The sequence below is a fragment of the Rhinichthys klamathensis genome, unplaced genomic scaffold (genome assembly GCF_029890125.1).
Source record: "Rhinichthys klamathensis goyatoka isolate OS25496 unplaced genomic scaffold, OSU_Roscu_1.1 h1tg000372l_1, whole genome shotgun sequence".
Taxonomy (NCBI): Eukaryota; Metazoa; Chordata; class Actinopteri; order Cypriniformes; family Leuciscidae; genus Rhinichthys; species Rhinichthys klamathensis.
The window spans coordinates 1,268,383-1,497,636 of NW_026606879.1; the positions used below are offsets into that span (position 1 = coordinate 1,268,383).

The 229,254-nt window shown below is 38.6% G+C and overlaps 9 protein-coding genes across 12 annotated transcripts in view; 3 read left to right on the plus strand and 6 right to left on the minus strand.

The window, feature by feature from the left end:
• The window catches only part of agap1 (ArfGAP with GTPase domain, ankyrin repeat and PH domain 1), a 201,606-nt gene extending 183,079 nt beyond the window's left edge, over positions 1–18,527 (minus strand). For both annotated transcript variants that reach the window (XM_056233560.1, XM_056233559.1), the window contains exon 1: positions 17,401–18,527. In XM_056233560.1, the coding sequence (XP_056089535.1) occupies positions 17,401–17,563 (163 nt within the window). In that variant the 5' untranslated portion in view covers positions 17,564–18,527. The remainder of the gene's footprint in view (positions 1–17,400) is intronic.
• A 3,024-nt stretch (positions 18,528–21,551) lies between these two features.
• faimb (Fas apoptotic inhibitory molecule b) lies at positions 21,552–34,337 on the minus strand. Of its 2 annotated transcripts, none has more exons than XM_056233597.1 (4): positions 33,956–34,337; positions 24,119–24,347; positions 22,111–22,160; positions 21,552–21,907 (listed from the first exon to the last, which is right to left on the minus strand). In XM_056233597.1, exons 1-4 carry the CDS (start codon positions 33,992–33,994, stop codon positions 21,758–21,760), a joined length of 468 nt encoding a protein of 155 aa, XP_056089572.1. In that variant the 5' UTR covers positions 33,995–34,337; the 3' UTR covers positions 21,552–21,757. The 2 variants fall into 2 exon arrangements, with proteins under 2 accessions (XP_056089572.1, XP_056089571.1); XM_056233596.1 differs by lacking the exon at positions 33,956–34,337 and adding an exon at positions 24,744–25,120.
• Positions 27,476–35,016, plus strand: ccdc80l1 (coiled-coil domain containing 80 like 1). The gene is made up of 7 exons (XM_056233561.1): positions 27,476–29,306; positions 30,042–30,198; positions 30,271–30,407; positions 30,508–30,659; positions 30,757–30,860; positions 34,522–34,605; positions 34,724–35,016. The coding sequence occupies exons 1-7, from the start codon at positions 27,639–27,641 to the stop codon at positions 35,008–35,010; spliced, it is 2,589 nt and encodes an 862-aa protein (XP_056089536.1). The 5' UTR covers positions 27,476–27,638; the 3' UTR covers positions 35,011–35,016.
• A 4,771-nt stretch (positions 35,017–39,787) lies between these two features.
• Positions 39,788–50,242, minus strand: slc19a2 (solute carrier family 19 member 2). The gene is made up of 6 exons (XM_056233614.1): positions 50,023–50,242; positions 47,306–47,872; positions 45,766–46,003; positions 44,319–44,511; positions 40,448–40,589; positions 39,788–40,351 (listed from the first exon to the last, which is right to left on the minus strand). Exons 1-6 carry the CDS (start codon positions 50,149–50,151, stop codon positions 40,217–40,219), a joined length of 1,404 nt encoding a protein of 467 aa, XP_056089589.1. The 5' UTR covers positions 50,152–50,242; the 3' UTR covers positions 39,788–40,216.
• Positions 50,243–68,185: 17,943 nt separating this feature from the next.
• zgc:161969 (uncharacterized protein LOC569044 homolog) lies at positions 68,186–85,902 on the plus strand. 2 transcript variants are annotated; one of them, XM_056233600.1, is made up of 3 exons: positions 68,186–68,551; positions 70,352–70,612; positions 83,712–85,902. In XM_056233600.1, exons 1-3 carry the CDS (start codon positions 68,384–68,386, stop codon positions 85,437–85,439), a joined length of 2,157 nt encoding a protein of 718 aa, XP_056089575.1. In that variant the 5' UTR covers positions 68,186–68,383; the 3' UTR covers positions 85,440–85,902. The 2 variants fall into 2 exon arrangements, with proteins under 2 accessions (XP_056089575.1, XP_056089576.1); XM_056233601.1 differs by lacking the exon at positions 70,352–70,612 and having other exon boundaries at positions 68,187–68,551.
• A 12,754-nt stretch (positions 85,903–98,656) lies between these two features.
• On the minus strand, positions 98,657–102,541 carry psmb3 (proteasome 20S subunit beta 3). Its single transcript, XM_056233615.1, has 6 exons — positions 102,383–102,541; positions 101,607–101,791; positions 101,396–101,503; positions 100,127–100,304; positions 99,927–100,021; positions 98,657–98,830 (listed from the first exon to the last, which is right to left on the minus strand). Exons 1-6 carry the CDS (start codon positions 102,383–102,385, stop codon positions 98,782–98,784), a joined length of 618 nt encoding a protein of 205 aa, XP_056089590.1. The 5' UTR covers positions 102,386–102,541; the 3' UTR covers positions 98,657–98,781.
• Positions 102,542–102,799: 258 nt separating this feature from the next.
• si:ch73-193c12.2 (uncharacterized) lies at positions 102,800–104,667 on the plus strand. The gene is made up of 4 exons (XM_056233598.1): positions 102,800–102,883; positions 103,075–103,168; positions 103,253–103,340; positions 104,049–104,667. The coding sequence occupies exons 1-4, from the start codon at positions 102,856–102,858 to the stop codon at positions 104,601–104,603; spliced, it is 765 nt and encodes a 254-aa protein (XP_056089573.1). The 5' UTR covers positions 102,800–102,855; the 3' UTR covers positions 104,604–104,667.
• Positions 104,668–106,741: 2,074 nt separating this feature from the next.
• Positions 106,742–165,241, minus strand: LOC130069588 (protein unc-80 homolog). Its single transcript, XM_056233532.1, has 64 exons — positions 164,937–165,241; positions 164,498–164,546; positions 163,826–163,982; positions 163,425–163,720; positions 162,672–162,795; positions 162,461–162,525; positions 162,185–162,318; positions 160,986–161,253; positions 158,812–158,946; positions 158,132–158,348; positions 157,862–157,993; positions 156,835–157,103; positions 155,642–155,953; positions 155,424–155,555; positions 155,007–155,154; positions 148,717–148,767; positions 148,137–148,285; positions 146,322–146,485; positions 146,029–146,237; positions 144,632–144,738; positions 143,649–143,796; positions 143,024–143,196; positions 141,839–142,051; positions 141,580–141,715; positions 141,334–141,467; positions 138,073–138,253; positions 137,763–137,975; positions 136,019–136,119; positions 135,733–135,933; positions 134,401–134,508; positions 134,142–134,280; positions 132,943–133,124; positions 132,640–132,771; positions 132,327–132,513; positions 130,198–130,329; positions 129,928–130,071; positions 129,717–129,817; positions 129,545–129,631; positions 128,285–128,468; positions 128,101–128,195; positions 127,906–127,995; positions 127,688–127,789; positions 127,295–127,475; positions 124,006–124,271; positions 123,761–123,895; positions 123,510–123,648; positions 123,296–123,392; positions 122,464–122,634; positions 122,270–122,362; positions 120,064–120,282; positions 119,748–119,948; positions 118,891–119,014; positions 118,688–118,813; positions 118,259–118,382; positions 117,689–117,895; positions 117,419–117,603; positions 116,159–116,324; positions 115,679–115,858; positions 111,193–111,340; positions 110,951–111,007; positions 110,143–110,224; positions 109,949–110,066; positions 108,204–108,409; positions 106,742–107,181 (listed from the first exon to the last, which is right to left on the minus strand). The coding sequence occupies exons 1-64, from the start codon at positions 165,026–165,028 to the stop codon at positions 106,837–106,839; spliced, it is 9,963 nt and encodes a 3,320-aa protein (XP_056089507.1). The 5' UTR covers positions 165,029–165,241; the 3' UTR covers positions 106,742–106,836.
• A 1,953-nt stretch (positions 165,242–167,194) lies between these two features.
• Positions 167,195–204,021, minus strand: nomo (nodal modulator). Its single transcript, XM_056233555.1, has 31 exons — positions 203,842–204,021; positions 203,254–203,343; positions 198,816–198,861; positions 198,553–198,653; positions 198,356–198,462; positions 197,846–197,918; positions 196,621–196,773; positions 196,349–196,486; positions 196,034–196,123; positions 193,568–193,673; positions 193,269–193,419; positions 186,936–187,107; positions 186,708–186,849; positions 186,489–186,620; positions 184,895–185,031; positions 184,689–184,776; positions 184,548–184,611; positions 184,292–184,387; positions 183,978–184,178; positions 183,011–183,093; positions 181,028–181,187; positions 179,770–179,896; positions 179,541–179,654; positions 177,320–177,447; positions 176,423–176,564; positions 176,228–176,311; positions 174,799–174,909; positions 174,617–174,718; positions 174,326–174,445; positions 167,446–167,538; positions 167,195–167,326 (listed from the first exon to the last, which is right to left on the minus strand). The coding sequence occupies exons 1-31, from the start codon at positions 204,019–204,021 to the stop codon at positions 167,195–167,197; spliced, it is 3,663 nt and encodes a 1,220-aa protein (XP_056089530.1).
• Between the last annotated feature and the right edge of the window lie 25,233 nt (positions 204,022–229,254).

Sequence of the window (229,254 nt, forward strand, 5' to 3'; positions counted from 1 at the left end):
ACAGCCTGTGTTCGCACACACACTCTCGAGGTGTAGCAGAAGACATTAATTACTCCACTAACACTGAAAGCGGGGTCTAGAACTGGCAGATGGTGACCTAACACAAGAGGACGGTCCTGAAGGAAAGTGCCATTGATTTTCCCCTTCCTTTCTAAGCAGGGGCCAGATGGGAACAGTGCCTCTTATTGACGCAACACTTCCACTTTCATTGCCAATTCAGCCAGTAAGCTTCACCCATTGTAAGGAGGCAACCCCAAGATGTAGTGACAGAGGCTCAACTAATCTGTTTGTTTTCCTTACCAAGGTGGGGGTTGGGTGGTTGTTGATGGCCTGATTGCGGATACAAATGTTTAACTTTAAAAGACCAGGTAAAGTTGTGCTTCCACCGTTCTACTGAAATTAGAGCAGGCGTAGCAAGTGTGCAACTGGAGTATTCCCTACTCTGACTGAGGCTTCCCCACAAACCACTGCATCACCAACAAATGATGCCTAACAACACGGATAGTCAGACAAAACAAATGTACCCTAGGCAGTTATGATGAATGAATGACAGAACTATTAATATTGTATTAGCGAATATAGGACACAACATAGATTGACCCATTATGTGAATTCCTACAGAAGAAACAAAGCATCAATTTTCTACAATGTCTGTAAGCTAGAAAGTTATTTTTAAATGTACAACAGATGGAGAAGCGTAATTATTTTAAGCCCAAGAGACAAAAAAAGATTAATGGGAATTCCAGTTTAAAAAAAAAAAAAAAAAAATGGAAAAAAAAGAGACTCAAACTAATTTAATCTCCCAGTTCACCTCAAAGGTGGGGCATTACAGGCTGTGGAAAATATCAACTGTATTCAAAGACATTCAAAGATGAAGAGCTACTACAGCTGTGAAATGCTAACATTTTGAAAGTTGTTAAAGGATCAATGACCTGAAGTGCATTCATTTATAAAAAATTTTTTTAAAAAGTACAAAAAGTCAAATGTAAGCCAATTTAAACATGGCTTCTTACACATATTCTATAATGAGATTATTTCTGCATTAAAATTCATTTTGATGTTCATAAATGTAAGGGTGTCCTGATGTCATAATGAAGAAAACTCCTTTGACAAGAAAACATTAAGTAGGTTGGCATAATACATTTTATTTAATAATTTATTATTCATTATACTATTTTAAACTATTATTTAGAAATATAAACATACAAATCTGCTTCAATACTTCACTACACATTCAGCAACATGCAGAAAAAAACTTCTTGGACCTTTTTATGACAAGGTAAGGTCAGGTGGTAAAATGTCATTTGGTGTGACTTTCAAAAAGAATGATATTTACTTGAAAATTATGACATTTTAGTACAAATAAAAAAATAAAAACTGTATATGATTTGTACATCCACATGTATTCAAGGTGTAAGGTAAACAGCATTACGTTTTACATGATGGTTACACCGCATAACATTTTTATAGTCAACAAATTCTGAAAAATAATGTATTGGTCTAATGTGACTAAGACAAAGTGACTGACAGCAAAGCCACCGGGACAGGTTGCAGCTGGAGGACATCCACCCGACCCACAACAGAGCGATCGATGCTGAGGAAGTGACATCACTCCCCTGGAGACGTTAATGGGGGGAAGCAGCACAGTGAGCAGCAGGAAGGCCACAGCTCAAGAGGCTATTTCTGCCTCCCTGAGATCTGAATCAGAGCACCGCTATTGTTTGGGTTGGTGTCTACCCCCCTGACCAGTAAGATGAGCGATATCAGGAGAACGAGGGCCAGAAGGTGCTGCTACTTCTGCTGTGCTCAAGCTCTGACTGTCTTTAAATACAGAAACACAAAGTCCTGCCTCACTCCAGTCATGCGAAGGAGCTTTTCAACCTTTATGCTGCTCTAAATGATGAGAAGTGACCCCATTCAACTTTTTCTTCTGGATAAGGCTGATAGTAAATCAAAGATTAAATTGAAATCTCAAACACAAAAATAAAATAATAACAATGTGAAATTCTATTATTTGATATATTCATATTTGATTAAGAATTTGAGCTTAATTAATATTTGAATTACCAACTTAAATAAGTCTGTTTTCCCTGGCTGGCTACAGTGTTCTGTTCTGAGCACAGACAATTCATTAATGCTTTTTATATGAGCTTCTGGTGTTTTTAGTTTAGGGGACTTTTTAGGAACAATAGGAATGAATGAAGCTATTAATATATTATAATATAATGTTATTACGGTATTATAATGTGAAATTGTACTGGTATTGGTACCGACTACAGGAATTTTGGTAGAAACAAACATATTTTGTCCTGTAAAAAAACGGAACATTGAAATCTTTATACCATGGTCTGGGTGAATACTCGATTCTGATTGGCTGCAGGGTGTCCGTTAAAAAGTGATAGAGGACACCTAGTAAAGGAGTTCTGGTGAAACTGCCTGTTTACCGTTCGAAATTAATAAATAAATGCGCTGCCTACAACAGCTGTGACTGAGTAACCATAGCAACAGGCAGTCAAAGTATCCGTTAACAATTTGCTCTATCAAAACAAACATCTAACGTCAGTTAGATATTACATAGCCTACTAATACAACAATGAGCGACTTCGTTATTTCATCTTCAGTCTCTCACGGACTGACGGAGCAAGCCCGCAGACTGCTCTCGCATCGATGGCCTGGCTGTCACCGACATTATTTGACGGCTCTCCAGTCCGGCATCGGAGAGTCGACCTACAGCGGTGCTTCGGAGGCTGTCGTTAGTGTAGACTGGTGTAACACATAGTGTTTTATGTGTAATAAAAAATAACTATGCCTACCTTTGTGTTTCATGAAAAAAAAAATGCATTTTTGAACCTGAAGGGTTCTACAAGTTGAGCGGACTATATATCTCAAGTTGCTAAATAAATCGTCAGGCAAGTTATTATTTAAAAAAACTAGATTTAGCCTAATTAAAATATAAACTAATGTTTTAAAAATGTTTTATTTGGCAAGTGACCATGGTATAAGCGGGTTAATGCCCTTCGAGGTGTCCGTTGTAAGGTTTTAATGGACTTCGGTGCGCGCGTCGTCGGCCGGTTTACACCTCGCCGTCGTCCATTAAAACCTTACAACGGACACCTCGTCGGGCATTAACCCTTACAGAATGCCCAGGTCGAAAATGCTGCAAGAGGAGAATTATTTGATGAATAGAGAATGTGAAGATGAAGAATACAGCATTTATTTGAATCAAATAGAAAGTCCTTTGTAACATAATAAATGCCTTTTTGATAATATATCAAACATAATGCATTCTTATTGAGTAAAAGGCTCAGCTACTTTAAGGTCACCATGAAATCAAAGCTAACTGACTATTCTTATTTTTATGGAATATTGCAGTATTTATCATCAATTATGTATTCAGTGGCAGTGCAAAATTATTTATTCATTAATGTTCCCTCATAATCTTTAAACAAAATAACTTCCTCTAGCAGCATAACGTTGTCTAGCAGCAGAACAACATTGTTTTCTTGTTCAAGAAGCCGCTTCACTTGGATATACGTCACAACAGGGAAGAAAAGACTATCGCAACTTCCGTTTTATGCTGGTTACATCAAGGTTCATTGTGATTCCAAACATATGAATGGTAGTATATAATGTATTACAGTCACTTCCCCTACAGTCACATGAGAGAGTCCTGGCTACATGGTTTCTGTTTGCAGCTATTCCAACATCACTGACATCATACTCACCCACAAAACACTTCACCACACTGACACCGCAAGATCTAAATCACTAACTTACAAATGAGGTCATGTCAAAACATGTGAATGACATCTGGGGGGGGGGGGGGGGACATTCCAGTCCAATAGAGAAAAGAAGAGGACAGGGGAATTAAGCAATTGTATCGCCGTGTGAGGTCATCAAACAGGAAAATCACATGGTATGGTATTACAAACAGAAGTCAGCTTTAGTTGTCTGGGTGAGCTGCTCTTCTGACAAGAGATACAAACCCAACCCATCAGCAGAGTGCGTAGGCACGCAGAGGACAAAATGACAACAAAGGCCTGTGTCTCTAGAGACATTACATCACCAGCGTATCACCATATCACTGCGACGGTCTGGTATTTCCTATATGATGATCTTCAGAGACAGTAGTGACACAAGGTTTCACATTGGCTCCAATTCTCTAGTCTAACCAATATCACTTCACTGGCAAACCAGATCTACAACATCATTGCAGTTCAGCCAACAATATGAACTGAATCTGAGGAATTTCTGCAACAGGACTAAATCAGCCAACAAACTGCTTCATGGTCCTGCTCGTATCGGTCTTAAGATAATGTCAGAGAACGGAATGGCTTCATTATGAACACGCTGGAAAAAAAAACCTTCCTTAAATTATCAGGTTTACTCTTCACAAAAACAAATACGTTTCAAAAGTTGGTTTTTTATTGTTAAATAATAATTGAGTTTGTAATACAGTGTAGCCATCAAGCCATCATTTTTTTGTTTTACAAATGTCATGATTTAATAATACATAAATGTGTTTTTGGGGAGTCGCACCACAATACATTTTACAATCTGAATCTGTTGTGATAAAAAGATCAAATTACTGAGAATTACTGACCTTTACACATCATGAGGGTCTGTGGGGGTAATATCTATGATATGTTCCTGTTTCCGCATGTTGGTTGCATCACATTACTTTGTTGGTCCCACAACATTATTTTGATATGGCAAACTATATATGATATGAAATATAATTTGATATGAAAACTATAAGTGGTTTTGTTGATAGTAATAATGGACAATTAAGCTAAACTAAATTGTGTTTTTAAGAATGTCATTCTTTTAATACGATTTTTTTCTTCATTATGATTTCAGAACAGTTGTATCAGCCAGGACATGAACATGAATTCAAATTCAGGTCATTGTAATTATTGTATGAATAGCATTTTATAGGGCAGCACGATAATGGTTAAACTGATGATTACGATTATTTTGTTCAATTATTTTGTTTGTTGGCCAATTGCAAGTTAAGTAATGTTCAATTTACTGTTACCCCTTTTAATAAATATATATATATATATATATTAAAAGGGCTAACAGTAAATTGAACATTACTTAACTTGCAATTGCATACTTGCAATTCAGTTGCAAATGAGACAAACCTCAGATTCAAATTGCTCCATAAATGCACATTCTACAGACAGACCGCAAAGATGCTTTTTTCCCTCTTTCTTTCTTTCAGCCATTTTCATCTTTGAAATGGCTAAACACTGCAAACTGGTGGTGGCTATGTAGTTTCCAACTGCTTTAGATCATCTCAAAAGCTAATTTTTACTTTGTATTGTAGCACAGAGGGTGCATGGACCCCATTTATTCACCAACCATAATCGCAAACAATATGGTCAAGAATCATGTTTGGATTTATTAAAGTTTGTCACAGAAGTTTCAGATTTAGTAGCAGCAAATGGCAAACGTGGCCACATGAAGGAACAAAGAGTGGCTGTATGACGCTGTCATTCAAGCAGAATTTCACATTGGAGTGTGCGCATGGTTGCTAGATTGAGAAAATTAAGTAAAACACTGGTTAGCAATGCAAGAAAATGGAAATGTCTAAAATAAAAAAATAAAACGTTTTCAGGACAAATAATCAGCAGGGAAAATATTGTGACGATTATTTTTAATTAAAGCAGAAATCGCTATCACTATTAAAATACGATTAATCGTTCAGGCCTAGCATTTTATGTGTATTTTTGCACAAATCATTACAGCCATATATAATGGGCTCAATTATGATTATGAGGTGCATTGAATAATGAAATTCATAGACATACAATAAAAATACATTTGTCTACAGCAAGGAGGAACAAAATGTGGTGATCAGCTTAACCACATTATACATTAAAAGCAAAAGAGGAAACCAGTGACTTCCATCTAGAGTGCCTGCTGATGGATTTCCCCACAAAACTGGACAAACAGGTGGATCTTCCTCCAGCTCATTAGAATACAGCAGCTTTAAACAATCTAACACAACTGAATATTTTAATCAGAAACGCTGTAACACCTGACACTTCCTCCAGTGTCAAATGTCCTTTGAGAACTAGGTTAGTCTATATGAGGAGGATGGGATAAAAGAGTGTCCCATTACTGCACAGTAAGAGGTGAATATTTTCCACTTCCAGTTTCACAAGGACAGACAGAAAAACTTGTGTTGCCCTAGAGAACGTCACTAGAGAAAAGATTGTTGGTTATTTATGAGTAATGCATTTCTGGATAATGCAGATGACAGTGGAGTTACTAATTGCATGTAACAATACTTGAATATCTTGTCATTTAAATTCCCACATATTGATGTTTCTTATTATCTGGCATCTGGTCTATTATCCGAGAAGAATGCAGAAACAGATTCAAGGCTCAAACAGGAATGAGACAACCATTGTGAATCACCCAGCACATTATTTCAGAGGGCACGGGTGCACAGGTCTGCTGAAAGGATGACAATGTGGAGTGATAAAAGCGGTAAGAGGGGGATGAGGGTGTTGTTTTCGCTTTAGACTGGAAAGAACAAATCGCTATTCAGCTGAGAACTTTTGCTCACTCACCACCCACACTGAGAAAGAAAATGATAAACCGAGGGAGTGAGAGGGAAAGGGATGGAGAGAGAGCTGATCTCGACTCGAGACTCTTTACAGCTTTGCCTGTGGCAGTGTTTCATCTCTTTCCTTTGAAAGTGACTTAGAAAAGCTCAACTTCCTCTACTGCCTTCTACTACCACCAAAGAAAAAAAGGCCCTTGGGACTGACCCATCATGCTACTGATGTTTTGTCCCAGTTACTGCTAGAGAACCAAAACCCAAAAAGATGTAACATCTTGGTTTTGAGAACAGTAAATAAACACCTTGTAAAATCAGCTCTATATTAATCCAGATACATTTGAAAATTCATATTTTTTTCTGCATTTCACCGTTTGTCCTGCAAAAGCAGAGCTTTCAGAAGATGCAGCTTGCCCCCCATTAAAGTGGAAATTAAGCAGTCAGTCAAGTTAACATTATGTAGTAAATGGATTTCCACTCTAATCAAAAATTGTCTAAACTAAAAAGATGTTGTTATAGCTACTGTAACAATGCGCCTCCATCTTGCAGTACTACAACGTGACGTCACGGGGTTGGTTGGCTCCATTGGATTAATGAGGATTATTACATTTAATGTTTCGATTGTTCTTTGATTTTTCTGCTTAGTTGCTGTAATCATTACTAGTAGATAAAACTCATAATATACGTAACGTCACCATGTAGATGACCAAAAGAGGGCTCCAGTGCAATTTGCGAGACAATTCCGGGCTGATAAAAAAAAAAAATAGGCAAAGAAAAATAATTCAGGACTCCAGCAGTAAAGGAAAAGTTGGTTAAAACTTTATTGCACAATATGCTAAAGGATAAAAAAAGATGGCAATGAAGATGACGGGATTATGGATAAAGGTTGAAAATTATCCTGATGATTGGTAAATGTTTGTATCAGCTTTGATCTCTGCATGTTGTGGAATGACAAACGGGTGTTTATAATGGTTGATTCATTTTAATTTCTGACAGTAATTTTGGCTACATTTTGTATAGCCAAGTATAAATATGAAAATCTTGAGGCAGCGGGTCTTGTTTGAATGTGTATCGGGAGGCGAAGCAGTAATGTTCTCCGTTTCAGCTGCAGTTTATGAAAATGGAATCTTAATTGTCCTTTGCTTTAACACTGTAAAACTTATTTTTACATCCAGGAGCAATTCAATAGTGGCCTCCCTTTTGTCTTCTGATGCCCTGTGGCTTTCCAGTTTCCATCTTTCACTGTCCTCCACTGTCGGTCTTTAACGGTCTCTCTACCGTTGAGTCTGTTGAACTCAGGCAAGACAACCAACCCAGTGACGTCATAGGTCGTAGTACTGCAAGATGGAGGCGCCCTTGCTACAGAAGCTATAACAAAAGAGCTATAACAAAAGGTTAAAAAAAACGTAAAAAATCTGGCACCCCACCCCCCAACAGTAAGAGAAAATAACAGATCAGAACTTTTAACTTAAATAAAAAATAAAAAAATTTAAGCAGCGTCTCACGAGCTTACGGTTTGTGCCCACTGGCACAGGGTGAGTGGAGCAGACAGAGCGAGCGTTTTCAATTCATTCCTATGGAAGTTGAGCTTCATGCTCACGAGGTGCATTGTGGGATTGACAACGAACCAGAGAAGGCGTTGAGAGCAGTCGAGAGCGTCAAAAGGTTGGGCAGGTCTCGAAAAACGCGGTCGGCAGCCAATCACTGGGAGGTTCAGGTAGTTGAGCGTTTAAAAATATGCAGGTTGTGCCAGAGTTTATGCTGGATTTAGTGCGTAAATTATATTGTTTACACATTGGATGCTTTGCAGTATATTCATATAATATGTTAAATATTGCAGTTTGGACGCTTTCATTGATTAAACTGGATTTTTAAAAGTTTATGAAATTGACAGGATATCTTTACTTGGGACATTTGGAAACAAAGCTTGCCTATTTCCAAATGTAATGGCATGCCTCTCTGATGATTATATAGTCCTTGTGTTGAAAAGAAAACAGAATAAACACACTCGCTACAGACACACCCACTAGCGTTGCCAGTGGCACTGAGTAGCTTCTTGTACCGTTAGCTTCTTGTACCGTTAGCTTCTTGTATGTCTTCTCGTCGGAACACGGCAGCTAAGCGGCGTGTTCACAATAAGCTTGCAGAGGTGCTTTTCTATGGCGAGGAACTACTATATTACTAACTACTATATTTTCCTAAAGCCTGGTTCAGACGGGACGATTTTAAAATTGTCGGCCGATTTTCAAAACCTGAGAGACCCCACACACGGCGATAAAAAAATCACGGGTCTAACAGTTTTGGTCGTACAGTGTGTGGTGCGCTGCCACACGACAAAATCAACACATCACACGCGAACCGATTTGACTCCCGAGCATTCCCAGATCAGACGGAAAATCTTGCAAAATCCCTCGAGATAAACAATCATGGCGGACGAAGAGGATGCAGTGGCGATAGTGTGTAGTTTGTTTTTAACCGAAAAAAAACGTTATCAAAAGAAAAGGCGATGGTCAAAGAATCTCCGACGTCCACCGGACTTTCTGGTGCGCCATGCCGCCGGCTGTTTTGATTTTGTTTCCCGGTGCTTCCTCTGCGCCTCGTCACCTCGCTTTCTGATTGGCTACATGCCACAGTCCACAGGCTGCGTGCTCGTTTGTCCCCCGCGGACACCACACACGAGGAGAAATCGGGCCAAAAAAATCCAACATGTTGGATATCCCCGATTTGAGATCGGAACGGTCCTGACTAGGGGTGCTCCGATCAGGATTTTTGGGGCCGATCACCGATCGCCGATTACTGGAAGCTGTATCACCCGATACCGATACCGATCACCGATTACAGGGTCTATTTGAAGACTTCTTTTTATCATGTAGCATTACTTATTAAACTATATTTAACAACAATGTACATTAAGTATTACATTTAAGAGAAGACAATGCATAATGAAGTGACACCTGTGTATTTATTTGCAAGCAACATGTATTAACATAGCAGCTTGGTTATTGGGAGCAGCTTAGGGCTTGACATACAACTTTCCTGTAGAATATAAAATAAAATGAATAAAAGACAGAACATCTGAGTCTTTAAATTTAGCTTTAGACTACTTTAAACTAAAAACAGCAACAAAAAAGGCTATAGCCAAAATAATGTTTTGAGTCAGTCAGCCATCAGTTTTTCTAATACACTTAAAGGACCACCGGTAGTAAAGTGCACAGCAACAAAAAACAAAACAAAACAAAAACTAACAACTTCCATATCTGTATCTATAACTTTGCTTTTTTCTGGGATGCTTAGTCAGATTTTGTGGGCATTTAGAGAGGAAGAGAGAGGTAGAGAAACCTTTTGTGTGTGTGTGTGTGTGAAATAATTCCCTTGCAAAATTATTTTAAACAGATTAAAAAAGCCACCACTACTGGTCACATCTATGGTTGATTTTTTTTAGATCCAGTGAAGTCTGTCCCACCATGTACCTAATTAAAATAAATAAAACCTCTTCAGTTAACTAGCAGATCATTCATTTAGTTCGCTATTAAATAAGAAATTAGCGCTAAAATGTGTTTTTGAACTCAAGCTGCGCGCTCGTTGCCGCGGCGATCAGTTGCATGGATACACTGCTCTGTGCCTCGCGCAGGCTTCACTCGGACGCGCGCTTCAATCTATCGCCGTTGCGGACTCTATTCATTCTGGTGTAATCACAAAATAAAACACAAACGTATCCTTGCTTGATATAACTGTAACCGCTGATGAACATATTCAGTTTTGATGAGAGAAAAAAATATGTACGAGTGATTTGACGGACGCACGGGGGGGTTTGGATACATTTTTGTCATTGGTTGTTGCGTTAAATCTTACCCAGATACAATAGTGCTATTTTCTGATTGGCTATTGTGTAGCTCGACGAACAACACCAGAGGAAACGCGCTTGATTCATGCCGGTTCCACAGTGAGAGCGGCGTGGCCAGAGTTTTGGCCGCTGCGGCATATTAAATATATTACAAATTGTTTTTCAGCGTGAGAAATACAATGTGTGGCGGGAGAGCGTGACAAAAGACCGAAATGAGTGACTGTCACGCTCAATGCTTGACACTTGAGAGCCCTGTTGTAGAATTGCCAGATTGGTGATGCCATTTTTACCAGGGCGTAAAAAAATTGTCTCGCGAGTTTTGCGTCATCTGATCGGCTTTTCTGGATCGGCCTTTATAGAGACCGCTGATCACACATCCCAAAGCAATTATCGGCCGATTATGATCGGCGACCGATCAATCCATAGGCGTCATTTACGGGGGGGACGGGTGGGACATGTCCCCACCACTTTTTGCCAGGGTCGATATTGTCCCCACCACTTTTGAAACATCTCGCGTCACGGATGTACCAATACAAATAAAACATCTCCAGTTAACTAGCAGCATTCGTTTCATTCATTTGTTAAATAAGACGCGATCTAGCGCTGAAATGTGTTGTCTTCACTCGGACGCGCGCTTCAATCCGTTGCAGAGATTCTATTCGTTCCAGAGAAATCACAATTCAAAATGCACACAAACGTGTCCCTGCTTCTGGGTTCTAATCCGCACTCGTATAGTTTTTTTCCCCTCATCAAAACCGATAATGTTTATCAGTGATAAAGTATTTCAAGATTCTTGATATACAACCACTGATAAACATTATCGGTTTTGATGAGGGAAAAAAACTATACCGAGTGCGGACTAGAACCCTCAACCTTCCACACGCTTGGCAAAAATTCTGCCACTGGACTATCACAATACATATTCATAAAATTCACGATACTAACAACATTATATTAGATTTCATTTTACGACCAATTAAACCCAAAGTACCATCACATTTTTGGTCGGACATCATACATTTTTATTTATTTCAATCAGTAAGCTACAGGACATCGTCTTTCAAACCATGACCTGCGCGAAAGAGAAAAAAGAATGAATGCGTCATTGTACCCAGCACTTTTGAAAATGCCCTTCCGAATGCGTCTCTGTCCCCACCACATTTCAAACCAAACTGACGCCCATGGATCAATCGGAGCACCCTTAGTCCTGACGTCCTTCCGAGCAGACGAGACCAGTCTTAACACACCACACACACTGCAGGAATATCTGATCAGATTATTTTACAATAATCGGAGCAGCCTTAAGATTGTCGGAAGGGGTAAATCGGGACTAAAATCGGCCTAATTATCCTGCCGTGTGAACCAGGCTTAATGAAATGATAGTGCCAGAAGAATAACGTGAGAACTTTATTATGTTTGGTCATCTCAGTGAGCTTTTGTTAAGTTTTACACATGCACATTAAGATGATTTATAATTTCAGTGCAGACAAAGAGACTTTTGGAAAACACTAGTGTGGACAGAGAGTTTTGAAACGAAAATGCCATTTTCAAATATATCTAAAATGGATTCATGTAGATGTAGCCTATGTGGGAATCAGTGAAGGTCAAGTAATCTACTTACTCTCATAACTAGAAGAGACAGTTACTGCCCCTAATCTGCCTCTTTATTGTTTGTGTTCAGAACCCCACTGAGCCATTTAATTCAACTGTACTGGTAGCTTGTTAATCCCTGAACGCAGTCTAGACTTTGCACGCTTTTCAACATATGGCCCCCCCATATGCTGCCCCCTTCCTCTCTCCTAGCTATAGTTTCTACGGCCGTGCTTCAGGGCCCCCTAATTAAATATAAACGGATATATGGTCTCCTTGCAGCCATTGCTCTGGTTAGCATTCTACTGCACCAAATGCTTAGTTATTTGAGTAAAATGTTGACCACAGTGGCTGATAGCTCTGAGAAACGCAAAAGAGATGGCCAAAATCTTTAATGTGCCAGACAGACTGGCCATAAAAGCAGAGTATGACTCAGCAGTAGAATGTGAAATGTAGTTTTAAGGATGGACCAATTTGACAGTACAACCTTGTTGCCATTCCACGGGGTGACGCACGCTCCTCTGTACGCATTTAACGAACTATATGGATGGCTGTGACTACATCTCCCTAATGGTGCCCTCCACACAGATTGTATGGGAGGCGCTGTGTTTCTGACATCTGCATGAAGCTGCGACCTCTCATTTGGAGGGGGTGTGTTGAAAAGCACTGTTGCCCTAGCACAATAACCCCAGCCATTAGATCTACCAGATATTTCCTAGCTAACAATCCCAACAGGGAACCTGTCCTGCATTGCAAAAATGGACAGTCTTGGGGATAGGCTTTCGACAGAAAATTTAACTAGACACACAATGAGCTTCTCAGAGAGTAACGGAACTATGAGTCCGCTTGTGAGCAATGTTTCTTCTATTTTCTGGCTTTTTTTAGCTACTTTTATTGGCAAATTAGGAGGGAAAACAGCAATTATGACAAACCGCAATTATGGGGCCAAGCACCGGTGCAGAAAAAACATCCTCCTTTTTGGCGTTTTGCTATCATATTTACCGCTGTGTAATACGAAAACAGCTGCGATTAACTGCTATAGCAGTGAAATTCAAAACGGCTTGACAACAGACCAAATTGGTAAGACTCAGCATGTTATGACAAAATTAATAACTGAGGAACACTAGGTATCTATCAACTTTGTGTGGCCAATAAAGTATGAAAATATGTAGAAGTTTTCAAAAGTTATATAAAAGGCCCCACAAAATGATGCTGTTTACAAAGAGGTGTCAGCAGGCGGCGCTTTAGGAGCGGTAGAAACCGCGGTTTCCCTGGTAACGGCTGTACACAAAGCAGCGCTCATAAACGCTGCTTTATATTATCAGGAAAGATAAAGAAAGATTCACTGAAAATAACGTCGAAACTTTTCTAGAGACAGTCAGTTCCCTTCAAAGATACATTCATATAAAAACACCCACTACGCGTTTTGACTTTGAAACGTGCAGTGCTCATGTTTATTCAACGATGTCAAAGCCTTTTGGTAAATCTATTTGTGGCGGGCAGTGTTGATATTGTGAACAACACTAATATAATTTGACAGCTATCAATTATAGTTCAACCTATCCATCTTCACCGTCACGCTTAGTAACACAAACAGCCGTGCCCTCACCACAGTGCAAGTGTAAAGGTACCCTCTCAAACAGTGTTGCGCGTTGCCGTGTTCCAAACGTTATTTAAGCGACATACACCGGTATTTCGGTTTGAACCGGTATACCACCCAGGCCAGCACTAATTATTTGTAGGCTATTCAGTTCAAAAGTTACCAGCAAATGAAAGGTTAAATTTCAACTGTTGGTGGCAATATAGAGTTGACATTACAGATTCAAAACTTGGTCCGGACACTTTTCATACTTTCCCCAAGCAATGTACTAAAATTCACAACATTTACTCCAAGTTCAATCGAATTCCAAAATCACAAATGCTGGAAAAAAAATGCAAATAAAATGCTCACAAAAGCACATACACTCATGTTTACACTGTGTATAAAATCAATATGAAATCAAAACTGACCACCATTTACTTTAATTCTTGTATGATTGTGCATGATAGTTTTCTGAATTTTATATTCTCAGAAGGTCTGTTTTATCCAACATTCATACAACTCTTCTTTTCTATGCACAAGCTACACTATTCATTCTTATAAATGTCATGCCCTTTATGCAAGAAACAGGGAGGCCAAGATGCGTGTCTCTGGGATCACAAACATGCCTTGCATAGAGAGCGATCTGCTTAGGCTCAGACCAACCGGTCCCTGATGTGTCAGTAGGCGTCTTGTGTAAAATGAAGTAAAATGCACACCAATGTAAATGCTACACCAGTCTAATATCTGAAGACAGACGTGCTTCAGATCACAGGGCGTGTTAAAGTGTCCCTATTATGGATTTTTGAAAATGACCTTTCATGTAGTGTGTAACATAGCTCTAAGTGAATGAAAACATCCAGCAAAGTTTTAAATCTGACAGTGCACCGTGTGACCGTATATAAAGTTATTGTCCTTCAAAAGTAAGAGTCGACTCTGAGTCAATGAAATAAATCCTTTTTTAAAACGAGTCATAAGCCATTTCGTTGTGACGTCAAGACGAAATATTAGCATATTCCCCGCCCACTTATTACACGCGCAGCCAGACACCAGGGAAAACTTGAACCTCAAACACTGCAGCTGATTCCTGTGGATGCTGGATAGCATAATGTTCGAGAAGACGGCGCTGTGCTCTATAATGTGACGGTAAAGCCAGTTTTTTTTTTTCACTACCCAAGGACGAGCATGTGAAGAATCCGTGGTTAAAATTCATCTTTACCAAAGCAGTATAATCCTAACCCTTTGGCTGTGTTCCCTTTATCTTACTGACTCAAATCTCGGAGTTCAATGCAGGATTAGCAAACTGCTTGCTCTTGAAAGATGGTGTTCAAAAAACTTAGTTTTGAGTTTGATATTGTGTAGGTCTCTTGCTAACTGGTTAACTTACATTATTACTGTCTTACTGAAATACTTCTGCTAATCAGCTGTGGGCCACTATTACCTAAAACTGTGTCTAATGCAGATTATCTGTCGTTCTCACTACTTTGAGGAAAGATTAAGCATGGAGCAAGATTTGTTTTACCAACGTTTATGTTACATCAGTCATTCATGCTAGAGCTCGGCTAATGTATACACTGTTATTGATACAGTTTCCACATTCACGCAATAAATTAGAAAAATACTCTGTAAATAAATGAGTACAAGTAAAATAATCGGTTTGTTGATGGACATGCACTTGTTAATGCTTGCTGATGGTGGTGAGGAATTACAGTTGCAACATCTAATAATGTAGTGAACTGAGTAGGGAATCACTGAGGAACGTCCTGCTCGAGTCGTCCTTGCGATGGAGGTTCGGGTTGAATAACTAGCTCTTCCAATGTTTTATCATCGGACTCGCGCTTGGATTGATATGATAAAATCAACGTCATTGTTCATTACTCTGTTTAGTTTACGGTGTAGGAAGCCTCAGGACAGCTGACGTTGTTATGGCAATGGGCGTTTTTGTTTTCGATGCGCGCTGTACGCGGTAAACCAATCCCAACAGACTGAGCGGTCTGGCCAATCAGAGCAGAGCAGGCTCTCGGAAAGGAGGGATTTAGAGAGACTGATTCATCTGACGAGTCGTTTTGAGAATCATTGAAAATGTGGTGATGTGCAAATGTATATTATGAGAAAATTAATCAGTTTTTTTACCTTTGATGCATGTAAACCTGTTGTAGGAGACTCCAAAACAACATTAGGAACATTTTAAATAGGGGCACTTTAAGTATCGCTTTTCAGCTCAGATTTGCCATCTGTTAAACTAGAGGGTCAGTGAGTAGTTAATGAAAGTGGCATCAAAGTAGACATTTAATCCACTTTTACACATTAAATTCCTAAATGCTGATTATTCTGCTGCAGATTGTTTTGGGGATATTCAGATTTTTTGCATTAAATTCACTACCAAGTACACATAGCTAGTAATGACAGCAGTTAGTTAGTTAGCACTTAGCTAACATTATAAGTAAAACACTGCAACGCCAGAAGTCAACCAGTTTTGACAACAAACATAACTTCTGCTTTTAGAATGCCAACTTTGACTCATGACCACATGCAACATAACATGTAGGTCTATGATGCCTTTAAATTTAAGGAATTATAAGTAACTATAGCAAGATTTTAAAAGATTCACACTATTGATTCCACTAAGCAAGTAAACACTCCATTCCCAAGTCTGTCTTGGTTTTTAAGGAATTAGACAGGCCGGGGTCTGTCGAGGGGGTGTGCTATGAGAGTGACAGGTTTGTCTATGTCAGGCTGATCCATGTGCATGTCTCAGCAAGTCAAGAACCATCTTACTTTCATTGAAAGGGGTCAAAGATTCATACATCAGCTTTGACAGAGACATGTCACTGACCACACACACAGCCAAGAGCCCACTTATTCATTACCAAAACACTCACTGCAATCTAGTGGAACACTGAGTTTCATTTCAAGCACAATGCAGTTTCTCATTTTGCCATTACATAACCTACTGGTAAAACTGACAGCATTTGCATGTGTGTGTAAAAACCATGATGATTATCTCTTAACTACAGTATTATATAAAAAAAAATGACAGGGCATTAAACCTCACAGTCCATGACAGCCACTCTCTCACCACCCTGCAAAGAAATCTCCATGCAAACCATACATAAACACTACCTTCAATCCTCTACAAGTAGCAAGAATGAAATCTGCATCTGACACAAACCATCAACGATTCCTTGTGACAGTACGGATCTTATTTAGAGTAAATGACATTAAATTTACCTGGCTGTGACAGGTATACAACAGTACAATCCTTTGATCTGACACTGTAAATCTATATAACCTGGTTATATATATAGTGAAAAAATACATTTGGGAAATATCTGGCTGACTAAAATCGGATCATCTCCGTTTAAAGTTTGACTCAAACCTCTCTCACGCTTACAATGACTAAATCAGAAATCTCAGATGTCTTGAAGACAAGGAAACGGTTTAAAGAACAAATATAACCAGCATTTAACTACAATCCCCAATAAAACATTGGAAATAAGATTTACTACCTCTCATTTCTAGAAGCCAAAGGTCCAAAAAAATGTCTTAGATTGAAAAGAAAGTGTACTGGTCATGAGAAGAGAGTGAACTAATAAATCACCCTTTGGAGTGGCTTGATTTGTAATGTCATTATGTAATATAATACTCATTGTGTATTTTTTTTAATGACACTGGGAGTGGACACAGATTTCATAAAAGTGGCATGCTATGCAGGTTTGTCGTCCCATCCCATATTCGTTGGCACAACATATACAATTAAAGAATCTGAAAACTGGCTCTTGAAGGAGATTCAAATGCCCTGGTTGCCCTTACCTTCAATGGCAATGACGTGCTCTCGGATCTGGTTCTGCAGCAGTGGATCCTCCACCCGCTCCAGCAGCTCGTAGATGGAGTAGATGTTCGGATGGACGGACTCGAACCTCTGGATCTCAGCTCTGATCGCCGCTGAGTTCGCCAGGTGCTGCTGATAATTCATGTTTGCAATGTGATCTCTTCCAATGGAACCCGATATGCAATTATCTAAAGAGAGTGTTTGCAGGTGATTTAGGGACACTGATGTGCTGCAAACACAGGAGTGAGATCAGATGTCCACATGAGGTCTGAGGTCAGCTCTTAAAGATTTTGGTTAAAATAAACACTGCAAATGATCCCAAATGTACACTGGTTATATAGGATGTTATCACAGATGGCAGCAAAACTAACTAATGATTAGGCGTTAAACCACCTAACGTTAACACTTCATGCGAGACTAACATCTAGCAGCAGCGGCTTAGATATCAGTGCATGTAATATTTGAGTAATATGTGTACTACAACAGAAGCCCAGACGCTGGAGGGAGAGCTGCAGCTGTCCGGATTGGAAATCCCAGGATACCGTCATATACCCCATATCCTCGTAAATACAGCATAAAACACAGAAGCTCCAACAAATCACCACGCATCGTCATTACGGACTATAATAGGCAAGTGAAGGCCATCTCAGGTCTACAGTCCAAGGCGAGAAGAGTCCACATGGTCGACTCCGGCTGTGTGTTTCATACACACTGACCAGTTTCAGCGGCAAAAATTGGTGAGACGAAGATAAATTATTAAAACTCAAACTCGCCGAGAAACTACAGTTCGCACAAACGAGCTGGACACGGTATGTCTGCTGTATTCCCAGCACAGTCAACTCGCTCTCTCCTGTTGTTCACTTCGGCTCATGCTGACATTACAACCAATGAAATACTTTCTGCGGTCTCGATGGGAAACCACAAAACCATTGAGGTGCGCCAACCTCAGCGAGATACTATCGCCGGGGTTTTCGGGTATCTCTCTTGTTTTATCCGCAAAGATGGGTGCATTCCCTTTTCTCCCGCACTGAGGTCCGTCCCGTCTGTATCCTCTCAAACATCATTGCGCCTGCTCCTTCCTTTGGACGCTTCCTACTGGAAAAACGTCGGCGCTTCGGAGCCGTCGTCAAGGTCATAGCTGCGCTAATTTTGCGCAGTCCGTTGTTCTAAAAACGCATACAGGTCGCCACACACTGGATGGGGGCGCTATAGGGTGCCCTTATCTTACCCGGCCTGAACACATGTGTTGTCTGATTAGTGGACCCTGTAAACCATAAGAATGATTGGTCTCAGTTCTGCGAAACACTCGGATATGACCTCAGAGTCTTATGATAACATGGGTGTGATCATCCAATAAAGGTTAAACATATAGGTTTTAACTGGTGATCTGACATGGGCTTATAGGAAGAATACCCTGTTTTGGGGAATGGCAATGTCCAAAATCCTTGTCCTTGTGGGGACATTTTTTGGTAAACGGCTTAAAAATTATACTAAATGTAAAAATGCAGAAAGTTTTCTGTGATGGTAGGTTTAGGGGTATATAGGGTTAGGGTATTTAATTTAATATACTGTTTGTACTGTAAAAATAAAATACTAAAGCAATTAAACTGTGTTTATAACACAGACAAAGCAGAATTCAGACAAAGCAGAATTCCAGTATAAGACAGAATTCCAGTATCTGAAAGGTAAATTTATTCAATGACTTAGGCATATGATTATACATATTTATTATTTTAATTGAAGATATGTTATAGCAATTAAATTGGATGATTTCTCTCATTTAACCTATAGTTTTAATAGTAAAGACATCTAAAATATATCTAACTCATTGATTCACTGAATAATAACCCTAATTACAGTAAATATTCAATAAAAATAACACTTTAGGATTGTAATTATTGCTGTATTTTACATATACATTATTGTTTTTATTATATATATTTGTTTGTTTTTGTGTTTTTTCTTTCATTTATTTGTTGCCCTTATCAAAATAAATATACTTCAAGTTCATTTTATTAAGTAAAGTTCAAGAATATATTTAAGTAGGCCCTATGTATTAAGAATAGCCTATACTAATATAAATGTATACTTGTAGGCAGAGGCGGACAGAGTACAGAGCTTTGTTACTTGAGTAAAAGTACAGATACCCCTTGCTAAATTTTACTCAAGTACAAGTAAAAGTACTACATTCAGATGTCTACTTAAGTAAAAGTACTAAAGTACTTGTTTTTAAAAGTACTTGAGTATCAAGAGTACAAGAGTAGATTTTCTAAATATTGCATTACTAATCTACTGCCACAGTGCTTACATTTATGCACAGAAACGTCCTACATGGAGTTATGAAAAATGTTAATGTTAATACCTTGGAGAATGTAAAAGGAATTGAAAGTAAAATCAAGTCATTTTCATCTTTTTACCATGTTGCTTTATTTAATTTAATTAAATTTTTGGGGGGTCCCATCTTTAAATGCGGGGACAACACACACACACACACACACACACACACAACACATGTAAGGGTGGCGCTGCCAATAAAGCACCTAAAAGCTGTCACAAAGAACCGCCAAAAGGAATGATTATGAATATGTAAAATATAGCAAGGAGATATTTTAATTGTTTATCAATAAACACTTGTTAATAAACAAGTGTTTTCTTTGTCAGTGTCGGCTAGATGAAGTTGATGATGCTGACTCGCGATCTTCAGTAGTGAACGCGCCAGAGAGAAATGCACATTTCATACAGATTACATAAGCAGAGAGCAGTCTGTCGTCTGTTTTCTTTTGTTTTGAATTTTTCTGTTTAAAAGTAGACATGTCTGTGAGAGGCAAGTAGGCTACCTTATACACTGTGTTTCGGTTCATTTATGAGACGAGATCCAGTTCACGTGCCGGCGCCTCCGTTTCTTATCTATCGTCTGCTATTTACTTCTTATTTATTAAACCCAGGCAATTGGTTGATGAAACATTGATTCAAATTAAGATACAATTAATGCAAAACGAAATTCAGGTTAAAGAAAGGTTTTGTGTTTTCTGTTTGATGTCTCTGTGAAAGTTTTAAAGCATTTTTTATGCCGCTTTCAGAGCGCTCACGTCCGTAACGGAGAACACGTCCATAACATCGTTTTTTCCTCATAAATGCAAACAAGAAAAATTAAATAAAATAAATATTTTATGTACTGTGGAGACTGAGCGCCAACCCTTCTTCATTCGCTGGGTAGTAGCCTACTTTGGTTTGCGCAGTGTAATTCACATAATCATTAAAAATATATTTTGCCTCCTAAAGTTTTTTTTTTAAGAAATCAGAAATCCCTCGTGACTACGCCACTGCCACATTTGAACCTGACTGTGTTAAACACACCACATACTCAAGAACATCAAACCAAATGCTTGGCTTACATTAATGTGTAATATAAAATCTGACCATGGAGTTGACTTTGGCGGAAAGCTGAAAGTGATTGCTGATAGGCTGTCCCAATCAGTGGCGCCTGCACAATCCAATCACGTTTGAGAGGGAAACAACAAATTGAGGGTTTCCGAGATTTTTCTTTACTTTTTTTTTTTTTTTACTCGGGTACTCACGGTTATGGATAGAAATGTATTGGAGTAAAGAGTACAATATTTGCCTCTCAAATGTACTTGAGTAAAGTCATGAGTACTCCCCAAAAATTATACTCGAGTAAAGTACAGATCCCTCAAAATTGTACTTAAGTACTGTACTCAAGTAAATGTACTCCGTTACTGTCCGGCTCTGCTTGTAGGTTTACTATATCAATACTAGCCAACTTGGGACTAAATTGGCTAAAATTGTTTGTACTTTTATATTGTATAAAAGTATACTTTATACTTTGTAACCATAGTAAACCTTGAGTACACAACAACTAAGTTTTTTGTTTGTAACGTCCGCAATTACCTAGTTACCGGGTAGCACATTTTTTTAATTTCAAATATATTTCTGAGAAGTAACAAAGTATATACATAAAAAGTCTGAAACAGCCATTCATTGTGTTGAGATAAGCTTTTGAGATATTGTACTATATGCTCAAGAGAAAGAATTAAGATGGGGATGGGTGTCATCTTGCCTCAAGGTCATCTTACCCCATCTTACCCTGGTCTCGATAATAAAAACATTTTTTTCTCATTTTCACAAAATGTGTAATTTATTTATAATAAATGGGATACTTTAAGACCTTTAATAACTTTAAATGTTCTTGTCCATACTCTGAACAAATGCAAACATACTGGATTTATTGAACAGAAAAAAAACCTTTTCAGTGCCATCTGTATCTAATTCTCACTGTTGGTAAATGTCTGGCACATCTGAATTCTATTAGCCTCCATTTTACTCAATGGCCTCTTCTATCCTGATTCCATCCACCAGTAGGGAATGAACTATTCCATTCCGTTTCCTTCCACTAGTTGTTGCTTTTATGCAGCATTCACGGTTCCCCACTGCAAAGTGTGTCTCCGTTCCATTCTCGGTAAACTCCCCCTGCACACAGAAATCAATATAAACATAGGCCTGGAACTAAATAAGAACAAGTCATTGGAATACTGTGCAATGATTAAGATGGTGTTTCATATTTCCACAGTGGTCACTGGTCACACAACTGCTCCATTAGCTGACAAGACTCAGACTTAACGGACCAAAGTGTATCTTTCATACATCTAAAGGCCTGTGATAAAAGTTCTCACCGTGGTCTCCATTTTCTGTCCATTGCACCATACATCCATAGTGTCTTTCTCTAGTGAAACAGGAAAAAAAACACAAAATGCTTTGCTAATGTTGTCGTAATTGTCTTAACAGAGATTACAGTTAAACTGTCTGATGCCTGCCAAATCAAACAAGCAAATTAGAGGATCACTTTTCCGTGCTCTTAGTACTGCATGCGCACTATAGTTTGGGTTTTCAAACTGATGCTTCAGACCCCCACATATGTGACCCGATCTGGCGAAATGAGTCGGAAGTCGCAACGTTCTATTTTAAGATATGGGCCGATTATGTGGAAAAACAATGAAATAATAGATTTTTTTTTTTTTTGCTAATTTCAAAGAACAGACATTCAAAAATAATCTCCCAAAGTTTCGTAGTCCAGATAATTGAGTAAAGGTATCTAAATTACTATTAAAGTTTACAAAGTTTTACTAAATTCGCTGGAAATGAACATTGCTTTTCTCAACTCCTATCGCGTCACCTCTGAGCATTTCCCGGGTATCCCCTGAAACGTCACTATCTCTGCTCTTTAAATGGTGTTACACGTTGTATAGAACCAATCAAAAAGCTTAGAAATGTACACCAACGCTGATCATTTGTCGATGGGAAGCCGTTTCGACTGACCGGCACGCGATTGGTCCAGCCACCCTCCTGTCAGACTCGCAGCGAGCGCTCTGTGTAATAAACAAGCTAGCAGATCTCCTCAGAAAGATTAAATATTATTAATTTGAGAAATGTCGCTGTCAAAAGCGAGCAAAGTTGCCAAAGCGTCATCAAGCCCCCTGGCCATTGCACACTGAGTCCGCGTTTTTTTCATATGCGTTTTTTCGTATTGATTCGGTGGCTCCGAATTGTCAAAACACCATTCAAACTGCTTGCTATACGGATGCGAAAAACTTACGATTGTTTTTATATAACGGATGAAAGTGTCGTAGTGTGCACGCGTGATTGACATAACGTGATTGACAAATGTGAATGAGTGTAGCTATTTATCTGCAAGGAGAATTCATTAATGTGTTTAATTAACCCAATATTTGTTGGTATCTCTGTTATGAATTTGTTATGCTGTTATTGTCAACTAGCCTACAGATATAAATTGCATAGACTAGCATTATTTGATCTGTTTCCTTGTCTCTCTGCCTCTCACTTTCTCTCCCACTCACTCACACACACACACACACACACACACACACACACACACACACACACACACACACACACACACACACACACACACACACACACACACACACACACACACACACACACACACACACACACACACACACACACACTCTCTCTCTCTCTCAAGCAATGTAGCACCTCTGTTCAATCTTTCTGATTTTAGTACATTTTTGTAAAAGGTAGGCCTACTGTTAAATTATTTATTCAAATAAAAACTTTAAAATAATTTGAGCTTCAGCCTGGTTTAATAGCATTTATATATTAATGTCTTTGGTCAAATTAAGCTGTAAAATAAATAGTTTATCCCTTTAAATGTAATGGATTTTGAAAGATATCAACAAAAAACGGGCAAAAAACTTTAAAAGCGATTTTCTCAGGTTTTCAATTGGAAAAAGAGGGCAGACGACCATACTTCAAATGTGTATATCTTTACAACCATTCAAGGTATGACTTTGACTAGGATATCAATTGAAAGCTTAAGGTCTCCTCTTTCCATTAATACCAAAATCTCAATTTTTAAATTTGGGTCACTGTGACTCATTTTGCTGGATCAGGTCACATATGATGAGCCCCTTGTGAAAACCCTCCTTCCTAAAATATAAAGTATACATTTTCATGTAAAAAAGGCCTATTTGTACTGTTCAATAAGTTGACCTTTTTTTTTATCTGCTGACCCTCTAATTTGAAAACCCCTGATTATCTTCATACACTGTGGATATGAATGACCTTGAGAAGAATAAGGACTTTCAGAAAAATTTAAAAAACATCAGAAATCAAGAGGGATGTTTTCGCTGTGAATCTTACCTAGAACTATCCTGTAATCAGCATCATCCAGTTTCAGCACCCATGTTTTGGAAATCTTTGATCGGTTGTCCAAAAATGTTTTGAGACTTTTTCCGTTGATCTCCAGTGTGTACTCATAGGAAAACCCAGTGACCGCCTCAATATGTATGGTTGCTTTTGTGTCTGTATTCCCAACAGGGAATGTTTCTTTGCCCACCAGTTTGAACAGCCAATCCCTCCTTATCACCTCCTTAAAAAACAAGACTTGATAAGACTTATTATAATTATTTGATATGATCTCATTCATCTTTATATTAGATATTATCTTATATTATCATCTAAATGAATAAATTCAAGATAAAAATATTATATACCGTAAATATAAAAACTTGAATCAAAATGAAAATATAGAAAACATTAATAGGGCTACATGTTCTGCTTCTGGTTTTATATACTCATCTCTGTATTCTATAAATTTTTAATTTCATTCAAGTTTTTTTCATTAATGTTTTTATATTATATAGTTTTTGTGTAATATAGGCTATATATACACACACTCATATCATTATGACAATAATATAACACAATGCTATAGCATAGCCTATAGTATAATAATAAATAAATAAATAATTTGACTAGATCTCACCTTCCCATTTATGTAAATGACCCGTTTTCCTGTTGTTGTTCCATGTTCAAACTCAATTCGGTAAAACCCATCACTCAGCGACACATCCCACGTTCCCACAATGTCTCCGGACATTCTGCAGGCCTATTAAGATCCACACAACCCAAGCACTCTATAGCTACTATGTTTATTTCTCTGTAATGTTTTAGCCCGAGCCTGGTCATAATAGCCATCGTCATGTGTAATGGGTGATTAGATCTCTGTATATTCTTGAGGAGGTTGCCATCCTGTGCTCGCTCAGCAACGAGTGCATTAGTGTAAGAGGCTTAAATCATCAAGCAGAGAGTAGCCTAATTGAGGATGTTCGTGTGCGAAGACGGTTTTTTTTTTACTTCATGCACATTTAAATAGACATTAGGCTTAAGAGTAAAAAAATAAAATAATCAAATGTTAACCCTCTACTGCACAGTGTTGCCATATGGCAACATACCCTTTCTTTGGACATTTCTTGAAATTTTAAAATAAACATGAGCTCTGATTGATCTTAAATTCATAATAGAACCTGGTGGTAACCAATGATATGCTTTGATGACATCATGACACTACACACACCCTTGCAACGTCATTCTTTTCACACACTTTTGATGACTCCAGCTGCTGAAAAAGTGCTCGTGTATATGTGAAGATTTTCCTCATTTTTTTCAGATTTCTTCGGAATAAAAAAATACATCAAGCATCTGGGATAAGTTCTAATCTTTTTTCAATCATTGTCACATTGTTTTGATACTTATATTACCTTTTTATTTAATAAAATAGGTATGTTGCCATATGGCAACATTGTGCGGTAATGGAACAATATTTTGCCCATGCTAATGCAGAGTAGCTTTGTATGTATGGATGCACTGATATAGTTGGATGGTTGTATTCTACTCATATATTTATATATATTTGTATATATTTATAAAGTAAAGTAAAAGTAAAGTATAAAAATAAAATATATATCCGTCTTGACCGCTTTGATCACTGGCCAGAGATGGGTGCACCAAAAGGAAGGTGCAAGAATCCTGGCTGCAAGGGCATCGTCAGAGTTGTTTGCTCTAAGTGCAAGGTGCACCTCTGCTTTAAAGGTGGGGTATGTGATTTGCAAAACGGCCGGCAGATTTTGAAAATACACAACTCAAAAGGTCCTACCTTCTTTCCTCCAACGCTGGCCCTGACTCCACCCACTCCACCCATTCGAAGAGGGGCATGGGGGAGGGGGGTATGGTACGACCGTTTGATAGACGCACTTACTGTCCAATGATTCTAGGTGGTCTTGGAAATGATTGGCTGGAGTTTTTCGAGTCCTGCCCGTTCCACAGATGATTACATTTTTTAATTTTCATGTCAGTGCTTCTAGGATTAGGATAGGATTTCAAATGATTTTGAAAAAATGGTCAAAAAAGAAAATCACATACCCCACCTTTAACGGAGAGAACAACTGCTTTAAGGCGTTTCACATCGAGTAGTTTCACTTGAACAGTTCTTATGAGTTTGCGTCAGATGTTTTGTAAATGTTGTTGAAATAATCGTTTCACATTGAGTAGTTTCACTTGAACAGTTCTTATGAGTTTGCGTCAGATGTTTTGTAAATATTGTTGAAATAATACTAAATAATAAATTAGTTTCATATTCTGTACACAAAGCTCTTGAAAACATTTTAAATAATAAAAACAATTTCATTTCTAAAAGACAGGTCTGTAATCATCTATGAATTTCATGTCATTTTGGGAGAAAACGCATCAGGCTGTTCCATTGTCGCACAATGTTGCCATATGGCAACGTAACCGAAAGTAACCCACCCCCCCCCCCCCCCCCCCCCCCCCCCCCTAAAAAAAAAAAAAAAAAAAATGTTAATTTGAGTCTATTTTATATAAAAATACTGTAAAAAAAACTCCATGATTGCATAATAATGCGTGCAGTAGAGGGTTAAAGAGCGTAGATTTCCCCCCCTTTTTTGGATCCTCTCTGGTACCAATAGATGGCAGTCCTCTCTCTCTCTCTCTCACACACACACACTCTCTCTCTCTCTCTCTCTCTCTCTCTCTCTGCTTTATACAATATTCTTGATCTAGAAATATTTTCTAGATCCTAAAGATGGTAAAAATAAATAAAATAAATAAAGTTTTTCTTTTTAGGCCTACGTTAACCAGAAGCAGCTGATTAGCTACATGGCAAAAATACATAGTATTATGTATGTGATCAATAAAGTCTAGTATTTAATCTTTAAAATGTATGCAATATTGTGCAATATGATGTCATGCAAAGTTGATGTAGAACACATTAGCAAGGCAGGCACGCTATTAACATATCAAACGAGAGTGGGCGTGGTCAATCTGGCTGCGAGCCCCGCTTGTTGAGAACTTTCTTCCAGATCTCAGTCAGTGCCTGGAGCTGAGAGAGCGTTGAGAAGTATTGGACACGATGAACGTTTGCTGAGGCTCTTTTCACACCATTCTTTAAACTAAGGATAGGCTACAGAAATTTGACAAAGTGTTGTGGAGTTCTGCCTGTCTTTCTTGGAAACTAGCCTACTTGACGTAACTGAATAATATAATGAGGGAATGCATACGGAATAATGCATTTCTCTCAATCATCTGACAAACTCATTCGCTTCGGATTATGACATTATATTTTTCCCTCGAAGACGAGTAGGAACTACTTTTAGTGGTTTTCTTTATATCTATTTTACACAGTTTTTCTAAGGATGTCTTTTGTTTAGGCTACTATTACTGTAACACGATTGAGCAGGAATGCAGGGTTAGTTTGCGTCTCGCTGCTGTTGGATCAAATTACCCAAACCTTTTCGCCTATTCAATGTCATAATTTTAGAGTGATTTGTATTTATGTTGTAGTCATATTAGCAGTATTATTGCAATGAAAAATCATCATGTCATTTTGTTTACTCTGACGTGGATTCAAGCATCAGAATTGGTCCTGGATTACACAGGATCAGAGGGAGGAAATGCACAATTACAATCAAACACTTTTGTCAAAAAGTACACGAATGATGTGCAATCTAGTAGAAGATTTGCACGGTTATCCACCTCTGGAAACACACGTATACTCAGGAAACGTCAAAATGATCAGAATGTGGAGTCCTCACGACCCCCAGCCAGGAGGCTCCTGAAAGGGCAAAGACAAGTTCCATACAGGAAACCCACTGTGACTGACAGCATTCCTGCTCAAGAAGCTATTTTTCAATCTACTCCATTGGGCACAACTAGCTCCATAAACATCCTGGCTGGTTTTGCAGGTAAAAAACGTGTTCTGGTCATTTCAGCTCCCAACGACTCTGATGGCTATTACAGGTTAATGATGAACTTGCTCAAGCCGGACGTGTACTGTGAGATGGCGGACAGACACATGCAGCAGATTATAATATTCCATGAAAAGGGGAAGATGGGAGGCAAGGTGAGCCGTGTTAACAATCAGGGATCTCTGGTGGAGGAGACGTTGGATCCAGCCCTGGTGCCCAGACTGATGGGCTTCCTGAAGCTGGAGGATGGTAAGTTTGGGATGGTGCTTCTAAGAAAGACCCTTCAGGTAGAGGAAAGATACCCATACCCTGTTCAGCTGGAGGCGATTTATGAAGCGATAGACCAGACTCCTATGCGTAGACTGGAGAAGGCCAGGCAAAAGGGCTTTGTGAAAAAGTGCAAGACCGCTGGAGTTGAGGGCCAGGTAGTGCAGTCTGTTGGCTCGAATGCAGTTGGTTTGCAGCCGCAGGTGAACACGACAAAAAATACAGGGCGACACAGGGTGAGACCAGTCCCTCAGCCCACCCAGCTAACTCAGGCACAAATATCAACTACCATCAGTACCACTACAATGACTACAACCAAAAAACTTACAACAACGACTACCTTGAAAACTACAACCACAACACCTCCAACAACAACAGTACCTACTACCACCTTTTTTCCCTCAACAACAACTACCATTACCACAAATGCACCCTCCACAGTGGTGCAAACGCATCCACACACAACCGTACCCTGGAACACAGCTGTGCCCAATACCTCTGAGCGCGTCTACCCGCCCTCGCCACAAAACCGTCTGAGGGACACAGATACTCGTCTCGCTGTTACCTCTAACTTCTACAAACAACATAAAGGAAAATACCTAGGCCAAACGCAAAAGATTTCAACTGCAATCTCACCAACACAAGCATTCACACAGAAGGGCAAACTGCCTGTGGTAAAACATGGCTGGAGTGAAAAGCTTAGTCAGCACACAAGAGAACGAGACACACGGAGGCCCACTGCTCATAAACCAGAGACAGAACTTATTACCACTCAAAAGGGGAAAACTAAAGCTGAAAGTGCCGACCGGAGGAAGAAGGTGGATAGACCTGAAAAGACTTTAAAGAAGATACCTGGAGGAAAAAAAGGCCCAAAAGTGACAAATGTCAGTGTTCAAATAAAAAACGTTGTGCAAAAGCCAAATGTCTTTGAAGAAAGGGCTGTTGTGGACCAGGCAGCCAATCCCAAGAAATCGTTAGAAACTTTTTTGAGTTACTTTCAGAGAAGACGACGGCTCATAGTACGTATTGTATCTATGAGACATATGAAAACAGTTACATAGAAATATAGCTCGGGGCTCAACAATAAGGATGGCCCGTTGTGAGAGAGTTTCGGGCCAGTTGTCGATAATGCTATCTTACATTTTTTGATCATTACACATTACTCATTACCAAACTTTTTCTGAAATTTTGAGCCATAGAATTATGCTTATGGACTTTTTAAACTCACCAGATAGATATAAATATATAATGTAATATTCTTAGCTATTACTGCAATGTGTGAACACTTTTAATAATTTTTAAAGGTCGGTAAAAATGTGTGAACATTTTAAATATTTTTCAATGAATATTAAATTATAAATGTCAAAATTACACATTTAAATGAAAAATAGATAAATGTATATTTCAATTAATAATTTTACATTTATTCAAGAAACCTCCGAAAAAAATCCTTACTGTTGAGCCATCTTAAAAATAACGGTTCATTATGCCATCCATAATTCCAATATCTATTGAACTTTTCTATGCACAAAAGGTTCTATATATTGCAAAAAGGTGATTAGAATGTTCTTCAAACTAAGAAAAAAAAGGTTCATTTAAGAACTGTTTACTATGTAAGGCTCTCCAAAATGTGAACCGTCCCTTTTGAAACCTTTATTTGCTCATTATGTTCCTGAAAATGAAGAAGCATTTTGGTTCATTAAAGCACTGAAACAATCTCTAAAAGTGTTGTGTGTTTTATTAATCTTCTGCAGGTAATAACTGCTCCAGATGAGCAGAATCATATGTACAGTGAACAGAGGGATGAGTACCTGGAGCAAGTGTGTGATATGGCCCTGCGTAAAATTTCCATCATCGGTATCTTTGGGCCCCTCACAAACAGTACCATGAAGATTGAACACTACCAGACAGGTCAGTGCTGCTTACAGTCTTTGTGTGTTTGTAACATGTCCTATCAAAATGTCCTCATTCTTCTTTTAACAGAACAGGATAAGCCCTTACGAGGCCTGCCGGACAGTGATCTCATCAACCAGGACCTCATCACTGCATTTCGGAAACATTTCGGGATGATTTATAATGATTTCAACATGTTGCTGACTGACTTTGACATGAAAGTCAAGGTGCGTCGTAAAAAGCTTTCGTTAGTGTAAATGAGATGTAGATGTAATCATTTCTTACCTAATTTTATTACACAAAATCATGCATTCCTTGTTTTCACAGCAACGATATGAAGTCCCGATTGTTATGCAAGCAGTGTTTGATTACATTGACACACTGTCAACTCGCATTAAAGAGATAGAACAGCAGAGGAAACTTGCGGTTATGTGCAAGAAAGAAGACAAATCAAGATCTCTAGAGGACTTCCTATCTAGGTTCGAAATAACCAGTGTCAGTGTCTGAATTTATCATTTATATAATGCATTAACGTAAGGAATATGCTCATCTGCATGCTTTCTCATGTCTTTCAAGATTCCGTTGGAGGCGGAGACTGTTTGTAATATCCACCCCTAATGATGAAGAATGGGCCTATCAGCAACAACTCAACGTCATTAATAGCCAAGCTTGTTATCTAGGTGAGATCATTTGGATAAACCTTAGTGGCATTTTTAGGAACTATCTTCCACTGTGGAATAAACATGTGCTTTTAAATGTGAACGTATAGCGCTACTTACAGTAGACTACAAAATGCTATAGACAAATCCAGAAGTGTGCGAATTGCGAAATTTCTTTATGTTCAGTTTTGGGGGCCTGAAAAAAAAGTAAACTTTTGAAAATGGGATTCAGAGTGCACGTAACGATACCGTTATTTGTCTCTGTGTAAGCTACAAAAACGCAAATTTGTGAAAATAGTGACGTTTTGTGTATTACGTGTTCAGTCTAGGTGTGTAGTAGCCTAGTGTTTCTTTACAAAATGATATCGCAACTAATGTCCTGGCAGCATAATACAGCGTTTGTAGTTGTTTTCGCTGATCTGTGTGAACAAGGATCGTTTTATCAACGTTGTCGTCTGTAGGCCTACGTGAAGAACGCAAAGGAAATCGTTTCCGTATTTAGTACATCATTGTCTTGTAAACGTAGGCCTACCCTAAACGTTTTAATGAGTGAGATATCTAAAACATTTTAGTATATATGTGCGTCCCCAGGACTGAGAAACACTGTTGTAGGTAATATACACTATTACAGGTGTTCAAAAACATTTTGGTCAAACCTCTTGGAGGTCAAATATTTACTTGAAGTACCCCTCAGATGTTAGTTCAAATTAGCATATTCACAGTTTTCTGATGTTGGTTAATGGTCAAATGACATGCAGATTAAATAACAGAAAATGTTTTATTTTGATTGTTTTTTATTTGAAAAATTATTGAAATACTGGGCTGCACAACTTTTGCAATTATTTTGTCATATATAGCAATTTCAACAGTGATATGACATTTATCTCATCTGAAAACATTTCATATTGCTGCTGCTTTTGGGGTCTTTATTATTATTATTTGTTGTAGTAGTAGTTATAACTCTTATAAGAATCAAGACATAAATATATTACTGCTGTAAAAAATGTAAATAATAATATTTGATCATTACAAAAAATAATGTTATTTTACACTATTTTTACACTATTTTAAGTGTCAGCGAGTGGTTACAAATAATGAAAATAAAGTGCAGGATTTTATCATGGCAGTTAGTTTTATTTAAAAAACTGAAAAGAAACAAAATGCTCATCAAAAACAGAAACAGAACAATCAACGTAACTAAGGGTCTGTTTACACGACACCGTTTTAAACTAAAAACGTAAAACTTTTTATGCATTTTGGCCGTGTATTTACACGACAACGCCGTTTAGGTTGGCTGAAAATGCACACTTTTGAAAACAGTCTCCGAGTAAACAACAAAAACGCGAATCTCTGAAGACGATGATGTCATACTCATCCGTATTACATGTTCAATCTATAGTGTTTCATTGCCATCTAACAGCCTGGCAGCAGAATGCAGCATTTGTAGTCGTTTTCGTGGATCCGTGTGAATGGGGATCGTTTTGACAATGTCTGTATGCAGAAAACTCAAAGGAAAAACGTCTCAGTTTTAAGCATATCGTTCTCGTGTAAACACCCCAAATGAGAACAGACAATGAACTGAACAAAGACAGAGTTTAAATACACAAGGCAAACTAATCAACTAAATGAATAACAGGTGCACATGTTAATCAAATCAAAGAGAAGCCATGGGCTGTGTCCGAAATCGCCCCCTATACCCTTAAATAGGGCACTATTTGAAGGGACAGCCATTTGTAGTGGTGTCCGAAACCATAGTGGACGATATTGAGTGCACTTATTCAATCCCACAATGCACCGCAATAACGAGTGTACAACTGATGTACGCTCAACGGCTAGAGAATACCCATAATGCACTGTGAGAGCCGCGCGCTTAAGGAATTCCAGCCATTTTCCATCCATTTTCCAAACCCCGTAAATATCATACAGGTAGAAATTCCTTTTTAATTGATTATTAAATTGTTTAATTACGGTTTATACATGCTAGTTTCAATAGCAGAGTTCAGGATAAATCTTTTCATTACTACTCGAGCAGTTTGCTACGTTTCAAATCATTTCAAGCACACACTGCAAAAGCGGCAGACCTTCCTGCCCACCCAGTGTCCGAATTCACTCACTCGTTTTCATTCACTTCTTCAAGTGGGACTATATTAGTGGAGTAATGTAGGGAATAATGAATGAGGGTATAGGGGGCGATTTTGAACACAGCATTGGTAACAAACTAAAACATGTGACAAACCCACCCAAAACAGAAACTGATACCCGTAACCACATGTTATCAATATTTAAATGTTTCAAATTTTTCACTTTCAAACATTCAAATCCTCAAACTTTATGTCTAGGCTACATAAAGTGAACCAAGAGCACACAGCATCCTTAAAATGCACATAAAACAGAACCAACCCGCTTTAAGATACTGATACAGCTCATCAAAGCTACTTGAGTGTACAAAACAGTGCTGCTCTTCACTCTAAAACACACAACTCAACAGACTACATTTATTTCATTAAACAAAGCTTTTGATAATCTATATATAATCAAATATAATTGTGAAACCCCATTTAATTATTTCAATTTTACATTCGATTTCATCAATTATTAGATTTTCATCAACTCACCAACCCCCCCGATTTTGGGAACCCTGTACTATTATATGTAACCTATAATGTAAAAGACCTTAATGGTCATAGTTCAGACAACATACATTATAAAAGGATTTCTAGGATCTCTAATAAGCTAGTGGAATCATTTAATTTTTCATTAGTAGAATTGTTCATGACACAGTTGTGTAAAAGCAGCCAATCTGAGAATTTACTAGATTAAGAAAAAACAGGAAAGTTGAGACTATTATGACACCGCACTCAAACTATCAATATTAGTACTTTTGTGTGAACTGTATACAGAAAGCTCTAAGAGCTTTGCTATATCAACATCACTCCCACTTGTTTATGTAACTTAGAAAATAGACACTTTTTGCTTATTGAAATTCCATGTAAACAAATTTTGGGGTCCGGTCCGGTCAACACCCGGCCTATGCGATAATGTCAACAGCTGTCATTTGTTTGGACGTTCCAATCAAAAAATGCATGACTTGTGCATTCTATATCTGGATGTCTGACCTCCAAACAAACCCATAATTCCAATTTGACAACTAACATAAAAAACTATTTGCACTAGGAAATCATCAAGTCAGATGCCAGAGGATTCTCCAGAGAGCTGCCCGCTTATAGAAATGCACATAATGGTATTGATACTTGTCTTTTAATTGGAACCAGCTCTTATCTGCACAAGAGCCCTCAATCACAAATGGCTCTGAGGAATGGCACTAATAAAAATAGGATGACGCAGTCCATTTTGGGCTCTTCTGTCAGCTATTTTGGAAGTAGGAACATTTTTAGGAATCTTTCTCTGCATTCTTTACAATCCAGGAGGACCCGTGGATGTTTGAGTCGTGCGTAGCGATCCAACAGAGACCACTTCCTCTCTGGGGCATGACAGCTTGATTGATGCCCTCATAAACGAAGGCCCGTTTTAGAACAAAAAACAATGGATATTTTTAATGCAAATCACATGCATGTTTCAGAGAACATCTATGCAGAAATTCTCTTGAATCCAGTGTATAGTATGAGTCACCTTTTGTTCTTTATATGTTAAGTCTTTCTTTTTTTTCTCCGTAAATTCACAGGGCTGCGTCACATATCTGTACTGAAAATTACTGGAAAAACGCTGGATGACATGAGTGGAGTCCTGGAGCTTTACCCCATAAATGGTGAGATTAGCGACTCGTTTCGCAGTGAACAAAACTCATTCGCTTTTATTGTCGGAATGCAGATGTAGAGCTGTTTTGTTGTTGAAAGAAAATGAGGAAACTGTGGTTTGTATTGCAGGAAGTGCATCAGTGGACCGTGAGGACCTGTCTGCCTCGCTGGTGCAGGACATCAGGAACTACTTCCAGATCAGCCACGAGTATTTCTCCATGCTGCTTGTTGGGAAAGACGGCAATGTGAAATCCTGGTACCCCTCGCCCATGTGGTCCATGTCAATCATTTACGAGCTGGTGGACTCCATGCAGCTTCGCAGGCAGGAGATGGCCATCCAGCAGTCTCTCGGCATGCGTTGCCCAGACGACGACTACAGTCACCATGAGGGCTATCATCGGGGTTACGGTTATTAAGAACAGTGAGAGATGTCTTTGAGGCTGCAGTGCACTCCCTACAAGGAAACGTGTGAAGAGTTTCAAATGTCAGAAGACTTTGCCTTTGCAGTTTTCTTACTAAACAGTACAATGAGCATTTCATGTATTGTTTTGTGGAAGCTGATATTTAGATTTGCTCTTGTCACGAATGATTTGGTAACACTTTACAATAAGGTTCATTAGTTAACAACACTTCTACAGCATTAATTAATCTATCAATTTCAACATTTACTTATACATTATTAAAATCAAAGGTTGTATTTGTTAACATTAGTGTGAACTAACATGAACAAACAATAAACAGCTGTAGTTTTATTAATTAACAAAGATTAATGAATACTGTAACAAATGTTTTGGTCATTGTTAGTTCATGTTACTTAATACATTAACTAATGTTAACTAATGAACCTTATTGTAAAGTGTTACCAATTATTTTAAAGTGCTGTTAATGTTTTTGATTCATGTTTTATGTTTTACAACTTGAATGTTTTGCATGCGAGTATGCAGTTGTTTTTAGCTATACATTTATGAATTTAACAGTAGAAAAATATTCATTGCTAATAAGGAAAAATGTGTATTTTGTTCCACAATTAATTATCTATATATCTTGTTGATAAATTGAGTCACAAGTAAAAAATTCTGGGAACATTTTGTATGGGCTATTTTATCTGGAATTGATCTACTGCCCTCTACTGGGCATTCAGGGGTATTAAAATATGCTTGCAACTTTAGTTACTAAGACATTTAGTACATTAACATTATTTTCATACATTGCCTAATGACATGGATGATTTAAAAATGAATATTTAAAAAAAAAAGGCTAAATGTTAAATGTGTTATTAGTATCAATTATGCAATGTGAAACAACATTAAAATGAATATGTACATATCTTTAAATATTTCATACCAAAAGAAATGCACAGATCCACAAAATGTGATCAGGTTATTTTTATTTTATTTTAGAAAACCTCTACAGAAGAATACTTGTAAAAGAAAAAAAAAGAGCAGCACTAGAAGATCTTACTTCTTCAGTATCCAACATCATAGAGCACACAACACCTAAAACCAAATTACCTTACAATATAATAAATATACCTTACAAATATTAATTCCACACACAAAAAACTCGCACAACCCTATTTTTGGTCTCAAATTTCCACAATACTATACAATAAGACAGAAATATATTTAAAAAAAACATAAAAGTACATTATAATGTTGGCACAATCATGACTTCATTGTTTTAGTCCATCAAGACAATCATATGTTATTGCTTTATTTAACATTTAAAATGTTATTTTTAAAAGAAGGCTAAATAGGTAAGAAAATATTTCTAATGACAGTGTTACTGCTAGTAACTTAAGCACTGCATATTTCTAAAAAAGCTTTCTGCTGTATAATTTTTCTGTATAGCTAGACCCTAGATAAAAGATTTATAGATCTTTGCCGTTATTTGCAAATACCGTACATGGTAACGGTCATGGTAAAATATGTCGCTGTTTACTAGTGTAGTCAATTGAATATTGTGTATATACAAATTGTTAATGCTGAATCTTATTTTTCTAAGTCTTGATCTAAATTATTAATTTCCTTCGGTTGTGTGTAACACGACTAGGACTATAGTGTTCAATAATGTTCTGGTGTTCAAACACACAGACATGCTCCCCTTTATCTGTAAATGAAGAAATGTTTAAAAAAAATAATCTATTAAATAAAACATAGATGGGATGTTCAACAAAACGTGTAGTTTTTGTATGGAGAAATATAATAGTTTAATTCTAGCGGGCGGCACACATTGATAAACGGTTGCAATATTATACAACAGTTAGTTCCAGTCCTCAAATTTGATTGATCAAGTGACTGTGTTTGAATCAATCTATATTTTCAACGGTTCAATCCAGAACAAAACACAACCACTTTGTGTTGATTCTGCTGTGGCTTCGTTCGGAACTATTAGAACAGACAAAAAAAATATATAACTAAAAGGTTACATCTCTCTTTCTTTACAAAAGCAATTTCACACTCGCAATCGTGCTGTTCTGAATCAACAAGGCTTTGGGTGCTTCTCATTTTTTTATTTGTGCATCCTCCCTTTCTTTCCTCACGTCCCAGCTCCACCCCTAGGGATTCAAGGGAAGGAAACAAGGAAAGAGGACGAAAAATCGAAGGAAATATTTCAAATTGGAATATTCTTGATCACTCGAGGGTCATATGTTGTTGAAGTTAGGTTATTTCAGAAATTCATTAATAAATAATAATAATAAAGTAAGATGCCTTGTTGAAATATGTGAGATGTATAGTTTGAACTGCAAAGGTAAAACATAAATTGAAATGATTGTGACAGATGTGAAGGAGAATTTATGGGCGTCAGGTTTTTTCGACAAGAAACACTTGACAAGATACAGCTGTGCACCCTTGCTCATACCTCATGTGCAATTAGAGAAGTGAGATGACGTTTCCGAGTCAAAGGCTGGAGGCGCGAGGAAACATCGATCTGAGTATTGAAGCACCAATTGATACTAGATATTCTGAACAACAGCAGGCTGACAAAAGAGCTGTCTGTGCGCTAGCCTTTGAGCCAAACATTTGATGAATTTGCAGTGAACGTGCATTAATTCTGCACACGTGTGAGAGAAAGATGAGATGGCAGATTCAAACTAGTGCTTACATCCATAATGTGATTGCACGGGCTAACAGTCTGACTAGTATTGGCCCAATTCTTGTGACTAAAACCAGCTTTCCACCGCAGGAACTAAGGACATTGTAGGTACTCGTTGTATTTCGACCGCAGGAACCATGGTCTAAATGAAGTTCCGGGTAAAAGTTTCCCCCTCAGAAAGACCCTGCTTGCGATGTAGTACTTCAGTAAAGTTCGGAGATGGAACTTTCGGAGATGGGGCACTGAACATGCTGATTGGTTGAGTTCATGCCGCATTTGGATTGGTTGACTCCACGCAGCATTTCATTTCAACCACCATTTTTAAAAATCTGTTGCGGTGCGCGCAGTCCTACGTCACCGGACTAATTTGCCTAATCTTCACGGTACTTTAGATCGCGGTGGAAATGCAGATAGCAGCAGGTCTGGGGGAAAAAGGTCATAGGACACATTGTTCCGGGTAAATTCGGTGGAAACGCGGCTTATAATGATCATTTATTGCAGCGCCCACCGGACTAGAAATTCAAAAAGCTTTAATGAATGTATAAATGTATTTAAATTATTTTTAAATTAAGGACCTGTTTTTTTATGAACCAACCACAGTTTCTAAGGACTATTCGGACAGGATTAATTTTTACAAGGACACTTAGATGGAGTAATATAATTTTACCACAGGACGTCTGTAATATTAATGGCCAATTCGCTTGTGATAAGAAATCTCAGTAAAAGTAGCAGAAGTGGGAGGGGTAACTCGATTTACACACTGCCGACACCTCCTTGTCGTCATTTGCGCATTACGTTGCTTCCTGATAGGCGTGTTCGACTTCATGCAGCGCTGCGAATCCGACGCCATGTGACTGTGACATATGTCATCAAAGTACCGCGAGAGCGATTCTAAGGCAGCCGGCTGATACATTCTGCGCAGCTTCTCAAGAGCGGCTGCACGAGCTCTGATGACGACAACTGTTCCACGATTGGCCGGATTGTGTGTTTGATGTTTATTCGAACACAATATTGTTCACAAATTATTATTGTTCACAAATCTGTTTTTAATAACAGTAAAAACTCTTTTCATGTAGTCGCGATGTTAAATGGTGTCATGTTTATCAAAATAAAACTGATAAAAAAAACGTAGACCCCACTTCATAGATAGTATAGGCTTGTGCATGCCGCTTAGAAATGTGTCCCGAATGCGGTCCGCCTTGCTTGGGGGGGGGGGTATTGATATTGCCCCCCTAGCAATATCATTTATGGGACCTGGGTATTTAGAAAACCCTACGTACGGCCCTGATATGCAAGAATACTAGTGATTCTATATGTTCCATTGTATTCATTATATTCTATATTCTACAGTCTTGCATATTCAATACTAATGCAAGACTAGTCTTACGTCACTGTTTATAACAAAGAGCGTTCATCCTTTGCTGGGACGCTTAAAAAAAATATTGGGGGCATAAATTAAGAGTATACCCACTTCTCCAGGCACCAGTACATCACTGGAGAGCCCCATCCGGCTTGGCTACACCTTTTTTCACTCCTCCCCTACTCTCAGCTACATTTCAGGCGAGGCGCGTCTCCGTTTTCAGCTCCTGCACGCAGCAACTCACAGAAAACACTTGAGATTTACCACAGACTTGTCCCACCGATTAGAATGCACCTGAATGCTTTTTCAAGCCTTCCATACTTGGAAAAACTACTTTTAAACAGGAAATGACGCCATACGGATAATTTATCTAAAAATTTTTTTGGAGAATTTGGGTAATTCTATTGTAATAGATTACACACAGCACTTGGAGGCTTTATTTGAATCGTTGAACTACATTTACAAAAAAAGACAAGTAAACCTTGTGTTTCCCGCATACCATTCAGATCAAAAAGGTCGAGAGCACTTGTTAGAGGCACGAACCTTCTTTTAGAGTTAGGTAAGTGCCTATTACCAACATAATCCATTTAGAATTTAATTAATAAATCGTTCGACTGGACATAAATATAGATTATGTGTTTGCGCACATGATATCAGGAAGCAACGTAATACGCACATGATGACAGGAAGGCGGTGCGTAAATCGAGTTACCCCTCCCACTTCTGCTAGTTTTACTGAGATTTCTTATCCCGTGCCAATTGTCCATTATTATAACAGACGTCCTGTGGTAAAATTACAATACTTTACATTTCATTCAAATGGGACTAAAATCACTGAGAAGCTCTGGTAATAATTACTTTACCCCACCTCTCCATGTAAAACTAATACCGTCCGAATAGGGCTTTAATTTCAAGTAACATCCATAAAATAAGGCATCATAATGGTTTCCTTTAAATAAGTGCATTTTGTTCTACACAATCTGTGACCCACAACGGCCACTTACAGTGTATAATTGTGAACTCGGTAATAAGATTCATAATCATCAGTGCTTATAATCTATAAAGCTGGATCAATCAAGTGTGACTGATTTGGATATGCTGCTTGTCTTTTTTATAAAAAAAATGTTCTGTTCAGTTGGAGAGAGGATTATTCCATAACCTTGCATTTCATGCCTCTGGAACGGACTCTGTTGTGGGTAATTCATTCTGTCCTCCAGATCTCCTTCTTTTGAACAGTTTATACAGCCCAGCAATGAAGAATATCACTGCTACCGCAGCAAAGTAACTCGCATAGATCAAAAACTGTGGAAAGCAGAAAATTGCACAGGATATTAGCAGCTTTCATTGGTGATGGAAAAGCATTATTACTCACTCAGCTGGATTCATGTTTTACTTTACCTGTAGAAAAATGTCCAGGCCCAGTCCGGCAGAATCTACTACAATCACTGTAAGAACCGTCTGCAGTAAGAGTGCAATGAAAGTGTTTACTCCAAAAACCAAAGCATATCGTTTCATGCTTAAGTTAGCAGCAATCTGATACCTGCAATATAAAAAAAGACAAATGAATTTGACCTTTCCCAACATCAAAGTTTAAAGTGTTATGCATTTAAATATTTTACAAGGATTTTTTTAAAGTGTAGACTTTTAAAGAAAAGAAAGTATTGTCAGGGTCCAAGTGCACATGGACAACTCGACTGAAACACCCAAACGAATTTCAGATAAATGAGCACAAAGACTACAGTTTAGAAGGTAACATTGCTAATCCTAAACTCACTTCTGATTTACCCAAGATTATTTGGAGTACTGCAGCAACAAGATTGTGCACAAATTGAACAAACGTTGACGAATATGGAAAAATTATTAAAATGGCTAAAAATATAGATTGAAATGGAACCAATGAATGAGTTTGGGCTCTCTGTGATTTAAGAATGCAGAAACAGTGTTTATTCATTTAGCCCATCTTCAAGAGAGCACTTGCTTTGTAATTAATTCTTTCAATCATGCAATCAAATGAATCAAGAGTTTGAGTTCTTGCTCATTTTGCTGTTGTTACGCCCAGAGCCGTAAGGGTTTGTTGTTGTGCCCAAGCTGTGCCCTGTATTTTCTCTTTGGCTGTTTAACTCCACTCAAACTTCCCTAAGCACTTCCCCTCAGAGGAATCCTCAACGCCATTTTGAAGGGTGATAAACTTCGTAAAGTGGGTGAGGGAAGTTTATTTGGACAGACCCTCGACCCTTTGATTCTGACAGAGGGAGCGAGTCTACTCAATATTTACACTTTAGGCAGAACCATAGACCACAATTGGGACGTCACAGCAGATCGCGCTTAATTTACCCCACCCCACACAACTCGTGTGTGTATAACTCGAGTTATTTTGACATTTAACCACATTTCATACTTGTAGCTACCTTAAGCTGACTGTTTATTTACACAATTATAGTTTGTTTTATTGTTTTCATCTTCAATTGTTTATTTTTTTTTATATTTAATATAAATATATTAAATATAGCATATCTCCATAGCAGATTCCAAGTGATCAAGGGCTTGAGAGCATTCCATTAAAAACCCATTGCAAGGGTTCAGCCTGTAGTGGGCGCACTCATGCAACGCTAACAATGACGTACATCCAAGTGAACGTAATATTGTGATATTTTGAAGAATATGGGTAACCAAACAGTTTATGGGGCCTCATTGACTTCAATAGTAGGAAAAGAAATACTATGAAAGTCAATGGTGCCCATCAACTGTATGGTTACTGACATTCTTCAAAATATCTTCTTTTGTGTTCAACAGAAGAAAGAAATGCATACAGGTTTGGAACAACTTGAGGGAGAGTAAATGACAGAATTTTCAATTTTGGGTGGAGTATCCCTTTATTGGACAACTCTCCATTGCAAGCATTCTGTCACTGTTTAAACTGCCCAGTCAATCATCTTGACAGTTAAATCCTCTGTAATTTCCTCCTGTTTAGGAGAGAAATGTCGTAGCACGTTGATCTGCCAGTCATGGGTCTTTCATGCAGACTCTCCTCATGTGTTTTCATAATGATGCATTTAAAAGTTAACGACTAAACATATCTTTACAAAAGTTCACAATGCTGTTGCAAATGTGGATAACATTAAGCAAATATCTTTTCGTCAGGTTAGATACTGATTATTAAAGGGTTAGTTCCAGTGATGTGAATAACGGCGTTATAAATAAACAGCGTTACTAACGGCGTTATCTTTTTCAGTAACGAGTAATCTAACGAATTACCGTTTCCCCCGTTACAAAGCAGTTACCGTTACTGACAAAAAAAAATGTGGCGTTACTATAATTGAACTCACTGAAGCGGTTTTCATCCGAGTAGGCTCTCTCCGCCTGTGTGTGTGTGTTTATGAGGCGCGGAGTGGACAAAAGCGAAGCGAACGCCGCGAGCACGCTCAATGCGCGAGAGAGACCGAATGTGTCCGAGAGCGCGCTCAACAGTTGCGCAAGAGAGACTGAGGGTGTCCGAGCATTATATAGTTTGTTTATAAATAAATGACACATTTCAGCATTAGAAAGCATTATCTATAGCCTATTGGTATCATCTGCAACGTTAATTAATTGACATGGTTATACAAATAAAATCTAAAAAATAACCTACAGGGAACGTTCTGTTTAGGTTATAAAATAAAACCCGAAAATAACCTGCAGGGAACATTCACAGAAAACATCTTTGTTTGACCGGTTGTAAACACGTGCGGCAAACATGTCTAGAATTTGGCTTAAATAACCTCTGATGATGACGTTTGCTAAAAATAACCCCCAAAATATTATATTTTAGTATTATATATATATATTTTTTTTTTTTGGTACATTGTTCAGTATTATATTGAGAGAGCACTTGTTAAACTGTTTACTTTTGTTAGGAAGAAAATACTTAGGCTACAGTATGTCTACTAGTTGTGAAGTTGTGTAACAGTTTTATCATTTAATATGCACAAAGAGTATATATATTTTTTATTATTATTTATTCATTTTTGGTACATTTCTTAAGAATCATAATTTATTTTTAAACTAATTTGTTGGCCAGTTGGGGTCTGTGGGATATTAAGTATAAACCATCTATAATGTTTTATTGTTCTACTATAGTAATGGTAATATTTAGAATAATATATTGAATTTAATAGGCATCTCTCACATTGTCCCACAGCAACGTTAAAATAGAATAAATTATTATTATAAAACATTGAACACTAATCTACACTATTAAGTGTCCATTTCATTAATTTAACATATTTAATACTGGGGGCATCCAAATTATTTGACATAGATCTATTTAAAAAAAAAAATTTTAAAGTAACGCAATAGTTACTTTCTCTGGTAATTAGTTACTTTTATAATGATGTAACTCAGTTACTATTTGTGAGAAGTAACTAGTAACTATAACTAATTACTTTTTTTAAGTAACATGCTCAACACTGGTTAGTTCACCCAAAAATGAAAATTCTGTCATCAATTAGTTACTCACCCTCATGTCGTTCCAAACACGTAAGACCTTAGTTCTTCTTCGGAACACAAATTAAGATATTTTTGATGAAATCCGATGGCAGCAATTTAATTAACACTTTGAAGGCCCAGAAAGGAAATACATCGTTAAAATAGTCCATGTGACTACAGCGGTTCAACCTCAATTGTATTAAGCGACGAGAATTTTTTTTTTTTGCCGCACAAAAAGTAAAGTAATTTCTTCTCTTCTCTATCAGTCTCCGACGCGCGTTTACGAGAGCACCACGACGCATGTGCGCGGTGATGACGCAGGAGCTGGCGTTCTGACATATGACTTCCGAAGATGAACGGAATTCTTACGGGTTTGAAACGACATGAGGGTGAGTAAGTAATTAATGACAGAATTTTCATTTTGAGTGAACTATCCCTTTAATCACTCAAACCCCTTAATCTAACCTCTCTACTTAACTGTCTGACTTGTACATCCGCCATGTTCGTAGTTGAACACTTTTTATTTGTGTTTGTAGTTCTAATCGAATTCTTGTCCAACACACAATGGGTTGTGAGCAATATTAGCCGTTACAGTGTGCATGGATCTGCACTTCGAATTCTAACCGGAAAAAGTAGACAATTCAGGTATTTTTGGAATACTCATTTCTCCTTTTTTCTTCCATCCTCATTTCTTTCGCTGTCGTAAGTTCTTAGAACGTTGTGGTCCCAACAAAATGCACCTTCACAAAATTAAGTTATCCAGCGTAAAGTTGATTTCTAAAGAAAATTGTTAAGCTTTACTTACGTTGCTATGGTGATAAGCAGCATGTAGGTAGCTCTGAAGATGATATAGGCAGTGTAGCAAACCCAGATATTCCTGACGGTGTCCATGAGGAACACACACACTGCAATTACCACAGAGAAAATGCAGAGAGCAAGTTCTCCCCACACTGTCCAAGACACTTTCACAAAGCTTACAACAAATGCAGCAAAAGCACCTGGTGGAAAAAACACAAGTCATTAAAAGTGCCCATATTATGCCCATTTCCAAGTTCATAATTTTGTTTTTGGGGTCTACTAGAATACATTTACATGATTTAAAGGTGGGGTAGGCAATTTCGGAGTGGCTAGCAATAGCGAGCTAGCTTTGAAAGCATAAGATCCCAAAGCCACGCCTCCTCTAAAACACATGAACGCGCAGTTCGCGCACAGACAGAAATTAGGCTGGCCTGATCGGCTTATTCCACGCAGTTTCTGCTGCACAGTGAAAGAAGTGAAGTCACCTCATCACTGGACCACAGAGATGTCTCCATTATATTAGAATTTTCAGCATGACCAGCACATTGACAACATTGGTACTTGGTGGTACTCTGTGTTTCGACCGCAGGAACCAGGGTCTAAATGAAGTTTAAGGTAAAAATGTCCCCCTCAGAAAGTCCCTGCTCACTAGTTAGTACTTTTTCAAAGTTCAGGAAATTTCAGGGGTGGGACTTGGGCGCTGAACATGCTGATTGGTTGAGTTCATGCCCCATTTTCTTTTAATTTCAAATTGTCACCTTGCATTCATGTACATTAAGGTGCATGAGCAGTTTACCATGTTTCATAGCGCACTACGATCATGGCAATAATATCAAACAGGTTTGAAAATATCGCAGCGTCTGTGACTGCGAGAGACAGGCTCAGATCACGTCACTGACAAGCTCATTTTTGACGAGCATCAGTGACCGCAATGAGCACCGATTTGGCCGCGATCCGGGGGTTGTCGTCGCAAACCTTCGAAATCTGTCGGCAACAGCAAAATCCAGCCAAAAGTTTTCAGATTTCATGTGATTTTTTTCCGTTCACACTTGCTAAATATGATCGGATTCCAATTGGATATGCACAAAAGATATGCATTTGGACTGATAGTCCAAACAAGGCTATAGTGAAATCACTTTCCCAACTGTTCTTTGAGGGCAGGCCAAATTAGACAGTAGGCGGTCACTGTCTAATCCATGTAGCTAATGGAAATAACGGCAGGACTACAAACAAGGCGTTGATAGAGTTTGATACCCCTGCACTAAAAGAAAAGTAAAAATAAAAAGCATAATAGGTGCCCTATTATTGGGAATCAATTTATACAATTGTGTGTATTGTTATTTGATTGTTGCCAGCCTTTTTATAATTATCAACACAAATTTAACAGAGAATGCATAACAAAGTAATTTGAGAATGAGCATATAATAAAATTGATTATAAACCAGTAACCATACCAAGCAAGGTAGAAATGGTCTCCACGTATCCATTGTAGATCTCAAAATCATTGGAAGGCAAGATTTTCTCCCAAAGTGCTTGAGCGTAATTAATCACCTGGAAGTAACCACATGTGGACAAAGCCCACCACACTGACCAGGCCAGTAGGGTAGAGGAGGAGTAACACTGCAGGAAGTCTGCCCAGAGCATTTTTAACACTTCCAGTAATCTACTACTGCTAGTGTTGTCCCTGAGAGTCTGAAAATCAAACAAATGAGTCAAATCAAGTCACAGACAGTTATCTGATAAACATGCACATGACTGTGAACATATCAGTATCTGCAAATATTAGCATTTTTTACTTCTTTTTTTTTTTAAGTTTAAAAAAAAGAACATTCAGTCTTTTAAATTTAAAGACTTTGGTTAAACTTTAAAACACAAATTAAGATTTTTTTTTTTATGAAACCTGAGATGGTTCAGTCCCTTCATTGAAAGTCTAGACAACCAAAAATCCAAAAAGGTCTTTAAGACGTCATAAAATAAATTCATATAAATTGAGTGTCTTAATCAAAGTCTTGTAAAGAGATATGATCCCTTTATATGAAAAACAGATTTAATTTAGGCTTTTATTCACATATAAACACACATACATCATGTCACATGCTAAAACAAACCTCACTTGGTCCTCATGCATCACGCAGGCACTTTTGAGCTTCCATATTTACCATGTGACATGCTCCATGTATAATGTTTTTCGATCACTGCTTTGGTGTAAATTAAATCTGTTCATCATATAAAGCGATCATATATCTTTATAAGATTTGGATTAAAACGCTTGATTCATATAGATCTATTTTACGATGCCTTTATATGACCTTTTTGGATCTTCTAAGTTTGGGTTATCTGGACTATCAATGGAAGGACAGAAACCTCCCAGGATTCAACAAAAAAATTATCTTAATTTGTGTTTCAAAGATTAACCAAAATCTTTTGGGTTTGGAACAACATCAGAGTGAGTTAATGACAGAATTTGCATTTTTGGGTGAACTATTCCTTTAATAATAGCAGGTAAAACTAGGGCTCATTTTGTTCATAGATCGGATATATGGTGCATAATAAATATAATATTATTATAACATATACAATAATTTCGTCATACTAGATATCATTTATAACATAAGAATAATTATCTGAATTCAATTCACATTTATTTGTATAGCGCTTTTCACAATACACATCGTTTCAGCTTTACAGAAAATGCATATTTTGAGTCCACATTACAAGAGTGATCTGTTTTCAGAGGTAAATGTCTAAGTTATGCATTTCAGAAATGTACATATACAAAAAAATCACAGTTAGCCAAAAATTTATTATTTTTAAACAATGTAATAATTTAAAGCAGAAACAATGAGCTCATTGAAGTAATGAATACTTGTTTATTAATTTAAAAGTATATTTTTTGATTAACATAGTATAATCAAACATTTTGGAAGAGCATACAAATAAACTGGACACATTTTTTAAATTATATCATCATTACATAAAAAGTAGTCTACTCACCGTTCTTTCATCTGCACTAAGCTGCATTTTGGACTCTGGATCCTCTGGCTTCTCGATCAGCTGACCACGGTTCATGGGTTCCAGGACTGCTTCATCCCGAGAGCTGCGCTCTCTCTCATGAAAGAACAGGCTCTTAACGGGCATGGGTAGGAACCAAGGGGCAACAAAAGCTATGCAGGAGGACACCAGTGTGATGACGCTCAAGTAAAAAAGAGGTACCTGGGCTACGGACACCAGAACCTGTCCCATGAGTGAGCCAATGGCCGAGCCCAACAGTGTGACGCTGCGACAAAAACCAGTCACCCTCTGATAATGAGACGGCTCCACAACACTGTAGATATAGGAGTAGTACGCAACTTCAGTGGCAGTGGCCAAACCGAAAAAGAACTCCAATAACTGCATGGCCCGCACACCCTGGGCCTTCATGAGCATAGCATATGTCACTATAAAGCTGGTCGCCTGGAGAATAAGCACAGGCTTGTAGCGAAGGTAATCCGTGGCCAGGAAAACAGGAAAAAGCAGGACAAGGTAGGAATAGGTCCATAATGGATAGATCTCGTTCACAACCTGTGATAAAAGTTAAAGTAGTTAGAAGAGTCAATAATACAGTATTCAACATTTTAAGTTCAAAGTTGTCCTAAGACAAGAACGGGTATTGTTCAAAATTCATGAAAGGTTTTGATCCACTTCAAATGGTGTACTGTAGATAACAGCCTTTATGGTGAAAAAAAAGATTGTTTTAAAATCTAGCTTAAAACACATGTGCCACATTTTAAATTTAACACAAAAAAAAATGTAATGTGGTGTAACCATCAAATAAAAAGTAGTAACATATTTTCTATACACCTTCAATACATGTGAGTGTACACATTTTAATGAAGTAAATTTAAATATTTAAATACAACATAACAGTAACATCTTTTTTTGTGTGTGTTATTTAACAACAGTGTTATTTTGGGGACATTTTACAACCTGAACTAATTCTCTCTATGATATCACTTCCTGTTTTAAGTTTCCAGCATGTTGGTGGCACACCATATGACCTTGATTTGGCAGGTGAGATATAATATATACACTCACCGGCCACTTTATTAGGTACCCCATGCTAGTAACGGGTTGGACCCCCTTTTGCCTTCAGAACTGCCTCAATTCTTCGTGGCATAGATTCAACAAGGTGCTGGAAGCATTCCTCAGGGAGTTTGGTCCATATTGACATGATGGCATCACACAGTTGCCGCAGATATGTTGGCTGCACATCCATGATGCGAATCTCCCGTTCCACCACATCCCAAAGATGCTCTATTGGGTTGAGATCTGGTGACTGTGGAGGCCATTTTAGTACAGTGAACTCATTGTCATGTTCAAGAAACCAATTTGAAATGATTAGAGCTTTGTGACATGGTGGAAGTAGCCATCAGAGGATGGGTACATGGTGGCCATAAAGGGATGGACATGGTCAGAAACAATGCTCAGGTAGGCCGTGGCATTTAAACGATGCCCAATTGGCACTATAAGGGGCCTAAAGTGTGCCAGGAAAACATCCCCCACACCATTACACCACCACCACCAGCCTGCACAGTGGTAACAAGGCATGATGGTTCCATGTTCTCATTCTGTTTACGCCAAATTCTGACTCTAACACCTGAATGTCTCAACAGAAATCGAGACTCATCAGACCAGGCAACATTTTTCCAGTCTTCAACTGTTCAATTTTGGTGAGCTCTTGCAAATTGTAGCCTCTTTTTCCTATTTGTAGTGGAGATGAGTGGTACCCGGTGGAGTCTTCTGCTGTTGTAGCCCATCCGCCTCAAGGTTGTGCGTGTTGTGGCTTCACAAATTCTTTGCTGCATACCTCGGTTGTAACGAGTGGTTATTTCAGTCACTGTTGCCCTTCTATCAGCTCGAACCAGTCTGGCCATTCTCCTCTGACCTCTGGCATCAACAAGGCATTTCCGCCCACAGAACTGCCGCTCACTGGATGTTTTTTCTTTTTCGGACCATTCTCTGTAAACCCTAGAGATGGTTGTGCGTGAAAATCCCAGTAGATTAGCAGTTTCTGAAATACTCAGACCAGCCCTTCTGGCACCAACAATCATGCCACGTTCAAAGTCACTCAAATCACCTTTCTTCCCCATACTGATGCTCGGTTTGAACTGCAGGAGATTGTCTTGACCATGTCTACATGCCTAAATGCACTGAGTTGCCGCCATGTGATTGGCTGCTTAGAAATTAAGTGTTAACGAGCAGTTGGACAGGTGTACCTAATAAAGTGGCCGGTGAGTGTATATACACACACAGAAAGAAACCGATAAAAAAATGGATGCAAGGTCACTAACCTACAATTAGCATTTCTTCAAAAGACACACAAACACTCTCTGAAGCCTAAAAATCTTGTGATGCAGCTTTATTTAATGCAGGATTTTGGTTTTGAAAAGAGATTAAGCTTCTAGGATTAGACAAATAGCAGGCAGATTTCCCATCTAGCTGGTGAGAAAGTTAGCAATATTAATTCTTTTTTTCATTCTCTTTAAAAAGTTCTTTCAAATCGTGCTTAGAGAAGGAAAAAAGCAGAATAGTTAGCCGTGTCAAATTAATGCACGTGTTCACATTTATTAATATTTTACTATGATTTATTGTAATGTATTACACTGCCTGCCTGCATGTGGTGAAATCTTACATCATTCATCGCATGCTTTCATCAACCTACAGCACATTACCTCTGTCTCCGTCAGGTTTTTGTCAGGTCCCATCAAAAACGGTGTTAGAAAAGGCTCCAGTGGTCTGTGGCTGGAGAAAAATCCATAAATGCACAGTAAAACAGTGGGGTAAAGCCATGGTTCAGACATACTCGCCTGCGCCTATTGACCTTAACGCTACAAAGCGACCGATGCAGGGGCATTTTGCAATAACTCTCGCGCACCGGTTTCTTCCTCTTCTTCTTTGTTGTTTAACGGCGGTTGGCATCCAACATTAATGGTGCATTACCGCCACCTAATGTACTGGAGTGTGGGCCCTAATTTGTACTCAATTTTATTTGTTAATGTACCAAATACAGTTACCCAGATCTACTTATTTTTTTTACTTACATTTACTCAGTTCATATGGTATATGTAATTCATTTTATTGCGTTTCAATTTAATAAATATTTTTAAGTGTAAAAATGTTTCACCCAAAAAATTGAGTAAATCATAGTAAAAGTTTTTAGAGTAATAAACAGATTTTATTTTTTTAATCCTCAAAAAAGCATTACAGTAAGCTTTTTCTCTCATCTGCAAAGTTTTAATCAATATCGACTATGGATACAGTGAAAAGGTAATATCACTGAGGCTGGACATTTAACAGGGCTTTGTGAGTGTTGTGGGGTCAGTGAACATTCCACTATAACTTTATTGCAGGAAGTTACAAAAGACAAAAGTTTTTGAAGTGTTGAGCAATAGGGAGTAACACAATCCAACTATTGTCACAGTTCTGTTTTAGTTTGCTATAATATAGTTTGATATAGGGTTGCATTTGTGGGTCATATACGTCATGAAGGTTGCCTCATTTCAGAAAAGTAGAGCTTTACGAAAGGACGTCATATTAGTTGTAATACTCGACTTGTTCTGGATCTTATTGATTATAAAGAAGAAATTGAGTCTGATGCAATTATCCTATTCCTTGATTTTTATAAGGCCTTCGACACTGTAGAGCACCAGTTCCTTATAAGCTCTTTATAGGCTTTTGGATTCCCATCCAATTGTATTAATGTTGTCCAAATGTTGTACAAAGATATTGACAGCTGTATAATTTTAAATTCACGAACATCACCAAGGTTTCCTATTCTTTGCGGAATAAGGTTGCCATTTAAGCCCATTTTTATTTTTATTGTGTAGAAACATTATCCATTGATATTTTGCGCAATAATAACTTTGTTGGTCTTTAACAGAGAGATTCGAATCTCACAATTAGCAGATGATACCACTTTATTTTAAAAGATAAAGAGCAAGTTTCTCCTGTCTTAACTACAAATAATGCTTTCTCTAATGCTTCTGGACTCAAACTTAATTTATCCAAGTGTGAAATTATTTGCTTATTTGACAATGTAGAAACTGAAATTGAAAATATACCAATTAAAAATGAAGTGAAATATTTGAAGTTGTTGGAAACTCAGAAGCGAAGACCAGGAGACTTGGTTGTATCTTCAGCAGGATTCTTTATTGAGAACACGAGCTGTCGGTAGCTGCAGACATCAAGTCTAACTAAAGCAGTATACATTGTAGTTTATATACATTCCAAGGGGGAGGGATTTGAGAGGTGGCATGTAAATTAAGTACATGAGTCAGCTCGTTTACAGAAATTTCCCAGGCCCTGATCTCATCAGCATAGTGTCATTCAAATGCATAGATGCTAATCCAATCAGCCTGACTATTCAACGACTGGGACAGGGCCATTAAAGACATAAGCCGCGTTTCCACCGCAGGAACTTTACCCAGGAACTAGGAACTTTGGCCTGGTACTCGGTGTGTTTACACCGCAGGAACCAGGGTCTAAATGAAGTTCCGGGTAGATATTTCCCCCTCCGAAAGTCCCTGCTCGCGAGGTAGTACTTTTTCAAAGTTCAGGAACTTTCGCGGGTGGGGCTTGTGCGCTGAACATGCTGATTGGTTGTGTTCACGCCGCATTATGATTGGATAACTCCGCGCAGCATTTTATTTTAACCGGAATTTTTAGAATCTATTGCAGTTCGTGGCTTCATGCAGTAATGAAGTTCCATGCAGTAAGAGTTGTCTGTCTGCAAATATGGAATTTAATAAAAATAAAAAAGGCAGCTGGACCGACGACGAGATTCAGGCTTTATTAAGCGTATTTGCGGAAGAGAAATTTTCTGCGCGTTCGTCCCAGCCTTCTCACGGTCAATGTCCGCAATAGCTGATAACATACGCTGTCTAATTTTAGATCTAACGTTAGCATTACGAGCTTTCTGAACACGCTTTAGTATCAGTGCTCGTCTCTTTTCTGCCGTTTTGTTAATTACCTGGTTAGTAAACCAATACATCTCAAACAACTGCAGCACAGTGTGAATCTCTTCCATATTTATTATAAATGTGGCGCTCAAAACTGATTACTGTCTTTTACAGTCTACTGTCCGTCACAAGCAAGCAATGAGCAGTCGCGCGCAGTTTACCCGGTACTTTAGACCGCGATGTAAACGCAGAAAGCTACCGGTCTGGGGCAAAAAAAGTTCCTGGGAAAAAAGTTCCTGGGACAAATTGTTCCGGGCAATTGCGGTGGAAACGCGGCTAAAGGGTGAGAGTTTTAGTAATCTGACTCATTTAACTTACAATAGAGAGAACAGGACTGGCAGGAATATCTTGCTTAACAGCTGATATCATTATCATCATAACCTTAAATGCTAAATTCAGTGTACTCTACCTTAGTTTTTCATGTTACGTTATGTAAGGACATAAAATCAGCAGATCTTAAACAGATTCTTACATTTGTAACCTCACAAAGTGAAATACAGTCGTGCTCAGAATTAATGGCACCCCTGGTAAATATGATCAAAACTGGCTGTAAAAAATAAATCTGCATCGTTTATCCTTTTGATCTTTCATTTAAAAAATTGCCAAAAATCTTGTCACAGTGTCTGGTTTGTGTTTTCCTGGGTAACCACTAGAGGTCCTCATTCCCCACGGTGTCATTCACTCATACTACATTTCCCATCATCCTGTTCTGTTACTCATTGTTCATTGCACACAGCTGTTTCCCGTCACCTTGTTAGTGTCTGTGTATATATACCCTGTCTGTTTCAGTGTTTGTCACAGAGTCCTTGTTTTATGTCACCACACTGCCGATGTCTGTATCTGCCTGGTTCTTATTAGGGATGGGGAAATGAAGCCTCGTGAAGCAATGAGGCTTTCCCCTGACTGTTCCGGGAAAAGATTCAAAGCTTCGAGAGTGTCGAGAACAGCGCCATCTGGTGTTTATTTAAAATAAAGCAGCCAGAAGCCTGTGTTAAAAGCTCAGATGAAGCAACCACTACACACTCCATAATTTCAATGTTATGTGTACAAATAAAAAGCCTTACACGTTTGTGTTTGATTTGTCCATTAATAAATACATTATTTTACCCATTAAAGTGTGGCAATAAAATATAAAATGAGCATATTATTTAATGAGATCTAATGTAGGCCTACTCTCTCTCTCTCTCTCTCTCTCTCTCTCTCTCTCTCTCTCTCTCTCTCTCTCTCTCTCTCTCTCTCTCTCTCTCTCTCTCTCTATACAAACACACAACACACACACACACACACACACACACACACACACACACACACACACACACACACACACACACACACACACACACACACACACACACATATACATATAGTGAATAAGTACATTGTGTGATAGGATCATCTGTTCATCTGACACTTGGCAGTGATAGTGCTTATGTAACTGTAGGAATGACAGAAAGGTGATAAAGATTTTAATTATTCTGTAATGCCAATGTATATAGACGGGGGTAGACATGTTTCTGCATTCTCCAGTATCCAAGTTGATCTTCAGCTCTGTATGTTTGTCTCTGTAAGGTGTTTATCCACTTCTACGATCGCATCAGAAGTGGCATTTGAGCTTTGTCTGTGCTGGTCTACAGCACTTTCCAACAGAAGACAAAGGTTTCCACCTCAGAAGTGTGAGAATTTTTTGTGTTGGGAATTACTGTATGTACATTGACTGAATATAAGACACATCAACGGTCAACAATTATACAATACAATTGTATAATTGTTGACCGTTGATGTGTCAATGATAAAAAATAAAATGATAATAAATAAATAAATATATATATATATATATATATATATATATATATATATATATATATATATATATATATATATATATATATATTTTTTAATGCATTAATTGGAAGCCATAAACTCAAAATATTCCCAGTTAGGGGAAGTCTTCCTTTTTTGGCTGTTGCCATTGCTGTAGCCTAAATACAAACCCTTCACCAAACACCCAAATACCAACACCAAATTACCTAAAAAACACCAAAAGTGCAACAGTCTTACAAAAACAAAAAGACACAACAACAACAACAAAATAATAAGTAGTTTTGGTTATTTAAATGTAATGTATTGATTAACTTTCAAAGTACAGCACTCTCCTCACAAACCCATCAACCAGACTGAGCCAACAAGGACTCGTTTAGTAAGATCTGGGGTCGAGCGTTCGAGCGTTCGAGCCTTCTGACGCCCAAAGCGAAACGCGCACGTGATTGGACAGAAAGTGAGGCTTCGTTTGTCATCGATCACGTGACCTCTGGGAAACCAATACACACTCCGATACGGGGCTTCACTAGAAATTGCTTCGCTTTCGCGATACGCACATCGAAGCTTCAGTGTCATACGTAACATCACTAGTTCTTATTTGTTTCTTGTGTTTTGGATTGCCTTGTTGGATTTTTGACCTTTGCCTGGACTGGTTGTGAGTACGGATTACCCAAATAAATAACTGCACTTGGATCTGTCTTTTCCCGTGTGTGTGCATTGTGACAGAAGGACTCTGTCACAGAAAAAGGATCCAACAGTATGGGTTCCCGTATCCTTCCCCCCACTACGAAGAGGGAGAAGAGACAGCAGGGGCGAGGACCGTCATCTGGTGAGTCAGAGCCTTGGATGACGCTGTTTGATTGCTTCGCGCTGTGGGCCCGGGGGATTGAGGAGACCATGGCGGCCGGCTCCATTGAACCCTCTTTCGTCGGCACAGCAGACGCCTGGTCAGCCAACACCTTTGCCCATGGACGTTCTGTTGAGGGAACCCGTCTGGCCAGGTTTCCCGGAACCTGTGGAGGCCGCAGGGGAGGAGGTGGTCGAGATGGACCCCGACACCATTCTCTGCTTTGGTCCCTCTTCGACCCTGGACCGTTGATGTCCAGCCCAGAGCTTCCTTCGCCGCTGGTCTCGTCCAGCCCAGAGCCGGCACTTCGCCATCGAAAACGGCGGAGGAAGACTTACTGCCTCCCCAACGTCCCGGAGGCCGTCCCCGTGCAGCCCGCTCTCGCTCCGAAGGTCGTCCCCGTGCAGTACGCTGTCGTCCCGGAGGCCGTCCCCGTGCAGTCCGCTGTCGTCCCGAGGTCGTGTCCGTGCAGGCCACTGTCATCCCGGAGGCCGTCCCTGTGCAGTATGCTGTCGTCCCTGTGCAGCCCGCTCTCATCCCGGAGGCCGTCCCTGTGCAGTATGCTGTCGTCCCGGAGGTCGTGCCTGTGCAACCCGCTGTCGTCCCAGAGGTCGTCCCAGAACTCTCCACCATCAGTCCTACCACGGCCTATAGAAGGCTATAAGGAACTTAGCTATAGGAAATATTAATAATCAATAATAACTTGTTATGATTAATTATGAATATTTGGGTCAGTTAATTGGATTAACTTGACATGGCTAAATTAATATTACAATCAATTAATCAGTTCGTCCAACAAACTTGATTATTAATTTATTCTAAGAAAAGGGTATATTCCATGGCCACAGAAGAATAATTATTTCTTAGCATGTACAGCGCTTTGAGCATGTAAGATCAAGATCGTAAAAGAGACTTTGTTTGCAAGCAGTGAATCAGAACCAAATACATAAAGTGCACAAGTTTTATTAACTAAATCATAAACATGAATAAACTAATCAAACATACATAAATACATGTGTAGGAAAAAGGAGTGAGAGATGGAATGATGTAACGATGGATAAGATCCATCTAACTATGAGAAGAACCAACAGCATTTCATTTTCACATTTCATTGAATTGAATACTTGCATTTGTAGTGGGATCAATTCTTGAAGTTGTGGAAAATTGAAGTCGTTGAGGGTTCCTGCAGTGGCAAGTGGAAGTTGTTTGAAGGTTATCTTTCTCCATGAGCGCATGGCTGGTTTGGTCAAGGCCTGGGGCCCTGGGCCCTGTTGAGGCCACGCCGAGCACCCAGGAGAAGTGAGGAAGTCGGAAGAGTGGGTGATTGGAGTCGTTGTTGGTTGGAGCCGTGGTTCCAAAACTCCTGAGATTGTCCTTGGTTCTTTGTGAGAGAGTCTTCTCTCTCCTGAATGACGGCATATCTGGTTGGATGAAGGCCTGCTGGGCCCTGGGGCCCCCGTGGAGGGGGAGAGGGTTCCCCAGTATTACCAGAAACAGTGTTGCGGCTGGATGAAAAACTAAGAGAGGGAGGTCACATGTGGACTGCACCCCAGCAGAATCGGAGCGGCTGTTCTGTCGGACAACATCTCCAAGACGTTACACACCATTCCAAATCACAGTCTTTGCTGTGCCAACTTAATTGATATAAGTAGTGTAGAACATTATATAGAAACTGTGTCTATTCCTCGTTTAGTGAGGCCAAATAATAAATCTACTGTAGGATCTAGGAAAAATCTTATTGTAATTAAACCTGAAAATCTAAATATCAGTGAACAAAAACAATTTCTAAAACTAGGTCTTCTAAACATTAGATCGCTCACACCTAAGGCGGTTATTGTAAATGAAATAGTCACAGATAATAGCTTCCATGTACTTTGCCTTACTGAAACCTGGCTTAAACCAAACGAGTATTTCGGTCTAAATGAGTCTACCCCGCCAGGTTACTGTTATAAGCATGAGCCCCGTCTGATCGGTCGTGGCGGCGGTGTTGCAACAATCTATAGAGATATTCTTAATGTTACTCAGAAAACAGGTCACAGGTTTAATTCGTTTGAAGTTCTTGTGCTAAATGTTACGCTCTTAGATGTAAGAAATAAATCCCTATTATCCCTAGCCTTGGCTAATGTATATAGACCTCCAGGACCATATGCTGAATTCCTAAAAGAGTTTGCAGACTTTCTCTCAGATCTATTGGTCAATACCGATAAAGCAATAATTGTTGGAGATTTTAACATACACGTAGATAACACAAACGATGCGTTAGGGACTGCGTTTACAGATTTATTAAACTCCTTTGGGGTCAAGCAGAACGTCAGTGGTCCCACTCATCGTCTAAATCTACACTAGATTTAATTATATCATATGGAACCAATCTAACCGATATAGATATTATACCGCAAAGTGACGATCTCACTGATGATCACATGGTAACTTGTATAATACGTACTGCTGAAATTTGTCATGTTGCGCCACGTTATAGACCAGGCAGAACAATCCTTCCGACCACTATAGATAGATTCTCAAATAGCTTACCTGATCTATCTCAGCTGCTCAGAGAACCCAAACAAACAGATGAACTAGAGGAAATGACTAGCAGTTTGAGCACCATTTTCTCTAGTACATTAGATATTGTTGCACCAATTAGATCAAAAAAGGTTAGAGAGAAAACTAAAGCACCATGGTACAACAGTGCTACGCATGCTATCAAGAGAGAAACTCGTAACCTAGAGCGTAAATGGAAACAAACTAATTTAGAGGTCTTTAGAATCGCGTGGAAAGACAGTCACGTTATAAAAAAGCTCTAAAAGCAGCCAGGGCTGAGCATCTCCGCAAACTAATAGAAAATAACCAAAATAATCCAAGGTTTTTATTTAACACCGTGGCTAGACTAACAAATAAACAGACATCACCAGAGCAAAATATTCCGTTACAGTACAGCTGTAATGATTTTATGAACTACTTCAATGAGAAAATAGAAAGCATCCGAAACACAATTGTAAATGTACAGTCCTCTATGGTGTCTTATGATTCAGCCTCAACTATGGCCCCTCAGGAACAACTACACCGCTTTACAACTATAGGACAGGAAGAGCTAAATAAACTTATCATTGCATCTAAACCAACAACATGTTTATTAGATCCAATACCAACTAAATTTCTGAAAGAAGTGTTACCTGTAGTGGAAGAGCCTCTTCTTAATATTATTAACTCGTCTTTATCTTTAGGTCATGTTCCAAAAATATTCAAGCTGGCAGTAATAAAACCTCTCAATAAGAAACCGCAATTAGATCCAAATAACTTAGCAAATTACAGACCGATTTCAAATCTTCCATTTATGTCTAAAATACTAGAAAAAACTGTCCGCTCAATTGTGCTCTTTCTTGCAAGAAAATGAGATATATGAAAAATTTCAGTCAGGATTCAGACCGCAGCATAGCACAGACACTGCGCTAGTTAAAATTACAAATGATTTACTTTTTGCTTCTGACCAAGGCTGTATCTCAATATTAGTTCTACTCGATCTTAGTGCTGCGTTTGACACTATCGATCATAAAATACTCTTGGATCGACTACAAAACTACACTGGTGTTCAGGGACCGGCATTAAGCTGGTTCAGATCGTACTTATCGGACCGTTACCATTTTGTTTGTTTAAATTGTCACGGTTCATAAATCCTAAGTTTCCTTCTTGTCTCGTGTTTCTGTTGTTGTGTGTGTGTGTGTGCTGATTAGGTGGGCGTGTCAGCCCATTAGCAATCATCACTTATCACTCATCACTCCTGTCAACAGCTGCAGCTCATCTCATCATGTGTATATATGCTCATCACTTTCTCATCTCCTTTGTCAGATCGTTGCTTGTGGTTTCCCGGTATGTGTGTGTGTTCCAGTCAGAGTCTCGAGTCTTGTGCCTTCCTTGTTCCTTGTTCCTGTTTGTTCCTGTGGATTCGTTGGATTATTTCTCTTCACTGGACACAATTCACCGCACTGTCTTCACCTGAACCATCTGACCATCGGGGTCCCTGCGCCACTAACCTGTCTTCTCTGGACTCATTACATCATACTTCATTATAATAAATAGTTCACTTGCATCTTGCTTCCTGTTCTCATTTACCTGACAGAACGATCTGACCATTATGGAAGCAGCGAGTGGATCTTCAAGTTCACTGGATGCGTTCATAAACAGCAGTATTCAGAGAATGGACACGCAGGAGAAAGACCTCAACGATACAGCTCGCGCCGTTCAGGTTTTAGTGGCGCAGGTGTCCGGGCTCACCCAACAGATCCAACAGCTTCGGATTCCCACTGCGCCACCCACACCGCCAATTCCCCCACCACCACCAGCGGGACCCTCCCAGTCAGAGCCTCGTCTGCCGGTTCCCGAGCCTTATTCAGGTGAATCTAATTACTGTCGAGCTTTCTTAACCCGATGCGAAATGCACTTCTCTCTTCAACCCAGGACATTCCAGGAAGAGCGAACCAAGGTTGCTTTTGTCCTGACATTGCTGTCTGGGAGGGCGGCACTATGGGGAACGGCGGTGTGGGAAAATCAAGACGACTGCTGCTCCTCGTTCCAGAAGCTCTCTGACGAGATGCGGCGAGTATTTGACCGATCTGCTGCGGGAAGAGAAGCCGCTAGGGTGCTGGCAGATCTTCGACAAGGAGAGAGATCCGTATCTGACTTTTCGATTGAATTTCGCACCCTAGCAGCAGAGAGCCAATGGAACGAGGAGGCGCAGTGGGACATGTTCCTGCATGGGCTGGCTGACCGCGTCCAAAAGGAAATCTACGCCATGGATCTTCCCACCAAGCTCAATGACCTCATTGCTCTGGCCCTGAGAGTGGACGCACGTCTCTCAAGAATAGATCGACGAATTCAACCTAACCGTCCTTCTGGAGGGTTCGAGGGACAGCGTTCTGGAGGCGGGGGCGCGGTCAGCCCCGTTTACGATCCTGAGCCCATGCAGGTGGGTCGAGCCCGGCTTTCCCGGGAGGAGAAGGAGAGGCGGAGATCCCTGGGCCTTTGCATGTACTGTGGAGGAGCTGGACATTTCGCTTACGGTTGTCCTTTAAAAAGGCCCAGCCCGACAGTAAGTATGAGGTTACTGTCGGGTGGGATCTCTGCCGAAAAGACCTCATCCACATCTACTCTCCTTCCGGTAAGGCTCCGATGGTCAACTCACCTCCACGACTGTCGGGCACTTCTGGACTCAGGGGCGGAAGGTAATTTCATGGATCACAACTTTGCACGCACATTTCAAGTTCCCCTCAGACACCTTTCGCACCCCATTGCAGTACACGCCCTCAGTGGTCAAGGACTCCCCACCATCTCACTGGCTACCGAAGACATCACCCTTATCACATCAGGCAATCATACCGAGACCATCTCCTTTTTCATTCTGGACACTCCTCTTGCACCCATCGTCCTTGGTCACCCCTGGCTCACTCGTCACAACCCCAAAGTGGACTGGCAGCTCAAGTCTGTGTCGGCGTGGAGCAGTTATTGTCATAAGTCTTGTCTTGTCTCTGCTTGTCCGTCTGTTTCTGTCCCTGTGTTTCAGGAGGAAGCAGTGGATTTATCTAACGTGCCCACGGAGTACCTGGACCTGAAGGAGGTGTTCAGTAAGTCTCGGGCTGCTTCTCTTCCCCCGCATCGTCCCTATGACTGTGCTATAGAGTTACTGCCAGGTACGTCTCCGCCTAAGGGCAAGTTATATTCACTCTCTGTCCCAGAGAGAGAGGTCATGGAGAAATACATTTCTGATTCTCTAGCAACGGGATTCATCCGCCCTTCCTCTTCTCCAGCGGGGGCGGGGTTATTTTTTGTGGGGAAGAAGGATGGATGGTTGCGACCTTGTATTGATTACCGGGGGTTGAACAACATCACGGTAAAGAATACTTATCCTTTGCCGTTGATGTCTTCAGCCTTCGAGAGGTTGCAAGGAGCATCTATCTTCACGAAATTGGATTTAAGGAATGCTTATCATTTGGTCCGCATCAGGGAGGGGGATGAGTGGAAGACCGCATTTAACACCCCCAGGGGGCACTTTGAATACTTGGTTATGCCTTTCGGCCTTTCCAACTCCCCAGCGGTCTTCCAGGCACTTGTCAATGACGTATTGCGAGACATGGTCGATCAGTTCATATATGTCTACCTGGACGACATATTGATTTTTTCATCGTCTCTCCAGGAACACGTGCAGCACGTCCGACAAGTGCTTCAGAGGTTGCTAGAGAATGGGCTTTTTGTCAAGGCGGAGAAATGCGCTTTTCATGCACAGTCTGTTCCTTTTCTAGGGTACATCATCTCGGTTGAGGGAATGCGCATGGATCCTGAGAAAGTTAAGGCTGTGGTGGATTGGCCAAGTCCAGATTCCCGTAAGGCCCTACTGAGGTTCCTGGGGTTCGCCAATTTCTACCGGCGTTTTATTCGCAATTTCAGCCAACTAGCCGCACCTCTGACCGCCTTGACCTCCCCCAGAACGACGTTCAGGTGGTCAGACGCAGCCGAGGCGGCGTTTGCTAAACTGAAGGGTTGCTTCGTTTCAGCCCCCATCCTGATAACCCCTGATCCATCACGTCAGTTCATGGTGGAGGTCGATGCGTCAGAGGTGGGGGTAGGTGCAGTGCTATCCCAGCGTTCTCCTTCAGACGACAAGATGCATCCTTGCGCGTTTTTGTCTCATCGTTTATCCCCTGCCGAGCGTAATTATGACATTGGCAACAGAGAGTTGTTGGCGGTCAAGTTAGCATTGGAGGAGTGGCGCCACTGGTTAGAAGGGTCGGGGGTACCTTTTATCGTCTGGACTGACCACAAGAACTTAGAATACATTCGGACTGCTAAAAGACTAAACTCCAGGCAGGCTCGGTGGGCTCTTTTTTTCGGTCGTTTTGATTTTACTCTCTCGTACCGCCCGGGTTCCAAGAACATCAAACCCGACTCTTTATCGCGTATTTTTGACCATTCCGAACGCCCGTCTACTCCCGAGTGCATTTTACCAGAGACCCTATTCATCTCTACACTCACATGGGAGATCGAATCGAAGGTCAAGAAGGCCTTAGAAGGGGTAACGCCTCCGATCCGTTGTCCACCGAATCGTTTATTTGTGCCTGAGGGTTTACGGTCCAGCGTCATTCAGTGGGGACACTGTTCCAATGTGGCTTGCCATCCTGGGGTCAATCGCACTAAATTTTTAGTCAAGCAACGATTCTGGTGGCCTCTCATGGCTCGCGACGTTCACAGTTTTGTCTTGGCTTGCTCAGTTTGCGCCACGGGTAAGACTTCCAATCGACCCCCAGATGGGTTACTTCAACCGCTGCCGGTGCCTTCGAGACCCTGGTCCCATATCGCTCTAGATTTTATTACCGCCCTCCCAACCTCCCAGGGTCACACGGTAGTTTTGACCGTGGTGGACCGGTTCTCGAAGGCGGCCCATTTCATTCCCTTGCCCAAATTACCCTCAGCCAAGGAGACAGCGTTGATTGTCGTTAACCACGTCTTTCGGCTACATGGCCTCCCGACAGACGTGGTTTCTGACAGAGGACCCCAATTTGTGTCCAAATTTTGGCGAGAGTTTTGTAAATTCCTGGGTGCGACTGTCAGTCTGTCCTTTGGGTTCCATCCCCAGAGCAATGGTCAAACTGAGCGAGCCAACCAGGATTTGGAGAGAACGTTGCGATGTTTAGTGTCCAAGAATCCTTCCTCTTGGAGCCAGCAACTGTCTATGGTGGAGTACGCCCACAACACGTTGCCAGTGTCATCCACGGGCCTATCACCGTTTGAGTGTAGTGTAGGATACCAGCCACCAATTTTTCCTAGTCTGGAATCCGAAGTCGCTGTCCCCTCCGCCCACGCCTTTGTCCAGAGGTGTCGCCGCACTTGGACTAGAGCTCGTGAGACTATACTCCAAGTGGGGGCGCGCACCAAGGCCAAAGCCGATCGCCACCGGCGTAGGCCTCCCGTATACGTCGTCGGTTCCAAAGTGTGGCTTTCTACCAAGGACATTCCTCTCCGCTCCGTTTCGAATAAGCTTGCACCTAAATTCATTGGCCCGTTCTCTGTCACTAAAATCATTAGTCCGGTGACAGTCCGCCTCAATCTTCCTCCAGTGTACAGGAGGATTCACCCCGTCTTTCATGTATCCAAAATTAAGCCCGTTTTCTTTGCTCGCATTAATCCGCCAGTCCCGGTTCCCCCCCCGCCGCGACTCGTAGACGGGGAACCTACTTATTCGGTCAATCGTGTTCTGGACTCGAGACGGAGGGGACGCGGATTTCAGTACTTGGTGGACTGGGAAGGATACGGTCCGGAGGAGAGAAGTTGGGTACCAGCCAGAGACATCCTGGATCACTCCCTTATCGAGGATTACAATCGGCAGGTAAGGGAGTCTGGGAACGCCAGGAGGCGTTCCTAGGGAAGGGGGTACTGTCACGGTTCATAAATCCTAAGTTTCCTTCTTGTCTCGTGTTTCTGTTGTTGTGTGTGTGTGTGTGCTGATTAGGTGGGCGTGTCAGCCCATTAGCAATCATCACTTATCACTCATCACTCCTGTCAACAGCTGCAGCTCATCTCATCATGTGTATATATGCTCATCACTTTCTCATCTCCTTTGTCAGATCGTTGCTTGTGGTTTCCCGGTATGTGTGTGTGTTCCAGTCAGAGTCTCGAGTCTTGTGCCTTCCTTGTTCCTTGTTCCTGTTTGTTCCTGTGGATTCGTTGGATTATTTCTCTTCACTGGACACAATTCACCGCACTGTCTTCACCTGAACCATCTGACCATCGGGGTCCCTGCGCCACTAACCTGTCTTCTCTGGACTCATTACATCATACTTCATTATAATAAATAGTTCACTTGCATCTTGCTTCCTGTTCTCATTTACCTGACATAAATGGGGAAAAATCGAAGATAACGTCAGTAGAATATGGAGTGCCGCAAGGATCGGTGTTAGGCCCTCTGCTATTCTCAATATATATGCTGCCACTTGGTAATATTATAAGAAAACATGGAATTAATTTCCACTGTTATGCTGATGACACTCAATTATATATTTCATCACGGCCAGATGAAAACACTAACTCATCAAAATTGACAGAGTGTCTTAAAGATATAAAATGATGGATGACGCGTAATTTCCTGCTACTAAATCCAGATAAAACGGAGGTATTACTTGTTGGTCCAAAAAACTACCCACAAAACCACTTACAATACAACTTTAATATAGAAGGATGTCCTGTTACTTTATCCTCTACGGTAAAATACCTGGGAGTTATACTAGACCGCAACTTGTCTTTCGAAAATCATATTTCATATGTTACAAGAACAGCCTTTTTCCACCTTAGAAACATTGCTAAATTACGTAATACGTAACATGCTATCTGTTTCTGATGCAGAAAAGTTAGTTCATGCATTCATGACCTCGAGACTAGATTACTGTAATGCTTTATTAGCTGGTTGTCCTGCATCCTCAATAAACAAGCTACAGTTAGTGCAAAATGCAGCCGCTAGAGTTCTTACTAGGTCAAGAAAATATGATCATATAACACCAATTTTATCATCTCTACACTGGTTACCTATTAAGTTCCGTATCAATTACAAAGTACTATTACTGACTCATAAAGCCCTAAATGGTTTAGCTACTGTGTATTTAATGGACCTTCTATCGCCCTACAATCCATCGCGTTCTTTAAGATCACTAAATTCGAGGCTTCTGGTCATTCCTAGGATATCTAAGTCCTCTAAAGGAGGGAGGGCGTTCTCACATTTAGCTCCAAGACTCTGGAATAGCCTTCCTGATATTGTTCAAGGCTCTGACTCGCTGTCCCAGTTTAAAACTAGATTAAAGACGCATCTCTTTAACCAAGCATTTACATAATGCTTACCTTTTATACCACTGCTGAATCAGATCAAATGCATTTAATACTATAAAACTTGAAGAGACTGTAGGTTATTTGTATAGGTTGCATAGTATTTACAGTCATTACGTTCCTGTGTATATTGCGTGAATGACGGGTGGTTGGGCAGATATTGTGTTTTGCGGTAGGTGGTATGCCATACGGAACCGTTGTCCACTGAAACTGCATAACGCACCAGTGGGGCTCGACAGCCTTAGTCAACGGGTTGGCGCGTATGGTTGGGTGTCGGAGAGATTGTGAGATTGTGGTTAGGTCTCAGCAGCAGGAGGGACGTAGAGGTCAGTAAGCAAGGCTGAGTTGAGTGGGGGACGGAGGGGGGTGATTTTTGGGACGCAAGAGTCACTATCTTCATGTTTTATCATTTACGCCTGTGTTATGGAAATCATCATTATGAACAGCAGCTACGCTAATTATTTTCCCTTTTTGCTTTTCTGCTGTTATCTCGGGACGCGAGTCCCGAGAAAATGGCGTTCGTCAGCTCCAGTTTGTATCCAGCCCCTCACGGAGACTTCAGATGCTCCAATCACAAAGCCTGTGAATTGACGACTCAACACGGGCGATATGGACTCTCTATGGTGGACGGCACTGATCCTCAACAACTCGTCTTAATACCGGCGTGATTACTAGGACTTCCAAAAGATGGAAATGGATAAATACTCTAAATGTTCCGATCCAATCTGACTTGTAATGCTGCCCGAATCATGCACTGTTCCTTCGTTGGCCAGAGGAGAACTGGCCCCCCGACTGAGTCTGGTTTTTCCCAAGGTTTTTTTCTCCATTCTGTCACCTGATGGAGTTTTGGTTCCTTGCCACTGTTGCCTTGGCTTTTGGCTTGCTTAGTTGGGGACATTTAATATTCAATAATAATATTGATCTGCCTTACTTAAGGTGGACGTTGACGCAATTTTCTTTTAGAAACAAACTTTGTTATATTGTTTTCATGTTATCACTGTGAAGCGCTTTGATACAATCTGTATTGTAAAAAGCGCTATATAAATAAAGGTGACTTGACTTGACTTGACTTGACTGTCTCTAATAAAGCCTGAGAAAGATCCAACCCCTAAGGGTTGACTGGACCAATAAGCAAGGTGAAATGTCCGAGTGGGAAGGTTGCTCTAGTTAATTTAAGAGTCTTTGTCCCAAGCGTGGTTATACCTTCATTAATGCTCAGATAGATATAACACATCCACACTGCATTCTAGAAGAAGGTGATGTACATCAAAGTGTGACTCATTAAATGAGGATTAATTAGGTAGGAGGCATGATACAGGTGAGGTTACATTGATCGTTAGTTGGTTGTGTACCAAGGTACATACCATAATATATACATAATAGTACACAAGACAGTAAATCATTTACACAATGCTATGAAGCATGTTCATTTATATTTTAAGCTTCGATTTACCGTTGGATCTTTAATGTTGTGGGCATATTTTTCTGCTGGAGGTCCTCTTGTTCAGATACATGGCATCATGGATTCTATCAAATATCAACAGATAAAAAATCAAAACCTGACAACCTCTGCTAGAAATCTTATAATGGGCCATGGTTGGATCTTCCATCAGGACAATGATCCAAAACAAACATCAAAATCAACACAAAAATTTGTTACGGAGCACAAAATGAAGATTCTGCCATGACCGTCCCTGACCTGATGAGTTGAGTGAACTGAAAAGAAGAAGCACCAACCTGGATCTGGGAATCTGAAGGATCTGGAGAGATTCTGTATGGAGGAATGGTCTCTGATCTCTTGTCAGGTGTTCTCCAAACTCATCAGGCATTAGAAGACTCAGAGCTGTTATCTTGGCAAAAAGGAGGTTGCAAAAAGTATTTTAAAAAGGGTGCCAATAATTGTGGCCAACGCGTTTTGGAGAAAAACATAAATGTGATCCCCCCCCCCCACCCACTTTCAATTCTTTTACTTCAATGAAAGGTTCGATTTTTGGCAATTTTTTTAATGAAAGATCAAAAGGATAAATAGATTGCATATTTAGTTTTTACAGCCAGTTTTGATCATATTTACAAGGGGTACCATTAATTCTGAGCACGACATTATTCATATAACGAAAAATGTAATTAGTAGACAGTTTCTGAATATTTCTCCACGACTATCCAAAACAAAATATATTTTTAATAGTTATTCTAAACAACTATCATTGTTAGGTGTTTCCCTTTTAAATAAAGATCGTAATAATACATTTATTCATCAACTCTCTCAATCAAGAAACTTATTTACTCCAAAGGGGAAAATTTCTGGAGTTCTACATCATCATCACATTCAATGGAGGAAAACATGCTACCATTTAAATATTGCATACCCTATAAAATGAGAGAAGTGCATTTTAAAATTCTGCATATACCCTTTTAATGCACTTTTGTCCAAATACTGTGATTTTGCTGATATATGCACCTTCGAATGAAAATGAAGACATCTGCCATGTGTATTTCTCTTGTATTGTTTAATAAATTTTCTGGAATGATTTGAGATCTTAATTGTTTTTCTAAAGGTATTATGCATTAATCTACGCATTAAATATGTCATTTGTCTTTTTGAAAACCCAAACAAATCTTTAGAATCTTCTGTTAACTTCCTTATCCTTTTGGCAAAGTTTTACTTTCACAAACAAAGGTTTCTTAAGAAAATTCCTAGTTTTAAAGATTTCTTATGTGAAGTAAAGTATTTAATCAAATCACTTAAAATAATAGATAATAGAAAATGTACTTCTTTTTTGAAGAAATATGATGAGATATTTCATGTAGCCCTACCATGATTAATATCTGTTTGCTGTTTCTTTTTTTCTTCTTCTTTGTTTCGTTCTTTCCATTTTTGTGATTGAGCAAGAATGATTTTATTTGTTTAATATGTACATTGTTGGAAATGTTCTAGATTTCTAGATGTGTGTTTGCACTATTGTAATTTTTTTCTTGAATAAAAAAAAAAGAAAAAAAAGAAAAGTAGGCCCATTATATTGAAAGTAAGTAAGTAATTAGTGTAATTTACAACTCATGAGAATAACAGTCAATTTTATCATGGTTATTTTTCTGAAATGAGACACCTTTAATGACATATGTGGCTGACAAATGCAGAGAGCACAGTCTTCGAAATGAAAGACAGATTTTTTCTCAATCAAGTTTGTGGTGTTGTGTGTGCTTGTGCATGAGAAGGACCAGAACATTCAGCGTCTGAGCTTTGAGCTCCAAGGTATAGTGTCTGACTTTGATCCTTGCTACCAGAAGGTGGTGGTAATGAACTATTTTAGATTGTCCTCCACCGGAAACAGCAAACGGAAGAGAGAAGAAATTTGTCTGTTGTTGTTTGGTAGTAACGGACTACACGATATTTGGATTACATAATTAGATTACAAAAACCAAGAGTCTGCAAATAGAATAGGATATATAATTTTTTTTTATTATACGATTAAATAGTAAACAGCAAAAATAATTTACTGTATTTGTTCTTTCGTTTTAAAAGAGCTGACCACGCCGGAGCCTCGTGTGAAGATGGAGCGAGCTCGAACAGCTTTTGACCACTGGATGCACAGACACCACTTCACGTTCAGGGATATAAGAGACAGAAACATAACCGTTCAGTGCAACCTTTGCCTTCCAAAGATCAACATCTTGTCCACTGCGAGGGACTCGACATCGAATCTAAAGAAGCATTTGGAGGTACATTTGCGTGTTTTCTCAATTTTAACATCCAAAGATTGCTGTTTAACGCCTTGAGTTTGTGGAGCGAATATGCAAAAGTAGACTGTTTTAGGTAGATTCGAGATCGAGCACAGATTAAAGCTTTTGTTACATTTATATAACGTTATGTGAATACAAGGATGCACGAGATAATACAATTTTGTGACTTATAAATACAGGTAACGTAGGCACTGGTTTTACTTAAAATGCTTTTCAGGCAAAGTTTCAAGCGAAACGTGGGGACAGAATCAACAAAAGTGGGAGTGGTTTTGAGTTTGTAGCCAACAAATTTATTCTATTAAAAAGTGTTAAGTTATATGTTAGGTGCTAAATTAGGACCCGCTAGTAATAACGTACGTTACAGTAGATTCAGTCATGGAATGAGAAAGGTTCATTTGAAATCGATTTGCGGTTTGTCGACGGTGAGCAGAACTGTTCCTGTTTATTGTGTCTACAACGCATTTACTATTTGCAAACTCGTTAGTTAGTGTCGACTCTAAAATGTAGATAAAACGTTTGTAAGGATTGTTTACTCTTTGAAAAATGTTGACGTAATACTTTGTTATTTGTCAATGAGGGGTAATACCGCGTGTGCGTCTCACGGTTTGTTTATAGTGCTTTACAGAGGAAAATGCCGCTTGTGTTACAATTATAAGATATCCAACAACTACATCTTACTGTATGTTCATAAAATATAGTCTAAAACTTAAAAACATGCATAACCTCCGTAGACTTGTATTTAAAAAAAGAAAAAGCTCGTCTGAGAAAATGGCGGACGGCAAGCAGCTTCGAAGGTGGGATTGGTCAGTAATGTTTTTATGGCGGGCTAGTGTTGTATACAACTTTGTTCTATGTTGTGTCCGAAATAGTCCCCTATCCCTTATTTAGTGAATGTCTTATCCACTACACTAGAAAGGGGTGAATAAAAATTGGATAGTGAATTCAGAAAACGTTTAAAAAAAAAGAAATGAAACATTCCTTTGCAGAATTGTTAATATACAGTAGTATGTACCCCTGTTACTAATTAATAAATTCAGTATTCAAATGTTCGTATAGTTAAAGGGATAGTAAACCCAGAAATGAAAATTGTTATCATTTACTCACCCTGAAGTTGTTCCAAACCTGTATGAATTCCTTTCTTCTGCTGAACACAAAAGAAGATATTTTGAAGAATATGGGTAACCAAACAGTTTATGGGGCCCCATTGACTTCCATAGGATGAGGAGAAAAATACTATGGAGGTCAATGCCACAATTCATGTTTGGTTACCGACATTCTTAAAAATACCTGGTTTTGTGCTGAGGAAAGGAAAAAAAAATTTATGGTTTTGAAACAACTTGAGGGTGAGGAAATGATGACAGAATTTTTTTTTTTAGGTGAACTATCCCTTTAACCATGCATTCTGTTGTAGAGCTTTATGGGATTGAATGAGTGCACTGAATAATCTCCACCCTAAATAATGCACAATATATGGGATTGGGGTGATTCTAGACACAGCTAGATTTCTATATGACATGGTTTGTGACATGTTCATTCCTAACAGTATAATGATTGATTATTAATTTATTATTCATCAAAGCACTTTATCTGTTCAAACTAGCAATGTAATGGTATGACGGTTTTACGGTACACGGTTTTAAATAAAGACGGTTATTGTAACACAAGTTAGGGTTTTTATTTTGAATAAAACCAAAATAAGACATTTTTCTATTTACTATACGTTTAATTAAGAGAGAATCATAAATGTCTAAATTGCGACTTTCTCCTCTTTCATTTAAGTGTCACTCACCTTGCCAGATGCGCAAACGGCAGCACACCGAAATGTCGGAGCCTGAGCCTCTTTTTCTCCCACCCAAGCGGCTGAAGTCCGTTGTCTGGGAGTATTTTGGGTATTTAAAAGACCCAGGAGGCACCATCATTGTTGATGGTTATCCAGTTTGTAGAATGTGTCGGAAAAAAGTGTCGGCACGGGCGGGCAACACTTCAAACATGATGCACCATCTCCGTGACCACCACCCCAAGGAATTTGCAAAGATGAATGTAAGTGACAATACTATAAATCGCCAACTAATAAATTATAGACCGCCTTTCATAAAATACATAAGCAAATGGAATAGGCCTACACTTCAAGTTTTGAAATGAATAATTTTTGGTAGGTCAACATTGTTGGTGCATTCTGTAAGCCCTAAATGCTACATTACTATAGGGCATATACATAAAAAAAATTAAAAAAAACATCAAGTGTATAATCGTGTTATATTGTACCGTGAAGATCTCATACCGTTACACTTCTAGATCAGCTTGCCTGAAAGCTACTGTCCCACTTTGTCCAACATGTTAACGGATAGTTCACCCCAAAAAATATTGTCATCATTTACTCATCCTGATGTTGTTCCAAACCTTTATAAGCTACTTTTGTCTGTGAAACACAAAAGATATTTTGAAGAATGTTTTGAGTAGGGATGTCCTGAGTCATTGAATATTAAGTATCTGCCAATACAGAGTCCCGATCCGATACTTGTAATTTCCTAGTGCTTGGTGTACAACTTCCAGTACAATTAAGTTATTCAAATCAATCTAATGTATGGGCCATGCAGAGAGTTTCTCGGGGACAGGGACTCAAATGTAAAAAAGGGACAAATGCAAATTTCTTTATAAAAATAATAATAATGCAAACAGGTCATTGGACTACACATATAAAAAATGAAAATGGGTGTGCCATGGATAAATAATGGAATAGTCTAAAGGCCCACACACACCGGGACGAATATCGGCGCGCGTTATTCGGCAGCGTTTTTCAACGCGTTTTTTGTGTTCACACCCAAGCGATTTTCGCTGGCGATGAGCCGAGTGAACATACCAATTCATTCCCTGACATTAGATGGTGCTTAATGTAAAACAGAAATAGTCATATGTTGTAGTCGCTGTCGCGTTTGTCATATAGGTCTTTATGTTCCGACACCAACGAGACCAGCAGCTCTACATTCATCTTGCCTTGCATATTCCTTGTCTTATTTCTCCCCGGCAGTGTAGACGCTACTTGGCGTATATCTTCTTCGCCGTTACGTATGTGTGCTCGGCAAGACCGTTTTGTGTTTGAGCGCCCCCAAGTTGTGTTTTACTGTAACTTCAGAAGCTCCAGACACGTGAGTAAAAGTGCCAATCTCATTGGTCGGATAGTTTTTGACGCGGCGCGTCAAACCCAAAAAACGAACCCGAGGCGGTTTTTAAAAAAATGACGCTTTTACGCGTTGCGTTTTTCATGTCGGTGTGCACACTCACATTGGCGCCCTTTGTTTAGTCACGAGGCGTTAAACGTCGGCGAATATCACGCGCGAAATTCGTCCCGGTGTGAACAGGCCTTAAGGGTACCTTTACACGACAACGATATGCTTAAAGCAGGTACATTTTTACTTTAAGTGTTCCGTGTACAGGCGACATCATCATTGTCAAAACAATCCCCATTCTCACGGATCTGCGGAAACGACTAAAAATGCTGTATTCTGCTATAGACACTATAAACTGACGTAATACGCATGAAGTCATCGTCTTCAGAGATTCACGTTTTTGTTGTTTACACGGAGACTGTTTTCAAAAACTTGCACTTTGAAACCCGTTTTCAAAAGTTGGCATTTTCAGGCACCCAAAACGCTGTTGTCGTGTAAATGAACGGCCAAAACGCATACAAAGTTTTACGTTTTTAGTTGAAAGCGGTGTCTTGTAAATGGACCCTTAAGCACAGACAATAATGAAATTATTTTTATTAAATCATATTGTTTAATAAAATGAGAAAAAAGTGCTAGTTATTAATAATGAATCAAGGTTTTTTTGAAAAAGAAACATCTTAAATTAATATTACTTTTTCAAATAACAGCAGTGCTGTTTGAGCTGTTTGCGCTCAAACTGAATAGCTAAATGAACAGTCTTATATGAGATTAATCATATATTTATACAACATAAACATATTAGAACTTATCTGCACAAAATGATGCGAATGCACAAGTGAACTTTACATGCTAGTCAGAATGTGTGATCCTGTTGTGGATGTGCTCTTCTCGTAACAATGATGAAACATGGCAGCTAAACAAAGAATTCACAACGTTTTGTTAAAATAGTGTTCTCTTTATAATGTTATGTAGGCTATATGACAGTCCCAATCATAGTTATTGATGTGCATTGCAAGTTGAGCTGTGTGCGCTGAAGCTAAAGATGATCAGTGATCACACTGGTAAACTGGAGTGCTTTACCACAGCGTTAATTAACTTAACCAAACGCATCATATGCAAGATTAATCAGATATGTATACAACATAAACATATTACAACTTAAATCTGCACAAAATGAAAATGCACAATTGAAATTGAACTAAGTTACGTAGTCAGAATGTGTTACTCCTGTTGTGGGTACACTCTTTCCGTAACAACGCGCTGAAACAAGGCAACTAAATCCAAAGAATTCACAGTGTTTTATTACAAGTGTTCTCTTTATAATGTTATGTAATATGACATTCCCAATCATAGTTATTAACGTTGTGCATTGCTGTTTGAGCTGCACGCGCTAAAGATGATCATAAAAGCACCCGGTAAACTGAAGCGCTCTTTTACTGCATTAATTTACTTAACCAAATGCATCCTATATGCGATTAATCAGATATACAAAAAATGAACATATTAGCCTACAACTTACTATTGCACAAAAGGATGCGAATGTACAAGTTAGGGCTGCACGATATTGGAAAAAACTTACATTGCGATATTTTGTTTTTCTGCGATATATTGCGACATAAAAACAATTTCACCAGATGATTTGAATAGCTCTATTTGAAAAGAATTAATCATTCAAGATAAGAATAATTGGCTTGATTTTGTAGGGGAGTGAATCTGCATAGAAAATAATAAACAAATTACAAGCATAGATAAATACAATAGAAGATATACTGAAATTAGCAGTGATATGTTTTTCAGGTAAATCTATCAGTATTCAGGTACAGAAATTGAATTATCAAATGTAAAATAACAGTCTTCACTGTATAAATAAAATATAATTAATTGATTAATACAATTTATCTTTGTTAAAGCTACAAAAGCCATTTTCTCTTTTTTTTGTTTGATTAAGATTGGTGATAAACAGCTGCGGTTATATAAGGCAGCTGTCCCTTTAAGACGAATGTACGGACTAATATAAATGACATGTATCCGCTTTCTTTCTCAATAGTTACAACACAGACATAACCGACAGTGTTTACGATTATACTCGACGAGCCGGGCAGTTTGACTTCATTTTGCGTGCATGTTTCCGTTTAAGCTCAAAAGAAAGAGAGAGAACAATTCTGTGTTCACGTGCTGTCAGCGTGATTGTGTGGGCGAGAGTTCCAGTCCCGTACGGATCAGGGATCAACTATGATCCCTTTAGCCTAATTGACATCGCACATCGTTCTGCAATGTGACTATCGCGGATGCACATATCGCGAAATATCGATGCTAAAACGATATATCGTGCAGCCTTAGTACAAGTGAATTTGAATGTGCTAGTCATAAAGGCGTAACTCTGTTGTGGATGCGCTTTTCCCGTAACAGCACAAAACATGGGCGAACAAAGAATTCACAACAATCTTTTGCAGTAGTTTATCATTAGCCGCGTTTCCACTGCCGGGCTAGGGCCGGGCCAGGGCTAACTGCGAGCCGAGCCAGTGGCCTCGGGCCTCAAGCACCGGGCTTGCGTTTCCACTGCCGGGCCAGTAGCCCCGCAGCGCTGCCCTAAACCCCGCCCCTAACACGACTTTCTGGATCAAACGTCATACAACCCAACCCATTTCAACGGGTATTATGAATTTATTTATTTTTTAAGTTAGGAAGATAGCATGTATATTAACTCACCGACCGTGGCTGCAATAGTGTCCTGATTGTCTCGCGAGTCGCCACTAACGGAGGGACGCAGCACAGTTAAATCACTTCTCTGAGCTCCGCTTTGTTCATTGTGCGTTTGAATCGCCTTGTACAATACTGCGGCTGCAAATTTTTTTTCTTTTTTTTCCTGAACTTGAAGCGTTGCTCGCTGAATGCTTAGCTTAGAAAGTTCAGCATCGATGTATTTTATAACGTCCTCGTTTCTTCACACGCCGTCAAATTGACGTTGTACCCTTTCTTCTGCCCAAATGCTCAGAAGAGCTTTGGTATCTTCCACACACCAGTACAGGCGATTCTCCATTTCCAGCAGCGATTATTTTGCGCGATATAAAAAAGTGAAATGTGCATCTTGCTTCAGATCATAACGTTCCATAACACTGATAAACTCCGCCTTTTACCTTGAGCACGCCTCTAGCCCGAGCTGGCCCGCTTTGGCCCAAGGTATTCGACGGGCCAGAAATCCTGGCCGTTGGCCCCGAGTAGGGCTGGGCAAAAAAATTGATTTTTCGATTAATCGTTTTTTTAAATGTGGTCGATTCAAAATCGATTCTCAACGGCCACGAATCGATTTTTTCCATATTCAGGGCTCGCGTGCTGCGTCTTCTCACTCTGCACAAGGCAAGCGTCAAGCGCTGCAGGCGTCGATACACACCAGAGACTAATTATATACACACTCGTGTTTAGGAGTCGGGACATGATTCACTTGCACAATCGGGCCAGCATTGCATCGTAACTAACGTTTATCATTTTCACGTCTTTTTTCAAGCAATTTTAAACTATCCTGTGCTCGCGCACTCGCGCATGTTTTTCATTGCGTGCACATACAGTAAAGCCTAAATCTGCCTCACAACAAACAGCTCGCCAGTAACAAAAGTTCTTTTTCGTGGATTATATCGCTTTAACAGTTAAAAACACGCAACATGATGTCAAAACTCTGGTCTTGATGAGTAACCTCGTAAAGACAGTCGGTTATGTCTTAAATAAGCATAAAACGCGTGTGACAGACAGTATAATGAAACAGTAATGGATCCGTGCACTAGTTCTTAAAGTGAACGCAGCCATATGTGTCTGTCATTAATTTTGTTGTCAAAACAACATAATATAGCATTAATTGTAAGGAATCAGAATTAATAGCCTATGTATTTAATTCAGTCAGGACTAGGGATGTCAACGATTAATCGATGATCGATTAATTGTCGATAACACGTTTAATCGATAAACCTTATCGATCATCGATTAAGCAGGTTCATGCGCGTGCGTGCTGCTCAACCGCGAAACATGTAAGCGAGCGCGCCGGAGTTATGTTTGGGACTATTTTACACCTTCATCATGACTATAAGTTTGCGTGTGCATTCGCTGCCTTTTGTTTTGTGCAAATGTAAGTTGTAATAGTTTATTTTGTGTGTGCCTATCTATATCTGATTTATCTCATATTGGATGCATTTGGTTAAGAATTGACGCAGCGTGATCTTAAGCGCGCGCAGCTCAAATGGCAATGCACGACTAATAACGACTATTGGGACTGTCATATTACATAACATTATAAAGAGAACAATATTGTAATAAAACATTGTGAATTATTTGGGTTTAGTTGCCGTGTCGCGTTGTTCCAGGAAGAGCGCGTCCACAACATGAGTCATTCTGAATGGCACGTAACTTAGTTCAAGTTCACTTGTGCATTCACGTCATTTTGTGCAGATATTATTTGTAATATTATGTTTATTTTGTATATATCTGATTAATCTCATAGGATGCGTTTCTTTGAGTTAAATAACGTGCTAGCAAAGTGCTCAACGGTTAAGTTATTCATTCAGCGCGCGCCGCTCAAGCAGAATGCACGACTAATAACGAGGATTAATTTGGGACTGTCATATTACATAACATGAGAACACTATTTTATTAAATCGGTGTGAATTCATTGGGTTTAGTTGCCGTTTTAAGTGCGTTGTTCCAGGAAGAGCACGCGTCCACAAGTCACACATTCTGACAAGCGCATCTGAGGCGGCGTTGGTGACACGTTGTATTAGTCGTTATATTTGATTATTAAATATTTAATTTAATTCAGGGCCTGAATTTCGTTTTGGAAAATGGGGGGGAAATCCCCCCTTAGATGATTCTCATGGGGGGGATTTTTTTTTTTGAGGGGGAGAAGGGCGGGGGGCATTTTTTCCAAACAAAATTACATTTATCTTGCCTAAATGTTTGCGCTCATTGCATTTTTACAATGGGGTAATATTGTTGTTAAGAGTTTACAAAACACAAGGAAGCTTGATTTAAACTGTTTAATTAAATTGAAAAAAGTAGCACAAATAAATACAATAGAATAAAGATACAAATAAAGACAAGTTAAAGTCCCCGTAAAGTCAAAATTAAGTATGTGTTCTGAGTTTGTCACACCACAGAAAAATGTGTTATTAGCCACCCAGCCAAATTTGAATGATAAAAAAAGCCGGCAAGTACATAAAATAAGCTATCAAAATCTTGAAAAAATGAGCAGTTTTCTCTGCTCTCAAACGCTGGGGGCGTGTCCGCTGGCTGCGCTGAAACCACGCCCACTCGCGGGAAAGCTGCACTCGACGGGACCCGCTACAGCCGAAATGGATGCTCCTAGCAGCTTATTAGGTTATTAGGTTATACCAAGCCATATTTGTTTGAGCCTCCAGAGCCTGAATCCGATTCAGAAGACATTGACCAAGGAAGTCAACATCGTCCCCCTCGCTCTGCAACAGAATGGTAAATTTTTTCTCTCCCTTTTATGCAAGTTAGCTAAGTTATATGTAAGTAAACGTTAACTAGCTTAACCTAACTTAGACAAATAAAGTTAGACAAGGCAACTTACACTCATTGGTGGGCACGCATTGCCGATGATGGCGCCAGTTGTCGGCGGGACGGGAGGATGAAGGCCGAGGCGAGAGATAGTCGGTGCGGCACCTTTCACCAGTAACAACGGATTATCTGTGAATCCCAGTTGTCTCCGACGAAAGTTTATAAAACTATCACGAGTAAAATGATCACTACAGAGGCGGGTTTGGCTGGTGATCCTCAGCTCTCCATCAAGGTGGCTCTTCACAAAATTAATCCACCTCTTCTTGATGTCGTCGTTTTTAGGAAATTTAAACAAGGACACCGATCTGTTTTGCAAATGATTGCATCCAAGTAGTACGCATTTCCGTGACGAAGGCATGGCTAGATAGCAAACTGTAGGCTGTAGTAACTGATAATAGTACTGACAGTAACTCGCAAATGAGCGCCAAACTGATGCGAATGTGCTCTATTTATATTGTTAGAGGGATCAGTATCAGTGCGTCATCGAGTAGGGGCGTGTCCAAGAGCTCCAGTGCGTCATCGAGCCCTGTTTTAGACCCGCCCAAAAAATCCGTGAAATTGCCAGGGTGAAAAACTGTTTAACGGTCTAACTCCACAATTCAGTACTTCACAGTTCACAGTCTTTGTAATATGTTTTAGCAATACATTTCTAACCTTTAGAATGTGTTTAGAATGTTTTGTTAAAATTGCCTTTACAGGGAAAGTTTTTCAATGGGTCTAACTTCATATAGGCCTACAGAAACTGAATAAAGTAATCAAATGGAAAATAACACTGGGTAGTATTTTAGTCCTGAATAAATTAAATATATATAGGCTATTAATCCTGATTCCTTTAACTTAAAGCTATATTTTGTTGTTTTGACAACTAAATTAATGAGCTCGTGCACGGATCCTGTGTTCATTATACTGGCATGCGTTTTATGCTTATTAAAAGACAAAACCGACTATGTTTAGAGTATACTCACGAAGACCGAAATTGACACAATTTTGCGTGTTAAAGCAATATAATCCGCGAAAAATAACTTTTGTTACTGGCCAGCTGTTTTTGAGGCGGATTTTCTATGAATGTGCGCATAGAAAATCATCTCAGAGAGCGCACGAGCACTGATTAGTTTAAAATCGCTTGAATGTTTAAACTGGTAAGACTTAAAAAGACGTGCAAATGGTAAACTTCAGGCACGATGCACTGCTGTCCCGATTGTGCAAGTGAATATTCCGTCATGTCCCGACTCCTAAACGCGAGTGTGTATTATCGCCGCAGCGCTTGATGCTTGCCTTGCACAACACATTTTGAGAGAAGAGATAGAAGACGCGGCACGCTGAACACTCACGCTGTTTGTGAAATTGCGCCTGGCAGATAGTTGTTAAAAGAATGATTTGATTTTATAATCTGTGTGGATTACGATTGCGGGAATTTCCTGCATTATAAATGGGAGACCTGTGGGAATTATTAGAATTATGCGCAATACCCGCAATCCCCGCGCCGAAATTCGAGCCCTGAAATTTAATTATCAATCACATCGAAACATTTTACAATCCTACTAGCCCTTTATTTAGATTAAAACCATTCTCATTAATTTGGTGAGGAACATAGCGGTTTGAGCAGCATTTGCAGACGCTGTCATGCTGTTGGCCATATGCACTGCAGCAGACGCATATTGCAGTATTAAGGCTAACGATTAATCGATTAATTGATCGTTAATTTAAACGACGATCGATCATGGGAATTTGTGAAAATTGACATCCCTAGTCAGGACTAAAAGACTATCCAGTGTTATTTTACATTGGATTACTTTATTCAGTTTCTGTAGTATTTCTGACCTACCCAAAAACTTTTCTTTTTTTATGTCTCTTTATTTGTGTCTTTAGGCCTATTCTATTGTATTTATTTGTGCTACTTTTTTCAATTTAATTCAAAGATTGAAATCAAGCTTCCATGTGTTGCATAAACTCTTAACAAAAAAATTACCCCATTGTAAAAACAAACATTTAGGTGAGATCAATGTAATAAAAAATTGTCTAAAAAATGATAACTGAGATTTAGACTGAGATTTGTATTACATCTATATTCATTATAGTCGAATCGAGAATCGAATCAGGAATCGAAATTCGAATCGAGAATCGAAATCGAATCGAGAATCGAATCGAACTGTGAGTTTGTGAATGGAAATCGAATCGAATTTGAACATCTGAATCGATACCCAGCCCTAGCCCCGATCAAGCCCCGGAAGTGACAGTGGAAACGCGACTGGCCCTGGCCCTGGCACTCACTAGCACGGCTCGGCCCTGGCCCGGCAGTGGAAACGCGGCTATTATAATCTTATGTAGCCTGTATGATAGACTTGCGCTGCACATGTTGCCTGGCTTACCTGGCTCTGATACACCATCTCTCCTGTATCCAAAATATTCCCAAACCCAGGGCTCCAGACTAACTTTTCCACTGGTTGCACTGGTGCTACCAACTTTCTCAGTTGGTCGCACCAGCATATGATTTGGTCGCACCTTTTTTTTTGTTTTTTGTTTTGCTACATGCCATGGGATTAATCAATGCATGCTGATGAATAGTGGTCTTAATCTGCATACCATAGTTTTGCACTTATGTAAAAAGACTGACAGGGACACAAGAACTCATGTTAGCAAAATGTTTTAATCTTTTAACACACACTTGGTCTCTCTCGCGTAGTCGAGCGCGCTCTCAGACACCCTCGGTCTCTCTATTGAGCGCGTTCGCTCCGCTTTTGTCCAGTCCGGCGCCTCATAATCACACACACACCAGAGAAAAAACGTTGCAGGTCCTATGGCGGAGCGAGAGCCTATTCGGATGAAAACCGCTTCAGTAAGCTCAATTAGGCTATAGTAACGCCGCATTTTATTGTCAGTAACTGTAACGGCGTGGTAAGGGGGGAAACAGTAATTCGTTTGATTATTCGTTACTGAGAAAGATAACGCCGTTAGTAATGCCGTTTATTTATAGGCGTTCTGTTGCGCATGCGTGAATTTAACTGAGTACATGACCATGCACTCGCGCACATGCGACCACATAAAATTTGAACTTGCTCATTCTCAAAAAATTGTTGTATATGACCATTTTGGTCGCAGTTTTTTTTGTCCTTATCCTGCCCTGAATTCTCCTTACCTGTTTCTTCCATGTAGTTCGGTAATCCCACTGTGTTCTGTTCTTGTGGTATATTAAGGCGTGCTGCATTCAAATTGCAGACGGCCGTTCACATGTCGCGTCTAAAAACGTGTGGAAAACGCGAGAAGGGTATAACTGCAGCCTGGAGATCTCCAAATGGGGGTGGTAACTCCAAAACGGGGTGTGGCTTCCTCTCATTGGCAGATAGGCACATGATACGCGTGCACGATTTTTTCCACCAATCCAGTTTAGCACAAACTCCGCCCCATGGCCGATTCTACAGTGCTGATTCCCTACACAATTCTATGCTACCACAAATTCTAACCCCTAAACCTACCCTACAACTGACCCTAACCTTAACCAGTGAAATACACTGCATGGCAGTTAATAAACTTATGCGATATGAGATCGCCAAGCCGGGCAGATCCTTAACTCCCCGACCGGACCTCACCGGACAATGGGACCTTTTTAGTTGCACTCAGTGTCACAACACCCTCCTTCCCTGCGAATCTCGAGCCTCAGGAAACCCCCGTTGCTTAGAGCACAGTGATAGAGTAAAAACTTTCCCACGTGCTCCCCTGAGACGGATCGCGGGAACTTCAGTCCGAATGCCACTGGCCATGAGCTCTATAACAATTGGCTGAAGCCAGAGCCAATGGTGAAAGTCTCTGCGCGTAGAGACCCCTCCCCATTTTGGAGGTTCTGTCCACTTTTGAAGTTCACACACCAATTTTTGAGATCTCCGGTCTGCAGTTATACCTACTTGGAAAACGCCGGCTGAGCCGCTTTCTCCTCTTTTCAAAAGCGCTTGCTCTCCAGTGGTGTCTGCGGTTGCTAAGCAATCATAAGCCGCGTTCTCCATTAAGACGAAGAAGTTTCAGCAAAGGATAAATGGATTTCCAGCCCTTGCATTAGCTCTATACTACATATATTTATGGAGACGTGGAATAAAACCCGCCCTTTACAGCTATAATCAGCTTTTTGTCCATCTTGGCTGAGCTTTCGATGTTGTTATGGAAAGGACGAAGCTGATCAGTTGGTTCTTGTCACATGACCTGCGGTGCGCTTGCTGCATTCTAAAAGATTTTTTCATCTCACTGCAGTGTAGACGTGCCTGAAAAAAATTAGCACATTGCATGCGGCGCCGCTGCTTTCTATTTGAAATAACGAACTTGAGCGCGCAAAAGACGCGACATGTAAACGGCCCTTGGGGGCTGGTGGAAAAATCGTGCTTTCTGCGGTTTAGAAATCACGATTTTATTACGATTTCTCATTGGTTCTTGCTAGAGCCCGACCGATATATCGGCCGGCCGATATTAGGCATTTTCCTAACTATCGGTATCGGCATTTATAATGGCCGATAAATGAATATTTAAAAAAAAAAATGCGGGTGCGTGATTCATGTAAGGGTGGCGATGCCAATAAAGCACATTAAAGCTGTCACAAAGAACTGGCAAAAGTAATGATTGTGAATACATCAAATATAGCAAGGAGACATTTTAATTGTTTATTAATAAACAAGTGTTTTCAGTCAGTGTAGCTGCAAAGTTGACGACGCTGAGTCGCGATCTTCAGTGAACAGGCCAGAGAGAAATGCACATTTCATACTGATTACAGCAGAGAGCAGTTTTGAATTGTTCTGTTTAAAAATAGACATTTCAATATATATATTTCTCAGGTCTATACGCTGAGTTTAGGTTCATTTATGAGACGATCTGCAGTTCACGCGGGCGCCTCCGTGTCGAGATTATCTATTGTCCGCTATATTTACTTATTTATTAAATCCAGGCAATCGGTTGATGAAACATTGATTAAAATTAAGATACAATTAATACAAAACGAAATTCACTTTAATGAAAGGCTTTGTGCTTTCTGTTTGAGCGAGGTCTCTGCAGTTTTAAAGCACTTTAGTGCCGCTTTCAGAGCTTGTCACGTCCGTAACATTGTTTTTTCCTCATAAATGCGAACACGAAAAATTAAATAAAATGAATATTTTATGTTCTGTTGAGAGCCAAACCTTCTTCATCCGGTGGGTAGTAGCCTATTACTTTTGATTTGCGCAGTGTAATTCACAGAATTGATTCCTCTGCTACCAGCCTCTGTCACGTATTGTGTGAGCTTGTGATGCCTAGGGAAAGCGCGCAGCTGAGAAGTCCTGATTATATTGTTTGCTATATTTACTTCTTATTTATTAAATCCAGGCAATTGGTTGATGAAACATTGATTAAAATGCGTTGCGCGAGCGACAAATCTCCGACAGTAAACTGATGCCCCATTCTGCTTTGTAACGGGCGCTTTTTGTAATCGGCTGTTGCGACGCGAGCAATAACGTCCGCGTCCGGTGTAGACAGTGTTAAAGCTCATTCTGCCTATAATGCTACGTTACACAAGCAATCATTTATATAATTATAACACTGTTTCACGTTTAGTACTACATTTTTGCTTACTACTTATTTAAAAATAGTATAAAGTAGGCTACTGTACATATGTAATTAAAAACGTTTTCATTATGATATTATTAATTTTACTTTAGTAAAAAGATCTGAGTTCTTCCTCCACTGGTAGAGATTAGAGGAATTAAGACTAAAAATAGAAGATAATAAGGTTTTATCAGTGACACTTTTGATATATTTATTGATACAAGTTATGTTTTATATAATGTGACTAAATTAAAAGACAAAGTCGTTAGTGAAGATTATGCAACAGTATTTATAATATAATATAATATAATATAACATGCAATGCAAACTAGTTTGGTTACAGCTCAAATGTATCATTCTCATTAATGGCGGTTGGCAAACCCACTTGAAGGTCCATATAGCCACTTACTGCATGACAGCTGACGTAAAATAAAGGATCGGGCTTAGGATAGCCTATACTGAACATTTTAAAAAAAGAAGAAAAAAAAAGAAGCTTATTCAGCCCCGATACTGATTCTTAGATGGCTCGGGACATCACTAGTTTTGACTATACAATTAAAGCCACCGGGGTCCAAAGCAGAATTGCGCCCCTTTGACTTTTATTGTATGGATAAAAACAGTTCAAGAAGGACTCGTATCCTTCATAGGACATTAATTCATTATTGTTTTCAAGCCTAGAAGAAATAAGTTCCAAAAGTCCTTTTTAAATGAAAATGAATGAATCTTTCATCTTCTAGGGCAAGACATACCTATCAGTTAATGTTTTAAAGTGTTTCATGTGTCTTGGTTTCACCAAGTTTAAGCAAAGAAAATAAATAAATGTCTTGTTTTAATTTTTCTTTGTCCTCCAGAGAAAGCATTCTGTGCCGTGTAGGAAGAGAATAAGGGATGCACAGAGCAGTGATGGACCAAGCAATTATGGACCAAGCATTTTGGAAAATCAAACGGAAGAATCATCCGAAGCAAAAGAAGCTAAGGCCGATCCCACCATTTATTATCAAACACAATCCAGGCTAAATGCACTGGTTTTTAATTTTATCGTGGAAGATGTGCAACCCATTTCAATTCTAGAGCAACCTGGCTTCAGAAAGTTGATTGAAGCATTAAGCAGAGGCAAAAAAGTCATGAGCCGAAACGCTTTTGTCGCCAGGCTTGATGTAGCATTTGATAAAATGAAAGGGGAGATAAAAGCAAAACTCGACAAAGTACAGACATTGTGTACAACTGCTGACATATGGTCGGTGCAGGACAGAAGTTATTTCGGAATGACTTGTCACTGGCTTGAGGACAATCTCGAAAGGAAGTCTGCTGCTCTTGCCTGCACAAGAATCCCTATCAGCTACACTTGTGAAACCATTATAGCTAAAATTCAAGAAATTCACTCTTCCTATAACATTGAGAGCAAAGTTCAGGCCACTGTCACTGACAATGGTAACAATTTCGTGAAAGCTTTTAAAGAGTTCTCATCTGAGGACGACCAAGAAGTGGAGGACAGTCGTTTTGAGGATTTGGGCAGTATTCTTTGTGATGGAGAAATGGGTGGCGACTTCTTTCTGAGTTATTTCTTACCACCCCACCAAAGGTGTGCTGCCCAAACATTGAACTTGATTGCATCAAAGGATCTAGCAGATGCTGTCTCAAAGGGACCGTCAGGTAAACTGCACAGTAGCGCAACAGCAAAATGTGCAGCGATATGGCACAAGACCCATTCCTCTACAGAAGCTACTGAGGCAATGGAATCTATTGCAAAAATGACAATCACAGTACCTTGCCTGAATAAGTGGAGCTCAGAATACTATGCCGTTAACAAACTGATGTCACTTACTGATTCACAGCTCAACGAATTGACTGAAGCCTTGGGTGTCTCAGGTTTTACACCTGATGAAACTGCGTATCTCACAGAATATACAGATGTCTTCAAACCAGTGGCTTTTGCGCTTGACCTTTTGCAGGGAGAAGAAAAGTGTTTCCTTGGCATCGTGATACCAACGTTGTTGACCCTTAAAAGGAAGCTCGAGGAGAAGGCAGCAAACACCCGCCTTTTCTCCCAGGTCATTGAGGACACCGTTAAGGCAATTGACTCTGGCTTCAAGCAGGTATTTGACAGTTCTGATGCCAGATTGGCTACAGCCACCATGCCACAATTTAGATTGTGGTGGTTACCAGAAGAAGAGAGGGAAGCTCTTCGGGCACAGTTGATCACTGAGGTAGTACAGGTAGACCAAGGGACTGAAGAAACCGAGACCAATGGAGGCTCTGTGCATGAGGATGATTTCTTCTCGTATGGACCTGGAAGTTCTGGCAACAAAAGTGGTAAGATGGAAGCAGCAGAAGAGGTATGGCTGTATCTCCAGGGCACAAACAAAGATCTGAAATGCCTAAATGAATTTCCAGGTGTGAAAAAAGTGTTCATCAAGTTCAACACGACTTTGCCCTCAAGTTCCCCAGTACAACAGCTCTTCAGCAATGGGGCCAACGCTGTGATCCCAAAAGGAAATCATCTCTCAGATGAACATTTTGAGCGTGTACTCCTTTTACGTTACAACAACAACAGCAAAATCACCACTGCTTTGGAGTAATTCATGGAGTAACTTTGCTGATGTTTATTGTAAAATAAACGTAATTTTTTTTCTGTATAGGTCATAGGATATATGTTCTGTCCCCCCCACCACGCCCAAAATATTACAACTATTCCACACAAATGCATGTGGCACCAAATACAATTTGGAAAACATTTATTTCGTATTAAATAAATCGTGTAAACAAAGAAATTTGTTACTTTTAATGTTTGGACTAGTGGTTCTAGAACTGTTCTTAGAACATGGTAGTCATTGAATAATTTAGGTGGATAAGATTAGAGCTTACTCTAAATTAAGATTTAAGTCATGTTCAAAGCTGTTGTAAAATACTTAAAAGCATTACTGTAACCACACATTAATGCGCCAAGTTGCTACATTGCTTAGCAACTGTAAACAAACTATATCACTTGGAGGAACTGTTTATTCTGATTCTCATTACTAATAAAAGTGTTTTTGAACATTGGCCTCTCTTATTTAATGGTTTCTGCAATTTTGTGAGAGCAAGAAGACAATTAAAAACACACGTATTGATTTGACCATGATTATGGGTTTTAGGCAGTAAAACCCCAAACCCCACTAACACACAGCCTTAAGTTGTGTATTTCTTTAACTTGTTCTTTTGGGATAGAACAGAAGATATTCTTTGTATTATTAGATTACTTAATTGTTTTGACCTTTAATGTTTAAGAAGCTTTATTCCAAAGAAATAATGTTTGGTTACAGTTAAAAACATAACATCAAGGAGCAGTATGCTTTGTACTCTGTAGAGGCCATAATTCATACACTATGTGAATGCACTTCAGACTCATGCAAGATTCTATCATCACACTGAGGTGTCAAACTCAGCTTTTGGAAGGATACAGTCCTGCAGACCAACCCTAATCTAACATCAACTGCCAAAGACCTTGATTAATTGGTCCTCAGGAACAGTGTTTGACATCCCTGATCTTACCCACTGTATTTTGCAATGTGGAAGTAGGATATTTTATATGAATATTCAATACTTCTGATTCATTAGCCATTATTGACAAATATTTCAAAGAATAACAATGTAAACAATGTTTGGAAGCATTAAAATCCAGAGGCTGAGCTTCTAAGATCTTTTCTGATAAATAATAAATAAAATTCCCTGAGTCTGAAATAAACATTTACTTATTACCCAGTTTATTAGTTACCATAATTCACAAGCACTTATTAAGAACAAGGAGTTTGCCTATATGTGAGATTAATTTTGTTGAAAATGATATCCCAGGCATATCTCAAACCGAGAGAGTATGTGCAGTTTATGAGAGCTGCCGTATGCAAGAACAGTACTGCGAGCAATACCAGTTATAAGAAACGAACAGGTAATGATCTCAGTGTGTTACTTTGCAATCTGCTAAACATCGCTGAGGAACTATTGCTTGGCAGAACGATTTTTGTTTGTTATAAATTAATTAATTTGTGTTACTGTGTGCTTATTTTATGAAACATTGGCAGCTATATGTAGGAACAATTTGAGAAAATCCCTCTGTGACACTGGTTTAAAGTGATTTTAGAATCACTAAACTACAGATCCATGGGGCTAGTTAGGATTTTTTTTTAGTCTTATGCTCACAAGGCTGCATTTATTTTATGAATAATACAGAGAAAACAGAAATATTCATTATTATAATTATTTAAATATATTTTAAAATTCTATTTATTCCTGTGATGTCGAAACTGAATTTCCAGTAGCCACAAGTGTCACATGATCAATCAGAAATCTTTCTACTGATTTCTTCTTACTTTCACTGTTGAAAACAGTTGTGCTGCTTAATATTTTTGTGGAAACCATGATACACTACCATTTTAAAGTTTACCATTTAAAAGTAAGATCTTTTGGTGAATGCTGTTCTGATTAACATTCTAATAGTCAAATAATCCTAAAAAAACGTATCGGTTTCCACTAAAATATTAATCAGCCTAAACATTTTCAACATCGATAAGAACCATTATTAATTGAGAAATAATGTATTATAACTGAGCTCTAAATCAGCATAACAAAATGATTTCTGAAGGATCATGTGACACTGAAGACGAGTCATGGCTGCTGAAAATTCAGCTTTACATCACAGGAATACATCACCTTTTAAAATATATTAGAATAGAAAAGGTATGTAAAAAATAATATTTCACAATACTACTGTTTTACTGTATTTTTAATCCAATAAATTCAGCCTTGCTGTGCAGAAGAGACTACCTTCGATTTGTTTTTCTTTTGACCGCCTGTATTTGTGTGTGTATTCAAGTCTGGTTGATCCATTTCAAAATCTGTGGGCGTTACCTCAAACTATTTTATGGTAGATTTTCTGATCATGTCATGTGATTTCTTTAGAGAAGAACCTAAAAGCCTAATAAAAAACAAACAAACAAACGGATGGCCAGTCCACCACAGACACACACATCCACACTGTCATTCACACAATTTGGTATCTCTAATTCCAGATACATATTTACCCACCTATTATCTTTTGGCATATACTGGTGAAAGCTGCAAACTTATATCCACAGAAATGTTGGAAATTGTGTGAAATGCAAATGTTTAAATCAATGCATGAAGAGAAAAATGGGTTCTGTAAATTTTCATCGAACCTCCCCTCCATCCAATCAGATATTGGCTCCGCCAATTCAGCAAGGTATGAACTGCCTCAGGTGGAACTGTAAGAGTTCTGATGACAAATGAAGCTTTAATCCTTGTACGCTTTCATGTTTATTGAAAAATAGAATGAAATAAAAAGAACTGGGCCCGTATTCATAAGAATCTTAATGCAAAGAGTCGCTCCTAGTGACAAAATTCTAAGAAAATTCTTAGAAATGTGGGCGTTTACTCTTAAAATTAAAGAAAAAATCCTAGTAAAGAACAAAGTTATTCAGAAAGTATCTTAACCCTTAAAGGAACACTCCGACTTTTTGGGACTTTAGCCTATTCACCTTATCCCCCAGAGTTAGATAAGTCCATACATACCTTTTTCATCTCCGTGCGTGCTATAAGTCTGTTTGACGCACCCACCGCTAGCCTAGCTTAGCACAAAGACTGGATGTAAATTGTTGCAGCTAGCATACCAATCCAAATAAGTGACAAAATAACGCAAACATTTTCCTATTTACATGTTGTGATTTGTATAGTCACAGAGTGTACAAAAAACAAAGTCACATGAGACACAGACATATTTTAACCGTATAAATACTGGGAACTATATTCTCTGAAGGCGAAGCACTGCTACTTGGGCGGAGTGATAACCGCAGCACGGTTAGTCGGAGTGTTCCTTTAAAGGGGTCATATAATGCCATTTTTGTACAAGCTAGTATGATTCTTTAGGGTCTAAATTAAAAGTTTGTAATATACTTTAATCAAACATTCTCATTAGTATTGTAAGAAAACACTTATTTTACTTGGTCAAAAACAGCTCTGTTTTCAGCACGCCTTTTCAGTGCATATGACTTTAATGATAATGAGCTTTGCTCACCCCGCCCCTCTGTTCTGTGCGTACACAGTGTGTAACACAATAACACAATAACCATAACGCGTTGTTCAGTATAAACGTGGGATTATGAATTATATTGAGAACATCATACATAGAAAACATGCCGTAATGTACCCTAAGGGCCATTACATAGTCAATGCGAGCAAGCAACGTGAGCGACGCGAGCTACACGCTCCTTTTCATAGTACGCAAGCGTCACGGGTGATGCGTGAAATGCAATACACCGATCACGCAACGGGGTAGTAGAGTCTAGAGTCGGGTCATGTGATATTCAGATCAAAATGGCAACTGAAGAGGAGTGTATATTGATGATTTTACATCGGCGGCAACAAAAAGGCAGCACAGAGATAGGCGGTGGTACTTTTCCTCTTCGCCCGCCATTGTATTCAAACCTTCTTCTTCTGTAAACATAATAATATACCTTTTTATGTACATTACTTGCAATGTCGCCCCCACCGACAACGCATAGTATTGCGTGCATCGGTGCGTCGCGTATCAAAAACTAGGATGACACATTTGGCAACGCATCGACGCATAAGGGCCGTTACATAGTCAACGCATCGGTACGCATACGCGTGCACAAGGCTTCACATCGCTACGCTTCGGCCGCCATTATGCGTCGATGCGTAGCCAAATGTGTCATCCTAGTTTTTGATACGCGACGCGCCGATGCACGCAATACTATGCGTTGTCAGTGGGGGCGACATTGCAAGTAATGTACATAAAAAGGTATATTATTATGTTTACAGAAGAAGAAGGTTTGAATACAATGGCGGGCGAAGAGGAAAAGTACCACCGCCTATCTCTGTGCTGCCTTTTTGTTGCCGCCGATGTAAAATCAGCAATATGCACTCCTCTTCAGTTGCCATTTTGATCTGAATATCACGTGACCCGACTCTAGACTCTACTACCCCCTGTTGCGCGATCGGTGTATTGCATTTCACGCATCGCCGGTGACGCTTGCGTCTGCTTGTGTACTATGAAAAGGAGCGTGTAGCTCGCGTCGCTCGCGTTGCTTGCTCGCGTTGACTATGTAACGGCCCTAATGGTGGCCGAAGCGTAGCGATGTGTAGCCTTGCGCACGTGTATGCGTACCGATGCGTTGACTATGTAAGGGCCCTAAGTGTAAACCTTAGACGCATTCATTGTGAAGCGTGCAGCTAGCGATTTGCAAAGATTAATATAAATATTAATATAAAGTTTAATAAAACGTTACACTCACTTCAGTTGTTCTGGAGGTTCAGCAGGAACACGAATAGCTGGTACTGATCCTTTTTTCATGAGCAGCTTCTTAGCAAAACCAGCTTTATACCCTCCTTTATAAAGCAGTCTGGTGAGAAATGATTCGCGCAAACATGAGAGCATTGACGTTGCTCGTGGGGAATATTCCCTTCGAAAACAAACTCAGCCACTGCGTCTTCAGCGGTTCGGATTTAGGAACATTAAAATGACTGCTGTGTTCGTTATTACACCCAAGAACAGAACACCACAATCGCTTAGACGCCATTCTGCTCATAGACAGTGCTCCAGCATATCAACAATGAGCGCGCCGGTCCGTGCGGGCTATGATTGACAGCTCGCTCACGAGCGAGGGCGGGTCTGTGTTGAAACTTTGCTGTCGGTTGCTGTCAATTAACAATCGTGGGAGGGGCTTCCGAGCGTGTGACGTCACAAGGTCGAACGGCTTGATTTGAGACAGGGGAAAACATATAACGAGATTAAAACAAAAACACTGGATGGATTTTGATCATTATATGATTGTTGTGTACAGGCACTGCCAACACACATTTCAGTACAATCAACTTGTGAAAGTGCATGTACCATTATATGACCCCTTTAAAAGAGGTCTTAAGATCAAATTGTTAGGAGTACGGACGAGGACTTTTAAGAGGCTTAAGAGTTTCTTTAGCAGAGGAGAAAATGGCAGAAAGACGAAATGTGATGCAGACAATGGATGACAGTGAGTTAATGAGACGCTATAGATTGACACCCGGCCCGAATGTTCCTTTAAGGATGGCCTTGTGTTCGTCCACTAACTGGGCTAACAGTAAACACTGTTCCTCTGTCCAGTTGGGCTTTCTCGTCCTTCTTGGTTTTGATTCCATGTTTGTTACATTAAAACCAACATTCAAACGACTTAAATAGACATGCCAGCACTCAGTGTAATTGGAAAGAGTGGAACAATTTTTATCATTGATCAAATACCTTATAGGAAATTAACAGCATGGTAAATAAAAAAAGGATTTATATACACATATATAATGTGTGTGTGTGTGAGAACGGTCAAATAGGAAAAATTACGCATGTAATTTCAAAGTGAAGGCTTAGAATAGACCCTATACTTAAAATCCCTCTTTTTTTCCTTCTTGGACAACCAACCAATCACAGTCTTCAAAAGATTGTGTCATACATAGCAACGGGGTCAGCCCCGCCTCCTCACTAAGATGAAAGTTTTTGTCTTTTCCTTACTCAGAGTTGCTCTCAGATCGGTCCCGAATCGCTCTTAAGCTATGACTCCTATAAAGTTTTTAAGCTAAATTAAAAGTTTTCTGAGAAGTTTTCTTTCTTTAACCCTTTGATGCGCAAGCTATGGATACCCCCTCTAATGCACAACATGGGTCTAAAAAGACCCGTATTCATTTCCTATGTTATTTCATGCATGGCTCTGCATTTTTTTGTTTCACCTTTTGAAATCACTTTATTTGAGCATTTTATATTTCATGATCTATAAATTTCATGATTTATGAATATTCAAAATATCTTGTTTTCAATTATCACAAATTCATATTTGAATATTTCCTAGGTTTTGTGTAAATACATCAAGTTTACACACATGGGTCTAAAATGACCCATCTATGCAAGAGTGATAAAACAAAAGAATAAAGAAAACTTTTTGTTAAAATAACCATTGTCACAGTTGTTTAGATCAACACATTTACTGTAGCACTTGAAATATGTTTATTGGCCACTTTGTCACACATAACACACAAATATAACCGATAACACTGAAATTGAACTGTAGTGTAGTGCAACTGTAGGGGGATCTCCCCGCCACCAATGTGCAGCATCCACCCGGATGATGCGACAGCAGCCATAGTGCACCAGAACGCCACCACACAACGGCTTATGTGACCGATAGCATTGATTTATGACCATAAATAAAAACTAATATGGAGGTACTGACCAGGTAAGGTTTCTGCCCAACAGCTCCAATATATACTTGTATATATAACTTTCTATTGCAACTTTTATTTTGTTGACCTAGCTAACATTAGATAAAATAAAATATGTTGACCGCAAGCTAGCTAATAGTATTGGACATGTTTCTCTTTTGCACTAGTAATGGATTTCAAGGTCAAGGTAACCTTAGCCTAAATGTTAAAATATTAGGCTATATCTAGATGTCTTTCACAAAATATCAAATATTTTCTGTGACAAAAAATGTATTAAATAAAACTTACATGCATGAAATATACAAAAACAGCCGTGTTGAATTGTGAAATGCACTGTAAGAAATGATTCTGTGGTCATGTAGATTTGAATTAATGTTTTTGGTTAAAATATATTCAATTTAATTGTGTTTTTGATTTTGAGGCAAATATTTAATTAAATTTCAAATATAAATGTTTGGAATAAAAACCACCCATTGTAGTTAAATAAAACTTAAGCATTTTATTTATTTAATCCCAAATGGAGAGAATATTGAGTGAATTCAAATTAATGTAATCAGGCCAATTTTAATTGAAAAGCACTTCCTGTCAAAGTGCACTTCCTGTCACAGTGCGCCTTTTTTAAATGCAGCAGGCTAGACATTTGAAGAGAGTAAGCTGCCTACAGACCGTGAATGTTCGTCTTCTTCCACATTGTTCATCTTGCAACTGGTTTACTAAGGTAAGAAAACTTCTTTTGTTATCACTGGGCTAGTAAAAAGAACGCATGTGGTGGTATATGTGGTGTGTTCACACCAAATACGCGTCTATCGCGTCTAGTTAGACGCTTGAACATTCCCTCGAGTTAAAATGTTTTAACTTGCGCGGAAGACGTTCGCGGCAAACGCGTCGCCCAATTCGCGACGCCCGGTGCGAATGATGCGTCTATTCGCGTCTTTGCATTGACTTTGTATGTAATTTACTCGCGCAAATAATTAAATTCGCGTTTGGTGTGTGAACACCGGGGTTGTTATAGCGAACGTTACAACCCCGACAGGCTGAGGGGTCTTGAATCAGCCTGAAGGGGTTGTATTCGCTATAGCAACCGCCTCGCTCTATATTATCCCGCTTATTACATGGCTACCTACCAAATCAATAATTTGACAAAATATTGATTTAAAAATGAGTTTATTGATTTAAAAACGATTGTATTGCTTCCGCTAAAAAAAATAGTCCGTTCCATGATCTCTACGGTTAGAATCCATGGCAACGCTCTGTTTTTCATGGCAGTGTGTTATACTTAGCAGCGGTCTGTTATCAAGAAATAACAGACCGCATTCTACATTAGAATTCAACCAAGCCATGTAATACAATATAAAACGAGATGTCTGACGAAGCTTTATACATTAAGTAAAGCAGGCATGTAAAGTACGATCAAAATTGATAGGTGTCGTGTTTTCATTTCTAAATTACAGAAACATTCAGTGATTTAAAAAATATATAGCCTATATTATTAGCTTTTTTTGTGTGTGTGATTGACATCAGTTGTTGCATTCCTCCCCAGGACTCGGTGCACTCTTCGGTTGAGAGGACCAGAGAGGTTGTTCTTCTGTGTCTTATAGAATACCTTGGAGAACAAGGGGGACATCTTATCAAAGAATTCAACGTAGGTGAACTTAATTTGCATTACCTTAATTCAAGGACCATATTTCCTTAATTCCTCAAGTAGGTGCTTGATTTAGATATGTGACCTTTGTTTTTTGTAGTATCTTTTTTTAAAAGCTTCAGTGCTCCTTGTTATATATTCTCTAAATCTCTGAACTCAACTAGAGGGATGAAGATACTGTACATAGAGAGGGATATAATAGTAGAACAGCATAAATCACTTATTATAATGGAAGAACATTTGTAGACTACAAAAACATCAAAATAGAGAAGAACACAACAAACAGTTTGAGACCAAGGCCTGCAAGAAAATAAAATCTAATAAAATAGATTTATAAGCTATAAAAACGATAATGAATGTATTTTCTAGTAATGCGATATGCTTGCAATATACTTCTTACAGTTTTATACTAAGACACTAACAATTTCATGTTGCAGGACACTGAGAACTTGGAGGAACTTGAACAGGTCATAATGGCCATTACTGTGACCCCAAAGCCTGGAGCTTCTTCAAGCAACAACCCAAAGAACATTGGAATCGTCATAGTCCTGTTGAAGTCATCACAGGACTTGGAAATATTGCAAGAGCTTGGCTTGACCTACGCGCTGAATCTTGATTATCCCAGACAGCTGAAGTACACCTTTGAGGTATTCCAAAAACTTCTTGGAACTGGATGCTTCAAAGCGGTCAAAGTCCAGTGCCTCAAGAGCAAACTTCAGGCTTGAAATGAGACTGTTTTGCAGTGCAGACTTTTGTGCTACACAATGTCCATCTTCTATAGAGCTTGAGAATTGCACATTTGAAAGTGCTATGTTTGTAAGTTAGCACTGATTTCCCATGAATGACATGACATTTCAATTGTTGGAATTTCAAAGTACAAATGTATTTTACTCTGTACAAATTGCACTTTTATGATTTATGTTTTGGCACATGCCGTTATGAAGTATTTTTCTTTAAAGGATAATTTCGGTATTTAGCTTTGAGTCTATTTTCTAGTGTGTTTTGGATGAACTAGAGTGGTGGACACAGAAATTTTGACGATGGGTCTTGTCTCGACTTTTTGACTCTTTTAGAATCGCCTCTGAGCGCTTCAGAGTGGCTGTCTACGGGCATGCTCAAACATGTCCTTAAAACAACCCTTAACGTTTGTTTTCAAAACTGTGACACTCACCGAGTGGTTAGTGGTGTTCGTTGATGATTTAAAAACAAATATATCGGCGCAATGTATGATTTCAATCCGTGTTATTTGCTATAGTGGAACTATTTTTTCAGATACCTCACAACCGCGTATAAACTTCCGCTCGATACAAAATGCCAAATAAAACACGACAGAAACTGTATTTCGCTACGCTACTTGTTTTGGATCATTAACAAACACCACTGACCACTAGGTGAGTTGCACAGTTTTGGAAACGAACGTTAAGGGTTGTTTTAAGGACATGCCCATAGACAGCCACTCTGAAGCGGTCAGAGGCGATTCTAAAAGAGTCAAAAAGTCGAGACAGGACCCATCGTCAACATGCCTGTGTCCACCACTCTAGTTCATCCAAAACACACTAGAAAATAGACTCAGTGCTGAATACTGGAATTATCCTTTAAGATCTTTATTGACCCAATTTAGTGGCTAAGTGAGGTGAAAAAGCTTGGAAACAGGTTTATGGACACATGTATGGCATTTATTTTTGTTTTTACAAAATAGTTTGAAGTCAGCATTCTGTCCTTTTCAAATGTCTGGTATGAAATGCAAGATTCAACTTCTGGCTTGAAATGAGACTGTGGGTTGCAGTGTACAATGATGTGCTACAATGTGTTGAAAGCACAAAAGTGAATTGTTAATAAAATTCTTATTTGAGTATTTAAGTTCTGTACTTTCTGGGCCATATTATTCCGAAGAAAGGAATATTTATATTTAATCAATTGCATTGATTAAATTCAAATCAATGTGCAGATTAATCTAGATTATTATTACTCAATTATGTATCATTGATATGTAAAATTAAATTATTTTTTATTAGTACTATTTACACATTAGGGAGTTTATCTTTTTCAAATCAACTCAATATTTGTGTTTAGGTTATAATTAATTCTGTACCGTTTTCTATTTGAATCTACTCATATTAAATGGATAACTATTAAGGGTCTCGTTTAATTAATATTTACTCAATACCAAACCTTGTGAAAATTAATTAATAATATTGCTTGTAATCTGTTGCCTCATTTTTATTGAGTAGATATAGTGTATCTTTTCTTACAGTGTGTGTGGCAGGTGAATAGTTTTCTGCAGTAAATATATTTATACTATTTATAAATATCAAAGGTTCCTATATAGGTCATTTTTTTACCCATGTGTGTGAAATTGATGTAGAAATACAAAAACAGTGTTTGTTTATAAAGTAAGAAAGGAAAAATAAAAATAATGATTTGTGGAAATCAAAAACAAGATATTTAATGAATACCTGGATTAATAAATGATAAAATACATTTCTTTCAAATATTCAGCAAAGAAACATGAATACGGGTCTTTTTAGACCCATGTTGCGCATTAGAAGGGTAGTGACACAAAAACGATTTTTATTGCAAAAGTAAGAAAGGAAAAATTTAAATAAGGATTTGTAATGATCTAAAACAAGTTAATTGAGGAATACCTGGAATACTGAATGTTGAAATTAATTTCTTGCAAAGATATAGAAAATGAAAACTCAGTCGGGTCTATTTAGACCCATGTTGTGCATCAAAGGGTTAATAAATAATTCTCTAACATTCATGGTGGCGTGGTCCTTGCTCGTGAACGAGCATTTGCTGCGTGACAGTGAGTAGATGGAAGTAAATGGGGCCAATCCGTAAGCCTTATACTAGGCCTAATCAGTTTCAAAAGTATAGCCACATGACATAATGTGCTTGTTATGATTTTAGTGTTAAAAAATGACTCACTAGGCTTTTCTGTGTAAAGTTATCCAATTTTACAACTCTTTGCTACTGTTTAATCTGTAGAAATATTGTGAATTCATTGACAGGCTGTTAATAGTATTATAATTGATCCGTTTGTTTGATTGTTCTAGTTCAGGGTTTCCCAAATCGGGGTTCATGAGGGAACTGCATGTGGATTTGATGAAAAGCTAAATAAATGGAATGAATCAATCCACATAATCCTCTAGTCTAGCTCATCCCCACTAGACGTCCAGTGAGGAGGAGCGAATGCAATTTGGGCCTAATGGATGGAGTTAGAATATCCAACCACACCCTAACCCAGTGTTTCCCAACCCTGTTCCTGGCGGCACACCAACACTGCACGTCTTCTTTGTCTCCCTAATCAAACACACCTGATTCAACTCGTCAGCTCATTAACCCATGTGATTATGAGCTGATGAGTTGAATCAGGTGTGTTTGATTAGGGAGACAAAGAAGACGTGCAGTGTTGGTGTGCCGCCAGGAACAGGGTTGGGAAACACTGCCCTAACCACACAACTCTATCCCTCCACCCCATTAGACGTCCAGAGAGGAGGAGCTGGATGTCTTTTGACTCTGCAGTGAGTATCACGACACTTTGTACTCGGACGTGAGAGCGCCTGGGAATACCAGGTGATATAAGCTTTTGCTTAATCTTCACTACTCAGCTAATACACTTCATTGCACGGCTCTGACAGTTTCTCCTTTATCCTTTCAAATTCAATTCTTTTGGTGTGGCAAAGGACAGCTCAGTCTCGTCTTCTTCATTTCCCCTCCAGAGGGCGATCGACAAGCTTTTTTCTCTCTCAGTCTACACCTCTGCGCTTGTTCTTTTATAACCACTCCTCGTCAGCTTGAATTAAAACAGAGGTTCCCAAACTTTTTTTGTCAGCTAAACCCTAATATTTAAATAATTCAACACACATTCGCATGTTCATGGTTTTCTGATGTTGGTAACGGTCACATGAGGACATGCAAGTTAACAGATGACACAATATTGAATTTTTTTTATTGGTTTTATTTTAATATTTATATATAGGACTGGGAGTATAGGGCCTATTAATATATTATTGTTTTAAGTCTAATTATAAAAATGAAGATATAAATATATAATTGTTGTAAATTACAACTGTCCCGTAAAAAAAAAGAATATAATGATAGATCCAATTATCGGGCTAATAATTATTTGATTTTACGCTGCAAGTTACAATTCTAATATTTATGTAAGTTCTTTACTTTCAAACTTTATAGAAAACAGAACAAAACTGTTTCTTTTTTACGTGAACTGACAACCGAGTCAATTACTTGTAGCTTTTTAAAATAAGCTCAGACTCTGGGTTTTTCTCCTGATTGTGGCAAAAAAAATAAACTAAGCCTCAGCAACAAAATTAAAACAGCCTGGAAATATAATGCATATTTTATAAACTGAAAATGTTCTTAAACTTTTCTCCTGATTAAGTAGTCAAATGACCAGCTGGTGTCACTGCCGCTTGCATTGGCCACTCAGTCCAGCCAGCCGATATTGAGCTCACATCCCCTATCACTCACACTACAAGGATTTGCATTCATTTATTGTTGTGCATCTTTTTATATGACTCCATTCTTTTACATGATCTGTGTTTTATTAAGTTTTATCTCAAATAAAGTGGTCAAATGACTGTGATCCCGACTTTTGAGATGAACAACATCTTGAGACTACACTGGATGTCTCCAAGCGACCGCTGCAAATCCATGGCCACGTACACACTGCAGCTAAATTTGGTTTTCAATCTCAGGAGGATAAAACTCCATTATTCATGACACTATTGTTCTGGGAAAAATCCAATCCCTGTTTATTTGGTAAATCCTTTCTGGTAGTTTGGCAGGAATTACCTCATCTGTCCCAATACTTTAAAACGTCATAGAATTAGACCACTTTTTGTCTCTCTGACCACATAACAAGCAAATGAGTAAATATCAGAATTTTTTATTGAACAATTCAATCTTAATGATGACAAATGGAAAGGGGCAAATTCTATTTCAGTACAAACAAAGAAGGGGTTGCAGGACAGGAAACACAGCAGTAGTCGTTTTCTCTAGTCCATTCTGGCCTTCAGGGTGCGTGTGGTTATCTTATCCTTCTCGCTGTGAAATAACCACAAACACCAATTAACTCACTGAACTCAACTAGAAGTGTAAAAACAAAAACACTTAATAGTCTGAATCTGTACCCATGCATTACTACACTTCAAGAAATCAAACTAAATTACTTACACCAGGGGTCAAACCTTTGGCATAACTAAGATTTTTAATGTTAATAAATAAGTCTCTTATACTTATTAAAAAAGATTTTCTATTTGAATATTTTTTTTAAAGTAATTTATTGTGATGGCAAAGCTGAATTTTCAGCAAGCATTACTCCAGTCTTCAGTCACATGATCCTTCAGAAATCATTCTAATATGCTGATTTAGAGCTCAATTATTAATAATGTTTCTTGTTATTATTATCAATGTTGAAAACATTGATTTGCTCCTTAATATCTTTTGTGAAAACTGATCATTTTTTTCAGAATTCTTTGATGAATAGAAAGTTAAAAAGAACAGCATTTATTTGAAATACATATCTTTCATAACATTATAAATGTATTTACTGTCACTTGAATCAATTTAATTGTCCTGGTTGAATAAAAATATACATTTTTATTTTAAATCCATTTTTAACAACAACAAAAAAAGGAAGAAAAAAGATTACTTTCCCTAAACTTTTAAATGGTAGCATCATGGTTTCCATCAAAATATAAAGCAACAAACTGTTTTTAACATGGTCAATAATAAGAAATGTTACTTGAGCAGCAAATCAGAATATTAGAATGATATCTGAAGGATCATGTGACACTGAAGACTGGAGTAATGATCCTGAAAATTCAGCTTTGCCATCACAGTAATAAATAAATGTTTTAAATATATTAAAGTAGAAAACAGTTGTTTTAAACTGTAATAATATTTTACAATATTACTATTTTTTATCAAATAAATGCAGCCTTGGTGAGCAGAAGAGACTTCTTTCAAAAACATAACAAATCTTAAATATTCCAAACTTTTGACCCCCAGTGTATACAGTGAATAAAATAATTTAATAATTTAGTCTTATTGTTTTAAGTTCAGTAAAAATATGACAATCTTCTTTACACACAATGCGTTTTGTGCAGTTTAAAGTCAGTTGATTAAAAGATACACTTACATGACATGAACAACGACTCCCATTCCAGACACTGCGTCTCTGTCAACAGCGTTCAGCATGGCCTGTGAGATGGTCTCAAACAAATCGTCTGGTTTCTAGAGAACACAATCAACAGCATCGTCCATGAGACTACCAGGTCTAGATCATAAACCAGCCTTCATGTCCAATACAGTGATGCACACAGGTTCTATTCCACCTACCATGTCAGGTTCCCATAGCGACTCGCACATGCCGTACATCTGCTCTGAGCAAGTACCGCTCACAACAAAGTCTTCTGTTACCATTGGGCATCCAATAAGATCAAGGGAGCAGATGAAGGGTTCGAAGGTCTTTGGGTCTAGACCAGCAATCACAGGCTCAATATAGTACGGCCCAAACCTGAGAAAGGGACATGAAAGGATGGGATTATGTACACAGTGTGCATGGGAATGTTATTTCAGAGAAAGACAAAGGTGTTAAACATTACATATCAGGGAAGTGTGTCCTGTTCCCTGTGCCTGGAGCACACCAACAGCACACATTTTCCAACTCTTCCTAATCAAAACACACCTGATTCAACCCATCAGCTCCTTAGTAGAAATGAAATGGATAGATCAGACAAAATGTGTACTGTTGGTGTGCATCCGGAAACACTGGAAGGACACAGCTGTCTTTCCTGTCTCCCTGTAACACTGTCTTAGCGTCTTAGATTACGGACGTTGCAGTTTATTGCTCTGACCACATCTGCAGCATGTTCACACAGGTGGACACATTTCTTCTGGTGTTTTTCAGAGTCAGTAGAAAGGACTCTTTAGTGTCTTAAGCTTTTGTAATTGTGATCTTTAATTGTCTATTATCACCTGTAAACTGTTAGTGTCTTATGGACCGTTCCACAGGTGCATGTGCAATAATTGTTTATGGCTCACTGAACAAGTCCGAAAAATACAGTTTAAACCCTTTCCATTATTAAAGATCTGAAAAGCTTATTTGGATTTCACAAAATTATCTTTATCTTTATCAGTATCCTAATAAAGGGATTTTTGAGGACAATGAGCAAGATTTCCTGAGACACTAATAATTCATTAATACGGCCAGTTTTCTTGTACAAAATTATATATTTTAAGTTAAATGTACAGTGTAAGACATGTAAAAAAAAGACAAGAGGCTAACAATGTCAAGATCAATATTTGTGTAGCCTGTCCGGCGATCCGTTCCAGGAGCGGTACGTATACAGCAGTGCAGAGATCGCTTACGCTCCGAGTCTATTTTTGCTGTGCTGCACGCACTCAATTAAAGTGACAGTACATAGTTCGTGGTCAAAATGAACACAGATTGACATGACAATGAATTTCATCATAAATGCATTTAATTAAATTAAATGTAGTAATCTCACCATAAATGCATTTAATTAAATACTACTATTTTTTCACAGTCATCTTTTTACTTTAACATTTAACAGTTGCTAGCAAGAAAATAAGTGTGTTATTTACCTCCTCTCATACAGAAGATTGGACACCATGCTCATGAAGGTCTTTGGCTTGATCTGACGACCTTCCTTCAGCTCATACAAGTTCAAGCGGAACTTCAGCCTTTGAGATCTAAAATAAAAGGGAAAGGTAAAAGCCAAAAAGTATTAAAGGTCAAATGACAAGTGTTGTTTAAAATCATAAGATTATAATGCATCTAAAATTGTATTCTTACACTGTCTGTACATCTGTGGCAAGACCTGCCAGTCCGATGTAGAGTCGATCTCCCATGGGGAATAACTTCTGGAAGTCGGTGGTAACCAGCTGTGCCTGGATGCCAAACCTCCGGTCTGATGCTATTGCCACACATTCCTTTCCCCGCATCGCCATGACAGCACCTCCATTATATGACATAATAGACTATAGGCAGAAGACAGTAAGACTACTATGGTAAGATTATTAAAAACTGCAATTTATATACACTCATATACTTTTTTCAAACAGTTATTATATAGAATTAAATACTAAAACGTAGTTCTGATCAAATAATATTGTACCACTAGGAACACAGCAATTGTTATCCAACTGCACATCTGAAATGTTTATAAATGATCATATTTGAAAAAAAAAAAAGTTCAAATACTGAATTTCCCCTTCCCCTTCCCCACAAATATAAAAGTTATGATATATAGCACGTCTATGCATGATTAATCCACCATCCATATTTGGCACAGGCAGCAAAGTGCAACTGTTAAGTTAGTTTCGTTTTAAACATGACTAGGGAATAATAATAATAATTCAGCATAATAGCACTCACTCGATATAACTAAAGCTTATTGTGCGTGTGGAATGCTCATATATATATATACAAAAATACTATATAGTTTGCAGGTTAGGATACATTATTTTATAACAACTTCCAGTAAAGATGAGAAGGCAAATGAGCTACAGTGCTAATAAATCCGATCGCATTCAGCAAACGCAATTATTTCTTCAAACGTGTTCACTTACCATGATGACAAATGTAAAGGAAGCACTAATACGAAGAACTATTTGAAATATTTGATTTTGTTATGCTGAAAATATAGTTGCAGAACGGGTAACACACGGTGACTACACACTTTCTTTCAAGCGCTGCTAACGTTAGTTGTTCCTACTCGCGTCACTTCCTACAGTCGTAACCACTACAGCGCCCCTGCTGGAGAAAATCCTCAGCTGATGTCTCATTAAACCACTTTTCTCCTTACTTTGACATTAAACGCATAAATAATTAAAATCGTTTTCGAATCGTGCCCAAGTAACATATTATATAGTTTTTTTTTTAATTGTGATTTATTTGAAATCAGTCACGGAAAAAAACAACCAACTAAAACAAGCCTGTTGCAATTGAAGACAGGGGGCGCTAATGCGGTGTAATTCATTCTCACCCACAAGAGAGAAAGAACAGCAGAAGAAAACAATGCTAAACAAAACAAACAAATAAAATGGGTTCGGAAGAAGGAGTCTTTAAATGCAAGTAGCACGTTTTTTATGTCAAAATGTATCGGTTTATGATTAGCCTGATTTCTTTACTTCCAAAAAACGTAATGCTTCAACAATAACAACATGCTGATATCATGAAATTGTCAATGCATGTGATTAATTCCCCTTTCAAGTAGTGGTAAAAGGCAAAATATCGTTACCAGTCGTCTCTATGCATTTAGGGACTGATGCCAACACGGCAGATCTGATTGTGTGGAGAGTCAGAAACAACGGTCTGTTTACAGGCAGAAGAAATGCAGCCATTAAAGCCTTTGAGTGAGTAAAACCAGTCCTGACTTTACTGAGTGCTGTTATGCCTTCTTCTTACTTATTTGATGCGGTTAATCTGTCAATCTACAGGCTGTATGTGAAAGAGAAACAGCTGGAAGGAAAAGTGACCCCTGCATGGGTTCGAAAGAAGTGGGAGAATCTAAAACAAAAGTATAAGGTGATGACATGCTTTAATTTTTTAGCTTGTTTGGAAGGTAACTGTTAAATGACATGACATTTTTGTCTGGATCTATGGGTGTGTGAAGTCTTTAAAAAACTTTATTGAAATGAAAAAATGATTGATAAGAAAATCTTATAATTTTTTTTCAAACGAAGTTATTATTATTTTAAAAAGTTTGCTAAATCAAAATCATAAGGTACAACCACAACCAAACATGCAAATATAAATAAATAAATACACATTAAATTATGTAGTAGAGTGTCAGTGCCAAGGTCAGTAATTCTCTTAATAGAGAAGGTAAGGTTGGTAGTTTTGGTTGTAAAATGTCATGTGCTGCAAGTCCCTCTATTTATTAATTTATTTATAAAAAATAATCCATGATAATTGCAAAAATTATAAAATATGTAAACTATTAAAAAAAACGTATTTAAACATAGGGGTGTAACAATATATTGTATCGCTCGCAATACAAAACTGCAACAATATGTATCGTGGATAGATATAATTTCTGTGTGAGGAAAAAATTGAAGTTTTCAGAGTTTTAGTGTCAAACAAATATTTGACAACAAACTTTGCATCAATATCATCTTAAAAATAATTTAAGTAAGTTTTTCAAAACCATATAAAACCTGAATACAAAGAGTACATTTCTAATAACATGGTACATGTACCTGCAATTCATTTGTCTTTGATTATTTCTTGCAGGACCTCAAAAGCCTCAGTATGGTGGGAGGAGACACAGCAATTGCAACCTGGAAGTGGTATGCAATCATGGATGGTGCACTGAGTGGCGAGATCCCCCTCAACCATTTCATCAAGCCGGACCAAGTGTCCTCGTTTGCTCAGGACGCTCCTCCCATCAAGCAGAGAAAGGAAGAGGATTGGTTGATAATCCTGCGGGAGATGGAAAGGAGACAGGAGGAACGAGAGAGGCAAGCGGTGGAGTGGGAGGATGAGCGAGACAGACGGGCTGCAGCGAGAGAAGAAGAGCGAGACCGACGGGCTGCAGAGAGAGAGGTGGAAAGAGATCGAAGGGCTGTAGAGAGAGAAGAAATGAGAGAGGGACAGGCGCTGGAGAGGGAGGAGAGGAGGGAACGGGAAATGTTTGCCAGAGAGGACCGGTGGGAGAAAGAGATGCTGGCTAGAGAAGAACGGCAGGAAAGGGAATGGAGAGAAAGAGAGGAGAGGAGAGAAAGAGAAGCTGATGCTAGAGATGAAAGGCTCTTTAAAGTCCTCGAGACATTTGTGGCCAACAAGTAAAACTTACTGATAGTTACATTCCAAGAATTGCCTATTTTCTGCTAATAAATTGTTTTGCATTGCCCTCATGTGTCTAGTTCTTTTGAATAAAAAAAAATTGGGAAAACTTTACAATAAGGTTTCATTAGTTAAAGGGGTCATGAACTGGCTTTTTAAATTGTTTTATATTGTTGTCTGAGGTCAACTTATGACGTTCGCTTGGTTTTTTACATTCAAAAACATCAAAATGAATAAGTAATAGGCTATTTTCTACCCTAGTTTTGAGCCTAGCTCAAAAACGCTCGGTTTTTATGGGCGTCTCGCATTGAAGACTTGGAAGTAAACGCCCATTGCTGTGAGTGGATTACAGTTTTGCATATTACGCGAATCGGTGGGCGGGGCTAAACCGGCCGTGTTGAAGTAGGCGTTGATCTTCTGCGGGGGTGGTGTTTGATCCTCTGTCGTCATAGTTCCCCACTTTGAAAAACTAGTCGTTTGCTGAGCCTGGTGTCAATAAAAGCTTTTATTGGACTAACAAGGACGTTTTCAGTTCTGAAACTTACAGGATATTCTTATAATTTGATGACCTCTTAGATGTCAAAAGCTCAAGGAAAATTTGATTTCTCAGTTCATCACCCCTTTAACAATGTTAACTACATTAGTTAACATGACCTAATAATGAACTGCACTTCTACAGCATTTATTATTCGTTGTTAATGTTAATTTCACATTAACTAATACATTATAAAAATCAAAATTTGTATGTACATTAATGCACTGTGAAGTAACAAACAAATAATTAACAACTATAAAATTAACAAAGATGAACATATACAGTAACAAATGTATGGTTCACGTTAGTAAATACATTAACAAATGAAACCTTATTGTAGTGTTACCAAAAAAGAATCACAAGTCAGTATTACTCTTTCCCAAATCCAACAAATACAATTAATTTAGTAATTCTACTAATTACCAACAAGACAACACCAACATGTCATGATTTTTTTTTTTATTATTGAACAAATCCAACAGATAGCAGCAACACATTAGACGAAAAACAATATACCCACAAAGCAGCACACACAGAAACACAGTGTGAGACATTCAGTGAATTAAGTTACTATTTTAACATTGAACGTTATGTAGAAGAATTTGTAAGGTATCTGAAAAAAAGGTTACACTGTATTTTATTGTCAGATTATGCAAAAGTTGAGGTAACACTTTATTTTAAGGTACTTAGTATAGTAATAACAGTAAATTATGCATAATTACAAGTAACTACCTCTAAACCAAACCATAACACTATAGTAAGTACATGTAGTTAATTAATATCACTCAGTACTTATTTGAGTGAGTAATTACAATATAACAACATCAACTTAAAATAAAGTGTAACCAAAGTTGAATTGGGCTTCAAAGAACAACGGAATCGACACTAACATAATCAGGACAACGGCTGGGAAGATGCTTAGAATTGTTCTATTTAAATATATTTATTTTATTTTATTGAAATACTTTATATTGAATTGCTTTTTTCCTTATGTCTCTTTGAAAATGTGTCTTTGCAAACAAATATTTGGCAACAAACTTGGTATCAATATTATACAAGCATCTTCTTTTTCTGAAAATAAAGCATTTATAATATTTATTCTAAATATCTAATTTTCATATAATCCTCTAAATAAATATTTAAAGAGATGACACATATTTAGAATACATCTATATAATTACACAATGAGTTTCTGTTGTTAATATATGATTATTAATATATGATTTTCAAAGAATACTTCATCTTATTTCATTTAAAATGTAATTTATCTCACTAAAGACTAAATGGTACAACACAGGTTAATCAGCTTTCATTGATGGGTGGAATTAAAGGGATAGTTCACCCAAAACTAAAGATTCTGTCATCATTTATTCACCCTCAAGTTGTAACAAACCTGTATAAAATTCTCTCTTCTGCTGAACACAAAAGATGATATTTTGAAGAATATGGGTAACCAAACAGTTGATGGATCCCACTGACATCCATAGTATGGGTAAATCCCATAAATAATTTTTGGGTTAACTATCCCTTTAAGCACAGTGCTTCATAAATACTTCTATTGATTGCAAAGCATGGCACATCAGCTTATTATGTTATTATGAAAAATTCAAGTTATTCAAGAAATCTGAACACAGGAGAGCCCTGCCACTTCCTGTTACACGAGCACAGTATTGCACTGTTGCATCCCGAAGCTGGACATTCTCAGACGTGAGACTCGTCCAGATCCAGGTCAACAGGGGACAGGAGGAGCGGAGAGAGGGCATGGGGTGTGAGCAGCGAGGTCAGGAGTGGGTTCTCCGTGCCACGGTCCTCTTCCCTACTATTGGAGGCGTCAGTGTTTTGCAGAAGCCGAGAGGTCTCCTCATCCTCCGGACTTTCTCTGATCTGTGTTGGGACCAGCCGGGACGGTGTACTCAGGACAGGGAGGGGGGGAGGAAGAGGGGAGCAGGCTCTAGAAGCGGAGCTGGAGGCGGCAGAGGGGGTGGGAGACAGACTGCTTCTTACACTCTCCTGATCTTTCCTTTCTTTATTCTCATAGTGAAAGACCTACAGTCAAAATAGAGCAAGTGGTTTGTAAGCCGTTTAATTTAGAGGTATACATTCCATTTTAAAATCAGAATAATTCCACAAGAGTCAGAAACATGATGATTAAACATTTAGGTGAGATAACTGTAATTAAAAATAAATAAATAATAATAATAATAATTATTATGTCTGAAACATGTCCCCCTCACCTCCCCCTGAAATTAAAAAGGGAATTCTCCCCACATTTTCCAAAACTTATTTTCCGAAGGGATTTTTTGAGGACACTCTACAGTCAAAAAAAAAAAGAGTAATATATTGCAATATGTTATCAGCATAGCACAAAATGTTTAAAATCACAATAATGTCGTATCGTGGCTTAAGTATAGTGATAATATCGTATCATGGGGCCTCTGGTGAATATGATGTCAAAAACATTATTGTCGATTATTGCTCTTGATATATTGTAATAATGTTGATTAATAGAATACATTAAGAATCTTTTAGTGTGTGGGAACATATTCTGGCTACATTGACAAAACAAGTTAAAGAACCATTTTTAGAAAATCAAGACTTCACATTGGTTATTTCAGTAGCATGAAAAAACATAACGGTCATTACATAACTGGGAATAAATTATTGTATAGAAAGCATGATTTCAGTTATGCATGCTCTGCGAAAACTCCCATTACATCACTAAAGCTGCCTACACTGCAAAATGAATCACTTACTTGCATTGTAATCGGCACTCTGTCGTTTATGATTTCATTTAATTCATTTTCACATTTCGCTTTATTGCAACACTCAATAGATTTAGTAGGGCCCATAATTGAGCAGATGCAGTTTTTCTTGAATTTGGGGGACATTTTATGCCACTTTTACTCCAAGCTACTGTTAATTTCCAACCCTGGTCAAGTTCACTTAATGCACCCAAACTTTTCATTTATATTTCAAACTAGAGCTTTTGAACGTGTCATTTTAAACTAAGAATGTGTGTAACCCAACAACTCTGCAAGCTTTCATTTGAACACTGTTCTTAATCAGACCTGTGGCAATGCTGGTTTGTGCTGGGCAGGTTTGATTCTAGGTGATGAGGACTCAGATGCGGTGGAGGGAGAGTCATGGCTCAGCTTCCCGACCTCTGTGACCCCTGCTAGGCCACTGCTGGGGCTGACAGTGGCAGTGGGAGATCTGACAGCTGCTTCCTGCTGGCTCTCAGTGAAAGTCACAGACCTCTTTTGGTCACCAAGTACTTAGGAACAAATAAGAGATTCATTAGACACTCTGAGCCCCGTTTGCATTTACGCATGTGGCAGACACCTTTATCCAAAGTGACGTACATTGTATTCAAGGTGTACATTATTAGTTGATGCAATTTCCTGGGAATCGAGCCATTTGAGCTGATGTCATTAACCCTATAAATTAACCCATATTAATTAAATTTGATACATGGCTTTCTAAGACCTCTACATCATACATTTGACCAATGCTTTTCCAAAATAACCTTTTTATATGACCTACTACATATCTTCTGCCCCCTGGTGGATTATGCATGCTCTTCAGAAAGTAGAAGAACTTTTAATATTATTTCCATATTTATTGGAATATGTATACTGGCATATTTATTATTTCACTTTTTGCTGGCAATGAAACCCAGACAAAGTATTGCAATATATTGATATCTCAAAATGAATATTAAGTGTATTTAAGCAACTTATAGACATTAGGTATATTTCATTGCTTATAGAAAAATCACATTGAAAATGTACTAAATTACACAGTAGGTATTTTTAAATATACTATGCCCATCACAATATCAAAAAAGTATTATTTTGTATTTAGATTGGGAACTGATATGTATTTTTTAATACATGCAGCTTGCTCTATCATTATTAAAATCTTCACTACAACAATGTTTTTGCTATCATATATGTTTTTTAATTTAAATTATTGTTCATTATAATGTTTTTACATTATTATACATGCTATATATATCGTCAAAAGACTCAATAGACTAGATGATTACATCTATTTTCTGGATTATTATTTTATACATCAGGCCTTACGCCGGGTTCACACCGGACGCTGAAGCGACGCGGAACGGAAAATCACGCGCGGTCCGGCGCCTGCCTGTTCACACCAGACGCGTATTCTTCGCGGAGGTCGCTTCTGCTCAGTTGTTGTTTATTCAGAGCTATTTTTTTTTACATCATGGGTAAGTAAATAACCTCATAATATAAATACACCATGTTTCTGTAACCAAGAAGTTTGTACACTTCTTTTATTAATCCGTTGTCGAGACACACACGCAGCCAGAGAGAGAATATGGTAGACAGTTATAGTAGTGTATATATACACCGTTGAAATATACATCCTCTCTTCAAATGTATTAAATCTATTTTCCTCTTCCTGTTTCTCAGTGCGAGTAGACAGGAGGAGAGCCCTTGCCCTATATCTTTTGATTATAGGGTATGTATTTTAATTGGAAAATTGCTTATATTTTGACAATTGACCGGATGGTCGAGTGTTTCTTGGTGTAACTTCCTGCCGGAATTGACGTGGATCACTCGCGGGTTGCGAAAAAAATAGACCAGACGCCGAAACTGGCGCTTCACGGCTGTGAACGACACCATAGGTTAACATGGGCGCCGAAAGGAAGCGGCCTCCCTCCGCGTCGCTTCAGCGTCAGGTGTGAACCCGGCGTTACAGGGTTAAATATGCCAAATGTTGTGCACATTAGCATCATAGGCGTTCATTTCATTTTTCATGTCGTCATACAAACAACACGTACCTCTGTCGATTGGTTTATTCTTAGGCTGAACGCTCCTGCGGGTTGTTGAGAGTCTGGCTCCCTGACGCCCACGAGACTCGTCCTGCACCCTCGGGATAGAAAGCAGGGGTCGCCGTAGCTACAAGACACAGCGCCTTAATTTCATGCCTTAACATAATACACCGAATGCGTTATAAATAAGACTGAAAGCTCACCTGCCTAAGTCCTCTCTTCCGACCGAGAGGCGGCTGAATGAGCAGATTCTGCTGTCCTGGTTCACTCTGCACACTGGCAACCCTGCAGAATAAAGCCGAGGGAAAGACACACAAACAGAGCCGATGAGCTTGAACTCCTTGGAGAGCTGAACACAATCCCTGTTAAATCCTCCTAATAAATGGGAGAGTTAAGAGAAAATGTGTCCCTTCCACAAATCCCCCTCAGTCCATAGCCCTCCACCAATCAAACACAAGGACAGGGACGAATCAGTAAAGCATGAATCACAGGTCAGAACCTGCAATGTCATCAACAAAAAAACAAAGGGGAATAGAGAAGCTGGTATAGCAGTGTGAGCAGGACGTAACCCCCCATTTGAACTAAGCCATTTCTGACAATAAGTGAATTTGTGAGTTTCATAAGATGGCAGATCAGAAAACACATTTTTAAATGTCTAATTGTCCACTTTAAACCTGCTAGACCAAACCCCCCCAGCCCCACAGATTGGCCCCCCAAAGAGGAACTCCAATTTGAGCAGCAAAAAGCCTGAAACATGAGTGGACACCATGACACCATGAGGCTCACTGGAGATGACATGAGTACCACAGAGTGATAATACGTAGACGGGCATCATTGTCCCTCGCCAAGAGAGAGAGAGACAGAAAGAAACAGTGATTTGAAGAGGATGAGAAGAAAAAGAGAGAAAGATCCTAGTGAGAATTCAAGTTGGATGTGATGAACAGGGAAGGCAGGCCCAGCCCCGGCACACAGACGGTGAGACACTGCACACACAGGGCCGTGACACTGTACCTAGACAGGTTACCCTCCTCCAGAAGCCCCTGGGATTCATCTAGCACATTGGGTTCACTGTAGAGTTGGGCAGGGAACAAGATTAGGGGAATAATAAGAGAGACATGCAACCCCCCAGCTGTAGATCAGCCCCCTCTTAAAGGGAAAGATACGGTAAGATTGAATAAATAAGGTTGTTATAGACAGTTTCTGTTGCTTTCAGTCTACATGAGCTTTAGTTTTGAAGTGGGGTGGTTGTTTACCTGTGACTGGGCAGCATGGTGCTTATGCCTGGTTCAGGCTGAGTGGCGGCTGAGCCTGTGGCGTGACTGGAGAAACGCCGCTGGGAAATGAGCCTGGGGAGGAAAGCTTCGTGCTCACTTACCACGCTGGGGATGCTAATGGAGTCATCTGGAAATGACAGAGTAAGAGTTAATATGGATCATTCAGTAATAATAACATCGGCAAGTCCTTCTAAAACTTCCTCAGCAGTGAAACCCATCAATTTTACATTAAACTTAGCATGCTGCATTAGATCATTTCTAATAATTATTTTATGCAAGGTCACGTTGAATAATTTAGCATTTATGACTGTTTTAAATGTACATCTTTGATTAAAATAATCTACATTAAAAAGGTAACCAGTAACACTACTTACAATAACACAACCGAATTAGTATATAATTACCTACATTATATGCATATTTACTTTCGAGTTGAACATATAATTTATTTGTAAAACTATATAGTAGCATCTTTCAGTCACCTCCCTGCAAGCTACGCCCATGGTTGTGTTGCTCTAAACCTACACGACTTTCTTTCTTTTGAAAAAAAGTTTTTTTCTCTCCATGCAATTAGCCTACAAACAATTTGGATGGTACATAAAAGCACCATACAAGTAGTGAATTTGGCTTTTGCATTACAGTATGAGTAATATACACTCACCTAAAGGATTATTAGGAACACCTGTTCAATTTCTCAATGCAATTATCTAATCAACCAATCACATGGCAGTTGCTTCAATGCATTTAGGGGTGTGGTCCTGGTCAAGACAATCTCCTGAACTCCAAACTGTATGTCAGAATGGGAAAGAAAGGTGATTTAAGCAATTTTGAGCGTGGCATGGTTGTTGGTGCCAGACGGGCCGGTCTGAGTATTTCACAATCTGCTCAGTGACTGGGATTTTCACGCACAACCATTTCTAGGGTTTACAAAGAATGGTGTGAAAAGGGAAAAACATCCAGTATGCGGCAGTCCTGTGGGCGAAAATGCCTTGTTGATGCTAGAGGTCAGAGGAGAATGGGCCGACTTATTCAAGCTGATAGAAGAGCAACTTTGACTGAAATAACCACTCGTTACAACCGAGGTATGCAGCAAACCATTTGTGAAGCCACAACACGCACAACCTTAAGGCGGATGGGCTACAACAGCAGAAGACCCCACCGGGTACCACTCATCTCCACTACAAATAGGAAAAAGAGGCTACAATTTACAAGAGCTCACCAAAATCGGACAGTTGAAGACTGGAAAAATGTTGCCTGGTCTTATGAGTGTCGATTTCTGTTGAGACATTCAGATGGTAGAGTCAGAATTTGGCGTAAACAGAATGAGAACATGGATCCATCATGCCTTGTTACCACTGTGCAGGCTGGTGGTGGTGGTGTAATGGTGTGGGGGATGTTTTCTTGGCACACTTTAGGCCCCTTAGTGCCAACTGGGCATCGTTTAAATACCAAGGCCTACCTGAGCATTGTTTCTGACCATGTCCATCCCTTATGGCCACCATGTACCCATCCTCTGATGGCTACTTCCAGCAGGATAATGCACCATGTCACAAAGCTCGAATCATTTCAAATTGGTTTCTTGAACATGACAATGAGTTTACTGTAATAAAATGGCCCCCACAGTCACCAGATCTCAACCCAATAGAGCATCTTTGGGATGTGGTGGAACGGGAGCTTCGTGCCCTGGATGTGCATCCCACAAATCTCCATCAACTGCAAGATGCTATCCTATCAATATGGGCCAACATTTCTAAAGAATGCTTTCAGCACCTTGTTGAATCAATCCCACGTAGAATTAAGGCAGTTCTGAAGGTGAAAGGGGGGTCAAACACAGTATTAGTATGGTGTTCCTAATAATCCTTTAGGTGAGTGTATATACAGTATATGTCACATATATATAGGGTTGGGTATCGTTTGGGTTTTATCCGATTCCAGTACCTACTCGGTATTTTTTAAACGGTTCCGGTGCTTAAACGGTTCTTAAATCGGTACTTAAGAAAATGAAACCGCACACACTTTATCAAAAAATAATACCCTTTAATTTACAGGGCCAAACTGGACACAATATTAACTTAAATCTTTAAACAATATAAATACAAGTAACATATGGTAATAATAAAACCAATATAAAATAAAAATTCATATTTACATAATATCAAATGAAACAATATTGTATCAAACAATGTAATAATACTGGAGATTAATAGAGATTACTAGCAGGCAGAGCTGCCAACTCTCACGCATTGACCGTGAGACTCACGCAAATGACCCTTTTCACACAGAAAAATCGCGGACAAAGAGGACACTGACAGACAAGACAGAGAAGGTTACTTTTGATATGGAACAAATCCACAGCTGTCAGATTCTGTCAATATTTTTACGAGATTCACACAATAAATAACGTTTTGGCTCTTTGAAATGTGACAGATCGCTGTAGCGCGTCAGTTCAAACGGCACGTGATACAGCAGCCTACAAATACAAATCCACTGCTTCTTAGCTACGCAGCGTTGAGTGAACCTATGAAAGAGAACATCTCTGGTTGGTGTAACATATCTCTCAATAGGGAAGGGGACGTAGCCAAGCTCCTCGCGCTGCCGACCAGCTTCCTTTTTCGGCAGAGAAATCTGAGGAGCAGATGGCGCGCGCGCGACAGCATAGTATGACGACGTAAGTGCGTCGATGCGGCGCCATCAGCCAATGAATTGGCTTGATTCTATATGGGATTCAGACTATCGGCACACCCAGAGGGCGTTCTGACACGTAATTTTACACGTGAAATGCAGCCAAACCTTGCGAGAAAGAGCGCGCATGCGAGACAGAAGAAACTGTGCTCCAAACTGTGTAGCACACGCACGGCGGAGAGAGAGAGAGCGAGAGACCTTGTGTGTGTGTGTGTGCGCGCGTGTGTGCCTAATGAAGTTAGGCACCGAAATCAGGCACCGAAATTTTCTTTCTTATTCGGTCTGGTTACTACCGTTTACGTCGGAACCGGTTCCCTATTGGCACCGAGTTTCGGTACCCAACCCTACATATATATTTATGAACAGAGACTGGTCTTTTAAGTCAGGGCCCGTATTCCTAAAGAATCTAAGAATCCTTTTAGAAAACTCTTAATTTAGCTTAAAAACTTTTACGTAGGAGTCTTAGCTTAAGAGTGATTCGGGACCGATCTGAGAGCAACTCTGAGTTAGGAAAAGACAAAAACTCTCATCTTAGTGAGGAGGCGGGGCTGACCCCGTTGCTATGTATGACACAATCTTTTGAAGACTGTGATTGGTTGGTTGTCCAAGAAGGAAAAAAAAGAGCCATTTTAAGTATAGAGTTTACTCACACACACACACACACACACACACACACACACGCACATTATATTTATGTATATAAATCCTTTTTTTACCTTGCTGTTAATTTGATTGGCTTAGAATGATAAAAATTGTTCCACTCTTTCCAATTACACTGATTGCTGTCTATTTAAGTGGTGGTTTGAATGTTTGTTTTGAAAACATGGATTAAAAAACAAGAAAGACGAGAAAGCCTGACTGGTCAGAAGAACCGTGTTTACTGTTAGCCGAGTTAGTGGATGAACACTAGGCCGTCCTTAAAGGAAAATTCGGGCAGGGTGTCACAGCATGGAGCGAGAAGCGGACGTGGGAGCTTATAGCGCACATTATTAACGGTTCATTCCCCTGCTTGTGCGCACCAGGGAAGCCTGCTATATTCATAAATACAGTTTTTTGAGCCTGCAAGGTGGGAATGTCCAGTGGAAACTAAATGAACTGCGACACAATAAGAGGTTCTGAAAGTGCTGTAATGTTTGTGTGATCACTGCTTACAGAAGGTTGTCACAGACCCAAATCACTATTGCTTTATTGCATTTTCCCATTTGCCAAATATCTTAATGTAGTGATCATTTCTGGCGTTATGGCATTCCTGCGCTGTGTCGGAGATATTAGCGTGTCTCTAATAAGATCAGTCACAAACATGATCACTGCACAATCTCATCTATAGCGTCTTATTAACTCACTGTCGTCATCTATTGTCTGCATCACATTTCTTCTCCCTCTTCATCGTTCTGTCATTTTCTCCTCTGCTAAAGAAACTCTTAAGCCTCTTAAAAGTCCTCATCCATACTCCTAACAATTTTGACCTTAAGACCTCTTTTAAGGGTTAAGATGCTTTCTGAATTACTTTTTTCTTTACTAGGATTTTTTCTTTAATTTTAAGAGTAAACGCCCACATTTCTAAGAATTTTCTTAGAATTTTGTCACTAGGAGCTACTTTTTGCATTAAGATTCTTTAGGAATACGGGCCCTGATCTTTTCAATCAACAGTTTGAAATAGTTTACAAAGAAAAAAAGTTAATGTGGTTTGTAATGACACACGAGTGAGTAAATGATGGTAAAATTAAAATGTTCTGAGTGAACTAGGCCTTTATGCAGAAACTAAAGAAGAAGAATTACACACTTTCCTCCTCTTCCTCATCTGTACGACTGAGTGTATCCTGTGAGGGCTGACGTGAGGGTTGGCTCTCCTGCTCCCAGACAGTTCCTGTACCAGTGTTGGAGCGAGACATGGTGGCGAGACTTAACCTGTATGCAGAGGTGGACGTGCCAACAGTACTGATGGAAGTCTTTCCCTGGTATGCTAAAAAAAAAGGAAAAAAAAAAGGAGATATAGACAGAAAACCTTTTCACGTTACATTTAATCCAAGGCTAATGTATTTTTAACTCTGGGTTAAGTCCAGTTTTAACACCGGATTAAATCTCACAACCTGAATAACCAGGATTAATTACTAATGCAGGAGCAGTGTGGAACATGACTACCTGAGATTACATTAGCCCATGGTTGAGGATGACCCAGGGTTAACAAAGTGTGACAAATCCTGACAGATGGGAAGGTAAATTTTTGATTTATAAGTAATATATCAATTAAGCCAGTTCTCACCGGAGCCGCTGTGCACAGCCTCTTTCAGGATCTTGAGCTCGTTGCTGAACTCAGCAAACAGAGAGCTCTTGCAGAGGGAACGTGGGATGAAACGACGCTCTAGTTGCTCTGCAATATGGTGACGGGCTGTGATCTCCTCCTGAGACTCAGCCGGTTGGGTCAACAGCTGAAAGTAGAGATATGAAGACTTGTTCATGAGCATCAACCTTATGGAAACATGGAAAGAAAGCTGGCAGAAGATATGACGGTCAACCACTAGTTTCTGTCTCTGATCTATCACCAAGGCTGATATCTTTATAGGAACGACCACCTGAAGGGCAAAACAAGGCTTTCTTCTGCTGCCTGACAGTTATTTTTACCAGGTTTGTTTTATCCAAAATGTTGGATAGTTCTTCAATCATTTGCACTAACCAAACCTTAGGTCAACGTTAGGTAACTATAGCTAACAATAGCTCTCACTTTTGCTTTGACAATAACCATAGTTATATGGTCAAACCATAGTTCCAACACACATTCGCAAATAGCATTGCAAAGTTGTGTGGTTGTAATGATGGCTCTCAAAATGTGGTTAGAAGCATAGGTTCTTGTTTGCATGACGTGGGATTAATAAATGCTTATCTTGAGCAAAATAAGCATGCTGACATTCTATACAATCTATATCTTTCATTTCGAATATATACAAATGTCATTTAGGTCCTTTAGTTTGTCGAGAGATTTAAAGCACTGTTTTTGAAGAGTACGCCTGTGCGTACGTTCTCTAGTATTTAAGAACGAGCCTGTGATTGAATCTGGAAATGAGGCAAAATAACTGAGAAAAAAAAAGAAAATTAGTCCTCATGTGCCATGTCTGTAATTCACAGCAAAAAATCTATCATTAATTCGATCCGAAACAGATGAATTAAAAACGATGCATCGTTGTATGGTAGTACAGCAGCGAGTTACACTGTTGTGCAGGAAAAACCTTAGATTGCAAATTTCATGCTGGTAGCAGTTTAAGGGGAGGGATTCTGCACAAGCAATGTAAACATTTCAGAAGTGGAATACTGCGACAGGTGGTGTTTATGGATTAGCATGCCTAAGACTTTTGCACAGTACATATACATTTATATGTATGTACACACATACACTATATATATATATATATATATATATATATATATATATATATATATATATATATATATATATAGGGCATTGGCATCAGCCATTACAAAACATGTATCGGTCGACCACTAATAGAAACTTCCCTCAAAATCTTACCTTGCACTGTATGAAAGGACGTAGTAGAATGAAGATTGGAATTCGTGTGCGCACTATGAAGTCAATAAAATCCCAAAAAGCCAGACCGCCGACTTTACGCAGGGCCATTTCCTTGACCTGAAGACTCAGCTTGTACCACTGATTACCCAACTGTCGCTCAAAGCAAACTAAGACCACCTTCAGAGCTAGAGAGAGCAGATTTTAAATATCTATATCAAATATAGAAACACATTTTTTAAATGAAATTTTTCCTTTCTAGGGCTCTAGTACCAAGATAAGCTGCCTGGCTGGTGGATTCAGCCAATCCCTCTCTACGCAGGTCTTTCCCAGTGTCCCCTGGGGTGGAGCAGTGGGCAGGGGATGCGTCCAGAACAAAGTTCTTACTGCGGGAGGTGCTGATGATGCGTGGAGGTAACAGGATGTTAATGACTGTCTGCAAAAGTAGAAACACCTCCGGTTGTTCCAGATGAGGGCTGTCTGTGAAGGGAAAACAAACAAACATATTCTAAATGACATCCAATCGCATTATCTCTTTGAGCATATTTAAGGGCCCATTCACGCATGCGTTTTTGCAGTTAAAAATGCAAGAGGCAGGTCAGTGGAAAGAAAACAAAAACATGCAAGGTCTAGAGATGGGTTTTTAAAAAGTTTAACATGAGCGCCGCATTTCTAGATCGTCGTGCAAAAGACACAGGACACGAGAGCAATGGTCAAACACATCCGTCTACCACATGTTTACATAGAAAAACAACAGAAAAGCATGTGCAGTGGAATGTAAAAATGCGTTCTGTGTGAACTGTCCCTAATGGTTCCTGGTTCGGTTTGATTTCTGAGGCAGACCTTTACTTCCTGAGCCCACAGTCAATACAAATGGAATCAAGAGGTTAAGCAGCATGCCCTCTCGTCTCTCCTGATTGGTGAAGGGGGAGATCACATGACTGAGCGGGAAGTCATCCTTTAACGCCTAGAATTGGAGGAAGACATTAAACATATACCCATGAATGCAGGCAAAAAATATGTCAGTGAATTGAAATGCACATTAGAATTATTGGTTGCACTTTATTTTACAGTACGTGCACTTACCAAAGAATGTACCCGGTAATAAAAGGCAACTACATGGGTTACGGTCAGGTTTAGGGGTAGGTTCAGGGTTAGTACCTAGTTATTACCCAGTTCTTGTAATTACTATAAGTACATAGTATGTGCATGCAGAAAAGGACTGTAAAATAAAGTGATAACGAAATATCCTTAGGAAGGAATAGACTATACCTGGATCTGCATGGCAACCAAACGCACAACTGCAGTACTGAAGGGAAGGGGAGGAGACAGGTACGGACTCAGATGCAACAAGGGAAGTCCATCTGCCACGCTAGATGGCCCAACAACCCCCATCACCTTAACACACACACATATATATGTAAACACACATATCACACAGAGCATATAATCAGCAACAGGTGTTTGGGACTCACCAGGTTGACACAGACGTTGATTAGAGATCGCAGGTGAGGGAGGAAGGAGATGATTGGCTGCCGATGAAGTGTCAAACAAATCCCTTCAATCAGGCTGCTAGCCGCCTCCCATTCCACCTGCCGCCTGCAAAAACAACACACAGATATATTATTCTCACACACTGACAAGATGGACATCAACCAGGTAATATGTTTTCTGACACTAGTCATTGAATTACGGAGCACCTAAAGTAACACCACCACCCCCCCATAAAAAAAACCTTCTCATGTGCATTAGAAAGTTCTATAAGCGCATGAAAAATTAGCGTGCAAACCTGTGTTTGCAGGAAATTGTGCTCACAAGTTTATCAGAAACTCTTTGATATGCATGCAAAAAAAAAATCTCTATGCTAAAAATGTAGAAAATGTCACTTTAGGGACTCTGTAATTAATCGCTTCTGCCATTGGAAATAAATCTAAATAATGTAGTCCTTTATGCAAAATACTTCTGGTTGTAAGGTTGTAAATGACAATACAATTACACCAATTAAACTGCATGTTAAGTATATTGTTTTACAATACAATATTTCACAAACATAACCAACCTAAAAGTATTTACACAAATTACTCAAGCAAGAAACAGCATAATTAGACATACTTGTTGCTTTACAACATTTAGCCCACTTCAACTTTATTTTAAAACCATAATGGAGACAATGGAAGACAAACACAACACCAAAGCACAAAAGCAGCAGCCATCCATCACATGTCAAAGATCTGATACCACTGATAATGCCAGCAGAGCTCCACCAGAGCAGACAGACACACAGATCAGTGTGAGCACATACCTGGTGCACAGAGCCTGCGGGTGAACGCACCTGAGTGTGGGCATTTTATGAATCTTGTTAAACATGCGGTCCAGCCTCTTCAGAATGAGGATGAGGGCGGGACGAATGGCTTCTGCTGACCAATCGGTAATGGGTAACATCTCTGTAATGTAGCGGCGCAGCCCTCGGCTTTCCATGGTCAGTGTGTCATACGGGGCCAATTTGAGAAGGGAGTGGGCGATTTCTGCCAGTCTGTCGAACAAAAGGTTAAGTTATAGATGCATGCTTTGACTCGCTTGCTCCATAATGCCGAGGAAATTGAATTACTACTGAATGTTCAAACTTCTTTAGGTAGCTTTTGTTTCACCTCATATGAGACTTGATGTCCAGCAGTTCTAGAGCAGTGACTCTGGGTTCTCCTGCCACGTTCTGCAGGATTTTGAGGCGCGGACCACAGTGCTTGTAGAACTCCGTGCAGATGTTAAGCAGAGACTCGCGAGGGCGACGGAACTCTTCACGGGCGATGCGCTCGTCCAGTTCCTCCCTCAGTATACCCTGACCCTCCTCCAGCAGGTGCAGGTTATCCCTGCAGAGAGTCAAATTACAGCAATAATTACTGTTTTTTATATTTGCAAACCATATCAATAGACAATATGTGTTCAGGAAGTGTGGTCATTTTCTGCAATATTACTTGGGTTGCTATAGTAACAATATACAGTAGGTGTCAGTATGGTGCCAAGTGACCTTCTACAATCTACAGCAATGGGGTGAACATGAGAATGTTGTTTCGAGTGAACAAAACATAAGATATTCAGTTAAAATTACCCAAATGCAATTATTTGATGAAGGTTTTCTTTTTAATTCATGAAATGCATTTATTGCAATGAATCCTGCAAGTGAAACTTGCAAAGTGCCCCCATTATGCTATAAATGTTCCTAGTTTTGTTTTGGAGGTCTCCTACAATAGGTTTACATACATCCAAGGTCAAAAAACACTTTCATTTTATCATAGTATACATTGGAGCATCAGATCTTTTTTCATTGTCTGAAATAGTCTACCGCTTACAGCGCATGTCGGAATCAAAATATCCATTACCATATTTCAATTTCAGCTCCGGAGGCTTCCTCAGCACACTGGCACGAAAAGTAACGATGGCGTCAGTTTTACCTTATTAATTCAAGCCAGAGTCCTCATCCTTGCAAGGTGCATGCAAAATAGATTTACTTTCACAGTGCAGAAAACATTATCTTTATCTGTCGACAACACTAACCAAACTCTTCAAGACCTCAGCTACAACTGCAGTGTTTGAGGGCGGGTCAAAGTACACATTGTTCATGGGCAGCCAATGAGGCCTATAGGTGGCCGTTATGCAAATGTATTACAAATCTTGAAATCTACGTAGGTTCGAGCAGGAAGTAAGACTGGAATAACTGATGACTCGTGTGACCCCTGCTGGCAAAATGACTTCCAATGAGTAAATTTACAAAAATGAGTTATTGTTATTTTCACATTCTCTATTACAAAAAACCTTCAAATGATGTATGATTTGTTGGAATCAGACAAAAAATAAATAATGTACGAGCTACACCCGTTTTGAAGAAAAATCAAGTTTAAAAAAATCTTTTCACGTTTTCTGAAGGTTCCAAAACAATCACCTAGCAACCATACCTTAAAATCACTGGTAATGACACCAAATTTGGCACACACTCAAGTCAAAACCAAATATCTATAGGAACAATATATATTCAACTTTTTTTTCCATGATACCACAATTTTTGATTAACATTAATTTAAATTAACATAAAATTTGCCAGCACGGGTCACATTTGTTATGCACTTTGATCAATGAAACTTTTCAGACTTTTTACCTTCACAAACAGCTATAATACACACTACATAAAAGGTAGTATCCAAAAAAGCATAACAGGGGAACTTTTAAAAGATTAATATGGTTAGGCACACAGGCATTAATGATTCACTACGGAATTCTGGGCTCTCAAATGACATATGTGGTTGTAGCATAAAAATGCAAGTTGTGTTACTAATGCATATATTTATATATAGCACTGCCCTTCTGTGTGGAAGATTTAGATGGCTTGAGTTATACGGTTTCATTGATAACCATATTAATGCAGATATTACTAGCCATACCAAGATCACTGATTGTAAGAGATGTTTTTCAGATTTATCTCTTGTAGGGCTTTGAGTTAGTTACTATGACAGCAGATCTGCTACATTCTGATTCTTCTTTTCTCTGAAACTTCCAGCCTAAACGAACCAGAAAGCTCTGAATAAAAGTCATTATTGTAGGCTTTAAAACTTTTTTAAAAAGTTGGGAAGGAGAAGGGATATGTTTTTTTTTTGTCTCAAAAATGTAAAATTGGACAGTTTCTCTGTGACAATTTATTATTTAGTTCTGATGCCCCAATAAAAAGAAGAAACTTGAGAAATGTCAAACTGTATGGTCAGTCTTCAAACACTGATCATGACTTTATACACTTTACCATGCTCTTCATACTATAATGTTTTTTGGTGCACAGACGCATCATAAGCCAACTATATCTGCCCTGACCTGGTGTTTGGTCCTCCAGACATGGTGTGGTTGGCTGTAGTTGCTCCCTTGTGGCCTTGATCACATCGACTCATCTGAGGTGCGGTCATAGGTCTAGGACACCAACACCATAATAAATTATACATGACACAGGGAATATCTAGGACTTCAGAGCAGTAGGTAATTACAGTAAAGGCTTGTGTTCTGGGACTGACCGTGTCAATGCCTCCACGCTATAGAGCAGAGCCTGCAGAGAGGTGGCCAGAGCAGCTATGGCAGCAATCTCATCCCTTGCTGCAGATGCAGACTCCAGAGTCTGTGTGTTACCCTTCATCTTCTGCAGGTAACATGGAACCAAAGCCTCCAGAACCATTAGCATTTGCAGACTGACAAAAGAAACAGAGAAACCAAGTTTATTAAAGGTTGGAATACGCTACAGGACTTTCCATATCTTAATGGATTTCTAAATGGTTACAGAGAAAATAGAATGTGCATCATACATTAAAGTGTTTGATCCTTAGTCATTTAATGTCATTACGAACACAACAAAAACATGCGCCTTGCTGCTAGCAGACTTCTCATATCCTTCGATCCTCCAGTTATCAGCCAATAATTATTTTAATGTTGTTGCTGATAACTGGTAAATGGCTGATATTAAAATGATACTATTTTGTCTAAATCAATTGAAAATAAAACATAAAAAAATAAAATAAAATGAAATCTTTGGAATGCAAGTGAATCCCATAATTAGGTACCACAACATAAAATAAAATAAAAAACAATATTAAACAAATGGATACTCATTTTGAGATTTACTAAGATTACATTTTACGGTGTTATTAAATTAATAATTTTTTGAAAAATTCATTTTAGGTCAGCATTAAATAACGTAACTGTACAAATTAGGTAATTGAGCATGCACACTTATCTAATATTGGACAATATATATCCAGTATCGATGGGCATCTAATATCTGCTTAACTGATATGGTCTCTATATATAGAGTACATCTCTAAAGAATTTGATTGAAATCTGCAAGTGACAAACCTGCGGTAGGATTCTGGGGCATAAGCGACCACTGTGACACACAGCTTAATGCCTTCACTTATTGAAAAAGCCAGATCCTCATTACCGTAGCAAAAATCTGAAAAAGAAAAGAAAACCCAGAACAATAGCAATAGCCAAGCCGAATAGTGTTCACATAAAACAGAGGACGAGGATAGACCTGTATCCTCCAGGAGCCCTGTGTGTGCCATCTTACCCAGAGAGCGGAGAGGTTTCTCAGCCTTCACCAGCTCCAGAGCATCCAATGAATCTGCAGTCTCTCCCTCTAAAGATACCAGCAGGTCAAAAAGACACTGTGAAGAAACGCCCTTCGAAAGACCAGTACTAGTGCGAGTCTGTAAAAAAGTCAGTTCACACATTCAATGTTTAATGATACTGTAATAACACTGTAATAACAGTATCTATAAATGACGGGTTGTTCAAACCATGAAATCTTAAAGCTCTTACAGTGAATTCCAGCAGTGGGGCCACACTAGCAAACAGCTGCAATATGAATGGTTTACGGTGGAGGATATAGAACTGTCTGCAGCAGAACTCAATCCCTCTACGCAACAGTGGGTTACTCTCATAATCCGCGTATGTCTTCAGCAAAGAAAAGCAGCAACACAAAACCGAATAAGCATAAAAAAAATGAGAAAACATTCCTAAATCAAAATAAATAAGGAAAATAACTTAATATGTGTGCTGCTAACCTGGAGCATAGTGGGAAGGATCCATTGATAGCCACTAAGAGAGAAGAGGTGGTTGAAGTGTACAGCTGTGTTGATGGCAGTGGCGCTGTATTGCCTGAGGAGGGCACTGTCCTCGGGGTGTAGGAGCAGGGCGCCGTTAAACACATTCAGAAATAGCATAATCTCATCACCCCAGGGGTATTCACTGGGCATGCCCAGAAACATCTCCTCCAGCAGTTTGATCCATAGGACCTTGTGTAAAGTGTCTAAACCAAAAAGCTCTTTGCCTGGGAAGGGGGAAATATAATACACATTATAATTAATATGTAAATCATTTATATGAACATGCACACATTTTTTAACATAAGAACTGTAAAGGAGATTTTCTAAACGTGAACTAATATGAACATAATTATTTAAAGGGGTCATATAATGCCATTTTTGTACAAGCTAATATGATTCTTTAGGGTCTAAATGAAAAGTTTGTAATATACTTTAATTAAAAATTCTCATTAGTATTGTAAGAAAACACTTATTTTACCTGGTCAAAAACAGCTCTGTTTTCAGCACGCCGTTTCAGTGCATATGCCTTTAAATGATCATGAGCTGTGCTCACTCCGCCCCTCTGTTCTGTGCGTACACGTTTGTAACACAATAACCATAACGCGTTGTTCATTATAAACGTGGGATTATGAATTATATTGAGAACGTCGTACATAGAAAACATGCCGTAATGTACCCTGAGTGTAAACCTTAGACTCATTCATCGTGAAGCGATTTGCAAAGATATAAATATTAATATAAAGGTTAATAAAACGTTACACTCACTTCAGTTGTTCCAGAGGTTCAGCAGGAACACGAATAGCTGGTACCGATCCTTTATTCAGGAGTAGCTTCTTAGCAAAACCAGCTTTATACTGACCCTCATTTATAAAGCAGTCTGCTGAGAAATGATTCGCGCAAACATGAGAGCATTGACGTTGCTCATGGGGAATATTCCCTTCGAAAACAAAACTCAGCCACTGCGTCTTCAGCGGTTCGGATTTGGGAACATTAAAATGACTGCTGTGTTCGTTATTGCACCCAAGAACAGAACACCACAATCACTTAGACGCCATTCTGCTCATAGACAGTGCTCCAGCATATCAACAATGACCGCGCCGGTCCGCGCAGACTATGATTGACAAGTGGCTCACGAGCGAGTGCGGTTCTGTGTTGAAACCCGGCTGTCAATCAACAATCGTGGGAGGGGCGTCCGACCGTGTGACGTCACACGGTCGAACGGCTCGATTTGAGGCAGGGGAAAACATATAAGGAGATTAAAACAAAAACACTGGATGGATTTTTATCATTATATGATGGTTGTGTACAGGCACTGCCAACACACATTTCAGTACAATCAACTTGAAAAAGTGCATGTACCATTATATGACCCCTTTAAATGTAACCAGGACTGTAGCGCAAGGGGTATGTACTTATTTTAAATAACAAAATTAAAGGAGAACTCCGGTCAATTTTAACATTGAGCTCATTTTTTTGTACATTTGGAGTGCTGTTAGTACAGAAAAAACGACAAAAATCGGTGTTGCCTACACCGTGCTATCCTCTTTTTAAAATTCGCACCCTGTTGACTTCAATGGGGCAAGTTCTAAACCTGCTTTTAGCCTCTTAACAACCTTAATGTGTCATTACAAGTGCACAGCCATGTGAGTGGTGTTATTAAGAGTGACCACGGTCAATCTGACTGCAGTAGATGTGAAAAATATGAATAAAAATGATGTTAATTCAGCCAGCTCACATACCTGTATTTACTTCCTGTTTTCGTTCGAAGTCCACAGTAGTCGATTGTCAGTTCGCGCGCGCGATCATTGGTAACTAATTTAACTAATGATTGCGCGCGCGAACTCGACAATTGACTACTGTGGACTTCGAACGAAAACATGAAGTAAATACAGGTATGTGAGCTGGCTGGAAATCATTTTTATTAATATCTTTCACATCTACTGCAGTCAGATTGACCGTGGTCAGTCTTAATAACACCACTCACATGGCTGTGCACTTGTAATGACAAATCAAGGATGTTAAGAGGCTAAAAGCAGGTTTAGAACTTGCCCCATTGAAGTCAACAGGGTGCGAATTTTAAAAAGAGGATAACACGGTGTAGGCAACACCGATTTTTGTCGTTTTTGTCTGTACTGACAGCACTCCAAATGTACAAAAAAATGAGCTCAATGTTAAAATTGACCGGAGTTCTCCTTTAAAAAACAATACGAACAAACAAAATGTATTGACAATTACATTTTTCTCAATTATTTTTAAATGAAATGTAATGATGCTTCAAATTATAACTATGTAAGAGATAATCCACAGCTAGCTGTGCATTTAATTATTTTAATGCAATACGTGGAGGCAAAGAACTGCCCGAAAAGAAATCGCAAAGTGCATTATAATCGTTTAATGCACAGCTAGCCGTGGATTATTCCGCTTATACCATGATCATTTGCCAGCATTGACAATTAAAAGCTGTTATTAATGTTTGCAGCACAATATTTGACCGGAAGGATAAAACTGACGGCTACTTATCATGATTTTTCCTGTTCCTGTTTTGCCTGAGTTCCCGTTCATTGTTAGTTGCTATGGTTTCTAATTGAGTTACACACCTGTTCTGTTAATAATCTTCCTTGTGTATCTAAGCCCTTAGTTTTCCTTAGGTCTGGGTCTTGCGATTACGTTATGTTGTAAGTGTGTAGTGCTTATGTTCCTATTGGACATTAATCGTCCATCACCTATGTCTGTGGATTATCTACTGGAGCGCTTTAAAAACGAGAGAAATTACTCCATTTGTCAGTTTAAAGTTATCATGAAATCAAGACTTTTCTCATGGAATGTTGCAGTGTTGCTGATGAATGCATTTTTAAAAACAGTGTCCACCTGATCTTTAATCTAAAACATTAACATGCATGTATTTTTTCTTTCTTCGGTTTTTCTACAATTCAACTCAGCATCTTGTCTTGTAATATTGAATTAGTCAGATTAAACCGCCCTTCTAATAGAATGAATAAAGATGTCTTGGATATATTTTAAGATTATAGTCAACCATTAGATGTTATATATGCCTATTTTTATGGTTAGAAAGGATTAAAATGAACAGGACTTTGAAATTGTAAGGTAATATTGTAAGATAAATGAAATCATCAGAACTTGCCATATTCTGACTTTTGGCGAACTGACACCACTGGTTAAATGGTTGGACTGTTAGTCAAGATGATTAGCTAACGTAAAAGATGATCAAATTATTTTTCTCATTTACCTAGAGGCTCATTGAAGAGGGTGAACTCAGCATCAATGGCAGAGCGAGGAAATGACGGCAGTCGCAGAAGGTCTTCTTGAAGCATGGAGACGTGGGATTGCTTGTGCATGGCAGGCATACGCTGGGTAAGCGAGATGATGAACAAAACTCGGCCTATCTCTTCCAGCTTTCTGGAAAACACCTGAAATTTTTTTAAACAAATGATTGGTAGTTTGTGCTATATTTTTCTTAATTGAAAAAATGTATTAAATTAAAAAGTTATGTACACTATATAGATTCAACAATAGCTCAGAATTCTAAAGTGACCTTGATCTTACACAAATTTCATTATGTGAACCATTAAATGGTTCAGCAAAAACACTTTCTCCCTTGATTGAGATTCACAAAGCACACCTGTTTCTGAATGAGCTCTTGACCCTTCTCTGGAAGCATATGAACCAGGTTGAGCTGAGGAGACACTGATCTTCTGAAAGGGTAGATGTCTCGCACATAGGTCTGATGTAGAGATGCATATCAAATTTCAGCCAAAATACAAACATTCTAGTGTTTCTACCAAGAATATCCAGTGTATCTTTTGAAATATCTAGATCTGTTCGAAAACTATCACCCACCTTGGCATAGTGGATAAGGTTCCAACGCTTATCCATTAGAAAATAGTTAGCAGATCGAGCCTCTGGTATATTGAAGAACTCTAAACACTCCTGGCATGAAGACATAAAGGCAAAAAAAAATGGGGAAAGGTTGTTAAAATGTGAAAATATAGCAACATCCTTTATAATAGCTGTAGTGGACATGTTATTAATGACCTTTAAAAGAGCTTCAAACTGGGTGTCTTCATGCACTGGTAACTGGGTAGGAATGTCACACTCATTCTGTCCATGAACGACCAGGGTTTTGGTTCCTAGGCACATAATTACAGGTTCAGTTATGAACATGAACAGGACACTAGTAAACTTATTTTCTGTATGGAGCGTAGCTGAAATATGCAACCTGGCATGGAGGCAGTAACCAGAAGCTTGACCTCACACTGTTCTTTCTTCATAGTCTGTTTAAGGTCTTTGAAAAAGAGCCCTTCTACATAACCCACCACCTCCCACAGAAAGGTCAATGTGGCTGATATGGCATCCATGCCCCACTCACAGGGAGTCCTTACGAAATACATGATCAAGCCCACCTTGGAAAAAATGAGAAAAATATCAGATTGAGACCCAGATCTGCACAATGAGATCCCTGAATCTCCATCCTTTACTCTAAAAGGGATAGGTCACCTAAAAAGGAAGATTCTGTCATCATTTACTCAGCCGTATGTCGTTTCAGACTTTTGTTAATCTTCAAAACATTTTAATGATATTTTTAATGAAATTTGAGAGGTTTCTGTCCCTCCATTGATAGTCCACATAACCAAAACTTAGAAGATCCAAAAAGGTTATAAAGGCATCGTAAAATAAATCCATATGAATCAAGTGGTTTAATCAAAGTCTTGTGAAGAAATATGATCACTTTTTATATGATGTACAGATTTAATTTAGGCGTTTATTCACATATAAACACACATAGAGCGCATCACATATGGCAAACATGAAAGCTCAAACAAGAACCAGTGAGGTTTTTCTAGCATGTAGTGCATACACAAGCTTCCATGTTTACTATATGTGATGCGCTCTATGTATGTGTTCATATGCGAATAAAAGCCTATGTGATGCGCTCTATGTATGTGTTTATATGTGAATAAAAGCCTATGTGATGCGCTCTATGTATGTGTTTATATGTGAATAAAAGCCTGTGATGCGCTCTATGTATGTGTTTATATGTGAATAAAAGCCTAAATTAAATCTGTTCATCATGTAAAGCGATCGTATCTCTTCAAAAGACTTCATATGGATTTATTTTACCTTTATGAACTTTTTGGATAAATTTTATTCAATGGAGGGACATAAACCTCTCAGGTTTCATTCAAAAAATATCTTAATTTTTGTTTTGAAGAATAGCCAAAGTCTGACAGAATTTTCATTTTGGAAAACTATCCCAAACAAAGATTCTTAAATGCTACTTTGTGTGAAGAACCTTCAACATTTTCTGTAATAGAAAAGTGTGCTGTACACTATAAAACTAATATTATATAAGGTTCCCTATGACACAAAGAAAAATGGTTTCTGGAATCCAAAATGGTTCTTCTATGGCATTGCTGTAAAACACCCTTTTTGGTTCTTTCTGCTGGTTGGTTTTCTTTTCTTCATGCTAAAGTCTCACCAGATAGTTGAAAAGAATGTGCGAGGTCTGTGCAGGCAAATCCCCAATGTTAAGAAGCAGTTTCCTCAGCATGTACATCAGCTCATCCTGAGAACAAGAACCGTGTTTCATCATATAACAGCAAACGTTCATCTTTTATTCTCTGAAAGAATGACTACTTAAGTGGTCTTACCTGTCTGTTACTGACTGTGAGTTTCTCCAGGAAGTGTCTAAGAACCAATGCTGGATCTTCAATCAGGCAGTTCCACAAGACCTGCTGAGCAACAGCACATACTGTGGAAACACAAAACAGAGAAACAAAGTAGTAGTGTGAGGGTCTAAAAGAACAGTGGGTAAAAATGTTAATTAAATGGTTTGTCGGAAGATTCTTCTTTGCCTCTCACCTGCAACTCCATCTTCCCGAACTCCACCATCTTCCATCAGGTGCACAATGGGCAGCACGGCAGCACATATGCATGGTGGGAAAACAGCCTGGGGTGGCTGCAGCATGTGGTGTGTTGGTGTGAGTTCCGTTGTGTTCTCATCATCTTGTAAGGTAAAACAAACCAGATGAATAGCAAACAATAAAATCAATATGATTAATGACTTTACTCCTAAATCTGTTGTAAATATGGAGAAGGTGAACTGGTCGGTAAGTCCAGAACGCAGCTTACCTTCAGCACTGACCACTGAGCGCACTGACCACACGGAGCCTCTGCGAAAGGAGTAGTTTCTGTGAGAGTTACTGGAGGCACAGGAAGGGCTGACGGACAGACGACGTGACGTAAGGTTCATCACATCTTCTACTGACAAAGAGGATACCACATATTACATTTGCACACAATTAGCTCATCTCTATGAACATGTTCTGAAAAACCCATATTTCAGGACTGGGCTTAAAGTGAAATCAGTGTTTCAAAATGTCATGTCATTCATGGTTTACTTTTTATTATTTACATTTTTATGAAGTCCATCTATAGATTATATATTTAATTACCACTTTCTACTCTAGAAAAAAAGGCTTGTTTAATTCAAAGACTATGTAAATACATCCACATGTGAAGTGTCCATGCGCTATTCACACACAAGCTGTGGGTTTGCTGTTGAGTCTAATTTAGTTTTCAATCATTCAGTAAACAATCCATGCTCAAACAGTTCAGAAATTAAACCTGGTTGAAACATTTGGTAACAATTTATTTAGATAGTCCACTTTAGACATTCTACTAACTATAAGTAACTTTGCAGCTACATGTCAACTAACTGTCACTAGAGGATTAGTAGACTGTCTGCTTAATATTTGCAAACACTTTATTTTGTTGGTCCCCCAACAGACATTCTACGGACTATAAGTAACTTGGCAACTACAAGTCAACTTATTCTCCTAACCCGAACCTAACAGTCTCCTACAGTCTACTAATACTCTAATGAGAGTTAGTTGACGTAGTTGTAAATTCACTTATGGTTAGTAAAATGTCTAAAGTGGACTATCGAAATAAAGTGTAACCAAAAATTTCAGCTGCTCATTTCTAATGTTGGGATTCTTTATATGCAGAGTTGCAGGTATTTCAGTGGAATTTGTATAAAGCATTGCTCAATGCTCACACAGAATTCACTTTCAAACCGAGAGGCTATTTCGGGTATCCAAGACCAAGTCCTGTCTACTTGAATGGGGGAATCCTGAAATCTCAATGACTGCTTGTCGAATTCACATTTAAATAACATATTTCAAATCAGCAACACAATCTGACATGAACTGTCCCATAAACTGTTAACTAGCATTCAAAAAATTTTTATTTTTCAGGCTGGACCAGCAATACTGCCATGTGCAGTCCAAAGCTGCGTCTCAAAACACTGACTGTTTCTATGGTGAGAAGAGATTCTGACGGCAGCTGCAGTGATGCTATGACTTTACCAATCATCGACTGGCTCTTTTATTTAGAAGGCGTATTTTTATTTTATTTTTCACTTTATATTAGGTGTCTTTAACTACTATACACTTGCATAAAAAAACAGGTACAATGCACTTATTGTGTTAATGTTGTATTGTAAAACACTTTTGCCTCTATTGACTTGGGATACAGGTAAATGTTAGAGACAGGTTTGGTATGGTTAGGTTCAAGGCTTAGTTAAGGGGTAGTCTCAGCCTCACAAGTCACGCCCACGGACCGTTGGCTGAACGTCTGATGCATATGGCACACTTTTCTGGAAACACTTCAGGAGTTTCGAAGTCGCGATCTGATTGGTTGAATTCTACAGAATGTCCGGGAGACGTGCGTCTTGTGTTCTTTATCGGTCCACGTTGTGTTTACAACTGTGACAATGAGCGCTTACCAGGCTCAACTAAACGCTGGATTTTCAAAAGTATGTGAAGTTCGTGGCTCCATTAAACACGCCGCACAAAACGAACTGTGATTGATTGCGTTACATGTCAGTCAAACGTCCTCTTGGGCGGTCCTTGACCAAGAAAAGCTGCGATAGAGTCCAGACCTCTGCCATTAGTCTGAAGGTCTGGCTATGCGAGACTAGTTAAGGAGTAAGGGAATAGTCAACAGTGTCATTATAGATGCAATTACAACAATTAATTGCAGATGTAATTGTAATTACATGCAGGTATTTTTTAAATATAAGTACAGTGTGAAATCATATATGTACACATTAAGTGTATTGTATCAAATGATTAATTTAAATGTTAGAACATAGTAGTTAAACATGTAAAGTGGGACTACTCTTTTATCTGAAAAGATCATGGAAATTAGATTCCTTATGATATAACCCTAACTAGTACAGCACAGAAATGACACACCCTCTTCTTCCTGCTCGGGCGGGGGACTACACGTAGGCTCATAGCAGGCCTCTTGAGCGATAGGGATGGCCGTGATGATGCTGGCCTCACGACCGAGCCTCCTCTTCTCTTCCTCCTGCTGCATGTTCTTCAGGATGTGCTCTGCCCTTTGGTGAGAACGAGACACTGCACGTGCCGAGAATGATTTCTGAAATGTACAGGGAGCAGAGAAAGAACTGAGTGGCTAATAAGGAAATATCTTCTGTAAAATTTGTGCATGACCATTATGCCTTAAGGCAGGATATGTTTGGTGTGGTGGGCCACTAAAACCTACAGACTGATCTTCACTAATTGCATCCGGAACAGTGCCTGCATTAACAGGAACCCATGGAGGGTCAAATATGGGCACACAGGGCATTCCCAGGATAGGAGAGGGCAGCGTGAAGTTAATGCTGGGTGGAGGAATCTATGAAACAACATGCACGCAGAGAAAGAGACTGAAATTGTTTTTTAATATTGACAATAATGATATTGTAAGGATGTAAAACTAAATAATAACAAAGAAGAATATGCATAGAAATTAGAAGTGGCATTCTGCAGTAAATTGCACTGTAAATTGTTTTTCCATCAATAATACCTTAAAAATTTGCTGAGCCCCCTCCTCCATCCGAGGCCACACTTGGTAACGGAATCTCCAGACAGTGTAGAATTTCAAAATGGAGTTAATTCTCTGACACGCTTCCTGGTGGTGAAATTCAGCCATCATCATCTCGGTCACTCCATCCGGCACCTTCACCGCGCACAGCAGGAACAGGGCAGCTGTGTGTGTTTGTATGATAATAATTAATGTATATAGAGAGAGAGACTCCATTTAAGAAATGGATGGATAAGCATTTACTGCTCCCTTCCAAACCCTAGGGAGTTGTTTTGCTGTCTACATTCTATATATAGGCAGCAACCTTTTAAGGCAGCATCCTAACCAAAATGTCAACAGCCACATGTGGCAAACTCTTACAGTTCCAGATTGCAACAAAATTTGATGTTGCTGTATTTTATACTTTTATAATTAGCACAATTATAAGAGCACAGTTTGATACTCTTATTATCAGCACAAAAAAGGCATACACGGAACCTACAAGGTGTCCTGGAATATTTTTAGTTACATTATATGAATAATTTGATTTTATTCGTATAGCAGTTATAGAATTTTAACTAATGAATTAATTATTTCCAAGCATTGAGAATACCTATATAAAATATTGTTAAAATTAAGCTTTAGTCAGGTAAAGCTTAATTTAAAATAAAATTTAAAGTTGGCATGAAAATGAAGTTGTGGTAGTCTTTTCTTTCCTATTGTGATGTACATCCAAGTGAAACTTCTTTATCTTCTAAAAAAAAATGTATGGTGGGACTTGATTTTGTCTAACCAGAATTGAACGGATTGTTGTTATTTGCTAGTGCTGTGATTTCATGTGAATGACAGGTTGTCCCATCCTTGTGCCAGTAAACATGTCATCAAAGAAGAGAAGGGATGTCATTGCAAGAGGGAGAGGAATTTATTTTGATTAAAGATTATTAATGCACATGAATTAAAAAAATATTAATGTGCATGGATAAATTATTTATAATAAATATTGCAAAAATGTTTTTGTTTTTTCATGGTGACTTTAATAGTGCCCGAAATACATACTAAGTAGGCTGCCCACTATGGTTTGGAACATGGTCATCAACATTACAAAATAGGAATAAAATCCCCTAGCTATAAAATGCTGTCACAGAGTTATAAGTTGAAATGAAACTGAGTAGATTCCACAGCAAGGGAGGAGCCAGACAGACCTGCAGCTGCAGCCATATGCTCATCCACACTCAGCAGGAGCTCCCAAGCTGCAGGCAGAATGTCTCCATACATGTCCTCAGTCAGGATAGGGGCTGCTTTTATGAGCAAGGACAGAGGGGCTGGAGACAGGCTCATTACCTAAAAAAACAGAACATAGACTGAGTTAGTAGTGTTAAGTATGCTATGCACTTGTAACAATAGCAACAGTGTGTACACCAGTAAAGTGTAAAGTCTCTGGGTAGTGGACAGAGGAGAGACCTGGTTGCGGATGTACTTTAGCATGCCAGTGTCTTTTTTCCCCTCAGCACTGCTGTCAGTGGGGCGTCTTTTCATGGATGGGGTCCGGAGGCAGGATTTGTCTGAACACTGAAACAAAAAAGGGCAACACTTTATTTTGATGGTCCCTTTTGAACATTCTGTTGACTATAAATAACTTTGCAACTACATGTCAACAAACTCTTATTAGCAGATAGTCTACGTATACTCTAACTCTGTCTGTTGGAGGACCATCACAATAAAATCTACTGATTAAGTAACTTTGCAACTACATGTCAACTTATTCTAACCCTAACCCTTCCAGTCAACTAATACTCTACTAACACTCTAATGAGATTTAGTAGACATGTAGGTACAACGTTACATATAGTCAACAGAATGCGTTAAAGGGACCATAAAAAATAAGGTGAAACCCAAAAAGCAATTATATTCTGTACTTGGGCAAGCTGATCTAAGAGGGTTCAGTTAGGTTGTCCCTGGTTGTCAACACATACTCTACAGTGCCAAAGCTCTTGATCTGTATTTACTAATGAATATCTTTACACTGCAATGACAATTGGATAAATAATATTAGGAGATTGACTTATTTTAGTATTTAGTATTCTAAAACATTACTGTCTTAATAAATGAGTCATTGAATCAATTCAATTCAGTTCTATCAAAAGGATTGATTAATTCAGGAACGAAGCAAGTGAATGGGTCATTGAATCATTTGCTCAACTGATTCATTCAAAACATGGATTCATTCAGGAACACCACTGTGAACATTTCTATTGTGGCTTTGTTTAGAACTATTTCTGTTAGTGAAAAATAGCAAAATGAAATTGTGTCTAAAATGTAAATGACTTAACTTCTTGTTTATTAAACTGTTGTATAACATCAATATCAATATGATTTACAGTCGTGCTCTCTGATATTCTGGAAAAAAACAGCACTCTTTCTTGCACATGTGAAACTAATCAAGAAAGTTGTTATAAATACAGTATAAATAATAAGGGGCATTTTTGCACCCATATCTTGGATGTTGATGGCATTTTTGCCCCAAAGCCCCATTCATTTCCAAACTGCTTACTTTTACTGTAAGGTGAAAATGAGGATCGACTCAGCCAGTGACACTCAAGTGCTTTTTGAAGGAATTTACATGCAACAACTGAATGTGTTTAGAGTTTTTAGAGGAATTATGTACAAAATTGGTACAAATGCTACATTGTGTCAGCACATTAATTAAACAACAACAACAAAAAATCTAGTTTTATGTTTCTAGAATACTAGTTTGTACTTGGGGACCCCCTCACACTGAATATTTTTAACCACCTCTTTGCTTTTTTTGGCACGGCCGCTGATATTGCCAGTGGCGCTGTTCTCTTTCAGGCTGTCCACCGTCTCTCCGTATAAAAGTTTGATGGCACGGACGAGCCGAGCGCAGGAACGGCTGTGGTGCTGATAGCAGCGAGGGTGGCAGAAATCCACATGAGTGCAGATGAAACTTTGCTGGTTGCACAGCAGAATCATAATCTGGAAATTGAGAAAGAGGAGCATGAGAAACAAATATCACACACAATTAGTTCACACAGGGAACAGTCAGAATGCTGGCACTTACGTGCAGCCATGACATGTTGCGATGGTAGTTGTCCTCCACACCCCCTGTGCTGCCAGGACCTTCAGGTTCAATGCTTGGCTCGCTAGCGCTCCAAGGACTTCCTAAACAGATAATGCATACACTCATTTTTTTTATGTGTTGTACATTTTTTGTTTACTTATGTACAGGAAAGCCATTATCTGTATATGCAAATTTGTATAGTATCTGTGACAAATATTTTTAGATGTATCTGATCTCCATTTACTTTCCAAGTATGACTTGTACAATTCATTAAATTATTTATTAATTTAATTTTTATTGCGATCTTTATGTAAATCAAGCAAAAAATTCTAAAACAAAGGTTGGTTAAAAAAAAAAGATTTAGCTTGAATCAGAAATATAACAGCACAGCAGGCTGTTTTTTTCTTTTCTTTACAGGGTACGGCTTTCACTTAGAAATGAATTGCTCTTATTTTTATTTATTTATTTTATTATTATTATTTTTAGAAATTTCACCCCTCCTTTACCTCATACACTGCATACAGAAATATGATATCTCTCACTCTGAAGGTTTAAAACAGCAGCACAAACATTTAAAAAAAGTGGAAAATATGTATGATATCATAGTTCAATATAACTCTTGACAGGCTTAGATTTCTGAGACACATTAAATAAAATGACTGCAAAATAGCCATCCAATTTGAACTCCCGTTACAACCCTATCATACAACCGGCCCAATGCAGCGCCAGGCGCGATGCAAGTGTATTTTGCTAGTTTCAGCCCGACGTAGTGATCTTTTTCACGTCCTGCGCCACGTTGTTTAAATAGCAAATGCATTTGCGCCTATTTGTGCGCCCATGGGCGTGCTGGTCTGGAAACGAGGTGTGTTCAGGCGCATTAATGAAATAGACTGCGCAATTGACCAACAAAAACCTGGTCTAAAGTCAAAAGCGCAGAATTTTAAAGAGCGCGTTAGTAAAATGAGCCTATAGGCGGGTGCACAACTGTATTGTACACTGTGCTTATTACACACAAAAGGACGCGCAGCAGCACACAAACTAGACAAATATTAAAAATAAAAGGATTACAATGTAAAAAGGTTAATGTTGTGTACATAAAGATATGGTGGAATCAGGCTTGTCCCGTAGATGGTCTGCTTGCACGCTTTAACCATAGGCTTTAACCTCGTGCAAGAGCAGATCTGTATCCTCTCTGGAGACGTGTTCAGTCTTTCCCCTTGCAAATTCCACAATGTAAATAGCAACCCACCATGGTGCAAGTGCAACTGGCTTTTAAAGGGAATGAGAAATGACACTCTGATTGGTTTATTGTACGTTACGCCCAAAACACACCCATTACTCATTAAGAGAATAGGGACAACCCTTTTAGACCATGCGCCAACCATTTTTCCTGTCGTTAAACTAGCAAAAGTGGATTCGGACACGCCCTAAGTGCACTTGCACAGAGCGCTTGCGCTTAGATTAAATGCACTTATCGTTAAAATAGGTCCCTTCGTGTATTTTTATAAAGTTCACACTTTAGTCATATTACCTTTACAACTGAGTGAACTGACCATTATTTAGATATGTTTATTAAAACATTACCTTTGTGTTTGTTGGATCAGCCTAACAAATCATTTTTCTTTTATTCCGTAAAGTTTATTATTGACACCATTATTAATTCTTTCTAAATAATGTATTCTGCTTTGGCCATCTATGTAATAATAAAATAACTTCATATAGGGCTGGAGAAGCATTGTCTGACCTATATCAGTGACAGTATCTCTACTCTGGGAGAGCAGCCGCTCCGAATCCACGTCATTCTCAGACTCAGAGTCCTGTCTGGACATCTTAGTGCTTTTCAGACTCCCTGCTCGGCGGATAGAAGACAAAGAGCCTCCTTTCTTTATTCGGAAACTCCTTGCTCCTTTAATCTGTAGCAAACGAGAGCCACCAATACGGATCTTCCTAATCGGAGCTAGGGAGAGGAGATGAGACAAAATAAAAATGTTAAATCATATTTTCAGCCTCTATCAAATATGTACATGCAGATAATTATTCCTTTTTCATTTTACCCAGTGGCTCTTGTGATGATTTCTTCTCCTCACAGCCAGTGTCAGACTTGAGGGTGTGGCTGCTGCTGTTCAAAGAATCGTGTCCATCTTCATCATCCAGGATTCCTGCAAAGCTGATCTTCCTCTCATAGCGGTGACGGCCTAGCTCAGGGTCCAGACGCAAGCGGCAGCTCTCTAAATCCTAAAGGAGCCAAAAGAAAAGCTTGTTTTGGGAATTGTTTGACTGTGCGATATAAGATCCGCTTACTATTCAATCATCAGTCAAATAAATGCATACACCAGGGATGTGCGCTATTAAGAATGGAATTGAGAGATTTAAATTCCAAATTCATTTTCTGCATTTAAAATATAGGTCACACTTTAGATTAGGGTCCAATACCGAAATATGCATTTACATAATATTTAATAAATTAACTTTTACTTAATTTCCCAGACTGCATTACCCTGAATTTCCTTCTATTAAAATTCTGTAAATTTATCTTCCTGTCATTCCATTTCAACATTTTTTGTTGTAGACAACTGAATTTAAATTCCAAATAATTAACTGAAAGGGAGACAAATCTTTAATTCTAAACTTTCTGCCATAAATATGTCTGGAATTTTTTTTATAAAAATACGAATTTATCAAACTTCTCTGCAATGTTAATCGTGAAGACCCACACATGATACGTGGAAGATATTTGGGCATAAATTAAGGATTTGTTCTCATGACATTAATTCATGGCCAAGTTTATCAATTATTTCCCTCGTTTTAGTAAAATCATGGCCAAGTTGCACTAATTTGTTAACTCAATTTAGTTAAATCATACACATGATGTCCTAATTTGTTCCCTCATTTTAATGCAACTAAAACAAGGGAACCAATAAGTACAACATGGCTAAGTTTTAACTAAAATAATTTCTGGGATTTAAAGGGGTGGTCACACACCACTTTTCATTACATTGACTTCCATTTAAATGCATAAAATTGCAAGAGATTGGACACACAAATCCAAGTGTAGAAGTTATGCATTGTGCTGCATTCAGAAGTACAAGTTTGGTGAACTCTGACCGCAAATTCATGAAGATGTGTGACCAATAGAAGATTGATACGCCAGAGTGACCTTTTAGCTGAATTAAAAGAAAACAAACTTTAAATCTGCAGGATTGTAGTAAAGTGAAGCAGATTGCATATTTTTACAATTTTTATGTATTAAATGTTGTATTGTTTTTAAAAAAAATAAACATTTTGAGACCATTCCAGTGTCCGTAGGAATTTTGCATGCTCAAAGTCTAGTGTGACTGCAGTTTAATTCCTAATTTGTGTCCACAACATCCTGTTTTTTTCCCCTGCATGTTTTACTGTATGAGGGGCTTCGTAGTTAAAGGGATACTCCAACCAAAAATTCTCTCATCATTTACTCACCCTCATGCCCTCCCAGATGTATATGACTTTCTTTCTTCAAATGAACACAAACTGAGATTTTTTGAAAAATAATCCATCTCTATGAGTCCATATAATACAAGTGGATAGGTCTCTAAAAGTTGACACTTCAAAAACAATGCTAAACGAACACGACGGTAATCCATACGACCCCAGTTGATGAATCGATGTCTTCTGAAGTGAAATGATAGGTGTGTAAGTGTGTTGTGAAACTCCGGTGACCATCTCCTTGATGGAGAAGTGACCATCCTCTGTGCTTCCGTATCACTTCTAGAGCAAATTTCACAACACACTTACGTCACGCTTCACAACATAAGCTTATAAGTGTAAAATATTTTTTTAAATGTTAGTATTTTCTACAACAAACCTATCGTTTCTCTTCAGAAGACATTGATCTATTATCTAGGGTCATATACACTCACCTAAAGGATTATTAGGAACACCTGTTCAATTTCTCATTAATGCAATTATCTAATCAACCAATCACATGGCAGTTGCTTCAATGCATTTAGGGGTGTGGTCCTGGTCAAGATAATCTCCTGAACTCCAAACTGAATGTCAGAATGGGAAAGAAAGGTGATTTAAGCAATTTTGAGCGTGGCATGGTTGTTGGTGCCAGACGGGCCGGTCTGAGTATTTCACAATCTGCTCAGTTACTGGGATTTTCACGCACAACCATTTCTAGGGTTTACAAAGAATGGTGTGAAAAGGGAAAAACATCCAGTATGCGGCAGTCCTGTGGGTGAAAATGCCTTGTTGATGCTAGAGGTCAGAGGAGAATGGGCCGACTGATTCAAGCTGATAGAAGAGCAACTTTGACTGAAATAACCACTCGTTACAACCGAGGTATGCAGCAAAGCATTTGTGAAGCCACAACACGCACAACCTTGAGGCGGATGGGCTACAACAGCAGAAGAACCCACCGGGTACCACTCATCTCCACTACAAATAGGAAAAAGAGGCTACAATTTTGCCAGAGCTCACCAAAATTGGACAGTTGAAGACTGGAAAAATGTTGCCTGGTCTGATGAGTCTCGATTTCTGTTGAGACATTCAGATGGTAGAGTCAGAATTTGGCGTAAACAGAATGAGAACATGGTTCCATCATGCCTTGTTACCACTGTGCAGGCTGCTGGTGGTGGTGTAATGGTGTGAGGATGTTTTCTTGGCACACTTTAGGCCCCTTAGTGCCAATTGGGCATCGTTTAAATGCCACGGCCTACCTGAGCATTGTTTCTGACCATGTCCATCCCTTTATGGCCACCATGTACCCATCCTCTGATGGGTACTTCCAGCAGGATAATGCACCATGTCACAAAGCTCGAATCATTTCAAATTGGTTTCTTGAACATGACAATGAGTTCACTGTACTAAAATGGCCCCCACAGTCACCAGATCCCAACCCAATAGAGCATCTTTGGGATATGGTGGAACAGGAGCTTCGTGCCCTGGATGTGCATCCCACAAATCTCCATCAACTGCAAGATGCTATCCTATCAATATAGGCCAACATTTCTAAAGAATGCTTTCAGCACCTTGTTGAATCAATGCCACGTAGAATTAAGGCAGTTCTGAAGGCGAAAGGGGGTCAAACACAGTATTAGTATGGTGTTCCTAATAATCCTTTAGGTGAGTGTAGATTACCATTGTGTTTGTTTTGCATGGTTTTTGAAGCCTCAACTTTGAGAGAACCATCAACTTGCATTATATGGACTCATACATCTGTAATGACATAAGGGTGAGTAAATGATGAGAGAATTTTAATTTTTTGGTGAACTATCCCTTTAATTGTGTCACATGAATGAATCTGGTCAGAGGGAGACAATACCAAAACTGACCACAAGGGGCTCTGTTCGGGGTCTGGGGAGACAGGGAAAAGTCTCCCGCAGGAAAGTGGTGATCTCCAGAAGCAGCTGACAAGCAGCCATCTTCAGAGCAAAAGGGCAGCCACACTTTGTAGGGTTGACGGTGTCTGTTGAAAGAATCATAAAAAAAAAAAACATTAGCTAAATGCCGAAAGTATTATATTGGTTATGAACATCATCTGTTTGTTTAATCTGAATTCATGTCATTTTCACTCATACTGTCATCCAGATAATCTTCCTCCTCATCCTCCTTTTTCACACGCCTCTTGCTCTCTTCATCATAGATAAAACCCAAGATGTTGGCTGGACTCTCACTGTCTGAATGGCAAATTTCACTCAGCCGAGTGCCTATTGCCTTTTTGAAGATACATATATTAGATGCAACCAAATACCACAAATGCATTTCTCAAAAATTATGTAAGAAGGTTTTCTGCAGGAAAAGCAAAATTTGCATATTTTTCAGATTAATGTGACTCACATCTCCCCACTGGTAAAATTGTTTGGCTGCGTTCCACTGGAGCTTCGTGTTTCTCTTGTTTCCTGCTATAGGCGATCGTCCTCTAGACAGCCCTCTCTTAGTGATGTTCACATGGTGACCTTTCATCCACTCTGGCCAGTTACCACGGTTACAGCGATGCACAAAACGGGCACACTCCAGAAAAAGCGAGGCCCTTGCCACCACAGGGGCTTCCTGGGAAAGACATTTATCAAAGTCAACATGACAATGTTCAGTTCCTTATTTTCTCTGAAAGAATCCAAAATACTGATCTCAATAGACCAATTTTCAGTTGGTAAACATGGTGACGTTTTTATGTGGGCGGAGCTTAAGTGGTGGCAGAACGATCCCTCTGGCCGCTTCACTAACGTAAAGTCTGCAAGATTTGTTTGCTTGTTTTTAACAATGACTGGAGAAAATCCGATTTTATCTTAATGTGCAAGGTCACTCACTGTCCAGGACCACGATTGTTATTTGCAAAAGTTAATTTTAATCGGACGGAACCAGATTGGCCGACCCGTACACTCATTGAGGATCTGACAGGATTAACGTTAACGCTACCTCCGGTTGAGTGGCCTGACTTCTACACCTACCTGATAGAGAAACGGAGGGCATGTAAATCTTTAGATGCCTATAACTATGTGCTGAATGGTCATGTACAAGACTTGTGTGGTACGATCTGCAGTTCTGCCTAGCCAGCGCCGAGAAGACGACAATGTAAAGAGTGACATTACGGTGCAATTTTAATGAGGCGAATATTTCTAGAAATAAAAAATTGCAGATAAAGCATATTAATTTTTCATTGATTCTTGCAACCAACAACACAACAAGATGACATTTAATAATAAGAAGAATAATTTAAGATCCTTATTTTGTAGCCGAATCTGTGCTGGTTTGTATTTGCCGCCTCCAGTTTTCCCTTTGTTCTGCCACCAGCTAGCGCCGTGACGTAACTGTGACGTCGGCTGAAAATTGGTCTATTTCAAGCTGCAAAAACTTCATGAAGCTAACCACATACCAAAGATCTGAAAATACATTTCAGTACCCCTTTAAAGGACATAAAATGATAACCAAAAACTTGAAACCTGTTAGGTCTTTAGCCTAGCAGCTATGCTTCAAAAGTAATGTGACACCATTTTGTATATAAACAGAAGAATCCGAACTGACCAGGTCCAGCGCAGCAGCTAATATCGAAGCATCTGGTATGGTTCCCGGCTCACAGCAGTTCAACAGGAACTGAAACCTCTTCATCCCCTGTCGGATTGCACCTAGATTCACAATATTCTTATTCTTTATGGCCTCCTGGCTGGCAGCCAAGCGCTCCTGGAATCCATGGCAACCTTGTCGGTGGTACAGAATAGTGTCAGTACAAGGAGTGTAGCATCTGACAAGGTTTTAACAACTGAAAATAGCTGGTGAAATATGCATCTGGTGATATCGAATGAACATGCAAGTCTGTTTTAGTCCTTACAAGATCTACAAATCAAACCATGACTTTGTGTATTTCCCCAAATATATATCTAATAACTATTAACTATTAACTTGGAGAGCTGAAGGTTCACGACAACTCTGACAATGCTGTGGCGGGTCATGGTGCCAGGTCATAGGTCAGAAAACCACAGTTCCTCTTCCAGCGGATGGTTCTGACAAAGATGGACAAACACACAGAGAGCTGGCATGGAAGATGGTAGAGGAGTGTACCAGAAGCACAAGACACGTCAAGTACGGGCACACACACAAACAAACAGAGCGAATTGTGGGCGGGGGCGGGGGACGGCACCGAGGATTCTACCATCTTTCTCTTCTGTGTGGTGAATCTTGGAAGGGTTCCTCCGACCAGACCGCCATTTACCGAGCCGCTTGAAGAAATTCTCCTCTTCCTCTCGCCCATATTCAATAGCGTTACCCTCCGACAGCTTCACGGCACTGGTGAACTTGACCTGAGATGTACAGGAAAGACTCGGATCAAGGATTTGATGTCTAATAACTCTAGCGCAAAGACTGATTTTCTTCCATGAAGAAGTTCAGATTTATTCCCAAATAAAAAATTAGGAGAGGCAGAAAAATTATATCATTAATGATCACAGTAATGATGGCAATGGAATAGTTTCTGGTGATTATAACCCTCTTTTCCTTCCTTGTGTGTACATGATCATAAAATATTAAAATCAATTGACTCTAATTGACTTTGCATAAGGTTTTAGTTTAAATAATTGAATATGTGTATGTATAGTTTTTGTTAATATTTTGAAATATCTAAAAATGTCACTTTAATTTTAGTTATAGTTATATAACTTACTATATAATAGTATATAGTAATTTTGTTCATTACATTTTAGTTTTCAGTTTTAGTTTAAGTTATTTACTTCAACTTCAACTAAACAAAAAATCGAAATTGAATTACTAGCTGAAATAAAATAAACTTCGGTTCTTTATATTTTATTTGATTTCAGTTAGTTAAGTTTATTTCAAGTAATGAAAATGTTTTTTTTAAATTTAATAACGATAACAACCCTGTGTCAAGGTGATACAATTGCAGTCATATCATAATGGAGAAAATAGCATATTATTCTTATTATTACTATTATAATTTAGAAACAAATAATATTTTAACAAAACTGCTGCACTGCTTATATTGGTCAAATAGTGCAAACAATGTAATGTAATCTCTTCATGGATGCATTTCTAAGAACTTTGCTGATTTGTATTACTGTGGACAAGGTCTTATTTGTCATTGACCCTTACAGTGTAGTAATGTTAAGATAGAGTCCTCACCTTGGAGCTCTGTCTGATAAAGGACAGTCTGTCCACTGAGCTGATGTCCAGCAGGTCCTCGACCCCATCAGCCAGTCCAGATAGAGAGGAGCGTTTCAGCCAGTTACCTGTACCACAGGTTCAATAGTTACATGAAAAAAATAAAATAAAAGTTAATTTAGCATTTGGGTAGCATGTTTGAACTCTGGTACCCTTTAAATGGAAGTGCAAACAAGCCAAAAGGAATGTAAGAGGGAAGATTTCATGCTGGTTCTCCGGCTCATACAGCGTATGCACGAAAATAGACAAAACAACACATTGAATCTCACAGCAAGTACATAAAAGTAAAAAAAAAAAAAAGAAAAAGATAGATAAATCTTGAATGCATTTTTTTTTCAAACTAAAGCTTCCATAATGACACTGTAAGATGAGGCTGCATAACTAAAACACAACACACATACGTAACATGGAGACAGTGAGTGGATGACGAACTTTCCTATGGCATGCTGGTGACAAAAAAGGAAAGAACAGAGAAGTGAATGACTTTTCATAAAATTCATATCCCCAACACCCCAGTGAACCAATCAGAAGTGAAAACTCTCATTAAAATTCAGTTTATTGGTTTATTTGAAAAAAATTTTTTAGAAGTTAGAAGTTAATTTTTCGAAACGTTTACAAACTTACCTATGTATGGCATGCGCATTAACACATTTAAGGGAAACCTAAATCTTCATTTGTGTTTCGAAAGATGAATGAAACGACATGAGGTTGAGTAAATGATGACAGAATTTTCATTTTGTAAATCTTCTGTGTATGGAAATTTGAATTTTGTAGTTTTTAGTCTACAGAGAGCAAATCACTATGAATGTGTGTATTCTCCCAATCATGCATATTTGGTAAAAGATCATGGTTTTACAATTCAGAAAAATAGAAAAACATTATTTTCTTTGAAAAATATTCTAGTTCGGACTAAATGGGCTGAGTATACTGAAAGATTTTCATTGAATTATTTAGATAAATGTATTTACTGTACTTTGCATTTTACTGCACTTTGCATTTTACCTATGATTTTAATTCAATCATAATTAAAATCATCCATAAAATGCAAAGTATATACACACACACAGACACATGAAGCTACTTTATTTCGGAATATTATGAAACCTGAATTATACAGCAATTCTGTAATGAAAGAAATTCTGAAAAACTGGGTAATAGCATGTATACCAGTGATGAACAGCAGTAACTTATAAGGATAAGAAAGGGAAGTATTGGTAGCCAAGGGCTGATCTCATCCTCTGATCACACAGAGTCTAAACTATGATAAGCAACAAATGATCTGCTTTGTATAGGACAACAAAGAAAATGAGACAAGTCTGGTAATGTTAGTAAAGAACATCTCTCTCACAAAAACATACCTATGGGCAGTTTGAGCTTCTTGCGCAGTGAGATCCGTCGAGAACGTGATCGTGAACGCCGGTCTGTGGTAGTACCAGAGTGGGCGGTGGTGCACTCAGACGTATCCTGCTCTGATTGGCTGCTTGTATCACTGGCGGCACTCTGAGACTTGAACATCTTCCTCCAAAAGTCTTTCCTTCCTAAAAGAGCTCCTGGAATCTGCTCCTCGCTGATACACAGATACAGATGCACTCAATCCATGCATATATTTCATTTAAGCGTTACAAAATGTGTGTTATATTTGTGAGTGTACTTTTTTGCTGAAGATGGCTTGGTTTCCTCCTTTTCGTTTGTTTTTTTAGTCGTATTAAGTTTTTCTGCGCTGTCCAGGAGAGCACTGAGAGCCACACGTCGGAATACATTTCCATGAGACTCCTTTATAAACTGAACCAGCTGACGTATGTCACAATACAGACCCTGATTTGAGTGTGTGTTTAGATGTTAGGAGAGAAATGTGTGAAAAGAGAGAGATGAAAAAAAAAAATTAGATTTAAATGGTCACTCTTCTTTGAACAATATAGTTCTTTACCTAAGAGCTTCTAAACAGCCATTCATTATACATAATCCATATACATAGAAGCACATAAAGCATAACTACCATATCCCAACCAGATGCAATATGACAAGATCCCAGCTAAGCAATTTTTTTCTGTACAGACGAATGTAAAAATGGCGTGTGATGCAACCTATTAATCACAAACCACAGCAAATCAAAACAAATCTTTCTCAGTTCCGCCTTAGAGTTGAAAAAAAAAAGTAATTGCGATTTTAGTTAACAATTAATTTGAAGGTGACATAGTTACACGTTTCTACATGCGTACTATAGTAATAACAGTAAATTATGCATAATTACAAGTAAATAACCCTAAACCAAACCATAACTCTATAGTAAGAATATGTAGTTTATTAATATTACTCTGTACTTAAAGTACAATGTAACTACATCACCTTAAAGTAAAGTGTAACCCAACTTTATATCTCACAATTTGACTTTACATCTAACAATGCAACTTTCTCACAATTGCAACTTTTTTTGTCACAACTTGCGACATTATTTCTCATTATTTGTGATCTCATTTCTCACAATTTGTGACCTTATTATCGCAAGTTTACATCTCACAGGGAGTCTTAAATTTGCATTGTAAAGGGAGTAGCAACATATTTTTTCCCTTCCATATTGTGACCTACATCCAAATGAAATGGATAATCAGAATTATTATTTTTTTAAATAATGTAAAAAGTAATTGTGACTTTATATCTCATAATGCAACTTTATTCCTTGCAACTGAGTCTTTAAATTTATAATCAATTTATACCACTATATCAAATCTATACATTTATAGCAATTGGCAAAAAAAATTCTTACATGCATTATTTCTCATAATCTGCGTCCAGATTTCTCGCAAATTTGCATCCTTATTTCTCAGAACTTTACATCTCACAGTGTGACTTCAAGTTGCAATGTAACAGAAGTAGCGACAGATCATTTCTTCCACATTGTGACCTACATCATTATGAAACGGATTATCAAAAAAGTTTATAAAAATGTATGGCGGGGACTTGGTTCTATATATCTGTTGTTGATTGGATGGAGGCAGATTGGAATGTAAATGTATTTAGTTTGCATTCAGATCTACTAAAGGCATGTTATTGATCATAATAAGATCAATAATGTGCCTTAAAAATATCTTCCTTTGTGTTCAGCAGAAGAAAGAAACTCACACAGGTTTACAACAACTTGAGGGTGAGTAAATGACAGAATTTTCATTTTTGAGTGGAGTATCCCTTTAAGAAAATCGATAGGGTGAAGTTTTTCTACCCCAACCCCCCCCCCCCCCCCTCTTTTTTTTCCCCCCCTTAAATCTTTTTACTCAGATTTGGAAATAGGCTTTCATATTTCCTTTATGCTTAAACAGATGGCAAATTTAACATTTAACATAGAAAAATGTAACCTTTTCACTTGTTGTTTTAATGTATTGTGCCTGGTTAGTACACAGTATTAGCGTAACCAAATATAAACTCAAGCCCAAAGTTTTGTCAACTCATGAGGTTAATACAGTACTCTCACCAAGTTCTCAGAACTGTGAAGCTCATGTGTAGTGGAGGCACATCTTGTGATAAGAGACTTGAACATGCAGCCCACCACCACAGTCTCCATGCTCTGGGCCAGAGACTTATCTCCTCCAGTGGTGAAGTTGTTCCCGAAACCAGCTTTGTCTGCAAAGACAATCAAGTCATCTCAGATGAGAAACTGTGACCCGGAGCCATGTCAGGCTTAGCCATAAGCAACAAACAATAAAGGAAGCAGGAAGCATTGATGTTTACAAAATGAAAAGGGGGAAAATTAATAGCACATTGTGATAGGAAAACCCAAAAAGTGATTGCGAGTTTTGAAGGTTTGCATACATGCAAGTGACTGTGGCCTGAGAGATAGTGATGGACCTAATCAGGTCATGCTCTGATTTCACAGCAATGTTGAGTTTTGTTTAGCTGGATCTATAAAGCCGTTTTTTTTATTGTTTATTTGGCAAGGCCTGTGCACTGTTTAGCTCTACTACAGGCGAGAACATCACCCTGGACATTGTGAGGGGTGCAGGAATGGGTGTAATGCCTAGTTTTGGCAGTAAATTTAGATATTGAGTATCTACCGATGTTTCTTTTATTCGCCCTCCTGGACCTCTCACCTGCACTGCCGTACTCTGAAAGAGAAAAGATGGTGGGCAACATTGGTGTCAGGCCAGCACAGACATGTACTCGTAAGTCAGGAAACACCAACTCGCTCCAAAACACACCCACACACAGACACACACAGATGCAAAAAAGACAACCCCCCCCCCCCCCCCCCCAAAAAAACATAGGGATATCATTTTTATAACATTCACTCATGTTCACTAACTTGCCAGAAATCAATCGAAATTCAGCTTATCTTGTTTTGATACCATAAAATTTAAAAATACAAACAATAAGAATTGGCACTGTCAATATGATGTTTGGCAAGTCTGCTGAAAGGATGAGTGATGAGCATTTGGGGTACAAACAGTGGAGTTTGACTTGCAGACATGTGGGGAAGGAAGGAAGGAAGGAAGGAAGGAAGGAAGGAAGGAAGGAAGGAAGGAAGGAAGGAAGGAAGGAAGGAAGGAAGGAAGGAAGGAAGGAAGGAAGGAAGGAAGGAAGGAAGGAAGGAAGGAAGGAAGGAAGGAAGGAAGGAAGGAAGGAAGGAAGGAAGGAAGGAAGGAAGGAAGGAAGGAAGGAAGGAAGGAAGGAAGGAAGGAAGGAAGGAAGGAAAGGACGGAAAGGTCGGTCATATTACTGGCAGACATGAAGGCAGAAGGCAGAAGACAGAAGAGGCCAAGGAGCGAGAAACGAATGACATTAAAAAAAATGTAGAGGCAATCTGTATCTCCAAATTATTTTGTAACATTTGCATTATGTTTTTCATTTAATACTTTGTATTAATGACCTTTGTATTATGGCCTTTTTGATGGAATATAAGACTTCATTATTGTGATAGAACTGTAAAATGCTATTGCTGGCATGTCCATTCCAAAACCGAATTAAAATTTTGGGTAACACTTTATTTTACAGTGTCCTTCCTTGTTACACATAGTTACTATAGTAATAACTCTAGGGTTAGTTGAATGTCATTATGCATAATTTACAGTAAGCACATGTCGTTAATTCGTATTACTCTGTATTACAGAGTAATTATACTTATATGTACCCAACCTCTAAACTATTTGGATTTGCTCTAATATATTTGGTGTAATAGTTAATTATATAAACTACCAAAAAGACAGGGATGAAAAAGCCCGGATTTATGACACTAAATGGCTATATTAGGTGCTATGATCTGTTCTGATTGGACATGGCTGTGTTATTAAGCATGATTCCTGTTGTGTATCATGGGATGTGTGGTATGACACAGAAATATTCAGATGTTCTGATAAATGGAAATGTGTTTATAGGACATGAAACTACTCATTCCGTTCATTTCTATAAGAAATGAGACTTGATTGCATAATGCTGGTCATTTTTGCAACATTAACCCGGACAGGGGATCGAATACCACCTGTTCAAACCTGAAGGGGTTTGTTTTACTATAAATGACCAGCTATCTGCACAGTGCATTAACCTGCTTATTAAATAAATAAATAAATAAATGTTTATAAAATAAATAAATACATGTTTATAAAATAATGAATTGATTTTATTATCTTACTACATTAGTTTAAAGCTTTTAACATCCTCCTGAGACCCAGCCATAGACTTTTGTCCATTGTAGAGGACATTACATTTGAGCGAACTTCTGTGAGACCACGTCACGGTTTTAAGTCAGGATGTACAGTACTGTAAAGAACACATTCAGAGATACCAAATGTTTGGAGGTCTGACCACGCAACTCCCTCTCCTTGGTCTGACAAATGACTGACATTGACTAAATTACCAACTTTAGCACTCTTATGGAAATTTGATAATATTTTGTAATTATCATTTAAAGTCCCCCTGTAGTCAATTTTATCCCTTAAAACTCATCTTTGATCATTAGTTTTCCTGTGAAAAAAAAAAATGGCTTAAAATAGTTAGAATGTAACTCTACACCCTTGTTTCATTTAGTATATGCGGATATATGAATATGTTAATTAGCTCCGCCTCCACTCACACAAGCTCACAGATTCACTTGGCCAACTTACTGAGTTAAACACTACACTGCACAATGGTATCGCTCTTTACAACGTCGGACACATAACAGTAATTAATATGATTAGCCTTTTGCTTGACTATGTTATCAAACAGCTAATAATGTGTTGCTAATGTTACACAAACTATGTTCCCATTCGCCATCTCAGTCTGCCTTCTAACAATCATCCAAAACGCTTTGAACAACTCAGAACGTCAGTGGAGAAAGGCATACATTTCATCATAACATTGTAATATACATCATACTACATCCGCTATATCAGTAAATCTACACGATTTTCATATCAACAAAAAAAAAAAAGAGAAAATTCAGGGATAACCAAGCATCTCTTGAAATTTCCCTGCTAGTTTGCTGTTAATGATATGCCAAAAGCCCGCCGGCACGTTGACATGATTGGTTACAAGGTGGTTTGTAACGTCAGAAACACCAGCGATTTCAAATTGTGTTTTTGAGACTGTCTTTGGTGGTTCACTGCAGTTTTAAAGAGAAAATAAACAGCAATAGTGTTGACTTATGAATTTGCACATGGTTTGTCTTAAAGCACATTAAAAACACCACATAGACATATAAACAACATTTAAAATCTCGATTTTCACCACAGGGGGACTTTAAATCTTGCTAATTTTCATGAATAAACATTTCAGGAAAATGTAATGGAGCTTCAAATCAGAATACGACTTTCTGTTACGAAACGGCATCGATTTCAGTGAAAAGAAAACCTTTTTTTTTTTCATACGTGTCTTTTCATTTTCCAAATTAGTCCAGGTGTCCTCTAATATATATTTTTTTCCCCCCAATTTTTTTCCAGTTGTTTCTTATGCTCCGAACAATGTAATGACAATAATAATAATAATAATAATAATAATTTACAAAACTTTTTTCTGGGTCTCAGGAAGATATACAGAAAACAGCTAAATATTACTAAAATGTTTATAAACCAGTTCAGCAACAAAATAAATGCTGCTACAATATTATAATATAAATTCAATAAATTAATATAAATTATGTATAAATCTTAAGTCTAAGTTACTTTTAATGGACTAGTTAATTAACATAATTAGCTACAATGTTACATGTCTTCATCTATTTTAATTTCTCTCTCATCCAGCTCTTTACGTCTCTTACCGGTTTGTTGTTCTTCCAAGCAATGGTTTCATTTTCTTGCTTTTTCTTGGTTCTAGTCATCTATCAAAGGTTTTATCCTCACCATATATATTAAAATGAACATTTAGGTCTTCCAGTTTTGAGTTGCAAGATGGCAACAATGAGCTATTCTAAGCTGTGTTGGTATGAAAACAGACGCTGAAGTTATACAAGAGACATGAAAGTAGCACCGGTATCTTGCCATCTACAACAGTCAAATATACAGCTATACAAAAATATTTCACAGCTCAGTGACCAATTGGAATCAAGTATTTCAGATAGCCATGTAATATATATTCTGAATTCACTCAAATTAATGATTTTTTTTTCTTTTGGTCTTTGAAAGTAGTCTCTTATGCTCACCAAGGCTGCATTTGTTTGTTTAGAAAAAAACAGTATGTATTGTGATATATTATACCATGGTCTGGGTGAATACTCGATTCTGATTGGCTGCAGGGTGTCCGTTAAAAAGTGATAGAGGACACCTAGTAAAGTAGTTCTGGTGAAACTGACTGTTTACCATTCGAAATTAATAAATAAATGCACTGCCTACAACAGCTGTGAGTAACCATAGCAACAGGCAGTCAAAGTATCCGTTAACAATTTGCTCTATCAAAACAAACATCTAACGTTAGTTAGATATTACATAGCCTACTAATACAACAATGAGCGACTTTGTTATTTATTTTAACATTTATGGAGAATATTACAACTTTGACGACTGGGATGCTGCTGAAGAAAGAAAAAATGTAAATAAAACGGAGATTGATCTGATTAATTTATTGCCCTCTATAAGCGCAAATCGCTGGAGCGCAGAACTAATTGTTTTTTTTTGTTTGATTGTTGTTTGGATTAATTGTTTTATCTGTAATAAAAAAATAACTATGCCTACCTTTGTGTTTCATGAAAAAAAAATGCATTTTTGAACCTGAAGGGTTCTACAAGCTGAGCGGACTATAAATATCTCCGGTTGCTAAATAAACCGTCAGGCAAGTTATTATTTGTAAAAACTAGATTTAGCCTAATTAAAATATAAACTAATGCTTTAAAAATGTTTTATTTGGCAAGTGACCATGGTATAAGCGGGTTAATGCCCTCCGAGGTGTCCATTGTCAGGTTTTAATGGACTTCGGCGGAGGCAACCATTAAAACCTGACAATGGACACCTCGTCGGGCATTAACCCTTACTTATTACAGCTGTTTTCTATTTTAATTGTAATTTATTCCTGTATTGCAAAGCTGAATTTTCAGCAGTCATTACTTTCAGCAGTCTTCAGTTTCACATGATCCTTCAGAAACCATTCCAATACGCTGATTAATTATTAATAATGGTTCTTATTGATTAGGAATTGTATGCTCATACACCTTCCTTGGATAATACATCACCCTTAGTTATTGACAAGTGTTTTGATCAGTGTAAATGAAGTAAAATTGAGTCATTAGTATTACACAACATGTTGCAATCCATTAACTCTCCCTAAACAAAATTACTTAAAGAGGAATGGGAGAAAGAGCTGGGAAGGGACATTTCTCAATCCTGAGGAAACTTGGCAGAGTAGTTTAAAGGATATTAATGAACACTCCAATTCTAGACACGGTCTTGTTCACTTTAAGGTTATTCACGGACTACACTATTCGAAAAATAGTATCACCTCTCTGTGATAAATGCAGCTCAGTTGATGCTTATTTGTCACATAGTATTATTTTCTGCCCTAAGGTACAGAGTTATTAGTATACATTTTTTGATGTGCTTTCAGAAACACTCTTACTGCACTCTCACTACTTACTCAATTACTGCAAATAAGTTACTACTGCTGTTTTGGAAGAAAAAGCATGCTCCCATGGTCAAGTATTGGTCAGGGTTATATTTAAGTCTGTTGAGTTGTGTTTTGGTTTAGTTTCCATTGTGTTCCCTGTCCCTATTAGACTGAGTTCTGTTTGCTAGTTTGTTTCCTTAGTTACATATTACAATTCACCTGCTTCACTCGATAACTTTCCTCCGTCTCGTTCACTCGGATATACGTCATTGCTTACGTTGCATGAGTGCCCACTACTGGCGGAACCTTTGCAATAGGCTGAATTGGAACGTGCTAAGCCCTTGATTACTTAGAATCCACTATGGGGTTGAATTTTTTTTTTTTTTTTTTCTACGGAATTGTTTAATGCAGCATTCTATATGTACACTCACCTAAAGGATTATTAGGAACTCCTGTTCAATTTATCATTAATGCAATTATCTAATCAACCAATCACATGGCAGTTGCTTCAATGCATTTAGGGGTGTGGTCCTGGTCTAGACAATCTCCTGAACTCCAAACTGAATGTCAGAATGGGAAAGAAAGGTGATTTAAACAATTTTGAGCGCGGCATGGTTGTTGGTGCCAGACGGGCCGGTCTGAGTATTTCACAATTTCCTCAGTTACTGGGATTTTCACGCACAACCATTTCTAGGGTTTACAAACTGTCCAAGGCATTGCTGTCTATCTGTACTTCCGGGGTTCTTCCCACCGGAGCCTCGCTTTCGATTTCAAAATGGCGGCTGCGTCTATGCGTGAAATCAGCGTATTGGGGTGAGTAAATTATCAGGAAATTTTCATTTTAAGGTGAACTAATCCTTTAATAATAAGCATATTAAATAAATAAGCACCAAATCAGCATTGTGTGACATTGAAGACTGGAGTGTCATCGCAGGAATAAAATACATTCTACATTATATTAAAATAGAAAAGTTGTAGTAATATTTCACAATATTAGTTTCTACTGTATTTTTTAAACGACATCAACAAAAAAAAATAGCATTAGAGACTTCTTTCAAGAACATATAAAAATATATTATTCCAAAATTTTGACGGGTAGTGTTATTTCAATGTAAAACTTATAATTTTACTGCATTCATAGTTTTAAATAAAAGTTCAATACGTTTAATAATCAAATTGCAAATAATCAAGTTCCTCTCAATTTTAGGAAAAGACAAATACATCTGTTTCTGATGCATGAAAATGGGGCCCATGCTGTATATCTGGAGATTTCAGAATAAAGCATAAGCCTGGGCATGTTAAAGACATGCACTTAATAAGTGCAGCTCTGCCCTCTTACTGTCAGTGATTGGCTCCATGCAGAAGCCAAGTAGGGCGTGCAGGAAATCCACAATGTTGTTGAGCGAATCCTTGTTAACGTATTCTTTCATAGTCTGCCGGAACTGCACTTTATCCAGCTTGTACAGAGTAGTCAAACAGTTCTGAGCCTAAAGAAATAGGACAGAGCATCTAGTAATTTACCTTTGTTGGAGACAGAGCTAGTTATTTAATCATGTCTAATAATTGCTACGAACAAACGTAATATAATGCATACTACATACTGTATATTATGAAATCTATATCATCTGACCATATGACTTAGTCTGACAGTAAATCAACATATTGCTGTGTGACAGAGGTCAGTGCTTAATCTTCTTGAAAAACAAGGGTTAATCTGCACTGTAAAATGATATTTTGATTGCACAGCTATATTGACCTGCATTCGAAGGCGGTCTCCAGAGAGTCCGCGATGGCCTTCACCACAGCCGTACGCGCAGCCGAGCGATTTTACGATCTTAATAAGCATGGTGAGAGCCAACCTGTGGGTGCTGAGTGAAGTGTCTTCATCCTGTTGATGATTTAAAAAAATGCAAATCTTGCATGTGACAATTACACTCAGATATTCCTTTACACCAGATAAATTAATAGGCTTACCTTGTTGTTCTTTATATCATCTCTGCTTCCTCCACGACTCTCTCCTCCCCCTCCTCCTCCACCATCACCTCCTCCACCTCCATTAGGTGCTGGTCCTGTGCCTCCAGCCGCCTCCCCCTGAGCTCCACCCAAACTCTGACTGGCTCCCTCCTTCGGACACTCCGCCTCTTTGTCCTCGGGTTTGGAGAATTTCTTACTCATGCTGGGAACCACACCCAGCTGCAGAAGGCAGTCGATGATGTTGAGCGCCACATCGCAAATCCGAGAGCTGATGTCATGGGTGAGTACGGAATACAGGGCCCGTAGAACAGCCTTGAAAAACACCACAGTGGTAAACAAGAAAGGTAACACTACTAATAATATGAACCATATGGTCAGATCTTTTAAACTATATCTAAAATAATCGAACTTTCCTCAGAAGTTAATGGCCAATCATAACATTAGCCAGTTAAAAGTTTAGAATCTTTTAAGATTTTATTAATGTTTTTGAAACAAGTCTCTTATGCTCACCATTTACTTATTATTAGAATAAGATATATTGTGAAATATTATTAAAGTTGAAAATAACCATTTTCTATTTTAATATATTTTGAAATGCATTTTATACCTGTGATGGCACATGATCTTTCAGAAATCATTATAATATACTGATTTGGAGCTCAATAAACATTTTTTATTATTATTATCAGTTAAAAAACAGTTGTGTTTTTGTGGAGAAAGTGATACACTACCCATTTAAAGGTTTGAGTTTGAGATTCAATTTATCAAACCTGAAAGAAAAAAAAATGCAGCATATTGAACTTTGTTTATCAAAAAATCCTGAAAAAAACCATGGTTTCCACAAAAATATTAAGCAGCAAAACTCTTTTCAACATTTATAATAATAAGAACCATTATAAATAATTTAACACCAAATCAGAATAGTAGAATGATTTCTGAAAGATCTTGTGACACTGAAGACTGGAGTAATGATGCTAAAAAATTATTACATTTTACTATATATTAAAGTAGACAAATGTTATTGTACTGTATGTTTGGTCAAATAAATGCAGCCTTGGTGAGCATGAGAGACTTCCTTTAAAAACTTTTTTTTTTTTTTTAACTCAATAGTTCCAAACATTTTACCGGTAGTGTACACGCAAATCTGTCACTCAATGACAGTAAACCCCTCTGCTCAAGGCTCCACTCCTTACCATGAGGTCCAGCATGCCATTCTTCAGAATGAAGTTGTTGGTGCCCTCAATGGTGTCCCGATCCTCCAGGGATGTGTAGTTGATGCAGGAGTCTGTCAGACTTCGGGGAAGGTTGGAGCAGGCCAACGGCTCACATGGCATCTCAGGGATGGGAATGGGGTTACACAGTTTCTTTATGTGCTCCGTGAAGAAATCTGTGTATCCCACATTAAAGGAAGCCACAGTTGTGTTAAATGTAGCCATAGTGATAGTGGAGATCTGAGAACGAACTGAGAAAAAAAAGAAGACTATCAGTCCACATTACTGATTAAAGAGGCAGTCACACTACACTTTGTTCCATTGACTTCCATTCTTGCACTTATGCACGCGAGAGACCGAAAACACAAGTTGAGTTCTAAGTTTGGTGAACCCTTTGAATTCGAATCACGTGAAGATGTGAGACCAATAGAAGAATGATACGTCACAATGTGGCCTCTTACTTAGCCTAATTAAACTAACAAACTTTAAAGTTGCAGGATTGCAGTGTTGCAGGAAAGTATACTTTTGCATTTTGTAAGCATTATTATTTTATCAAATATGTTGAATTTATGCTTTTAAAAAAGGCACCACAGAGCATAGTGGTCAAGTCATATCTCAGGTTCAGGAGGTATTTAAAAAATATATAGGAATTTTGAGCGTTTGTTTAAAGACTTATTAATACCGTTAGGGTAATAGTAAGTATGATATTAAAAACCAAAATATTTGCCGTTTATGTTGTCATTATTCTAAAGCTAAAATCAGTGATTAATATTTTCTGTATAATATTTTTAATTCAAAATAATTATTTATTTGTATAGCGCTTTTCACAAAAAAACAAACAAAAAAAAAACACTTTTCTTTGAAATGTTCCATGGATCCCCTAGTGCCACTTTGTAGCTTCAATAAATAAATAAACTTCTGTTGTATTTTATGATTCTTAATGCATTTTATGAAATATTAACTGTTATGGATTTAGGAACTAATAGTGTGATAGTGCTTATGTGCTTACCACCCTCTTTGATGGTATTGTCACTGTGACTGTTAGAGTGTTCAGGCAGGTTGTGGTGGGAGTGAAAATGTTTCGCTCCAAGACTGTCCACATCCCCAGTAGTATCTGAGCTTCCACGACGTGTTAACTTCCCTGCAACGCAACAAAACAGAGCAATATGACAATACATTTAATTATATGACAATACTACAATTATTACAAATGGTAAAGTTTTATGAATTCATGCTTTTTGATGAAAAATAATAATGGATTTCATGGGGCCCTACATACCCATGATGGTGGAAGGCCAACCCCCGCGGTCCAGCGTGCGACGGTCATCTCCCAGTCCAGAGAAGCTTCCGAACGAGAAGGTGCTCCGTGTGGGTGAGACGTCCAGGTGATCCTCATGCATTAGGAAAGGTACACCCATCCGCCGCTGCCGTTTTTTCCCAGTATGGTGGAATGGGATAGAGCCTTTTCTCTCCCGATCCTCTCTACGGTTCTTCAACTGAAAAAGCAGTGACAGGATAAAACTGTCACGCGTGTGGCTATATCAAGGAAGCACACGACGAATGAGTAGTCCAAATGAAACAGTCTTTTGTTAATCAAAGAGAACAAACAGGAGCATTAACGTAACAACCACTTAGTTCATTCTGTTCTTTGTTCCATGTTGTCAATGTTTGTGCTGAGGGATTATATACACACACACACACACACACACACACAAAGATTGTTAACGCAACAAGAAACACCTGCTTAATCAATGACCATGAAGACAAACCGCACAGGCAAACAGGAACTGAGTACATGTTATATTAATAAGTGGTTAGAAAAATGTTTAGCTTTCAAGCAAAGGTATCCCTCATAGAAAACTAGGATTTTATATTAACATTTTAAAAGGGGTTTTGCTAAATCTATATACATATTGGTTTACGCTCTTAAACTATGCATAAATAAAATAATCTGCAAACCTTTTTAAATATGTTCATGCCCATCTCAGCTGATAGATCAGGGACTGCTTGTCTCCTGAGGTTAGTAATGGACACCTTGGTGAAGGTCTCGGAGCTCAAAGACCTGCTCTCCTCGTTACATTTCAGAGTCATATCCTTAGAAAAATAGGAAGGAAAAATCAGGGTAAAATCATTTTGGACCAGAAAGTTTTTTTTATTTAACCTTTAACCTAATTATGGTTAAAATATTGGATAACTCTTTATTTTAATAGTCTACTTTAGACATTCTACTAACTATAGGTGATTTGGCAGCTACATGTCAACTACTAGTCATTAGAGTATTGGCGTACTGTCTGCTTGATGATTTAACCGTTCAATCGTGGCCGACTTTCGGTCACTTTATGGATCATCATTCTCCATGCTTTGTGTCTGCCTTGATTATGTCCAGCCAGCATGTTCTTTGGTGTCCTTATCTTCTCATCAAACTGACTATGCCAAGCATTAATGTTGTTTCCAAGGAATTAGCTCGCACGATATGACCAACGTTTGAGAGCTACTGCTTGGTGATTTTGCCCTCCATTGATATTTTGTTTTGACTCGCTTTGTGACCTTTGATGACCATTGTATGCACAGCATTTGCCTCCAAAACCATGTTTCAAAAGCGTCAATTTTACTTTTGTCCACCTTCTTCACACATGCATATGTGGAAATCGGAAAACGATTGCGTTGATTATTCAAATCCTTGTTGCAGTGCTGATATCTTTGCAAAGATTGTAAATTAATAACTGAATATTATCGGTACGATACCTGAAACCTTTTTTTTATTTATCAGTATGGATCGATATTGAATATATATCATCTGATGTTAGATATTTAATCGTAGACTATATTTTTATATTTAGATTGCCTTTGTCGTCATTTAACACTCGCTTAAACTTAGTTTTAACAGTGTTATTACATTATCAGTGTTTTTAAAAGATTAATTGTTAGGAACTCTGATAATTATTATTATTTTCAATTTATTTAGACAAACCTAATGGAATTTTTATATCATCCATTTATTTATTATCGACCATAGCATACAACTAATAATCTACTTATTTATATCAATATCAGCCAGAAATTTAAAGGGGTGGTATAATGCCCATTTTTACAATATGTAAAATAAGTCTCTGTTGTCCCCAGAGTATGAAGTTTTAGCTCAAAATATTTTTTTACAGCATGTTAAAATGGACCCTTTTTGAGGGTCAGTAAAAACACGTTGTTTTGTGTGTGTCCCTTTAAATGCAATGAGCAGATCCGATTACCTCACTCAGACACGCACTAAAATGTCAGAAACTGTTCTGGCTTTTATGCTTAAACTGGAGTCGGACAATGATGGAGACTCAAGAAGAAGTGACAACATGTAGAATGCAACATGACGTTTCTGAATGGTTGATGAATTTGATGCTGATGTGGAGTTAACTATCTTCAAGTCTTTTGATTAGCATATTCTGTCATGATAATCTATAAATCGCTGTGGGAACTGTTGTAAGATGCATACAGAGTGACATGCTATTGCATTTGTGTTACGTACTGTATTGCATGTGAAAAGACGGATGCGACAACTTGAGCAGACTCACAAATGTGCTCTACTACAACAACAACTCTTCCTCTTCTCAACATGGACTGCGTGTTCCCGGGGGCGGGGTTAATGTAAATTTTAGGTTAAGTGATGTCACTAACCCGGGAGGAATGTCATGTAGTCCCTACCAGCCGTTTGTTGTAGTCCTTAAAACGATTTCTTTAAAAGAAAATATCTCCCTTTGCTTTGAACTTTAAGCATTGTAACTTTGCAGATGTTGTTTATGCTCAAACAGCAACATTACACACTAACTAAAGTTAGAAAAGTGAAATCATAATAAAGCACCCTTTTAATATCTCTACATCTCTAATGACAGTTACATGGCTTCCACTTAACTAACAGTGTATAGAATTTCACAACAACACTGCTGTTGTCATATCTACAGAATGTATTTAATTAATTTTATGCAAATTTTATGGTGAAATCGTTTTATCAATTCAAATGAATTGATGATCATGCAATGTATTTCACACCCTGGACTTGTCCCAGTTGTACCACTGCCAATTACCATCTTAAACTGTCTCACAGTCGGCTAACTGACGTGTTAATGACTGTTTCTGTGCTGGATTACCTGTGTTTTGTGAGTATTGACCAAAGATGGGGTAGCAGCCACCATGGAGCTACTGCGGGGCCGTGGTAAGGGGGGTATCAGGGGCTCGGGGGGGCGTTCAGGCTTCTCCTGCAGTATCTGACGCAGCCGCTGCAAGTAGAATATGAGGGCCCAGTGCACACCTTCTTCTGTCCAGTGAGGCTGCATCAAGCAACGCAGCACTGCAACGTCAAAATAGGTGGCATACCTTGCCCGCTGCGATACAGAGATGCCACTTGGGACTGAGAAACTTTCGGTGAAAGAAAGACAGAGAGGTTATTACAGAAAATGATGGTCAGAAAAAACAGAAGTTCAGACTGAGGTTGCTGAGAAGCGTTGCTTGGCAACTGCACTGCGATCACATGCACAGACTAACACTGTGACAGATGGGAGTCTGGCTGGAAATGGACGCTGTTTATCTAGCCAACATAGGATGAGTTTAAAGAAAAACTGCTTTAAGATCATTCTAGTTTTAAAAGATTATAATGGATTTTTTGACTTTTTTGCCAACATTACAATAACAATAAGGGCCAGATTTACTAACAGCTTGCCGTCTTTTGGCGTTAAAAAACTACTGTCAGGATTTACTAAAAACACGCAGTGAAAAATTAGCGCTGAAAAGGAGTGGACAGGGTTATTTTTGCGGCTGACCTTGTATGCATTTGTAGGAGTTTCCCTTTCAGGCGCAAAAATTATGGGAGGAGAGTATTTAAATTGTATTATTATACTGTTATTTTGTATTAATTTATTAATCTGTTAATCTTAATTTATAAATGCATTATTTTTTAATTTATAATATATTAATATTCATATTTCTAACGTATTATTGGTAATTAATGTTTGTTCATACTTATATTTCATTCTGTAAATTAACATAATTAACTTGTGAAAACTGTATTTGTATATGTATAAAGTAACATTAGGAATAATAATTGCTGTAAAAGTATTTTTTTCATTATCATTTCATGATAGCTAATGTATTAACTAATTGATTAACATTAACCCAGGTATTAACCCAGAACATTGAACCTTGTTGTAAAATTTTTGCTCAGTGTAGAGGAAAACCACCCAGAAATTCGATTGTTTTTTTTAATAAATACTGATGTTTTTTCCCCCCCTATATTTCAACACAGAATGATATAGTCCTGCTATGTGTACCACCTGTGTGTACAAACACTCACTTCTTCTGTTGTGAAAATCCTCTCTCAAAGGCCTGCTGTGAAGACCCTCCCTTCTCCACAGAGTTGCCACGACGACAGCCCTGTCCTGTCACTGAGGGGGAGGAGGAGTCAGGCAGGGCTGATTCACATACCACCTGAAAGCCGAGACAGAAGAGGAAATCACATGACCCCAGCAGAACAATGATGTTAATGCACTATGAGGGGAAATTAATTTAAGCCTGGACTGAATGAGCCACAAGGGGCTGTGCGGCTGCAAATCACAGTCTGCATACTCACTGCAGGGCATGGGTTACTGGTATCATGAGGACTACACTGGTTATTCACTGGAGAATTCCTCTTTGCTGTGGAGAATATAACAGAGGCAGAAAGCAGATGTTTGAAACATAAACAATTTGCACACACAAAGAACAATGACACGGGTAAAATTGATCAAAAATGACATTGATGTTGAGGACAGAGGTGAAAGGTGAATTTACAGAAATCGGACCTGTAACAATATTACGCATGGGTTTGACAAGGGCATAAAAAGCAGGAACATCAGGTTGACGGTGCTCCCACATTGGCTGCCAAATGACAAGCCCACCAGCCAGTCGAAAGGTGAGGTCCGACTCCTGCCGAATCCAAAAATATCAAAAATGTTAGCCGTTTAAACTAATTAATAATAAAAAAAATATGCAGTCAAAAAATGATGATGGATTTTGAACTGATAAAGTAGGGCTCAACAATGAGGATTTAAAATTTTTACTTGCTTTGTACTGCAAATTTTCATCAGCCCCGCCACAAAAGAATGATCTATTTCTATGATCTATGATTCTATTTTTGCTAGAATTATTTATATTTTTCAGTAATTTAAGTTAGCTTTTTCACTCACTATTTTTTTTTTTTTTTTTATTATCATTTCATTAGAATCATGTAATAATAAAAATAATAATTCAAACATTTAGATTTTTATAAAAAAAAAAAACTAAGATGGAAATTATACAGCTGTAATATAACTCCATAAATTCATAAACACACTTCTGCTAACCTCATCTATGTAAGCCAGCTAGATAACATTATCTAATGACAAATCAGAAGATTCTACAACAATAATGTAGAATATATCATAGAAAACGAAGACACTATGATTAATGCATCAACTATCAATGAATTCAAAATTTACAGCACAAAAAGGCAAGTGATTCAGCAGGCCATCCTTATTGTTGAGCCCAATAAGGGACGAAACAATAAAGGTTCCAACCTTGATCCGGTTAATGAGGGGAGCAAAGAGAAACACAAAGAGCTCCACAGTGGCCATGTTTTTGTGGTAGAGTTTGGCACGGGCATACTCATTCTCTTCAGTGGTGCTGCCATTGCGGTCTGTGAGACCCTGGTTCCCTACAGGCTGAAGGTAGGCACTACTGCCGCCACTGCTGCCCCCAGACCAGCCGTGTCCCAGGCCAGGCTCCTGGTGACACTCCTGCGCCGCTTCCAGAAGCATCCAATGTAGAGTGTGAAGGAGTTTTGTTTCAGCTACCCCGAGTTTATCCTGGTGTCCTGGTGAAGAGAGATTTTAGACATGCTAAGCTATAAAATTAACCACAAAATGAATTCACCCAAACACACATGATCTAGCAACCGCCGTTTAATAAGTGTTCCTACCCAGCTTGTTGCGGTTCGAAAGGAGGATGGCAGTGCAGTGAAGAACATGAGGTAGAGCAGCCTGAACCAGCTCCCAGCGAGAGATGCTCTGGATGGCTTCAGTGAGGGCTGGAGAGAGCCCATGGAGTTTGTTCTCCACCAGCACCCGCTCAAATGACTAGCCAGGATTAAAAGCGTGAGACATAATCCCCAAACACACTTATTAAATGATTACTTATTCTTGTTACAGTATTATTTGTACACAAGGAAGAGAACAGAATAAACCAGCCTGACTGTCAGTTATCTGGCATAATAATGCTAATAATACAAATTTATTACTATTTATTTATTAAAAAACTATAAATTCTGCGTCTGTCAATAAAACTAAATATTCACAATTAATTCCATGATTTCCAGTCTTTAGAAAGCAATGCACAATTAAAAAAAAAGAGCAATGCACAATTCAGTATTTTTTTTTATTAACCTCAATTTTAAAAACCCAGTTAGGGACCTTTATTATTATTATTAAATTTCATATGTGCACGAACATCTGTGAGTGCATTGACATATTTACAGTAAATTATGTTTATGTTTGGATGTACATGAACCTCTGATTTAGGCTTATGGTATTGTTTTTCGAGATAGAGGACAGATTCACAGGTGACAGTGTTCACTTATGATTATTACACTCACCACACAGGAGGCTTCATACTGCTTCCCTAACTTCGGCCGCAAAAACGCGCTGAAACAGATACATCTTTCATTTAGTTACATGTCTTATAAAACTGCATAATCGAGCTGGCAAGGACAATCAGATGATTTGAACTGAAACTGAATTATGACGAACTCTGGGTAAGGCACTGACAGCAGCATTGCTCTATGAAGGTTAAATATTCGATTGAATATTCTTCAAATTTTGTTCAGGGGTTCATAATAAGACACACAAGGTGCGGCGGTGTATGAAAAGATGACGCACGAGACACCAGCGCAACAGAAATCAATTCAGAAACCGGTATGAGAGACGCATACGAATGAGAAAGGCTCTGCGGGAGCCATATACAAGAGAAACAGACTAATCACTCCAAAAAAAAAAAAAAAAAAACACCTGTTATGCCACGACTAAATCACTGACCTGGTCTGTCTCCATAGGAAGGTTTGGATCGGAAACGGGATTCCCCGGCAGTTTTCCTGGTCACTGTCATCCAAGCTCTTTCTTTTTACCATTTTTTGACCTGCTGGATTCAAGGGTGCAGACGTTCTGCTCAGAGATGGATTTGAGTCACGGCATCACAGTGATATTTTACATCGGTTGGTAAAATGGCTGCAGGTGTTGACTTGTGTCGACACCACCCCGCGGAGCAGCGCTGAAATCCACTTGTCAATTAAGGGACACTGACCACCGGTTTGAAGATTCGGCGAGAAATACGTAATCAATGAGACGGAGCGATGGACCCCCTCTGGGTCTTAAAAGCTCGAGATTCGCGCATAATTCATAGTATAACAATTAATACTGCATGTTATTTATAAGCTACTGGCAATTCCACCAAAATACAATTGTTAAGAAAGAATTAAATACATAATATGGGAACTCCTTGTAAGATTATTTCAGAAACCCTTTTGGTAACACTTATTTTACAGTGTCATTGTTACATGTAGTTACTATAACTATAAACTATGCATATCAATTACATGCAATTAACCCTAAACCACCCTCATCCCAACCCTAACATAAGTAGGCTGCATGTAATTATTATTACTCGGTACTTAAATGTAATTTACACTGTAACATGACACCTTAAAATAAAGTGTAACCTCCCTATACTTTTTATTTCGGTTTCTCTATTTCTTTGGTGGGTAGCACCAAATTACCACAGTTGTAATAATAACTTTAGTAGGCTAATTAACAAAACCTACCATACTCGATTTACGCCACAAAAGTGTAATGAGTAATTACATAGTAAAGACATGTTTATTACTATTGTAATTACACTTCACAAATGTAAAGTAACATGTGATCCTGCATGTAACAAAAATGAATCTGCGACAGGGTTTATAGCTGCCACAGTAAGTACAACACGTTCACAAATTGTGGTTCATGAGAGTAAACCAATAAAATGTATGCACCTCAGTTCTCCTTAACATGTCAGACAAACACATGAGCTAGTATTCAGACTCTGAAGAGCATCAATAAATGTGATATATTCACTTTCATCAATCTGATTTCAAAAACATAGGATATAATGGGGTATTGATTATATCTTACGGTTTCCCACATACACATCTTGACCATGTCATAAGTCTTCTCTCAACACATTTATAGAATAATTATGGTCTTATTAATTCTGATTTTCCATCTGAACCTCCAATTCTGATTTTCCATCTGAACTTCCAATTGAGTGAAATAATTGTATCAAAATGTAGTCTAAGGCAATAAAAAAACCTTCAAATAAACATACAAGCCTATATATAATTCCTAGAATTATATAGTGTAATTCAGATGTATCTCTTTGACTGATTTGTTTTGTCTGCCAATATTTACAACAATATTGCCAAAATGCATACATTTGCAATACATCTATACCCATACCCCCCCCCCCCAAAAAAAATGTAATAAGCTCAATATATAGTTTAGTAGATTCCAAAACACTTTATTAATTTTGTTCTCTCTATAACCAGACACATTATCACATTATTTACCGTTTAATGAAGAGGAAGGAATATGTTATAAATCCATCAAATGGTAGGGAACTGATATTTAGGATATGTCTTGTTGCATTTAAACAAATGAAGGAAACCAAAAAAATCTTATAAAATTAATTATTTAGTGAAAACAATATCAATGTTTATTAAACAAATCTCCATTTTAAAATGTAGGGGTGTTTAAGTTTGCAAATTACAACTTTCTACAAATTCTAGTAAAAGAAAACTGAACTGATAACTTTTTATGGAAGAGTGGGATTAATAAACTAGTCATTCAGGACACTACCGGAATCATCAAACAATCAATTCCTTGGGTTCTTACTCTGTATACTAGTGAAAAAACAAAAAAACAAACAAACAAAGAAATACCACACACACATTTGTAGTCTCTTAAATCAGCCGTCCTCCCTGAGCAATCTCACAAACATAAATACACTATCTCTGAGCCACATTCACATGCTAGGGACTGTAAATTACAGGGATCTGTGTGACCAGGATACCACAGGCAAAGAATCTTAAGTCATCTGAGATTCAGCAAAACAAAATGAAAGATGTCCAAAAAACTGGCGACTCCAAATGAGGTTGTTTTTAAGAAAGGATTTTATGATCAGACCAACAAGGTCTTGTGTTGTCTGACACTGGATACCTGTGAGATCTGAATGCAGCGATTGCCTTTGCCTTCGTATTAGCTCATGTACGTCTTGTCTTTGGCCTCTTTGACTGTCGCTTGGCTTCATCCATAGGGATTCCATCCCCGTTTGTCTGAGCGAGTCCTAGAACACCCTGGATCTGGTTGAACAGCTGCAGAAGAAGCGGGATCACCTTGGAAAGACACAATATCATTATCTACAGTACATAATGTCCTACGAACTGCAGCTATTGTAAATGACAAGAATCTCTAAGTAGCTTTCAACTATCCTGAAAGAAAAAGCAACAGGTACCCGCTCATGATTATACACAGCAAGCAACAGCAGCAATGTCAGAGGAAGGGCGATGAAAGACCCTTGGGAAACATCTTGATCTGGCATTTTCCTCTGTTGAAATACGAAAAAGTGTATACAAATTAGGGCTGAATGATACAATATTATCTTGATACTTTAGCTGACGTATAAAATAAAAAATAATTATTTACATATACACATACATATAAATTACATTAAGCCAATTTTGCTCTTTTTTTTTTTTTGTCTCTCGAGAATGACAGCTGATTGACGGCTACATTTAAACCTTTGTGAACAGCATCAAAGGTAAGGCTTGTTTTTTCAGCACTGTAGCCAATCACAGATATGTCTGTTGAGTGTGTAAATGCAATGGTCAATCCGAGGTGTTGAAGATACTTCTATGTAATGTTTTTCTACATAAGTTCTCCATGTTTCTTTGTTCTTCAAAGAGCTTGGTTTTTGCAAGATGATTGCAATTTTTTTTATCATTTTCATAATTTTATATTAGTACCTTTAACCCCCTGGGGTCGGCTATCGCGCCGGCGCGATAGGCAGACTTTTTTTCTTATCAGTGCAAAAGAGACTCAAAATACTCTGTTGATTTTAATCTTACATGTAAGTGTTATACATCAGTCGATCCTGTTTAGTGTATATTATTTTTCTGTATACTCACAATAAAAACAAAGTGTTGTGCTTTTTGTCAAATGAAGAAAAATAAACATGATGCGAGTTTTGCCTTCTCTCTGTCAGTGCAGTCCATTCTGAAACGCGTCCGAAAAATGAACTCTAACTCTGCAAATACTTGTCATACAGGCACGAGAGATTTTTCTTTATGAAGCTTGAATTCTCTTCTTTTCAATGAAGTAATTTATATAAAAAACAAATATTCTCAGTTTATGTAATCTGTATGAAAAGAGAGTGCTGTCAGTATTTTTTTCCCCAGCTCATTACACTTCATTACGCGTTAATCTGACACGCCCACGGAGAACGCGCGCTATTCAAACGCAAATGTTGAGGAAAGCCATGACAATGCCCACATCAGCCGTTCCACCGCGGAGGTAAAATGTGGGGTGTATTTGCTACCTTTTACCGCTAAGAGGCGCTACAATCATAGACTCTGAAAAGTGTTCGTTTATTCTCTCTAATGCGTAATCTGCTGCTCATTCAGAGCGATTGAAAGCTGGTAGCAGATGAATTCAACAAGTGAAACGTAGTTAAAATAATTCATAATCACAATACTGAAATTAGGCTGAAATACTGAAATGAAATTGAATAAATAATGAAAACATAAAACATTGCAATAAAAACATTTAGGCTACATCAATGAAGCTTTACAAGAGCATAAGACTTTAACTCTAACAGCGTACAAACGGTGGCTCAGTGATCAACGCAACAACACGAGCTTCAGGGAGCTTCAATCGACCCGAGATCGAATCTCAATGTGGCATACATGTTGTTAACCGATGTTGGCCAACAGCGTTTATATTTTACCTTCTTGATGCTTAAATAGCTAACTGTTTATAACTGTTTACTTATTTAAAGTCAAGAGTTTTGTTTAATTATCATTACAACATAAATTTGCTACATTCCAGTAGAACCGCAGCCGCTGCACAAAGGACACAAACTGATGAAGGAAGATTGTCAGCCGAGTGCATTAGTCTGCTCGTCTTTAGTCTGCTAAATTATTGTGTAATGTAAAAGAACACTAAAATTACTTAAGTTTGAAACCAAGTTCGAACATTTCAAGGTTTAAATAAAGTGTTTTTTTTTTATTTAAAACAGGGTTGCATCGGGTTTAGAGTTTATTTCTTTTGCGATGCAAAATAAGAAACACTAGGCTAATATTATTCTTGCGACATTTTAAATTTGTATTGCCAAATAAATGACATTAAACAATTAAAACAGTAGGCCTACAAAACGAAAATTGTCCAAAGCAACATAATTAAATTAAAACATGCGTTTTTCTTTGCCTCTCTCGCGCTGAATCTCTTTTTAACAAGTTTATTTAGTCTCCCTCGCTCTCCATATGAAAGAGGAACATTAACACCTAGGCCTATTGTCCTGCGCGCTCGATAGGCTACAGCACTGAACTGTCCCTCCAACCCCCCACAGGCTATCGGAGTCTGAGGCTGATTTAACACAAAGAGAAGTCGTAATTCACACTTAAATCGCTATTCTAGACAGTGTTGATAATGAAGGAATTAAATGATTTAAGTTACATGTAGCCTAGTGAAATTTCTGTCATAAAAGTTTATTACTAAATATTTCATTATTTCAATAATTGATGAAATAAAACTGGTTTGGGCCAGCTTTTTCCAAGCAAAACTAAATATAATCTGAAAAAACGCATGTTTGTTGTCATGAACAAAATGTTCAACTTAATATTAAATTCTACAGGGATCTTTGGATCCTTTCAACCAGGCATGCAATTTGTGAATTAAGTTTTTATTATTTTTTTTATTATTCAAATAAATATCGAACCACGGTGCTTCGTGGTAATGCTGCTAAATTAAATAACATGTAGGCCTATAGAATAATTATGAACTTAAATGAAACAATATCGCAACATTTCGACAAATACATTATTTGATCTGTTTTTACATTTTAATTCAGGGCGATTTAGCCTGCTACATTTCATTAGAGCGAGATTTTCACCCTTGTCATTTTCTCATTGGGAAGCGCTTACAGGCTACATGTTTGAGTAGATCCTCTGTACCTCTCGTTTTCATATGGATTACATAATCAGATAACATTTATTAGCCTGAATATTTAGACATTTAAAGGCATTAGACAGAGCCGATTTCTTATAGTGACTGAGCTGAAGTGGCTTTCGGTTCATTTTTGTGACGCGCAGTTCCCGGAGACAGAGACGACAGATAAACTTTTGTCGTTAGCAAAAGTTCGAATAAAACCCGATTTTAGAAAAATGCATAGGGCCACTCGGCGTGGTCTGCCAAAACACTTAATTATAAACTTCAATATTTCATTCAAAATAATCTCAAAACGCTTTGTGAAATTTTGAAAAGCCGTGCATGCATTAAGGCCACTTGAACTAATGGACAACTGAAACGCTGGTTTTGATTTTATTGTTTATCGTTGTTTAAACGTGCTTGTTCTGTTGCATATCTCTATTTTATATTTGATATGGTCTATTGGTGAAGTAGCCTATAGCATTGATTAGCTGTGGAGGGAGGGGTGTGGGGATTCAAATAATTCAGCAGAAGCAGGGATGTTTAGACCAGAAGGAAATCCCCGTCCCCCTGGCAAATCACACTTTACTTAAAACCATGTTTTTAAAAACTCTAGGTTGTAGGGAATCAAAAAAATAATAATAATAGGCCTAATAAAAAAAATATATATATATATTGGCTATATATATAAAATTACTTTTTTTACAGAACTGCTTTTGAAATTACGATTGGCCTCATACGATTGGTACAGATGCAAAGTCGTTCTGTTGGATACTATTGTTCCTTAGTGTAAAATGGAAATGCATGGTAATTTTATTTTATAAATATAAGCAAAAAACTGTATGGTGTAACAGAGTTTTAGAGCTACACAAATCTCTCTGCATTAATAAATATAAAATTTGCAGTAGACCATGTTTGTTCGGGATTTGAACCCGTGTCATCTTGATGATCGAACCGTCAGTTCTACCGCTCGGCTATGAATTTTCTCACTGAGAAATGCCCAAACGTTTGTTTGTCATGAGCGAGAAAACGTTTTGTCGTTAGCCTGTGAGTGTAGGCCTACTTTAGCCTACATGAATAAAAGTAGACCTTTTACAGTTTTAAAAGATGATATCTTATCTGTATGACCAACAATTACGCAGTAAGTTCTTTTAGCTGTTATGAGAAAAATAAATTCAAATGAACGCGCCGCCGCGTTTGTCAAACTCTAATTCAACATGCCAGAATAAAGCCAGATTTTAGAATAATGCATAGCCACTCGGCGTGGTGTGCCAAAATACCCTAATTATAAACTTCAATATTTCATTCAAAACCATCTCAAAACGCTTTGTGACATTTTAAAAAGCCGTGAATGTATTAAGGCCACTGGAACCAGGATCGTAACTGCAACGCGCTGCATGTCTCAATACAGGAGCAGAAGCGCTGGTTCAGATTGTATTGTTTGTTGTTTAAACGTGCATGTTGCATATTTAAAAATATTTGTTTAAAAATAAATGTTTGTTGTAGGCTTATTTGCAAATTACCATAACTTGTAGAATTTCATCCTTACTGTTAATTGACATTAGCCCCACTTACGTTTTGATAAATGTCCCTTTGCGCCACCTGGCGGTCATTTCGCGAACGACTTTGAAATGCGACTGGTTTATTTTTATTGTATTGGTCTACTTTAAAAAATAATACTTTATAAGACATTTATGGAAAAAGACTATTTTCTTTTCAAGATTCTGTAGAATGGCCCATATAGCATTTGACTAGAATTTGTTTCCAGGTATGACTAAAAATGTGCTTTTGGCTTTCATTTATATTTTGATTGTTTGTATATATATATATATATATATGTGTGTGTGTGTGTGTGTGTGTATATATATATATATATATATATTTAGGCTATATATATACAAGAAAGAATGCAATGACAATATATATATATATTTTCCTTGCATTATTTCTTGTGTGACACCCCTGAATGAAAGGCTCATTATTATGCAGGGTCACTGTCTGAGAACCACTTAATATTCATGATAGGGGTTGGGCCGTTCCGCCCATCTGCATATTGCCTTGGCAAACAAAAAAAATGTTTTTCACAATTTAAAACAATCTATTGGTTTATGTGAATGATTAGGAAGGATGATTTTCAGATCATTTTGAAGCCAGAACTCGAAGCGTCAACATCCATTTGTCAAAAGTCTTGTGGACACATATTTAGTATTTGTTTTGTGGTCTTATTTCAGCAGCTTTCATTTTAATTTTTTTCAATAACCACGCATAAACAATATTCTCTTAAAAATACAAACAATGTACATACAAGTTGCTCACAGATTATGGTAGCCCTGTTTGTGCTATATAGAGTGAATTTACACCTTTGCCATTAACATGTTTATAAATAACTGAAAAAAGCACAAATGTAAGGGCATCACAGAACATCCAAATGGCCCCAAAAACACCTCAGACCCCAGAGGGTTAAGTAAACATGACTTTAAATGTTCCCTTTGTGTTTATTTAGTAAAACCTCATGACCAGCTTTTTGGAATGCAGAATTAAGATCCTTTTCACATCAAATGTTAGATCTGCACGAATCTGGTTAAATTGAGAATAAATGATTTCTTTGTTTCAAAGAGAGATCACGATTCTGAACAAACACCTAAACAAAATAACGTGTAATTTACTAGAGGTTCTGACAATGTTAATTGCTGCAGTCTATTTAAAATGTTTGATTAATCTAAATGAATTATTTAAAAAAAAAAACTGTTTGAATGAATGATTCACTGACTCGTATACTGGATGAATCAGCATTTCTGAACAAATCTCTTTAACCCCTTAAGCCCTGAGAGAATTTTTAAAGTTGTTTTTTTATGAGTGACACACACAAAACTAAAGACTCGTGACTCCAAAACTATAGCAAGGAGAGCCAAAAGGTAGGTATCGTTCGATAGAACACTTTTTTTTTTTTTTTTTGAAAATATACATTACATTAGGACATTCTCATGCTGAGAAACTGCTGATAAAAGACTAAATGTATATAAATATATATGTTTTGATTTTGCACATCTTTCTTATTTGACATGGAATAACTCGGGAAGGAAATAAGGTAGGAAGAATCTTTTTTTTGGTGAAGTCCCTCTACATGTGAGCTGCATCTGGATATTTGTTTTTAAATATTTATTTTATATTATATTTTGTGGTGATTACAAAAAGTAATCAAAAGTTACAGCATTTGGAAACAAGATATCCTTTTTGTTCAGTCCTTGACGCCCCCTAATGGGCATTTTTAAAATTGTTCCTTCATGAGGAATATCTTGTGATCAACGCAATAGATTGTTCATTTTGGGCTCATTTTAATTGTAATAATATGCTGTAAAAATGATGTGCCATTTTCAACGATCTGTGAATGTTTCATGAGCTGTATGATGTTTTTGACACATTGCAGTACTTGCAGTATAATATTTTATAGATTATGAAAAAAAGAAATTATATTTATCAGCAAATAACTCAGCACTAGGAGTTAATCAAATTGGCTACAATCATTGTACAGTTCAGACTCTAAGCTTTCAAATGACACCTATTTTGAGTTGATCAAGGTAGTAGTTTTGAAAAATATGATTATTAATTTTTTCAATTCAGCTAGGTGGTGCCCGCGGGCGGTCGGGGTGTACCGCCGTCCGGCGGTATTCTTCGGGTTTAAAGAATGATACCATGAGAAATAATTTTTTTTAAGTCACTGGTAGCCACAATTATTTGAAGCGCCAAGTTACTTTCAAAAGGTGATTTATTTGCTCTATTTTGATCACTACCTTAGACATCAGTGTTTATATTTTTGAGCTATAAAGTTTTATCCTATTACTTCTGTGATAATATGAATATTTGTAATAGAAGTAATGAAACTGTATGGTTGAAAAGACTATGAAGCTGTACCTATACTATACATGACAAGTGCTCTCTCTGGCTCAGTGGTAACGCTGACGCAGATTTGAATGTTCCAATGTGATTTTGTCAAAGGTTAAGTAGACACAGGCGAATCGTTGTCATTTAGGAATGAGATCGCGTGAGTGAATCTTTTAACGATTAATCGTGAAGCTCTACCAAACGGCAAATGAACTAATTGTAGATGAACAATCTATTCATCTAATTATTCAGCACGTTTTCATCATCGAACATAAAATGATGTATGTTTTGTGCGAAAAGGTTCTTACCTTAGGATTAAAGGTTAGTGTTACATGTTTGTGGTAACCAGAGGACGTGAAAGAGACCTGTGGGAGTTTGATGTCATACTGGGAGTGTGAAAGTGATGTTTGCAGCATCAACACATAGCTCTGCAACAAAACAATAAAATGAAATTAATTAAAGAAAATGACCAATTTTTAAGCTGGTGGAAAGTACTGGCAGAATAATATGAATATTGTGAAAGCGATTCTAAAAAATAGGAGTCGTTTAGATGAAAAGACTCATTGTAAATGGAATAGAGGTGATAAGTAATGATCTACCTCTCCATCACGTGGTAGGGAGGCAAAGTGGAAGAACAGGGACTGGCCTAGAGACACAGTCTGGAAGGGATTGTCAAGATTGTCACTCTTGTAGAGCTTCACCTTTAGAGAGGGAGGAACAACAATGACTTCAAGATTTCATCAAATATGAGAAAAATGAGATTTAGAGTTACTGCACCTACCCATAGAGTGGGAAGATGATCAGGGGAAGTGATGACATTGCCACTCAGATCAAACTGGTTGATCTGTCTAAAGGCGATTATGTTTATTCCTTCAATATCAGTGTTGCCCACCTAAAACAGTCAAAAAATAAATAAATGAAAACTTCATATCCACCTTTTTCCTAAACGAGCATACAGCCGTCAGTTTGAGCTGTAAAATCTCCTTCAGACGTCAGGAGAATAACGTAACGCTTGGTATTTTGATGTGATGTGGTATAACAAGAATATCTATGGCAAGAGCTCTTTTCAGTCTGTGCATTCATTTCCTCCTGGTTATTTTCTTTTGCATTCCACTGTAACGGTATGAAAAAAGACAACATATACTACGCATTTATGGTCTGATCTCCAGATTTTATTTATTATATATATCCCATGAATAATTCACTGGAATGCACAAAGAATCTCTTGTTTTCCTCCCCAAATCCTCACGTCTCTTTCCAGGTTTGTTTTCACACGGATGCTTTAATCAAAATGACTGAAATCACATTAAAAACTTTAAATCGCTCAATGTTCCAGTTAATGAACAATTTTGATTAAAGGTGCACTGTGTCATTTTTAGTGGCATCTACTGGTGAGGTTGCGAGTTACGGTGGCCGACAGGAAAAGATGTCTTTTTCTGTGACAGCAGAGAGTAGCCAGTTAAGCAAGATTGAAGTAAGTAAGTTTCTTTACAAAATAAAATAAGAAATTAGGTTTACTCAGTAAAACAATATGTTATTGCGAATATTATTGTTACTTGTTCATCATTGTGACTGTTTTATTCGCTGACTTTAGCTAGCTTCTTTACATGAAGAACAACAGTGACGAAACGCGTTTGTCCGTTTAGGGCTACTGTAGAAACATGTCGGCGCAATTCAATGTAAGGGGACCCGCGGTGTATGTAGATAGAAATGAAATTATAGAAATTCTAAGGTAATAAAAACAGTTCATTAACGGTTCATTAAGTAAGGTCTTTATTCACCACTGAAAACATAGTTATGTAATATGATAATGCATTTCTGTCAACAGATCATCTTAAATATTACACAATGCACCTTTAATGCAATGTACAGACATATATATTTAACAAGTCCGTATTATTGCTGTGGAAATAATCAATCTTTTGGGGTTATTCATGGTCTGTTGTAGCAACTTGTTAATACTTTTACACTTTTAAATTTCCTTTTAATGTTTGATGGTTGAAGGGTGAGTTGAATAATGTCATAACATTGTACCCAGTTTATGAAAATGCATATTTTGGCATTCATAGAGCGAACCTTTTGCTGAATGTTTACATTTTAACGGAAATTCCTCCAATAATTTCCACAAAGTGTCATGGGGCGTAGGAAAAAATGTGGATAAAATGTGTAAAAAAATAAAAACCCATAGGTCAATAAATTCCAATACTCACCTCAATGGTTTTGTGTGGCGGCAATGCTCTCTCTATGTGATCATTTCCTTCTTCTCTCAGCTGAATATTGTAGTTACACCCAGGCTGACAATGAACAAAGAAAGGCAAGCTTAGTTTAGAATCTTAAAACGTAGTTTGAGTGAACATTTGCCAGTCGTATTGTTTATCTGAAGAGTTAATCAAGTAAAGTCTTACCCGCAAGCCTCTGAGTCTAAAGCGTCCCTCTTCATCAGTAACCGTGTCCTCACTGTACATGCTGCACTCTCCCTGCCCCACTGCCTCCACGGAAACACCCTGCTCCGCATCACCACCTATTGACTGCACTGTTCCATAGCAGCTAAGATACATGTCAAAATATACAAGTGGAAAATTTACTTCACAACGGAATGAGCACGTTTAGAAAATTACATTTAGAAACAGGAAAAAACTGAGACAGACTGCGGCAACGTCTCCAAGACGCTTGAAGAAACCTGCCTGCAAAGCTACCTGAAAAACTATGCGCAAGTGTATCAAGGACAAAAGCGGTTTTAAATGCAAAGGGTGGTCACACCAAATATTGATTTGATTTAGTTAACAGAAGTTATTTGATGAATAAAATCTATTTATGACAGTACTTTTGAAAGCATCCACACTTTATAGCATTTTTACACAAGTGCCTACAACTTTTCACAGTAGTGTAGCTTTGCAGGAAGGTTTCTTCAAGCGTCTTGGAGATGTTGCCGAAGTTCTTCTCGATTTAGTCTCAGTTTTTTTCATGGAATCACAGACAGACTATGATGGTGAGATCAGATCTCCGTGTGGAGCATACCGGCTGTTTTCAGACTCCTTGTGCATACAAATATCTCACTGGATTATTACAAATAATGACAAAAGGAATGTTTGGAAATGTAAACTGATATTTCCTACTGACACACTACAGCAAAAGATATAAATAAATGGCATAAAACCATTTTTTCCCCTAGTGAAAATACTAACGTGCACAGTTACACGCACAAAACGTGACTTTTGCGAAATACTGTATGCATATATATGCTGCTTTGTACTAAGCATTTTTACTGCCAGTGCAGACTGTAACACTTGTGAACTGCTGACCTGTATGCAGTTTTGAAGCCAGTGATAGGAATATGGAGGACCTGTCCTTCCTCTACTGTGATCATTTGTGCCGAGGGCTCAAAGCGGAACTCCTTCATCATGGGCTTGAAATAGTACTGGCCAGGACTCTGAAATGGAGGGAGGAGAGATTAAGAAAATCTAGGTATTTCATTTTAAATATGTTTTTTGTGGAACTAAATATATATATATATTAGTGCTGTCAAACGATTAAAATATTTAATCGTGATTAATCGCATTAATGTCATAGTTAACTCGCGATTAATCACAATTAATCGCACATTATTATCTATTCTAAATGTCTCTTGATTTTTTTTTTTGTCCCATTATTTTTTCTCATTTTAATGCTCTTATCAACATGGAAAAGTGGATCGGCTTGCTTTGTGCAAATGTTTTTTATTGAAAACAACATTGGCATATACTGTGTTCAATTTCACACTAACATTCTCACTTGGAGCAAATAATCTCTCACACAATGTAACACTGTCCATCAATAAAAGGGTGAAAGAAATACTGACGAGGTCCTGATATTGACGAGGGGGCGGAGAATTCGCATCAGCTGTGTGTGTGTGTGTGTGTGTGTGCTTGGCCATTATCAAGTGGTATTTCAGACTGGACGTGCTGCGATGATGATAGCTCAGTTCACAACAACAAAACAAACAGATCACTTTGGTCTTGTCAATGGGACCATTTGGCAACTTTTTAAAAGTAAACTTTCCATTCAGAATCTTATTGGCATCCATTTCGGCGTCTCGCGCTCGTCATCCACTCCAAACGTAACGTTAACCTACTATTTGGCTGGCTCGCAAGCCCAAACGAGTGTGTGCGGCGTGCCTGTTGTTGTTTCCGGTCTAGCTAGATCCGCTTGCGCTTGCGCTTGCGCTTGCGCTTTCAAAACGTCCTCGCGCGGCGCAAGCCATTGAAATGAATGGGTTTCATAGCGCAGCACCGCGCATGCCGCGTCCTGTTGCAAAAGCATGTGAAAAAAAACTACAAAGTTTGCTTGGCCAAAAAGGCCGTTAATCGCACGATAAAAAAATTAACGCCGTTAAAATGGGTTTGCGTTAACGCCGTTAATAACGCGTTTAACTGACAACCCTAATATATATATATTTCTCACTCTCTCTCTTTTTTTTTTTTTTTTTTTACATGCATTAAAAGTCAATGTTTTCAACCCCAGTGACTTTCATTGTATGGACAAAAACTTAAAAAAAAAAAAAAAATCTTTTGTGTTCTACAGAAGAAAGTCAGACAGATTTGGAACGACATAAATGGAAAGTTAATTACACCTAGTTCAGTTGAACTGTGTACTTCAAATAGATACGAGTATCAGATGATATGATAAAACTGACGACATCATTAACGGTCTTCATAATTGCTTTGGAAGCTCGACAACGCTTGAGGTGTTCAGTCAATCACAATGCTTCGGGTCAGCTGGCCAATCAGAGCACACTACGCTTTTCGGAAGGAGGGGCTTTGTAGAAATTGATACGTTTTAAAAAGACTGGGCATAGAGGAGCTACAATAATGTACTGTATGTGAAAAAAAAAAAATATTTTTTTAACATTAAAGCATGTTAACATATTCTATTACATCCAATATACAAAATAATGAACTTTGAAAATAGCATCATATGACCCCTTTAATGACAGACTACAGAAGGTATATTAGACTTCTGTCACTTTAAGAGCTAATGCACGGATCCAATATACTCTTACACACGTGTTTAGGCGTGTATCCGAAACCCACTTGCTTATCCGCGTTTGGCTCTGACTCGGAGCACACACACAGAAAGCCGCCTGGGGAACAGTGTCTCTTTTGCGGCTTAATGTGCTTTTAATAACACGGTTTAATATAAAACCCATCCCACAGTTTAGCAACAGTAGACTGCATTTTACAACACTCACGTATTTGGCTGATTTAGATGATAAGCTTGGTTTTTTAGGGAGGAACGAAAGCACACCACTGTGAATGAAAGGAAGGTGCACTGGATGGAATGTGGCACAATAATAATTTTACCTTGATTATCTTGTTTTCATAATCGTCAAATTCAAAAATCAATTATGATTAATCACACAGCCCCAGGGAAACAATGACAGAATATTTGGTTCTGAAAAAAACTGTAATTTTTTTCTGTATAAACTTCTACACCAATGTGATTGACACATCAAAAAGATGAACATAGTCACTGAAAAGACAGTACCAGGTTGTTGAAGGTGAGGAGGCCAGTGTCCTGAGTGAGTAAGTTTGAGCGGAAGCTGGCTCCACTGAGAGACAGCAGAACCCCTGAGAGAGGAACACCATCCTCTGCCTTTATCTGAGGGGCAAGAAAAAAATCTTGAACAAAATTAACCATTTGTTTCCTAGAAATAAAAATACAAGATGAAATGTGATCAACTAAGCTTATGAGAAGACGATAATATGACACTAACCTCAAAAGTGACCCCTGCCAAGGCAAACGCTTTGAAGTCTCCTGTCTTTCCCTCCACTGGAGTCAGGACAAAACCCTCTTTACTGGCACTGATGTCATACAGAGAGTCACTATGTAGGGGTCCAACACTGGTTTCAAAGGGAAAAAGGGAGTTTTCATTTTTTATTGATTAGAACGCTAGAGTGCACTTACGTTTTCAGCCACAATGACTGCACTTAATTTCTAAATATGCCAATAGTTATTCACATTCTAAACCATACTTTTACGCTAATATGCATTATTAAAGCTGCAGTCCGTAGCTTTTTTTGGGTTAAAAATGATCCAAAATACATATTTGAGAAAATACATAACCAGCCAGTGTTCAACACTATCTGCTTGCCGTAGCTCGATTCAAAGCGGTAAGCTTGCAATAATGTTTTTAATTCCAGTGGTACTGGTGGATTTCCGCGGGAGATTCGAGCATGTCTTTGCGTCATTACGTCACATCTGTACACATAAAGAAGGAGTCTCGGCTAGTAGGCTATGTTGCGTGTGAGGATGCTGGAGGTGGAGATTTATAGTATTTTCTCACAGCACTTGATATAATTAAACTTATCAATTTGATGGCGGATCCAGAAAGGTTCAAACGACAATCACCAGTGACAACTAGAGATTCACCTGTTGTAAAATGCAAAAGACTTCGTTCGGACTTCGGAGTGACTACAGAAAGAAGAGACTGCAACCGGACCCATGCGAAAACAAGGATACATATCGGAAGGACATTACATGTAGTCACGCAATGCTTGCTGACGTTGTTAACATTAACAATTTGAGAACAAAGTATAATTTGCACGGTTTTGTGTGATAACTTATAAGCGATTGTTAAGATTTAATCAGCGCGATTTACTGCAATGTCAGAACCAGAACAAAGGTGGATGTTTCTTACTAGTTCAGATGAATTTTCCGGTGAAAATTCTTATGTTGGTCACACTTCCAAAAAGAATAATCTGTGATTCTGAATGACAGTGTCCACACCGGCGCGGTGACTGACAGCTGCACACTCTCCTCAAACATTGTGTTCATCCACGCTGTGCCGTGTCGAGTCGAGGGTGTTGAAGTACAACTCACGTAAAGTTGATAATTCCGCAAATGACTGCAATTGCAGATTTCGAACAGAGATGGCGACAAAGAGGAAAAACGCCAGACTGCAGCTTTAAATAAATAGATAAGTGAGCTATTAAATAAATGAATGCGGTATGTTCGTGAATAAGGTCAGATACCTGTAGGATCCGGTTTCATCCGTGAGAACTGTAATGAGAGGGTTAGTAGTTCCACTCTCCTTAATGGAGATTTCCACACCCTCCAGTGTTGGCGACACTTGCCCCGTGAGGAACAGCCCTGCCCTGCCAGCAATCTCCACCATTTGACCTGGACAGTTCTCTGTCAGAACAAAGGATTGTATTACAGGTTTAGATATAATAAACTGGGGTAAAACTGTAACCCGGTTTTCTGTGGTACATTAGTGAGGCATTTCACTATGAGACGCACATATGGAAGAAGTGTCTTACATTCCATGATAGACCCATGGGTTGAAAGAGAGTGAAAATACTTTTTTACAAAACCGATTTATCAATATTTCAGATATACGAGTTGAACACACCAAGTAATATCCAAATGTCATTTTTCATGTTGAATTTACTAAAACCCCAATTAATACCATCAACAACAATTTATAGTTCTCATAAGCCCCTATACCTTGTCTTGGCCTTACATCAGGTGTGTCCAAACCTGCTTTAGGAGGGCCATTTTCCTACAGAGCTTAGTTCTAACTACATCCTGAACCAGCTAATCGAGGTGTTTTTGAATTTGCGTAGTTTCTCACTCTTTACTCTTAGTAAAATGCACCCTTAAAGTCCCTGTAAAGGCAATTTCAAAAAAAAATTCTAAACACATTATAAATGTTAGAAATGTATTGCTAAAACATATTACAGAGACTGTGAACTGTGAATTACTGAATTGTGGAGTTAGACCGTTAAACAGTTTTTCACCATTGCTATTTTCCGGATTTTCTGGGCGGGGCTAAAACAGGGCTCGATGACGCACTGGAGCCCCTGAGCTCCTGGACACGCCCCTACTTGATGACGCACTGAGGCCACTGAGGCTGGCCGCTCCCCTAACAATAGAGCACATTCACTTCAGTTTGGCGCTCAATCGCGAGTTACTGTCAGTACTATTATTAGTAACACAGCATACAGATTGCTAGCTAGCTATGCCATCGTCACGGAAATGCGTACTACCTGAATGCGATCACCGGATCACGTACAAAACAGATCGGTGTCCTTTTTTAAATTTCCGAAAAACGATTACATCAAGAAGAAGTGGATTCATTTTGTGAAGACCCAACCTTGATGGAGAGCTGAGGATCACCGCCAAAACCCGCCTCTGTAAGTGATCATTTTACACGGGATAGTTTTATAAACTTTCGTCGGAGACAACTGGGATTCACTGATAATCCGCTGTTACTGGTGAATGGGGCCGAACCGACTCCCGTCTCGGCCATCATCCTCCCGTCGCACCGACAACTGGTGCCATCATTGGCAGTGCGTGCCCACCGTGCGAGCATCCATTCCGGCTGTAGAGTTCAGTCTATGATTCAGTGTGGCGACGGCAGCTTTCCCGCGAGTGGGCGTGGTTTCAGCGCAGCCAGTGGACACGCCCCCAGCGTTTGAGAGCAGAGAATACTGCTCATTTTTTCAAGATTTTGATAGCTTATTTTATGTACTTGCTGGCGTTTTTTATCATTCAAATTTGGCTGGGTGTCTAATAACACATTTTTCTGTGGTGTGACAAACTCAAAACATACTTATTTTTGACTTTACAGGGACTTTAAAGGGATTAAAAAAAAACGTGTCATCATTTACTCACTGTTTTGGGGTAAAGTTGTTCCTATACGGGTACTGTCCCAGACAGCTTTTGTTCCCCTAAAGGTTCATTTTGCAATTTTTTTCTGAAAGTGTAGGTTGCCTCATTTTTTGTACTGATATGAACCCCATGAATTCGGTTGTCAGTCAGTGTCACCCTTATGTATAAATGTGGATGTGCTTTTGATGTAGCTTGACAAATATTAATTCCACCCTTTGTGTGAATAGAACTTCTCCAATTTGTTTTGTATTTGTTGTGAAAGTGCTTGGACACAAAATGCATCTATTATCATAATATAAAAAGCTTAAAAAAGGGTTCAGAAGTTTGTACTGCACTCTAACCTCCAGTGATTGTAGCCTCTACTTCAGGAGGGTAAAACAGAAATTCTTTGGATGAAGGTGTGACTGTGATCTTCTCCCCAGCCCTGAAATAACCAACACAGTCAAGATATAAAATTAATACCAAGAAATTCATGACTGGTACCAAACTTACCAAAAAAGTACTTAATACAGTAGAACTAACAGTCATATGTTTGGCTTAGATCATTTTTAAACTAGTAATCACCAGAACAAATCACAGTGAAGAAGACTTGAGTGATATTGATTGTTAGTCAACTGTAAGATTTAAATGCACATGTATCTTTTTGTTGTGGTCAGAGAACTCCTCGGCCATGAATAAAACTTTATTCCTGCAAAGAGCAACTTGGGAGTCGTGTCAGATATATGTTGTACAGCTGAGGAATAGAAGTACTAAAGATTATACGCTCAAAAGACCACCATAGAGACAGTGATAGTGTTGGAAGACTATAAAGCCGCCCTCGGGGTGAGACTGTGATACTGAGTTAGTATTAATGATCCTGTGTCGGACCAGCATACACCTGAGAAGGACGGTGAGAGTGTATAGATGCGAAAGACCTGTGTGCTCATGTGTGATTGAGGTAGTGATAGATAGTAGTGAAGCCGACACCATACTTCAGGGAAGTATTGTATTGTATTGTAAGTATTCAGGGAATTCCCTCAGTATACTGTAGTATACTATTGTATATTATTTTATTATATTAACAGCTGGAAGTTTTTTTAATTGTCCTTGGTGGAGAAGTCAGATTTAGTAGGTTTTATTTCTATTGAGAATTTCCATGACCAGCGCTTAAAAAACAAAGTCCACTAGATGTTGAATGTGTCTTTCCGTGCTAACTGCCAAATGAGCATACTTTGAAAGGCTCGGAACATGGAAAATTAAACATACCTGGGCTTTAAACTGGTAGACAGAAGTGAAAAATTATAGTAAACACTCCTCAAAAGATCTTACCTTGCCCAATAGGAGAATTCATAGTGGAATGGCTCATGGAGTTCATCTGGTTTTTCCTCCACAGGAAGGCTCTTCTCCTCTGCTCTTTCTTCCCTCTCCTTCCTGCGGGCAGCTATTTCCAGAAGCTGCTGCTCTCTTCGCTCTTCCTCGTTTGAGCGCAGGGGCCCCAGAACCAAAGCAGGCTCACTCTCAATGGAAGATCTGCCAAAATAAAAAACAAAGAATACAGGGATTTAACCTTTAACCTGTTAAAAAAGCAACAGACAGACTTGCTTTATACTTTTAGAAATGCAATAATGTTCCGCCGCACTCACTTGATGGTGACCGTGACATCCAGCATCTTATCAGTGGTGATTAGTCCTGTCATGTGGTGTCTGACAGCAGTCAGGGTTAAGATGCTTGGAGCAGACCTAAGGAACATGATGAAAAAAAAAAAACAGTGTAGATTAGACTTCCTTCAATAATGTCACACAACAAGCAAACACTTCACAAGAACCGGATCAAAGGATATAAAAAGCAGTGGGAACTACTTTGATTTTAATAAAAAGCTTGGCACCGGCAGTCACATACGTGTTGTAGGTGTAGTAATCCTGTTCAAACTGGTGACAAGAACGTGGAGTCACTTTATAAACACCTTAGATTGAAAATAAATATGTTAAGTACTTTAGCCTCTATAAACTTCAACAAAACTGAAGGAAAGACTGAGCTCACCTGGTTTGGACAGACAGAAGCGATTGACTCCTTTGGACAGATTGTAAATGCCAACGTTTTCTGGTGAACTGCCATCTTGGAAAAATTCCTAAAATTATAGACAAATAATGCATCATAATCATCATTACCATTTTAGACTAGTAACAGCGTATTCTGGCAACTATGTGTTCAGTCATCATTAAATATTGATTTTTTTCAGGCCTCACCAGAGTAATGGCATGGGACAGTGAGCAGCGCAGCAAGTATCCAGTTTGTCTGAACTCCACTCCTTCTACATGTGAGTCAAGTACATCGATCTCCACTGACTTATGCTTCCAGCACCACTCTTCTTGGGTGATAGACACTGTGATAACCAGAGGTTGTTAATCTTTTTCTTAAACTGAATTTCTATACTGCTGAAAGGCTGCACAATTTCCAAAAATCATAATATGATTAATCTATAATATATTGCAATATAATTAAACTTCAACATAATTATAAACATACAAGCATATGCATATATGGAAAATGGAAAAGCGGCACAAATGTATTTTGTGTTAGATGGATTCCGCAAACAATTTTTTATCAATGGCTTTTAAAAAGTGGTGGGGGCAAAACTGCAATTTGGCAAAAAACTGATGGGAACATGTCCCACACGTAAATGACACTCTCTACTAAAGAGCGTTTAACATTTAGTTTTATTGTTTTCATTAAAACATATTTAGAGAAATTTTGTAATGAAAAAAATACTTTTGTAAATTAACTACAAAGGGAATTTAAAAAGGGCTTTTCATATAGTTTGGACAAACTTCTGGTTTAAGGCCAAACCACATCTGATTTTATCCGAATACAGATACAAATAATTTTGCCATTTCAACAGATACAGATATTGGCTTCTCTGCACATCGCTAATTATCACTACTATTATTTTTAAAATTAGCATATATTTTGTTATAAAGTACTATAACTAGACCAGATTTAATAATCTTATTAATTTTACTCTCTTTCAGCTGCTCCCTGTTAGGAGTCGCCACAGCAAAATAATCAGCACATCTATTTAACAGAGCTTTTACGCCGAATGCCCTTTTTGACTTGTGCAACCCCAGTGCGCACGCGCACACACAAACACACACAGTGGGGGACTTCTTGCTGTGTGGCAACAGTGCTACAGACTGAGCCATACTGAGCAGCACTTCTGGGTTCTACGTCAGAACGTAGGCTCACTATTGCCCGAGGCTGGTGATGTGTTTTGACGTGTGTGACGTAGAACCCAGAAGCGCTGCACTGTTTACACTACAGAATAGGAGAATAGATTGTTGAATAAAGTCGTTATTTTGGGGTTTATTTGCGCACAAAAAGTATTCTCGTCACTTCATAATATTAAGGTTGAAACACTGTAGTCACATGGACTATTTTAACAATGTTTTTACCACCTTTCTGGGCCTTGAAAGTTGCAATGACGTTGCTGTCAATGGAGGGACAGAAAGCTCTCAGATTTCATCAAAAATATCTTCATTTGTGTTCCGAAGATGAACGAAGGTCTTACGGGTTTGGAACGACATGAGGGTGAGTAATTAATGACATAATTTTCATTTTTGGGTGAACTAACCCTTTAAGACCAATTCACACTGCACCAACAGACTTCGACCAACACAAGGTAAAATCACCAGATTGCAGTATGTCGCTTCTCAGACATTCCACGGCCCAACAAACGGTGACTGAACACGTTTACTCGGCTAAAACTATTTGCATACATATTTAATAATCCTTTTAATAGTCTCTATTGCTCATTAAAATCAAAACAGGGCAAAAAGTGCTTACCTTTGTACTTGCCGGGCAGCACATTATTGAAAGTAAAGCTGAGAGTTTCACTGCTGCCAGACAACTGGAGGTTCTGCCTCTCTCCCTGTCTGCTCACAGGCTGAAGGGTGACTGTCAGATCTCCACATGCCACTGATGGCACAATTCAATCATTGAGACAAAAACAGAAAACACACGTATCCAATCGAATTTGATAGCGGGCATGAAAAAATCTCTCACCAAGACAGGACACAGAGCCAGAGACAGATGCTATGAACTGAGTGAAGAGAAGATCGGTGATAGGATGGTCCACCAGTGAAATATCGAGGGAGTATGGCTGAAGAGCGAGCCCAGCTTTTACGTCACTTTCAGGGAGGGTCACCTGCAGTACAGCACACAACATTTAATTAACGTGCAACTACAATAACTTTAAAAGTCAAGTGACGTTACAATAGAAATTATCATTACCTGCAGGCTGTAGTCCCCTGGTTTGACTTGAAAGCAGAATGCTCCATGACTATCACTTTCAACTGTGCGGAAAAAGCCCTGATCCTGGGCCGAGAGAGTAACTTTGTAGTGCCCAAGCTGTTTAACAGTCTCAGGAAGACGGGTGACTAAGATGTGACCACACACGCTGAACCTGAAAATGACAAAGTGGGGGCAGATTTTTTTTATCAATCCGATTCAAGCGGACGCCTCAAACTACAGGGCAGAGACCTAAAGTCCTTGTTCTTCCTCTGACCACAGTTTTCTGGCTGGAACTTCTTTTTAAAGGTGAAGTATGTAAGATATTTAAAGGGCCCCTATTATGGATTTTTGAAAATGACCTTTCATGTAGTGTGTAACATAGCTCTAAGTGAACGAAAACACCCTGCAAAGTTTTAAATCTGAAAGTGCACCGTATATAAAGTTATTATCTTTCAAAAGTAAGAGTCGACTGAGTCAATGAAATTAATCGTTTTTCAAATGAGTCATAAGTCGTTTCGTTGTGACGTCAAGATGAAACATTAACATATCGCCCGCCCACTTATTGCGCGCGCAGACACCAGGGAAAACTTCAAACTCATGTCGAGAAGACGGCGCTGTGCTCTACAATGTGACGGTAAAGCCAGTTTTTTTGACTGCCCAAGGACGAGCATGTGAAGAATCCGTGGTTAAAATTCATCTTTGCCACGATATACCACAGCAGTATAAACCTAAACTTTTGCTGTGTTCCCTTTATTTTACTGACGACTGCTTCTCAAATCTCGGAGTTCAATGCAGGATTAGCAAACCGCTTGCTCTTGAAAGATGGTGTTCAAAAAACTTAGTTTTGAGTTTTATATTGTGTAGGTCTCTTGCTAACTGGTTAACTCACATTATTACGGTCTTACTGAAATACTTCTGCTAATCAGTTGTGGGCCACTATTACCTAAAACTGTGTCTATTAATGCAGATTGTCTGTCGTTCTCACTACTTTGAGGAAATATAAAGCATGAAGCAAGATTTGTTTTACCAACGTTTGTTACATCAGTCATTCATGCTAGAGCTCGGCTAATACATTGATTGCATACATGCACTGTTATATTGATACAGTTTCCACATATTCACCACAATATATTAGAAAAATTCGGTAAATAAATTAGTACAAGTAAAATAATGAGTTTGTTGATGGACATGCACTTGTTAATGCTGATAGTGACATCTCATAATGTACCTCAAACTGAGTAGTGTATATCACTGAGAAACATCCTGCTTGAGTTTGAGGTTTGAGATGGAGGTTTGGGTTGAATAACTAGTTCTTTCAATGTTTCATCATCGGACTTGCGGTCGGATTGATATGGTCTATTCAACGTCATTGTTAATTACTGTGTTTAGTTTACGGTGTAGGAAGCCTCAGGACAGCTGACGTTGTTATGGCAATGGGGGTTTTTGTTTTAGACGCGCGCGCTGTACGCAGTAAACCAATCACAACAGACTGAGCTGTCTGGCCAATCAGAGCAGAGCAGGCTCTTGGAAAGGAGGGATTTAGAGAGACTGATTCATCTGACCAGTCGTTTGAGAATCATTGAAAATGTGGTGATGTGTAAATGTATATTATGAGGAAATGAAACAGTTTTTTGACCTTTGATGCATGTAAACCTGTTGTAGGAGACTCCAAAACAACATTAGGAAACTTTAAATTTTTTTTTAGCATAATAGGGACACTTTAATGTTAAAATACATTCTCTTAACCAGGATTATTGTTCATTGACTACAGTTAGTATGCCATTCCTGAGTTTATCTTCTGCCCCAAAAGTGTAAACTTTGAGCCTCCCAGCAGCCACCATCAAAAGATTGAGAGCAGTCTACTCAGATCTGTCAGTCTCTTTATAGCTTAACCTACAGTATAGCGAGAGTTTGGGGCGTGGCTACTGTAGTAGGCGGAGCCAGAGGGTGTTTAGCCGGTGTGGGACCATGGCTGATGTGTTACATGGGAAAAGACATTTAGCTCTGATTAAACAGGTCATGACCACATCAAAGCGAATGGGGCATTGCAATGGTACATGCTATAATGGATGCATTAATACCAAACAGCATAGTTATGCACCTGTTCAGAAAGACAAATGTACAATTTTTATAATGTTTCCTTTCATGTGTACAGTGCAGACAGCCTCAAACAGCTGTGGTGTTTTATGTCCAAGAATGTGCCCAGTACTATACGTTGAATGGGTTTATTATAAGCGAGACACTTTTGCATTTGCTCTTGGCAGAGTATTAACTAGCTCAGTTTCTTACACAGCTAAAAGTAATCCTAATATAATACGAACATCAGAAAGTATATGATAGCCTACAGTACAACTTACAGAAGAGCATTGTGTCTCATAGGACACTTCCCTCATGGGATGTCGTGTTTTCACCTCTTGGTTAAAACATGAATATTCATCATAATCTTGTGATCAAGCTGACAAAACAATAATAATATTGCAATCATTTTTACACAAAATAAAATATGATAATTTTGACTCGCGACTGTGCTTTGAACTGCACAAACTGGTTGAAAACAGTGCGATCACTTAGACACAAAACTGTTGTGAGTCACACCTACAGACAAGTGTCAATCAGTTCACCTGACTATAGAGGTAACCTGCGATTTGAACTCCTATATGTTAAACATTAATATTTGTCAATGTATTTTAGCTAGCAGTTCTGTTGGTAGGAAAACCATGGTCTCTATATTGAATCTTGAACAACAAGGTGACACGGTTGTCAATATGAGAAATAATCCATAACCATTTGAAATAGAGCGATTTAGTATAATAAAGTTGATTAATTATGCAATCTTACCACACTGGTATGGCAGATTTCAATATTTGGTGGTTTAAATGCCTGCTTGAGGTCTCTGTGCAGTTTAGTGCCGCTTTCAGACCAGTCACGTCCGTAACGGCGAACTGTCACGCCCGTAACATTGTTTTTTCCTCATAAATGCGATCATGAAAAATAAAATAAAATGAATATTTTATGTTCTGTGGAGAGTCAACCCTTCTTCATTCGGTGGGTAGTATTACTTTTGGTTTGCGCAGTGTAATTCACAGAATTCATAAAAAATATGTTGTCACCTAAAACTTTTTTTTTTCATGTCTGTTACGCATTTCCCTCATCTAAAATATAAAAGGCATGTGTAGACTGATATTTTTCGAATGTCTGGACTCCCTTATTAAGGGATTATGGATATATAAACAGACGTTTCAATATATTGGGTATTAAATGGATTTGAAAATGAATATATTTATATTTAAACTGAAACTGAAAATTTATATTTCAACTTATGACTGCAATGTCACGTCAATAATGCTGGAATTGCCCCATTTTGATGTGTCAATATATATTTACATAAAGCGATATACACTCACCGGCCACTTTATTAGGTACCCCATGCTAGTAACGGGTTGGACCCCCTTTTGCCTTCAGAACTGCCTCAATTCTTCGTGGCATAGATTCAACAAGGTGCTGGAAGCATTCCTCAGGGAGTTTGGTCCATATTGACATGATGGCATCACACAGTTGCCGCAGATTTGTCGGCTGCACATCCATGATGCGAATCTCCCGTTCCACCACATCCCAAAGATGCTCTATTGGGTTGAGATCTGGTGACTGTGGAGGCCATTTTAGTACAGTGAACTCATTGTCATGTTCAAGAAACCAATTTGAAATGATTAGAGCTTTGTGACATGGTGGAAGTAGCCATCAGAGGATGGGTACATGGTGGCCATAAAGGGATGGACATGGTCAGAAACAATGCTCAGGTAGGCCGTGGCATTTAAACGATGCCCAATTGGCACTAAGGGGCCTAAAGTGTGCCAGGAAAACATCCCCCATACCATTACACCACCACCACCAGCCTGCACAGTGGTAACAAGGCATGATGGTTCCATGTTCTCATTCTGTTTACGCCAAATTCTGACTCTACCATCTGAATGTCTCAACAGAAATCGAGACTCATCAGACCAGGCAACATTTTTCCAGTCTTCAACTGTTCAATTTTGGTGAGCTCTTGCAAATTGTAGCCTCTTTTTCCTATTTGTAGTGGAGATGAGTGGTACCCGGTGGAGTCTTCTGCTGTTGTAGCCCATCCGCCTCAAGGTTGTGCGTGTTGTGGCTTCACAAATGCTTTGCTGCATACCTCGGTTGTAACGAGTGGTTATTTCAGTCACTGTTGCCCTTCTATCAGCTCGAACCAGTCTGGCCATTCTCCTCTGACCTCTGGCATCAACAAGGCATTTCCGCCCACAGAACTGCCGCTCACTGGATGTTTTTTCTTTTTCGGACCATTCTCTGTAAACCCTAGAGATGGTTGTGCGTGAAAATCCCAGTAGATTAGCAGTTTCTGAAATACTCAGACCAGCCCTTCTGGCACCAACAATCATGCCACGTTCAAAGTCACTCAAATCAACTTTCTTCCCCATACTGATGCTCGGTTTGAACTGCAGGAGATTGTCTTGACCATGTCTACATGCCTAAATGCACTGAGTTGCCGCCATGTGATTGGCTGCTTAGAAATTAAGTGTTAACGAGCAGTTGGACAGGTGTACCTAATAAAGTGGCCGGTGAGTGTACAAGATTTAGCAAAATCTCTAATGATAGACATTTTATACAGTGGTAACAATGTACAGTACAGGTCCTTCTAAAAAAATTAGCATATTGTGATAAAGTTCATTATTTTCCATAATGTAATGATAAAAATTAAACTTTCATATATTTTAGATTCATTGTACACTTTTATTGTTTTAATACTGATGATTTTGGCATACAGCTCATGAAAACCCAAAATTCCTGTCTCAAAAAATTAGCATATTTCATCCGACCAATAAAAGAAGTGTTTTTAATACAAATAAAAAAAGTCAACCTTCAAATAATTATGTTCAGTTATGCACTCAATAGTCAATACTTGGACCGGAATCCTTTTGCAGAAATGACTGCTTCAATGCGGCGTGGCATGGAGGCAATCAGCCTGTGGCACTGCTGAGGTGTTATGGAGGCCCAGGATGCTTCGATAGCGGCCTTAAGCTCATCCAGAGTGTTGGGTCTTGCGTCTCTCAACTTTCTCTTCACAATATCCCACAGATTCTCTATGGGGTTCAGGTCAGGAGAGCTGGCAGGCCAATAGAGCACAGTAATACCATGGTCAGTAAACCATTTAACCGGGGGTTTTGGCACTGTGAGCAGGTGCCAGGTCGTGCTGAAAAATGAAATCTTCATCTCCATAAAGCTTTTCAGCAGATGGAAGCATGAAGTGCTCCAAAATCTCCTGATAGCTAGCTGCATTGACCATGCCCTTGATAAAACACAGTGCACCAACACCAGCAGCTGACATGGCACCCCAGACCATCACTGACTGTGGGTACTTGACACTGGACTTCAGGCATTTTGGCATTTCCTTCTCCCCAGTCTTCCTCCAGACTCTGGCACCTTGATTTCCGAATGACATGCAAAACTGAGCAACAGTCCAGTGCTGCTTCTCTGTAGCCCAGGTCAGGCGCTTCTGCCGCTGTTTCTGTTTCAAAAGTGTCTTGACCTGGGGAATGCGGCACCTGTAGCCCATTTCCTGCACACGCCTGTGCACGTGGCTCTGGATGTTTCTACTCCAGACTCAGTCCACTGCTTCCGCAGGTCCCCCAAGGTCTGGAATCGGTCCTTCTCCACAATCTTCCTCAGGGTCCGGTCACCTCTTCTCGTTGTGCAGCGTTTTTTGCCACACTTTTTCCTTCCCACAGACTTCCCACTGAGGTGCCTTGATACAGCACTCTGGGAACAGCCTATTTGTTCAGAAATTTCTTTCTGTCTTACCCTCTTGCTTGAGGGTGTCAATGATGGCCTTCTGGACAGCAGTCAGGTCGGCAGTCTTACCCATGATTGCGGTTTTGAGTAAAATGAAACAGGCTGGGAGTTTTTAAAAGCCTCAGGAATCTTTTGCAGGTGTTTAGAGTTAATTAGTGGATTCAGATGATTAGGTTAATAGCTCGTTTAGAGACCCTTTTCATGATATGCTAATTTTTTGAGACAGGAATTTTGGGTTTTCATGAGCTGTATCCCAAAATCATCAGTATTAAAACAATAAAAGACCTGAAATATTTCAGTTGGTGTGCAATGAATCTAAAATATATGAAAGTTTAATTTTTATCATTACATTATGGAAAATAATGAACTTTATCACAATATGCTAATTTTTTGAGAAGGACCTGTATATCATCATACAAGCCCAGCCCTATTTGAAAATATGCTTTATATGTCACAGAAATTACATACTTCAACTTTAAGGACAATTCTTATAAGCATACTCACCCTGCAGTGATGATGTCTGGCAGCTGAGGGGTGCTGGGAGCAATCTTCACAGTGACTGGCTCAAAGAACATCAGCTCCTTGTGCGTGTTGATGGTATAAGTGCCTGTGGTCATATTCTCCAATCGGAATGAACCATCTTCATTAGTTTCCACTGTGAAAGAGACCAGGGAGGAGGCAAAATATAAATGCAATGTGTTAATTTAGCATACATTTGTTTATTAAGCATGAATTGTTGGGTTCTTAGAAGTATACCCATGGCTAATTATGTTAATTTTACTTAAGCGTAGCATCACAGTTACCTTTAATTTGGTTGTTAAGTGTAACTACAGCCTCTGCAACACCCTCTCCATTGGGGCTATTCAGAACTCTGCCCATCACAGAGAATCCCATGACCCGGAATATTGGCTGAGAGACAAAATAGGAAAAACATGTTAGAAAAAAGGTTAGGCTGCTGAGCAATTGTTTCATACATGAAATTAATTAAAAATGTTTTGTTCATTAATGATTTAATGTCCATTTGAAGACAGTACGTAAGCATTACTACAGTTCTTTTAATTGCTTTGGGTCAATTTTCACAAGCAAGTGGTAAATTTCCAAAAGTCTTAGTACTAATCCTAATCCTACAGCAGATCATCAAAAATGCACTTTTTTCAAAAAAAATTCAGCATGTTTTCAATTATGTTATGTGCAATACACAAAATAGGCGTTTCATCTATAAAAACATTTCAGATTGAATATAATATAATATATCTGTTGATATAATATCAACAGAGGGCTTAGGCTTACCATGGTAGAAACTGACAAATTACTGCAACTCACCCGGAAAGTGTTAACTACACTATAGACTCAGGCTGCGTTTACACTTGGCATTAACATGCGATCACCGTGATCCGATAAAGCAGATCGGATCATTAGCCAATCAGGACATGGTGCGTTTATATTTGTTCACATTAAGCAGCCTCTGTATCTGGATAACCGATCGGATTTCTGTTTCCCGCATAATATTTAAATCAGGTCTGTGGCACGACACCAGATTAATAGTAAAGATGATACAAATTAAACAACATCCCAATTGCTTTCACTCACTCACTTTACTTTCATATGCAATCTCCATTAATTAGATCAAATTATATTTTTTTGAAAGAAGGAATACTTCCAGAGTTGATCTTACAAAAATAACTGGGTTGATCATGTTAAACAAGTCACATCATCGATCATCTGGGTTTAAGGTTGCGTGCAATGACTATATTGACAGAAATGGGAGATTGATAAACATGCTGAAACAATAAAAACATTCAACATTTTAAACATTAAAAAATTCAGATTCCGATTATTCCTCTGGCAAGTGCAGCTCTTCATTAAGATCTCATGACTGACTGTGAGTGTACAGGCGATCGCCTCGTTCAGAAAATGTTGCACAATTAAAATGAAAAATGACACATAAATAAACTGTTTTAAAGATTGACGTTTATTGTTCAAATAAGTTTAATTTCGTGTCTAAACTGCGTCTGGCCATTACTTTCTGACAGTCACGCGGGGAGACTGGGCGGGGATTTAAATTACGTTCACCTGTGAATGCAGACACGATGGCTGGATTGCGTTTACATTACACTGAGATCCGATCACAATGCGTCCTCGACTACCTCCGAACCGGGACACGCTGATCGGATAACATTCCGATCAGATGTGCGTTTACACTTGTCTTTTCAATGTGTATGTGGACAACATCCAGATACAGGTCGCATGTTAATGCCAAGTGTAAACGCAGCCTCAGTCATTTAGTACTGTATTGACAGCAACGTTATAGCAACAAGGCTTATTTCAAACATACTGCATATCTTGCATTATTTGCTACTGAATTAAATGATTGTAAAAAGTACTGAATTATAAGCCCTATTCGCACGGGATAAGTATTACCTGGTGACCTCTAGTCATTTGTAATAATTGCGGAGGTTGTCTGTGATCTTAATCCCGTGCGAATCGGCCATGTCTGTAATTTGTAAAGTAAAAATTCCCCCGCAAATGACCTACCATATTTTGCCGAACACAGAGGTCCTGTGATAATATTAGTCCCGTGCGAATCGGCATCTATGTGATTTGGCGGGGTCGTATATAATTTTTTCAATGTTTTTGTTTCCGGTGCGCTTTTTTATCCATCTTTCGCGAATAATGGAGTATTTTGATAGTATTTTGGGTGCTAGGTCATATCGCTATAGGCTACACCATACAACTATACAATTTGCAGAAAGAGAAAGCTGAAAACCATCAGAAGAGCAAAAACAAAAAGAATGATTAGATGGAGATAAATGACATGTTTAGCAGCATGCGGTAAGGAACATTATTCTGTTTATGATTTCATACACCTAGACCTATAATTACAAGACATTTCCAAGCAATAGCCTATTGACATCATATCCGGGAGATAAGTCAGTAAATTTGAGTAAAATCACAGGTTTCGCTTATCCCGTGTGAATGCGCCACAAGAAATTCAGATGTGGGGGGGGGGGTAATTTCTAAATCACACGTGGTCCCCAGATAATACTAATCCAATGCGAATAGGGCTATAGTTCATATTGTTTTGTTCTGGCGATTAAACCAAATGTTCTCATTACATATTACAATGATATTTATTGTGTTTTGAAACTGATTCTGTGGCAAAAAAATATGTACAGTTTTGAAAATGTACACATGTGAAAATAGTACCAAAGCAAATAAAAAAACTGAATAAAATCTGTAAGAACAAGTCAGAGAATTATGAAACTCACCTGCAACATTAAACTGTTGTGTTGTACTTTGAAATCCATACGAGAAGGAGCAACATCAAAAGTAATTCTCTCTCCTCTGTAATATGGGACCTACAATCCAAGAAGAGACAAGCTAATAAACTAAGACATTTGTGCTTTATCATTACAAATGATTTAACTTATAAAAAAAGGCAGCATGATATGGAAATAAATGTCACATTATTTTAATTTTAAAAAAGACAGGTGTTTAAATGTGTGCCAATAGTTCACAATTCACATTTCCAAAAACATTTCACAAGGAAATTAGTGACAATAAAAGTAAAAACAGCTTCTTACCACAGTGTATTCACCACTGGGAAGACAGGGAAAGGAGAAAGTGCCATCCTCACGAGACTGGGAGCTGCACAAATACACAAGGGAGGGGTCGCCGATTAAAGTCCCATCCACAGGAGCCACACTGCAGCCATTAATATCCTGGATAAATAACAAATTTGTTTAGGAAAAGTTTACCAGATAATAGATGATGATTCTGTGCACATTTGTGAAGACATTATCATATTATAGAATGACATATACGGTTGGCTTTTGAATCTAATAAAACCATTTACCTCCTGTGTTACACTGGCAGAGTAAAGGAGGAAACTGACTCCCTTCATGGGTTCACTATCACTCTGCACCTCTCCAGAGACATCATAGCCCTTTACCACAAGAGGAGCTGCGGCGGGGGCATTTTCATTCGACACAACCACAGTGGTTGAGCTCTGTGGGGAGGGGAGAGTAAACCAACAAGATTTCTTAGAACAATATAAAAAGCTGGATAAAATCTTAATTTTATCCAGTTAAATGATAAGAAAATCATAATTTTTGGCCCAAGTGATCGTGCAAAATGCATGGAAGGACTATCTCGGGCCTCTGTCATGGAATGTTAAGAGTCTAGTAAAAAAATGTGGGAGTCATATTTGACTCTGATCTTAAATTTTACAAGTCGAAAAAAATAATAATACAACAATCGCTAATTCAAAACCAGTTCTTTCTCTTACTGATCTTAAAAAAGTGATCCATGCCTCGTTTATTGTAATGCTTTATATCTAGGTATTTGTCGATCTTTATCATTACGTCTACAGCTTGTTCAAAATGCAGCAGCCAGGTTGCTAATAAATACAAGAAAGAGAGACCATATTCCTCCAGTCTTGGCCTCTCTTTGGTGGCCTGTCAAGCAGCGAATAGAATTCAAGGAGTTGATGTATGTTTTTAAAGCTCTTCACAGTTTGGCCCCAGTTTATATTTCAGAGCTGCTTCTCAAAATCCCTTAGATCGAATAATCAGCTGCTTTTGGATATTCCGCGGACTCGGTCAAAATGTAAGGGTGATCAAGCTTTTGCTGTTGCTGTCCCTAGGTTGTGGAATGGGATACCACTGTCCTTAAGGTCATCAACATCGATGTAAATGTTCAAGTTGCATTTAAAAACTGACTTGTTTTCAATAGCTTATACGGTACAATAGTAGCATATGTGGCTGTAGTTTTTGTAGTTTAGACTCTTCTGCTGTCTTTTACCTTCTTATTTGTATTTACCATCTTACTTTCTCTTTTATTATTCAGCACTTTGGTAAACCTTGCCATTTTTTTTAAAGTGCTTTATAAATAAATTTGATTTGATTTAGCGATAAACTCCAAGTACACAAAACTGCATTTATATTTAAATGAGATGCTTTGACATAAATGTAATGTATGAACAAACATAGTAGTATGAAATGTAGTGGCAGCTTTCTTTGCGTTTTGACCTATTTGTCATTGAGAACTATTTTGTCAACAAGCTAGTTTGTACTTTATACCTGCTCCAGGGTCCATGAGACATGAGAGGCGGTGATGTCATAATTTCCTGGAAGCACCTTGAGAAAAGAATACCTGTAAAACAAGCAAGATAGATAGGGTAACATGTTTTTGTCTATTTGTTAATGGAGTATTTGTACAGTAAAAATCAGAAAATTATTTTCCATTGAAAAGTTAAAGAGAGAACCTTGGGGTAAAATGACACCCCATGGCATAATGTTTGCCATGGGGTGTCATTTTACCTGGTGTTTTTATTGTTAAATTTAATAATTATTTTGTATGTCATGGATATATTATTTTTAAATAAAAATATTAAATGTTCTAGGGATTACGGGGTGTTGTCTTGGCTCAATTAGATGTTGAATTTAGTTTTTAGACAAAGCGGTGCAGAGCGGGACAATATTAAACCCATTGTGTCAGAAGAACTTTTTCAGGATCAGTGTCTAGTCAGACCATGGCTTACCGGTTTATGAGAAAAAATAAATAAAATAAAATAATAATAATCTACTCACTGGCCTCCAGCTTGGGTGAGGACACTCTGAAGAACATCATCTTCTCCTGCTTTTCTCAAACTTACTTCAACGCCAGCAGGCCCCAACAAATGCCCTTTACTCAAGACCTGAATGAGTGAAGAAAATGAGCTGATTTTTTATTTTTTACCTAACCAGAAACTGAATTACAAAGTCAGATGTACATAATTTCAATTTACAGTTCCCAGGACTGAAAACCCTGTAAAAACGAAGTTGATGTCTTGTTCTTTAGTGCAGATGTCAGTAATTCCATCCACATGTAGGTCCACAGTTGTTGGTTCTGCATACAGATAATGCATAACACAATACATCACAGGTGAATGGTAAACACAAGTTTCACCATGGATTGATAAAGATCAGATTTAAGATTATACATGAACTTGAATTATTGAAGATTGAATTATTCACGATTTTATCACATGAAATCATATCGATTTCTTACCAAAGCTCCATCCTGACGGTGGTTCTATCTTTAGAACAAAATCACCCTGTAAAAGATGGTAGTCCCGATTAGTGCAAACATTCACATAAGCTACGATCATGAACTTTGTGCTGCAGATTAATTTTCATACAGATAATTGTGATTAATGATTTAATTCTGGTTTGTTAATGTTTTGCTCAGTTTGTACAAAATTCTGCTGCTAGAATCCTTACTAGGACCAAGACAAAGGCTCGTATCACTCCTATCTTGGAGTCCTTACACTGGCTCCCTCTCAGGTTTCGTGTTGATTTTAAAATTGTCATGCTTACCTTGAAAGCTTTGTATGGTTTGGCTCCTCAATATTTGTCAGAGCTCTTAACCCCCAACATCTCATATATAATACATTCTTTTTTCTTGGAATCATATATATTAATAAAAAATATAATAAATAAATAGGCCCATATGATCAAATTGAATTCTGTGAAAATGTATAATATTTTATTTATATAATTTATATTATATAAAAATTATATTATTATATTCAGGGGTGCACATAACTTTTTTGGTCTGGTTCTCAATGGAGCACCTGGAGATGCTGCTTGGTACTCGCACTTTACGAGGCACACTTTTCCTACAAGCTGCCTAAATGTTAAATAACACTATTTGCTCACTGCAGAAATGAATGTTTTAATGTCTTTGTTAAAACAGTATTTTGTTATTTTTTATTAACATTAATGACATTGACAACATCAGGAATATTAGGCTGCTGTCACTTTAAGACCGCATGTACGGACAAAATATACTGACACACATCCATCCGGGTTCTTTCTCAGCTGTTCACTTAAGACATAACCGAGAGAATACTTGCCGAGACAGGTATTTTGACATAATTTTGTGTGTATGTGTCCGTTCAAGCGCAAGTAAACACGAAAGAGGAATCAATTCGGTGTTCGAGCGCTGTCTGAAATGCGCCTCTGTCTCTCTTTCTCTCTCTATTTTCACATTAAAACAATTTTAAACATGGAAGGAGAGGTGAAAATCGGGACTCGCGTGCTGTCATCTTCCATGTTTAAAATTGTTTTAATGTGAAAATTGGCCACAAACCTTCATTTTGTATGAAGGAACACTATCTTTGTGTTTTTCAACATGTAAATCACTGATGCTGGAAAGTGGAAACACTTCTGGATAAATTGAGAATCACGATATTTTTGTTTAAAATAAAGATCACGATTCGGAACAGACACCTAAACAAAACAACATGTAATTTACCAGAGGTTCTGACAAATGTTGCTGCAGTCTTTTTAAAATGTTTAAATGTTTAAATTAATGATTCAATTACTCACTCATAAATACTTCACTTTGTTTTTTGGATTAGCGTTTTTTTGAACGAACCTCTTGAAAAAATGAATCAATGACAATTACATTTTAAACAGTCACTTGACACCACCTGGTGGTGTACGATGTACAATCATTATTTTAAAGTCCCCCTGTGGTCAATAATTTTATCCCTTTAAAGGGGTCATATAATGGTACATGCACTTTTACAAGTTGATTGTACTGAAATGTGTGTTGGCAGTGCCTGTACACAACCATCATAAAATGATAAAAATCCATCCAGTGTTTTCTTTTTAATCTCCTTATATGTTTTCCCCTGTCTCAAATCAAGCCGTTCGACCGTGTGACGTCACACGGTCGGAAGCCCCTCCCACGATTGTTGATTGACAGCCGCGTTACAACACAGACCCGCCCTCGCTCGTGAACGACCTGTCAATCATAGTGCGCGCGAACCAGCGCGGTCATTGTTGATATGCTGGAGCACTGTCTATGAGCAGAATGGCGTCTAAGCGATTGTGGTGTTTTTTTCTTGGGTGTAATAACGAACACAGCAGTCATTTTAATGTTCCTAAATCCGAACCGCTGAAGACAGTGGCTGAGTTTTGTTTTCGAAGGGAATATTACCCACGAGCAACGTCAATGCTCTCATGTTTGCGCGAATCATTTCACACACCAGACTGCTTTATAAACGAGGATCAGTATAAAGCTGGTTTTGCTAAGAAGCTGCTCCTGAATAAAGGATCGGTACCAGATATTCGTGTTCCTGCTGAACCTCCAGAAGAACCGAAGTGAGTGTAACGTTTTATTAAACTTTATATTAATATTTATATTAATCTTTGCAAATCGCTAGCTGCACGCTTCACAATGAATGCGTCTAAGGTTTACACTCAGGGTACATTACGCATGTTTTCTATGTATGACGTTCTCAATATAATTCATAATCCCACGTTTATAATGAACAACGCGTTATGGTTATTGTGTTAAAAACGGTGTATGCACAGAACAGAGGGGCGGGGTGAGCAAAGCTCATTATCATTTAAAGTCATATGCACTGAAACGGCGTGCTGAAAACAGAGCTGTTTTTGACCAGGTAAAATAAGTGTTTTCTCATAATACTAATGAGAATTTTTAATTAAAGTATATTACAAACTTTTAATTTAGACCCTAAAGAATCATATTAGCTTGTACAAAAATGGCATTATATGACCCCTTTAAAACTAATCTTTGATCACCAAAATTACATATTTAAATGTTGTTTTTTCTTGAAAAAAAGCACATTGTCTTAAAGCACATTTAAAACACCACATAGACAAATAAACAACATTTAAAAGCTTGATTTTCACCACAGGGGGACTTTAAGCACCATGTTACTTTCAAACAGTGATTTACTCCCTTTTGATCGCTTCCGTAGACAAGACGTCAGTGTTTGTTTACATACGAACTATACACTTTTATCCCAGTTTTTCTGAGATAATATGAATATTTATAACGATACTGTGATGTTGAAAAGATATGAAGCTGTTTTATACCTATGACGGCTGCGCCAACACAGATTTGAATGTTCCAGTGTGATTTTGTCAAAGGTTTAATAGACACAGATGAATCGTTGTCATTTAGGAATAAGATTGCGTGGGTGTTTGAATGGAGATCGTGATCTTTTAACGATTAATCGTGCAGCTCTACTGGAAACTGCTTCTCTGATGGTGTGAATTAAGGTGAAGCTGCAGTTATAAGGATGAAATACTGCATTGTAAGAGCCTGGCAGGCGGTCCCTCAGCCTGCTCAACTCATGTTCCAGTTAAAAATAGACGGGCATGTCAAAAATGAATTTTGCCCCAATTTACACCATCAGAGAAGCTTGCAGCAATTTGCGAGTCCTATGACAATACGTGATTAGTTTAAACTCCACTGGGAAACTTTACCATTCTGCAGATTAGAGCTGCACAATATATTGAATTTCATGATGCATTACAAATTAACTCATAAGGGTTGCAATATGCATTGCAATTTGATTTTACTGCATCAATCCGGAAAGTTATGTAGATGAAAAGAGCAGAGAAACATCTAGAAATGCACTCGTTTTCTGGTATATATGTGGATTGAGCGGCAGCAGTGATGCATGTGTCAAGTAAAGAACCTGCAACTAACCCTAACATATGATATCTGGACTGTCAAGGGAAGATGGCCTGATGCTGTCATCTACTGTATTTTCAAGGTAGCAAGGTGTTTTCCTCCAGTGCACTTACATTTTCCTGTTATATTCTTATTTGAATAATGAATATAAAGTTATTATAAAGCATCTTTATAATACTATAATAAATATTTCCTTAAATATATATGAAAAATTATAAGTTAACTAAATATAATTTACTATGAGGGATCTACCTCTAAGTTTTTCTTTAATATTATTAATCATTTAGTTATGTAAAATAGTCTTGCTGCCAAATTAGCTTCTAAACATTTGACCTACAAATTTCTGCAGACAATGTATAGAATGCATTCATACATTTATGTTTGTTTTAATAGCCTTTAATGTGTGCATTGTTTAGAGAACACATAGATAGATAGGAAAAATGTTTTGTTAGTGAAGTACGGAAAATAAAATTAGGCCTTTATCTGATTAATTGATTTATCATAGAAATAATCTACACATGAATCTGATCATCAAAAGTGTTTTAGTTGCAACCATAAAGCCTACTTTTTAAAATGATTTTGAAACAATTATAAATAAGCAATATGAAGAAATATTTATGTAAATAGAAAACGCGGAAAAGAGATTAATAGTCAAATAAATTCAAGCTCCACTCTCCACATAATTTGCTTATATTGATGTTGTAGATGTTACTTTGCACAAGTATATAATGTAAAATAAGCATATTCTTTACTATTTTATTTCCATTAATGCTAGATGATACTTTTTAAAGAAGGTGATTTTACTTAGTTTTTTAAATAGAATGAACAGGAAACATGCATGTTGGACATGTCAGTTTTTTATGGCTTAAAATCTAGAAAGAAATAGTGGAATCACATGTTCCTCTATATTGTGTAGCCCTACTACAGGTGAGGCAATCTCAATGTTCAACAAAAAGATTAAGAATACAAGACTTTCTAAGAGTTACAGTACCTTGTCATAGAGGGGGACCATGAAGTAACCATTGATTGGTGCACAGTCAGTCTGATATTTCAGAGAGCCCTGCTTAGTGTACAACTTTATCTGTAAAGAACACATACATAGACATGGTTGGCGATAAACTCATTTTAAATTCATTTTACTTTTTACAATGCCATTGCATTTACATATCAATTTTCGTCAAAATAGTAATATACACTATCATACTTAATCTTAAAAAAATTAAACACTTGCTAATACTGAGAACAACATGGATTGCTTAACTACCTATATGCAGTTAATTCAGAGAGTTTCAGTGATTAACTTGATTAAGGCAAATCTAATTAACCGAGACGGATCTGTGATAATAATATTAAACATGCTTGAACAAATGCTGACATTGCTTGACAGTTAGGTAGCTGTCATGCAACCTGCCACATTCACGACAGACGGATCAACAGATTATGCAATCTACAACCTAATAGGCATTACTTCTTAGGAAAGCAGATGACATATAGATCTGAGAATCAGTTCAGTTCCGGAACTGCATGCGCTAGCTAGCCAGCTAACCATTCTTAACCCTAAATCTCAAGTCTTTCTTACCTCAATGACAGAGTAATTAATTTCCACGTCTGACTTGACAAAACCCCCACAGCCTACCAATATATCATCAGTACCATTCACAAATGTCAAATACAAAAAAGATAGAATAAGAATCACTAGCTCTTTAATTCCACCCATCGTGCAGCGCTGGTGTAGCGTACACTGACGTATGGTGAACATGGCTCAAATGAATTCAGCCAATCATTTTAATGGCAAATCATTTGAGCTTATTCCTATTGGTCAGTCACGACCGATGCCTATATTAATGGTTTTCATTGGCTGTTTCAGGAGAGGAACTCGAAAACCAGCATGGGTAGATATTATTCGTCAGAATAGGGTCCTTATCCTATGGTCCTTATCCCATGCATATCTCATAACTAATAAGGTGAATGGTTAATATCCTGATAAATGCTATCCTGCTTATTATTTGTAAAGGCAATTTCACAAATTTGCATATTTAACCAGTGAATATTTCAATAAAAAAATCACACATAAGTTTAGCATTTAATTCAATAATAAATATTCACATTCAAAATATTCTGTTTTTAGAAACCTTAAATGACCTTCACCTACCATTCGCTTGAAATAGCAGGAAAAACAGTCCCCTCAATCTCCCCATGCTGCTACAAACATCACCAGTAGGTGGTGCAATTGGGTGTTGATCACAGACTAGTATTTATAAAGACTTCGAGAAACAGAAAAAGAGGCCGACAGAGTTGGAATCGGTTTTGGAACGTCAGCGTTTGGTTGGGAAGAAAGTGAGGTTATTTATTTATTTATTTATTTTTTGGAGCATATTCCTCGGAATATATAGGCGGTGGAGCTCGACTGCTCCGTGAATGGATCAGAGGAAGGTAGGGGGGAGAGAATGGAGTATAACGAAGGGAGATATGATGAATGTGAGGTGGAAAAGAGGGGACGAAAGAAAAAGATAAAAGGAATAAAAGAGTAAGAAGTGATAAACATGATGAGTCTGAAAGTGATGAAGAAAGACAGGAGACTCTTTATAAAGAAGTTGAGAAATATGAGGTTGTAATACGATTTAATGAAAAGAGTCAGGCAATCATGAAGAAGGTTAGCCCGTTTGTGCTAACATCAACCCTGGCAAGTAAAATTGGGGACATTGAATTTGCAAAAATCCTTAATGATGGGAATTTATTTGTGAGGTGTGCTGATGCAGGACAAATGGATAAAGCTCTGAAAATGAAAGATATAGCGAAATGTAAGGTGGAAAACACAGGAAGGGTGGGAACAAGGAAAAAAGATGGAAAGATTGGAGTGATTACAGGTGTACCACTGAGTGTAACAATGGAGGAATTAAAGAAGAATATTAAGGGAGCAAAAATTGCGAGTGTACAAAGAATGAAAACAAAAAGAGATGGAGTGGTAAAGGACAGTGAAACGGTTTCAATAGATTTTGAAGAAGAGAGAGTGCCTAAGAAAGTATTTTTGGGGTTTATGAGCTATCCAGTGAGGATCTTTGTTCCTAAGCCAATAAGATGCTTTAATTGTCAAAGGTTTGGCCATACAGCAAACAACTGTAAAAGGCAGAAAAGATGTGCAAGATGTGGAGGGGACCATGACTATGGAATGTGTGGTGCAGGGATATCTCCAAAATGTTGCAATTGCGGAGGAGCCCATAATGTGGCTTTTAGTGGATGTGAAGTAATGAAAAGGGAGACAAATATCCAAAAGATAAGAGTGGAAAGGAAAATTACTTATGCAGAAGCTGTAAAAGTAACAAGAGAGAAGGAAAATAAGACTCACAAGGAAGTAGATTTGGTCACTCAAGAGCAACAACAAAGTAACCATGAAGGAATGTATGTGACAAAAATGGAACTAGTTACTTTTATAGCAGGTGTGATAAATTGTACAGCAGAAGTAAAATCCAAAAATGAAAAAATCCAGTTGGTGGTCAAAGCTGCAGTTAACCACTTAGGATTAGTAGGACTGACATGGGAAGAGGTGAGGGAAATCCTTACAAATCAGTCAAGTCAAGAAGTGTCATGTATTGGGTAATATTAATAATGGTTTTAATTTTACAGTGGAATGCTAGGAGTTTATTGGCCAATGGACAGGAGTTTAAACATTTTTTGAATGAGTTGGATGAAAAGCCAGATGTAGTGTGTGTGCAAGAAACCTGGTTGAAACCAAATTTAGATTTTAAATTACATGGATATACAGGAATAAGAAGAGATAGGAATACAGGAGAGGGAGGAGGGGGATGTGCCATATTCATAAAGACAGGAATTCCATATAGAATACTTGGGAAAGGTGAGGAACAGGAGTACATAGTGTTGGAGATGTGGGAAAGTGGAGGGGCAATTAGTATTATTAATTACTATAACCCATGTAAAAGATTGGAATTAGATAACCTACTAAGGATAGGAGGGCAAGATGGATCAAAAATAATCTGGTGTGCAGATTTTAATGCGCATAGTTCAATATGGGGAAGTATACATACAGATGCTAACGGCAAGGTAATTGAGGATTTGATGGATGAAAGAGAATTGGTCTGTTTGAATGATGGGAGAGGAACCAGAATCAATGTATCAACAGGGAAAGAGTCCGCTTTGGACATAACTTTAGTGTCTAATTCACTGGCTGGAAATAGTAATTGGGAAGTTTGGACATCTACTACAGTGGGGAGTGATCATTACCCTGTCTTTTGTTCAATAGGTCAAAGATTGGAAGTAGGTCCAGGAGAAATAATTCCTAAGTGGAAGTTTGGGAAAGCTGATTGGGATAAGTTTAAGAAATTGAGTGATGATTACATGATCAGGGTTGAGGTTTCAGGAAGTATAGATGAAGTTAACAACCAGATAACTACAGCTATTATAATGGCAGCAGAGGAAGCTATTCCTAAAGGAAGAAACAGGGAAAATAGAAAACTAGTGCCTTGATGGAATGAAGAGTGTTATCAGGCGGTAAGAGACAGAAACAAAGCTTTTAGATTACTTAAAAGAACTCATACAATGAATCATTTAATCCAGTACAAGAAAGCTCAGGCAGTGGTTAGAAGAACAATTCGACAAGCAAAGAGGACTAGTTGGAGAAATTTCTGTGATGAAATAGGAAGAACTACTCCGGTGGGAGAAGTCTGGAGAATGATTAAAAGGATGGGGGGAGACAGGAGACAGTGGGATTACCCAGTTATGTCATATGAAGAGGTAACAGCAGTTTCCAACAAAGAGAAAGCAGAAATTATGGCAAAATCATTTATAAAGGTACATAGTTCAAAAAATTTGGAAGAAGAAGGAAGAAGGAGAAGATTGATTACGTTTAATCAGCATATTCATACATTAAATAGGAAGGAAGATACCAAAAATGAATTAGACGAATCATTTACTTTGGCAGAGATGGTAAGAGCAATAACAACTGCAAAACCTTCATCTCCAGGGAAAGATCAAGTTTGTTATATCATGTTAAAACATTTGGGAGAAAAATCAAAGTTGAAGTTGCTTGAGGTATATAATAAAGTATGGAAGGAAGGAAAATTACCAAATGCCTGGAAAGAAGCGGTAGTGATTCCGATAAGAAAACCTGGTAAGGATCCGACAAAACCCACTAGTTACAGACCGATAGCTTTAACTTCTAATCTATGTAAAATTATGGAAAGGATGATAGTAGATAGACTGACCCATGCCATAGAAAAAAGAGGATTATTGGCTAGTTGTCAGAGTGGTTTTAGGAAGGGAAGAAGCACAATAGACTCTGTGGTAAGAATTGAGACGGAAATAAGAAAGGCACAAGCGAATAAAGAGACTTTAATAGCGGTATTTTTTGATATTGAAAAAGCGTACGACATGATGTGGAAGGAGGGGTTATTAATCAAAATGAATAAGATGGGTGTTGGAGGGAAAATATTTAACTGGGTAAAGGATTTTCTTTTTGGACGGAAAATACAAGTGAGGATAGGGACAGACATGTCAAATCAATACATAGTTGGAAATGGTACACCACAAGGGAGTGTGATAAGCCCATTACTCTTCATAATTATGATCAATGATATATTTGAAAAAGTTCCAGAAGACATTGGAAGGTCTTTGTTTGCAGATGACGGGGCGTTGTGGAAGAGAGGAAGGAATATAGATTATGTAGTCAGAAAAATACAGGAAGCAATTGATAAAGTTGTGGAGTGGGGTTTTGATTGGGGATTTAGATTTTCTGTAGAAAAGACGCAGTCTGTCTTTTTTACTAGGAAAAGAGTTCAGGAAGGCATAAAGTTAAGAATGTATGGAAGAGATTTAGAGAGGACTGGAACTTTTAAATTTTTAGGAGTAAGTTTGGATTCACGATTGACATTTGCAGATCATATCAGAAAAATGGAGGAAAAAGGGAAAAAAGTGATAAATGTGATGAGATGTCTGAGGGGAAGAGAATGGGGTGCAAGTAGATCATCATTGAAAAGAATATATGTGGCATTAATACGATCAGTGATAGATTATGTAAGTGTAGTAATTGGATCGGCAGCTAAGTCTCAGTTAAAAAAGTTAGATGTAATCCAGGCTCAGGCCCTGAGAATATGCTGTGGAGCGGTCAAAACAACTCCTGTAGCAGCCATTCAGGTAGAAATGGGAGAATTACCACTAGATTTAAGGAGGAAACAGTTAATGGCTAACTATTGGGCTGGTTTAAAAGGACATAATAATTCACATATCACTAAGGCAGTATTGCAGGAAAGCTGGGAGTATGGGAAAAATTTAAAGGAAAATTTTGGACGGATTGGAAATGAAATAGCCAAGGAACTACAAGTGTATAATTTGAGGATGAGTCCCACGATAGTTTATCCAGAGATTTCGCCATGGAAGATAGTTTGGCCAGAGGTAGACTGGTTTGTGTTACAGGAAAAAAGGAAGGCTCAGGAGGAAATTAATTTAGAAAGACTGTTCAATAATCGGTTGTTGGAAAAATATAATACATATATACAGATTTATACTGATGGAGCTAAGAATCCAGAGACGGAAGCAACAGGATTAGGGGTGGTGATACCAGATAAAGGAACAGGAATCAATAGGAGAACATCTAATCAATTAGGGGTTTATACAGTGGAAATTTTGGCTATATTAATTGCATTACGATGGGTAGAAAGGACGGCACAGGAAAAAGTATTGTTATGCTCAGATTCATCAGCAGTTTTAACAAGTCTTCGGTCATTCAAATCCAAAAGTCGTCAAGATATTCTGTGGGAAGTACTTCAGTCAGTAACAAGAATAGTCAACCAAGGTGGACAAGTAACGTTTATATGGGTACCAGGACATGTAGGGATAAGGGGGAATGAAATGGCTGATCAATTAGCAAAAAGGGCATTAACAAAAGGAAATATAGAAATGCAAGTTAGTATTAGTAAAGCAGAAGTTAAAAGTGTGATATGGGAGAAAATAAATCAAAAGTGGCAAGAAATGTGGGATAGAGAGAGGACAGGGAGACACTTATATCAAATTCAAAGGGAAGTTAAAGAAACAAGGGTTGGAAGTGGAAATAGGAGAGAAGAAATTGTGATCTCTAGGTTAAGAATGGGACATTGTTTATTAAATAAAACGCTTAAGTTAATAGGGAAACATAATACTGGATTGTGTGAAGGATGCCAGGAAGAGGAGTCTGTAGAGTATATAATTTTGAGATGTAGTAGGTATGGAGCACAGAGAGAGATGATGAGGAATAAGCTGAGGGAGATGGGAGTTCAGAACATCACATTAAAAGGGTTATTGAGTAGTGATAGGGTTCAGACTAGAATTCTTATGACTTTCTTAAGAGAAATAGGGGTTTTTAATAGAATATAAATAAAGGTAGTATGGATGAGGGTTAAAGTATAAATTTTGATGTTGTAATTATGGTGGTAATAATAATTGTTGTTATTACTATTACAATTATTAACATGCAGAATGAATGGGAGGAGGTGTGTGTGTGTGAGTGGGAGAGGGGGATTTAGTCTGTAAACCTATTTTCTGTTCCACACTCCGGAGCAGAAGGTGGCGGAAATGCACCAATAAGTTGGATGCCAACCGCCGTAAAATAACAACAAGAAGAAGAAGAAGAAAAAGAGGCCGTCAACAAATGACTTTGAAAATATGGACCAAGCGGTGTGTATGAGACATTTGTAGATTGTTGTGATCATCTCAGCTGATTCTTTGAACACACAAAGTCATTTTCAGTCACAAAAATTATTACAATAAGGTTTCATTTGTTAACATGAGTTAATGTATACTAACATGAAATAACCATGATCTACACGTTTGTTACTGTATAAAAATACAGCTGTTTAATGTTTGTTCATGTTAGTTCACACAGTGCATTAACTAATGTTAACAAATAAAATTTTTACAATTTTTGATTTTACGTATTAGTAAATGCTGAAATTAACATTAACAAAGATTAATAAAAAGTGCAGTTTATTATTAGTTCATGTTAACTAATGTAGTTAACTGATGTTCACACGGCTCTGTGGAATACTTGATTTTGATGGGTCAATCGCGCCATTCAGCGGTGTTATTCCCAGATAAAATAAAATATTTCAACTCAAATCGATAATTCGTGTCTAATTATTTACTTTTGTGGCAAGTACCCGTGTAATAATGTACATCCAGCCGGTTGTTCTCTCAAAATAAAAACTCAGCGTGATGAGCCTGCCTTCCATCAGCCTGAAGGGGGTAACAACCGGCTGGATTATCCCAAACCTTATTTTAAAGTGTTACCAAATTTTTTTTTAAATTTGAAAACAGATATTATAAAGCACGGGTTACCTGCCAGTTCTTAAGACTCCATTGTATAGTTCTAGAGGATTTTGAGGTTAAAGCCCAGACCCTGTATGTAGATTTCAAGTCACAGAGATACCCCAAAGCAAAAGTTTGTACTTTACATGAACACTGAACAGTAGAAAAAAAAGAGAAATAAGAGCTTCTCACATAGGAGGATTATTAAGAGGAATTGGCACATTATTCAAAGTGATTCTCAGTTACTAAATGTATTTAACAATCAAACACTTTGTATTTTTTCTAGAAGTTCTAGCTTGAGGGATAAACTTGTTCATGCAGATACTTATTTACCCAGTGGGCATTTGATGTCAATTTAACATCAATATGACATCAAACATTGGTCAAAATGACGTCACGAAATAGGTCAAAAATGAAAGTCATATTGACGTCAAAGTGTCAACGTCAATTTGATGTCAAGATTTTGACCTTTGCTGATGTCAATTTGATGTTTGATGTCATGCTTTGTTGGCATTTGATGTCAATTCTACATCTATTTGACGTCAGGATGTTATGATGTTGATGTCATTTTAATGCTATTTTGATATCATTCAATATCAAGCTTCGATATCAAGTCAACATAAATGTGACATCAAACAGTGTCTGGAGCAGTGTTAAAGTTAATGAGCTAATTAAGTGATTAATTGAGTGAATGATGATTGACCATTATTGAAGACACCTGATGTTAACAAGCAGAATCACCAAAGGAGAAAATCACAATTTGAAGTCACCATTTTGGTGATCAACTCTTTGCTTTAGTTGGGCTCTTGACCCTAAAGTTTTTAACTTTACATTTTGTTTGGCTGCTGAAACTGAGTGGTCAACAGCCAGATGAACAAAGAGTAAAGGTGATCTGATGGTATTGATTATGTTTTGACATGAATCTCAAGGGGGCTTTTACACTGGGCTCGTTTGCTGCGGTCCGAGCGCGTCCCCCCCCCCGCAGCGTTGGTTTTGGTTTCACACTCAACTTGATTCTATCGAACCCTGGTGCGTTTGCGTGCATATTACGTCATCGTAAACGTGCACGGCGCATGATAGAAAACAGACCGCGGGTCAATGTTGTGTTTTTTTATTAATTCGCTGCTATTATGCGCAGTTGAGTGACCAATACAGGTTTACTGTGCGTGTGTCACATAAGGTGGCCTTCTGCTGCTTGCAAACGGACTCTTTTGAGGAGACAGTGGATTTCCAAATTTGGTGCCCTGATTTCACGCGCAATGCACGAATACTGCAGGCTCACTCTCGCTCGTATTCAAGGTAAATCATCAACACTATCATCCCTTAAGCCCCGTTCACACTACAAGCGACTTTGTCGCTGCATGTCGCCAGTGGCTGGCGATGAGGTCGCTAGTGGGAGTTCCCACTACTGGTTGCCTTTATGAATGACATCCAATGATGTGGAGAAGGATCATACGCGCTCCGCTCCTATTGGTTGTCGCTCCCGAAAGTCGCTCCTCATTTGCATAAAGTTAAACAGATCTCAACTTTGTCGCGTCGCCAGACACGCCCCATCCGGTCGCCAACGGTCGCTGTCGCGCGTGTCGCCGGAAATCGCCAGCTCCCCATTGAAATGAATGGTATCGCGTCGCTTGGTCGCGTGTAGTGTGAACGGGGCTTTACAAGTGTTTTATTTAAATGAATACATCACAATAAGCTAAAACGCATGTGTAGGTCATGAAACCCTGCACAACTGGCTGAATGATGCCTGACCCCAGGACAGGGTTATGCCTTCCGCTGCTAATTGAATTCAGCTTATTGTCCCTAGTTGGTAATCTACAAAGAAAAGGACAATGTTTGTTGTAATGTGAGCACTGAAGTAAGCAACGTCTGCTCGTGCTTGTCTACCTTTTAATTCACATGTACATAGCACTTTTCGGACTATGCTGTTGTAAGGCCTGCCCAATCGGTCCAAAGACAGTTTCCGATAAGCAGGTAAGGTTTCTGCGCGTTACTGTCTTTTTAGCTTGGTAAATTAATTTAATTACCTCTTTGTTTCACCTGACTCCAAAAATGAAAAAGGTTTAATTGATGTTTGTTAATCATTAACTTTAGGTTTGATTATTCTATTTAACTCTTTATTGAAATTACCCCCATTCATCCGGATTCCTATAACACTTCGAGTCTCGCACCAGCTGGGTATACGATCTCATAATCACAAACTCGTCAGACTCGGTCATTAGACAGAGGCGATTGACTAATATCCTAGACGGCCGTACTCCACTTTGCTCATTCTAGAACATACTATTTAGTCTCCATAGATTTGAACACACTTAAAGCTGCAGTCCGCAGTTTTTCCTCTTTGTCGCCATCTCTGTTCGAAATCTGCAATTGCAGTTATTCGCAGAATTATCTACTTTACGTGAGTTGTACTTCGACACACAGCAGCGCGGATGAACACAATGTTTGAGGAGAGTGTGCAGCTGTCAGTCACCGTGCCGGTGTGGATACTGGCATTCAGAATCACAGATTATTCTTTTTGGAAGTATGACCAACATAATAATTTTCACCGGAAAATGTCATCTGAACAAGTAAGTAACATCCACTTTTGTTCTGGTTCTGACATTGCAGTAAATCGTGCTGATTAAATAAAAAAATCGCTTATCATATCACACAAAACCGTGCAAATTACTTTGTTCTCAAATTGTTAATGTTAACAACGTCAGCATTGCGTGACTGTAATGTCCTTCCGATATGTATCCTTGTTTTCGCATGGGCCGATTGCAGTCTCTTTTTTTTTGTAGCCACTCCGAAGTCCAAACGAAGTCTTTTGCATTTTACAACAGGTGAGTCTCCAGTTGTCACTGGTGATTGTCGTTTGAACCTTTCTGGATCTGCCATCAAATTAAAAAGTTTAATTATATCAAGTGCTGTGCGAAAGTAGTAGTAGTAGTAATAGCCTTTATTGTCACTAGTCACAAGTACCAGCTAAATTAGCCATCAACCTGTCCATACAGACATACATACAATATGACAAGGGGAGACAGGACAGGAAGACAGAGCATTTAGGAAGAAAATACAGCATAACATGAGGAGAGGTGAGGAGAAAAAAAGGCAACCCCCGGACTATGCTCCTGTGAGGAGTACAGTTTGGGAACAGTAAAAAACACCTCAGCAACAAGATGCAAGATGCAAAAGGCTATAAATCTCCACCTCCAGCATCCTCACACGCAATATAGCCTACTAGCCGAGACTCCTTCTTTATGTGTACATATGACGTAATGACGCAAAGACATGCTCGAATCTCCCGCGGAAATCCACCAGTACCACTGGAATTAAAAACATTATTACAAGCTTACCGCTTTGAAACGAGTTAAGGCAAGCAGATAGTTTTGAACACTGGCTGGTTATGTATTTTCTCAAATATGTATTTTGGATCATTTTTAACCCCCAAAAAGCTACGAACTGCAGCCTTAATTAAGGTAAGATTATATCTAACCAGAGGCCTCGAACCAAGCTGACCAACTTAACTACTTCTTTTTTTTTTTATTTTTTTTTTTATTGAGTAAATTTTACATTTTTTAACACCAGGTGACAAATATATAGTTAACAATAAGCATTACAAAGTTGGACCGAAATGACACCTGTACCCGATACCCCACCCCCCCACCCCCCCACCCACGAACTAACCCAACACAGGCCCATAAACGAGGACAGACACACAGACCCATGCATACCAACAAACATTTACCGGCACAAACACACACAAAAAAAAAAAAAAAATTTTTTTTATAATAATAAAATTAATAATAATAATGAATGAAAAAAAAAAAATATATATATATATATATATATATAAAATAAAAAATACAAATAAAATAAAAATAATAATAGTAATACTTAGATAATTAGATCAGTGAAAAGTTAAAAATAAAATGTAGGGATTCAAACCTCCAAATCAGGGGACAGGTTGAGGGAATCAATCAGCCCCAGGAAAGGGCTCCACGTGTCCATAAATGTTTGGAAAGTGGGGAAATGTTTTCTAAAACAAAGTCTCTAATCTGAAAAAAACGGAAAAGGTGTGATTTTGGCAAGTTGTGAAGAGAAGAGAGCTCTGTGAAGGATGCAAATATGCCATCCTTGTATAGGTCCCTAACACAAATGATACCACTACTATGCCAGGCCCTGAATGCCAAATCTGACCTTGAGGGGGTAAAGACATGATTTTGGAGCAGTGGTGTCAAGATGGAGGGACCCTGTAGACCTAAGGTCTGATCGCTGATCGATTGCTCCTGTCTGCCTCGCTGCCTGCTGTGTGTTTGTTTGCTTCGAGGCTGTAAGCTCCGCCTGAGCCTCGTATTTCTTTATGTTTTGAGCCATCATTTACTATCTAGTTGTTTATACTACTAAATACAGCTTACCCAACATCTCAGATTAACCTTACATCTCTAGCTTCCGTTATTTTTAACACAGCACGCTAGTAACTCGCTAACGTTAGCCTGCTAACGCGCCACCCGTGCGCTCATTTATATATTTATTTTCTCTCGCGCGCCCGCGCCTTTGAGTTCATAAAGTCCAGGTAAGTAAGAAATCAGTTAACAAACACGGTGAGTAATGTCTTCTTGTCCTGTTATTGTCACCTGTGTCACATGTCATATGTTTAGTATAGCCTTCTCCGATGGCAATATAGGATTTATATGTGATAAATGCAAGGAGACAGTCAGGCTGACGGAGAAGATTTCAGAACTAGAGACACGCATCCAAACTTTAATTGAGGATGGTAAGAATGCTAGAGCTTTAGATATTGTTTTGGATGCGCCTAGCATAGTGAACTCTTTACATGATTCGGTTCCGGCTGAAGTAGAGCCCGTGCAGCAGGGCAGATGGGTGACCGTGAGAGATCACCGCTCTAGTCGCGGATCAAAGAACCACTCTTCCGTTCCGATTCCCATAACAAATCGATTTGCCCCACTCAGTGAAACACCCACTGAGAATTCTGTTGATTGTGCCCTGGTAATTGGTGATTCGATCACACGGAACGTGAAAATAGAGACACCAGCCACCATAGTCACATGTTTGCCGGGAGCCAGAGCGCCTGACATCAAAGCAAATTTAAAAGTGCTGGCTAATGCTAATCGTAAATTCTCTAAGATCATTATTCATGTCGGCACTAATGATGTTCGACTCCGCCAGTCGGAGATCACCAAAATTAATATTAAAGAGGTGTGTGAACTCGCAAGTACGATGTCAGGCACTGTAATTTGCTCTGGCCCCCTTCCTGTACGCAGGAGTGATGAGATAGTTAGCCGATTGGCCTCACTGAATGGTTGGCTGTCGAAGTGGTGTCCGCTGAATAATATAAAATTCATAGACAATTGGAAAAGTTTTTGGGGCAAGCCTGATCTGTTGAAAAGAGATGGTATCCATCCCTCCTGGGCTGGTGCTGCTCTTCTCTCTAGTAATTTGGCTCATAGTCTTAGAGATAAAACATGACAATCTGGGGCTCAGGTCAGGAAGCAGACAGACTGGCTAAACCGACCGTCTGCTAGCGGCCTCACGTCACCAAGGTCAGATAAATCCCATCACATAGAGCCTCTTTCACCTAGATATCATCATATAGAGACTGTGTCTGTTCCCCGAATTTGGAAATCCAAAAAACGTCAGGTTAAAAATTTAATTGATGTTCAACAAATAAAAAACAGATATAATACAGATGAGCAAATGATAAAGCTTGGGTTGCTGAATATTCGATCCCTTACTTCAAAATCTCTCATAGTTAATGATATGATTTCAGATTATAATCTTGATATGCTGTGTTTGACAGAAACCTGGCTAAAACCAAACGATTACATTATTTTAAATGAGTCAACCCCACAAGATTACAGTTATAAAAATGAACCTCGTCTGAAAGGCAAAGGGGGAGGTGTTGCTGTAATTTATAGTAATATTTTCAAAACCACTAAGAAATGTAGCTTTAAATATACTTCTTTTGAAGTATTGGTGCTTAATGTAAAAATATATAGTGTAAACGATAAATCACATTTGAGAATTATGCTGGCTACTGTATACAGGCCACCAGGGCACCATAAAGATTTTATCAAAGAATTTGCGGACTTTCTATCAGATTTAGTATTGGCTGCAGATAAAGTACTAATTGTTGGTGATTTTAATATACATGTAGATAATGAAAAAGATGCTTTGGGATTGGCATTTAAAGACATTGTAAACTCATTTGGAGTTAGACAACACGTGTCAGGACCTACTCATTGTCGTAATCATACTCTAGATCTAATATTATCACATGGAATAGATATTGATGCCGTTGAAATTCTGCAGCAGAGCGATGACATCTCAGATCATTATCTAGTCTCATGTAAATTACATTTAGCCAAGGCTGCAAAGCCGACTCCGTGTTATAAATACGTTAGACCTATAACTTCTGCCACTAAAGATTGCTTTATCAATAATCTTCCTAATCAGTTTCATCATCTCAGCATCCCGGATAGCTTAGAAGAACTTGATATTGCAACAGAAACGTTTAACTCTCTCTTTTCCAGCACTTTAGACGCAGTTGCTCCGTTGCGCTTAAAGAAGATTAAAGAAAATAGTCCAATGCCGTGGTACAGCGAGCACACTCAGGCCCTTAAGAGAGCAGCCAGAAAAATGGAGCGCAACTGGAAGAAAACTAAACTAGAGGTATTTCGGATTTCGTGGAAAGAGAGCTCGATTGCTTACAGAGAGGCTTTAAAAGCTGCTAGATCTGCTTATTTTTCAAACCTATTAGAAGAAAATAAACATAATCCTAGGTATTTATTTGAAACAGTGGCTAAACTAACGAAAAAGAAAGCTTCAAGCTCAGAAGTGTCAAAGCAACACAGCAGTGATGACTTTATGAACTTATTCACTTATAAGATTGATAATATCAGGGACAAAATTATAACTATGCAACCGTCTACCACAGTATCGCATCAGGAAGTGCATTGTAGTCTCCCTGAGGAAAAATTTGATTTATTTGTTGCTATAGGAGAAGAAGAATTCTGCAAACTCGTTAATTCATCTAAATCGACAACTTGTATGTTAGATCCTATACCGACTAAGCTACTGAAAGAGATGTTTCCAGAGGTCATATATCCTCTTCTTAATATCATTAATTCATCTTTGTCTCTAGGATACGTACCAAAAACCTTTAAACTGGCTATGATAAAACCGCTTGTTAAAAAACCACAACTTGATCCTACAGAATTAGTCAATTACAGGCCGATCTCGAATCTGCCTTTTCTGTCAAAGATATTAGAAAAAGCAGTATCTTCACAACTATGTTCCTTTCTAGAAAGAAATGATATCTGCGAGGATTTTCAGTCCGGATTTAGACCGTACCATAGCACTGAGACAGCTCTCATTAGAGTCACAAATGATTTGCTCTTATCATCCGATCGTGGTTGTATCTCTCTATTAGTGTTACTCGATCTTAGTGCTGCATTTGACACCATTGACCACAACATTCTTTTAAATAGACTAGAAAACTATGTTGGCATTAGTGGAATTGCATTAGCATGGTTTAAATCATACTTAACTGACCGTTATCAGTTTGTAGCAGTAAATGAAGAGATGTCTTATCGATCACAAGTTCAGTATGGCGTACCACAAGGCTCAGTACTAGGACCGCTGCTGTTCACTCTGTACATGCTACCATTAGGAGATATCATTAGGAAACATGGAGTTAGCTTTCACTGTTATGCCGATGATACTCAGCTGTATATTTCTTCAAAACCCAACGAAACTTACCAATTCACAAAATTAACGGAATGCATAGCTAATATAAAAAATTGGATGACTAGTAATTTCCTACTACTAAATTCTGAAAAGACAGAGATTCTAATTATTGGACAAAAAACTTACACACGTAATAACCCAGAATACTGTCTAACACTTAATGGCTGCTCTGTCAAGTCTTCGTCGTCGGTTAGGAACCTGGGTGTGCTATTTGATACCAACCTTTCTTTTGAAAGCCACGTGTCTAGTATCTGTAAAACTGCATTTTTCCATCTTAAAAATATATCTAAAATACGCCATATGCTCTCATTGGGAAATGCGGAACAATTAGTCCATGCGTTCATGACCTCAAGGCTAGATTATTGTAATGCTCTACTGGGTGGTTGCCCTGCACGCTTAATAAACAAACTACAGCTAGTTCAAAACGCCGCAGCTCGAGTTCTTACCAGAACCAGGAAATATGACCATATTAGCCCGGTTCTGTCAACACTGCATTGGCTCCCTATTAAACATCGTATAAATTTTAAAATATTGTTGATTACCTACAAAGCGCTAAATGGTTTAGCTCCGCAGTACTTGAGCGAGCTCTTAACGCATTATAGTCCTTCACGTCTATTGCGATCTCAAAATTCCGGCCAGTTGATAATACCTAGAATATCTAAATCGACTGCAGGCGGTAGATCCTTTTCCTATTTAGCACCAAAACTTTGGAACAGTCTTCCTACCATTGTCCGGGAAGCAGACACACTCTGTCAGTTCAAAGCTAGACTAAAAACACATCTCTTTGACCTAGCATACACATAATACATTATAGACTTCTATAAATTCAATGTTAGGCTGCATAGATTAGGTCAGCCGGAACTGGGAACACTTCCCTTAAATCTTGATGTACTCGCTACATCATAAGAAGAATGGCATCTACGCTAATATTAGTGTCTTTGTTTATCCCGAGGTTTTCCCGCAGCCTGCCGGATCCAGGCCGTGTCCAGATCTGACGAGGGAGCTTTGCCTGGACCCGATGACAATGCAGTGCTGAAGTATCCACTATCCTCTCCCTATGGAGGATCCCTTTCCCACTCTACAGATAAAGCGTTGTGAATTCCGGCTCGCGTACCCCGAAGTGATAAAATAAAACAAAATTCTGTATCAAAATTTTTAGGCAAGAAAAGTAGTTTGTTTAGGCTGGGTTGTATGAATTACAAACCTGCGCACATATTTTAAAAAGCACATAACTATAGAATTCTGAATGAGCATGTGAACGCCGTCTGCGTTAATCACAGGTTCGCGTTTAAAGTCTGATCATTTCGACGGAGGTGAATCAATCAAAGTTAACTTTAGCTGGAAGTAACATTATTCAAGAACCGCTATAACGCCAAAACAATCTGTTACCTTAAATGATATGTTTATCTCTGTAAAGCTGCTTTGAAACAATCCATTGTTAAAAGCGCTATATAAATGAAGATGACTTGACTTGACTTGACTAAGCACTTCCTAATCTGACTCCAGATCTTAAGCGAGAGGGATACAATCGGGCACGAGCCTACAGATCCTGAGGGCAAAGGGAGTTGAGAGCATAGGACCGACCGCAACGGGAGGCGTGCACTTGATCGCTCCAAATGTACCCAGGCAGGAGGTGAGGCATCCCCACCCATCCAGTATAAAAGTTTTTGCATGTTAGCTGCCCAATAGTATCGTCTAAAGTTGGGGAGGGCCAGGCCACCCTCGGACTTAGGGGACTGGCAGGTTTGCCGCCCCAAAGAAATTTAGATATCACTGTATCCAGCTTGTCGAAAAAAGATTTGGAAATGAATACTGGGATGTGCTGGAACAGGTAAAGGAATTTGGGGAGGATAACCATCTTAACCAAATTTGCCCGCCCTACGAGGGAGAGTGGTAGGACTGCCCATCGGTCGAAATCACTTACAGTTTTTGCGACCAGAGGTAGGAAATTTTTGCGGAACGAGTCAGACACGGCCGTTGTGATATGAACCCCCAAGTAGCTAAATCCGTCACCACTCCACTTAAATGTCGATAACGAGCGAGGGAGCTGTTTAGCCAGAGAGTTTATCGCCAAGAGCTCACTTTTCTGGTAGTTGAGCTTATATCCGGAGTACGTACCGAACCGTTCCAAAACATTCAAAATGACAGGGAGTGAGGTGACAGGGTTAGAGATATACAGGAGCAGGTCATCCGCGTATAGTGAAACTTTATGAGTAACGCCAAATCGTGTGATGCCCTTGAAGCCTTCCTCCGCACGGAGCCAAATGGCCAGAGGTTCTATCGCTATAGCGAATAGGAGTGGAGACAGAGGACAGCCCTGTCTGGTGCCTCTACGAAGTGAGAAAGGGGGTGATAACACGTCATTAGTTTGAACCGATGCCGTCGGGGATGAGTATAATAATCTGACCCATAGAATAAAATTCCCACCCAGACCGAACCTATCCATCGCCTCGTACAGATATCCCCACTCGACCCTGTCGAATGCCTTTTCGGCATCGAGGGACACCACGATTTCCGGGATACCATTATTTGATGAGTGAATGATGTCGAGTAGCCGTCTAGTGTTATGGAAAGACTGTCGGCCCGGCATAAACCCTGTCTGATCTAGCGAGATCATGGAGGGCATTAACCGTTGGAGACGGAGTGCAAGAACCTTTGCAAGAATTTTGAGGTCTACGTTGAGAAGTGAGATTGGCCGGTAGCTGCCGCAGAGCAGGGGGTCTTTCCCTTTCTTAGGAATTAGGGAGATGGTGGCTTTAGATAGGGTATCCGGAAGGCGACGCTGATGGAAAGCCTCGTTGTACATATCTTTTAGGGCTGGCGCGAGAAGAGCGGAAAAAGTTTTATAATACTCTACAGTGAAGCCATCCTGCCCCGGAGATTTACCGCTCTGTAGGGAATTAATGGCTCTCTGAATCTCAGCAGTGGTTATGAGGGCACCTAGGTCGTTCACTGACTCTGCATCTATTTGGGGGAAAATCATATCCTTAGGTGTCTCATCCGCAATGGGGGGGCAGCCAGAGGTATATAGGTTAGCGTAAAATTAATATTTTATTAATGGCGACAGGATCAGTGTGCAACTCGCCTGAGTTGGCTCTAATGGCAGGAATAAGCCGTGAGGTTGCCTCAGCTCTGGCCTGATGAGCCAGAAGCTTCCCCGCTTTATCCCCAGACTCAAAAAAACGCTGTCTAGATTTGAGCAAACGGAGCCTGGCTTTGTTATTAGATAGGAGATCAAAGTCTGTCTGGAGTCTAAGACGCTCTCTGTAAAGGGTAGGTTCCGGGTTAACCGCGTATTCGTCATCAATGCTCTTAATTTTCTGTAATAGGTCTAACATTTGTGACTCTTCGACTCGTTTTGAATTAGACACAAAGCTGTCCTCGAATATAGGCCTTCGAAGCCTCCCAAAGTACACCTCTGTTTGTATCTGGCAAGTCATTCAGCTCAAAAAAAAGAGTGATCTGGGATTGTATAAATTGTTTGTAGGGATCTTCCGCTAGTAAAGAAGAGTTAAACCTCCACTGTCTGAAGGGGCTAAAGTGAGCACGCAAGTGTAAGTCAAGTGAAGTTGGTGCATGGTCCGATATTGCGATACTGTGGTAAACGCTGGATTTAATCCTGGAGAGCAGTCTATCGTCTAGAAGGAAGAAATCTATGCGTGTGTAGGTGTGGTGCACATGAGAAAAGAAAGAAAATGTCTTGGTCGTGGGAGAAATGTGCCTCCATGGGTCGGAGAGGCCCAGTCGTTTGGCGAAATCGTGTAGAGTTTTAGCTGATTTACTTAAAAAATGTGGTTTGTTTGACGATCTGTCTAGTATGGGGTCTTGAACCAGGTTAAAATCCCCGCCTATAATTATATAATGATTATCAATGTTTGGTAGCGACGTGAATAGTTTGGATATGAATGAGCAGTCATCCCAGTTAGGACCTTAGACGCTGGCCAAGATGACTGGTGTATTTTGTAATTTGCCAGCGACGATAACAAAGCGACCATTGAGATCTGGTACCACTTTACCTGGTTCAAACATGACGTTTTTATGAATCATAATGGCGGTGCCCCTGGCCCTTTCATTAAATCTTGAATGAAAAACATGGTCAACCCAACCCCTTTTTAGTCGTGTCACCTCCCTGTTGCGCAGGTGGGTCTCCTGAATAAAAAAAACATCACCTTTGAGCTGTTGCAAGTGGGTCATTATTTTATCACTCTTAGTGGGGCCACCCACTCCCCGCACATTCCATGAGATAAATCTAATTATATTGTTCATGCTTGACATACCTTATTGATATTCCTTAAGTAGGCGAAGCAGGGATTGGGGGTGGAGGGAGAGAGAGAGAGAAAAAAAAAAAAAAAAAAAAAAAAAAAAACAGGATGACAACCACACACACACACGAACACACACAAACCTCTGGCCTGGAAAACCCCAAAAACAAACAATATTTTCAGTGTCCATTGCACAGCGGTGTGTCTCGTACACTTCCGCGTGAATTCCTTGTGCCCCTAACTCCCGCGAACAGCATAATAGTCCAGTGTCAGAACAATACCCAGACAACCCGTTATTTGAACAGCATCTTTCTCCAGTGTTTGCCAACGCAGCCAAACAAAAATGCTAACACCAACCATAAAATCAAGCACGAACATTAACAGTGAAAGAAAATAAATAAATAGGTAAATAAAGGAGCTCTCACACCCACATACACATAACAATAAGCTGCAAAAGGATGTAGCGCGTGCATACTCATATCACCATACCCACACGGTCACGCGTGCGCATACATAGTTACATATCAACGCAGCCTAAAAAAAAAAAAATGGCAACATCAACCATAAAAATCGAACATAAACAATGACAGTAAAAGAAAATAAATAAATAGGTATAGGCTGCAAAAGGATGTCGCGCATGCATTGATCACCATGGATATACGGTCGCGCGTGCGCACAAAGTTACATATCCATACACACATCCCTATAGTCGCATAAGCATTGCTGAAGTACATCGCAACGCTATGCACTGTTTCACAGCCGGCAGACCCTAGCTAAATATTCAAATAAAGTGTACTAGTAAAACGCAAGGTCTACCGACCAGGCTAGTGGAATCATTAAAGTGCGGAACACAGTGCACAGATAATCAAAAGAGAAGCTAAACTTGCATCATTGGCACAGAAAGTATGTGGCAGCATTAGCTATTTATAGCTATAAGTCCAGAAGCGGTCTTACCAGCTCAGTAATCAATAAAGCAAGGGGGTTGTCGTGTCCTAGCCATCCAGTAATAAACAGTAAACCACAGCAGGGGGGCCTCAATTTACAGTAGCCCTTGGAAAGGGAGTAAAGCTGGCAGTAAACCACCAGTCGTGCAGGTCTAGCTCCGCCGTCACAAAGCTAAGCGAGTTACGTCACCCCTCCTCCGTGGGTCCCAAGCTGCTTTGACGTTGAGAAGCGATGAAGTCCTGAGCAGCTTTCGGGGATGGGAGGTGGCGTCGCGGCCCGGTTTCGGGCCTGATGAACAGCCTGGCAGGGAAAAGGAGAGTCGGTTTTAGGCCCAGGTCGTATAGTTGCTTCATCACGGTCCGGTATTCAGAGTGTTGTTCTGCCACTTCAGGCGAGTAATCCTCGAAGATGTGGCTCTGAGAGCCCCTGTAGCTTAGTTTGCCCCGTAGGCGTCGAGCTTCACGCACAACCAACTCCCGCTCTTGTAACTTAAGGAAGCGAATGATAACGGGCCGGGCTTTGCCGCCAGGCCCCGGCTTTGGAGCTAGGGAGCGGTGGGCTCGGTCAAGTTCAGGGGTAGAGTTCAATATTGGATCACCGAAGACCTCATCCTACGGCTTTTTTCTCTCAAGTCTTGGTGGAGCGCCTTCAATGTTCTCCGGAAGGCCCACTATCCTTATGTTGTTTCTTCTAGAACGGCCTTCCAGGTCAACAAGCTTAGTCTGTAGCTTAGCGTTCGCTTCAGATATTGCGGCCAGCTCAGCTTCCATGGCCTTCATGTCTTGACTCGAGGAATTTGCAAATGTCTCCAAAGACGAGAGACGCTGTTGGTGGTCGAGTAAGGTATTCTGGAATTTATCAACCCGCTCCTCGAGTTTGGAGAACGCGGTGTTGAATTCCGCCTGGAACTTAGTCATAAGAGAGACCTCGTGTTTGGCTAGCATATCTGCTAGCGCGGGTAGCACGATGTTCGGAGGGTCGTTCTCTCCTTTCTGGTCCCCTTTTTTCGATCTACTGGTCATTCTCTCAAGCAGCAATGCACTGTCATATATACTTGAGTGTTGAGGATCGTTTTTAACACTTTTGTTGGACTGCAAGAAAATTTTTAAACGTAGAGGTTGGGAGCAGGGCAGAAACGCGACTCACTCCGTCATTTCCTACACCGTGTCTCCCAACTTAACTACTTCTAATGGTAACTTTGTATAATCATGCCGTGGTTTCCCACATACACTTAGATCGAATAATTCTATACAATAATTAGAGGTTGAGGCTCACCCTATTTAGATTAGTCTAACAACACTCTGGGCCCTATCATACACCCAGCCCAATGCAGTGCCAGGCGCGACGCGAGTGTTTTTTGCTAGTTTCAGCCCGACGCAGTTATCATTTTCACGTCCTGCGTCACGTTGTTTAAATAGCAAATGCATTTGCGCCCATTTGTGCACCCATGGGTGTGCTGGTCTGAAAACGAGGTGTGTTCAGGCGCATTTTTGGCACATTACTATTTTGAGGCAACTGCAATATTTTTTTGGTTATTTAAAGATACGTGTTAGTAATGTTGCATCTATAGGCGGGTCCAACACGTGCGTACACTCTGCTTATTACACACACAGGGATGTGCATGCAGCACACAAACCAGCCAAATATTAAAATAAAAGGATTACAATGTAAAAGATTATTAATGTGTACATAAAGATATGGTGGAATCCGGCTTGTCACGTAGATGGTCTTCTTGCATGCTTTAACATCGCGCACGAGCAGATCCATTTCCTCTCTGGAGATGCATTCAGTCTTCCACTATCAAATTCTGTCATGTAAAAAGCGAATCCGCCATAGCACGAGCACAACTGGCATTTAAAGGGAATGGGAGATGAGACTCTGATTGGTTTATTCCATGTAAAGCCCAAAACACACCCACTATTCATTAAGAGAATAGGGCAACCCTTTTAGACCATGCACCTGGCGCACCGACCATTTTTCCCGTCGTTAAACTTGCAAAAGTGGATTCAGACACGCCTTAAGTGCACTTGCGCCGTGCGCTTTAGACCATGCGCTTAGATCGGGCCCTCTGTTGTTCTAAACGGGAAACCCATTATTAGCCTCTACATTTCTAAGTATATACACTGACTAATACCGATGTGTTAGTCGGATCTCTGAAATTTCAGTCGGTGTCCTCCTCTGCTTCACCTAAGCTGGATTTCAGTCCATTTACTAACCTGATCGTAGAATTGTGGTGTTATGGACTTAACGTAATCTACTAGAGTTAATCATTTCAGAGTAAGTCAGAATACAGAATAACAATTTATTATTAGTCAAGTAAATGTATCATGCCAATTACATAATTCAAAGATAATCAATACAATAACATCAAATGCTCAGAGATAAAGAGAAAAGATGTATAAGCTACCTGACATTAGAAAAATACATAATTCTGAGTGTCTGGACATTCAGCATTACGGGCTGATCTGGCTACAGAATCGCCCAGAGCCTCTTGTGGCACTTCTTTACTCAGACCAAGACAAACGTTAAAACATCCCCCAATGTGGGGAATGAACTTACAATAGGAACTTTAAAATCCTTTACCTCTACAGATAATCGTTGTCGGGATAATTCCTGTTCACGTGGCTACGCCGAAGCGATACAATTCTGTATTATACATTTTAAGGCCAGACAAGTAGTTTGTTGAGGGTTGTTTTTTTAGGGAAGGACTACATGACTGCGCACATATATTCAAACGTGCATACCTATAGAATGAACTCTTAATACGCATGTGCACGCCTTCAGCGTTCTCACAGGTTCGCGTTTTTAAAGTTTGCGTAGAGAGAACTTAAAAGAGTTTTCTGTTAAAATGGTGTCGTGTTAGCGGCCCCTAAGTTAATAACCAATGATCGTTGAGACGGAAGTGAATCAATTAAAACTAAGGGTGTATTCACACCAGGAAAGTCCGATAGTTCACTTGCTTTGGTCCGGACCAAATAATTTTTTTTTATTTTTTTTGGTACGGTTCGCTTTCACACTGCTCTTTTTGCAAGTGAACCAAAATTTGTAAACAAAACCACACGTGTGCTAAGGTCGTCCATTCATTGGACAAGGATTCTCAAGTAGGGAAATCAGGAAGTGCAAAAAAGGCTCAGCATGGAGATATTTCGTACTGCAATATTTGTTATTTTACTAATTTTGTGTTATTCTGTACAAACGCAATATGAAGAAACTGCGCAGAAGACGGATAAGGTATAAAGTTTTGATTCATAGAGAGGGGCTATGTTCACACATTCAAATAATGAAATTCTTATTGTATATACTGCTAACAAGTGCTGTCAATGTTAACGCTTGCGATTTAAGTTTGTCCATTTTAACGCAGCATCATCCTTGTATTGTAACTATCGTTACATTATATGAACTGCAAAAGCTTTTTTTGGATCTATGCGCGATTAGACTGAAGAGAACGCGCTGTATGTGAATGTCCTGATGCACACACTCATTCATTCCATTCCAATGATGCACACACGACGCGCAGAAAGACGCGCAACAGTGTCGTGTGGCCAGACAGCGCGCCGGAATGGAATTCTCTTTCGCACTTGAACAACAATAACACAAACCATTATGCCAAAATCTCCGACTACGGAAGCCTGTTAACTCAAAGGCGCAGTGCTTTCTTGCAATTGGGTCGGTTCATGTTCACATCGTAAACGAACCGTACCAGAGTTCGTTTGGAACCGTACCGAGACCACCTCTTCAGCTGGGTCTCGGTTCGGTTGTTTGGTCCGCACCCGAGTTCGATTGCTGTATTCAGACCTGCCCAAAAGGTCCGCACCAAAGGGGGAAACGAACTAGAGTTCGATTCAATCGAACCAAACAAGGCAGGTGTGAATACACCCTAACTTTAGCTGGAAAATAACTTTATTCTAGAGCTGCTGTAAAGCCAAAACAATCTGTTTCTTTAATTTCCTATTATCACTGTAAAGCAGCTTTGGAACAATCTACATTGTTAAAAGCCCTTTATAAATGAAGATGACTTGACTTGACTAGGAATTTGCATTGACTAGAGTTATAGACACAGGGAGTTCAACTTCACACCTTGTCATTTTATATAATCTTTCTAAGTGAACTGAAGAGAAGAATGTGTAAAGCGAAGGAAGTGGGGGGAAAGGGAACAAAAGTTAAGGAAGGACAGGAGGGAAAGCTTTCCCACAACTTCACTCTGTGAGGTCTGGATACAAATGGCAGTATGTGTTTATGTTGTCCATATCTCAGAAGATCAAAGTATGAGGTTTGCCTTACACAGTTTATATAAAAAAAATCTACTTTTTAAGTCTGGATTGAATTCAGTGTGCTGTTAGCATTTTTCTTGTTAGTGTTTATTCCCTATTATGTTAAAATATTATGGTGTAAAGAACTGCTAAGGGAGTTGATAAAATATGTAATCTCTAGTAAGTTATGGATCTGATCATAGGAGACACAGGGTGGTTATATTCAGCACAGAGTGCTTCCCCTTGCACAGCTGTCACATACGCATGCTCCACTTCTCACCCGAATGCTCTGTGAAAACACCAAATTAAAACACAACCAAATATGACACTGTTACTGATATAACCTGAGTCTGACAAACAGATATTTTTGACAAATTTTACTTTAATTATCGGTTATCAGTTTTTCTTTAAATCAAACACACAGTGACTAAAGCCCTAAGAAATTAATAATTCATGTGAGAAAACATCTTATAGAACAATTTACATGGTTTACTATACACAGTTTGTAGCATGACTTTTAGGTAAATAATGACAAATGTCTGAATAACCTAAAAAGTATTGAAAAATGATTACTATCAAAGAAAACAAACAGCACCCATGCGAGATCAAGAGAGTTTATTGATGAAAAAAAAGAATATGCATACAGAATAGTCATTCAGTAGCAAACATATAAACCTAAGTTTCTTTGTTGGAAATATTAGACTAGTCAGCATGGAAAACTTTCCTTGTTTTTAAAACCCCATAAAATAAAATAAATAAAAAATAAAATAAAAAAATAAAAATACACAAAAGCCCAGTGTCATAACCTGTTATGTATAGAAAGACTGCCAAGAGTGTCAAGACATTCAGAATGCTTGTAAATCCAGACCATGGGAATGAATATACACAAGTCAATGTGTCACTGCGGCACAATTAATGGTCTATATAGCAACTAGAAATGACAGAAACAGTTACATATTCACGTACATGAACTTACTGGCTTCCTATTAAGAACTCTTGCAATGCAATAAAATGAGATTTTATGTCACATAATAATTATCACATAAAGTCTTAAATACAAGTCAACACCAAAATGCATACATGGAATAATTATACATTACATTTTAACTCATCAAAGCCCATTTCTTTGATATAAATAATAAACATTCTGAACAGAGAACTGTTAAAATAGAGCATAAAGTAGATATACAACTTATGAATCCAACTCACAATGTAATCACTATCTATTGAAACAAGGTTGAAAAGAAAGCCTAAAGACCTTGAGTAAATGTATGTACATCTGTCTGGAGCTGGGTGTGCATTTGACAAGCTAAACAGCAAATGACCTGTTAAAAAGACACTTCATTACATTCAAATCAACTTCTATTACTTGCTCCCTTACTGTCATAATAATCACAATTGCATTGCCAAAAAGTTTTGATTCTTGAAGATGTGGTACACTGATGATTTAGTTAAACTTTATTAACTATGTCTTGTCTGGACTAATGTGAC

Excerpts from the sequence above, each read along its gene's own strand:
- nomo (XM_056233555.1), bottom strand. The coding sequence starts at position 204,021 with ATGTTCACCATACGTCAGTGTACGCTACACCAGCGCTGCACGATGGGT. Across the intron at positions 203,344-203,841 it reads TTAATTACTCTGTCATTGAG|ATAAAGTTGTACACTAAGCA; the intron begins GTAAGAAAGACT and ends TGTTCTTTACAG. Across the intron at positions 184,179-184,291 it reads GATGTCACGGTCACCATCAA|ATCTTCCATTGAGAGTGAGC; the intron begins GTGAGTGCGGCG and ends TTATTTTGGCAG.
- psmb3 (XM_056233615.1), bottom strand. Across the intron at positions 101,504-101,606 it reads GCCACAGATGTACAGACAGT|ATCTCAAAGGCTGAAGTTCC; the intron begins GTAAGAATACAA and ends CTTTTATTTTAG. Across the intron at positions 100,022-100,126 it reads CGCTATGGGAACCTGACATG|AAACCAGACGATTTGTTTGA; the intron begins GTAGGTGGAATA and ends TGTGTTCTCTAG.
- zgc:161969 (XM_056233600.1), top strand. The coding sequence starts at position 68,384 with ATGGAGCGAGCTCGAACAGCTTTTGACCACTGGATGCACAGACACCAC. Across the intron at positions 68,552-70,351 it reads ATCTAAAGAAGCATTTGGAG|TGTCACTCACCTTGCCAGAT; the intron begins GTACATTTGCGT and ends CTTTCATTTAAG. Across the intron at positions 70,613-83,711 it reads AGGAATTTGCAAAGATGAAT|AGAAAGCATTCTGTGCCGTG; the intron begins GTAAGTGACAAT and ends TTTGTCCTCCAG.
- LOC130069588 (XM_056233532.1), bottom strand. The coding sequence starts at position 165,028 with ATGGTAAAAAGAAAGAGCTTGGATGACAGTGACCAGGAAAACTGCCGG. Across the intron at positions 134,281-134,400 it reads TAAAGTACATCCGCAACCAG|GTAATGAGCCTGTCTCCAGC; the intron begins GTCTCTCCTCTG and ends CTGTTTTTTTAG. Across the intron at positions 129,632-129,716 it reads TCACAGTCAGTAACAGACAG|GATGAGCTGATGTACATGCT; the intron begins GTAAGACCACTT and ends TCTTGTTCTCAG.
- si:ch73-193c12.2 (XM_056233598.1), top strand. The coding sequence starts at position 102,856 with ATGGGTTCGGAAGAAGGAGTCTTTAAAT. Across the intron at positions 102,884-103,074 it reads GGAAGAAGGAGTCTTTAAAT|GGACTGATGCCAACACGGCA; the intron begins GCAAGTAGCACG and ends CTATGCATTTAG. Across the intron at positions 103,341-104,048 it reads ATCTAAAACAAAAGTATAAG|GACCTCAAAAGCCTCAGTAT; the intron begins GTGATGACATGC and ends TATTTCTTGCAG.
- faimb (XM_056233596.1), bottom strand. The coding sequence starts at position 24,857 with ATGTCCGGAGACATTGTGGGAACGTGGGATGTGTCGCTGAGTGATGGG. Across the intron at positions 22,161-24,118 it reads TGATTACAGGATAGTTCTAG|AGAAAGACACTATGGATGTA; the intron begins GTAAGATTCACA and ends CTGTTTCACTAG. Across the intron at positions 21,908-22,110 it reads GACAGAAAATGGAGACCACG|GGGGAGTTTACCGAGAATGG; the intron begins GTGAGAACTTTT and ends TTCTGTGTGCAG.
- slc19a2 (XM_056233614.1), bottom strand. The coding sequence starts at position 50,151 with ATGTCTGAACCATGGCTTTACCCCACTGTTTTACTGTGCATTTATGGA. Across the intron at positions 47,873-50,022 it reads AAAACCTGACGGAGACAGAG|GTTGTGAACGAGATCTATCC; the intron begins GTAATGTGCTGT and ends CTTTTATCACAG. Across the intron at positions 40,352-40,447 it reads GCCTGGACATTTTTCTACAG|TTTTTGATCTATGCGAGTTA; the intron begins GTAAAGTAAAAC and ends TGCTTTCCACAG.
- ccdc80l1 (XM_056233561.1), top strand. The coding sequence starts at position 27,639 with ATGAAAAATCATCATGTCATTTTGTTTACTCTGACGTGGATTCAAGCA. Across the intron at positions 30,199-30,270 it reads GATTGAACACTACCAGACAG|AACAGGATAAGCCCTTACGA; the intron begins GTCAGTGCTGCT and ends TTCTTTTAACAG. Across the intron at positions 30,861-34,521 it reads TAGCCAAGCTTGTTATCTAG|GGCTGCGTCACATATCTGTA; the intron begins GTGAGATCATTT and ends GTAAATTCACAG.